General features: G+C 42.7%; 1 protein-coding gene and 1 long non-coding RNA gene across 7 annotated transcripts; one reads left to right on the forward strand and one right to left on the reverse strand.

Moving 5' to 3' along the window:
- Window positions 1–22210: 22210 nt before the first annotated feature.
- On the reverse strand, window positions 22211–51224 carry LOC146080083 (uncharacterized). 4 transcript variants are annotated; one of them, XR_014474797.1, is made up of 4 exons: window positions 51127–51224; window positions 48120–48194; window positions 38557–38741; window positions 22211–22540 (listed from the first exon to the last, which is right to left on the reverse strand). It is a non-coding gene; the product is annotated as an uncharacterized LOC146080083 (long non-coding RNA). The 4 variants fall into 4 exon arrangements; XR_014474798.1 differs by having other exon boundaries at window positions 51075–51172; XR_014474794.1 differs by lacking the exons at window positions 48120–48194; window positions 51127–51224 and adding an exon at window positions 47339–47415 and having other exon boundaries at window positions 38557–38796.
- ERCC6L2 (ERCC excision repair 6 like 2) lies at window positions 47639–198950 on the forward strand. Of its 3 annotated transcripts, none has more exons than XM_083186960.1 (20): window positions 47639–47754; window positions 48155–48215; window positions 53734–54158; window positions 56621–56743; window positions 84830–85023; window positions 85957–86118; window positions 87589–87796; window positions 100562–100702; window positions 113197–113313; window positions 116261–116380; window positions 124938–125009; window positions 126699–126844; window positions 126954–127049; window positions 129256–129355; window positions 133053–133205; window positions 136998–137078; window positions 143978–144941; window positions 146469–146623; window positions 180011–180165; window positions 197133–198950. In XM_083186960.1, the coding sequence occupies exons 2-20, from the start codon at window positions 48203–48205 to the stop codon at window positions 197986–197988; spliced, it is 4281 nt and encodes a 1426-aa protein (XP_083043086.1). In that variant the 5' UTR covers window positions 47639–47754; window positions 48155–48202; the 3' UTR covers window positions 197989–198950. The 3 variants fall into 3 exon arrangements, with proteins under 3 accessions (XP_083043086.1, XP_083043094.1, XP_083043102.1); XM_083186968.1 differs by lacking the exon at window positions 47639–47754 and adding an exon at window positions 47771–48063; XM_083186976.1 differs by lacking the exons at window positions 47639–47754; window positions 48155–48215 and adding an exon at window positions 51720–52767.
- Window positions 198951–288358: the final 89408 nt, after the last annotated feature.

Raw genomic sequence — 288358 nt, forward strand, 5'->3', positions numbered from 1 at the left:
TTCATATTAAGAATACGAATACGAAATATCGTATTCGTATTCTTAGTAAATTTCCACTATAAGGTTAACATTTAGTAGCATGCGAGTTGCAGGCTGTGCGGGATTTTGCACAAATTTGCATGTATTTTTAAAGTGGCAATCATTTACACTGCAAAACCAGGTAGACTCAAACAAAGAGCCTGTTCGCTAGTTTGAATAACAACTGCGTATTCATAGCATTCGCAACGGGCATGTGCTAGGGTGAATAGTAGCAGAAAATGAGTATGGTTTGTAAACACAATGTGACCGAACCGGACTTTGACTGAAAGGAAGCCGGCATTTAAGGATGGTAACCTGCTGTTTTGATGGGTGTTTTTGAAAAGACGCAAACATGCCTAGGCATTTTGGGGGGGGGGTCTGTAATGTCAGCGATGACCACTTCCTGCCTGTCTCATCAACAGATCAGTGAAAGCCTCAGAGTGGCAAAAACTGTTCAATGTTTCAGGAATTGCATATAAAGTTGCGACTGGATCGCAATTAGCGATCCATAGACAATTTTCTTGCAATTTTGAAAGGGGCATTTTTCTTTCTGTCTGATTGGCCCTTTCTCTAATTATTGGTCAAGTCTGAATCAGGCACAAAGTTCCTTACAGCCTGCAAATGGCATGCTAGTAAACTTCACCCAGGGTCTTGTGTGAGAATTGAGCCCATGACCCCAATAGTGTTGTCAGGAAGTAATGCTAACCACTATGCCACCATGCATATACAGTTAGATTTGTTTGGTAATGATTCTGCATCAGTAAACAAACATATTTAGAGAAAATGTACAAGACGCTCCAGAGAAAAGTGGAGACGGAACACAAAAATTTCAAAATCAATTAGGCATTGAGCAAGGATTGTGTGATTCACAGATTGGAACATTATGGCTATGTTTAGTGGAATAAAATCTATCTCAGCAAATATATCAGAGTTTAAAAATGTCTATTTGTAAGCCATTCAGAAAATAGTCAGTGGCAAAATTGTACAACTCCAGGCATTTAGATAAAAGGCAAAGCACCCATAGCAACCATGTTTATACCTATTTAAATCAGAGATGTAGGCCGCTTAATGATTAAATGTCCTGACTGCAAAATTCTGTTACCGAAATTGAATTTAAGCAACCAGTGACTCAGATGCAGAATAGGTCAAAATCAGCAGGATTTCCCAAACTCCAGGGTCTGATCTGATTTGGGAATAAAGTAAGAAAGAGCAAATAATAGTGGGCTTGGGGCCTGATTAAGAGTTGATTGCTGCTCAGCAAATTCACAGATCAAGAGATTATCGAATGACTGTGCATGTGTACGGATCATAACTCATATGCGTGAGGGTGAAAAGCGTCAAAAATTGCATATGGATCTTAAATACAATGGGGTTTATTTAGTAAGATGGGAGTTCTATTTCAGATGGGATGTTGCTATGGGTAACCAATCAGAATCTAGAAGATAATAGATATAATCTTATTGGTTGCCCATAGCAACATCACATCTGAAATAGAACTCCTATTTTAGTAAATTTCCCCAAATGAGGCCGGAGGTTAACTGACAGGAAGCCGGCGTTTAAAGTCAGTGTCCGAAAAACACAGGTGTGCAAAGACGTTCTAAGGGAGGGTCTTTGACATCAGCAATGACCTCAATCAGCCTGTCTGTGTCCCAGATGTCTGGTAGGGTCAGACTTGCGCACATTTGCACAGACTTGAAAAATGATTTAATGAAATTAATTATATTATACCACTCACCGTAATGCTGGTTACATATTACGCCCCACACCATAATGCTGATGACATATAACACCCCACACTGTAATGGTCATTACATATTACGCCCCACACTGTAATGCCCATTACATATTACACCCCACACTGTAATGCCCATTACATATTATGCTGCTCACTATAATGCCCATTACAGATTATGCCTCTCACTGTAATACCCATTACATATTATACAGCACACCGTAATGCCCATCACGTAATAAGCCACACAACGTAATGCCCATTACATATTACTTCACACACAGTAATGTCCATTGCATATTATGTCACACACCGTAACACCTATTACACATTATAACACACGTAAAGCCTTTAACATAATATTCCACACACTGTAATGCAAATTACATTTTATGCCACATAACTGCCGCTTACCTACATGCTCATTGCCAGGAGTTACATGCCTGTTGCCAGGGAAATCTTGGTCGATGCCAGGGGTTATATGCCCATTGACAGGGGGCTACATGTTGTTGCGTGGGGGTTGTGTGCTCCTTGCCAGTAGTTTAATGCTCATTGCCACAGTAAGGGGGGTTATATGCTCATTGCCATGGGGGACTTACTTTCTCGTTGCCCAGAGGGAAAACTTGCTCATGGCCCAGAGGTGCGCACTGTCAGTGTGTTACATGCTGGATGCCGGGGGACGCATACTCCACGCCAGCGCTCCAGGAATGTGCACTTCCGGGTAGGGTTGGGCGCTCTGCGCTCTCCTGTCAGATGCTAGAGGTGGCTGTTTGAGATGTGGCGGGCGGCGGGCAGCTAGCGACTCGCATCTGACAGGAGGCTTCAGTGTTCAGCAGGTAGCAGGCAGCCCTCCGCTGATTACTTAATCCGGCTAGGCTGGCATAGATCGGACCAGGTTCTCCCCTCTTCAAATGTACTGCTGGTACCCCCTTGATGGTGATCCTGGCTATAGCAACCCCCTTCTTATCCCCAAACAGCTGCAGACTGTAAATCTCTTGACATTGGCAGCCACACTATGCGTGCAAAACACGGGTGTCCAGCACATGAGCAAAGTATGGGAAAAGAGGGGATAGTTGTTACAAAAATAACGATATTCAAATATCTCAAAAATCTTTCATCACAGCCAAACATAAAAATGTACACATAAAACATTATTCTTCTTCTATTTATTTTGGATGTAAGTTACATCCAATAATTATTACAAAAATAATTGTAACAATCTGCCCCCTATAGGGGTAAGTTGTTACAGAGTTGGGGAAAGTTGTTACTGATAAAATAATACATATAAAATCTTAATATAAATAGTATTTATTAGAAAACTTTGTACGTTTTTCACAAATTTACATTTGGCATATATTTGGTATATAGATGATTATTCAGACCTGAACATACAGCTGCAAATTCGCAGTACAATCGATGAACGACTGCACATGCATACGGATTGTAGCGCACATGCCCAAGGCCATCCTGCAATAAAAACCAGTGCCGTTTAGTACCCTCACCTACTCATCTGAGGGTAAGGGCACTAACCGGGACAGTAGGTAAACTAAGCATGCCTCAATGGTGCAGATTCAATGATTGATTGTAATTTTGCAAAACAAATTGAACATCACTGTCCATGCTTCTTTTTGTGTGCAAAATGCGCATTTATTTTACAAGTGTGGAATGGCAATCAACTCAATGGTGTTTCTATACTACAGTATGTCAATTAGCGGAAAAGAATTACATGGGAATGTATACCTGACCAACATAAGAGCTTACCTGTGAATGTAGCAGCACATTTGTTAATTCCACTTTCCTGTATTTTCACCCTCCTCAGATAAACAGTAGGGTTGTGCCTTTAGAAAAGGTGCTTTTTTTTTAGGAGCATAGCAATGTAATATTGTGAAGTTAATAACAAATGACTGGATATGGAAAATGTTCCATGGTTTCTGCTTTCTGTAGATGGAGACCTGATTACCAACAAATTTAATTACTAAGAGGGGGGAAAAAATTGTCCATGCAGCTGGGAACAGTTATGCCGCAGCATTTGTGCTCAGAAATGTTTACTTAAATTAATACACAGTGCTATGTAAGCAGTTTACAAAAGAGTAATTTGCATTCTTTCGCAATGTCTTCACACCATTCTGGGTATACAATCAAACTCACTTTAACATCTTCAGTGCCAGCAGTGTTTGTGAATTCCTCAACTGAAAGATGCTTGGGAAGTCAGACACCATGAATAAATATCTGTGCAATGAGTAAACTCTAATGTCGCAACAGTTTTTCACGTATTTTTATGGATAATTTTTTAACATATATTTTAAAATGCTATTTAACCTATAGGTATTACAGAAACAAGCAAATAAACTTTCATTGACACAGCAAGCCTCTGCCCCAGATTACATGCTTGCATGCCTGAGCAGCGGCGTCCCTACCTTTATAAAGGAGCACAATAAGGGGTCTATTCTGAAAATGACAGCTTTGTGTGCTTAAAGATAACCACTATTCAACTGCGCTTATATATAATATTGTATAGTGAAATGACAGAAATGTATAGCAGCATAGCAACTTGGGACCTTTGCGTGTTTGCACAGGGGAGCGATGTTTTGCATCTGCGCATGTGCATATGCATTTCTGCGCATGTGCAGACGCTGGATATGAATGGGCATGGCGAACTGCAAGTTTACCATCCCATACACACCTACAGTAGCAGTGCATACAGGGGGCTTAGGGTTGCGGCGGATGGACGCGCCTATGGGAACACCCAGCATTTCATGGGCGTTGCCATGAAAATGCTGGGCATTCCCATGGAAAAGCTAAGGCACCTCAGAGAGTCTTAGTTTTGTGTGCACATTCCACATCATTCGATGGTTGGCGACCATCGAATGATGTGGTTCTTGCCCCTTAGGCTGCAAATGGATGTTTATGCAAAACATCCATTCACAGCTGTGCGGGCGAATTCGGTGTGCAAAGGGGGGCGGGCGACTAGACAAGCGGCAGACGGGCTTAAAATCACACGGATCGCTGCAAACTTCGCAGAGCTGCGTGTGAACCAGAATAAGGTCCTTGGTGTGATAAAAAAACATATGAATGACCATCGGTTGGGATGTTGGAGGTCAGAATACTGATGCTGGCATCCCAATGGAGGGAATCCTGACAGGTGTCCAGTAAGTTCTCCCTGCACACTTTAACCCAAACTCTCTCTCCTGCAGCCTAATGCTAATTCCCCCCCCCCCCAGCCTAAACCTACCCCCCTTACCCTACAGCTTAACCCTAACCCCCCTTTCAAGTACTTAACCCTCCCTCCCCATCCTTTTGGCTAAGATCAAGTGTAGTATCTGTTCTTATCAGTGGGTCTGGACCGGACCCTGGCAGAGAATAGAGAAATGTCGGACTAATTACCTTCCCATATGGGCTAAGGAGTCGGGAAACCTCATGCTCTGGGCAAGTGGAAAGGTCTGGCTGAGTATCTACGCCCTGCTGGGGGAGGGAATACCATTGTTTCCACTGGTAGGGAGGGGAGAAGCATTGGGCTGAGTAGTTGGGGCCCTTGTTCGGGGGTCTATAGCCTCTGAGGGAGAGTCATTCGAAAAGCCCGGTCTAGTGTACAATAACAGGAATACAGGAAAAGCTGGGACCGAGTAGATTGCTCTCTGGTTCGGGGGATACATGTCCCCCCCCCCTCCCTGGCCAGAGAGACAGCAAAAAGCCCAGCCTAGTACTCAACCCCTGGGAGAAGTGAAACGTCGGGACTGAGTAGGTGTTTTCTTCTCCTTCAGTTAGTCTGTTTGGCCTCTGCGGGGAGACTCATCAAAAAGCCCGCTGGAGTATCCATTCCCATGCCGGGGTCCGGAAAGGGCCTGCTGGTGGAGCAGAGAAACACTTGGTCAGACGCTGACTGGCTGGCTGCCTGGAGTCCGAGGCTGCACTGTGCCCCCGGGGAAACTCGGGGTGCTGAACATGCACGGGTGATTCCCAAATCACCATGCACTAGTATAGCACTAGCACTGCACACTTTCCCTCTAGGTTATGCTACACGTCCTTACCTCGTCCTTTTGGATGGGGTAAGACAATTTTTCAAACCCCCACCTCGGCCTTCTGGCTGAGGTCTCTTTATTTATTTCTTTTCCCTCTCACATTTGTCTCAGCCATAAGGCCGAAGAGGGGAAAAAAGGGGTCGCTCTGTCCTCTTCGCCGAAGCTTAGAGAGACCCACTTTCCTCAACCCCCGGAAGGGTTAAGACGGTGGGTCCTCTACACCCGAAGGTTTGTTCTTTGTTTTCTGTAGTTTGTCATGTTTTTTTTGGGTTGTGTGGTTTGACCCTTATGGGCCATCCACTCCCCAATGTACCGAAGTTCTCATCCTTTTGGGGAGAGCTTCGATCCCCTCGAGGTCTCTCCAAACCTTCGGTGTGGAGGACCCACCGTCCTAACCCTTCCAGGGGTTGAGGAAAGCGGGTCTCTCTAAGCTTCGGCGAAGAGGATCCACCGATCCCTTTTTTCCCCTCTTCGGCCTTATGGCTGAGAGGGGGTAGGAGAGTTACGGGGCCCTTCTCCTTTGGGAGAGAGTCCATTCGATCGCACGACCCCCTATGCACGATTTACATCGCGCACTGGGTGGTGGGAGCACACCTCGGGCTCCTGAGATTCCTCAAACCCTCCCCATAGCATAACCCTATCCCCGGCCTAACCCTAAATACCCAGCTAGTACCTAAACCTCCCTCCCTCCAACTCAAACACACACACGTACACATGGTCTAATGCTAACCTGCCCTGCATACATACTGTACTAACAGGATGGTGGCAGTCAGGATTCCAGTGCCGGTCTTCTCTTGCCGCAAGTAGGGATGCTGGTTTTGGTATTCTGACTGCCAGGCATCCCATCTTTCGGGATCTTAACCACATCTCAGGGTGGTGTATCAACTGGTACATCAGACACATTGATTTATTCACAATTGAATGCTATAACTGTTGTGTAAAAATGTTTATTTTTATATAATAATATTATCGATAGTCAAAGTGGGAATTTTGAGGTTTGAAGTGGATGTATGGAAAGTTCTGAAGTGGCGCTATAAAAAAAAATATATATATATATATAATGGCATTGTAAGTTATGGTATGTACCCTAAAGTACAAATGATGGCCCCCATGACTACCAATGATTGCGTGGAGGAAAATAAATGTGGGTCACGGCGACGTCAAAATTAAAAAGAAAAAAAGAGAAAAAATGGGGGTTCCCATCATATATAATGGGGGGTTGAGGGCATGCAGCAGCCAAGACAGTGGTGGGGGCAGGTAGCAGTTAGTATAGAGGGAGTTAAAGGCAAGCAGCAGTTGGTGTGGAGGGGTTTAAGGCAGGCAGTGTAAAGGGGAGATAGATGGCAGCTGGGGCAGTACTGTGGCCAAAAATGGAGTTAGGGGAAGGGAATAGCTGGGGTGGGTAGGGAATGGGGTCAAGATAGCAGCTGGGGCAGTACAGGGGTAGGAAGGGGGGACACTGGTAGACAGAAGTTGGTGCAGTGGTTACCTTCTTCCCGTCCCTCAGCAGCCATAATTAGACCATCAGCTCCTGTTCCGGTCAGTGTCTGCATCCCTGGCCTCTTGTGTGCAGAGAACTGGCTGAAGTACAAAAGATGAAACCAGAAGGCGCCTTATGTACACTAAAAAACAATTGAATCAATAAATAACACAAAACAATAATTTGCATGCATGCAATAACACAATTAATTTAAAATAACCACATCAATGCAATTGCGTATTTTGTGTAAAACGTAACCTATAGTTACCAAGTCCTGATTGGACAATTGGATTGTGCAGATTGGACAGATCTTGCCAGTCACACGATAAAGGGTAAATTTCCCAAGACTTTATGTGGGGGATGGTGAGTGATAAGTCCTCCCAAGTATAAAGAAGAGGTAAGCTGATGGATTCCTTACTCACTCATAGGTCTCAGATGTTGGATGACCAGTATTTGTAAATGGCACTTAGTGATTGCCAGGATGGTTATGAAGTAGCACCATCTCCCAGGGTCTCTTGTTAGACTGCAGCGTGTACTAGATTGGTAAGTATATGCACACTCTGCCGGCCAGTGAGCCAAGTGCAGGCTGGAGTACACTGTCTCCGGCAGGTGCAATCTCCTTGGTTTGTAGATACACGCTACTCCTTGTGGAGACAAAACTTTGAAGTAACAGTCCTCCGTTTGTGTGGCAGCTGTCGGTGAATCACTCTATGCCGTATACAGACACCAGTGCAGGAGACCAAAGTGTGGGAGGATTCAATCGAAAGGTCTGTAATGCAGATGTGCCCCTTAGGTCCTCGGTTATAGATACTAACGGAACTGGAGCCCCATTCCTAATTGACAAAGCCGCCTGAGCGCGGCGAAACGCGTCTTGTGAGGAGCCAGGAAAGTAGTGCCAGTTCACCAGAGAAAGGCAGCGGACCCTGCAATCACCAGAGGCTACTGGCATGTAGGAGACACTAGAGGGCTCAGACTCTACTGAGAATGTTTAGATCTCTGGAAAAATGAACAGTAGCTGGAGACACTTTAGTGGTGAATATTAAACAAATGTATTTATTGAGCATGTATAGGTAGATATTTAGGTGGGTGTCAGAGCAGGTGTAGGTAGATATTCAGGTGGGTGGCAAAGCAGGTATAGGAAGGTATACAGGTGGGTGCCAGTGGCAGAGCAGGTATAAATATGTATACAGGTGGCTTCCAAGGACAGAGCAGGTATAGGTAGGTATATAAGTGGGTGCCAGTGGCAGAGCAGGTATAGATATGTATACAGGTGGGTTCCAAGGGCAGTGCAGGTATAGAAAGGTATACAGGTGGGTGCCAGTGGCAGAGCAGGTAAAGGTAGGTATATAGGTGTGTGCCAGTGGCAGAGCAGGTATAGATATGTATATAGGTGGGTTCCAAGGGCAGCACAGGTATAGGAAGGTATACAGGTGGGTGCCAGTGGCAGAGCAGGTATAGATATGTATACAGGTGGGTGCCAGTGACAGAGCAGGTATAGGTAGGTATATAGGTGGGTGCCAGTGACAGAGCAGGTATGGGTAGGTATACAGGTGGGTGCCAATGGCAGAGCAGGTATGGGTAGGTATACCCCCCTTATTTACCTGGTTTGTGGACAGTGACCCACCACCCACCATACAGTATGTCAACCTATGAGTCAGTGATATAACACTTTTTCTGTCCAGGAGTGAGCATATCAATCGTTTATATAATATATATATATATATTTTTATTTTTTTCAAATCTTAATATTGTAATGTAATATTTGTGTGTGATCTATATAAATGTATTCTTTTTTTATCAACTGTGTGTTATTCATTGTAGCAAAGAAGCGCTGTTCCTTTATTCCTCATGGGTAGGTATACAGCTGGATGTCAGCGGCAGAGTAGGTATAGGTAGGTATACAGGTGGATGCCAGCGGCAGAGCAGGTATAGGTAGGTATACAGGTGGGTGCCTCCGACCCTGCAGCAAGGGGAGACCCACACTCCACTGGGGAATTCTGGCAGGGGTACAAACAATCCAGAGCAGCAGGAGACGTGACTAACCTTCCCCGACAGCTCTATCTCTGCCAGTCAGGCAGTGTTCTCCTCCGCCGAGCAGGTCTAAATCACGTCCACTATGTAATGTATTTGCTGCATATGTTTTTAGTTTTGAAGTCTGCACAAGGCTGTCTGTAGCTGTATATGCACCCTATGGGGGATCCATGTGCTTTTCCATCCACTAATTCAGCCTCGTACGTTGGTATGCAAAAGCGCAACCCGAACGATTGTCAGAGGACCATGCATACGCACGGTCCACAGTGTGAAGCACTCCATGGGATCACAGCCAGCAATTGCTAACCATCGCTGGCTGTTTGCAAGTTAAATTGTCAGCCGGGGGTACGTTTGTATTCGCAGCAATGCACAGGGGCAGGGGGACACACACACTGGTGGGGCGGCATTGACCTGATCACTGGGATGCAAAGATTCAATGCGCATTGATCAGGTCTGAATCAGACCCAGAGATCCAGCTTTGAAATGATTTACTTACCAAAGGATTAGTAAATAAAAGACTGATAATATATTGCCGCCCTTTTATAAAACTCTTTTTACAGTTGTTTTTATTGTCAGGTATATCCTCTTATTCCATTACATGTCACTATCTAATAACACCACTCTTGGGTGGACTCCAGGCCATAAACCTTGTTTGGGGTGGGGGGTGAGTGGGGAGATATAACTTATGTACAAATAACTGTATAGAGAACACTATGGGGACTACAGATAATAGTGTGTTAGAATAAATATACAATAAAAACTGACCTATTTACCCTGTTATTGGGGTTTAGACCTGATACATTAAAGTTCTTATTTTTTGAGTAAGAAATGTATTTCTGACCAGCTGTATCTCAAATCCAGGAACATGCACTTCCATAGCAGCCTGTCCCAGCAATGTAGAAACTATCTGATCACATCAGGAATCTCTGTGCTGCAGACCTACAGATGTATCCACATAGTCCCTGCATGTCAAACAGCCCTTCTAGTCAAGACTAGAATGACTTGCTATCGCCAATGTGTCTTTTCATGCAATTTTTGCCATTTGATTAGGATGTACAAGCAGCTTTTGCAGATTAAAATGATATGCAGCATAAATACAGTATATTCTGTGTGCGACCACATATGAAATACAATGTTACAGTGTGTTCCTAGAAATGGAAGGTATTGTAATGAGATTTTAGAGGGTATAGTTTCAGAATAACCCACATGGAAATGGTTGTAGGTCAAGAATTGCTGCAAGATAAGGGGGTGGGAGAACAAAGGGGAGCTGAGGAGGAACATATGGAGTGTGTGGGGAAAAGGGGACAGGGCTGGTTCCAGTGGAGGGTCCAGACCACAGCAACTATCCAGTTGGGTGCAGGAGAAAGTAGGGCCCTTTGGGCATGCAAAAAGGCTTGTAGTGAGGGGAGCGGTATTATCTCTGTCCTGTCGCAGCCTCTATTATCCTTCATTTACTTTGACTGGTGCCTAATACCCCCTGTTCTAGTACCTATGGTGGACATATAACTCTTAAGTGAGTTGTTGTAGAGTCATGAGTATTTTAAAGGAGAAGAAGAGGGAATATATGATTTTGGAAGGGGTGACTAACATTGATTTGGGCTATACAAAAATGACACCTCATACATAAAAATGCATGTGTCCATTGCACAGCATACCTGAATTCTGCTAGTGTATTGTATCAAAGTACTGTACATTGTATAATATAGTACTCTCTTTTTATAACACCATTATTACTTACTGCCAGGTGTTTTTTCTAAACATATATTGAATAGGACAATCACCTCACTATAAAAATGACAATATTTCTTTATACTCGTTTTATAAAAGGAAGCACTGAAGATATACAGATTGAATGATGAAGCTCTCTATCACCACCCTGTGGCCATAGTGGCCCTATTTACATTATTAAGGTGAATTAGATAACTCAAGGTCAGGTCCCTATTTACTATGTAGGAGTTGTGGTAAATGTAGCTAGCTTAGCAGATATTACAGTGTGGCACTGAAATATGTATATATTTAAGTGTCACACCATAATATATATACCCAAAAGTTCAAAACATTTAGAAACATGATTTCAATTCCCAAGAAGCACATTATAAAACAAATTGTGATGCTATTGGTTTAAATATACTCCAAGGGTAAATTAGATAAATTATTTATGTCTTTATTAATAGACACACAGGGGGAAATTTACTAAATAGGACGATCAGGGATGATCCGATGTAGGAACGGGATCAGCTGTGATCGGCTGTTTCTTCAGTATGAGAACTTAGTAAATTGCAGAGTTCCCAGGATTTGTATTTTCCAATGGTGAAGTCATTCTTATTTGGTTGCCGAGTTTCCCAGCAACCAAATATGGATGACCCTAAAGCATTCTGTCAGATTCGTGCAATACTTCTTTATGTAAAAAATAGAATAAATAATTATAAAAAACATTTTGTGTTCCCCCACCACACGCATAACCAATTCCGCGCTCTTTGATTCGATCCTGGTTTCAGAAATACAGGGGAGGAAGGGGGGGAATCTGGGGTCCCCCTTGATTTCAGATACAAGCACCGGGCTCTTGGACTGGTCCTGGTTACAAAAATATGGGAGGACAAAAAAAAAAAGACTAGGAGTTCCACCTTATTTTTATAACCAGCACACCACAGGGCTTCAACAGCCATAGCCGGGGGTCACATTTAATATACAATACTTCTCTCAGTATCCCTTATACCTTTCTCTGTGTTCTCCATACCTGTGTCCTATATACCAATCTCAGTGACCCATATACCTCCCTTTCTCCTGGAAGTCCCTCTACGCATGTGCAGAACCCTAGCAGCTGCAGGGCTTGCTGGGAGGTATAACTGACAGATCCCCCACACAGCAGCACTGCGGAGAGGAACCCACTGGAAGGGGCTTTAGTACATTTAAAAATGCGATAACAACTAATAAAAACTGTTTTCTTTTCCACATTTTTTCTTTAGTACATCCCATCCAGAGACTGAATGGAAAAAGGGGACTTTGAGAGAAGCTACTGCTTTCCCACAGATATGGGCCACACAGAGCATAGATAGTCTGTAGAGGGTTCCTCCAAAATCCTCTGTCAATTGCCACTGTGCATGTGTGGTCAGAGAGCGCAAGGGAAAGAAAGCTGGCGAGTGAGAGCACAGGGAAGAAGGAGATTGGGAGTGAGAGTGCAGTGGAGAGGGATATGGCAAATGAGAGCATAAGGGGATGGAGATGGCAAATGAGAGCAAAGGAGGAGGAAGATGGCAAATAAGAGAATAGGGGGAGGGAGATGGCAGTGATAACACTGGGGAGACGGAGTTGGCAGGGAGATAGCAGGAGAGAATTAAAGGGAGAAAGCACACATGGGCGAACATACAGAAGAGAGCTGGTCATTCTGAAAGATTCGTGATTTCTTTTCAGTCTCGCATGCGCATACTGATGCATGCGCAGGGTCTCTGGGCAAACGGACTCGGCAACTTGATCCGTTCACACAGGACAGTGCGGACGGGGGCGGCGGTGAGGTACACTGAGCATTCCCATGGTAATTCGGAGATGATAAAAAGGGAAAAAAAAGTAGCGCTTACAGATGAGGAATAAAGATCACAATTTATTGTACATAACCAATGTAATAAAAATGAAAAAGCATAAAATAAAATTACTTCAGCAATAAAGGAAAATGGGGGAATAGGTTTAAAAGAGATATCTCTGTCAGAGCCCTCTGGTTGCCACTGTTCTGTGTGGTTTAGGATCCGCTCCTATATGAACCGCCTGGATGATGAAACATGTATAGGAAACTTTTCTAATTGGGAAATTGAATGGTACTTTCTACTGGATTCAAACAATTCCAAGTGATTCCAAGCGGAGAGAATTTCTTCTATTTCACCACAAGGAGATTACAGCTATAGAAGCAATCCTAAATGGATACAGGACTCCATGGTGACCCGCAGTGGTAATTATATCTACCTACAATTGTTTGAATCCAGTGGAAAGTACCATTCAATTTCCCAATTAGAAAAGTTTCCTATACATGTTTCATCATCCAGGCGGTTCATATAGGAGCGGATCCTAAACCACACAGAACAGTGGCAACCAGAGGGCTCTGACAGAGATATCTCTTTTAAACCTATTCCCCCATTTTCCTTTATTGCTGAAGTAATTTTATTTTATGCTTTTTTATTTTTATTACATTGGTTATATACAATAAATTGTGATCTTTATTCCTCATCTGTAAGCGCTACTTTTTTTCCCTTTTGTTCTCTTTATTCAGGGACCTACTCAGTCCCTCAAGTAGCAGCTTTTTGGCCATACACCCATATCAGCGCCCATCTGACCACCCTAGGGTGGCCTTGTTTCTTCACCTAATTCGGAGATGATGCAGGGGCAGGCAGCTGACGTCAATGGATGTCAGTTGCCTGCCCTCTTCCATACAGGGAGCACTCAGATATAAGACACCAGAGAGTTGATGTAACATGTGTAGAGAGAGTTAGATTTGGGTGGGGTTTTTACTACAAACTGATATCTATATTGCAGTGTAAAAATAAAGAAGCCAGTATTTACCCTGCACAGAAACAATAAAACACCCAAATCTAACTCTCTATGCACATGTTATATCAGCCCCATCTGCAGTGCACATGGTTTTGTCGATTAGAGTAATTGTTCCTTTCCGAGTGAATCAGAATAACCCCCTATGTATTTCTATTTTATTTCAGGTTACTTAAGATTACTTAAGATATATGAGAATATTTTTAGCATCCGGGCAGCACAGGTCCTATGGATACTATACACTGTGACACCTGGTAATGCATGCAGAGTTATCACCACCAATATTTAAGTTTAATTGTTTAAGTAACCTTTTGTTTTCCCTTTTTTTTTAAATAAGTGAGAGCTATTGCCAGCCATACACAGTGCGTTTTGGACTGCCGATCCGCTACATAATACATAAATACCCTAATGGCAGGTCTACGTTACACACACACACAAAAAACTCCCTCTCACACATATATACCCCAGGGCTTAAAGTGGCCCTTTTGCATATAATTCAAAACACCTGCGATGGGCTAAAGCAGCATGTGTTTTGAACTAGATGTGATGCAGTCTAGTACAAAAAGTACCTGCAGCACATACTTTATGTGCTGTGCGATTATGTGCTGCAGGTACTTTTTGTACTAGGAAACAAAAAGAAACTACTCTACTAGAGAGCAGAGAGTGGGCGCCTGGTGTATGAGATGTTCTTACCAAGCAGCTGCTGGGGTACAGGGGTAGTCAGTCCCTGTTGGTCACGAAGAACAAGCAAAAAGTACAGAGAAGCAGCGCTGGAGTTACAATGAACACAAATTACGTTGAATGTAAAAATACCTTTATATATTTCTGCAAGCTAAAAATGACATTTATACACAATTACATAACATAATTACACAATGAACCATATAAATTAAAAAGGAATGTAAAATTATGGATCTCACTCTGTGGTTGGATCGGAATTCACAGGGGCCACTGCCCAATTTTTGTCAATCCAGTTGGTAAGTGCACTTAAACATTGAGTTCTCTGCCAAGTGGGGAGGGTGGGAATTGGTAGGGTACTCCCATCTCCCCTCTTGGTATCCCCCCCTGCGCTGCCACTATCTCCCCATTGCCCGTGCTCTCCCCTGCCCTCTCTCTCTATTTTGTTATCTTGCTCTACTGTATCTTGCTTTCTCTCTCTCTTTAATCCCCATCCCCTGTGCATTCTCACTGTTCTCCTTGAATTCCCCAAGGTGAGAATCAAGAATATGGACTTTGAGGGACATCCTGTACTGCACTGTGCAAAAGTTCTTCAACAAAGTCTCAACCAACTGCATGTTTTCAGCCCTGAGATTGGCCGTGAAGCTATGAACCACTGTGATAAAGCCGGTCCAAGCAGATTTCTCTTTCTGAGCAGGCATTTTTGGAAATGCCTTGCATTAAATGGACTGATCATATTGCAATATTTTCTTATATAAAAGTATCAGTGCAAAAAAATTCAAGGAACACATCAGTAATAATTCTACACATAGGAGAAAGAAATAAGTAGAGTGAGAAGTTAGATACTGCAAGGCAGCTTTGTGCAGGCACCAAGGGAGGAAATGAAAAGCAAAAAAGGAACAGAAAACCACAGATATCTCAATGTAGCAGAGGGAGCAAATAGAAGCCTTCAACCCCAGGGGTGCAAGTGTGGCGGTAGGGCGTGGTACGGCGTCCCGCTAAAACATATTGTGCCAGTACACAGTACTGCCATTACAAATCAGAGAGCTATCACTAATGTCATGATGTCCCTAATGTGTGTGCCGCGGAAGCGCTCAGTAAGTTCTTCAAAGGACATCAGCCTACGGCGGGACATGCGCAGCCTGTGCAGGTAAAAGAGTACATCAGCCAGAGGACAGACAGGAAATAGCCCCTGCTGCACACAGGTGACAGCAGAGAGAGCTCTGGGGCTGCATCCTCCTCACCTTCAGCACTCTGACGGCGGCACTGTGGGCACTGATATCAGACTGGATGGCTTCATGCCCTCCCTCCGCAGTGGGACACGCATTTGGATCTGGTCTTGTCTATCTCCTCCTCGGTGGGGGCCACGTTACTGACTGTAACGTCACTTCCGGGGAGGAGGCCTGGTCCGCATGGGCGGGCAGCAGACGCGTAGCAGCAGCATGGGGGTGGAGGGTGATGTCCCGGGGGCGTAGATACTGCCTGTCATCTACTATATTGCTGCTGCTGTCACCAGTGCAGTAATACGGGCATGATCTCACTTCATGTTGTCATTATTACTGCATGTGCTAGGCTGAGGCACCCGGTGACGAGTCTGACTGGTAAATTCAGATGGAGCTGCTCTCTTCCAGCAGGGGGTCTGGCGGTCGGATCGCCAACCACCGGCCCCCGGAAGGGGACGTGCGTGCATGAGACACATCCCCTTCCAACGGAGCTCCCTATCAGTCCCAGCCGCCGAGCGCCCCGCACAGTACCACTAAGACATTTTTTCTACTTGCATCACTGTTCAACCCTGAGAAGGACAAGGGACTCATTTAAAAGTGGAGAGCTGGGAAATGTTAGTAGTGATGCCAGGGGTCCGAAACTTTGTGGACAGGTCCAAATGAGCACCTTTCCATTCCATCTCAGTAGCGTACAATTTAGAATGAGGAAAGTTAGGGAGGAAAGTCTCAGAGATTTCCTGTTAGCAGCGATGAGACAAGTAGCAGCCAACAGAAAGCACCTAGCATGCCTGTTTTAGTGCAACAAATCCTGAATGTTAAAGAATGCTTTGAATGGTAAGATATATTAGAGTTGAGGTGGAAAGCCAGGAGTGAATGAACTTCTGACCAAAATGTCTGCCGATCAGGACAGGTCTACAAGATATGGTGGAAAGACCCGGTGGCTGAACAACCATATAAACATAGGGATGAAGAAGATGGAAAAATTGTATAATTTTCAGACGTCTTCTTTATTTGGAACACAAATAAAAACAAAAATATCGGACCTTGAAGTATTGGACCAGATATCAGACCAATTATTCCTGTCCATTGGTCCCTGCAAGTCTGCCTTCCACTTCAACTCATGAGTATATTTATGGGCAGTGTCAGAGGTCAGGATAATATTATTCTAGAATGTCGTTTGAAGGGGTAAGTGGTCTAAGAGGGTAATCTGTGGGGGTGAGAGTGATGAAAAGTCTAAGCTGCAAGTATAGGTGAAAGGCAGTGGTTGGGAGATGGAGGCACACCTGAAGCTGTTGTAAAGTAGATAATAAAATCCATTAAGAAATGTAATACATGTGTTAGACCAGGAGGAAAAGGCAGAAGGGGAGAGGCCAGGCAAAAAAAACAAAACACAATTACCACAAAGTGAAAGTAAAGGGGTGTGGTTTGGAGCGACAAAACATAGGTATGGTCTCTAATAGACAAAACCGTGTGCACTGCAGGTGGGGGTAGATGCAGAGGTGGGATTCAGCTGGTTCGCACCGGTTCTGCAAAACCGATACCTAATATACGATCGGTTCTGCAGAACCGGTGGCTAAGGAGTGCTGCGGACACTGACAAAGTACTTGAAGCAGCTGTGAAGCAGAGAGCTGCGTTCTGCCCTGCTGTAAACTGAAAACAGGTCCGCCACTATTTTGAATGCTACTGCTGGACCACCAGCCAATAGGAGCTTGCGGTCTGGCAGCCAATAAGGAGAGGCAATGGGGGCTTCTTATTGGCTGCCGGCCGTGAGCTCCTGCTGTCTCTCAGTCCAGCGTGAGAATTCAAAATAGACGCGGACTTTCTTTCAGCACGCAGCTCTCTGCCCAGCTGTCACAGCTGCTTACAGTGCCTTTCCTCTCTATTAGCTGAGCGCTCCATGCTGGCAGTCATCCCTGCAGTCTTCTCCTCCGTGCCGAGCGCTGATGTGTGGAGTGTGGACCCCGCGGATTACGGAGAACCCCTGCAGCAGCGTGGGCGCTCTCACTTCTGGAATCCCTGGCACTGGGGCAGATGCCTGTATTTACAGCTGAACAGGTACAGCCTCTCTGTGACACTCTCCAATATGCTCTCTCTCTGACACACTCTCTCTCCCTTCCTGAGGGTGGGGGGGGGGGGACTTCCAAAACTTTTTCTATGGGGCCTAACAAGTTCTAGTTATGCCCCTGGCAACCAGCATATATTCCCCCTTCGCAATGAGCATGAAGCCCCCTTGGCATCCAGCATGTAGCCCCTGGCATCCAGCATGAAGCCTCTGGCATTGAGCAACACCCACCTATCAATGAGTATGTAGGTAAGTGGCACATGTTTCAAATATGTAATGGGCATCATGGTGTGCGGCAAAATGTGTAACTGGCATCACGGCGTGTAGAACAATGTGTAATGGGCATTACCGTGTGTGGCCTTATGTGTTATTGGCATTATGTGGCTTTATGTGCAATGGGCATTAGGACATAGAACCTTTTGTTAATTTATTTAAATTCCACCACTGGGTATATGTAACATGTGCAGAGAGAGTGAGATTTGGGTGTTATTTTGTTTCTGTCAAGAGTAAATACTGTCTGCTTTATTTTTACACTGCAATATAGATGGTTTGAAATACAAACCCCACCCAAATCTAACTCTCTCTGCACGTGTTACAACTGCCCCACCTGCAGTGCACATGGTTTTGTTAATTAGAGAGAGAATTAGCTTTTGCAAGTGAACCAGATACAGGTCCGATATTTCCACCTAGAATCTGGATATCAAGGGTGAGTTCTGGAGAATACAGGAAGCTGGTTGTGCTGCGTATAAGTATTTTTGAAGTTGGGGAGACACAAAACTCAGCAGAATCTACAAGACACCAGGCCAATTCTTGGTCTTAGTAAATTTCCCCCCTGTTGTTTGTTTTCAAATATGATTTCGTAGAAAAAATTTGTATTTTCCTAGGAAAATACAAATTTTTAGGGTGTATTCGTATTTTTGGCATTTACTATGCCAAAAATACAAATATTCGTATTCATATTGATGGGACAAATACGAATGTCTACACCATCAATAGAATACAACAGGAATCACCATTCAAGAGAATGGTGGTTTCTGATTTACTAAGCAGCCGTATTGAAAATATTGAAATTAGTGTAAAACTGCCACGAATATACGGCAGGAAAATACACTTTATTTTCCTGTCGTATTTGGCAGAAGCCAGATCCGTGCAGGCTTTAGTGATTAAAAAATTGTAAAATAAATAAATAATAATAAAAAAAAATAGGTTGAAAGAGCCGGGGCCAGTAATTAAAAATCAGGGAACCCGACAAATAGGGGTTCCCCGATTTTTAACAACCAGCCCCAGGCTCCAGGTCCGGGGCTTGTTCCCAAAATACGGGGAACAAAATGAGTAGGGTTCCCCCTTATTTTAAGAACCAGCCCCAGGCCAAACCAGCCAGCAGGGTAATGCCACAGCCAGGGGGAGACTTGTGGTTCTCCAAGTCCCAGCTTGCGGGGGAGGCTTGCTGGGACTCATAATTCCAAAGTAAAACAATAGTTTTTAAATCTATTTTTTTACACTCAGCCCAGTGGCCACCGCACAGGGCCACCGGGGACAGCACCAGGCTTCAGCCTGGTCTGGTAAGTCCTGGAGGGGGGGACTCCTTTATTGGGGGGGTCCCCACTCCCCCAGGGCCCCTGGCTAGGCTGACCAGTCAGGGGGTTAATGCTTTGGCCGGGGGGACTTGTATAAAAAGTCTCCCCCCCGGCTGTGGCATTACCCTGCTGGCTGGTTTGGCGTGGGGCTGGTTCTTAAAATACGGGGGGGGGGGGGACCCCTATTCATTTTGTCCCCCGTATTTTGGGAACCAGCCCCAGACCTGGAGCCTGCGGCTGGTTGTAAAAAAAAATCAGGGAACCCCTACTTGCCGGGTTTCTTGATTTTTTATTACCGACCCGGCTCTGTCAGCCTGGTGCTGGTTACGGCTGTGGGGGGGGGCGCCCACGCAGGTTTTTTTTTTTCTTTACACCTTGCAGCCTGCACGGATCTGACTGATCCGTGCAGACTGCCTACACTAATTCGTATTAGTGTCCGTATATACGGCCAGCTAATAGGAATTAGTACGACATCGGAGGTTTACAAAGCAGTCGTATTTGACTGCTTTGTAAATTCCCCTCTGGAACACGACTTTGCATACGAGGTATGCAGTCGTATTCATTCGTAGCAAGAATACGAATACAATTTTTTGTATTCGTATTCTTAGTAAATTTCCCCCCAAGTCTCAGCAATTATTCAGTTCCATATGTAAAAAGAGATACCTTACAAGCTATTCAGGGGTAGATTTATTAAGCTCTGTGAAGTGATAAAGGGGGAAATTTACTAAAGGAAATTTGTAAAAAATAGGTGTATTTGTATCCAGAAATACACTTATTTTTGACATTTACTATCCCGAAAATACGGCAATTCGTAGTCGTATTGATGTGCTATCAATACGAATATGAATTGCCATATTTTCGGGATAGTAAATGTCAAAAATAAGTGTATTTCTGGATACAAATACACCTATTTTTTACAAATTTCCTTTAGTAAATTTCCCCTAAAGTGTCTGATTTTTATCACCGGCCAAGCAGCTCCATCCTGTCATTTTTCAAACCAAGCCTGTAACTTCACAGTTAGGAGCTGATTGGCCAGTGATAAAAACCAGACACTTTATCACTTCACCGAGCTTAATAAATCTACTCCTGTCCCTCAGTGATGTTTAGTCCAAGATGTTAAATGTTGCAATATGATGATTTTTCCAGCCTATTCTTACCTTTATAATGTTTTCTCAGATAATAAAAGAATGGTACTTATGTATTATCTGGGCTCCCATGTTAAATGCACCCCACGGTACTTATGTACTAACTGGGCTGCCGATTTTGAAATCGGGTCCATCGCATCGCATCCGACCATATCGCATGCGATGCGACGCGATGGACCCGAATTTTCCATAGGATTCAATGTTAAAATGGACTGAGTCCTTTTCATACCCCTACTATCCAAGTGGGCATGGAGTTGGATATAAACCTGTGGCGAGTGTAGCGAGCCACCGAGCCCGAAGCGTGGCGAGCGGACACAGAATACCGTCCCCTCGCGGGGCTCGCCACGCTTCGGGCTCGGTGGCTCGCTATGCTCGCCACAGGTTTATCGGCAGCCCAGATACTACATAAGTACCCACCCCACTTTTTCATACCCCTACTATCCAACAACGCATGGAGTTGATTTTATATAGTGTGGCGAGCGCATCGAGCCACGCGAGGGGACGCGAAGAATCAATTAATGCTGTAGTATGTAGTTTTATACATACTACATATATATGAGACATATCAATTTAAACTGAAAGATGATAGTGTACCATACTCACTCAGAATTACTTCACAGAAAGAGTAGTAGATAAGTGGAATAGCCTCCCATCAGAGGTGGTAGAGGCAAATACAGTAGTACAATTTAAACGCTTGGGATAGGCATATTGATATCCTTACAAAAAATAAGGATTAAATATGGTTTGAGGTAACATGTTTAAAAAAGGGGCAGCCTAGATGGGCCAAGTGGTTCTTATCTGCCGTCAAATTCTATGTTTCTGTTACTCACACTAGTGTCACAACCAGTTTAAAATTATCAAAAAAAAAGTGGGTCATGGTGCTAGGCCATCCCCTCCACCCACAGCCATGCCCAACTTTCCTGTAGCTTCACCCCCTTTTTGGGCTGCCCACCCCTCCAACGTGGTCAGTCCCTAATTTGAAAAGGAACAAAGGGCCTTATTCTAGTTCACTATTTCTGACAAAATCCTTCTTAGATTGACAAAACCATGTGCACTGCAGGTGGGGCAGATGTTACTTGTGAAGAGAGAATTAGATTTGGGTGGGGTTTTACTTCAAAGTGAGATCTATATTGCAGTGTAAAAATAAAGCAGCTAGTATTTACCCTGCACAGAAACTAAATGACTCACCCAAGTATAATTCTCTCTGCACATTTTACATCTGCCCCCCTGCAGTGCACATGGTTTTGTCCATCTAGGAAGGATTTTGTCAGAAAGAGTGAACTAGAATAAGGTCCAAAGTTGGGAGCAGGTGCAATGTTCAAATGATCCAATCTTGGATTCTGGATCTATTTGCTGTGTGGTGTTGGTAAATTAGGGTTGGGAATGCTTGATGTGATGCAGGTTAACAAGCTTTATGGCCAAATATGCAATGGCATAAGGAATGCTTTAAGTTTTAAACAAGCAAGTCATGCTTTAGGTAAATATTCAGTTACATTTTGTGAATGAGCTTTTTGAATACCACTGCAACCAATATTGGTTCAAATAATATTATATACAATTAAAAATGGTCAAAGATGTAAAACATGTTTAGGAATTAAATTTAAAAAAACCACACACTGTAAAAATACAAATACAGAAGACACTATTATGTAATACACTATTTCACTATTTAAAAGAGAATTATAGTAATAAGTTTGTATCTAAAATTGAAATAAATGTTTCACACTTTTTTTAATATGGCTGGGAGAAATGAGTAAGAATGGGGTGGAAAAAAGGTTTGCCTGTATTCATTTGATGTGCAATATTATATTTGCATGACCTCTGGAGAAGGATGAGCATAGCGTGTCTGAGGCCAGGTTCTCGTGCAAGGTATTCATTCATATGTATAGAATTCCATCCAGTTTCAACTGCTACAGTAGTCGAAGCCAAGATTGGCTGAAAGGCCTTTCATGAGGAGACAGATGAAACAGACCGTCATACTCTTTGGCTGGCAAGCTTACTTTATCTCGGCTACTCGCACAAAAGGTTTCTTTAAAGGGTCACTGTATAATGAGACACAGTTCAGTTGTAAATATGTTTACAATGTTTCCATTCCACTGCAGAACAAAGAGAAGAATCCTAATTCAGGTCAACACTGCAACATCATCATTAGATGAGAGAAATAATTTTTGTCATCAGTTGTTTCTCAACCATGTGTAATCCATGGGAAGCAGACTCTGCAATACATGCGACATGGCCAATGATGTCAAACGCCTTGTGCTTTCCACTTTAAACTTAATTATCAAAAACCAATGTTTACTTTATTTTGTCTGCAATAAGGAAAGGAATGTAGGATTTTAAGTAGATCCAAATTGGAATGAACTATGTAAGCAATAGTAATTAAAAATGAGTTCACACTTGTTATACACATCGAAAAACTAACTTTTCTAAGAGCTGCAAAGGTTCCCATTGTGAGCAAGGGTGGAAATGTAGTAGTGCTAATGCAAATACATAATGTGCAATATTCACCTGGCAAAGGATGTTAAACCTTAATAAAATTTACAAACTTTCTTAATAAATTGTTTTAGAATTTGATTACTTTAATAAATACATTATATCTTAATACTCTATGATGTCCAATTTGTAACTAATACATTACAATTAAATTATTATATTTATAATAACATTGATTACACATATATTTTAAAAGACAAAGGCAATTACTATGTTGAAATATACAGTACAATCTGATTTATAGCTCTTAACTTGTAGCGCTCAGCTCAATCGCTGCCCAAGGGTGGGTTACAGTATGGATGTGCATGATATTATAGAGGTCATGATTACCAGCCCGACCCATAAACATTACGCCTGCACGCTTACCAGTAAGGGAAGAATACAAATTCTTAGGGCGGGAAACCACACCAACACTCTCATTTCCAGCAGCCCTAAGTGAACTCATGGGACTACTCTACCCAACAAAGGTAGAGTAGTAGGTCACACCAGACATATCATGGGAAGTTGCATACCCCTCCTTTAAATTGTGCACGTGAGCATACTGGCACTGTGACCAGTCATCTAAAGGGTGTTGTGGGAGCCCACGTAGAGATTCTGGTGCATCTTAACTTGGTATATAATAAATATCCTTGTTCTATCCCTCTTTCTCCCAACATCAAACTGCATGCACACACAACTTTAGCATTAAAGCACCATATATACCATATATACTATGCCGTCCATTATATTAGGCAGCTTGTTTCACCCATCTAAATCTTGGGTATAATGGGAATACAGATATAGAGAATTTTTTTAATACCCAATCTCACAATTGAAAAAAATGAGGCAAGATTGGCTTCTCTATTTCCTGTGGATCTGTAGAAGGTGTACTCATGAATGAATACACCACAAGTTTTAAAATGTGACAGTAATGAGTACACCTGTGCAACAACTGGGTGGTCTGGAAATTATGAACTGTGCTAGATGCTGAGGACCAGTCTGGCCAGCCCTGCTCTAAAATAATTACTATAGGGACATTGTATCAAAATCTGCCTGGAAATGTTAATTGTTCATAAACTTTATAATTTTAAGAGCACTGGTTTATTAATGATAGTGGTGAAGATGGATGGTGGATCAAAATACTTCTTTGGATTTCACAGCATTATAAAGTACTGGATACTCAAAAAAAAAAAAAAAACATTTGCATTTTTGGAAAATAAAAATTAGGTTCATATGATTAAATACACAATTTTCAACAGATACAAGGGAATAGTGTCTATATTTAAGTGCACTTGAGTTGGTCCAATGTTAATCGTGAAGGAGAAAGTAAGAACAGGGGCAGTGTTAGGGTCAGTGTGCGGCCCCCTGAAAATGATAAATATGCACCATCCTATACATAAAGGGACAGGGTGCTCTGCAAAAAGGGGTTTGGTCTCACATGGAAGGGGCAAGGTTTCACAAAAGTATTTCACATTTTGCCAACAGTAGCACAATCTTATTCACATTAAATTGCACATAGTGCCCATTTTACACCACATAGTAGTGTACCTTATACACATTACAACACACAGTAGTGCCCCTTATTTGCTTTAGGTTACACACTAGTGCCCCTAAGTCACATTACACTAAACAATGGCACCTTATATATATTGCCTACAGTAGTGTCCCTTCTACACATAATGTTCACAGCAGTAGTGCCAATGACAATGACCACAGTAGTAGTGCCACACATAATGCCCACAGTAATAGTGCCCCTTACATATAACATCCACAGTAATAGTGCCACTTACATATAATGCCCTTTCTAATGCCCAAAGTATTAGTGCCACATATAATGCCAATAGTAGCAGTGCCACTTACACATAATGTCCACAGGAGACTGAAGAGCCACCACTTCAGGGTGCTGCTGTCTGTCATATAATTTGAGAGGTGCAGCAGCAAAGAGAGAGGAGGGAGTAGACACAAGAAGTCACATAGGGACTAGACACAAGAAGCTCCAATTCCTACTGCTGGTGCCGCTTCCTCTAATTACAGTTTAACAGGTGCAGCAGCAACAGTGGTGTAGAAGAGGGTTACCAGAACCCCCCTGCTTTGCATGCTCTGCTAAGCATGTTAAAACTGCCCTAAGTAAGAAAGCAAAGGGTCAAATATGTGGAGATATTATTAGAGTTCCAAATAATATAAGATGCATAAAAAAATGAATAATCAGATATACTTTAAATCCAATTATCTAAAGGGTAATTCTCACATAGGCAATGTTGAGTGAGGTTGTGTTGACATTACTGTGGGCTATACAGAGTTGGATATAAGAAAATACACCTGTCTCTCGGTATATCTATTGCACCTATTATAAAGTGCCCATAAAAAAGAAGGCTGGTAGCAAACCAAATATATGTAATAAAGCTCAGGAGCAATATACTCTACAACAGGTGTATTATCTAGTTTCTAACATTGTCTTCTGTACCCACTATCATATTTATTTTAAACCACTTGTTGAAAAAGCTCTCTTCTAACAAACTGATGCATATTATATAACATCACTGATGAAAATAATGTAAAAATAGTGGTATATTCTATAATTATTCAATGCACACCAAGTTGGCATGTACACTGCCCTGTTCTGTTTAGGTCTAGCTGATACACGTGAAAGTGTGCCTGCACTAGCACTTGTACCTTTAGCTTTTTGTCTGTATTCCTAGTGTGCTGTCTCTTTTTCTCAGTAGCAGTGGTTTTCAAACTTGGTCCTCAAGGCGCTTCAAATGTTCTGGTTTTAAGAATATCCATACTACAGCACAGGTGATTAATACTACTTTTAGACATACTACCCGGGAATTACCCAGCATTTTGACTGTTGGGTCATTTTCCCGGGTGCAGCCTGTACCCTTTCACACTTACAGCAGCAAATTACCGGGTAAAGCAGTTCTACCCAGTAATTTGCTGAAAAACCCGAGTTTTTCATATGTCTGAAAGGGTCAACCCGGGTCTTAAATCCCGGGTCCTCAACCCAGGTAAAAAGGAGGGTCGGAGATCTGGGATTTAACACACGGGTTGACCCTTTCAGACATACCAAAATCCCGGGTTGATGCGCGTTCATGTGCAAAAACCTGGGATTTTGCCGTTATGTCTGAAAGTGGTATAAATTAGTACCTAGTCAGTTTGATTTTTTGCTATGTACACAATCAGGGATATCCTTAATCCTGGACTTGCATTGAGTACAGAGTTTGGGAAACCCTGCTCTACAAGGATTCCTGATCCACATCAAAGTGCCCATTTTTACTCATAAGCTTCTGCCACTGCAAAAATATGTAAACATGACATGACCCTAAATAAGGGGCTAATAAGCATTCATTTGTACAGAAACAAACATTAACAAACAAACATGTTATGCCCCTGCTTTATTTATTTATTTTTTAATATATATTTATTGAGAATTTTAAATCATTACAAATGTATAGAAAGCATGTATGAAAAAAAAAATTGTAGAGCACCATTAAGCATTCAGGTGTATTGTGTTTTGTAAACCTTTCAGAGTAAAACTCCAGTTTGAAATACTCTTATAGCCACCATATATCAACTACATATTAGATTTAGGAATAGAGAAAACAAAAAATGATTATATATCCTGATAATCAGATCAGACCCATTAAATCTGAGATTTTTCACATGATTAATTTCCTCAATTTTTCAACGGATGGGCAATCACCACTGGCAGTCGGTGGTGGCGAATTAGGGAAATGCAGCTAGTAATGTATTAGATGCAGCCTTCCAAGTCTAGAGTAGTGGGTTGTTTTGTTACTCATGTATTATAATAACATCTGTATTCAAGTGAAAGTAAAATAGCTAATGGTGTGTACACATGGTGCAATTTAGCCTTCGATTTTGAGTACATATTCAAAATCGAATCGCAATCGCATAGACATCAAATGGAGATAGAATAGGTTTTGAAGCTTTCTACCCTGATTCAATGCAGATGCGCGCTCCCGTTCAGCTATAATGACTATATAGTGCAGATTGTATGTAAATAGCACATGAGTTAGCAAAAATTGCATAGCAATCTAATCTTAGGCGAATAGCAATGAAATCTCACTGTGTGTACACACCATAAGTCATATAAATAAAAGGTACTTGTTTCCTAGCACGGCCACACCGATCATGATCTTGGGCATCGCAGGTAAAAAAATCGCGTCGGTCGCATCGTATGCAGCCAAAAAAATCGCATGCGATGCGACCGACGCGATGCGACCGACGCGATGCCCACGATTTCCCATAGGGAACAATGTTAAATGCCTCAATTTTACCAAATCAACATAGGGAACAATGGTAAATGGGCCAGAAACCCCCCAAAACACCCCATAACAGTGAAATGGCCCCCCAAAATTAGTTAACGCCACCCCACGATCAACGTGAACCCGAAGCGTGGCGAGCGCAACGAGCCCGCGAGGGGCGGCGGTACGCGTCCTCCGACCTTTTCATACCCCTACTATCCACGTCGGCGTGGCATACGAGAATAGAATAGTGTGGCGAGCGCAGCGAGCCACCGAGCCCGAAGCGTGGCGAGCGGACGCGGATACCTGTGAAGCCCGCGAAGGGACGCGTTTACCTGGGAAGGTATCCGCGTCCGCTCGCCACGCTTCGGGCTCGGTGGCTCGCTACACTATTCTATTCTCAACTCCCAGCCGATTTGGATAGTAGTGGTATGAAAAGGTCGGAGGACGCGTACCGCCGCCCTTTGCTGCGCTCGCCACGCTTCGGGTTCACGTTGATCGTGGGGTGGCGTTAACTAATTTTGGGGGGCCATTTCACTGTTTTGGGGTGTTTTTAGGGGTTTCTGGCCCATTTACCATTGTTTCCTATGTTGATTTGGGTAAATTGAGGCATTTAACATTGTTCCCTATGGGAAATCGCGGGCATCGCGTCTGGACCATTTAAGCCTTTTTTAGCTGCCTGCGATGCGACCGACGCGATTTTGACTTTTTTCAATGGGAAATCGCGGCCATCGCGTCGGTCGCATCGCAGGCCACTAAAAATTACCCGCGATTGTGGCCGTGCTAGGAAACAAGTACCAAATAAAATATATAGAGTAAATTTACAGTTTATATAAATCACACAATATTAGCAAAGAAGAATTGCTCCAAACAAATTATGTTACTACTGATAGAGGACAACATAACAAAACTATCCTCCCTAGACCAAGAAATAACTGAGCTTGATAGAAACTTAGAACAATACAAAGAATAAACAGAGTTTATTGCACGTCGAATCTCACCACCAACCAACTACAAATGAACGAGACAAAGATCATAAACACCAAGAACAAGATTCTACGCGACAAATACAGCATAAACAAACCAACAACCACCATAAAAACAGCAACAACAAAAAAGTAGACAAGCAACTCAAAACCAACAAAAGCAAATACCAGAAAAGAACCGCAAACACAAACACTGAGTAACCACAACATCGAATACACCAAGAGGAGCCCAGTATACAAATGACTCAACCTAACATACCAGCAGTACATGTCAAGAATCCACAACAACAACCTCAAACAAAAGAAAGAACGACAACACACAACCTAAATAGAAATAGAAGAAACGTCCTTCACCAGCTCATCAACAGAGGTATCATTCTCAATACACAAAATAGACGAAGACAGCCACTACACACTACTGGTGAAAGCATCCCTAGGACTAGGATGGAACAACAGTAGCATCACAAACAATCCCGAAACCAGGAAACCCTACACAGAGACAGAAGAACAACAGACTCCAATTCTGAACACAGAAAAAAGCAGAAGCATCGCAAGCAGCATTTTAGAAACAGAAGAGCTACCTTCAATGAACTCAACACCCACATCCTCCACGACCTCCACATCAGGAACACCACCCAACCCCACAAGCCACACAACCAGGATAAAGACACCGGAAAGCACCACCCACTGCCAAAATCAAGAAGAGCAACAATCAGAACAAACCGCAATACACTGCCTTTTTTAAGGGAACATACAAAAAAAAAACCTTTCTAGTGTGCCAATGCCTACTGTACCGGATATCCGAGAGGGTTCGACTGCCATGCCCGGTGTTCGAGAGGTGTCCATTTCATCTGAGGTGGCTGTCTTATTTGAGGCTTCAGTAATGCCTCAAGTTCAAGAGACATTCGTTGTGTCTAAGGTCCCACCAGTGTTGGCTGTGATACAGAAGCCAGCTGAGGAGTCATCTGAAGCCAGTTGTTTTGATGGGAACCTTGCTCATGAACAGGCTTTTGTAGAGCACTGCTTAGATGCCATGAACTTTGATCCGTCCTCCGGGGTTAATCTGGCTAATATTGTAAAATTGATGATCCGAGGAGAAGCACTTGAATGGGACAATCCAATGATCCTCGACTGCGAGATCTGATCTCCAGGGCCGTGATCGAGAAATTTGCATTAAAGACTCCTTCATCTTCCTTGGTTGAAAGTCTGCCCATGCCTCTTCAAGACCATAGGTCATCTAGACGGCATGTTGAGAGCACTAGAGGTTCTGGAAAAAAAAATCACAAAAAGTTTGATTCAAAGAACTCAACAGTTAGGGGCATTCGTGTCGGCTCCTCAGTACTTCATGGTTTCAAAGATTCATCCTCCAAAAAGTCTTTGATTTGCACCCTGGAACAAGACTCCAACTCAGATTATGATTCTGAACACGATGCCGCTCCCTTTCTGGGTGGTCTAGTGTTGGCCAGAGCCCATTTTGAACATCCAGAAGTGTCACCAGCCTCAAAGGGATCTAAGATTCTAAGAAAAAAAAAGCGCAGCATGCGACATTGAAAATTTTATTGTGGGGTGTTCGGAGCTCACCCCTATAGGTGAGTGGGGTAATGTAACAACATTCAAGTATTTGTGTTACCTGCTTGTGAAATCATGATGGTTCTGCTCTACCTTCCTTTGCGCCATGCTGCTAACCAGTTCTGTGTTAGTGTGAACACTGCCATCTGCTTGCAGCACCTGGGTGAGACCTTGCACAGTCTCCTTGATTAGCAACCTGTGAGGTAATAGCCTAGTGTCTGACAGCTGAGCTCATTAGCCCCTTATAAAAGGCACTTACTGGCAGGTTTTTCCTGCCAGAGTATAGGTTCACACCAGCTCCAGCGTTTCCAGTGCTTTGTTTGATATCCTGTCTTCTATTATTGATCCCGGCTATTCCTTTGACCATTCTCCTGCTTGCTACCAGTGTACGGTATCCAGTGACTTCCAGTGTATGACCTCGGTTTGCCTTGTGACTATCCATTGTCTGCTCCCAGTGCACCTCATCTGTGACATCCTGTGTACGACCTCAGCTTGTTCTGTGACCATTCTCCTGCCTGCTCCCTGTGTACTGCTTCTGTGATTCCCAGTATATGACCTGGCTAGTTTGACCATGAGTATTCCAAAGCTTACCCTGCCTTGCACCCAGTGTTTACCAGCACCATGTGGGAAACCTGACCAGGGGACCACGACCGGCGTACCGTGTGCAGCGAAACCCAGATCCCGCTTGGAGGGGTCACTGGCAAAAACCACCGGCACGGTTAGACTCCGCACCCCTGAGTCAAGTCAAGCCAATTCCGGTATCTACTATCCAGAGCTGGAGACCGTGACACCACCACAACAGCGACCCCAGCTCATTATCCTTCATAGGAATTGAATATAACTTCCCTATTCTACACACAACGAATAAACACCACATAACTCAGATGGATGTATGAACGGAAAACATTAAACCCAAGAGGCCTTAACCTGGCATACTTGGGATACACATAATTATCCTCAACACCAAAGACGCATACACCTAACAAAACACCAACTAAAATAACTACACCAACAAAATGCCCCGCAACTTAACATATGTTTTTTTGTCAGTATCACCCAGTTTGTATAACCACACTATATAAATATTTATGCGTGCAAATATTTACTAAATAAGACTAAACAATAAAGCAGCACTACAAGCGTCAATATGGAAACCTGTGACTGCACCAGCAAGAACTCCCACCGCTGAGTGACAAATGACAGGCACCAATCAATGGACAGGAAACATCTCAGCAGCACCCGCCCCCAGCAAACAAAGGCTGATCCCAACACAACATCTGCAAACTCACAAAAAGGTGACCACCAGGCCGAAACGCATTGGAGCGCTTTGAACTGAACCAACACATTGCCATCAAGCACTACTAGCTGCGCAGTCCGCAGCACTGCACCTACAGTTTCACAACTCACTCGCCGTCTGACCTCTCCCTGCCGCTCAGTCATCATGCCTTGTCCTGGTCACAGCGGCGAGTTCAGCGAACAGCCTCCAGTAATTGTACAGAGCGACGGCGGTGCGGGGGTGTGTTCGGTTGGCTGCACAGTGTGACGCGCAGCGTGACCTCTGACCACATCACGCTGCGCGTCTGAGCTGCACAGCCGGCGCAGGACTCAGGAGCAGCCGGGCAGCATCTGATCAAGTGCTCAGACGCTGCCCAGCATTAAACTAATTTAATCCCGAAATCCCGGGATTGGAAGGTCCAATCCCGGGATTCAAATCCCGGCAATATTGGGGCCAAATCCCGGGATCCCGCCGATCCCGGGATTGGCCACCCTAGTCCCAGCCCATCGGCCTGCGCTGTCCGGCCACCCAGACCCGCCAACTCCACCGCCCTCTCCTACCCCATCGGCATCGACCTGCGCACCAGAGAGAAAGGATCACCGGTGCAATCTCTGACCCCAGGGACACAGACACCCCAGTGCTCCCCAGGGTACCCCCGCAACAGCGCCTCCCTTCCTCCATGCACACCACCTGCAGTGCCTCTTCTCCATCTTCTCCTCTTCCAAAACATCTCCCCACGTGCCCCTAAACATGCCGGGTGCCAGTGGCAACATCCAGGGACTAGAAGGCAATCACAGGTACAGACTAGTGGGACGCCACAGTCTAACCCACCGTTGGGCATGTCTGACTAACACTGGTCACCCACACGCACCCACAGGAGCTATGGACTTCACCGCCACCAGCCCCCATCCTCCCCCGCGATTACCACACTATGCATCCCAAGGAAGAGTTAATCCACCCCATCACCCCAATTGTTACCAGAAACAATAATTATCATCACTGTGTCACATTACAACTTGTGTGGATTGATATATATATATATTTAAATTGTAATTGTATTTATGTGCATGTCTCACTAAGTAAAAAGAATTATCACACATTAAGCAAGTCCCTACTCATCATTACTGCACACATAGAGGAGCAGAGCACAGGACTACCCATCGATACAATACAGCAAAGAAATGTCCAGAGAAAACCTTACTTTACAATAGCAGGGACCGGAACCAAGGAGTGTCCAGCTGGGCCTCCGGAAAGTCCGCAAGTAATAAACATTTCATCTATTCTACTCTCTGCTAATGAAAGGTCAACCTTGTGCCCTGAAAACTGCTGGGATACCTTAATTCTTGACATTGATTTGCAAATATGTCTCACAGAAATCTTGTAATACTTATAAGTCATTTAATACTGCTAATGCCTTTAATCTCTTCCCTACTGTGGATGCCACTAATCCATTTACCTTGTCACAGTTTAATCTTTACAACAAAAAATATTTTACTGAACCCAATAACAGCTTTAACATTGAGGTCTGTATTCTGTGACTCATCCATCTTCAATATTAATCTATTCACAAAACACCATTACAGAGAAAATGACAGCAGTAACTTTAGGAGAAAAAAATTACGGAAACAATTCCAGCTTTTTTTTATTTCATTTTGCTAAATACTTTAAACTGTTGATAGTTACACAATTGTTTTTACATTGTAAAAATTTGATTCCAATTATATGATTAGTTTACATGTTAAATGTTGATTTATTTTACATAAATGCCATAGTAACATCATCTTCATTGATTATTATTTTTATCATGACGAGTGTGATGTTAAAGGTCCATCTTCAGGGGATAAACAGGTCTATTTGGCAAGTATAACCCATATGAAATATCTAATTATTGGTTCGTTCACTCTATCAATTGTCTCTGGCTCTTTGAAGAATAGTATTTATACAGTACTTGTTGTCATGAACCTGACTTGTTTCACATTTATTTTCTGATGTTCCATGCCTGTCTGTTTCCTAGCTGCTGCTGCTGTTGCAGCTGCTCTGCATTCTCAGTGATTAAAACTCCAGTGAGGCTCCCTGAGTTCAGCACCAGTCACATGATCCAGGTAACTCAAGGTATACTTCCTGGTTCTGTCTGCTGCTGCAGACAATCAAGCAATCACCTGGAGGATTATAAGCCAGCTTCCCAGAGTCCTCCTTGCCTTGAACAAATGTTCTTTCTGCTTCCTGTGTGGTTACCCCAGAGACAGAGAATTCCAGGGCTCCTGGCTATCCAGTCTCCAGCGATACCTTCTCCTAGTGTCCTGCTGCTACTTACCTGGTTCTGTTAATCTCCAGAGACTCCTGCTAATTCCATCACTGCGGTTGAGTAAGCAAGCTATCCCCTGCAGAGGATACTGCTGGCACTGGCTAGTAAATCCCCATTAGCTCCTAGGCTAGACCCCTTGGCTCCCAGGCCAAACTACCTTCAAACCTATCAGTGACTTTTACCATCACAGTCCTGATCTGTCGACATGCACTGTCTACCTCACAGTCAACACTCAGCTTCTGCCGTCTTTCCCTGACTAACAACATCCGTGTCATCCCTGACGTCCATCAGTTGCTGCATCCAAGTGTTGTCACATTATCGTCTATTGTCGACATTGTGTCAACTGTTTTCCAAAGTGCCTCCAGAGACTCTGTGCTTCTGTCGTCTCCTGGTGACTAACAACATCTGTGTCATCTCCGACATCCACCAGTTGCCGCATTCAAGTATTGTCACACATACACCTGTTGTCGACATCCTGTGTCAACTGTTTTCCAAAGTGCCTCCAGAGACTCCGACATTCTCTCCTGGTTATCGACATCATAGACCAACGACTCCCAGGTCGTCATCTCCGGCTCCCAGGCCATCCTGCAGCTCCCAGGCTGCCAACTGTCATCACCGGCTCCCAGGCCATCCCGCAGCTCCCAGGCTGCCAACTACAACCCCGGCTCCCAGGCCGCCTCGCAGCTCCCAGGCTGCCAACTACAACCCCGGCTCCCAGGCTGCCAACTACAACCCCGGCTCCCAGACCGTCCTGCAGCTCCCAGGCTGTCTGCTATCATCCCCGACTCTTAGGCCGTCTGCAAAGACATTCTCAGCATCCCTGGTTATTCCACTCCTGCCAGAAGCTCCCACGAGTTCCATCTGCCGTGTGATCCAGTCTTCTCTGTGCAGCCCAGGTTATCTCCTCAGCGTCCGGATATCAGTGGGTTCCCGAGCCCGTCTCCTCTCGGCTCCCAGGCCGCCCCAGTGATCCCCAGTGTCGGCTTCCAGGCCGCTCCAGCGATCTACAGTGATCCTCAAGTAATCTCCAGTGATCCTCAAGTAATCCCCAGTGATCTCCAGTATCGGCTCCCTAGCCGCTCCAGCGATCCCCAGTGGTCTCCAGCGTCTTCCTGTGTTACCCTCGTGTCATCCCCGGCTTCCAGGCCGCATCTCACGGTACTCAGCTCTCCAATACTGTGTACTCCCTGCTATTCTCATTCCTCAGTGCCCTCCGTGTTGCTGTATAGCATTCAGTGCCATCGATCACCATCGATGGTTTAAGTACCCCACAGAAGACTCTTGTGTTTCAAACCCTGCCAAAGCCACAGGGGAACCTGGGCAGAGGGCCGCGACCTGGTCGGCAGTTGCACCGAAGTCCATATCCCCTTGCGGGGGTCACTGGTGAATACCACTGTCGGCTTAGACCCCGCGCCTCTGCTTTAGGTCTCAGCCAATCCTCTGTGTCCCCTGTAGGTCGTCTTCCTCCATCCTCCGTGCATGAGTTCCGACTACTTCAAACCTCCTTCGTCCTGCTACCCAGCGCCCTCCACTGGTCCACCACGGTCACAGCCGGGAACACAAGGAACCCCGGTGCTGACACTTGTTATGCAATCTGTAGATATCACAGTAGTACATTATTATCATCATCATCATCATCAATATAAGAAAAATGAAAACGGGTCCATCAAAGAAACAAAAAGTAGTGGTTGTGGAGATCGCATGAAAGGACTAAAGAGCATATTGGACAATGGGCCTGATTCTGGTTAGCTTGTTAAGCTGTGAATATCGCAGCTTACCGAGTGTCAGAAAGGCCGCCCCACCGAATACCCACCCCCAAACTGCCATTTTAACTCACAACTATGTGAGGGGATGTGTAACGGAAGCACAACCCCTCGCATGCCGCCTTTGCCAGAGAAATCATTCGCTGACCATCTTGGGTGCCAGGATGAAGACAGGGTGGGCGGCTGACATCATGTAACATCAGCCGTCCACCCCCCGGCAGGCATCGGACTGCCCACGTACTCATGGGAATGCCCAGTGTTTTTTCAATGTGGCCCATAAAGTGCTGGGCATCCCCATGGCCCATACTTAGTATCTAAGAGAAAACCAAAAACTTGAGAACATGAAAACATAATGATAAAGAGAATAGAAAAAGAAAATGAGAAAAGAGGGGTGAAGGCGGAAGACAATAGAATAAAACTAGGCTTATGGATAAATCTGTAGTAAACTTGGATAGATAAGTAGGGAAAGAAGGAGAAGGGGAAGTGGTTCCCAGCTTTAGGTGAAGGGGGTGGAATTGTCATATCATATGCTGAAACTATAGAAGTAATGGTAACATGGATGGAATTGGCAGTGGTGGTGAGGAGTTGGATCCAGAGGAACATCTCAATCAGTTATATCATACTCTATAGAAATGATCCAGTCAATTCCTCCTCATGTATAAATCAATCTTCTTGAACCACTGAGAGCTGGAAGCAGGGGAAGTGGATTTCCAGGGGATGACTACTCTGGCTGTGTTCATAAGATGTCTGATCGGTGACTTTTTAAATCTGGAGATAGATGAGCCCATAATATCTATACATTTTAATCATTGTTTTTTTTTCTAATTAGATGTAGATTATTTTCTCTCGCCAGCCCCCTGACAATGCCACTGGAAAGAGTATACCTCGCCTTGTCCCCTCCATGGTAATATTAGCCATCTGATGTTAAGATCTTGGATAATCAGTAGCAAATGCATTTTTTTTTTCAGAATTAGCGAGTTTTGCCAGCCCATGAAGGATACATAATTAACATATAACAAGTTGTAGCCTGCCCCAAACAAATGGCACTTTATGTATTACAGTTCTTCAGATATATGCAAGTCCAATGACCACAATAAGCCATGTACCAGGTTCTCTCTCTGGTGCAATGTGTCAGGTCATGGTCCTTTGTGTTCCTGGCTGTTACTCTAGTGAACCAATGGTAGAAACTTGGTGTTGAAAGCTAAGAGGCTTAAGGGTGTTCCTGCGCATGAGCAGAAGCTAGAGGACTGGCTAGAATCTAATAGTTGGTGGGAACCCAGGACAGAGGCACAAAGTCTAGCAGACTAGCTGTTTTCACCAGGTACTGCAAAAAAGTTTGGATTTAGCTGCACCTGACTTGCAGGTTGCAGCTCTCTGTCTGGGTTTCTCAGAACTGATACCAGAATATCTCATGTGACTAAGCTGGTAGGAACTAGAGTGGTACCAGATAGCAAACAGGAACCAAGTACACAGGGTCATGTACTAGAACTGGTAAAGACAGTATAAGGATGGAACCAGTTGTTACAGTATAAGGATGGAACCAGTTGTTACGAGCTGAAGGGAAGTACCTGAAGAGACACGGTGTAGCTGGCTTGAATGGCGGACGTCACGATGCAGGATTGTTCAGATGGCAAATCTTCTGGACAGCCACCCTAGTACACCTACAAGTAAGCCTATAATAGCCACTTTCCCTTAAGGCTTATTTTGCCTACCGGTACTGGGATGCCACCTGGACTTATGCCACAGATGCCAGTGTGAGCTTACTTCCAAATGGCCGGGGCAACTGTCGATAGAGGATGTAGGACAGCACAGATAGAGGATATAGGGTAGTAGGGAACTGAGGCAAAGGATTACATAGGCAGAGGTAAGGCTAGGTAAAGGTATAGTGTGGGGGTCTGAGAATAGCTGGGTAGTGGTGGGGAGAGGACTGACCTGGGTGTGTATTATCAAGAGCGCCCCAGGTTCAAGAAACTAAACACCACACAATATACACCACACAATATACACCACGAAATAGTTAGACAAAACAAGACATGAACGGACACAGAACAGGTATGCCTGTTAGTAGACAGGAGACTGAGCAACCAGACCGGTTCTCAGCAGGCACAATGGAGTGTTGCACAAGGAACTGGAAGTCCAGGAAGGAGAAACTATCACCAGCAGGGATCTGAACCCAGAAAGGGTTTTTTATTCCCAGGCTGGCCAATGGCTGCTAAGGCATGGTAATTATGGACATGACGTGCAGCTGCCCTGCTGCACGTCCCTGTCTCCCCTCCTGTCTGTTAATTATTTACCTAGCAACGGAGAACGCCATCTGAGCCTGGCGTCCCCGTTGCTAGGCACCCGGCGGCTCCCAGGCTGCCCAGCGGCTGCGTGGCCGGGAGCCGGGCCCCCTACACTCGGCAGCACTGCAGCGTCCTGGTTGCCGGGCAACAGCCGGGACGTGCGACCCCGGAGAGACACGCCGCGGCCCCTGACACCAGTGATATAGATATCAAGCTAAAACATGCAAGCTAGATTCACTTGGTGTGCTGAGCTGAACCCAGCAAGCTGGATACTCTTGTAATGCTGGCATGCTGGTCTAAACCCATCGAGCAAGATAACTGACTAAGGACAAAACTACTGAGAGCAGTAGTAACTGAAGTATGCAGCTCTATGAAGCAACATTCAATGCATCTGCATTATACCTAAGCTTGCCTTTATCACCCAGACCAGCAGTGACTGGAATACAGTGTCAGCTGACTGCTGTGCTTGCATACTTGCCGACATTCTGGCTAGCTCCTCCGAGACGGGACAGCCAGGTCTGCACAGCAGGGGGCGTGGTGTGGCATGAGGGAGTGAGGTTGGATGGCTGATGTGAAATAGGGGAGGGACGGGGCAAAACTGTATGATCACATCACCATGGCCACAATGTGATTCTGTGCAAATAACATCATCAGACTGCCCACTTTTGATGACGGCGTAAGGGGTTTACTGAAACATAAGTGGGGAATTTAAGCTTATCGTGCATAGTTGAAAGACCTGCCCACTCTTCCGGGGGACACCTCTGATTTTTCAGAGCCTGCCTACAATTCTGGGAGAATAGGCAAGTATGCGTGGAGGCTGTGTTTGGAGAATTAGAGGTTAGCTGACCGCAAGTATTATTTAATTTGTCCATTATCATTTGTTCAGTGTTGTACACTGATCAGATTAACACAGACTGTATTTATTATAGAAATGTATGCATCCCAATGTTTTGCACTATCGATCAGAATATTGGATCATTCTGTTTTGCAAACTTTCACAGCCCATAAATGATGCTCGCTATCATTGAAGTAAAGACATATTTATGTCTGGATCTAGAAATTCATCTACTGTATATACACATGCACACACATAGTACGGTGCAAAACTTTTAGATAAATTGTATGTTGGATAAATACCTGCATGCATACCATCAGGGAGATGTCTGATTGTCTCCAAAATTATTCTGCAGCTGGCCAATGACACCAAACATACAGACAATGTCATTAAGAACTATCTTCAGTATATGGAAGAACAAGGACTCCTGGAAGTAATGATATGGCCCCCTCAGAGCCCTGATCTCAACTGACATCATCGAGTCTGTCTGGGATTACATGAAGAGACAATAGGATTTGAGCAAAACTTCATCAACGGAAGATCTGTGAATTGATGAATAACAGAGAATTTATGTTTTTGCATAAAAACAACAATTAGAGAATGCTCTTTAATTATAGGCCAATAAGTTTGTTCAATACAGATTACACATTGTATGCAAAAGCTACGCCAAATAATATTTAAAAAGTAAATGAATAAGTGACCTGACATTCAGCTATGTGTAGTGCCATGAAGGAGAATATTTTTGTTCATCTGTTCTGATATTGGACCTAATGCAGACTGGACAAAACCATGTGCACTGCATGTGGAACAAATAAACTGTGTCAACACGTGGGACAAAAAATTAGAGAAACCTAAGTCGACCTTTTCAATGTCGACCTAATGCTTGTGTCAACCTTTTGACCCTGTCGACCTTAGGCATGTTATCCTTTTTTAGGCCATGTGGCCTTCAGCAGTCGACCCAATGTATATGGAACTTAATGGTGTCGCAGTAACAACCCATACCCTGCAGTTCAACATCGTTTTGCCCATTAGAGAAAAACATTTGCTTTTGCAATCTAGTCTAAATTAGGCCCATTGTTGTTAGATCCTATCAAAGATTGCAGTGGAAAATAAATGTTTTTCTTGGCTTTAGATTTTTTAAAAAGTGTTTATGATAAGTTAATGTTTAGCGTTCCTGTAATAATGTGGTTCCACTGTGAGTAAAATAATGTATAATAGGTCAGAGTATTGGCAGATGGAAAAATAAGTAAGTATACTGTATGTCCCCACAGAGGGCATGATTAAGAGCCTATTTGCAAATTTGCAACCCTGCCGATTATCGAAAGTGCGGGGTCCTCTTGCGAATGAAGCCAGCGATGGCTGTTTGGAAGCTGATTGACAGCCAGAAATTGTATGTAGGAGGCACCCCAGTGTTTTCTGGGCGTTCCACATAAAACGCAGTTGGACCCAGCCGTGGCCTCCATATCCGCACGGTGCAGAGAACTAATGGTTTTCACCCTGTGTGCATGGCTGCGAACGTATTCACAGCCATGCACAGGAGTGGGGAGGCGTTAACCTGACTGCTGGGTTCCAAAGATTCACAGCCCAATGATCAGGTCTGAATCAGGCCCAGATTGTAGAGTACATGCGGGTTAATGTTTGTCACTGACAGATTTTGGGGTTATCCAATTAGCAATCATAAAATGTGTAAAAATTAAAAAATTTTGATGACCTAACAATACTTTTTCTTTTACAGACTATTCTATTAGATTGCATGTTAAAAAAAAAAATTCCCACAAAAACACACAAGATTAGTGAAACCTTTGTTTTCAGGCCGCAGACCCAATTTCAAACTAAACCAGGTCTGCTTTCGGGGTGTTTTTGTTTTGCCTTCTTGAGGTAGGTGATACAAAATCCGTGATAAACTGTGCCTCGCGCTGGCTTATCTGGGTTTACCGGATAGCCGCCGGGGATACAATTACTTGTAGTAAATTACCTGTGCATTTGGCACCTGGATACATAGTGGCACGACAAACACATACCTCACAACTGTCCTGATTTTTGCGCCACTGTCCCATTTTTTGGGTCGGTCCTGGGTCCCGTCTGGGGCTGCCTGTGTCCTGCGGTGTGGGGGGGGCAGTTGGGAGTCCCCCCTGCTACCCACTGCCCTGCTTATGTATTAAGCCTGGTAAAGTGTAAAAGTTAAAGCGGAAGGGGGTAATGCAATATCCAATCAGCTGTGTTTGAAAAATGACAGTTTGGAGGTGATTAGCTAATGCATTATCACCTTCCACTTTATCACTTTACCAGGCTTAATACATCTGCTCCTGTATCTCTAATACCTGCTGTGTTAGACTCCATAAATAGCTATAATATGTAATTTAGTGATAACCACTGCGGTCAGATAAGTATAATAAATATGATCAACAGCTTTTGCATGACATGCAAACATTATTTATATAAGATTGTATATGTTTTATCACATGCTTTACCATATATCCCAAGCAAGAGAGCAGCTTTGGAATTCTTGTAATATATTGCCTTTTATATTGAAATATATAAATACATGTAATTTGTTAAAAACTATAACAACAATGCACATTAAAGTGAGCTCTGAATGATGTTTGGTCTTCTGTGTTGTATCCTCAGACCTACAAACTCCATTGTAATTATTAAACTCTTGGGAATGACTTTGTTGCTAAAGTTTAAGTAAAAGTTTCATGTACAGTACTGTGTTGCCATTGTAGAGGCTTTCTCCACCCAATCCCAAACACATCACATTGCTACACTTATTAAACTTGTATGTCATGTTTGGCCTTGAATTAATTAGTTTTGGCAATTGGATTTGGTGATTCATAAGAGAGTCCCTGCAGTCTCTTTACTAGCAGATGTACCGTTTCCTGTGCTAAAAGCTATTACAGCAACAATAGGACAATTTTATAGAATGCTTGGAATGTGCTACTTCTAAAGCAATTATTGTTCTACAAGAAAAGTAAAGTAAATGAAGGGCTAAATGAAACACACATCTCAAAGGAAATAACCAGTGGATTTTTTTCAATATGAGATATCCCAGAGACAGGTGTGGTATATGAAGTTATATATATTAGGTATATGAAGTTTTAATTTCTTTTTTCTCTTACGTCTGAGTTCAGTTTCGCGAATAAACAGTTATTCTAAACTGCCAAAAATCAATTATTAATTGGTTATTTTTGATGAACTGAACTCGGGAATTATCTGTGAATACTATTGATATTTTCTCTAAAGTCTGAGTTTAGTCACAATTGAATTTTGTTACCTCTGAGATCATACAACCATTCTGCTTTGCTGTGATATCCTCAATTTAGGGATTCTATTCAGGGGTGTAGTGGAGTATCCCCGCTTTTAAGGCAGGAGATTTTGCCTTTTAAATTTGTGTTTGTACGTGCTGGGTGTCTTTCAATGTATCTCATGTTCTGAAAATACTTTATCTTACAATTTGAATCTAATTAAAAGTTAAGTTTTAAACCATTAATTATCCAATGAATCTACAGTATACCTTTGACACATATGCTATTTGTTTAAAGTGTGCCCCCAAAAAAGAGACTTCTTTTTCTACATGTGTGGTATATGAAGTTGACAATGTTTAGCCCGCACCCAAAAGGTCGACACTGAAAAAAGGTTGACGTTAGCAAACCATCAACACAGCAAAGGTCCACATAAAAATATCGACATCAGTTTTTCACTTTTCTGGTAGCACCCCTAAGCACATATACCAATACTCTCACATACCAACCCTCTCACCTGATCCAGGTGCCTCGCTTCATTTCCGATGCCATCAGCACACTTAAATGTTGCCAACCAGAGTCCACTTGGATGGATTTATTAAATCTGGAAAACTAATGTTGACCTTTTCTTGTGTCTTAATACCCCACTGAAATAGTGCAGTTGCAGGCATGATGTGATTATTTAAGTCAGTTATGCTGCAGAGTGTCTATCCCGATAAATGGCTACTGAGCTGTATCAGATAACAGGTTAATTTTTCAAGGTGCCACCCTCTATAACCGTTTTCACTGCTCATTAACTTAACCATTCAATATATGCAGTCCTATACCGCTATAGCAGCCCATGAAGCGGCTATGTATAAGTGCCGCAAATACATTTCCATTATTGTTCATGTATTGAGGACTTCTAACGGCTGCTGTGCACCGCTCTGATAAATCGGCTATATCAGTGCCGCTAGTCGGGTGCTAAGATTGACGTCCGTGTATCACGGACTTCTAACGGCTACTGTGAGCCTTATGTAGTATCTGGGCGCCCGATTTTGTGATTGTATGCCTTACCTTAAGGCATACAATCAGATGCGATTCAACGCGATTTTCCATAGGATTCAATGTTAACAAGGTCCTGTTCATTTCCCCACTATCCAAGTGGGCATAGAGTTGATTTTATATAGCGTGGCGAGCGCAGCGAGCCACCGTGCCCAAAGCGTGGCGAGGGAAACATTTTAAGTCATCTGCGGCCGCTCGCCACGATTCGGGCTCGGTGGCTCGCCGACCTTTTCATTCCCCTACTATCCACGTCGGCGTGGAGTTGAGAATATATAGTGTGGCGAGCCCCGCGAGGGGACGCGTATAACTTCACAGGTATACGCGTGCGCTCGCCACACTATATATTCTCAACTCCACGCCGACGTGGATAGTAGGGGAATGAAAAGGTCGGAGGACGCGCACCGCCGCCGCTCGCCACGCTTCGGGTTGGCGTCTATCGTGGGGTGACGACGGGGCCATATATAATGTGAAATGGGTCATATTGGCCCATTTCACATTTTTTCCTATGTGAGATGGACTTAATCAAGTCCATCTCATCTTGTGCCATTATAATGGCACAAGACCGACGCGATGCACCCGATTTCAATGTTAAAAAATATTTTAACATTGAAGCCTATGGCAAAATCGGGGGCATCGCGTCGGGACCAATGTTAATGGTCCCGACTGACGCGATGCCCCCGATTTTTCCTTTGCCGGCAAAATGGACCTGATTTCAAAGGAAATCGGGTCCATCGCGGGGATCGTGTACCTTAACTTAAAGGTACACGATCCCAAAGATTGTGGCCGTGCTAGGAAACAAGTACCGATTTTAGATAGTGTGGCGAGCGCAGCAAGCCCGAAGCATGGGAGTGCAGCGAGCCCCGCGGAATACATGTAAAGTAATACGCGTCCGCTCACCACGCTTCGGTCTCGGTGGCTCTCTGCGCTCGCCACACTATATAAAATAAACTCCACGCCGACGTGGATAGTGGGGGTATGAAAAGGTCGGAGGACGCGTACCGCTGGCCCTCGCGGGCTCGCTACGCTTTGGGTTGGCGTTGATAGTGGGGGTGAATTTAACATTGTAAGCACCCATTAGGGTGAAAAGGTCGGAGGACACGTACCATCGCCCCTCGCGGGCTCACTGCGCTCGAGCCCGAAGCGTGGCGAACGCAGCGAGCCCCTCAAGGGGACGCAAATTACTTAACATGTATTCCGCATCCGCTCGCCACACTATCTAAAGTCAACTCCACAGGACAATTGCTATAATGAAAATAAATTCATTTGAGTCTAGAATTTGATGGTATTAATTAAGATTGCTCCTAATTGAAACTACTGTACCCCTTATTGTTTATATTTACTATATTCTATACATGGATTGCATCACTGCTTTCCACTTGCCATACAGTGTTTGGTCATACCCCGTTCCTGGGATTGGGACACAGAATTTGCAGTCTGAAAGCTCATGCAGATACCGGGTCATTGCCAGGTCACTGACATTAGTCAGGGGTGGGGCAGAGCAGCGACACATTGTCGGGGGAGGAGGCAGCACTTGGAGCTGATGCTGTCTCCAAGCGCTGCCTCCTCCATAGTGTGAAAAGGACCTAGGTCGCTGGACCCGGGTTACCTTTTCACACAGCACAGCTGACCAGGGTTGAAAGGCTGGGTTTCTTGACCTGGGAAACATGGCTGTGGCGCTTTCAGATCGCAGATCTGAATATCTGTGCTAATTGCTGATTTGGTGGTCTGAAAGGGGTATTACACTGTACATTTTGTATGTAAGCATAATAAAAACAAAACTAAAATAAATAATATTTAGGTCTTTGGCGAACCAAGCTGGTTTCCTAACAATGTCATAAAGATGCACAGACTTTTTTTTTTTGGTGCTCAAGGAACTGAAAACTCAGTTGACTCATTTTATTGAATTTCTGGTAGTAACAAGCAGGAAACAGTACCAAGTATTTGCATTTATGTTACCGTGCAAGAGCAGCAAACGAAAAATGTGTATTTGTTTTATATCACTAATTTAGTATATAAACCCTTTTTGTGGAGCAATGGTTACTTTCAGGCATATAGATAACATTTTTGAACATGTGTAAAATATTAACCCTTTCAGTGCCAACATTGCGATGCGCAATCCTCAAAATATCCACAAAAAATGTCAGTATCGCTCACAGCGACTGTTCTTTTAGTATAAAGAAATACAAAGACAGCTAAGTCAATTAATTGAAGTTTAGTTAAATATTGCACCCAAAAATATAACAGTTGCTGTAAGCGGCGCTTGCATTTTGTTTTAGTGGATATTTTGCGGATCTCGCACAGCAACATTGGCACTCAAATGGTTAATATCATAAATAGAGATTGGGTACCACGGACGTTGTACTGGTTAGCATTACTGCCTCACAGCACTGAGGTCATGGGTTCGATTCCCACCATGGCTCTAAAGGAGCGGAGTTTGTATAAGCTTACGTGGGCTTCGTCCGTGTACCCCGGTATCCTCCCACAATCCAAAAATATACTGGTAGGCTAATTGTCTCCTAACAAAATTAACCATACAATGTCTGTGTGTGCGTGTACATGTGGTAGGGAATATAGATTGAATGCACTCTGCACATTGTACATCTGCCCCCATGCAGTGCACATGGTTTTGTCCATCTAAGAAGGAATTTGTTAGAAAGCGTGAACCAAAATAACCCCCAATATGTATTATAGAACACTGCAGGAAAAAGATTTAGACACAGGTTTTCTTTATACAACAATTGTGTCATCTTTTTTATTCAGTTACAATCAGGGCTATTTTTCTGCAGGCTCCAGCAGGAACTGTGGCCCTTATTCTAGTTTACTCTTTCTGACAAAATATTTCTTAGATGGACAAAACCATGTGCACTGCAGGTGGGGCAGGTGAAAAGCCTCACCCAAATCTAATTATCTCTGCACAAGTAACACCTGCCTTACCTGCAGTGCACATGGTTTTGTCCATCTAAGAAATATTTTGTCAGAAAGAGTAAACTAGAATAAGGGCCACAGTTCCTGCTGGAGCCTGCAGAAAAATAGCCCTGGTTACAATACTCTTTAGTAAATAACACATTTCAGCATACTGCCTTACCCAGCATTCAAACCCATAGCCCAGCGGTTCCCAAACTGTGTGCCGTGGCTCCCAGGGGTGCCTCAGGACACATACAGGGGTGCCCTGGGTTGGTGGTCCAGGACCAACCCAAATTATTAATGGTTAGTTATTTTTGAGCAAAACCAGTGCTGGTGGCTGACTATCATAAAATGTGTACAATCAGAAGCAAATCCTGCCCTTTACCACATAACTGACACTAAGAATCGCATATAAACACAATCTAATTATAATTTTTTTGGCGTAGGGGAGCCGCGAAAAAATTCTGATGCTCTAGGGTGCCGTGATTCAAAAAAGATTGGGAACCCCTGCCATAGCCTATTGTATTTGAGTCAAACACCATGCAGTGGGACTATGTAAAAACCGGACCCGGACTAAACCCCGGACGGACGTCAAAATCTGCAGTCTGGGGCTTGTAGTGTCCGGTCCGGGTGGTGACTTGTCTGGGGGGTTCCCTGTGATAGCTATCATCAGGGACATGGGGAAGGGGAGATTGCAGCCTCCCCGTGTGGTCCGGACCATCCGGTATTTGCTACATGCTCGGACCATACAGGGAGGCTTTATTCTCCCCCTCCTCTTCTACCTGGTGACAGGTGTCACGGGCAGCCCCCCGGACAGGACGCTACAAGCTCCAGACAGCAGATTTTGGTGTCCGGTCTGGGGTTTTTGTCCTGGTCCGGTTTTAACACATACCCCCCTGCAGTGCTTACAGCCCTGATTGTATATGGAGAATGGTGCTGTGAATTGTTTAGGTTTGTTACGGTTAGGTTTAGTTCTGTGTACCTTGTATTGCTCAAATGCTGGGGTAGCTACCAACAGTTAATGTTTTCCATGTCTCCTCACAGAATTACAAGTAAAATAATTAGCTCCACCTGTGGATCTTTAAAATGTGTCAGTGAGTAACAAGTGCACTTGTGCGGCATCTAGGTTGTCTGGAAAATGTGAACTGTTCGTAGCTCTCGAGGACTGGAGTTGGCTACCCCGGCTCTAATGTGTGCTACATGCATGGCAAACAACTTGAGGCACCTTATAAAGTGTAATAAGAATGATGCTTGCAGCTATAAAACATCTGCCCCTATATTCTAAAAAGCATTGGAGAGAGATAAAGTACACTCCAGCTCCTAATTGTCATGTTTCAAACTGCCTGTAACAAAGAGCTCAATTTATCTTTTTCCAAGACTTTAGTAGCTAGACCCCTGTATATTACAGTACACACTAGTACAATCTGCATAAGATCCAGATGCGATTACAATTTAGACTATCTGCATACAATTTACACTATCTGCATTCAATTTAGACTATATAGTGCAGATCTGCACTTTATAGACAGGGCAGCCAAGACTTTCTGGCTGAGATATGGGAGCGCGCATCTTGAACGCATCTGGATCGCTTGGGATAAAAACCATACAATCTGCATGAGATCCAGATAAGATTTTGACTATATAGTCAAAATCTCATCTGGATCTTATGCAGATTGTACTAGTGTGTACACAGACTTAACAGTAACGCTGGACTTGTGGCTGTGCAAAAATATCCGCAAGGTGTGCCAAATTTGCTCCCTTCGTATGAAGGGTAAAATAACTAGATTGATCCATTTTGCTGAAACAGCACATTCTTGCTGAATTAATAATTAAATTGCCCAAAACTATTTTAAATAAGTCTATTATAAATAACCCGCTAAATACTTCTCCTCACCCACTGCAGTGCAGTGCCGTGTCTGCCACAGATTCAGCAGGCAGCAGCAGCAGAACTATGTATGTGCGGGCTCAGGGGGGCTGCGTAGCTGACAGCACAGTGACATCCACTGATTCGTCAAAAAAATGTTTTAAACTGTCGTATATATATATATATATAAAAAAAACTAAATCAGTACGTTCTCATTACCAAACAATATTATTTTGCCAGTTTGCCCCTAACAGTCCGTTTAGCATCCCCAGCGGGTTTTCAGTTATTTTTGAAAGGCCGAGGCTGAAACCGAAAGTAAAATATGTTTACCTGGCATAGCTGCAGCAAGGGATGATGGGAGCAGCAGGAGCAGGGAAAGCAGCAGCTGGTAGTTGTACATACATATGATACTACAGCTCATCATCAGCTGCAGCAGCTTGTCGCAGGTAGACCAGGACACGCCGGGTTAATGTGTGATGTCAGCATGTAAAATGGCAGTATATGGGCAGCTGTTTTATGCACACATGTAGCACAAACTGGCAGATTATGGAGGAATGGGAATGTAAAACAAGCATTTCCTTGGGTGCATACACAGTGATTGCTGCACAGCCTAAATGTAAACACTGCCATGCTACTTCCTGTGATTCATAGCTAACTTCTTATTGAAAACGTCTTATGATATACGAAATATAATTTAAGGCACATTATCAGTGCTGCAAAACAAAGTTTTGTGAATTGCAATTTGCAAGATAATGGTATGTTGCTGATGCATGTTTTTTTTTTTTTGCTTTTATTAAAAGCTTAATATTACCTTCACCTGTAACATTAGTGCTGGCTGTGTTTCAGGTATCCATGATGATGTATAATGATATTTGAAGTTTGAAACCTGTAAAAATGGATTTACAAGGCAAGTATAATAAAATTGGTCATGTTTACTACTTAAATGTGTGATTAATATGCTATCCTTCATTTACAAAAATATATTCCTAATAGGGATCCCTCCAACATGACCCATTCCATTAGGTACAAAATGCTCTGTTCCTGGACTTCCCAACAAGTGGCAGTTACAGAGGTGGGGCTCCAGCACAGTTCAATAATAAAAGAGGGGGGTCAGTGAGTCCAGGACAGTGATGTTTGGGGTGGCAGTAGCTGTGGCTCCCCTTTTTGAATATTGGACTGTGCTGCAGGCTCACATCTGTAACTGCCGCTGGCAGGGAAGTCCAGGAACAGAGCATTTTGTACCTAATGGAATGGGTCATGTTGGAGGGTATGTGGATGGCCATTATAAGGTGGATATCGAATAGTGGCAGCACTGCCTCCACTGTAATGCTTTGTACACACGGGGGAGATATATTGCTCAGCCATATATGGCTGAGCAATATATTGCTCAGTTTTTCCTTTACATCAGCGACCAGAGATGGTCGCTGATGAAAAAGAAACTGCCGGGGGGAGCCCGGCAGTGGTAATCAGCTGGTCGCAGGAGCATGTTCCTGCGACCAGCGATCACCACAGGGGCAAAAACAGGAGCGCGCACCCGGCGATATATTGCCGGTGCACACTCCCATTGCGGGCAATATGGTCGATCAGCGACCATATTTCCAGCGATTTTGCACTAAATCGCCCCCGTGTGTACGCACCTTGACATTATTTCGCTTTGGCTACCACTTATATCGCAGATGGAATCATCAGTTTTAGATAGCCATTCCTAATTTGGGATACATACGGATGACTGGTGGGTGGGGATGTCGTTGATCACAATGCCGATGCCTGCATCCAGAGTTAGGGAATCACACTATGGCCCTAACTGTGTGGCGTTTGTATATTCTCCCCGTACTTGTGTGGGTTTACTCCGGGTACTCCAGTTTCCTCCCACATTCCAAAAATATACTGGTAGGTTATTTGGCTCCTAACAAAATTATCCCTAGAATGAATAAGTGTGTGTGTACATGTGGTAGGGAATATAGATTGTAAGCTCCACTGGTGCAGGGTGAAAGAAATAGGTTGGCGCTTAGACCGCTGTGCTCAATGATGGTGTTACCCTGATCCCCTGTGACTGCAATATCTTGGGATGCTCAGTCCCAAAGAAAAAAGAAAGGTGCAAATAAATAAAGCTGCATTGAAAAACCCCATGTCGACCTAATGACCTATCAACCCTATCCCATGTTGACCTATAACCAGGGCTATTTTTCTGCAGGCTCCAGCAGGAACTGTGGCCCTTATTCTTGTTCACTCTTTCTGACAAAATATTTCTTAGATGGACAAAACCATGTGCACTGCAGGTGAGGCAGGTGTAAAACCCCACCCAAATCTAATTCTCTCTGCACATGTTATATCTGCCCCACCTGCAGTGCACATGGTTTTGTCCATCTAAGAAATATTTTGTCAGAAAGAGTGAACTAGAATAAGGGCCACAGTTCCTGCTGGAGCCTGCAGAAAAATAGCCCTGCCTATAACCTTTCAGTATGTCGACCTAGTGGTGTCGACTTAATGACCGTTGACCAACTTTTGGTCGACCATATGATCCACATCCCTGCCAGCATGTAATTGAGAAACACACAGCCTGTCTGAAAGAATATCATGTTGGCAGGAGCAAGTTGTCTAAATGATAGATTCTCCTGGCCCTGTAAAACGGTTTTCTTCTACCATCAGAATAGCCTGAAAATGGGTGAAAAAGTTAGTGACCGACTGTGTTATTCTGCCCAAAACTAAAAATTTACTTTAGCGCCTCATGCACTATGCAACTTCCCTGATGCCCCTTGAACCGACCAGTATGCGGACATTTTGCATACGATATATCGTATGAATTCCAATTCCCCGCTGCCGGGAGTCTGTCCGAGTCGGAGGTCTGACGTGTAGAACATACAATCTCCAACAGATCCGATTTGCATTGGATCGGATGTCAAACACATGGGATTTGGCAACTTTTCACCAGATTTCTCAGCCTGATCCATCAGAATCTGGTGAAAAGTGGCAAAATCGCACTAGTGTATGGCAAGCTTTAGGTTGAATTTTAATTGTTTGAATAAGAGATGAAGATTCAGATTCAACAGTCACATGTGGTCAGTAAAAGTCCCATTTTGTTACACCAGCTAATACAGGGCTCGACAAATACCGGTCGCCAGGTCGCCACGGCGACCAGATTCTGCTTCCTGGCGACCAGATTTTTAGCAGGGAGGGAGGAAGCAGAATCTGGTCGTCGGCAGCCCGACCACCCCCCTCCCCCGTCCTGTCAGGCCAGCAGCAGCGCGAGCGCGGTCCCTGATCCACACCCCCCTCCCCGTGTTCGCAGCAGCGGCAGCAGAACACAGTTTTAAAGTCCTGACTCCTGCCGCAGCCAATAGAAGTCCCCAGCGCTGCTGAGACCTCTGACCTTCCTTCCCTGTATAGTGCGTCATCCTGCGCCGGGCACCGAGTCCCCACAGAGCGCTACGCCTCCTGATTCTCCCGCTGTGTGGATCAGCGAGGGAGACCGCGCTACTACCACTAATACCCCTTTTACACCGCCGAAAAATCCGGGTCAGCGGCGGGTCAGACCCGGATCCGCGGCGGTGTAAATGGGGGGTATCCGTTTCCATTTACACGGGTCCTCTACCCAGGTCCTGACCTGGGTAGAACACGGATAGGACCCGTATAAATGTCGGTGTAAATGGTCCCGCTGCGGGTGCAGGCACCCGCAGCGGGTCCACAGCGTGCAGCGCTGGGGAAGATGTTCCCAGCTGCTGCGGGAGGAGGGGGGTCCCTGCGGCTGCTGAGGAGAGGGGGGTACCTGTCAGCCTGCTGTGCTGGGGGTACCGGGGTGCTAGGGGTGCTGGGGGTACCTGTCCTGTCTGCGGTCGGATCTCAGCGGAGAAGATGATGTGCGCCGCTGCTGTATCACCCCCCCCCCCCTTTCCAATCCGGCAGCCGGTCCCTGCGGCGTATGGAGTGTCAGTATCGGCGGTCCCTCCAGCGCATAGGAACTAGTACTAGTTCCCATGCGCCAGAGGGACCCCCGCCACTGACACTCCATACGCCGCACGCCGCAGGGACCGTCTGCCGGGGGGGGGGGGGTGGTACAGCAACGGCGCACATCATCTTCTCCGCTGAGATCCGACCGCAGACAGGACAGGTACCCCCAGCACCCCTTGCACCCCCCAGCACCCCGGTACCCCCAGGTACACCAAGCACAGCAGGCAGGACAGGTACCCTCCGGCACCCCCAGCACCTTAAAAAAAAAAAAAAAAAAAAAACACTTAACCTGGGTCAGCCCTGCTATATATATATATATATATATATATATATATATATATATATATATATATATATATATATATATTATATATTTCCATATATTATATATTTCCATATATATATATTTCTATATATATATATTTTTCTATAAATATATACATAAAATATTATTTAAGGCAGGGCTGACCCAGGTTCAGTGTAAATGGTGCAGACCCAGGTCCGACCCAGGTCAAAGTGCTGTGTAAATGGGGTATAAAGCAGGGTCAGACCCTGGATACTCCAGCATTCAAAGACCAGGGTCGGACCAGGGTTTTTGGTGTAAAAGGGGTATTAGCCAGGCAGGGGGGAGGACGCTGCCGCCGTCTGCTGCTACTGGTACCCGCCATGTGCTAGTAGCTGCTAGTGCTACTGCCGCACTGCTGTTTTGTACTGAGCGTACCTGCCGCCCTGAGATGGTGCCGACTCCCATCCCATTGCGGCTGTGCCCCCCCCCCCCCAGCCTCACTCAGTTTGCCCCCTGTAATTACCCCTTTCTGCTGTTCAAGTCGCCGATGACAGCAGTATTTTATACAAACTGCCAGTCCACCCCCTACTCGCACAGACATCAAGTGGCTGCGCTCCCTGCCAAACACCCGCCGCTTTGGCACATGAAGGCTGGCCCTCCCCAGCGGCTGTGTTCTTTGGCAACTCCCCAACCCCCCTGCTGAGGCACCCGGCGCATATCTCCCCACAAGCGCAGGCACCCAGGGGCCCCCCTGCACCCTTCTCATCAGTCAACTATATGCCAGGCATCCGACAGCTTTCTGTGTGTCATCATCTGTCCATGTGTTTTATATGTGTTAGCATCTATCTTGGTGTCTGTGTCAGCATTTGTGTCAGTGCCAAGTGTCAGCATTTGTGTGTCAGCTTCTATGTGTGTGTCAGTGGTATATGGCTATGTGCTAGCATCATGTGTGTGTGTGGGGGGGGGGGGGGCAGAAACTTTTTTGGCAAGGGTGCAATATTTTTCGTTACGCCACTGGGCCCGTCGCCGTGCACTATGACCCGCGGGATGTAGCGTCATCATCCCGCAGGTCTGCAGCAGCAGCTGCTGCTAGTATTAGCCGCGGCCCGACCACTTGTTCTGTTGTGAGCCTGAGGGAGAGACAGAGACTCTCCACGTTGTGCTGCCGCTGCATGCTCTGATGTTAGAGTGAGGACCCCTGAAAAAGCATAATCTAATATATCTGGTGAGTTGGGCAATATATTATATTTTATTACTGTATTTTTCTGCATGTGTGAGTCGTATAATGTGTAATGGCAGACACTGAGGTGGGTCGCATAATGTGTAATGGCCACTGTGTTGTGTTGCATAATGTGTAATGGTGGGCACTGAGGTCTGTTGCATAATGTGTAATGGCCACTGCGTTGTGTTGCGTAATGGGCATTGCATTGTGATGTGTAATGGCGGGCACTGAGGTGGGTCGCATAATGTGGGAGGGGGGGGGGGCCCCATTATAAATTTTGCTATGGGGCCCACAAAGTTCTAGTTACGCCTCTGGCACCACCGCTTCTTGCTGCTGGACAAGGGCATGTTTACCCCTGGGCACAAGGGCATGTTTACCCCTGGGCACAAGGGCATGTTTACCCCTGGGCACAAGGGCATGTTTACCCCTGGGCACAAGGGCATGTTTACCCCTGGGCACAAGGGCATGTTTACCCCTGGGCACAAGGGCATGTTTGCCCTGGCATCAAGCATGCAACCTGTAGCAATGAGCATGTAGGTAAGCGGCACTTATGTGACATTATATGTACTAAGCGTTACAGCGTGTGGTATTATATGTAATGGGCATGCCAGTGTTTTGTAGAATGTGTAATGGGCATGCCGGTGTTTTGTAGAATGTGTAATGGGCATTATGGCATGTGGAATAACATGTAATGGGTGTGTGACATGTGTAATAGGCATTGCATTGTAAAAAATAATATCCACGCCTTCGGCGCGCACTGCCCCTATTTTTAGTTTGTCTGGCTCCTACACTTTCATGCTGGCTCCTAGATTTTAAAAAAATTTGTCAAGCCCTGAGCTAATAACACAAGAAGATATGAAAATATTTTGTGGTGAACTGCAGAACATCCTTTGGCAGAAGATGTTCCAACCGCTCCTGTGATTTATATCAGTACTTACATTTACATATTTTGTTTTCGTGTTATTGCAGACTTATGGAACATTCAAGATAAGTGCTTAGCCCCTTACTCTGAAAAGGGTGAGCTTACAGAAGCTGTTGTGAAGTCCATTGAATACAAAGAGAAGGGTTTATCTTATGCAGTGGTTTTATTTATTGATGCAACAGAAAAGAAGGTCACACTATCACAGCTGTGTAAAGCCTCAGATTTCCGTGACTCCTGGAACAAGTCCATGTTTGATGATGAAGATTTGGAGAAACCTAATTTCCCAGACAGGAGACCCACAGCTCCTGGAGTAGATTTCCCATTATCAAATACTGGAGTTGTTGTACCTTACACTATAAATAGGTATTTGCGTGACTATCAAAGAGATGGTGTCCAGTTCTTGTATGATCACTATACTCAATCTACCGGATGTATCCTTGGTGATGACATGGGACTTGGAAAGACAATACAGGTACTTATTCACTTGGTATTTATGTGCTTTGGGTAATACATGCCTTCTATTAATTATTTTCATCTTACTATATCCTATTATTTTACATATTATATAATTGGATCCAAATAATGCCAACAATAATGGGGGATATTTAATAGGATGAGAGATTCAGAAAGTGAGAGATTTGGTGAGAAATCTCCAGTTTTTTTAAAGCTGCAATCATTTGCACTGCAACACCAGTTTGATTTTGAAGTGTAAATGATTACCGCTTTAAAAAAACTGGATATTTCTCACCAAATCTCCCACTTTCTGAATCTCTCATCCTATTCAATCTCACCCTATGTGCCAGTTGCCTTTCTTTAACTGTATTGTATGACACTTTCAGATACCAATAAGACAGCTCATCATTTGTGGGCACATTACACCACATTTAAATCACACACAGGTCATGCCCTTCCAGCAATCTATGTGGACAATTAAATTAAGCGTGATATGAATATCTCCGGGAAGGAGCTCCTGGAGCTATTCAATGGACTGTGATATTATAGTGAAGAATGCTGGTTCTCACAACTTAAGCTGGGTGTTTATTCCTGATGCATCTGCGCATGTTTAGTTGGATTTCTGCTCCCACCCCAGGAGGGCAGCTAGATGAAATGGAACTTGTGTAATATCACAGCGCCCAAGATTTTGATTGCAGGGCATCTGATCGCATCGCATGCGATGCGATGTTTAATTGTATGACATGCAATTTTTAATTGTACAAGCACCCTGATGGGTGCTTACTATGTTAAATGCACCCCCATTGTCAACGCCACCCCCACTATCAACGCCAACCCGAAACGTGGCGAGCGGCGTCGGTACGCGTCCTCTGACCTTTTCATACCCCTACTATCCACGTGGAGTTGATTTTAGATAGTATGGCGAGCCCCGCGAATTACTTGACATGTATTCCGTGTCCCCTCGCCACGCTTCAGGCTCGATGCGCTCGCCATGCTTAGGGCTCGGTGGCTCGCTACGCTCGCCACGCTATCTAAATTCAACTCCACGCCCACGTGGATAGTGGGGGTATGAAAAGGTCGGAGGATGCGTACCGCCGCCCTTCGCGGGTTCGCTGTGCTTGCCACACCGGGTTGGCGTCTATAATGGGGGTGCATTTAACATAGCAAGCACCCATCAGGGTGCTTGTACAATTAAAAATCGCATCGCATGCCATTTTGCGATATTTTAATGTACATTGAGGGTCTTTTCACCCGAATATCGCATCGCATACCACTAATTAAGGTATGCGATGTGATGGGCGCTGTGATAATACACAAGTACCGAAGAAATCCTCTGGTCGGGCAGAACAGCAAGCTGAATTGTCTAGCAGAATTGAATTGACCCCTTTGGTTGCTGCTTATCTCTGGCATTTGAGTCGCAACCTATGATAGCATGGATTTGAGGCGTGGGGTATTTCTCGGGCGCTCCTGAGGGTGCTGCTTTCAAGTGGACCTAGAAAGTCTAACCTAAAGACTTTAATGAACAATATGGGAAAAAGAAAGCTGGTACACTCGATTTGGCGCTCCCTCACGTGGACACCCAGTGAAATAAATATAAAAATACTTCCTTTTTATGATTGGTATCTGTTGTTATGGCTCCTCTGATTTTATTTATCGGATTTGCGAAGTCTCAATTCCCCGACTATATGGAAAAAAGCTAAATAATGCAACAATGGGTGTATCTACATGAAATCTTCTCAAGGGGATTAGAATACTTTGGTTTGAGGTGCGTACCTCACTTACACAGTAAAGGGTAAGGTCAAACATATAATGGTATCTTTTTAAAAGAAGTGATGTGGGTGGCGTACCCGTACTCACAATATGCTGTGCTGCTGCAATCGTATAAAGGTATCTTTTCCAGTTCAATTGTGTAAAACTTTTCCTTTAATCACACTGATACAGATAGTAATAAACCTATGATAGCATGCCTTCATACCGCCCTTTCTTGGTTGCATTTGTGCCTATTTCAGCACAGTCCAGGCTCCCTAGTCTTATGCAGTTCCAGGTCCGGCAAAGAGGAGAATTGTGAAAAGACGCACGTATGCAAGTTGTGGCTGAAAACACAACTTGTGATTAGACCTGCCTGAATAAAGACAATAGGGCCTAACATTCGTCACATTTGTGCACCAGGCCCTTGCATTTTTGAACTTGATAAAAATAACGCAAATAGTGGATTAGAAAATAGTAAATATTATGTTCTATTATTTTATTAGTATGTGTAAGTATGGGCAATTTTTAAATTAGGTTGAGTTCTTCAGTTAAATGCAGTTTACTACCTTATATAACATATCAATATTTTTTTTTTTTATTATTATTATTTCATTCCACTTTGTATTTTAGGGCTATAACTGACATCTTTTTCTGACTCCTAGTGTAAACTGCTTAGTATCGATATTGTAAAGCCAAATTGCATGGGTTGTAACGTGTGACTGCTTGCTCTAGGTCATATCGTTTCTAGCTGCAGTACTGAACAAGAAAGGTACAAAAGAGGACATTGAAAATAACATGCCTGAGTTTTTACTGAGAGCGATGCAAAAAGAGCATTGTACAGCATCTAATAAGAAGGTATGGATATTAAGCCAGGATTTGGTTAAAGCATGATTTTGTTATTTATTTGTTTATTTTTTTAGATATTGTTTTCCACTTTTCATGTTGTGACCACATTGTTTTAATTATTACAAATGATTACACTTGTTATACTGAAGAGGAAAATAAAATCAGAATAACAACAGACCGGAAGTAATTATGGTAGTGATTTCTAAATTTCCAGTACTTGAAAGTAAACAAATTGAAATCTTAAACACAGACCATTGTATTGTGATGCCTGGCATCTACATGGATATTGAAGAAAACAAAGTAATCCCCTCTAATATTTTGGACAGTTCCCCACAGTCAAGAGATTAGAACAGGAAGTTAGAAGTCAGTCAAGCTTGTTACTTTAAGTAGACATTCAGAGTGTGTGCCAAAATAGCAGGCACACGCAGAAAATGTTTGTGTTGTTTTCTGAGATTTCTATATTTACTGAAAAGACTATGTTAATATAATGCTGCTTCTTGCAGTCAGGTTCTTAAGGTAATATTGTTAAAGATTTTTTTTAGATTTCTCTTAAAGTTTAATCTGGATCTATTATTATGTTTTAGATATTTATACTTGATCCCAGCATAGTTTATTTTATACGGTAATCCATTTTTTGGTTAAATATAAAGCTATTCAGCTGCTTCTAATGGGGCCTACACAGGGGGCGAGGGCAGCAGTGTGCTGAGCGATGTAGTAAGCACAGATCGCTCAGCACACAGTGCTGCACCAGCGATGTGTGCTGAGCGATCTGTCACTGCCCATGTTCTCAGTAGAGAGAAGACAGGTGATGAATAGATTAATACTACATGCTGTATAAATCTAATCAGGCGATAATGGCGCACGGGACCGCGTATCGCCGGACACAGCAATTTGTACTTTATTTCTAATCGATCTAGTCAGAAAACAGGCAAATATCGCCCTGTGTGTATGCCCCATTAGGATCATTAAGAACATTGCTGTGGACTTGGCACAAATCTATTGACTTGGGATATCATATCAGTGACTTCAGAAAAATGTCACCTGCATAAAGCAAAGTACAATGGGGCAGATGTATTAAACCTTAACAAGAGATAAATTCAAGGGTGATAAAGAGAGATACACATCCAGCCAATCACCTCCTAACTGCCATGTTACAGGCTGTGTTTGAAAAAAGTCAGTAAGGAGCTGATTAGCTGGACGTTTATCTCTCTTTATCACCCTTGCATTTATCTCTTGTTAAGGCTTAATACATCTGCCCCAATGACCCTGGTGCTGATCTATGTCATCGGTACATGGACTGATCCAGGAGATTTTGTATATGTCCAAGACAGAGACTTCTTGTAGAAGAAGGGGAAGACTGTATACCCTCCAGGACCACAAATCCTTTTTGGGCCATAAGATCCACTCATCTCTTTATTTCAATCGATGACAGCATAGTTATGTAAACCTCAACAGTCAGCTGCAGAATTATTCTTATGAATGATGTTCGTGTTCGTTCTACCACCCTGCACCTTTAAAAACCCATGCAGTTCCTCTTTCCTACTTGGGGTGTCGGTCTCTGTTGTGGTTTCCTCATCACATTGTGACTTGTATCTCAATATAGACCAGACTGTTCAAGAAGCACCGGTACTTGTTTCCTAGCACGGCGCCCGTCGTATGCCATCGCATACCAGTACTTAAGGAATGCGATGGGATGCAATGGGACCCGATTTGAGGGTTTTAAGAGCTGACTCTACAATTTTAATATCGCGTCGCATCGCATGCCATTACAATGGCATGCGATGCGATGTGACGCGACGCGATCATACCCGATGTTTCATTGTACAGCCACCCTGATGGGTGATTACTATGTTAAATGCATCCCTATTGTTAACGCCACCACCACTATCAACGCCAACCCGAAGCATGGCGAGCGCAGCCGGTACGTGTCCTCGGACCTTTTCATACCCCCACTATCCACATCAGCGTGGAGTTGACTTGGTACTTATGTATTATCTGGGCTCCCATGTTAAATGCACCTCATTTTTTCATACCCCTACTATCCAACTACGCATGGAGTTGATTTTATATAGTGTGGTGAGCGCAGCGAGCCACCGAGCCCGAAGCGTGGCGAGCGCATGCAATACATGTGAAGTAAACCGCGTCCCCTCGCTATGCTCCCCACGCTTCGGGCTCGATGCGCTCGCCACACTATATAAAATCAACTCCATGCCGACGTGGATAGTGGGGGTATAAAAAGGTCGGAGGACGCGTACCGCCGCCCCTCGCGGGCTCGCTGCACTCGCCACGCTTCGGGTTGGCGTTGATAGTGGGGGTGGCGTTACCAATGGGGGTGCATTTAACATAGTAATCACCCATCAGGGTGGCTGTACAATGAAAAAGCGGGTCTGGGGGTGCATTTAACATAGTAATCACCCATCAGGGTGGCTGTACAATTAAAAATCGGGGAAAAGCTATCGATCTGTCAATCCTTTCCGTGCCAGGGTCGGGTGAGGTTTCCCGTGTTGAGTCAAATTAAGCCGCATGCGATGCGATCAGATAGACCCGATGGCATAAGATAAAAATCTTGGGTGCCGTGCTAGGAAACAAGTACCGAAGCACCAAAGCAGACAGCGACACCCCAGGCAGGAAAGAGGAACTGTATGGGTTTTTATAGGTGCAGGATGCCCATACACCATAAAACAATGTGTTATTTTGAATTTCACACAAATAAACACACTCATTTTATGCTGCTTTCCCACTGCAGACCCGTTTTAAGTACTGGTATTTTTAAACGGTATTTAAAACGGTATTAGCATTCCCACTGCAGCAGATTACCGTTTTAAATACCGTTTAAGTACCATTCCTATTGCAGTGAACCGTTTAAATGTAAAGAGTTTGGAGGCATCATACATTCCAGTCCAGCACCCAGAAGGACACGGACACTTGCCAGTCTTCACAACATCCAGTGTGCTGCGCTGTTCAATCCCAGTCGGTGACACTGAGACCAGCCGACTGACAGGCACCCCCTGTAACATCGGGCAACCCACAGGCTTCAGCACCGCTTGCATAGCAACCGAAGCTCCACAGCGCTGTTCGCTCCCGGTGACGTCATCACTTGGCGCCCCGGGAGTTCGTGCACGCTGTGTCTGAGCTCCGGCGCCCTGCAGCACTGCTTACAGCTGCCTGTCAGCACCCGCAGCCCGGCTGTAATGGAGCACACACCAGGCACCACCCAGTGTGCGCCAGCACCACCTACAGACCACGCCAGTATTATCGACACCGCGGACACCCTGTACCATTGAAGGAAAGCGGCGACGAGGGACCGACTGCGCAGCGTGGGACCTTTCCATTGACTGAACTTATTGTAAGTGACTTAGGAGCACTGTGCACTGCAGGAGAGTCCGGGACGCCAGCTCCCCGCACCACAGCACTCCTCATCATCCTCCCTCCTACTGAGCCCCTCAGAGACCATGAGCGCAGAGCATAATAATGAGCCGCTCATTACATATGCGCATATGTAATGAGCGGCTTATTATTATGCACGGCGCTCATGACACATGCCAAATGGGAACTACTATAGTTCTCATTAGGCACAGGGACTGCCTGGAGTTTAAATACCGTTTAAAAGGCATTCCCACTGCCTTAAAAACGGTATTTAACCGTGTAGGACTCTGCTTTTAAAACGGGTTGAAATACCGGTTATCTTTAACCGGTATTTAAACTCTGGCACTTTCCCACTGCAGCCTTAAACGATAATTTGCGCTGAAAAATCGGCAATTTACCGTTTTATACCTGCAGTGGGAAAGGGGCATGAATTAGTGATGTCTGTTATTACTCAGCGGAACTCTCTCTTTTTTTTTTTAAGGGGGTCTGTGCATGTGCGTATATGTGCTTGCGCATGCGCAGACCCCCCACCATTGGAATTAGTCAAACAAATAACATCTTGCAGATCCCAAATCCATTAACACTTAACCTACAGTAACACTTAAAGGTTACAAGTAAAGATAAGCTGCCTGTTCAATGATTACTATATAGTCGGATTTTCCTGTGAAATACATCTAGAGATGTAGATATAATTTTAGACCTGAGTAGTCTGTGTAAATTTTGTTTGTCTCCATAGTTTATAAACAGTCCTTAGAAGTATATTTGTCACCCCCCCCCCCCCCCAAAAAAAAATAATAATTATATACATATAGGACCTTATTCTGGTTTGTTGGTCCGCAAGCGTTCACACTGAGCCGATGTTTGCACTTTGGGCATGTACATTTCTGCGCATGTGTATGCGCTGGGTGCGTGCAACCCATCCTTGCAGGAGGGGGGGGGGGAGGTTGGACTGGCCCATTAGAAAGATGTGGGAGGGTCCCAGTGGCAAGCAAATGGATGTTTATGTATAACATCCATTTGCAGCCAGTGCAAACGTACGCGCCTTGCAAATGTTGGGCTGGCGTACCAACATTCGCAAGGCGGGGTCTGGTTCACTTGCAAGGATGCAAATTCGCAAAACATTGCCTCAAAAATCTTATCTCCATAGTTTATTCACAGTCTCAAGGAGTATATTTCCCCCAATAAATTCTTTACACAGACCCAACCATTACAAGTTTGGATCACCTCACCCAAACCGGGGTAATCTGTTTCACACCAAGCTGGGTGTTTCAAACCAGACCTGGGTTGCCCCAGCAATATCCCGGTCAGGGGCTTGGTGTGAAAGGTACCTGAACGACCATCTGTACTAGGCAACTTTAGACCATATCTTGCACGATAATGCCTACAGGAAGTTGGCTGAATGTCAGAGATCTGGAGCGCCTCCATTAACTGCCATTATGGGGGTTATTCTGGTTGACTCTTTCTAATGCGAATTTGCAACCAACCAAACCCCGCCTTGCGAATGGTGGACGGGCGCCACCCATTCTCAAGGTGGATTCACATGCATGGCTTGCGAACAGATGTTGCACAGTAACATCCATTCGCATCCTTGTGGTATCCGCCCCATCATTCGATGATCGGTGACCATCAAATGATGGCGAAGGCGCACACAATATTACTATATAGTGACTCTAAAGTCACTTATTATATGCATGGACGCTCGGGGGGAAATGGGCGGGCAGCTGACATCCAGTGATGTCAGCTTGCCGCCCCCCCGCACCTGAGTCATCTGCTATTAGCATGAGAACACACCATGCTAATGAGCAAGCCCCTCACCCTCCGCCCTGTCCAGCCACCACGCCGCACGCACCCAGCGCATGCATATACGCAGGAAAAAACCACTGGTACCCGTGCGAACAAGCGGCCACAGCGAACAGACCTGAATAAAGGGCCCCATACATCAGCAATTAATTGTGACAATTTTCAGATATGGAGATGATTGCCACAATTAATTTTAGATGTGTGGGCTCCCCCTTTTGGCAATCCCAATCAAAATCGCCAATCGATTGCTTAATCAGATTTTTAAACATGCTCAATAATCTGGTATTATCTGCGGATCTTTTTTATATGTGTGGGCATTCCCAATTCGTCTTCTTCATCTATTTACATTATGAACAGCTGAAATGACAATTGATTGGGCAATTTCCAGATATGAAGATGCAATCTTTAGATGGAAAAATCTGCCGATCACTGAAATAAATCTGTAATGTGTGGGCAAGTCAAATAAATTGTAAAATCCATTTATCTGGCCAAAAAATCCCTAGATCTGGAAATCCATTAATTGTGATTGCTGATGTATGGGGCCCATAAGATTCTATGTTCCCTGCCAGAAGTTGGCTGAATAACGGTTGGGGGATTTGGACAGAATGGTTCTGTTTTTCAGTCCTTTTCAGGCTGTGAGATCATTCTTCAGTACCATACACTGAATAATAATTGTACAAAACAGTAATTTACTTGGCTGGTTTGCACAGTTATTTTGTAGTGTAGGACCAGCTTAGCCTCTTGATAACTACTGATTTCATATTATATAAACATTGATGGAGGAACTATGCTTTAAAAATGTATTTCTCCATAAAAAGTTAAAGTCTAAATCATTTAACTGAATGATTAGCATATGGCATCTTATTATTTTATCTCTGCCATATTAATGATTATATTACATCTGTAGCTATAGAAAACAATTTATATTAAGTTTCTTCATTCTCCATGCAGTATTAGCTTGACCTTGGGTGACCTGTGGTGGTCTCTTTGGTGAATGAGATGTGCCCCAGAGAGGGTTGTGTGCCAGTTTCAGTGGCCTGTTTCTTCGTGTCTCTCTGTGCTCCCTCTGAAGCTTTGCCAATGTTTCTTTACAGTTCATCGCACATTGTGCCATTGTTCCAGCATTCTCTGTAGTTTACTTTGCCTACATAACTCCGATAGCATCTATCTCAGCAGCTGAGTATTCAGATGAACCTGGAACAAATAATTACCCAGCATGTACCATGTTATTATTCACAAGCATCTGCACTTGGCAGAGAACTTAGGGGTCCCTTTTTAAAGTTTTAAATCAGCTGGATATACAGTTTTTCATCTTCAGCCATGCTTGAGGCTTGCTTCCCGCTGATGCCAGGCTTATATGTGCCAGTTCATCTAGGGAAGAGTGAATAATAGAAGCATTGCCTTGATTGTTTCCAGAATAATTTGACCACATCTTAATAAAATGCAGTCCTATCTTCTGTTTTCCTTCCATTTTACTGGTAAACTAAATCATAATTTATTGCTTTTTAAAAAAAATGATACAATGATGAATAAAGTGATTGAATTTTGACCATCCTTGTGATATCTGTAGAGAAAGGTGAATTTAAAAATGAATATAAGATAGTAAATTGAATTTGTAATGTTAATAGTATGGTGATACAGTCCTAATGCAATATTTAATTACTGATACTTACACTAGTCTTGGGAGAGAAACAACAGCTAGAAAACTCTATGGCCAGTATTCAATGATTTCTTTCACGATGTGCAGCGAATCCTGTTTAGGATTCGCTGCACATTCGCAGGGTCCGGAGGGCTGGAGCATTCGTAGCCAGCCCCCCCTCTCCCCCTATTCAGGGGCTTTCTGCCCCTGACAGCGAATTTTAACCCCCCAGCGAATGCCGCAGGGAGCCTGGGGACGGCAGAAGGCAGGGAGATGGAAGCCTCCCTGCCTGCGCCGGACTGTGTGGGGGAGAAGGAGGGCTGGCGGGGACACAGACAGCAGCATCTGCCGCCCCGGGAGAGCTGGCAGGGGAGGTGGTAGAGGGAGCGCTGCACTGATCCCACTCATGCATATGTAATGAGCGGGACCAGGCGCAGTGAATATCTAATGAGTGGCTCCCCGCCCCCCTGTGAAGTCATGTGTAAAAAAATATATATATATTTATATATATATATATATATATATATATATATATATATATATGTCTGGAAGAATTGCGGCACTCAAAGGGTCTTGTAAATAAAGTTTTCTTTTGTATTTAAATCAGATTGCAGACATCATACAAGTCATATACAGTGTTTTACAAGCATAGGTGGTTGCCCCGACGTTTCAATGCCGTTATAGGCATTTTTATCAAGGGCCCATGTTGTAAAGGATAGATGCATCTATCCTTTACAACATGGGCCCTTGATAAAAATGCCTATAACGGCATTGAAACGTCGGGGCAACAAGTTATGCTTGTAAAACACTGTATATGACTTGTATGATGTCTGCAATCTGATTTAAATACAAAAGAAAACTTTATTTACAAGACCCTTTGAGTGCTGCAATTCTTCCAGACACTTGCACCTGGGCAATCTATACCACACTAAGGAGAGTGCCGGATCAACAAGAATTTTATTTTTATATATATATATATATATATATATATATATATATATATATATATATATATATATATATATATATATATATATATATATATATATATATATATATATATATATATATATATATATATATATATATATATATATATAATGCAAATAGCATGCCCCATAATAAAATTACTGATTTTTCTACACAAACCCCCCCCCCCCCCCCCCCCCCCCAAAAAAAAAACCTTTATTTTAAAAGAACACATTCCAGTTCACCTTAAAAAGATGACGAATGAAAAACGGTGAATCATGGCGAAAATGATAGTGAAAGCAGTTCTCCATCCTCGCATTGAATACACTCTCGGCGAATCCCAGGGAAAGCCCCATTGAAATACACCAGCGAATTGCAGCGAATCATGAAGCGGAGAACTGGCTGGCATTCACTGTTCACTTTCGGCGAACAGTGAACATTGAATAGGGTGAATCAGATTTTCAGTGAAAAAGATTCACCGTAGAGAGTGAAAACAGCCCGATTCCCCCCCCAAAAAAACGGTGAACCCTGAGCATTGAATACTGCCCTATATTTAGTGCTCCTTCTAGGATCAGGGCAGGGCCCTGGGGTAAGGAGGTAACATGAGGGGGACAGGCCGGGCCAACCAACTTCAATGTTGGTGGCTGGCCTGGCCCGCCAATGTCACAGGGACGGACTAGGCATCTACGGCAGCGCTGGGCTTCCCCTAAAGGTCCATACACACTGGGTCGACTTTGCCCAGCATGTATGAACAGCGATGATCGGTATCATCGCTAGGGGGAAAACCGCTCAGTGCATACACACTGAGCAACTTTCCCCTGTCCGGCCCATCAGCAGGGGGAAGGACGGCTTCCTCAAAGCTGCTCATCTGCTGGTAATATCAACAGATAAATGGCTTTTCTGGCCATGATGCGGGAGCGCGCATCACCGCTCACCGCCAGCCAATAAACACTGGGCGGCTTTGAGCTGAAAGCCACTCAAAGTTGCATACCTCCCAACAGTCCCGATTTTATCGGGACAGTCCCGATTGTCAGGGCCTGTCCCGCTGTCCCACCCGCGGGCGGCAGTGTCCCGTGGTGTGGGGGGGCTGTTGGGAGTCCCCCCTGTCAGCTGCTAAGCAGCGGGGAATAAACGCTGTGCGCATGCGCACAGTGTCTATTCCCGTAGCTGGGGGCATGGCTAGAGGCTCACAGAGCCTCTGGGTCATGCCCCCATAGCGGCAAAATGGGGGCGTGGCCTCGCGGGGGAGCTGCGAGTATAGACCACGCCCCAAATTAGGCCACGCCCCCGAAAATTTCAACGCACGCCTCCGGCGCGCAGCAGCAACTTCCCGCCTGCTGATCGGCGAAAGTTGGGAGGTATGAAGTTGCTGTTATGAGTGGCTTTCAGCCCAAAGTCGGTAAGTGTGTATGGGCCTTTAGAGCATCGGCGGCGACGGACAAGCAGGCTGTTGTAGCAGGAGGCTGCTAGAGGGGCTTGCCTATTAAAAAATTGGGCATAGTGCAGCGCCCTGCTTAAACAGCCAAGAATCAACAATGTTGACCTGCTATACCACTGTAAACGTTATTTATATTAGTTGCATACTTATGCATCTTCAGAAAAAAAATCCAGGTTTGTGATGGCTTATTTTAAAAATCAGTTTGTTCTACTTGCAACAGCAGGTGGCCAAAAATGATGTACTTAGTAAGTATTCTAAAGGTGCCCATACACGTTACAATTATTGTATACAATATTGTATACAATATCGCATCTCATCCGATCTCGGTTTTGCAATGACATCAGATGAGATGAGATCTAGTACAAAAAGTATGTGCTGCACATACTTTTTGTACTAGATCTCATCTGATGTCATCGCAAAACCAAGATCGGATGAGATGCGATATTGTATACAATATTGTATACAATAACTGTAACGTGTATGGGCACCTTTAAGCTATATAAGAGATAAATCTTACATAAAACTAGACAGATAATGTAGAGTGTTGTTCAATGAAGCATTTGTAACCACAAGTACAAAGGTAACCAATGATGACTGCACTGGTGATAATACTATCATTGGTTTGTCACTTCCATTGTTATAATGTACATCATAGCAGTGGTGGGACAAGCTGTTCTGGCACTCGTCTACAAAGTTGATTTCCCCAGTACTATAGTTACATTTATATGGTTGCATCCTTGCAGGTATGTGGTTGATAGATAGATAGATAGATAGATAGATAGACAGTCATTAAGCTGACACTAACGGTCGACATGCAGATTGTCAACATAGACATATAGGTGGAAACATGAAAAGGTCGAGATGGATTTCTTGGAACTTTTATTGTTAAAACTTGTGTTGTTTTTGTGCATGTTAACCATTTGGTGTAGATGTGTCGGCTCTATACCTAGACACTGTCAACCATTTAGACTGTAACCTGCCCACAAATACAGCATTGAACAGTGCTTTCAAGAAAATGTTTTATGCTCCTTTTAGGGGCAGATGTAGCAAGCATTGGAGAGAGATAAAGTACCACTCAATGAGCTCATAGCTGCCATGTTTAAGTCTGTAATTTTCTAGGAAAGTAGAAGCACTTTCTGTCCAGCCAAGGTTCTCCATCTTATTCTACTTTTTTTCCAGGGAAATTATACTATTTACTCTTTGACCTCTAGAAATCCCCATGGAGGGTATTCTTCATTAATATTACCCCACTCATTGTTTGGAATCTATACCATTGACTGTATGGACGGAGGATGTCTCTGTGTGTCACATGTCACAAATTGATAACCACCTATATTTATGTTATGCATTTGTGCTAATTAATTTTGATCAAAACCTTTAACCAGGTAGTTTATGTTCATACATTATTCCTTCATTTCGCCAGTCTCGGATATACCTATTTGGAATACCACCACACAGTGACTGCAGAATTAGCATTGCTTATTAATATTGCTGTGATTGTGAATTGACGCGCTTACCTATTTTAGCTTTAAATACATTAAGTTATATTTTATATTAATATTTACATTTTGTCACATTTATGTGTGTATGTTCTCTTGTAGTCATCCTCGTGACCCCCTTTTTCAGTTATAGTGCTGAACATCTTTTTGGGAGCACCACCAACCAGACATTGCCAGTAATTTAGTGGATGAAGCAGCTATGTTGGTTAATGAATCGAATCGACCTAAAAATTCTCTAAATCTGCTTGTGCCAATCCTTTCCGCTATTGTACACATGTTTTAGTCTGTGTTTGTAAAATAACCATTATGAGCTGATAGGTTGGCAGTTTATCTCTCTCCACTTTATACATCTCCAAGGCTTAGTACATCTGCCCCAAAGTGAGCACTGCGAAACCCCTTGGCTTCCCAGCACATATAAGTGGCTTAAATGTTGATGACAAAATAAGCCCTCCCTTCTCCCTATATAATGACAACTGACCATCCATGCGGTCACCATAACATACTTTGCTGGCACGTGTGACAGTTTGTTTATTTATTTACTAACAGTTTCTTATAGCGCACTCATATTCTGCAGCAGTCCCTGCCCCGGTGGAGCTTACAGTCTATATTCCCTACCACATGCACATGCATGCACACACACAGACATTCTAGGGTTAATTTTTGTTGGTAGCCAAATAACCTACCAGTATATTTTTGGATTGTGGAAGGAAACCGGAGTACCCGGAGCAAACCCGTGAAAGCACGGGGAGAATATACAAACTCTGCACAGTTAGGGCCATGGGGGGTATTGAACCCATGACCTCTGCACTGTGAGGCAGTAATGCTAACAATTACACCATCCATGATGCCTATGTGTTTCAGCTGGTTTAATCACCGCAGCCTTTGACACAAACACTGCAAGCTGTACTCTCGTATTGGTCTCTTCTGTTCATTGATATTTCAGTGCTGTCAGCACAGCCACTTCTGTTAGGAAGATTTAAAAAATAAAGAATAGGATGGTGGGCCCATGGTTCAACACTGTCCTTCAATGGCCCCCTCCTTGTTGTAGGGTTTGGTACAGCGGTGACTATGGAATACGTTGGTGGTGGTCTCACAGGCAAATGTCAGTTTATATGAATATACAATTCTAACACTGTAAATATAACTTGTATTTATTAACTGTTGTAGTATCTGCTTAATGGTAGTTGTCTGGGAGACAGGTCCACTTAAATCCTTAGAAAAATGTTTGTACGAGTATCAACTAATCATGAAACAACATCTTTACACCCTGATGTTGAAGGTTTTCTGTGTCACATTGACATACACTGTTTTCTTGCATTGTTATACTTTGCAGGCATGCAAGGAAGTGTATTACAGTAATCTTAAAATGTCAACGCATTTCATTTTACACTATACACTATTTTATACTACAACAGAAGCTGACAATGTAAATGGTAAAGATATTCCAGTGACTGTTCGGTGTGTAGATTACACAGGTGCCAGGCTTTGTCCTGTGTGATTTTCAGCCTACAAAAGTATACTTCTGAGATTACTGGCATTATTCAGTGATGGATTTAGGAGGTCAGGGACAGGATTGGATTTGCCTGCTAGAGCCTATACTTTGTTCAGAGAAATCTTAGTATAAATACATAGCTGTTATGTGCTCCTTCATTTTGTGCTTAAAGTTGTGGTAGCATATATGAGGTGCATGAAATGGAGATGAATGCCTTGCCACCCTTCTTTTCTTAATGCACGGAGGCTTAAGGGAGTTGAGTACAAGCACTTTTCTCTTGTGAGGGGCTGGGGGGCCTTGTGCCTTTGTGCTTGCTTTGTGGTGTGTGAATGAAAGATTTGTAAAATGTCATGGTTTTCCATTCTGTTTCTTTTAGAATGAGACCCAGAACACGTACTGTCCTAACCCCGGTTGATTCTTTATAAGGTTTTAGGGGTAGATTTATTAAGCTCAGTGAAGTGATAAACTGTCTGGTTTTTATCACCGGCCAATCAGCTCTTACCTGTTATTTTTCAAACCAAGCCTGTAGCTTCACAGGTAGGAGCTGAGTGGTCGGTGATAAAAACCAGACAGTTTATCACTTCACCGAGCTTAATAAATCTACCCCTTAGTGAGCTAGAAGACTTTATGCTTTGTAGATAAAAAAAAATGTTTTATTATATTTTCATTTGTTTTTGTTGCTGGTTTGCTTTCACAGTGCAACCTCTGTTCATATTGAATGTGTCACAATTCAATTTGGACAGTTCGGAGAAAGTTGTCTGTAGATGGAAGACTGGCGATTTTTGTATATGGCATAGTGATAAGTATTGTTAAGGTGCACGCACCCAGGACAGCGGGCGGGGGGCAGCCCCATTAGCCTACGGGAACTTCTATCCTTTCATGGGCACTCCTTGAGAACGCTGGGCTCTCATACTAGTAAGGCCATGATGCTAGTGCAGGGGGCTGGCGGCTGACATCACCGTAAGTCAGCTGCCCGCCATTTCCTTCCCAGCAGGCAAGCATAGGTAAATGACTTCAAAGTCACTTTTATATGCGTGCACCTTCCACATCTTTCAGTGGTCGCCGACCACTGAAGGATGTGGGAGGTTCCCCCTGCCCTGCGAATGGATGTTACTGTGTAACATCCATTTGCAAGACCCGTCGAGTGAGTCGCCCTTGCGAATGGGTGGCGCCATTCGCAAGGGCAACTCACTCGCAGGAGCTTGCAGTGGTTCTGGTCAAATAGAACCAGAATAACCTCCTAAATGTGTCAGATTGCATACATACCCCAGTGTGTTGCCAGAGTGATAGGTTGGACTGTTACTGATGGGTATAATTACTATTGTTATTACGGTACCATAGAGCTCCATATCACATGCCAGGGTGGTGGGCAAAGCAATCTGGCAGCCGTGCACATCAGCATACATTGTTTCTGCAGCCCCTTCTCAGAGTGTTAGGACTGGTGAGACTCTGCTAATGTCGGGCACTTTTTTTTTTTTTTTTGTAAATGCCTTTGTTACAATGCAACACCAACAGAGTTATACAGAACAAGCTGGCTCACTCGCACCAGACTTCTCACGCTGCCTGGCATATTGAGATGTATACGGACACTTATGTATGGACCACTTTGCATCCAAATTAAACCTATAATGTGATCCAGATATTCTTATTATCCTGTCTTCAGATTTGTCCACATCTTTACAGACCTTCTCCTCTTCTCCCTCCCTACTACTACTTGGTTTACTACTACAGGTACTCATCATTATCATCAGCACGCTTACACACCAGCTTATACTGCACATGATGACCCTTGAAACAGATGCTCGTATTAATGCTACTCTCCAACTCTGCATAGCCAGGAGTTGTGCCAACACAGCCATTCTGAACTTTGCCAGTATGAAAAGGCCCCAATACAGTCCAGTTAGACCTCCTCTATTGCAAGTGGCGATCCACTTAAAATGGGTATGATACTTCAATTCCATTCTTGCGTATACCTGGATCAATTCTGGATATGCACCCATAATCTTCTGTATGTAGGTCCAATTCTGGCCCCGGGTACCTTCCATTTTCTTTATCCTCGACCTCAATAAATGCACATTTTAAGTTCACCTTTAACCTAAATGTTGTAGTTGGTATTATGATGCTGTGCATGCTGGAACCAGTTAGTTTGCTTGTTTATTTTAAATATGTTTTCCAGGTCTAGATCCAGATCTGTTCTTTGCATAGAAACGTCTAAAATGAGAACAAAGACAGACATATCCGTTTATAGATCTAGTAACCTCATCACACTACAGAATTTGCACTTTGAAAGACCTCTTCTCTCCACAGCACATACGTAGTGGAAAAACAAACAACTTCTACTCCTGCACTGACCTGCAGATTTGGACAAACGTATAAATGATGTCTCTTAATATGAGCTTTGGATACTTCCAATGTCTACCCTTTGCATGCTTTATTGTTTCTTGGCCACAGGCAGAATCTCGAAGACCTCTGGTATTGTTGCTCACTATATAGGGAAATGAATGTGAGTGTATCCTTGATCTGACAAGGTGTTTGGATCAGTTTTATCTGATATTAGACTTTGGGACATGTTTTCAAATCATTAATAGGGGCCAATTATGAACTGGGAAATAAATACCTCTATTCCCAAATGTTTAAATAAGTTACGTTCTGGATCTATTGAACTGATTTTGGATTCTGACATGGGAGGCCATACAAATATCTGTACATGTAAATGTATGCCAAAATAAGCTAAACTTATATTTTTATTTCATTGTTCATTGTAATTGCCTATCATATATGTCTAGTTAGTGATTTTACATTTTTGAATAGCCAATGATTTCTTAGCTATCCTTTGTGCATTGTCCTGTTGATTCCTCTCATACTTGTTTCAGTTTGGAATTCTTTGATTACAACACACAAGTGTATGTCGTGATTTTGATTTGTTTTGTACACTATTCTCTGTAAACTATACAGATATTATGCAGGTAAATCCCAAGACTAACTTTTAAGTTACTCCAAGAACACTATATGGCACGGACAGCCATTACATGAACAAAGTCACTTAGATCACATTTCATTTTTGTTTGGTCTGAACAACTGAGCATCTTGACATTGTAGGCATGCTTTTATGCACTAAGGGCCTGATTCAGACTTGTTCGCTAGACTGTGTGTACTCGCAGCCTAGCGAACATGTAAACACTGCCCGGACGAACAAGGGGATGTGTACGGTAACACATCTCCTTGCATGCGTCTGCAAGGAGGAAATGTAATTGGAAGGTCACTCACCATCTAATGATTTTTCCAGAAGGATCTGAATAGTTCCCTTAGTTTTTGATGCAATAGGTTGATTAGTGAAGACATAATTAATTGCAGTAAGAACATTACGGGTGAAATTTAATAGGATGATAGAATTGGTAAGAAATCTCCAGGTTTTTTTTAAAGCGGTAATAAGTTACACTTATTTATTATTTATTTATTAACAGTTTCTTATATAGCGCACACAGATTCCGCAGCGCTTTACAAAGCATAATTAGGAGCAAAAACACATATCAAATTACAGTACAAGACAGTTTAGGACAAGTACATGGTAAAAATGGATAGTTGCATCAGGGGACAGGACACTGAAGCAATCATCAGGGTGGCAGGTCGCATACATATTCCGCAGCGCTTTACAGAGCATAGTTATAATCAAAAACACATATCAAATTACAGTACAAGACAGTTTAGGACAAGTACATGGTTAATATGGATAGTTGCATCAGGGGTGCAGGACACTGAAGCAATCATCAGGGTGGCAGAGGTTTATATATTCTAAGAAAGGCACATGAGGAGAGAGGGCCCTGCTCGTGAGAGCTTACATTCTAAAGGGGAGGGATAGACAGACAGGGGTGACACAGAAGGGGAAGAAGTGGGCATAAACAGTAGGTTAGGATAAGCGATGGTCAGGTTTTATGCAGGAGGGTGGGAAGATGACAGCTTAGTCTTTGATATTTTAAGTTTAAAAAAGCGCTGGGTCATCCAAGAGTAGACAGCAGAGAGACAGTTAGAGATATGAGTGAGGATAGAGGGAGAGAGATCAGGAGAGGAGAGGTAGATTTCACTGTTATCAGCATAGATGTGATAGTGGAAGTTGAGTGAGCACATAAGCTCACCCAGAGAGGATGTATAGAGAAAGAGGACACCTACTATCAATGGAAGAGCAGGAGAGGGGAGGTCATTAGAGGTACAGCTGGTCATTTTCCAAACAGACAGTGCAAGTACAAGCTTTAACAGTGATAGTAAAAGTTGTTTGCAAATGTAAAATGCTGATGTTATGGTTGAATTGCCAGATTAAGCAGCCAGGAGTAGTATGTTGTGTGAATGAATTTAACTCACTCAAAGCAGACTTTGGTTTTCTCCGTTGTTGTTTTGTCCTTCAGTTTCACTTAACGCTGGTATAACGCTGTAGTTATGAATCAGTTTTCCCACTTTAATAACGGCCCACTTCAATCTAGGCCCACAGATAAAATCGGCCCACAGCCTATCCGGCCACAGCCGTATGCAATGACTACTTAAGTACTCTAAAAATGCATGAGTTCCCAATTCCCAATAATTGGAATCCACTCGTTTAGTCCCCACCCCCTACAACACATAGCAATAAAAGTGGCTTAGAAAAACAAAACTAGCATTCCAGGATTCTATATATCACCTAGACTAAAATAAATTCCTCCCTACACACAGGCTAGGTACTGTTGTAAAGTACACAGAGGAGATGTTTAGTGTTTTACCTAGAAGTACAAATCAATCCCACACAATAGATGTAATGCTCTGCAGTACAGAGGAGATGTTCAGTGTGTTACCTAGAAGTACAAATCAATCCCACACAATAGATGTAATGCTCTGCAGTACAGAGGAGATGTTCAGTGTGTTCAGTGTGTTACCTAGAAGTACACTTCAAAATCTAACTGGTTTTGCAGTGTAAATGATTGCCGCTTTAAAAACACCTGGAGATTTCTTACCATATCTCTCACTTTCTGAATCTTTCATCCTATTACATTTGACCCTACATTTTTAAATTGTGATAGTCTTCTGTTCCATGTAATAACATTAAAAAACATGCACATTTAGGTTTTAATGTAATAACATGAAAAATATGTACGTTTAGTATTGGTCTTCTATGCAATAACATTAAAAACATGCACATTTACGTGTAAAAAAAAGTCCAGAGTGGGCAACTATGTGATGTGCAATATGATTACCTATACAAAACTAATTGGTAGAGCATTCATTAAGCTGGAGCTGTGAAGTGTAGGGAAACAAAGTTTGCTTAGCAGTTCCCCAGGACAGTCCAAATTGTTCTCTGCCACTAGCTTCCTAGGTGACATGTATTCACTCAATAAACAATGAACACATTTTGACTATATTCTGACCCCAAAACTCTGTGCCAGACTCTATGGGGTGAATTCAGCAGTTTCCCGCACCTGTAGCTCCCATGTAAAGCAATGGGAACTATTCCATTGTTCTTGGGTGCCTGTCATTTATTACAGTTTTCTACTCGCACCTCATGTATAAAATGGTGCTTTCTCTGACATGCAGCAGGGGCCACTGGGAATCACTTCGGGTTTTGGAGCATGGTTAGCTGGGAGCTAGGCACTACTTAGTTTTAATACAGGGGAGACTAGCTCCTCCCCTCCAAGACCCATCATCCCCCAGTGAGAAAATTGTGCCTGAGGGAGCTAGTCACAGCTCTCACTGCTCCTGCACTACTCTAATTATTTGCAGTCTTTATTCTCAAAAATCTTCATCTACACTTTGAGGATCCCTTCCCTGCTTATTCAAAAGCTAGGGTCCGGGTTTCCAGCGCCCCTGGGTTTTTCCCAGGCTGTCAGTCAGGGCCTCTTCAAAGGCACCTGCCGCGACATCTCAGCGCTCCTGCCACCCTCCATAAAGAGGATTGCCAGACGCTACTACAGACCTCAGCAGAGGGGTGAGTAAGACCCATGTCTTGTAATTTGTACACAGACGCCGCAGCGCTGATCCGGCAGACGCCGCGCTAACACTGGCGCGGCGGAAGGGGTTAATGGCGGCTGCGGCGGGGGTCTGAGCGCGCCTTTGAAAGGGCGCGCGTACTAGCCCCCACCTGTCCCTAGCCTCTACACGCGGGCAGCGCTGTCCCTGCAGGGCGCCGCCGCCATCTTGACTGGCGCGGCGGGGGTTAATGGCGGCGCAAGGGGGGATTTATAGCACGCCTAATAGACAGGCGCAGCAAGCCCTCCAGGCGCCGGGAAAAACTCTGTCCCCTTCCTAAGCAGGGCACAGGCAAGGCTGCGGTGAGGAGGGGGGGGAAGGTGCGCGCTGAGGGGGCATGGCGCGGCCCTATTAACACACACACACACGTTAATATGCTGCTCTCTCCTCCTGTCTTGCAGACTGCAGCCACAGTAACCCTTTCAGGGCACTTTCTGTCAATTTGACTTGTTTATAGGGACTTACTCCCTTCCAGGACCCGCACTCCCAGGGGGGATTTGGGTATTGCCCTAGGGTGACCCACTGTCTTGTGTGGGTGTGTGTGTGTGTGTGTGTGTGTGTGTGTGTGCCTTAGGACTCCGTGGCCCACGTGCAGACATGGCAAGCAGGTCCAAAGCTGCTCAAAAGTCTTTCACCTGCACAGTTTGTTCCAATAAGTTCTCCCAATACTCTGATGGGGGAACTTCAGTCTGTCAGACCTGTGCGGTCCCCCCGTCAGGGTCCCAAACTACCGACACGCCAGCCCCCCAGTGGGCTGCAGCCTTAGTTGGCACTATGACTAAATTATCTGCGGAGTTGGCAGTATCCCGCAGGGCAGAGCCTGCATGGGCTACGGCTTTGTCCAGGTCAGTGGACTCCTTGGCAGGGGCCCTTGCCAAGCCCCAGAGGCCGGGTCCCTTAACCCAGAAGCGCCCTTTTCAGATGATGCTTCAGGGAGAGGACACCGACGAGGAGCCTGAGGCCTTTGATGAGATGGAAGAGGGCGAGTGGGAGAAGGTACAGGACACCCCTCAGGAGGCGGAGCCAACTCCGGTTGGTATAGAAGCCCTTATTCTTGCAGTTAAGGAGGTTTTACATTTGCCTGAGGATCCTCTTCCGGCTCCCCAGGAGTTGGATTTATTTGGAAATACACAGAAAGCCTCTGTGGTGTTTCCTTGCCCTAACCAGGATCAGCTTCTAGAGGCCTGGAAGCGGCCGGACAGGCGTTTTCAGGTACCGAAGAGGTTTCCTTCGATGTACCCTTTTGAGCCAGCAGCCTTGAGCAAGTGGGAAACACCTCCTCCGGTGGACACATCCGTGTCAAGGTTATCCAAGAAGACCACCTTACCAGTCCCAGGGGCATGTTCGCTCAAGGATCCGTCAGACCGAAAGATGGAGGCCACCTTAAAAGCTATGTATACGGCGGCGGGTGCCCAGCTTCGCCCGGCCATAGTGTCGGCCTGGGTAAATAGGGCAAACGCCAGGTGGGCGGAGCTGATCACTGAGGGCCTCGACTCAGGGATGCCAGCAGAGGAGATTCGCCAACTGGCGGAACATATTAAGGAGTCGGCGGGATTCCTTGGAACGCGGCTAAGGATATTTCCCTTATTTCATCACGCATCTCTGCGAACGCCATTGCAGCGAGACGGGCCTTGTGGCTGCGGTCTTGGCAGGCCGACGCGGAATCTAAAAGAGCGGTCGAGGGTCTCCCCTTTGCGGGTGATATTCTATTTGGTCCAGAACTGGACAGATGGATTTCGCAGGCTACCGGGGGAAAATCTGCTTTTTTGCCAACAGCGGCACCTCCTCAGAGACGCCAGTATGCGGGACCCTCTTTTCAATCCTTTCGTCCACAACGTTCCTTTCGGGGCAGAGGAAGAGGCTTCCAATCCTCCAGAGGTACTAGAGCCAGATCTCGTCCACAGGCCACCCTCCGGGTCCAGGAGCCAAAACAGCCCCCAAAGCCGGCAGCATGACGGTTTGCCAGCTTCAGTGGGAGACTGGTCAGTCGGAGCACGTCTCTCCTACTTCAGAACCCAATGGTTCTCCCTAACGGAGGATCCTTGGGTTCGAAGGATTATTTCGGAGGGCTATCGTATACAGTTCGACGCTCCCCCTCCCAACAGGTTCTTCACCACTGCGCTGCCAGAATCCTCGGTCAAGAGAGAAGGGATTCTCCTGGCTATACAGATGCTGTTGGACTCTCAGGTCATCTGTCCGGTTCCGGTCTCACAGAGAAGGTTGGGGTATTACTCCAATCTCTTTGTGGTGCCGAAGCCGGATGGGTCTGTGCGACCCATACTAAACCTCAAGGCCTTGAACCTACTGGTCTCGCACCAACCATTCAAGATGGAGTCAGTCCACTCAGTAATAGCTTCCTTGGAGCCAGGGGAATATATGATCTCCCTGGACATAAAGGATGCTTATCTGCATATCCCCATCTGCAGCCATCACCAGATTTTTCTACGCTTCGCAGTGGGCAGAGACCATTTTCAATTCAGGGCTCTACCTTTCGGATTATCGTCAGCCCCCAGAGTGTTCACCAAGACTCTGTCAGTGGCGATCGCCGCTCTTCGGAGCCAGGGGGTGACGATAATCCCTTATCTGGACGACCTTCTCGTCAAGGCCCCTTTAGTTCAGATGCTCGAGGACCATACCAGGAGGACGATTTCGATGCTGACCAGCTTAGGCTGGGTAATGAATTACAAGAAGTCCTCGCTGACCCCTACTCAGAGGATTCGGTTTCTGGGCCTTTGGTTGGACACGGAGGCTCAGAGAATCTTTCTTCCGGAGGAAAAGATTTTGGCCATTCAGGAGCTAGCTCGAAGAGTGTTGCTACCTCAGAGGGTCAGTTTACACTTTTGTGTGCAGTTACTGGGGAAGATGGTGTCGGCCTTTCCAGCACTGGCCTGGGGACGCTTTCACTCCAGAACTTTTCAGATGGACCTTCTCAAGAAGGGAGCAGGTTCTCATCTATTGCTTCACAGACAGATCCGGTTATCCCCTCATGCCCGTCTGTCCTTGACTTGGTGGCTCCAGCGAGATCACTTGAGCGAGGGCCGTCGCTTCGCGATCCACGATTGGACGGTAATGACGACGGACGCCAGCCTGAGCGGTTGGGGAGCGGTCCTCCTAGACCTCAGAATGCAAGGAAGATGGACCACCCAGGAACAGACCTTACCGATCAATGTATTGGAGTTAAGGGCTATTTACAATGCGCTGGTCAGATCGGAGAATCTACTTCAGGGTCACGCAGTGAAGATCCGCTCGGACAATGCGACAGCAGTGGCCTATGTGAACAGGCAAGGGGGAACTCGCAGCAGAATGGCCATGACAGAGGTCAGAAGAATCCTTCTTTGGGCAGAACGTTGGAAGGTGGTTCTGATGGCGGTGTTCCTTCCAGGAGTGGAAAACGTAGAAGCAGATTTTCTCAGCCGAAAGAGTCTGCATCCAGGAGAATGGTCCCTACACCCAGAGGTGTTTCAAGATCTCACCAGGAAGTGGGGCACTCCCGAGGTGGACCTGATGGCCTCGCGGGAAAATCATCAGCTACCGAGGTATGTGGCTCGCACAAGAGACCCAGGAGCAATAGCAATCGACGCGCTATCAACTCCGTGGAACTACAGGTTGGTCTACCTGTTCCCTCCGCTGCCTCTCCTAGCGCCAGTCTTGAAGAAGCTCAAGAGAGAATCAGTTCAGGCGATTCTCATTGCGCCCTTTTGGCCTCGACGGTCATGGTTCTCGGACATTCAGAGGATGGCAGTGGACGAAGTCCGGCTGCCGCTACGCCAGGACCTTCTACAACAGGGCCCATTTTGGCATCAAAAGTTGACACAGCTCCATTTGACGGCGTGGCTGTTGAGACCGCGGTGTTGAGGGAGAAGGGCATACCTCGTTCGGTAATTCCCACCATGCTGAGGGCTCGTAGACCGTCGTCAGCAGCCCATTACCACCGGATTTGGCGCACATATTCGAGGTGGTGTGAGGAAAAAGGCTGGCCTTATCGAAATTTCAAGCTCTCTCGCTTATTGTTGTTCCTGCAACGAGGTCTGGATGCAGGCCTTAAGCTAGGATCGCTGAAGGTACAGATCTCAGCGTTGTCCATCCTTTTTCAAAGGAGGTTAGCACTATTGCCTGAGATCCAGACCTTTTTGCAAGGGGTCCTTAGAGTGCAACCACCGTTTGCTCCACCTGTTCCTCCATGGGACCTAGACTTGGTCCTGTCGTTCCTCCAGTCAGAGACTTTCGAACCGCTGGAAAGGGTGGAACTTAAGTTCTTGTGTTGGAAGACGGTACTTCTGCTAGCTCTGGCCTCTGCGCGCAGAGTATCAGAGCTTAGTGCTCTATCCTGCAGAGCTCCATATCTCATTTTTCATGAGGACAGGGCGGAGCTACGCACGACTTCTGCGTTCCTCCCAAAAGTAGTTTCCTCATATCATATGAACCAACCTATAGTGGTACCGGCTTTTCAAGGGGACTCTTCTCAACAAGTATCGTTGGATGTTGTGCGCGCCTTAAAGATTTATGTGTCTAGAACTAGACGTATCCGTAAGACGGATAGTTTGTTCGTGTTGTACGACGCTTTTCGCCGGGGACGTCCGGCTTCAAAACAAACATTAGCGAGATGGATTAAATTCACAATCAGAGGTGCCTACTTAAAGGCGGGGAGAGTTCCGCCTTCCTCCTTGACGGCACACTCTACCAGATCTGTAAGCACGTCTTGGGCTGCAAGACGAGGCGCTACAGTTGCACAGATTTGCAGGGCGGCCACTTGGTCGTCCGTAAATACGTTTGTGCGCTTTTACAGTTTCGACACCTTCGCTGACTCTGCCACAGCGTTCGGTCGTTTGGTCCTCCAGAATCCACAGCGCTCTCCCACCCGGGGCCTGGTCTTTGGAACCTCCCCGAAGTGATTCCCAGTGGCCCCTGCTGCATGTCAGAGAAAAGAGGATTTTGGTACTCACCGATAAATCCATTTCTCTGAGATCAGCAGGGGCCACTGGGCGCCCAACCCAGCCTGCGGATCCTGGTCGTTGTGGCTGTACGTGGGTCCAGTTTACTCGTTTGCCTGGTTGTTGTGTTATTGTTGTTTGTTATAACGTTTTTTGTTCCTATCTCCTCTAGTTACCAATTTTCTCACTGGGGGATGATGGGTCTTGGAGGGGAGGAGCTAGTCTCCCCTGTATTAAAACTAAGTAGTGCCTAGCTCCCAGCTAACCATGCTCCAAAACCCGAAGTGATTCCCAGTGGCCCCTGCTGATCTCAGAGAAATGGATTTATCGGTGAGTACCAAAATCCTCTTTTTGAGTACTTTAAATGCAGCAAGCCTGCATGGGGAGAAAAGTGTCCAGCAATGGCTTGGAGCCCAAACAAATGAACAGCTCCCACCCACTTTAGACGGAGCCACAGACGCAAGAAACAATTGAATTCATATATCTGTCTGCATGTGTCATTCCATTACAGCGCTGAGGGGTTTGCAGTTTTGTTTTCATTGTTTAAAATATAAACTTTATTTCAAAACCGCCTTGAGTTCAAGAATATCATATTCAGCATGGGTCACAATGTAATGTCAAAAGTTCATTTTGATGTAGTGTTTGGTGTTTAAACTACTACACGAATGTTGGCCTGTATTTTTATCACACTGGCCTCAAAGGAACAACCACTTGCAACACACAAGAATCAATGCAGTATGGAGCAAGATATTCATGTTTTAGGTGTATGAGTTCATGCTTTGAAAAGGAATGCTGCTGTGAATAATTAAAAACCAGTTGGGAGTAGCAGTATTTCCTACCTCCAATATGATATGTCTGGTCATGACTACCCAAATATATCCTTTTGCCATTTTGTATAGACAGATCCCAAAGCCGTAGACCACCCTGCAATGTTATAATCTGCCAGCTCACAGAGTTTACTTTTTCACTGTGTATAGAATAATAAATATGATCTACAGCCTGCAGAGTCAATACAACGCCCTACATTTCTAATGTGTCCTCGTGCGGTTTAATCTTCACAATTCAATCCTGTAAAACGTTCTCTCTATATTTACAGAGTGTATACAGAGTACCTTGTGTGGTTTAGTCTGTTACATATCAGTGTTAATCCTTTTAAACACTAAAGTTATTTTTAATCAAATACATTAAACCACTTATGTTCTTTCCAACACTTCAAATGAATTAAACATACTTTTCCATCCTGCACTAAAGATATGTATCTGACAACACATACTGTAATGGAGCTGGTACATTCCACTTTGCTGTCATATGTTCCATGAATGTCACCCCTCTTAAATATGCCATGTTTCCACTAAAATGTTTGTATACTAGAGTAATTATCGCAGTTTAACGCCAATGATATGCTAATTGTAATTAACATGGATCTACAACTACTTATTTTATTATATTAATCAGAGACCCAGTAAAAACATATGACATGTAAATATTTATCCCAAGTGAATCTTTTAAAATAAATTATAAAATTATTACACTATTTTTTAAGGCGCTTACATCTGAAACTCTCTTATTGGATCCATCAAAAAAGGCTCACATTCATGAACAGAGATGTTATAGCCACTGGAGTAAGGATTGTAGAAAGACTTTGCTCCTTGATTGGTGTGTGTGTGTGTGTGTATATATATATATATATATATATATATATATATATATATATATATATATATATATATATGACAGAGAGTCCCGCACTCACATCCAGAGGTCCTGAAAGGCTGGGGTGCACCACTAAAGAAATCCTTTGGGATAACCATGTATATATCCAGTTGCTTTAACAAGAAAGCGAGGGCACTCACCAAATGTTGCTCAAGTCAGCTTCAATTTATTGTATATCCATGTACAGTAGCAGTCGACGTTTCGACCCTCTAGGGGCCTTTGTCAAGACAATAAAGTATCATGTTCCTAGGCACAGCAAGCAGGAGGAGTGACTCCTCCTGCTTGCTGTGCCTAGGAACATGATACTTTATTGTCTTGAGACCCCCCCTACAGCAAGTGTGCACCCCAAACCCCACCACACTTATACCTACCGGTTGTTGCCAGCTCCCCCGGACCTCAGAGCACCGTCCCACCGGAAGTCACCGCTGCTCACTTCTGGTCACGGACGCGGAGGATGTTGCTAAGCAACCCTCTGTTTGCGTTCCATGCACCAGGAAGGAGTGCGGTACAACCACACAACAGCAGGAGACATGCGCAGATGACTCCTAAAGGGAGTTAGATGGCCAGATAGTACAAACTCATGTTGCCTCTGCGCTGGACTCCATGTACATACAGTATGTTAGGAGAAGTGGCTAGTCATCATGTCTGCAGGTGCTGACTTAAAACTGACAGCACCCAGGAACATGCAAAACCAACCACCTCCTCAACAACCGTTGCCATGGGTAACTTAGCGCAGAAAGCAATTGAGCGAGAAGTTACAAAACATTAAAGTACATATATAAAACAGTAAAGAATATGTCACAGAGCATACTATTATGAGACAAAGATCATACAATAATTATAAGCACAGTCCAATATAATCATAAATTACTTTATCATAGAAGATGTAAATTAAATTAGGTAAGACTTTTCCAATCTAATTTTTCATTGAGTCCTCCTGGTTGGATTGTCCCTAGTCTAAATATCCATCTAGACTCAAGGAGCAATAATAACTGCTTAGCCCTACTGCCACCAAGCATAGATTTTGCAATGTGGTCGATCATTAAGTATTTTAATGAAACTATGGGATGACCCATCATTTTAAAATGGGGCACCACCGGCTGATCTACCTCCCTGCCACAAATGGACAGGTTGATAGCCAACTGTTGTAGCCCCATTCCTTCTCTAAATGACCTAGTGGTCTGTCCAATGTAGTACACACCACATGGGCAGACTATCACATAAACTACATGAGTGGTTTTACAATTCATGACATGTCTGATGTCAAATAATTCTTCTGAATGTGGATGCTTAAAAGTGGGACATATTACCATGTGTTTACACATGGCACATGAAAAACAGCTGTAACATCCTGTAGGTTTGGAAACTGTATTTAGTGGCAGTTGGATACCCCTACCAGTAATATCTGTTTTCATAAGCCTATCCTTTAAATTATATCATATAGAAAGAGGGTTGATTAAAAGTATTAGCGACCTATGGTATCTAGAAATGGTCTGATCTAGTATATAAATCAAAAATGTGTGAAATGAGATAGGGGTGAAATTTAATAGTATGAGAGTTTCAGAAAGTGAGAGATTTGGTAAGAAATCGCCAGTTTTTTTAAAGCGGCAATCATTTACACTGCAAAACCAGTTTGATTTTGCAGTGTAAATGATTGCCGCTTTTAAAAAAAAACCTAGAGATTTCTCAATTTCTGAATCTCTCATCCTATTAAATTTCACCCATTGTTTTAAAAATGTATACTATTTATTAAAAATACATGAGTTATGTTTTAAAATTACAGAATAAATATGGATAGGTAAAAATCTAAATAAACATAGAAACTAGACAGTGAAAAATAGTCCTTATCTTTTTGATGCGATAGTCAATGTGGGAACCCTACGCGTTTTGTCTGTAAGACTTCATCAGAGTCTTTCCATGTGAATGTTGCCATTACAAATTACTCTTATTCCCAACACAGTGCTAATAGGGCCCACATGCAGTTTAAGCTGTTAAAACTATATGCAGCATGCTTATACTCTGTGCGCGACTGTGACTGTATCTGCATACAAAATGCTAAGTTAGTGTGTTTTACTGGAAACCGCTAATGTAGCATGTTGTTTGCAGATGCCGTCACACACAGAGCCGAATTTCCCATTAGGCACGTGAGGCACCGGCCTAGGGGCGGCACATGTTTGGGGGCGGCACTTGGATGCCTGTGATAGTACTGTCAGCCCAAAATGTACCAATCACTGCAAAATATCCACTGTACTGTACTATATTCCATCTTAAATAGAGTGTAAATGGATAGGACATGCAGATTCTGCCCCTATAAACTGTCCTACTTAGTAAACATTATTGTTGTGCCTAGGGGCGCCCTCCTCCCTAAATCCGCCCCTGGTCACACACAGAATTATAGGCAGTCCGTAAACATTTTGATCAGCATAAGTTGCTTGTGTGTTCTGTTTGCATTGCTTTGCGAATAAGATGCTTTTTAATGAATAAAGTCGCACAAGAAGACGCTCCATGCTACTGATTCACTTTGCGCTCACGTGTTATCTGTAAGATTTCTAGTGCTGCATAGAGTTTAGATGTATGAGGACACATCTATATATCAGTGCAGCAGGAATGAAGGTGATGGACTTTTCTGTGTGGTTGGATTTTAAGTGTTATCCACACAGATAATCCTGTGCATGTATCGCTTTATATGAAAGAGCTTTTGGGCTCAGACCTCATTAGGCATATTATCTTCTTCGTTATAAATACTTTTTAGAGTAAGAATGATTGAACTTGAATTCTAGGTGTTTTTTTTTTAATTTTCAAAATATATGTAAAGTTAGATATTTTGTACACAATTAAGGGGGAGTTCAATTAGCTGTGGTAAGTTACTGCAAGCTATTTGAAGCAGCGGGGCTATTTAGCCCCTAAGGCAGCCTGCCGCATGAACAGACTCAAAAAGAAAACCCAGATAAATAGCTTGTTTTTGGGTGCCACAGCCATGTTTATACATAGGTTCGGGAACTTACTTTATACCAGATTCTATCGGTTAATGCCGTTCACAGTTAATTTACTGGGCAAGAAAAAGGTAAAGTTATATCACAGTTTAATCAGGATTCAGTTGGTGAATAAAAATTATATTCTTGCAACATTTTGGGTTAGTCTATATTTACAACTTTTTTTATAAAAATATTCAGCATGTGGTAACTAACTTTGCTTATAATCAAATATTAATGTTTTAATGCTAATTTGTATGGTGAATAATAGATGAAATGTAATTGCAGGTTTTTCTAATTGTGTCACCATTATCAGTGCTCTATAACTGGAGAGATGAGTTAGAGACATGGGGACATTTCAAGGTAACCGTTATTCATGGAAGTAAAAAAGATTTTGAACTAACACGATTGAAACAAGGGAAATATGAAATTGGTTTGACTACGTATGAGACTCTCCGCTTGTGCTTAGATGAGTTGAACAGGTATGTGGATCGCTGCAACGTAAATTAAGATTAAGATTGAGGTGGCTGAACGTAAAGCTAATTTTGTATAATAGTATTGTGTGACATCTAGCGCAATATGCTTTTTACAGTACTTGTAATGTGTTGCACACTTAGACTTTATCGCAGTGCAATTTTGTTCTCAAAATGGGCAATTGTAACATGTGCAGAGAGATTTGATTTGGGTGGGGTGTGTAAAAACTGAAATCTAAATTGCAGTGTAAGAATAAAGCAGCCAGTATTTACTCTGCACAGAAACTACGCCAAATCTAACTCTCTTGGCACATGTTACATTGCCCCCCCCCCCTGCAGTGCACATGGGCCCTCTGATCAGATCTGAATAAGGGCCATGGTTTGCCCATTTTGAGAACAAATTTGTCCGGCGATCAGGTCTGACTTACTGTAGGCCCTTAGTTTATTTATGTACAATGCAAGTGCTATACAGTATATTTACCTCCTTCCAGACCAGTTTGGTTTCTTCCTGCAGTTTGATGGGATAAGGTAACAGAATTATGACAACCTTATCTGTAAAACTTATTTAGCTAGAACCAGTAGAAACTTCCAAGCCATTTAGAGCTTCCTACTGGGTGGCAGCTCTGCAATTACAAAGCCAATCTATCACCCCATTGCTTTAGACTACAGTATGTGCATAAGTGGTCATAATTGTGTTGCGTTGCATTCCTACAACAGAAATATGTATTAATATTCATAGAACATTTATTGTTATTTCTGATGTTATTTGCTTATATATTGGTTGTATATTTATTCTGTTCTACCTTAATATAGTGTTAATGTTTGTATAATTAAGGTTAAGATTTTTTTGCCTGATACAGTACCAGGGTGCATGCAGGGAAATTGATTTTACTTGATTTGTATGTGCATTTAAGGACATTTGTTCTTTTGTTCTGTGTTCAGTATACAGTGGTCAGCCATCTTTGTAGATGAAGCACACAGAATAAAAAACCCAAAGGCAAGTGTGACACAGGCCATGAAAGCTTTAAAATGTAAGATCCGTATTGGACTTACAGGAACTATACTACAGAATAACATGGAGGAGCTGTGGTGTGTTCTTGACTGGTAGGTGAAACATAATTGTTTTTTTACCTCATGTTTTTAATGAAAGAACTCTATTTTAGTTTAGGTATTGCCTTGCTTCCAGCATCCATCCATCCTAGTTTTTAATGAAGATTTTTTGTGTGTGTGTGTGACTTCTACAGCTTTATTTTTCACCCTGTTAACATATATTTGTATTGGCACAACCCCAGAGTGGAGTAATGTAAACTACTTTGCTCTTCTCCCTACAGCAAAGTTTTATTCAATAACTTTATCAGTTTCAAACACAAGTCAATTGACATAAATTGAAAGAGGTTACGTTTGCTTCATGTGTTGGCAAGAAAATGAGTTCTAGTATTCTCAAAGGAGAACTTTCTGTATAAAAGAAGATTGATTGACATGGATTTGTTATGATATTTTTAGCTTTTTCATGCTGCTCAGCTAAATTTTGTTACATGTATGCCACATTCATTTTAGAAATCACTTTAAAATTGAGAACTTAAAAATTGAACAACGTGATGGAGTTAAACAGGCATTTAAGTACGTTTTGAACTAAAATACAGATTATCTGACAATGAAAGACTTTGGGGGGTATTCAACCCTTGCTGAAATTTTCCCTGGGAAAATGTAATCAGTAATTTTTGCCTGTTTTTGGGGCAAATTAAATACCTCCTATAAAATTTCTCCTGGGCGAAAAATCCAGCATCAGCAAAAAACCATGGATAGGGGAATTTGCAGGAATCCATGTGCTTTTGGTGAGTTTGCGTCTGTTTTCGACCAATTTTGCATCCGTTTTTTTTTTGTCCATGCTGATTCACCTCTCCAAAAAAGTGAAACAGCATGGGTGAAAATGTACTAAAAAATAGGTAAAACGCCCATAATTGAATACTGATCAGGGAATCATTGCCATTTTTTTTAGGTCTGGCAAAAAATCCAGCACAGCTATGAAAAAAAATCTAGTGTACTTCACAGCAAAATGTGGGGGATATTTAATCCCGGGTCATAACTGTGGATCTGTCCTGACAGCCGTGACCCTGGCCCATTTTCATTTTGCTCAACAGAATATCGCCAGGTGGGATTCAATGTCCCACTTCACGATCTGCGAAAAGGAAGGAAAGTCCACGTAAACGGCCATGGATTGTCGAGATTCAGCCGTGATCGTGACAATTCATAATCCACAAAACGGGCCTGACAGCTTTCGAATTCAGGCCCGCTCTGTCGATCTGCTTCTGCAATGCTGTTGGACAAGACGGCATTGAATAGGCGCCTGACGCTATTTCCTCCCTCGGAAATAGCAACGGGGATTGAATACCCCCCTATTTACCTATTGTGAGTGCGGTTACATTTTTGGGGGGTATTTTTACAGTTCATTTTTATTTCACTTCTGGTCAATGACTTAACTATATTGATTACCACCATGAAATTAATGTTTTAGACATTTTCCTGTACTTTAATGCTGCCAATACATGACAGATGTTTATTACCTCCATTTAGGGCTGTGCCTGGATGTTTAGGAGGCAAAAATAAATTCAAGGAGGAGTTTTCAAAACCATTAGAACTAGGACAAAGACACAATGCTACCAAGCGGGAGCTGGCCACAGGAAGAAAGTCCATGCAACAACTGGCACTGAAAATGTCTTCATTATTCCTCAGACGTACCAAGTCTCTTATAAGTAACCAGTTACCAAAAAAGGAAGATCGGGTGTGTATGACATTATTTTGTGTTGTCTTTTAAGCTCTAATGATGAATTATTTTTTTTTTAAATTATTTTAATTATGAATGATGAATTAGAAAAGCAGTACAATGTTAAAATGTAACAGGCCATGCTCAGCCATCAGCCATAACATTTAAAACAGTCTTTGTTCAAGGATGTCTGAAGAGACCAAATGGTTTTTAACCCCTTCCCGACAATTGACGTACATTTACGTCATGGTCGGGAAGTACTTCCCGACACATGGCGTAAATGTACGTCATGGCTTGTAACTGTCACCGCGTCTATAGACGCGGTGACAGTTTCAACATGTCTGCTGTCCCTGACAGCAGACATGTCCGTGCATGCCCAGGGGGGGCTGCGATGCCGCCCCCCCGTCGGCGATCGCTGTGATTGGCTGTTCAGTGTGAACAGCCATTCACAGCATTTTCCTGTGTCACCGGCGAATAACGTTCGCCGGTGACACGGGATCGGAGGTGATTGGTGCTGTAAAGTACAGCACCAATCACCGCGGGGTGTAAGGGTGTTACTGGTGTCACCCCACCTCACCCCGCCCGCCCCCAAAGGCCGTGATTGGTTCGACGGACCAATCACAGCCAAGGAGGGGGATTTAAACTAACGGTGACTGCACTGCAGACGCCATTCCGGTCTGGAATTGCGTGCAGTGCGGTCACCGTGCCTAGCTGCCGCAGTATACTGACCTGAACCTTGCCAAATACTTACCTGATCCTTGCAAATACCTTGCCTGATCACTGCTTCATCACTGCTTGTAGTGTGCTGGATGCTTCCTGGATCCTGCTTGTAGTGTGCTGGATGCTTCCTGGATCCTGTTACTTGTGACTTCCTGTGTTGTGAACTTGTGCTGCTGCAGTGTAATAGCGTTAGATAGAGAGAGATAGAGAAATAGAGAGAGATAGTGTCAGAGAGTGCTATATTTTGTGCTGCTGCAGTGTGATATAGTTATAGATAGAGATATAGAGAGAGATAGAGAGAGATAGAGAGGCCTAGTGACAGAGAGTGCTATATTTTGTGCTGCTGCAGTGTGATAGTTATAGATAGAGAGATAGAGAGAGATAGAGAGAGATAGAGAGAGAGATAGAGATAGTGACAGATTGTGCTATATATTTTTTATATAACTGACTGCTGCCCCCCCTTTTGTGCTGATCAGTATAAATTAACTGATCAGCAACTTTTTGGGGGCGCAGGTTTTTTTTTATATATATATATATATACCTGTCACTGCTGCTGCTGCAGTGTGATAGATAGTGAGAGATAGAGAGAGATAGTGACAGAGAGTGATAGAGAGTGCTAAATTTTGTGTCTGCTGCCCCCGCCTTTTGTGCTGATCACTATATCTGAGGTGATCAGCAACTTTTTGGGGGTGCAGAGGTTTTTTTTTTTTATATATACCTGTCAGTTGCTGCCAGTTGCACTGTCAGTTGCACCAAAGGTTGTGCACCTGCTGCCCCTCACTGGTAATCAGTGTCGCATCACTGATCACCTTTTTTTTTTTTGTGGGTGCTGTGGGGTCTTTTTAAAAAAATTTTTTTACACACACTGTGATTTTGTGTGTGTCCTGTGGCCACTGTGCGCTGATCAGTGACGTACATCACTGATCAGCTTTTTCGGCACAGGGTTGATCTATTTTTTTTTTTTTTTTTTATCAAATTCCTGTTGCCTTTGAGCGCTGTTCAGTGACGGACGTTACTGACCAACATCTGTGCTCAATTTTTGGCGCAGGACCTTTTTTTTTTTTTTTTTTAACCCCTTCAATTTTTTTTTTTTTAACCCCTTCAATTTTTTTTTTTGTATAAAGTATTTTTTTTTTCTGCACTACATACACACTACACACTACATACCCCCCGGGTTGAAATAAAGTTTGTACCCCCCCCTACACTATACACGTGTTGAAACATTTCACTACCAGTAACACAAAAATAAAAATGGCATCCCAAATGTCATCCCAAATGTCATCCCAGTCATCCAGAAGAATGTATTCAGCGGAGGAGGCATATGCCATGCTTGCCTCTGACTCTGACACAGCCAGTGAGGCAAGCGGGGAATTTTAAGGATTCGTCTTAAGCACCTCTTCCTCCTCTGGTGATGAGGGACCCCCTCAAAGACGCCCCCGTAGAGCAGCTGAGACCCCCCCCCAATAATTGATCTCGTATGGACCCCACCACCAGACAATTTTGAGCCCCAGGTTCCTGAGTTTTTGGCCATGCCAGGAATCCAATTTGATTCCACAGGTCTCAGAGAAATTGACTTTTTCAAATTATTTTTCTCTGATGATTTTATAAATTTAATGGTGGACCAAACTAATTTATATGCCCAGCAGTTTATTGCTCAAAACCCCACGTCATCATTTGCTAGGTGGACCCCTGTAGATGCAGTAGAGATGATGACGTTTTGGGGTCTGGTGTTTCATATGGGCATAGTAAAAAAGCCAGAAATTAGGCAATATTGGAGTACAGATGTTCTGTACAGCACCCCATTTTACCGTATGGCCATGCCCCGGGCTCGATTTGAGACGATCCTTAAATTTTTGCATTACAACGATAATGCACAGTGCCCACCCAGAGATGATCCCACCTTTGACCGGCTATTCAAAGTCAGGCCGGTCATTGATCATTTCAGTGCCAAATTTGAAGACATGTACATCCCAGATAAATTCATTTGCATAGACGAGTCCCTTATACATTTTAAAGGAAGGGTTAAATTCCGCCAGTACCTTCCCAATAAGAGGGCAAGGTATGGCATAAAAATGTATAAGCTGTGCGAAAGTACCTCAGGGTACACCCACAGGTTTAGGGTATATGAAGGGAAGGACACAAGAATTGAACCGCCAGAATGCCCCCCCTCCCTCGTAGGTGTTAGTGGAAAGATTGTCTGGGATTTAGTGCACCCCTTCCTGGATAAAGGTTATCACCTCTATGTGGATAACTTTTACACTAGCATCCCCCTGTTTAAGGCCCTTGGTTCAAGAGGTACAGCAGCTTGCGGTACTGTGCGCAAGAACCAAAGAGGCCTCCCAAAAACGCACATTGCCCAAGTAATGAGAAGGGGTGAAAGCAGGGGAATATGCACCGAAAATATGTTGTTGGTCAAATATAAGGACAAGAGGGATGTCCTTATACTGACAACAATTCACGGAGACAGTACCACCTCCGTCCCTGTACGAGGTACCAGTACCCACACCTCAAAACCTAATTGTATCCTGGATTACAATAGGTACATGGGCGGAGTGGATCTTTCAGATCAGGTACTGAAGCCGTACAGTGCCCTGCGGAAAACAAAAATCTGGTACAAGAAGCTGGCCGTGTATATCATCCAGATGGCACTGTATAACGCTTACGTGCTATTCCGTTCTACCGGCCAGAGGGGGACATTTATGCACTTTCAAGAGGAAGTCATAAAGGGCCTAATATTTGGGAACCAGCAGGCAGAGGGCCCCAGTACTTCTAGTACTGGCCCCCGTATTGTACCAGGGCAGCATTTTCCTGATGAAATCCCCTCCACTGGAAAAAAGGGCAGGACACAAAAAAGGTGCAAAGTTTGCTATAAAAAGGGAATAAGAAAGCAAACTATTTTCCAGTGTGACACTTGCCCCGACAAACCCGGCCTATGTATAAAGGAGTGTTTTAAAATATACCACACATCTATGGATTATTAGGTTCATAATTTCACCGTGCTTCGGGGGTCTTGCTAATGCCACATAGCACCCACCATTCATTCCACCAGAATCTGAGCCGCAAAATCCAAAAATCACTCCTTCCCTTCTGAGTCCTGCCATGCACCCAACTGGTATTTTTTGGTCACATGTGAGGCATTGCCGTACTCGGGAGAAATTGGGGCACAGATTTTGGGGTGCTTTTTCTCCTTCATACCTTCTGAAAATGAAAAATTTTGAGCCAGAACTGCATTTTTGTGTAAAAAAATTTAATTTTTCATTTTCACTGCCCACTTGTATCAAAATTGGTGAAACCCCTGGGGGTTTGAAATGTACACTATACCCCTAGATGAATTCCCTGAGGGGTGTAGTTTGCAAAATGGGGTCACTTGTGGGGGGGTTCCACTGTATTGGTGCTTTGGGGGTCTTGCTAATGCGACATAGCACCCACCATCATTCCACCAGAATTTGTGCTGCAAAATCCAAATATCACTCCTTCCCTTCTGAGTCCTGCCACTTTTTGGTCACACATGAGGCATTGCCGTACTCGGGAGAAATTGGGGCACAGATTTTGGGGTGCTTTGTCTCCTTCATACCTTCTGAAAATGAAAAATTTTGAGCCAGAACTGCATTTTTGTGTAAAAAAATGTAATTTTTCATTTTCACTGCCCACTTGTATCAAAATTGGTGAAACCCCTGGGGGTTTGAAATGTACACTATACCCCTAGATGAATTCCCTGAGGGGTGTACTTTGCAAAATGGGGTGACTTGTGGGGGGGTTCCACTGTATTGGTGCAACATAGCACCCACCATTCATTCCACCAAAATCTGTGCTGCAAAATCCAAAAATCACTCCTTCCCTTCTGAGTCCTGCCATGCACCCAACTGGTATTTTTTGGTCACATGTGAGGCATTGCCGTACTCGGGAGAAATTGGGGCACAGATTTTGGGGTGCTTTTTCTCCTTCATACCTTCTGAAAATGAAAAATTTTGAGCCAGAACTGCATTTTTGTGTAAAAAAATGTAATTTTTCATTTTCACTGCCCACTTGTATCAAAATTGGTGAAACCCCTGGGGGTTTGAAATGTACACTATACCCCTAGATGAATTCCCTGAGGGGTGTAGTTTGCAAAATGGGGTCACTTGTGGGGGGGTTCCACTGTATTGGTGCTTGGGGGGTCTTGCTAATGCGACATAGCACCCACCAAAATTCCACCAGAATCTGAGCTGCAAAATCCAAAAATCACTCCTTCCCTTCTGAGTCCTGCCATGCACCCAACTGGTATTTTTTGGTCACATGTGAGGCATTGCCGTACTCGGGAGAAATTGGGGCACAGATTTTGGGGTGCTTTTTCTCCTTCATACCTTCTGAAAATGAAAAATTTTGAGCCAGAACTGCATTTTTGTGTAAAAAAATTTAATTTTTCATTTTCACTGCCCACTTGTATCAAAATTGGTGAAACCCCTGGGGGTTTGAAATGTACACTATACCCCTAGATGAATTCCCTGAGGGGTGTAGTTTGCAAAATGGGGTCACTTGTGGGGGGGTTCCACTGTATTGGTGCTTGGGGGGTCTTGCTAATGCGACATAGCACCCACCAAAATTCCACCAGAATCTGAGCTGCAAAATCCAAAAATCACTCCTTCCCTTCTGAGTCCTGCCATGCACCCAACTGGTATTTTTTGGTCACATGTGAGGCATTGCCGTACTCGGGAGAAATTGGGGCACAGATTTTGGGGTGCTTTTTCTCCTTCATACCTTCTGAAAATGAAAAATTTTGAGCCAGAACTGCATTTTTGTGTAAAAAAATGTAATTTTTCATTTTCACTGCCCACTTGTATCAAAATTGGTGAAACCCCTGGGGGTTTGAAATGTACACTATACCCCTAGATGAATTCCCTGAGGGGTGTAGTTTGCAAAATGGGGTCACTTGTGGGGGGGTTCCACTGTATTGGTGCTTGGGGGGTCTTGCTAATGCGACATAGCACCCACCATTCATTCCACCAGAATCTGAGCTGCAAAATCCAAAAATCACTCCTTCCCTTCTGAGTCCTGCCATGCACCCAACTGGTATTTTTTGGTCACATGTGAGGCATTGCCGTACTCGGGAGAAATTGGGGCACAGATTTTGGGGTGCTTTTTCTCCTTCTTACCTTCTGAAAATGAAAAATTTTGAGCCAGAACTGCATTTTTGTGTAAAAAAATTTAATTTTTCATTTTCACTGCCCACTTGTATCAAAATTGGTGAAACCCCTGGGGGTTTGAAATGTACACTATACCCCTAGATGAATTCCCTGAGGGGTGTAGTTTGCAAAATGGGGTCACTTGTGGGGGGGTTCCACTGTATTGGTGCTTGGGGGGTCTTGCTAATGCGACATAGCACCCACCAAAATTCCACCAGAATCTGAGCTGCAAAATCCAAAAATCACTCCTTCCCTTCTGAGTCCTGCCATGCACCCAAATGGTATTTTTTGGTCACATGTGAGGCATTGCCGTACTCGGGAGAAATTGGGGCACAGATTTTGGGGTGCTTTGTCTCCTTCATTCCTTGTGAAAATGAAAAATTTTGAGCCAGAACTGCATTTTTGTGTAAAAAAATTAAATTTTTCATTTTCACTGCCCACTTGTATCAAAATTGGTGAAACCCCTGGGGGTTTGAAATGTACACTATACCCCTAGATGAATTCACTGAGGGGTGTAGTTTGCAAAATGGGGTCACTTGTGGGGGGGTTCCTAAATTTTAGCATCTTATGGTGCCTAGAAACCTACATGGTGCCTAAAAAATAATCTCATAAAAAGGAGGCTCCAAAATCAAGTAGGTGCTCCTTCTATTATGAAGCCTGTGGTTTGGTCAACGTGCACACTAGGGCCACATATAGGATATTTATGAAAACAAAAGAATTGGGGGAATCAATTTTTAGTCACATTTCTCTAGTAAAATGTACTGTGTTCCTTAGAAAAATGTATTAAAATTGCAAATCTGCAAAAAAAATGAAATTTTGAAATTTCACCTACACTTTGTTTTAATTCCTGTGAAACACCTAAAGGGTTAACAAACTTCCAAAATGCTGTTTTGAATACTGTGAGGGGTGCAGTTTTTGAAATGGTATCATTTATGGGGGTGTCTCACATACAAGTCCCTCAAAGTCACATCAGAACTGAACTGGTCCCTAAAAAAATCAGTGTTTGAAATTTTCTTGAAAATTTGAGAATTTGCTATTCATATTGTAAGCCTCCTAGTGTCCAAAAAAATTAAAAGGAAGTTGAAATAATGATGGAAACATAAAGTAGACATATGGTCTATGTTAGTTATTAACTATTTTGAGTGGTATGATTATTTGTCTCACAAGCAGAAAATTTAACATTTTGCAAATTGCTAAATTTTCCATTTTTTTACGACATTTTGGTATTTTTCACAAAAAAACACAGACTGTATCGACCCAAATTTACCACTAATTTGAAGTACAATGTGTCACGAAAAAACAGTCTCAAAATCACTGGGATAAGTAAAAGCAAAAAAAAGTTATCCCCACTTAAGTGAGACATGTCAGATTTGAAAAAAAGGGCTCTGTCAGGAACGCAAAAACTGGCTCTGTCAGGAAGGGGTTAAAGGTAAGTATTAAAGCCATGTACACACCAGGCGATTCAGCCAGGCAATTTTGACTAGATAGACAAAATCGCCTAAAAAGTTAGCCAGAATCACCCCGTGTGTACCCCCGTGTATTAATATGACGCTATGGTAACCCCATCCATGCTTAACATATGTAGGGATGTAATAAATATTTAATCTGGTGGGGCTCCCTTAGCTTTTGGACTGAAAAAGGGAAAGAAAGAAACTCTTTTTGTCGAGGCACTTCTTATTTATCAACAAAATGAATATTAAAGCTTTTCTAATAACTTATTACAATTGACAAACACAACATTTAACACATAAAAAAAAACTCTATATACCTTTTGTATCACACTCCCACTCTGTAATAGGTACAGTAGGTAGATTTGATGTGGAATAAAGATAAAATTGGCTAATTATTCCATGACCATGCAATTGTGCGACAAATATTGATCTATGGCAGTGGTTCCCAACCTTTTTTCTCTCCCGTACCCCTTGATTAGGCTTTTCATTGATAAGTACCCCTCCACTCATTTTGAAATATGGACAGTACTTAGCGGTATGCGAATCCTTATGCATGTCCATATATTAAGGAGGAGCGGAGGAGTAGTATACAGCAAGGAATCGGGCCCTTCTGTGTCTAGACACTGGTTGTGTACTATGTCCAGGATTCCAGCTAACACCAGTAGGATTAATGCTGCTGCTTCCTCCACCTTTTTCAGTGCTGGGCAGATGAAGGCTGATGTCTGAGGGCAACACGGGAAGCTCCCAGTGGATTGCTGGTCAGGCATATGACACAACATGGTTTGTCTCCTTGGCAATGGGTCTTCTTCAGGCATCAAAAGACCTTTTCATTGTCCGCCATTACCAATATTATTTTCAAGTACCCCCAACTGGTCTGCAGAGTACCCCCAGGGGTACTAGTACCCCAGCTTGGGAACCACTGATCTATGGTATACCAGATAGTGTAATAATGTACTACATTTCTGATAATTGTTAGGTGGGTGTCCCTTTATCTGGTCTCTGGAATATTTTAGAGACTGTAATAATCTTAATTATCTGGTTATTGTTGGTTATAACGTGGTGATTGGCTGATTACAGTCAATCAGCAATTATAATTAAAACAAATATCCACCAACAATCCTTTTATAGCAAGAATAGGAATAGTAGCAAAAAATATATGATAAGGCAGAGAACAACTACTGTACAGTATCTTGCTTCAATTGCATTGGATACTGCATTACTTTATGGCACTTGCCAAATAATATATTGAGAGTAATTAAGATAGGTGCTGTGAGGAAAATACCTGTGCAGGACTAGCCACTAACATCTGCTGTTCCCCTTTATGTAAACTTACAGCGGAGGGGAATGAGAGTGTTAATAATGTGTCTCAAAATTCTGCCAGGTATAGGGCCAGATGCACTAAGCTTCAAAAGTGATAAAATGGAGAGTGATAAACAGCCAGCCAATCAGCTCCTGCCTGCCATGTCACAGACTGTGTTTGAAAAATGTCAGGCAGGAGCTGATTGGCTGGTTTATCACTCCCCATTTTATCACTTTTGAAGCTTAGTGCATCTGGCCCATAGTGAGCTACTGCTTTCGGCTGATTCGCTCTGTACCCATTACCGATGAGTGGGCTCAGAATATATAGAGAATTGTACGAAATAGGAACATTTCTTGCTGGTTAATATTCTATTCGCAACAATTATTTATTGTCAAGTACCATATTGCATCAATGTTGCTACAATGTCATTATGTTATTGTTCTACACACAGATGATTTGGCAACTAGGTATCCATTAAGAAAAAGGCAGGGTAAGGTACAATTGCAGTCTCAGGGTGTGATACAATTGCAGTTCAAGAAGAAAGCAGAGTGTGTTATGATCACAATATGGATCTCAATGCATTAAGTCCAATGTAGTAATAAATTGCTTAAAATAATTTGCTAATATATGGATGAAATTGTTAGACCCATGTATCCCATATCAGACTGGTCCGTCCGTCTACTGGTGTTATAACACTTCTGGATTATTAGTGCCTTTGTTATAGGGCACTGGTGAATATTAGGTTTGTCCATTATATGTGATCATAGCACTATTTGTTTTAATGGACATCAATTCGGTATGCAGATATCAGACTGGTCAGCCTGTCTATCTGCTGAATAGTGTCCATTAAATACGTAATAATTAGAGACAGGATTATATGCATTTGCATATTTGCATATGCATTTCCATATTTTGCCCATTCTCACTGGTTATTGCATATTTTACCTAAAATCTAGTGATGGTGCATATTTTTGGCCCTGCCCCCTTTCCACCCGTGAGTCACAGCACTACTTTGCCCTGCTGCTGCTGGCCAGGTAGTGGTAGAGTGTGCAGGCTGAGGCAATGTGTGCGGAGTGTGGGGAACCTTGGATGTACGCTATGTCTGACATTGCACTAGGCTCCCAATCCATGTTGATAAAAGTCAGTCGGGGCGGATGCCATTACAAAGCTCCTGAACCTTTGCCTGCCCCTTGCCTGGGACTTTACACCAAGAGACAGACTATTGCAGCAGAGGAGGCGGGCGGAAGGGTTGTGACATCACGCAGCGCGGAGGAAATGCCATGTCACAGGGAGTATGCGGCGCAGGGAGGAAGCCTTCCACTGCGCCGCCCTCACACGCTATGCTGACCTTTGATCCATCGGCGCTGGAGATGAGGGTCCGTGTGGTTGATGCAAGAAGAGCTTTGGACTCTGCAGTCTGCAAAAAAAATCCCGAGTACAGCCATAGACATCTGCAGATGCTGTGGGGCTATTTTTGAGGTTTATTTGCAACTACTTGTATGCTGATTTTTAAATAAATAAGTTAAAAATTACTTTTTTTATTATTTAATGTAGCATATTTTAACGCTTTTCATGCATATTTTAAGTATTTTTCATGCATATTTGCATGCATATTTTAAGCTTTTTATGTTGCATATAATCCTGTCTCTAGTAATAATTATTTGAACTATAACAAGGAAACAGAATGTATAAGAAATAAATTATGAGAACCGCAATAATTTTATCGCGTGTATTTACTTTTTATACTTTACCACCCCGTATGTAGTAATTCAGGGGACAAAGAGAGAGTCGTGTAGTCCATCATTCCCCAGCTTCCTGTGTAGTGGGCGGCTGTCAGAGAGACAGGACGGTCAGCGTGTTTCTGCACTCCTGTGTACCGGCTAGTTCAAGCAGCTGATGCTTAGGGCTTCCCCGCTTTCCTGTGCGGTGGTTGGCAGGCTCAGGGATCAGGCGGCAGATGGACTGCGTGTCGATGCTCTCCCATTCTCCTGTGTATCAATCTGTGGTCTGGGAGTCATAGGAGCAGCGGGCTGACAGGATGTCTGCTCTTCCTCTCTGAGGCACAGGAGAACGAATGTTCTCCGCGCGTCTCTGTTGCAGTGCCTGTTCTCACTGCATACTATGGGCTGTAATAGGGATTGACAGGATAATGAATGTATCCAGAAGTTACAAGGATACCTCACTGGGTTTCACTGTGCGCACAGTGGACACCCTTGCCCAACTATATCATTTCACCAATAGACTTGTACATGGACTATCTATGGAGGCTACATCTTGATTTAGACTAAGCCAAACACGCTTAGTCAAAATCTCCCAGCCTGAGCACATGTGTACACCTCTTTAGACTACATTGAAAAAACGGAGAAGGAGCTTATTGTATGACACTTCATTCCAATTAATGAGACTCGTCATACAGTCCTTGGATGGAACATTTGGTCAACGAACCTTAATAGGCCGCAAATCTGGAATTATAGTACAGCACCAGAAACACTAAATCTGATAGCAAACTATTAATATATTTAATGTATGAAATAACTAGTTACCAGCCTGTCAAAATTAATGGAACAACATAATGATTTCACCGCTGATGGCTGTTTGTGGCCGTTGGGTGCCATCTAGTGGCCGCCAGTGCTTATAACAATTGAATTCCCCCACTGAGGTGAGGAGCACCTTTACTGCACTGTTAATCTTTAAATAAAACACAATAAATGGGGAATTAATAAACTGATCTTAATAGAGTTCCAGTGACTCACCAAAGCCACTTATAAATATTGTTTTAGAAACATACTTATTACAAAACGACACCAATTTTAAGGAAGTTATTCTATAAGCACTGGGGAAGTTATCAAAGGGAGATATGTATGCCCCAGGTTCCTAGCTGCTTTTGATAGACATAAAGGTAATTTAGCTACCTTGATTGCCAGACCACCTAGAAGAGGCATATAAAAGGTGTGCCAATTTCACATGACAGATCCTCATTGCTTGGGGAGCAAGTTGAAGCCTGCAGAGAGAGAGAGAGAGAGAGCGCTAGACCATCGCTTGTGGTTTTAAGTGCTAAGCTAAATGCTATTTTGTTAGTGGGACATTGCTGGGTATATTTTTAAAAGTACATTTTTATAAGTTTTTTTTGTAATAGTTGAAAATCAAACTAAATCAACGGGAGGGTTCAAAGGTTAAATCACAGATAAACTAACAGACACTTTTTGCTATTATTTTAAAATGTTGGCAAACATTGAACCACCATTGATTTACATCCATATTAATCAATTGGCATTGTATAAACAACTATGAAAATCAACCTTGTGAGGGAATTCTATAATAGAGACAAACAGTGTAGGATTTATTTTTATGTTGTATTTTTGTGGTATAAAACAAAACAAGCTGCTGCTGCTCTCTAGTCTACTAAGGCCTACTAATTGGCAGCTGCATGTAAATTGCTTGGATACAGCACCCCTTAACCTGATCTTACAAACACGTATACAGTATATATTTAGAGAGAACGAGAGAGAAACATAAATAAAGGCCCTTGTATGTAAGATAATTAGAGGATACACAAACTAAAACCATACTTGCCTACTCTCCCAGAAGTTGCGAGAGACTGACAATTTTGGGGGGAGTCCCACCCCACATCCTAATGATGTGGGCAGGATGGAGAAGCAAACACTGGCAAGGAGTAAATGGGATACAATTATTTTGTTTGTGTTTGTCTCTCCATCCTGCCCACATCATTGGGATGCGGGAGGACTCCCTGCAAAATTGTCAGTCTCTCGCAACTTCTTGGAGAGTAGGCAAGTATGGTTTTAATTTGTGTATCCACTAATAATCTTACATTACATTACATGAGCCCTGCCCATTTCCACAGAATTACTGATCTCAGCATTTTGCAGAAATGGGGGACCCCGAAGGGTACAGCAGCGTCTCCGCTCCGGGCTTCTCCCGGAGAGGAGAAAAGAAAAGTAGGTACGTACAGTATGGTTAAAACATTGATATGAGGAGAAAGGAAATCTTTAAATGCCAGGCTAGTGCTTTGGTTGTTTTTGTCATAACTATATGATTTTTATATTTAGACTTTTAAAGACTTATAAGTTTGTCCAAAATTGTATATTGCTTCCAAGACTGTCTCATTGTGTGAATTTTATTTTGTTTGCAGATTGTGTATTGTTCTTTATCAGAATTTCAGAAGGCAGTTTACCAAACGGTGCTGGAAACTGAAGATGTCAAATTGGTTCTCCATGGAGGTGAACGGTGCAGTTGTAAAAGTGGTCGGAAAAGGAGAAATTGCTGCTACAGCGTAAGTACAGTCTCTCTGCTATTATTTTTAGCATGCTAGTATGTGTGTGTTGAATATAGCGCTAGCCCAATATTTATTATCCCCCTATTATATTGCATTTTTTTTTTTCAAACTATGCTTAAATAAAAATACTACGATGACATGCAAAAATCAGCCCGAAAAATGATCTTGTTTATTCTCAGTGATACAATTATGGAGTATGCAAGTGATTTCTGCAGATCTCAATGGTACCTCTAAAGATAGTTTGGCCAACTCTTAGCAAACTGCTCCAGCAGTCCGAGGTTTGATGGGTGCCTTCTGCAGACTGCATGTTTCCGCTGTTCAGATTAAGGTTTATAGAAGACTATTTCAGAATCGTCCAGTATTTTGTTCTTAATCAATTCTTGGGTGCTTGCGACTGAGACAGAGCTTTTTGACACTGGGCAGTATATTTTGTTTCAGAATGTATTGCACAGATTCAAAGCACCTCGCGCCAATAGCAGCAAAGAAGCCCAAAGCAGCAAATAACATGGCCAAGCCCCTTCCATATTCCACAGTAGGTATGGTGTTCTACTGTTTGAAAGCTTTGTTTTTTCAATTTACAAAATTAGAGCCAGTTACTTTCTGCTGGGAGCTAGGCACTACTAATTTGTTTAGGGAAGGCTGGCTCCTCCCCTCTAAGACCCATCAGCCCCCAGTTAGAAAATTGTGCCAAGGAAGCTGGTCACAGTTTTGCCTGATCCTGCAGGTTCCCTGGTACTTTCACTTTCTAATACAATTATAATTGCTGCTTATTTCACAAAAAGGATCCCTTCCCTACCTCGTCAAAAGTGTTGGTCCAGGTATCCTGCGCCCCTGGTTCCACCAGGTCTGTCAGTCAGAGCCTCCTGAAAGGCGCCTGCCCAGACATCTTGTGATCCTGCCGTCCCTATCACCGTGTTAGTAGCCTCCGGGGAGTAAGTACAACATCCCCTGACCTCCCTTACCCCTTCAGGTTTACTGATCCGGTCACCTTCTCTGTTACACTCCCAGCGCTGCCATCTTGTATCGTGCCTAGCATGCAGCCACACGCCCCACCACCTGTCCGGTTCCCGGGTGCTCCTCCGCATTACTGGAGAAGTGCAGGAGGAGCAGGACCACCCCCCACAGACGAGGCTGGTACCTGGGCAGCGCAGGCGGGCAGGGAGTCCCTGCAGCGGTCTGGGCAATTAGCGCCAGGGTCCCTGCAGCATATGAGAAGTCAGCGGCCGGGTCTCAGCAGCAGATGGGAACTAGTAGCGGTATTGGCTACTAGTTATCATCCACCGCAGGGACCCCGCCGCTGACTTCCCATCTGTGGCAGTGCCGGTGTCGGGGCCCCTTATGTGTGGGGTCCCCGGGGCGACCGCCCCTGTCGCCCCGTGCTTAATCCACCTCTGAGGAGGAGTACCGTAGAGACAGGGATGGGGGTGGTCGAGGAGACTGCCCATGCTGAGCGCTGTAAGAGGCCTGCTCTGGGTCAAAAAGACGCAATCGCAGTTGACACGCAGAAAGGCTGAAAGGCAAGTACCTGGGGGGAAAGGCGAGTACATATAGGCCCTAAGGCCTGAGGCAGGCATGGCATGGTCCACATTACTAGAAACTGACACACGCACATTTACCCTCTCTTAATGGTTCGCTCTTCTCCTATTTATAGGATAACTGTGGCCAGCGACTCCTGTTAACCCTTGCTGAGTGCAAGTTCAGGGGTTTAATTCAGGGGAATATTGTGGTTAAAAGAGCTTATTTCCCCTCCAGGTCCCAGAAGCCCCTGGTTTACTACCTTGTACTGTGCGCAAGTGTGTGCATAATGGAGTGTGTGAAATCTATCAGGCCAGATTTTCCTATAGCCATGATGGGCAGGTCCAACATGAAGGCCTCCCAGAAGGCATATGCTTGTACTTCTTGTAATGCAAAATTCACTCAGTACTCCGCAGATGGGAAAGCGACGGTATGTCAATCTTGCTCTGCTTCCCCACCTGCATCTCGAATAGATGATTCGTCTAATCCCCACTGGGCCTCTTTTATGGCATGTAATATGTCCAAATTATCTGCTGAATTAGCAGAATCCCGCAGGACAGAACCAGCATGGGCCGCAAACCTTGCTAGGTCTGTGGAATCTTTAGCCTGTTCCATGAACAAGGCCCAGAAATGTTCTTCTGTTAGCCAGAAGTGCCCTCTGCAGGCAATTTTACATTCTGACGATTCCGAGGATGAACCTTTTCCATTTAACTAACCAACCCCGCTCCAGCCACATAACTCCCATTCTCTACGCCCTTCACTGGCTACCTGTAAAATGGCGAATCGTTTTCAAGATTGGCTTACTCACTTTCAAGGCCCTACATGACCAGGGCCCAAGGTACCTGCAGAAGCTGCTGATCCCTTACTGTCCTACTCGATTACTACGATCCACTGAAGAAGGACTACTTACAGTACCCAGAATCTCCCTGAATTCATCTGGGGGTCGAGCTTTCAACTTTGCTGCTCCAACTCTGTGGAACTCTCTTCCTCGCACAGTGCGAGAAGCGCCCACTATAGAATCCTTTAAAAATAGACTAAAGACATACTTATTTACTCAAGCATTTCACTGACATCTACTGTTGCTTGTTTTGTATTTCGAGCTGTAAAGACAATGGTGAAGCACTTTGAGTCCTATTGGGAGAAAAGCGCTATATAAATATCATTATTATTATTATTATTATTATTAATAATGAAATGGAGGAAGGAGAGTGGGAAGAGGTTCAGGATGTCCCTCCAGAAACTGAGCCGACCCCTGTGGGCATAGATGCTCTTATTTTGGCATTAAAGCAAGTCCTCAATTTGCCTGAGGGTCCTACTCCTGAACCGCAGGAGCTTGACCTTTTTGGAAACACTAAAAAGCCTTCCATAGTCTTTCCTTGCCCAAATTAGGATCAGCTTTTAGCAGCATTGAAGCACCCAGACAAGCGTTTCCAAATTCCTAAATGCTTCCCATCAGTATACCCATTTGATCCTTCTACGTTAAGCAAGTGGGAAACCCCTCCACCGGTGGATGCATCTGTGTTCAGGTTATCAAAAAAGACTACCTTGCCGGTAAGTCATCCTCTGCAGCTGTGTTCATTTCGGGAGTCGACAATCTGGAAGCCAACTTTCTCAGTCGGGAGGATCTTCACCCGGGAGAGTGGAACCTACACCCCGAGGTGTTCCTGGAACTCACCAATCATTTGGGAACTCCCCAGGTTGATCTCATGGCCTCACAGAAAAATCATCAACTCCCAAGATACGTTGTACGGACATAGGATCCACACGCCATACCGGCGACGCCTGTCGGTCCCGTGGATGTTCCACTTCGTGTACCTGTTCCTTCCTCTTCTGGGTCAGGTCTTTAAGAAGCTGAAGAGAGAACCTGTACAGGCGATTCTCATCGTCCCTTCTGGCCTCGCAGAAGTTGGTTCTCGGACATACAACAACTTCTGGTGGACGACCCTTTCCACCTTTCTCAACGTCACAACCTCCTGCAACAAGGTCCATTCCACCATCAGAATCCAACTCATCTCCATTTGAGAGCGTGGCTGTTTAGACCGAAGTCTTACGAGCCAGAGGGATTCCACGTTCTGTTATGCCCACTATGTTAAGAGCTTGAAAGCCTTCCTCGGCAGCTCACTATCACTGCATCTGGCGTTCCTATGCAAACTGGTGTGGTCCTCAAGAATGGCTTTTTTCGTGTATTTAGACTGTCCAGACTTTTGTTGTTTCTTCAAAGGGGTCTGGACGCTGGCCTACGATTGGGGTCACTCAAGGTACAGATCTCAGCATTATCTATCCTTTTTCAAAGAAAGTTATCTCTTATTCCAGAAATTCTAACTTTCTTACAGGGAGTCCTCCGGGTTCATCCTCCCTTTATCCCACCAACACCTCCTTGGAATCTCAACTTGTTTTTTTTCCTTCCTCCAGTCTAATACGATTGAACCTCTGGTGGAGGTGGATCTAAAATTTCTGTGTTGGAAGACTGTGCTTCTCCTGGCTTTAGCATTGGCTTGTCGAGTGTCCGAACTCAGTGCATTATCTTGTAAACCTCCGTATCTTATCTTCCATGAGGACAGAGCGGAATTACGGACACATACTTCTTTGCTTCCAAAGGTGGTGTCATCTTACCATCTTAACCAACCTATTGTAGTCCCTGCTTTTCAGGGAAATTCGTAGTCTCAAGCTACGTTGGATGTAGTTCGGGCTCTCAGAGTATATGTGGCAAGGACAGTGTCCATCCGCAAATCATATTGTCTTTTTGTGTTATATGACGCATTCCGCAGAGGTTAGCCTGTGTCTAAACAGACTCTGGTCAGGTGGATACGTTTGACCATTAGACAAGCATATATTCACGCAGCAAAGACTCCTCCTACAGTGTTGACTGCTCAATCCACTAGCTCTGTGAGTGTGTTTTGGGCCACTCAAAGGGGAACTTCGGCTTCCCAGCTTTGCAGAGCAGCCACTTGGTCATCAGTGAACACATTTGTTCGCTTTTACCAATTCGACACTTTTGCATTGTCTTCAACGGTCTTCGGTCATTTGGATTTGAAGGAACCTCAGAGTGCTCCCTCCCAGGGCCTGGTCTTTGGAACCTCCCTGATGTGAACTCCAGTGTCCCCTGCTGCATGACAGAGAAAAAAGGATTTTGGTACGTACCATTAAATCCATTTTTCTGAATCAGCAGGGGACACTGGAAGCCCTCCCAGCTCGTGTATCCTGCCTGTTATGGTTGTCGTTCAAGTCTGGTTCTGTTCATGACTGTTTTGGTTGTATAGAAAAAAGAGGGGTTTTACCTGCGCACTGAATCTAATCGGTATTTTATGTATGACTAGCTGCCGTACTGGAACGGGGGACTAATTCCATTTTAGAGTTGTACAATTTACAGATGGGTTTTAGCTCTGTCACATAAATTCTACAGCTGTTTGTACATGAATAAAGAATTTTATTTTGTATACATGCAAGTGTTGTTCTACTCATTAATTGTCATGAATAAACATATTACAGTGGTATACGTGAGAAACCTTTTTAATATGCTGCACAGCCTGTTTGGCTGAATCAGTTTTTCCTTCAAGGTTGCCTCAGATTGTCTAAAATAGTGTTGATCATACAACAATCAATATGTCAAGCAATATGTATTGAAACACCAATGTTATTTGAAATATAGTGACTGACTATATTTCAAATAACATTGGTGTTTCAATACATATTGCTTGACATATTTTCTGCCATTCTCAATATCTTCCTGTGTAATATGGGATTGATTTGTCCTCTTGTGTCCAGCGGACAGTTCAGTGGACTTTAAACATCTTAACCTCTATGAGAGATGTTCGAAATATCTGCCAGAAAAGCCACCGTTGCTGACATTTGTTATATAAATTAAAATAAAACATGTTGTGTAAAAAAAGGATTATATTTCCTATCTAAGGTAAACATTACAGGTCATTATAATGATTACAAATGTTTGCTCGGCAATTTTCACACCTATTTGGACAAAATCACTTGGCACTGAAAGGGTTAATATTGCAACTGTAATCACGGGAACATCACACTGCTTGCATATAGTCTTTTATAGCTGTATTCTTTAACTGCTTGTCTGTAATTTTCTTTCTGATCTCCTTTTACAACACTGTCCTTTGTCTGGTCCATGTTCAGTGTGTGATTTGAAGAATGCAGATGTGTGATGCTAGTTCAAGAAAACAATTAGTTTAAAATATCAGTAGTGTCCATTTATGGCACTTGTGTAGTTTCACGGCGCGGGCTCGGTGGCTCGCTACACTTGCCACGCTATTTAAAATCAACTCCATGCCAACATGGATAGTGGAGGTATGAACTATCCATGTTGGCATGGAGTTAAGTTACTTTTTTTAACATAGTTTGTGGCGAGTGTAGAACCCATGCTGGCGCCGTGAAACTACACAAGTGCCCCATTTATTTATTTATTATCATTTCTAAAGGGGCACCAGCAAATCTGTCCCAGCCATTTAAGCATATCTTTGGAAAATAAGCAATAATTACTTTCACAGGTTCTTTGCTTTATCCTATGAAATATCAAAGGCATGCAGGGGTAACCTACCTTTGTGACTAGGGTTACCTGTAAATATATCTGTATATATATTTAATAAAGAAAGGTGAGAAATAATATCATACGTATAGGGGTTGACTTATTTCTATAGTGGGAGGTCTTTTGAATAGTATGACAGGCTGGGGTAGTGACAGTTATTATGGCCAGTTGGTCCAGAGAAGGACAGCAGGAGCACAGCAAGCATGGCAGAGAGATATGCCAGGATTGGTACTTGTAGTGCACCATCCTATAGCGTGGCAGACAAGACAGCTCCAAGTTTAATGGCAAGTCTTCAAGGAGCGACCCACCATGGAAAAGAGACCGAGCACCTTCCTGTATAGCAGAGGCAGAGTCACTACCTCCAGTTACGGTGAGCTGAAAGGCCGGATAGTCAGTGACAGGAGGGGGAGCATCACACCATACCACTATACTGAGAGCCAGGGCCAGCTTATAGCATTTTGATATTGTGAGTGTGATATGCACCTACCCCCTGTATTGTTGGTGCTGTGACCTGATTGTTGATATCACCCTCATAGCCACTTAAGTGTTACCTACCAGCACAATCTGCTACTACCATCTTTATTTTAAAACTGGAATTTCCTTCTCTGTAACAAATGCAGGCTCCTAGTAATTCATATAAGTAACTGTATGTGTGAATTACATAGTATTAGTTAATGCACGGAAGGCATGCATTAATCACGAAGGGCCTTATTCTAGTTCACTCTTTCTGACAAAATCCTTCTTAGATGGACAAAACCATGTGCACTGCTGGTGGGGCAGATGTTACTTGTGCAGATATAATTAGATTTGGGTGGGGTTTTACTTCAAAGTGAGATCTATACTGTAGTTTAAAAATAAAGCAGCCATTATTTTCCCTGCACAGAAACAAAATAACTCACCCAAATCTAATTATATCTGCACAATTAACATCTGCCCCCCCCCCCCCCCCTGCAGTGCACATGGTTTTGTCCATCTAAGAAGGATTTTGTCAGAAAGAGTGAACTAGAATAAGGCCCTAAGTGACAGTCAGTATTATATATCAAGATATAGGATGGGAGCAGCCCGATGAATGTCCTGTAATAGTGAATGGAAGCTGGTGATCCGTGTAGAAGAGAGACGCAGATCTAGTGTAGAGCGGAGTGGTCGAGATGGGAGATATTTTGTGATAAGTAAAGAGATATATGCTGGTGCAGTATGGAAAGAAGTTGAAACTTCATTCTCAATTTTGAGGGGATTAGTTGCATTACCTACTGATCAACAAACATTAATACAAGCCTGTCCTTTCACTCTATATTGAAGGTTAAATAATAAAATTAAATATAAATACATTTAGAAAAAAAGTCGATACATATTGGTGAGCAATGTGATGTGAATAGATGATACCTCTACTCTACCATTTTTTTCCTGGTGTCCTGTCCTTTGACACCCTATACTCTCTAAGTATATGGATTATTTCAGTTATTTTATGTTCTATAGTATGTTCAGTTGATTACAGAAAAAGCAAAAACCAAGGTTAAATATACATTCAGTGCCCTTTCTTCCCCCTAATAGCTGTAATACCTATAATAATGTAATGGTAAGCATTGGTATTTAATGGCCAATTAAATATCAGGTGAGAGGAAGGATTATGGCAACGATTTTATCGCTTTAGAAATTCATGTATTTCTCCTACAATACTGATTGTGCTTTTTTGTGCAGATATTTTGTCAGTTGCAATTTGTCCTTAACCGTTTTTAATACATGTATGTGGTTTCTCCCAAATGCTAGTTTTCTGCTTTTCTTTACCATAAAGTTATCACTTTTGTTTTTCCATCAATAGACTTTTCTACTACTTTGTAAATAATGGCTATATTGTGACACAGCTGTGACCTTACACTTTATGTGTCTGATTTCTTAAGTAGGGAGACAAATAAAGCTTACCCTCAACCCTTCTGGAAACATTATAAAGTCATGTCTTGGGAATGACTGTTAAGCGTCTGTTCCTATGATTTGTCTATTGCAGTAATGACTTTGTGATATATGAGCCCTGTTGATTTTGGCAGGTTGGAATATTACGCTTATTCAGCCTTAACTAAGGAAACATGCAATTATCTGATGTCATTATAACCATTTGAACAACTTACAAGAAATGTTGGTTAAAACACTACAGCAGTGTGTGAAATTAAAACTTAACATGTGCCACCAGATTTTAAGTAAAAGTGAACGCTTTATCTATATAATAAGTTGAAGAGTCTGTGTGCGTGTGTGTGTGTGTGTGTGCGTGTCCGTCGCATTGCGGACACACCGTGGCACTCAGAGACACCAAATTCAGCAACAAGATACCTCTGGACCTGGTGGTGTGCACCTCGAAGCCGTTTTTGGGAAATTTCACTTAGAAATTTAAAAAACACCAAGTTGTAATTTTCCTTCATTGATGTTCTGGGGAAAAGATCGATGATCTGGGAAACCATTTGCGAAGGAACAACTCCACACCTGATTTCATTGCTGTCATTGAGTATGAATGACACATTCTAACATTATGGTGAAGGCTTTAAACAATTGGGAAATAATTGAGGATATACATAGACCACACAACACACACACACACACACATACACATTGTACACACACACACACACACACAGTACACCACATAGCACACAACACACACATTTATACGTAGAGCACCTCACACACTTACACATTGGACAGATACACACACACACAACACACCACATGCAGTACAATACAAATCCATACACACTACAACACACACCCAAAAACAGTACAACAAACACACAGAACACACACACTTAAACATTGCCAGGATACGCAAAGCACAATACACACACATATACACGTAGCACACATCACAAACTTACACATTCGGCAGATACACACAACACAACACTCACAGTACAACACACACCCACATTCACTACAACACACACCCAAAAACAGTACAATACACAAAACACACACTTAAACATTGCACAGATACACACAGCACACTACACACACACACACACACAGATTTATACATAGCACACCTTACGCACTTACACATAGGGCAGATACACACAACACACACACAGAACATACCTCTAACAGCACAACACACACCCACATTCACCACACACACCCGAAAAACAGTACGACACACACAAAACACTTAAACATTGCACAGATACACAAAGACACAACACACACATACTGTATATACGTAGCACACCTCACACACTTACGCATTGGACAGATACATACAATACAACACACACAACCACATACACTACAACACACACACAAAAACAGTACAACACACACAAACGCAGAACACATAAAAAATAATTTGCCGTTTATTTAACCGTCTGTACCGGCAAATAAAAACTGTACCTAATGTACCGTTTCTACTTTGTTCCCCATATCCGTCTCTCCAGTCCTCCAGCCTGTCACTGCGCTCCCCGGCCAGTTGCACTGAGAAATCTTTGTCCTGGCCAATGCACCCATTGATCAATACAAAGTGGGTACACTGCACTCACCCTGTTAGTCAGTTGGATATCAGGCACTGCTCTGCCATAAGGGTTTCCCAGACTCTTTTGGTTCATAGATCATGTTTGGTCAATGGGCATGAGCGCTGCATGCATTTGTTTGAATGTTATGAGTTTAAGAAGTTGAAGAATAAGACTGAGATGAAGATTTGTCACGTTATAGTGTACAATTTACTCAATAAATCGTGAAAAAAATATGTGTACATAGAAGTACAGTACAATCAAGAAATGAAAGTAGGATTAAAAAATAAATTCTGATTCAAACTGATAATTGTTTGGACGGCGGTGGGTTGCGAAACAAATCTATAGGTGGAGGGGGTATGGATATTGTGGGCATAATTGGTGTTTGGTACACCTACAGGGGGTCCCCAGTTGATCAGAAATTCTCACTAGAGTGTCACCGTAGGGGAATTTCCAATTGGGGTTCAGGTGGTCTTTTAGGGACCCCTTTACAATCCCGTTGGTCTCTTCTCCTGGAGCCTACGGTCTCCCTCAGTGATTGACTATCATTAAGGGAGACTGTAAGCTCAAGGAGAAGAGACCTACAGGAATGTAAAGGGTCCCTAAAAGACCACCTGGACCCCAATTGGGAATCCTCCTATGGTGACACTGTGACCGTGACACTGTAGTGAAAATCCCATCAATTGAGGGCCCCCTGTAGGTGTAACAAACACCAATTATGCCCACAATATCCATCAGTTTGAATCAGAACTTATTTTTTAATCCTACTTTCATTTCTTGATTGTACTTCTATGTACACCTACATTTTTTTCACGATTTATTGAGTAAATTGTACACTTTGTAACATGGCAATTCTTTTTCTCAGTCTTATTCTTCAACTTCTTAAACTCCAAACCTTATCAATGCATCCATTGATGATTGTGATGGCTGGATCAGTGGATTGGCCCGGCGGGTGTAGGGAAGAATTGGCCCATTGCACCCATTCCCAGTGGTGCATTACAGTGGTGCGGATAGTGTGCATCGCGTCATGACAGCATGTGGCCAGGCCCGCGGACCTGCTCCCACACTCAGGGGCTGCCCCACTTTTTGGTAGAGATGCTCGGTGCATGTGCTTTACAGATCCCCAGACCTCAGAGACTGCTGCAGGCAGGTTCGGTGAGGGGAGTGGCAGTGGCAGGGAGCAGTGAATTTTTAATTAATTATGGCGCGGTAAGTAACGCCCACCCCGGACCCCACGCACTCAGCGCCTGTATAGAAAGTATATAGATATTGAGGTGTGGACATGTCCCTTTCTGATTTTGTACCGATTTCTGACCCTCAGATGTTGGAGGATATGTCATACAGTAGGTGCTGAATCTCAGGAGTGGATGTGGAATTCATCAACACATACAAGTTTTCAACTCAGGAGCGTTGCCATCATTGAGTATCAATGCAAACACATTCTAACATTATGGTGGAATCTATAACAAATTACAATCTTAGGTCTTTGTCACAGCATACTGTAAGATGACATTTTTCAGCAATTTTGGAAATAAAGAAACCCCAAGGTTTTCCCGGGCAACGCCGGGCGGGTCAGCTAGTATTATAATACATTTAGACCACTCGGTACAGTCTAATGCCGTATCATGAGGTTTCATGGTTTAGCAGTTTTGCAATAACATTATATTAATGTCTTCTGAAGATATGCTTCTTGCTTCAAGCAATGATATACTATTATTTCCTATTTAACAGTGGGATGCAAATAGACAACTAGTCCATTATAAATATATGAAGTCAGGTTATTAATTGTTGTTCTGTTTGGCTCGTCAAACTAGGGAATGGAAGTACCGTAGCATGGTAATGTTAACATTGTACTTACATTATAAAATATATCCTTTATTGTTTGACACAAAATTCTATACAGTTTATCTAAAAATTTTTACTGCTTGTGAGATGTACAGACCGATTTCTTACAGATCTAGGATTCGGGGACAGATTCCTGCACTATGCCCAATATAGTTATTACCAGGAAAAATGGTATATTAGTAATTATAATGTGATGTGCAGTAAAATAAATTAATTGACCATGGTTTACTGCTTCCAACACACACACACACACACACGCGCGCACCCCCAATACCAACTATCCAGTGTCTTACAATTGCAACACCTGTAGTTTGCATTAAGTACTATTATCTCAGAGTCATCCTTAATTTTGAAATAGTCAGAAGTGGGGACGCCCCCTACATTCTGGAGTTTGTAGGCAATTGCCTAATGGTAGAGTCTGCCAATTAGCCCCTGATGCAAGCACTTATAAGGGATTTTGTTTTGCTTGTCTTAAGTAGACAAAACCAAATCCCAGATCAGAAGCCCCTTTTTTCCTAACGCGGCTGTGAAAATACATGGGTCCGCACTTTTTAAAGAATTGAAGTAAACAAGCAACACAAACTTGTAGGATTATCAAGGAGATTATAATATGTCCGAGTTTTAGCCTCAGTTACTAGATCCTGTGGTGTCACATCACTGCCATCCATGCCACCCGCTTCACATCAGGCATCAGTCCAACAGGTGTCACATTAATCTCTGAGTTCCATCTAATTTATCCTGCTCTAAGCCGTGTGCAATGCACCGATATCTATTTTGTTGCAGACTGACTTCAGTACTAGAGGAACTCTGTTGCGGTCAAATCTTCTACCTATTCCTGTTTAGTGACTCTGTGTACAGTATCTATAAGAGACTATAGTAAATCTGTTCATACACAGACATGCATACATCTCTCCCTAGTATTGGTCTAAAGAGAAAGGTCTAGTTTAGGCCTTCCGACATACACAGCTAATGCCACTAAACCCTGGAGACATGGTATGTCATTATTTCTCATACCTGCTCTTTATACAGTATCTGATTTATTTCACTTAGGGCATTATGTCTTTGGGAATAATAAGATTTTGTTATTGTTATTATAGAAGAACCAATATGGAGAAAGTGTGAAGACACTTTATTTCAGTTACCTGACTATTCTTCGTAAAGTAGCAAATCACGCAGCTCTGCTACAATCAGACACCAACACCAGCAAAAAACAGGTGGGTTTTAATTATTGCAATTTCATCTTATTTTTATGCAGTTACATTTTATAAGCCGTTATAATGGTGTTTACCGTAAGACTTGTTATTTTAATTATATTTGTGACCTAGAACAAGCACTGCCTTATGTTTAGGAATAGGGCACAAGATTTCAACCTGTGAGCCTGTTGATAAATCAGGGACTTTTGTGAAAACATTTTAAATGTGAATATATTTTTCTTAATAAGACATTTGACAAATAAAATGTGTGAACGTCTCCTACTTATGATGTAATTCAATTTACATTTCTCAATTTTACATGTTAAATCAAAAAAAACAATTTTCTCAGGATATTGTTTTTCACCCATTGAATAGTGTTATGAATGTATTGCATGTTTATGACGACATATGTATCACATGGGATAGACCTCATATTCTTTAAGTAAACAATGAAAAATATATATCTATATTACATATCCAAAGAACCTATGAAAGTCTTAATAGTTATATAATTTTTCCTGAGAAAATAGTTATAGTAGGTTTTAAATTACAATTTTACATTGCAATTTTATACCATTCCAAATATAATTACTTTTATTCCCTTTATATGACCAAAACAAAGTTTAAGTAAGGAGATTCTTTGTATTAGATTCTTTGTATTAGCATGCATATATATATATATATATATATATATATATATATATATATATATATATATATATATATATATAAATCCAGCAGGGGGATGTCACTCGAATGTAATAAGAAACAACAAGAGGCAATAAGTTGGTCAACGTTTCAGGGGGCTTCCCCTTTTATCAAGACCTGAATGAAGTATGCAAAACAAACATATATATAGAGAAAGACTTACAATTATGTGCACCCGACACCTTGGCCACGCAGCCCGTCTGGGGTCCGGTGACGTCACTCATGCGCATCCGCGCTGACCGCCGGTCACCCCCGGGGGCGTGGCTACACCTCGATGCTAGATCAACTCCATGGCAACCATGTGTTGTACGTACCTCTGTAGCCGCCTACCCGCTGGAGATTGTCCATAGGGCTGTCAGTGCTTAGTGCTGGCGGCCGGACTCCGTCAGGGGACCAGGTGTACAGGGGAGCTGAAATGCATCTGTGAAATACAAAAAATCGTGATAAATATAAAAAGAACATGTAACTAATGGACACAGGCATATTCAATGTAAGCCAAATGGCATAATAGGCTGAGAGACAGACATGACATACAAACGAAATACACAAAGCTGAATCAGGGTTACACACTATGCAATGCATCGACCAACTAATTGGCAATCCGCAAGGAGGAGGGGGCGTCTGCGTGTTGCAGATACACACCATACAATCAATCCTCCAACTAATAATGACAATCCACTATGAATGCAACAACGGAACAGTAACATACAATGAATGGAAAGGGATAGAGATATAAAAAAGGTCATTATAAGAACGCAGTATATGAAAGCATCTCATTGAGTCCTTTGGGGTGCACTGTTTGTAGAGTATGAATCCACAGGGCTTCCCTCTGCAACAGAGTGCGACCTCTGTCACCCCCTCTTCTATCTGGGGGCACCCAATCGATCATTTTAAATTTGATATTGGACAGGCTATGTTGAAATTCTTTGTAGTGTCTCGCTACAGGTTGATCTGCAGCCCTGCCCTCAATGGCTGCCCGAATGTGGGACCTATGTAAAGCTATTCTTTCTTTGATCTGACGGGTGGTCTTACCAATGTACAGTAAGCCACATGTACACTTTATTTGATAGACCACAAACCGGCTGGTGCACGATAAGGGAAATCTGATTTTATACTGTTTCCCTGTGTGTGGGTGATGGAACGTATCCCCAATTTCCATGGTGCTACATGTCGTGCAACCTGTGCATCTATAATTGCCGGGTTTGCGAGTGAGGAAGTGACTGGGCCTGTTGAGTCCCATCTCAGTAACATCATTATGTACCACTACATTTTTTATATTTTTACTGCGGCGATATGATGGCAGAATTCTGGTCTCTTTAAGGGACGGCAGTAAAGGGTCCTGTGCAACAATGGGCCATATCGCTTTAGCCTTGCGCATCAGTTTGGTACTTGAGGTGGTGAACTCTTGAGTCCATACTATAGAGTCTTTAGGGCTTTCACTTGTTTTCCCAAAAGCGCTTCCTGTCTGGACATGGCTAAGGCTTTAGACTTGGCTTCCACCAGTGATTTGTGGTTGTATCCTCTTTTGAGAAATTTTAATAACATGCCCTCCATTTGTATGTCTGTGTCTTTTGGATCGCTGCAGATCCGTCTCACCCGCAGGAATTGTGAGTATGGTAAGGACTTCTTAAGAGACTCAGGTATTTCACAGATGCATTTCAGCTCCCCTGTACACCTGGTCCCCTGACGGAGTCCGGCCGCCAGCACTAAGCACTGACAGCCCTATGGACAATCTCCAGCGGGTAGGCGGCTACAGAGGTACGTACAACACATGGTTGCCATGGAGTTGATCTAGCATCGAGGTGTAGCCACGCCCCCGGGGGTGACCGGCGGTCAGCGCGGACGCGCATGAGTGACGTCACCGGACCCCAGACGGGCTGCGTGGCCAAGGTGTCGGGTGCACATAATTGTAAGTCTTTCTCTATATATATGTTTGTTTTGCATACTTCATTCAGGTCTTGATAAAAGGGGAAGAACCCTGAAACGTTGACCAACTTATTGCCTCTTGTTGTTTCTTATTACATTCGAGTGACATCCCCCTGCTGGATTTATATGTATTATTTCTTTGGATGCGCACCGAAGCAAGTTGCCTTTCATTACAGAGTGCCGGACGCTTTTGGACACATATATATATATATATATATATATATATATATATATATATATATATATATATATATATATATATATATATAAACTGTATACATGAAAGAGCCAACTTTAATATTAACCATACTTATTTTGTAATTGATTCCCACAGGAAGGTCATATTCAAAGAATCTGCAGTGAAGTGTTTTCCAAGTTTCCGGAGTTTATCCAGCAAAGTAAAGAGGCTGCATTTGAAACAATATCTGACCCAAAATATAGCGGAAAAATGAAGGTACAGTTGTATTTTTCATATTAATAGTTTGAATTCGCTTTTGTGATGTACATAATTTTGACGCTATTCTGTAGAGGATTCTTTGAAATTGCTGAGGTACATCAGATAGAATATATTTTGGTACCTACAGTACAGTATATGGGCTATGCTATCTCTATGTATATTTTGGACTTAGGATCTGGATCCTAAGTCCCCTGCTCACTTCAGTCCACTCTCTTCAATGCTGTAAACTACCCCAATGCTAAAGAGGACTGAACAGTGTAACCGCTGTGCGGAATACAGCTTTGGCAGCAGTTCTGTTGGTAGGCTTAAAAAGATATCAATTGGCACTTGGTTAAGGTGGGAGCTCTCCCACGTATGCCCAAGTTTAGAATCTACTGTAGTTTCAAAGTCCATGTACTTTGCACCTGGTTAATTCTTAAGTACAGGTTGTGTATCCCATATCCAAAATGCTCAAGCCAGAAGCGTTCTGGATAATGGATTATTCCGTATTTCGGGATATTTTTATATTTCAATTAGGTATCATGAGGACGGGACCCATATGTGAATACAAAATGTATTTATGTTGTATAAACACATCAAAGGCATGAAATACATACAAATTTATTTGTGCATGACACACGGTTTCAAAACATGAAACAAAGTTGGTGTTCTATCTCAGGCACTGAATTTAGATGCTAAGCAATCATTTTCTTGCACATATTTAGTGCCAGTTACATATCATGTCCCCAGTAGTGCCAGTTACATATCATGTCCCTAGTAGTGCCAGTTACATATCATGTCCCCAGTAGTGCCAGTTACATTTCATGTCCCCAGTAGTGCCAGTTACATTTCTTGTCCCCAGTAGTGCCAGTTACATTTCATGTCCCCAGTAGTGCCAGTTACATTCCATGTCCCCAGTAGTGTGATACATTTCATGTCCCCAGTAGTGCCAGTTACATTTCATGTCCCCAGTAGTGCCAGTTACATATCATGTCCCCAGTAGCGCCAGTTACATATCATGTCCCCAGTAGCGCCAGTTGCATATCATGTCCCCAGTAGTGCCAGTTGCATATCATGTCCCTAGTTTTGTCAGTTACATATCATGTCCCCAGGAGCGCCAGTTGCATATCATGTCCCCAGTAGCGCCAGTTGCATATCATGTCCCTAGTAGCGCCAGTTGCATATCATGTCCCCAGTAGCGCCAGTTGCATATCATGTCCCTAGTTTTGTCAGTTACATATCATGTCCCCAGTAGCGCCAGTTACATATCATGTCCCCAGTAGCGCCAGTTACACATCATGTCCCCAGTAGTGCCAGTTACATATCATGTTCCCAGTAGTGCCAGTTACATATCATGTCCCTAGTAGTGCCAGTTACATATCATGTCCCCAGTAGTGCCAGTTACATTTCTTGTCCCCAGTAGTGCCAGTTACATTTCATGTCCCCAGTAGTGCCAGTTACATTTCATGTCCCCAGTAGTGTGATACATTTCATGTCCCCAGTAGCGCCAGTTACATTTCATGTCCCCAGTAGCGCCACTTACATATCATGTCCCCAGTAGCGCCACTTACATATCATGTCCCCAGTAGCGCCAGTTACATATCATGTCCCCAGTAGCGCCAGTTGCATATCTTGTCACCAGTAGTGCCAGTTGCATATCATGTCCTCAGTAGCGCCAGTTGCATATCATGTCCCCAGTAGTGCCAGTTGCATATCATGTCCCCAGTAGCGCCAGTTGCATATCATGTCCCTAGTTTTGTCAGTTACATATCATGTCCCCAGTAGCGCCAGTTGCATATCATGTCCCCAGTAGCGCTAGTTGCATATCATGTCCCCAGTAGCGCCAGTTGCATATCATGTCCCCAGTAGCGCCAGTTGCATATCATGTCCCCAGTAGCGCCAGTTACATATCATGTCCCCAGTAGCGCCAGTTACACATCATGTCCCCAGTAGTGCCAGTTACATATCATGTTCCCAGTAGTGCCAGTTACAGATGTCCCCAGTGGTGCTTTTAGCAAAAGAAAATAAGTACATTCTGGAAACTATGGTTTTCCGAATAATTTGGATAACTGATATACATATAAGGGATTCTCAACCTGTACTACCATTTTGGTACTTGTGTATTCTGCCCATAGCTGCGCTATGCCTCCTGCCTTACACCGTCGCTTTTTTAGAATCATTATGAATGTGTGTATACATGAATCATGCTCATGATTATTTTAATTTTGTATATTATTAATAAATTGTAAAAAAGAATTGTTAAATTTTTTCCTCAAATAGCGCAGTTACAAAACCCCTTTTTTTCTTGTATATGTATCAGGGACTGACTATCCCTTATTTTAACTGCTGCTTGATTTGAAAAAGGGGCCCTGTGCAGAGCCTGTTAATTTCCCTAGCGGTATTACACAACTATTTTTTTCCTTGTATAGTCGCCCAGTTTGTATGGACCTTTACTTAAGAGACTGATTTAAAAAAAAAAGAAGTGTGTGTGTGATTGAAGGAAAGCCACGTTGCAGTCTGCATAGGTGCACTTTACCCACTTTACATTGAGAACATTTCACTGATTTTTCATTCTGCATATTGTTTATCTCTCTCTTTATTTTTTGTTAAATATAATTTGTAATTCCCACCCATTTTTTACTACTTTGGGATGGCCACAGATGTCTGCACTGACATACATTTTATTCCTAGAAGTAAGGGATTTTGCTAATCATAACTAAAGGTTATTGTTTTGTCAGTTACATATTATGTCCCCAGTAGCGCCAGTTACATATCATGTCCCCAGTAGCGCCAGTTACACATCATGTCCCCAGTAGTGCCAGTTACATATCATGTTCCCAGTAGTGCCAGTTACATATCATGTCCCTAGTAGTGCCAGTTACATATCATGTCCCCAGTAGTGCCAGTTACATTTCTTGTCCCCAGTAGTGCCAGTTACATTTCATGTCCCCAGTAGTGCCAGTTACATTTCATGTCCCCAGTAGTGTGATACATTTCATGTCCCCAGTAGCGCCAGTTACATTTCATGTCCCCAGTAGCGCCACTTACATATCATGTCCCCAGTAGCGCCACTTACATATCATGTCCCCAGTAGCGCCAGTTACACATCATGTCCCCAGCAGTGCCAGTTACATATCATGTTCCCAGTAGTGCCAGTTTCATATCATGTCCCTAGTAGTGCCAGTTACATATCATGTCCCCAGTAGTGCCAGTTACATTTCTTGTCCCCAGTAGTGCCAGTTACATTTCATGTCCCCAGTAGTGCCAGTTACATTTCATGTCCCCAGTAGTGTGATACATTTCATGTCCCCAGTAGCGCCACTTACATATCATGTCCCCAGTAGCGCCACTTACATATCATGTCCCCAGTAGCGCCAGTTACATATCATGTCCCCAGTAGCGCCAGTTGCATATCTTGTCCCCAGTAGTGCCAGTTGCATATCATGTCCCCAGTAGTGCCCGTTGCATATCATGTCCCAGTAGTGCCAGTTGCATATCATGTCCCCAGTAGTGCCAGTTGCATATCATGTCCCCAGTAGTGCCAGTTGCATATCATGTCCCCAGTGGTGCCAGTTGCATATCATGTCCCTAGTTTTGTCAGTTACATATCATGTCCCCAGTAGCGCCAGTTGCATATCATGTCCCCAGTAGCGCTAGTTGCATATCATGTCCCCAGTAGCGCCAGTTGCATATCATGTCCCCAGTAGCGCCAGTTGCATATCATGTCCCCAGTAGCGCCAGTTGCATATCATGTCCCTAGTTTTGTCAGTTACATATCATGTCCCCAGTAGCGCCAGTTACATATCATGTCCCCAGTAGCGCCAGTTACACATCATGTCCCCAGTAGTGCCAGTTACATATCATGTTCCCAGTAGTGCCAGTTACAGATGTCCCCAGTGGTGCTTTTAGCAAAAGAAAATAAGTACATTCTGGAAACTATGGTTTTCAGAATAATTTGGATAACTGATATACATATAAGGGATTCTCAACCTGTACTACCATTTTGGTACTTGTGTATTCTGCCCATAGCTGCGCTATGCCTCCTGCCTTACACCGTCGCTTTTTTAGAATCATTATGAATGTGTGTATACATGAATCATGCTCATGATTATTTTAATTTTGTATATTATTAATAAATTGTAAAAAAGAATTGTTAAATTTTTTCCTCAAATAGCGCAGTTACAAAACCCCTTTTTTTCTTGTATATGTATCAGGGACTGACTATCCCTTATTTTAACTGCTGCTTGATTTGAAAAAGGGGCCCTGTGCAGAGCCTGTTAATTTCCCTAGCGGTATTACACAACTATTTTTTTCCTTGTATAGTCGCCCAGTTTGTATGGACCTTTACTGAAGAGACTGATTTAAAAAAAAAAGAAGTGTGTGTGTGATTGAAGGAAAGCCACGTTGCAGTCTGCATAGGTGCACTTTACCCACTTTACATTGAGAACATTTCACTGATTTTTCATTCTGCATATTGTTTATCTCTCTCTTTATTTTTTGTTAAATATAATTTGTAATTCCCACCCATTTTTTACTACTTTGGGATGGCCACAGATGTCTGCACTGACATACATTTTATTCCTAGAAGTAAGGGATTTTGCTAATCATAACTAAAGGTTACAGTACTTCCTTTAGCAGGGGTGTCTAGACCGAGGAGGAGTCAGAGTATACTTTTGTTTATAAATCGTCTCGACTACCAGCCATGAAGTAATTGACACCATAATTATCAGTACTCACATTATATATCTTCAAGAAGAGGATTTCAGCATAATTAAAAACATTGGTAAACTAAATAATAAGAATGTAGCACTTTTTTGTGAAAATGCTAGTTTGACTGACTACTAAAAAATGGGATACGGTCATTAGGTCGACAAGCATTCGGTCAACATGGGTCTAGGTCTACATGGGTCTAGGTCGACACAAGCATTAGGTCGACATGGGCTAGGTCGACAGTCAAAAGGTCGACATGGGGTTTTTCACTGTGTTTTGAGCCAACATGTGCCGACAGGCAGTATTTCATGCCCTACCATCCACTAGGGCATGGTGGGAGAATGTGCCGAGCGTAGTGAGGGGATGCGGTGCACTTCAAACTATGTCCATGTCGACTGTGTCAACATTCGGGTGAAAAACTTCATGTCGACATTTTGACTGTCGACTTAATGCGTGTGTCGATCTAATGTCATGTCGACCGAATGCTTGTGTCGACCTAGACCCATGTCGACCTTGTCCCATGTCGACCTTGACCCATGTCGATCCAATGCTTGTCGACCTAGTTGTTGTAGACCAAACGATCCACACCCTAAAAAATAAGAGCATTAATGTTGGACAGCTCCCTGGAACTTCCTCATGCTACACTGTGAAACATTTTAATATAACAGACTGATAGTGTAGAACAGTGCATGCCATTTATCTTTACTTTCATCATTTAGGTTGTAGCTGAGATTTGTTTCTATGAAAGTTTCATTCTTCAGATAAATTATTTAAAAATATATGTCTAGAAAAGTAAATTAAAGTTTTGGCATTAAATAGATGAACAGATAATGTCCATGTGTTTTAACTGAATAAATCTTAGGGTTTAAATATCTATTGCCCACTGTGTCAATGTCAAGCCTAGCTGGCGCAGAAGAATCCTGTCTATTTTCCAAATGGTGCGTTGCATCAGCAAAGTCATAATGCCAGATGTGGACATGCTATTCTTAAAATTAACAGTATACACATTATGCACAAATCCTGCATTGATTACATCCCCACCAGAAGAACATCTTTTGAGTACGGCTAGTTGGCATCTCAAACAATGACAAGAGTATGAGTAGTCCGCATTTACTATAAACACCAGAAAGGAGGAAGTGTGGCGTATACATCTCACAGATTATTTTAACAAGACTTGCTCTGAGAAAGTTTTACTTTGATAACCTTGCAGCATTTAAAGTCAGCAGCCAACTAAAATGGTTATGAGCAGTTCCCTTCCATAGATTCTGCAGAAAATGGTAAGCTAGAAAGAATTACAGCCATTTATTTTTACACTTCCATGTTTATAGGAGGGTATCTCTGGCACAGAGAAGTGTAATTCATAGATCAATGTGACACTGCCGCTATGCAATACTAGTCCCTTTCTCTCCATAATTGGGAGCCAAGTAATGTAGAACTGTATACGTGATCAAACACCCTCTTAACTAAATATAAAATTTGAGCTAGCATTGGCATATAAAGGGATGACCCATCAAACATTAATAAACCATCACAATTATTTTTGTTAACTAGCTTAATTACATTATAAGACAAATAATAATTAAAAAATACACAATTTAAAAACACTATCACAAATAGAAAATCAGACATAAATAAAAGTATAAAAATAATTAAATTATCATTTAAAAAGTGTTTCCTGGCACCTGGCTGCTTCCTCAGGCAGTTATGAGCAAATGAATCATTCATTCAACACTGCCAGTTAAAATAATAATTTCATCAGTGTCCACATGTTAGAAAATCGCTATATTGTCCCTGGTGGGCCAGGCATCTACCGGGTCCTAGCAGTCATGTGAGTTCCAGCAAAGTAATCTGATAGAGCTGGGTTCCAGTGAGTATTCATGCCTTTTCCTCTTACCCCACCCCATAACCCTAACCTCCTCCTAGTGCAGACCTTAACCCTCCCATCCTGCACCCTAACCCGAATATCGACATCCTGACAATGTCTACATTTCACACCTCAACATTCTGCAAATGTGGACATGTTACTTCTCATAGCTGTCACCATTATTAATGTGGACCAAATAACTACATCCCCATATTTACATGTAGTATTACTTCAGTATCTACATTTGAGACACCTGTTATATTTAGTAATGGTCACTCAATCTCCCTACCATCAGCTTTTCTGGGTTTGGGTACAAGACTAATCTCAAATTTAGCTTGTCAACAGATTCATCCTGGACATTTTGAGCTTATAAAACACTTCTTCAAGATGAATTTGATACTTATATGGCGCCTTATGGACCTTTCCCGTTACATGATGTGATATAAGAGATTTTCAAGCCTGATTCAAAGTTGTTCACTATTGTGCGAATTTGCAATCCTATAGATTATCGAATGACTGTGCATGTATACGGAAATAACCTCAGATATAGCAAAAATATCTCATCGCAATCTTTTCGGAATTTGACAAACAGGAAGTTGACGTTTGTAGGCGGTAACCGGCTGCTTTCTAGGAGTGTCACAAAAAATACAGGCATGCCCAGGAAATTTAAGAAAGGCTGTGTGATGTCAGCTCCTGCCTCGGTCAGCCTCTCTCTGTCCTTTTAAAATATTTAAGGATTCCTTAATACTTTTTCTGCTCACTTGACTTGTAGAGAACAGGCCTTGGAAGCCAATCATTTTTCTGGTAGGCCATCCAGGAAGGAAATTACATTGAGATCTGCTGGACTCTCTTTACTGTAGGCTTGTGAGCATGGTCTTTCTACTGAAATGGAATATGCTGCACTTTATAAGAAACTTTAAATAATATTTTATAAATACCCCTGCTTAATATTTTATAAATACCCCTGCTTGCCTATGCCTTGCTTAGCTAAAGAGACAGGAAAAATACAAGGAGGCAATGGATCAGCCACACTATAGACCTTCACTGGGTGTAAACATTGTGTTGTCGCTGTTCCAAGGTTTAACCCATGCTAAGGCCTGTCGCCTTCCATGGTTTTTGACGAAGAAAATTTTGAAAATACAATGTACTGATTTGGAAAGTTGTCCTTTTTGAGGTATCAGTCTGCATTCTTTCCCAGAGATCGCTCTTATGTGCCAGGCCTTGCTGGAGGTAGTCGCTAACTACAATTAACTTTCTTTGAAGCTTTTTGTGGCAGAACACCTGTTCTCTTCTGATTTCCCAAACACATTTAGGGTCACAGCATGTCATAAGGCTAGCTGAGGACAGAATTATTGATTTACTGATCAGGGCTCATTGGTCATCATGGTTTGTAATGTGTAGGAACCACTTGCCTTTTAGATATATGTTCTAAATAAATTACACTTTAGTAAAGATAGGTATTTAATTTAAATTACCCATTCAAGCACCCTTTGAGCGCCAAGTGAATTTGTCAAAATAGATGTGAAAATTGCCAAGCGCACATTTTTATTTATTATATTGACTTGTAATGTTTTCCTTCTATAGAAAATATAATCTTTTTTTTACACAATTTTTTAAATTCGAATTTATATAACAAATGTGAGCGACGCTGGCATTTTTACCATATATTCTGCACATCTCTCACAGAGATGTTGGCACTCAAAGGGTTAATAGAGGTTTGTCAAATTGATGTATTCTCTTTCATTTATCATTTCTGAACTTAGTTATTTTTAATTAAGTTTAATTTAAAATAAATGCTTTTTTATATAGTAGAAAGGAATCCATATTAAATAACAGACCTGTTATGGAAACGGCATTTGAGGCCTAATGTTTTATTTACTGTGCCATCCGTTTGTTTTTTCTGTGTCATTAATATTTCCACCGTTTCCACGTAACATTTTCCAGTTCTCACAGCATCATTTGGATGCTTTGATTCATTGCTGTCTTGTGGTTCACTTCCAGGTCCTTCAGCAGCTCCTAAATCACTGCAGAAAAAACAAGGATAAGGTTCTTCTTTTCTCCTTCTCCACAAAGGTGAGCACCATATGATGTCTGCCATGCTTGGCTGAGCCATAACTCTTGATTGATAAAGCAAAATATTCTTCTGGTTAACAGCTGTCAGCCACATTTCCTTCCTCGCATGTGATATGTGAAGTGCCATTGAAGTGCATAATGAGCACTGTTTAAAAATCCTTGCTAATTCTTCAGACTATCTGGGAAAATAAATAATAATAATTGTATTTTACAATTCATCCTATTTTCACAGATGTGTCAGTTAATTTAGCATAAAAACCTTTTTGCCTCACTTCTCCTTAGGTGTGGGCAGCAGTTAAATTTGATAGTCCATTAGGGTGTACAGTATGTATTTATCTGAATTTCTCCTCCAACACTGGGGCTGTAGTACCCCCTTTTATTTGCATGTATCAGTGAGCTGGCTTATAAATGTTTTTCAAATAATGATCAAAGTGTATTAAAATGAGATTTATAATATGCTTTAGCTATAGTGAATTACTAGGACACTGCTTATACAAACTTTATTATATAAAATCCTTTCACATCTAATAAAGATTTATTAGTAGACCACAGGGCACATGTACTTTAGAAAATAAGATTGCACATGAGTATATTTAGTGGTGTAAGTTATGTTACTGTTTTCACCTTCAGAACCCATATTGGTTACAGCCTTTATTGCGGTATAAAGGCCAGATGCACTAAGCATTGAAAGTGATAAAATGGAGAGTGATAAACAACCAACCAATCAGCTTCTACCTGCTATGTCACAGGCTGTGTTTGAAAAATGTCAGTCAGGAGCTGATTGGTTGGTTGTTTATCACTCTCCACTTTATCACTTTTGAAGCTTAGTGCATCTGCCTCTAAGTACTAAGCACTGGAGATAGATAAAGTGAAAAGAGATAAAATACCATTGAATCAGCTTCTAACAGCCCCATGTTACAGGCTGTGTTTGAAAAATGACAGTTTGGAGCAGGATTATATTTCCATCCACCTTATGCCTGGTACACACCAGGACGACTAGGGCCCGATCCCCTCAATCTAGATCCAATTCATGTAGATTGTAGGTAGATTGGGCCCTTTTTTTCCCTGTTCTGGTCCGATCCTGATTCGATGCGTGGTCCCGATCCGATGCGCGGCCCCGTGGGTCGGTCGGTCGTTATTCAGATCCTACCTCTACTTACTGCATTGCAAAACAGTCAGACAGAGCTGCAGTGTGTGAGTGATTCCAATGTGCCCAGGGCCATAACTAGGGGTGTGCAAGCAGTGATGCTGCAGAGGGCACAAAGCCTAGTGGGTGGCACTTTTTTATGGCCTGTGTTGCTTGTAATTGGCATTCAGAATTTCTGTAACAGCACCTGCAGGCTAGAAAGCTGCAGTCCAGTTCACTTTGGAACCAGCAGCCCAGGCATGGCATTCCATGTTGGGTGTCAGGAATGGCACGGGGCATAATTTCACCCTGAATGTGCCTGACACAGATAGGATGACATTTCTACAAATAGGTCTGGGCGCATTTTGCTAAATTGTGAGTACACGTTTATATAAATGTTTTTAGAAAATAATTCTTGAATGTGGCGATACAGTACCAGAAACAATCTTGGCTACACTACAGACTTTAAACTGTATTAAATGATTATTTAGTATTCATAATGTTGCAACTGATCACTGAGCATTGTGATGGCCTAATCTACTTCCCAATGACTTCTATATTAGCTGCTTGATGTTCTGGAGAGATACTGTATGGCGTCTGGGCTGGAATATCACAGACTTGATGGAAGCACAAAGCCAGAGGACAGAATAAAAATAGTGAAGGAATTCAACAGTACACAAGATGTAAACATTTGCTTAGTTTCCACAATGTAAGTGACATCATTTTCAATAATCTATGACAACAAACGTCTTATATGGCCTGTACCGTGGTGTTTCCAGGTGTTCTTTATCATGTTTTATTCCTTTATATTATTACAGGGCTGGAGGATTAGGGCTTAATTTTGTTGGGGCAAATGTTGTGGTGGTGTTTGACCCAACTTGGAATCCAGCTAATGACCTTCAGGCTATCGACAGGTAATTTTGTAGCACTTCTATTCTGAATTTTGATGGCAGTTTTATGGACAAATGTATATTGTATCTGGAAAACATTGATAAAATATAATATAGCCACTAGCTTTCATATACTGTATATAATGAACCCCATAGTGTTGATTATCAGCATACCATTAGGTTACTAGATAAAGTACAAAGTTACTAAATCACGTGAGTTTAGTTTTCATAATGTTAAATTGATGGTTACTAAAATCTATAATTTATTATAAAAATGAAGGGAAATTACTTTAGTTTCTAGACATTTGTGCTGCTGACTTGCGCTGGTTATGGAATTTCAGCCCTAGTAACAGTAGCAGGGTTACCATGGCACATCCAAGGGTGGAGTGTCTGTAGCGGAGGGAAGAAAAGGTAGGAAATGAGATTTAATATCTAGTCAGTTATCTGAGAGTAAAAATATAATAAGAGCTGCTCTCTTTAGCGCAAGTCCATAATATAATTTACTAGTTATCTGAGAGTGCAAATACAGGTGATGGTAGTGGGTGTTGAGAATATCTGTTTGGGCGGTGACCACCGTATGATGCGGATGTTCACCCACAGGCAGACCCTGCGTGCGAACACATGCTGCGAGGGGGGCAGGGTTTGGTGGACTCGCAAATTTGCAGCCTTGCAAATCAACCAGAATAACCCCCTAAATAAGAATATATGTTGGGGTGGAGTAAGACAATTTAAAGATGGTGTTCCCAGAAAAAAAACATGTAACCTGTGACCTGGTTGCCTAGGTGAAAACCACTTCCAGTGTGTGCAAGACAGTACATAGAGCCCTATTTCCTGCAACAGTTAAAGGGCCGTATTCAATGCGGCCAACGAGGGGGTTAAATGACGAGGATCAACGGAAACAAGCGACCCTAGTCATTTAACCCCCGCGCTGGCCGCTCGCCGTATTCAACATTCCGGGGGAAACCTCGTCTGTTGTAGGACAACAAGGATTCCCCCCACTGCATTTAGCCACGAGCCTTGCTGTTTTAGCAGCCACACACACTGTTTCCACGTCACTGTAAAAACCCAGCAAGGTGGAAACGGCATATGCACGGTCAATTGAATACTGACCGTGCATGCTGTGAAAACAAGCAGTCAGCACTGCTCACTGCTGTAACAGCTCACAAAAAGCATTGAATACTGCTCAAAGTGGTCAGTGGTGGACAACTAGGGTGGCTAATCCAAAGATCGGGATTGTCAGGAACTGGATATTCTGGCCTAAAATCGCTGGGATTTCAATCCCAGGTTTGGGGAGGGGTGAGTAAAGGATATAAGAGGTTGGGGGGTTGGAGACAGAGATTAGGAAAGGACTTGTGGGGAGAGAGTTTAGGACTGGGGTCCTAGCAGAAAGAGATAAAGAGTTGGGGTATAGAGACAGATAAGTACTGAGGGATGAGAGGGGATAGCGCTAAGGACTGGAGTAGGATGGAGTACAGCCACTGAGTCCTGCTGCTGCCTGCCAATGCTTACCAAGTCAATCACAGGATCCCTGGAATCCCATGATTGGGTGTTTTTTCAATCCCAAATCTTGAGATTTCGAAAAAATGGCCCAGGATTGGCCACCCTAGGATCAACACCCAGTTTCGGTCATTTTTCAAAACCTGTGACATGGAAGTTAGGAGCCAATTGGCTGGTACTTTATCTCTGTTTACTTTATCTCACTCCAAGGCTTGGTATATAGACCAGGTGTAGCTATGATATATGTTGAGTGGTACAATTGGCTCAAATGTTTGTATTAGCAAACATGGTTGTTAGTGTCGATTATGCAGATGCATTGTAAGTATTGGTTTGTTTGTACACATTATAGACATAGGAGAAATTTACTAAGATGTGTATTCTACTTCACATGTGATGTTGCTATGGGCAACCAATCAGAATCTACTTCTCATTTATTTAGCACCCTCTAGAATATAGTAGACAGGATCTGATTGGTTACCCATAGCAACATCACATGTGAAGTAGAATACACATGTTAGTAAATTTCCCCCATAATCGTGTATTTGACACACAGTGTTGTGCAAGTATAATGAATACAATGAAAATATGTATGCTTACTATGAGACGATTTTGCCTCCATTTACAGAATGTTTTTCTGGTATCTTATTCACTACTATTTTTTTGATAATATATTAAACCATTGTAGTTTAATCAACACATTATTTAGAACCTCACTTGTTTTATTGTTTTACAGGGCCTATCGAATTGGGCAGTGCAGGGATGTGAAAGTGTTAAGGCTGATATCTTTGGGAACAGTGGAAGAAATGATATATTTAAGGCAGGTTTACAAACAGGTAAGGAGCTATCTGCTTCAAAATCATTTGTAGATAAGAACAGCAAAGGAGGTGGCCGGAGAGGTAGTTCACCCTTTCACTGGTAATAAGGTTAAGAGGGTGTTTTCTGTTGGCAGTCCCTAAAGATGGTATAGGTGGCATGTGTGTCCACTTGGTAGCTTAACCAGGTCTTATTTACCAGCCAGAACAGTATTACTGCAGCAGACACCTTTATATATTGTATCATGTCACATGGTTGACATTAACATTCGAGATGTCGGCATAGTCAAGCTGTCAACTGCAACATGTCGACATCCTCAGAATAATGATATGGTCACATAGTCAACAGTTGCCATGTGAAATGTTGACACTGAGGGTGCCACCAGTTAGTGTTACTCTTGGGTGAGGTGGTTAGGGTTGTCTCCAGTTTCTAGTGATGAAACATTTTGTTGCAGCTAAAATGTGGGGATTTTTGGTTAAGACATTTGTTTTTGCTTAACACCTAATAACAAGAAAATCAATGTCCACTATGATTTATTGATGTCTTAAAAGATAGCAAGTAATATAAACATGTGTGTAATATGTTTCTGCATGCACAAATACAACAAACAAACTCTGACTCACACTTTTACAATTTTTCAAAGTGTGTGTCAGAGAAGTCTATGCAAAGTTGCTTGGTGAAGCAGCTGGACCATTCAGAAGCAGGTATATCTTCTATGTGCTGAACGAAGGTCTCCATTGCAGCATCTGGTGACTTAAAACAACCCCACGCATGTTACACAAAGTTGCAGCAGGCCATTTCTGGACTGTATGATGGATGACCAATCTCCTGGATGCATTCATGGGCAAGAAAACCCACCACTTTCTTGGGCAGGTGCATTGTGATTGAGAAGTTCACCACGAGCACAAGTTCGTGGACAGGACCTAGAAATGGCTTCCAGCACTTGCAGCACTCTTGACCACAAAACAGCAACTGTCTGCTTGGACATTGCTCTCATGTCGGAACTTCTGTGGCACCACACCGCCAACTGAAGTCCTCTAGGCCAACAGTTGTTTGGTCTCAGGGTTGAAATTGTAGATCCAGGATTCATCGCCACTGATGATCTCCCAGACTGTTTGAGTACCTGCCATCAAATCAGGACAGTATGTTGCAGCACCTTGCTCAGGAAGAGCTTTTCATGGAGTATCAAGTGGATGGATCCAGATTAAATGCTTGGATCAGTGTTTCCCAAACTGTGATGGCTCCCAGGGGTGCTTCAGGTTGGGTTTCCAGGAGTAATTCTAATTCAAAATGGTAAGTATAATAGGCAAAACTAGTGCTTGTGGCTTACCATTATAAAATATGCGGACAAACAGAAATGTCCCTCACCACTTAGATGACTCTATGGAAGACAAATAAACACATTTTACTTAATTTCTTTTTTTTATTTTTTATTTCTCAATAAGAAACTTTTGGCCTAGGGGCACCATGAAAAAAAAAACAATTTGTTACCCTAGGGCACTGTGATTCATAAAAGTTTGAAAACCACCGGCCTATATCCTTCTCAGATTCAGACTTCACTATTGCCCTCATGGTAGTAACATTGGGCCTTATTCTGGTTCACTCTTAGAGGCAAATTCCTTCTCAAATGGACAAAACCATGTGCACTGCAGGTGGGGCAGATGTAAGTGCAGATAGAATTCGATTTGGGTGGGGTTTTTCTTCAAAGTGAGATCTATACTGCAGTGTAGAAATAAAGCAGTCAGTATTTTCCCTGCACAGAATCAAAATAACTCACCCAAATTGAATTAATTAATCCCTGCAGGGAACATGGTTTTGTCCATTTGAGAAGGAATTTGCCTCTAAGAGTGAACCAGAATAAGGCCCATCGTCCCTTGATATGGAGGACACAAAAAGGCCACATTATTCCTTGTCTTCTCGGGCTGTCTCCTGTACCAACATTTGCAAACCACTACAACACAGTGGTCTGGAACGGTGCTTCCTCTCCAAAAGCAGTTTGCAGTCGGCCATAGCGTTCCTGCTGTCGCAGACCACTCCTGTCGTAGTAGAAGCTCATGGCTCCCCAGTGGCCTCTGTTGAGTTTGTGAAACACTGCAAAAATCACTCCCTACTACTGTCCCACCCAGGGACAGTTACATATGGCATCTAGAACAGCTATCATGCTGTCAGGACTATATCACGGCAACAAGCATTGTGTCATCTCCCTGAGTAACGCCAGAGATTAGACCATGTAGAGGAGTGAAAACTGAGCGCAATGCACAAGGGGTTACTGGTGTCCACCCAAGTTTTTAAAACAGACACATATCTTGATTCCTGTTGTTGTTGTTTTTTCTTGGTACTTACTGTACAAAATCTAATGCAGCCCACACACGCACCGATTCCAGCGTGCGTTGTGGGCTTAACTAGCACACACATCATCGCATCGTATGCCTTGTGCATACGATGTGCATGCGATGCGATGCTGTGCTAGAAAAAGCTAGTACAAAAAGTATGTGCAGCACATACTTTTTGTACTGTACGATGAGGTGCCGCGGGAGCGCGCACCCCATCGTACAGCATCGCACCGCCGGCATCGGCGCGTGTGTGGGCTGCATAAGTGCCGCCTTTGTGTGTGTGTGTGTGTATATGTATATATATATATATATATATATATATATATATATATATATATTGAGAAGACAAGAGTATCTTTTACTGATCTGACAAAATATAAACTTCATTCATACACACTAAACATTATGCACCTAGTCATAAACAACATACCCAAAATTTCACTGCATGTATAGATGGCATTGGGGGTCAATAACGACCAATGGTAGTGTGCATCATTAACAATATGGTGGATACTAGAGGATATGCACATTATCGAGCGCGCCCCGTGGCACTTTTTCAGCTTTTTAAAGATAATGGTCAACTGTCATCTGCTCTCATCCCTTCCCAGGTTTTTTGTTCCAACCAGCCAGATCTGACAATAAATCTGTAGGTGTATGGCTGGCGTTAGGCTTTAAGAAACTTTGTCATGGATGGTTAGATTTAACCCGCCTCTAATGCCTCCAATCTTCCCAAGAGCTGCTGAAACTGGTGCCATTTTTTGTTGGTTCTCCCAAGTCCTTCAATTATTTGGATGGATATCAGACTATGTAATCATATGTTCTCTATGAACTGTCCTGAAAGAGCCTTAATGGAGGTATTTATTTAAGCTTGGAGAGATATACAATTGTGAAAGATAAAGTGCAATCCAATCAGCATCATTATTTGTATTATAAATTGCAATTTGTGCCACGATTGCACTAAAATAGATGCATTTACCACAGTTTTTTTCATGTTTTACTAGTGATTCTAGAAGAATACAGATTAAAGTAAATGAAAAGTACTAAAACTAGAAAGAAATGCATATGATTTCATGCAGTTGGAAATAAAGGTGACATTTCCCAATGGTTTGCTGTAAAACACTAAGCAATACTATACAGTTTGTCTTTATACAATACTATCGTATGACAGATACATGTTTGAAAGTGTTGTTTTTCATTTTGTCTTTGCAGTGATAAGTACCTGACAGATGCATGCCACTAACCTAAATGCTATAGTAATAGGATTCCTCAGCCACAAGTCATTTTATTCGTTTTTATCACTTCCTGTTATTTGCAGCTGTGCGCCTGCAACCACATAATATATGTGTTTTATTTCAACCTGTGCATATGACTTTGTGCCCTGCAGCAACTTCACTGTGTCGTAGTTGGGAGCGAGAATGCCAAACGCTATTTTAAAGCTGTACAAGGATCAAAGGAACATAAAGGCGAATTATTTGGCATCCATAACCTGTTCAAACTTAGAACTCAGGGGACCTGTTTGACCAGGGATATATTAGAAGTAAGTCATTGAGCTTGAATTTTTATGGTCATTCGTGCACTATTGCTTACAGAGTGTTTTTAACCCTTTGAGTGGCAACATCTCTGTGAGAGATGTACAAAATATCTGCTAAAAATGCCGACATCGCTAACATTTGTTAAATTCAAAATATTAAAAATGTTGTGTAAAAAAAAATGTTGTGTAAAAAAAAAAAGATTATAAGATATTTCCTATGTTAGATAAACATTACAGGACATTATGATGGATAAAAATGTTTGCTTGGCAATTTTTATACCTATTTTAGCAAATTCACTTAGCACTCAAAGGGTTAAACAATTTGATCTAATATGAAAGGTCTAAGAATTACATTGTACGACAGGTTTGGGTATTTATTTCAGTTTAGGGGCACATAGCAATTTTTTGGGTGCTGCACACATTTATACCTGTCAACAAAAAATACAGTAACAAATTTCTAAAGAATCGGTTTGTTAAACATTTTAAAGGGCAAACACATTACCAATCAATTACCAGTCGGCTACTTCCATCAGTGTAAAGTTTGTATTTTCTCCTCATGTTTGCATACATTTCCTACAGGTACTCTGCTTTCCATAGGGGATACGGTCATTAGGTCTACAACAACTAGGTCGACAAGGGTCAAGGTCGACATGACATTAAGTTGACACAAGCGTTAGGTCGACAGTCAAAAGGTCGACATGGGTTTTTTACTGTTCTTTGAGCCGACGTGTGCCGACAGGCGGTATTTCATGCCCTACCATCCACTAGGGCGGGGTGGGAGAACAATATAGTGCCCGAAGCATTGAGAGTGAAGCGAGCATTGCGAGGGTATGCGGTGCACTTGAAACTGTGTCCATGTCGACTGTGTTGACATTCGGGTAAAAAAACAGTGAAAACCCCCATGTCGACCTAGCCCATGTCGACCTAATGCTTTTGTCGACCTAGACCCATGTCGACCTAGATCCACGTCGACCCTGACCCATGTAGACCTTAACCCATGTCGACCTTGCTGCATGTCAACCTATTGGTGTCGACCCAATGCTTGTTGACCTAGTTGTTGTAGACCCAATGATCCCAACCCTTCCATAGTGTTTGTGTTAAGGAATTTAGGGCCTGATTCCGAATTGATCGTTAATGTGAGAATGTGGACCCTGAGGAGTAAGTTGCCGCCCAAGAAAGAGTGACCACCGTTTGCAAAATTGCGAGAGAATTGCGGATATATTGCTTTGGCACTCACAAATCAAATGCCATTCATGGGCCAACAAAAGGATTTTACTGTCTGAGTAATTCTAAGGCTTCCACTAATCTGCGACTGAGACTGGCTGGAAGTGGTCATTACTGACATCAAAAATATTCTTCCTTAAAAATGCCTGTGTAGGCCTGCGTTTTTTCAAATACCCCAAAAAATGGCAGGTTACCACCCCCAAAAGCTGGCTGGTTAAACTGCGAGAGGATTATGATCCATATGCATTAGCTCCATCCTCTCACTCATTCACAATTTGATTGGTACGCACGTGCAGTTCGATAATCGCTCAAGTTACGAATTCTCTAGTTAGCCATCAACTCTGAATCAGGCCCTACTTGACACATAGGTACTTATGTAGTAGCCAGGAACCCACTAAGCAAATAGCTTAGCGGGCGATTCTGTGTAAGAAAATTGCATTGCATGCCATTTTTGCATGCGATGCGATCCGATTTTCCTATGTAATTTATTCACTACTCTTTTTAATTCACTCCCCGGGCGGTGCGATCGCATCGCATGTGATAGCATTGCACCGCAAAATCGCATGCAATTGCATGCTATTTTATAGGGTGCGATGCCATTGATTTTGCTATACATTTGTATGAGATGCAATGAGATTTAGGCACCCCCCCACTATCCACGGCGGAACACGTCAGCGTGTAGTTGATTTTATATAGTGTGGCGAGCGCAGTCAGGACGGTATTGGGTAGCTTATGGAAGAAGTTCTTGCAGTGGGAGACAACACAGTAACTAGCCTGCATATACTGTAGTTTTCTTTGGACAGATTTTAAGTCTTCTTCGCAGGGTAGAACACAGTGAATGCCCCTCACTGCCACAAATGACAACCCTGCAAAACTCTCCTGACTCCCACAGAATATCATATCTGCTTTACTGTATGCGCAAGTGGTCATCTGTCCTATACAGTATATACTTCAGAATATTACTATTGATATTATAAATTATATACCATTATATGTATGGTTTCATTCAAACACATTTTGTTGGTACACAAGGCGCATTTGTGAAAATAGTTTGACCTTTAACCTAATATTTATTTTTTATAATCATGCAATTGCTTCCTCAGGTGGGATATGGTGCCTTCATGTTTAAGCTTTTTCCATACCTGTTCAATAAGATTCGGACTTATGGTGCCCACACATGGATAGATATTGGATTCATTCCGATATCTATCCAGTTTCATTTGCAACCCAGAACACCCCTGATCATGGCCTCAGACTGAATGATTGAGTAAATGATCAAAGGGTTTACTCAATCCTCCAGTGTGGCCATGATCATGCCTACTTATGGAACAATATGGCCATGATCTTGCACGTCAGTCATTCATCTTTAAGGGATCAGCAGGCTTGATGAACAACATCGCAGGCATCCACATCCGGTCGTCATTAGGCACATGATAAGATTTTAAACGATTGGTCAGAAACGGCCATATTGTTTAAAAAAATCTTACCGTGTGTGGGCATCTTAAGGGCCTAATTCAGACTTGATCGCAAAGTGGATTTTTCTCTAATGGACAAAACCATATTGCACTACAGGAGGGGCAGATGTAATATGTGCAGAGAGAGTTAGATTTGGCCAATCAGGATAGCCCTGTGGACTGAATTTTGCCAACCTCTGTTGTAGAGGTACAGGACACAAATACACGTAATAGCAAGGCAAGAAGTATAATAAAAGCAGTGATTGACACGCCTCAATTATTACTTTTGATCTTCCTTCAGTTTAATTACATTTTAATATTTTATTTATATTTGCAATATTTTGACAAAGATGCCATAAGCCATCCCCATTGAAAGCTGAGTAATTTAAATTCTTTGCAAACATATTTTAAACATCTTTGTGACAGTGGGAGGCTTTACACTGGAATTTCAGAATGTATATATTCTCTGCTTTTATTGCCTAGTTATGCAGTTAGAGAGGTTAATAAAGTTATTTCTTATTTTTTTTTGTGCAATAAAATATATTTATAGTGTACTTTCATAAATGTGAACACCCAATTATTAAAATGCTAAATGGAACACTACACATGTTTTTAAGTTTATCTAAATTTTTTATTTTTCTGTTTTTTATGCCCAGCAATTTCATCTATCTCCGATCCGTTCACTGAGCTTTATTGTCAGTAAAACAACTGTTCTGTATCGTTGCGCATTGAAAAACTGTACTAAGCCCAACTCCATATACATTTTATTGAATGTTTAGAATACAGTGCACATTAAAAAACATTTTGGAAGTGGTTTTCCAGTCTAATGGGTACACTGCGTTATTCATTAAGGAGTTCCATTCCCTGTACCTGTACCTGTAGTTTACATTCAATGGCAGTTGTTTAAAATTGTATTAAAAAATTATAAATATAAGTAGCTATATGAGGCATGTCATGGCAAAGATCGTTCCATGCATTACCATTGAAAATACTTTTACACTTATAGATTTTTTTTTGTCAGTTAGAGAAGTGTCCATGCTTTTTGTTTGGTATTGTTTAGGAAATACAGCTGTATATACATTAAATAATTATAACACTTTTCTTCCATACGCTAATTTAGCGTGAAGGTCAAGTAGAAGCTGGAGTCAAAAGCGCATCTATGTATATAAGTCAGCAATCCGTATCAAGCGACACAACCATGGTAAGTTTTCTTCTCTATCTAATATAACATATATCTGCTGTGAAGAGCAGTTGGCCACTGCTATCCCCCAGTAGGCTACAAAAGAATACACTAAAAGAGGGTACACAGGGGCAAGCGATTTTGGCTTAGTACACTAAGCGATTTTGAATATGTGTGGTTTGGCCATAAGCCAAATACAAACAGCTTAGGCAAAATTGTCTTTCTGGTCTGTACTGTCTATTTCACTTGACTATAGCGATGCCACAGGGCCGCGCATCGCTATAGTCCGAAGTGTACACACAGTTGGATTTTGGTTAACCTTCTAGGCCAGGCCTGGCCAACCTGTGGCTCTCCAAATGTTGTGAAACTACACATCCCAGCATGCTTTGCCACAGTTTTAGCATTCCATAAGAGAAAAACTGTGGCAGTGCGCGCTGGGACATGTAGTTTTACAACATCTGGAGAGCCACAGGTTGGCCAGGCCTGTTCTAGGCGATTTTGACTGTCTAGTCAAAATCACCTGGCCAAATCACACCTCGTGTACACGGCTATAGACTCCTAGTGGTTTGGCCATTGATGGCTTCTGTAGCTATTAACCATTTTCTTTTAGATTTTAATTGTAGTCTGCACATACAGTCATACTAAATTATTTGTATCCTAGCTAATTAGATGTATACTTAGATTCAGGGGCAGGCTGGGCCGGGGGGCAGGGTGCCATGTGCCCCCCAGGCCGTTCTATCAGGAGTGCTGCGGGCCGCGGCCGCCTCCTCCACACTGTCGGCGGCCATGTTCCTGTAGGCTTTGAAAACTTGGCCGCAGCTACAGGAACATGGCCGCCGGCCTCCAGTGCTACGTGGAGGAGGTCCCGGCGGCCTGTTCCCTTTGATGCGCCGTGGGTGACAGACGCTGGGTGTGGGCGCATGACGATGACGCCGCCCGCCCACCCACCCATGCGTCTGGAGCAGCAGCAGCCAGTAGGCAGGCGGAGGAGGAGTGGACGGGGAGCCGGGGACAGTGGCTGCAGGAACTTGGAAGCAGCAAACACTGTAGAGAAACTGGGAGCCGCCGCAGCAGCAGGTGAGGATTAAACTCACATATATATAAAAAAAATGCTGCTGTTTCCTAAGGTGTCCTCTTTTTAATGTGTTAAGTGGGAGCAGCCTGTTGTGTCCTCCTGGTATAATGCAGAGGGAGCAGCCTGTGGTGTCAATAATGCCATGACACCACAGGCTGCTCCCCCTGTATAATAAAAATGCCATGACACCACAGGCTGCTCCCCCTGTATAATAATAATGCCATGACACCACAGGTTGCTCCCCCTGTATAATAAATTATTATACAGGGGGAGCAGCCTGTTGTGTCATGACATTATTATTATACTGGGGGAGCAGCCTGTGGTGTCATGGCATTACTTTTATTATACAGGGAGAGCAGCCTGTGGTGTCATGTCTTTATTATTATACAGGGGGAGCAGCCTGTGATGTCATGGCAATTGGCATGATTATTATACAGGGGGGCAGACTGTGGTGTACTGTTTTTAATGCAAGTGAGCAGCCTGTGATGTCCTGTTCTTTATGCAAGAGAACAGCCTGTGGTGTCCTATTTTTTACTCAAGGGAGCAGCCTGTGGTGTCCTGGTCTTTATCTATGCAGGAGAGCAGCCTGTGGTGTCCTGTTCTTTATTTATGCAGGGGAGCAGCCTGTGGTGTTCTGTTCTTTATTTATGCAGAGGAGAAGCCTGTGGTGTTCTGTTCTTTATTTATGGAGGAGAGCAGCCTGTGGTGTCCTGTTCTTTATTTATGCAGGAGAGCAGCCTGTGGTGTCCAGTTCTTTATTTATGCAAGGGAGCAGCCCGTGCTGTCCTGTTTATTTATGCAAGGCAACAACAGCCTGTGGTGTTTGGTTCTTTATTTATGCAGGAGAGCAGCCAGCGGTGTCCTCCTCCTCTTTTTTTTTTATGCAGGTGAGCAGTCCTGTGTCAGGGGCAAATTGCGATAATTGGAAGTCAGGCAAATTTTCAGTGTGCCGTGTCCCGCACCCCTCTGAGTGGACATTCTCCTACCAAGCCAGGCTGATACATACAAAACCTCGGCTGCCACAATCGGAGCTTCTGCACTTGCGCAAAATCTCCGTTAACCTGGAAGCATCCGCAGCCAGCTGTACGCATGGCGGGGGTGGAGTGGTGTGTGCAAAAGCCCTCCGCCGGCTACTGTGAGTTTGTGTTTGCCAGTGCCTGGCTTTTCCTGATCCTTGTGCGGGTAGCAGCCTGCGGTGTCCTGATATTATACAGGGCAGCAGTCTGTGGTGTCCTGTTTTTATACAGAGGGAGAAGCCTGTGGTGTCGTTATATTTTTAACGAAAAACCTCCATTTTAATGATGCGCTGTTACTTATGGGCCAGTGCTCTGGACTTGCCCCACAGGCTAAAAGTTGCCAGCCAGCTCCTGCTTAGATTTCAGTAGCGTATATACATTTCAACTTAGAAAACTCACTTCTTTACAAATATCACCAAATCAGACATTTTTTTTACACTCTACTAGTCTGTGCATTCCAGTGCACACTCCACTTTGGAATCTCTTTGTCTCATCTCAATATAATACACACTTGGCACTTCCTGAAGTGGAAACTTATGGGGCTGGGTAGGAGCATGAGATGAGGTGGTCCTTGAATACTAGAAAACCTTTTTAAAGCCTACAGTTTTTGAGAGTGCTTATAAATTATATTGTAAATGGTATTTAGTCTCTTCCTCCATATCTATCTTATGCTGCAAAGAATGTATGCAAGTTTGCTCATATACTTAAATAACCAATAACATTCTTTAGACTGAAAAAATAATTTGGAGGCTGATGGAGACTGACAAATTACAGTAATCCATGCCAGGATAAAAAATCCAAGCAGACTTTACAAGCATAGAGAAGGGCTGTACAATTTAAATAGTATGTATTCCTAAATATGGGAAAAGTGGGAGAAATGTGAATCTGGACAGTGTACATTCTAGCACCATACATCTTTCAAAACCCATTCAGTTCCTTTTCCCGGCCTGGGGTGTCGCTTTCTGCTGTGGTGCTTCTAGTACAGATCTGGTCTGCATCTCAGTGTTGAAATACGGACCACACTGTGCTAGAAGAACCACAGCAGAGAACGACACCCAAGGCAGGGAAGAGGGCCTACACAGGTTTTGAAAGATGCATGATGCTAATAATGAGCACTGCTGGGTCTCCAACCACACTTCCTTTGCTCTTTGTGCATCTGTAGTGCAGGCTGCCATGTAAAAGGACAATGTTTTTTACTCTTTTGGGCTAATTCCTTTGCTGGGGGTTGGCATGTAAAGACCTTTCTTTAGGGTAACTATATAATCACCCACAAGTTCTTACTGTCCCTGAAAGTTTCACATGTACAGTTTTTGAAGTAGCTATGTTTAATTGGAGAGCTTGTATTATTGGTTAAGAGGTTATTTAGTATGCCATAGCAGCTCTGTCCTGTTTTACCACCCGCCGATCATTACGATGTGTCTCCACCGCACACTAAATATACATTTTTATATGGCTCACTACAAATGAAAACAGATGATAATATTGCCATTGCTGTCTACAAATTAACTTTCTGCCAGTTTTGCAGATGTGAGGATATTTGTCTAGCTTTGATATATGTACAGACAAAGTTCTATCACCTCACCCTAGTGAGTCACTTGCATAGGATAAATAGGTCACAAGCCATATTGGTCTAGATGTACCAAGGAGAAAATGACTGCCGGTAAAGTCTGTGTAAACTGCTGTAACACCCTGGTGATACCTCTGGAATATTTACAGTGACAGTCAAACAGAATTGCAACAAAGTTATTGCTAAGGAACAGCTATAAATAAACTGGTCATTTAAGAAAACCAAATTCCCATTCACAGATGAGAATTTCAGTTACATTTTGTTAACCTGGCATGTACCCGGTTTAGTGATTACATTCGCTTTGTAACTTGCAGACATTCTAGCTGCTCTAAAATCAACATGGAACTAAAGGTGGGCTAGCTGGATAAAACAGACTGTCCTATTCAATTGTTTTTGGTTGTTTTTTAGTCATGTTTCGACAATGCAGTTTCACTTTTTTTTTAAGTTGAAACTGATATCTGTGAAAGATGAGTAAAAATAGTTGAAAACAGATGCAGTTTCATCAAAAACTGGTGGATCAGCGAGCAATTTGCCAATCCATGAATAGGTCTAATGTAACTTCGACCTAAAAACATCAAGAAGTGCTTTTCGACTGTCAAAAAATCTGGCATATAATTGAATACCCTCCATAGTGAGGTGTCATCATCTCGATTCAATAATTTATTTACCATTATGATCAAGATGTGCCCTAAGAGCTCCTGCATGTAGTATGCTGCCACCCTTTTTAACTAATACCGCTTTCAGGCCGCACTCTAGACCCGGGTTATTGGTGTGTCCTTGCAGCCCCAACACAAAGGGAGGTGCAGTCGAAAAGGGCCACCTCGGTTCGAGTAACACGTGAGTTCAACCCTGGAAATGACCAGGGTTGAACCCGACTCTGATCCGTGTCAAGTGCAGTGTGAACGGGTTTCTGGGTCGAGCAACCCGGGTCCCATTCACTGTATGGAGGAGGCAGCGCTGTCAGCTCCAAGTGCTGCCTCCTCCCAAGCCCCCGGTGACGCGCCGCCGATCAGCTCCCTCCCTTGTGATGTCACCAACCCAGCAATAAGCTGGGTCGGACACAGAGCTTTCAGACCGCAAATGCCATGTCGCTCTGGAAATGGGACCCATGTCCTATTCCCGGATGCGACCCAGCATTTGCTAACTAACCTATTCCGATTTCTTCCCTGGTGCACCTCCCTGCCCTTTTTTTTTCCTTCTACCCACACCCCAGACTCCTTTCTTATCATCCTATTCCATTCGCCCATTCTGGACAATATGTTTCGATTGGCAGACATTTGATCAATTAACATCATCGCCAGAGAAAGAGAAAGGCCCTGTGATAGGATAGCCTTTGGGGATGCAGTCACAATCCTGGCGGTCGGAATCTCTGCACTTTGTCCCTCTGTGGGTGTACACGACACCCATAGAGGGAGAATAAATTACTGTGCCGAGCGTAGTGAGGCACCGGGCCCGCAAGGGGGGGGGTGATACATGTCCCCCCCCCCCTTGTCGGTAATTGGACCGCTGGGATTCCGACAGCCGGGATTACATACCAATCCCAGCCTGTGTCACTGTTCCCCCTGCTGCAGATTACACAGCTGGTCTGGGAGAGTGTACAGTGTTGTCTGATTGCTTGATTCTAAACATTTTCTCTTATGGACCATTAAATAAAAAGATACTTGGGCAGTATTTATTTATTTTCTTTAACATTGATTTGGTAGTTGTTTTAGCTCACTAGCAACCAACAGCCCCACACTCCTTTATTTATGCCAGCACTGTAATTTTAAATAATAGTGACCTATTTTTTTGCACTGTGTGAGTTTTACTTTTTAACGTTATTGCTTTCACAAGTATGTATTATTGTAATACACAAAAGATCCCCTCCAAAACACGTAAAGGTGAGAAACAAAGGATCTTTGTAACTTGCTGCTGTTCTTTGATTGTAAAGTGTAGAATGGTTTTAAGTGATGTAATTCCTCAGGAGATTACACGCTGGGCTAAGCTCACATAAAGTTTACTTTGTTGATTTGGTTTGTACATTATTCTTGGGGGAATATATTTTATTTATGTCTCTTATTCTTAAAAATAATGGCACACTGTCCAACTACTGAAGAGCTGAATGACCTGCAGCATAATGCTGCTTGTATGGTTTTAACCTTTGCTACAAGTACCTCAGTTTTATGCAGTCACCAAAGTCTTTACTTTTTAAAGCAATATAAAATGTGCCTGTTAATTACTTATCAGTGTGATGTCTGACTCTAGCTCACTGAAGCTTTGGCCCACCTCTGCTGTATGTTTTTCTAACAAATAACTTGATTATGTAGTGTTTTGGCCCTAAAAGTTGTTTAGTTTGAAAAGTCATATAACTTGGAAGAGTGCATGCAAAATGAATTATTCCATGCTATAAATCACACTACTTGCCAGGGAATATGATTGGATGAAAAGCACTTTATTCTCAGACGTGAATATTTGCATGGCTGTTTGCATACAAGACAGCGTTACTTGTAGTAAATGTGATTGAAACTAAATATATTTGATTTATTTATTCAGGTCTTTAAATATTGTACACATCTAATTTGATAAATAATGCACCATGATCCAAAATATAAATGGGACGTAGTATTCAGTGTGTGGAAAATATTTCTCGACATTATGTTCATTTTGGTGTTGACTAGTTGTCATTGAAAGTTATTTTCATGAGCGCTAAATTATGTTTGTTACTGTTAGAAGTAGAAATGTAATTTTCTTATGCCCAGCGTGTATGGACAGCTTTGACCGCTGTCATCGCTGGGGGGAATGCCGCTCAGTGCATACACACTGAGCCACTTTCCTCCTGCCCGGTCCGAGGGGGGGGGGGAACAGACGGTTTTGCAAAGTCGTCCTCAAAGCCGCTTATCTGCTGGTAATACCAGCAAATGAGCGGCTTTCCTGGCGATGATGCGGGAGCACGCATCACCACTAACCGCTGGGACCGGGCCATACACACTGGATGGCTTTGAGCTGGAAGCTGCTCAAACTTGCTGTTTTGAGCAGCTTTCAGCTTAAAGTCACCCAGTGTGTATGTATGTACAGTTGGGTAAGGGAAACCCTGGCAGCGCTGTGGCTCATCCATCCATCCATACAATTTATGGTCTGTGATAATTAATATGAAAAGAAAGATAGAAAATACATGTAATATACTTTACAGGGCATTTTATGTTTCCTTTTCAATATCAATTTGTAAAGACACTACCTGTACAGTCACGTTTCCTCTTATTTAGATACTGTTATCTTTTTGCAGGACCCAGTTATTGATGATGAGACTGTGGATTTAAAATCAGATGAGCAGTTCCAGAAGCAAGCTTTTGATTTTAGCAGTGATAGTGATAATGACATAACTGGCGGTTCAAAAAGAAAGAGTAACAAGCCATCTGCCAGTGGTGACTGTGGTAAGCAGCTCACATTACAACAGTGTGGATTTTCAAGATTGCTGGAGAGAGGAGCAAAAGACCAGGACAGCAACATTCAACATTCTTGTAGTTCCACTAAGGATTCACCTTTAAAAACAAGCAAAACATTGGCCCACCGCAACTTCAGACCAGCCGATATAATAACTGTACAAGACCATGCAAGTAATAATTGCAGCTCCAACACATCGTCTGACTCTGATGAAGGTACAACCTCAATGTCCAGAATTAAAAAACAGTTCACTAAAGAAGGCCCTGCTGACCTGGAATCTGGTAGTGACTCGGATGAAGACATAATCTTGCCCACCCAAGCCCATACAAGTAGAAGCAGAAAAGTTGCGGTGGCCAACAGATTCATTGCGGAATCTGATGAATCTGGTGGTGAGAAAAATATGCAGAAAATAAAATACTATAGTAGTGACTGCATTAGTGATGAATCTGATGATATTACAATACCAAAAAAGTCACATAAAACCAGTTTCACCAAGTTGAAAAAGGAGCATAAAAACCACCCCTACCGTGGCAAACGTGGTACAGAGAGCAATTCACAGACTATAGATGCATTCTCGTCATCTGATGATGACCGTGTTCACAACAAGAAATTGTGTTTTGAAAATAAACAACCGACAGTGAACACCTCAAAGTTAAGAAATAACATTTGTTCAAAAGTTCAGAACTCTATAAAGCGGAGTAACCCGGGTTCTATACGGAAATCTGCTAGAATGGCTGAGGATGAGCGTGTCACTGATAATATTGTCCCTCAGACACAGAATGTGGCTTCTCTTGACAGAATTTTAGGTAATTACTTTATTCTCTTGTAAGCTGCCTGTAACCTGATAACTGTATTCAATTATAATATTTTTTTGATTATTTTGTTTTTTTATATATATATATATATATATATATATATATATATATATATATATATATATATATATATATATATATGTAACTCTGTAGTTTCTCAGCCACATTTCTAAATTCTTACTTAACTTGACTTATGTTGTTTTCACTTTCTTTCCATTTTACATTCTGATGGAGGTTTATTATATTGGATTCCGTGATGTGCATGAATTTAATTTTAATGCACATTTTCGATGGTTTTCCGATCTTGCCATGCACAAAAGTCGTATTACACATGTGCGGATCTAATCGTGCGACATCACTCAGACACCGTAGCCTGAATGACAGGCTGCAGACATTTCAGGGTTGAGACGGGCTGGCACTGTTGCCCAAAACTGCAACATGTTGCCTCCGTTTCGTGGGAGTGCCAAGGCTAGTATCTGCAACTTTCACAGCTGATTTACTGCAGTGTAATTTTATAATGCTTAACACTTTCTAGGATCCTATTTTTTGATTATGTGGCCAGATACAAACAAATTTGTTTACAGTTTACATGAAGTGTTCTTTTATTATGAATATCTCTTTTTGACAATGTTTAATTCTTTATTGAATTTAGAACCCTTTAGTTATTTTACCTTTAGCTTTCTATATTAAATGGCAATTTAAAGCCCAAATTATCTTGAAGGTAAAATACATTGTTCAATATTAATCTGCTGATCTACTGCAGGTCTCTTAGAACAGGGATTCTGCAGCGATTGAGTTGCTGTGATATCACTAGATTTGGATTTGATTATAAAGGCACCCTTCCACCCAGGGCAGTTCTGCACAAGAAGTCTGCCAAGCTGTCAGTCACTGCCTACATAATTAGTTATGAGTACTTCTCTGGTTTTCTGTTTTACATATCAGAATAGTTTGGGGAAAAATATATATGGGTCAATTCTATTGTACACGAAGGGTGCGATGTGCTGTTGCTGCGGCATTTTAACAGCGGCAACAGCACCTGAATTTGAAGCCTTCGTGGGCTGAAATCAGTCTTTCTTTCCACAAGAGTGTTTGGAGCCCTATCGGGCAGCGAGCACTTTGTGCAAATCTCATGCTCCGTAAAGTTCAACCACTGCCGCAATGACTCTCACCTGCAAGTTCATTGCAAGGTATTGGATTAACCACGTAGCATGGATACTACCATCTTAGAACAATGATTATGTAAGTATTATTAAGGTGAGTGAGTCAAAATGTATAATATCGGTTAGAATATAAGTATGTTGCGTTTTGAAGAAAAAAAAAAACCCTGATGAAACAGACCGTACTTACATAATCCAATTTAGAAGCATTTGTCCAAACAATATCACTAGATTGTGAAAATGCAGAAAGTACATTAAAAAATTCCATTTTCTGCAGCCAGCTCTGTATAAGTTTTAACGGTAATTGCTTAACCTTCAGCATTACTACAAATATATCCTTTGATTGTTCTTTCAATTTTAGGTGGTGTTTCTGAAGTTGCTTATGTTCATTCAAATCAAAATGTGGTTGGATCAAGCAAAGCTGAGAATCACATGAGCCGATGGGCAGTACGAGATGTCTTTGAACTGAAGCAATTCTCCCAGCTTCCTGCAAATATAACCACCCGCAAAATTGAGGTAATGGTAGGAAAGAGCTCCAATGAATGTACTAGGGATTTTTAGTATGTTTGTGTACTCAGATTTATTTTTAAATGCCGATATAGGGGTTATTCAATTAGTTCCCTTTTTTTTTTTTTTTTTTTTTTAAATTTGAATTTATTTTCTTTTTGCAACAATAACATAAATACATATACATTTCATTGGTAAACCAATATGCTTTACCTTTACATGACATACATTACAGTTACAGTACAATACATACAGTTTGGACAAGACCCTCTTTTAGGACAACCCGGCACCTGCTGAACGATCTATACCATGTGGGTTTGGTAACGGGAAAATTGTAGGTTTACTACTTCGTTTACTAAATATCAATTCTTATAGTCTATTACTCGCTATAGTTTAATATTATAGTGCGGACTCAGCTTCCCTAGATCCTCGGACTATCTTTATTTGTAGCATGTGGTTAACATCACCATATTTTCCATCAACCTTTACGACATTATTATCCCTAAACAATATATCAATGTTTTGTGTAATTAATGTTTTTTTTTTGTTGTTTTTTTTTAATTTTATTTCAATAACCGTGTTAAAAACGTGTTTATGATTGTTTCTATTAACATCGTGCTTATTTTACGGTATTTGTGACTCTTACATCCTTTATAATTATCCTTACGTTTCTATGTTTTTATTTATTTAAAAAATATTTATTTATTTTTTTTAATCAGTGCTAACCTAAGACCGGGCTAACTACCGTATGCCCAGAACTAATCCATCTGTGCCAAATTTTTGTGTATGTGTTCGTGCTATTTCTACCTATATATACATATTTTTCTTGTCCCATTGTGAGGTTGACTAAGTTAATCCAAGCTACATGTTCTGGTCCATCTTTTGCCATCCATACTCTTGCTATGAGTAGTTTTGCCAGGGCACATAGGTTAATTATATAAGCTTTATCATATCTATTCAGATTCCCATCCATACAGATTCCAAGTATACAGCTTTTAGGCCCTAACGCTGATTCAGGTATCCCTGTGTTGTTGATTGATTTGATTACTTTAGACCAAAAAATTCTCAGAACTGGACAATCCCATAGTAAGTGCCAAAGCGTGCCTATACCATTGTTACATTTAGGACAAAGAGATGAAGTGCTGCCCTTAATCTTAGCCAATCTATTTGTAGTCAAATAGCTCCTATTTACAATATATAGTTGTACTTGCTGGATTTTTATTGAGTTAGTGGCTACTGAGACCATCTTCAGGGCCATATTCCATTCTATTTCTGTTATATTACCAACATCTTCTACCCATTTTACTCTGAGTTCCCCCATTTTATCATCATAAATGGCTTCCACTAACTGATTGTACAGCCTTGATACTACTTTCTTTTTACCCCCTACCAGTAGGGTTTTTTTTATAGGGGAAACTGAAAATATAGGTGTATCGTTCCTAAACTGGGTCTCTAATGCACTTCTTATTTGTAAAAATCTAAAAAAAAATGACCGTGGGAGTGAAAATTCCTCCGCCAGCTGTGCAAATGATTTCAGCCCCTCAGTATTAAACAATTGACTCATTGCACTAATCCCATATGTACCCCATATTGCATCAGGTCGTAGTTCGCTAAGTACTTTAAATCGTCTATAGTCTGATAGAGGATGGTCTATTTCTATATCATTGTATTTGGTTATTTTACCAACTTCACGCCAGACTTTAATCGCCTGTACTACTAATGGTGCATCAAATTTTGATACAGCCCCCTTTAGCAAAAGTTGTACTGGACTGTTGTTTCCTTTGCCTTGAGCAATCAATATTTTAACTAGGTTAGTCCCTATGTCCTCTACCACCCACTCCCGTATATGTGCCAACTGGCCAGCCAGATAATACAATCTGAAATTGGGGAGTGCTAATCCGCCTTGCCCCTTTTTCCTCATTAGGGTCTCTAGTTTAATTTTAACTCTTTTGTTATCCCATAAAAAGGATGATATTAAGCTATTCAGCCTTTTAAAGATGGCCGTTGGCAAATACACCGGAGACTGCTGCAAAATGTACAGGACTTTCGGCAAAATGATCATTTTTATTAAATTTACCCGCCCAGACATTGAGATTGGGAGCTTACTCCAAGTTTTAAACTTGCTACCCACATACTCCCACAGTGGCTGTATATTTACTTTAATGAATTCAAAAGGGTCTCTGGTGATCCATATCCCGAGGTATTTAAAGGCCTCTGTCCATTTAATTGGCAATATTCCCTGTGCCCCGATAATAGGCTGTTTTTTTATTGCCAATATACAGGATTTGTGAACATTAATTTCAAAGCCCGAGTGTCCTCCATGCGTCGTAATTAACTGAAGGACCCTAGAAGCTGCGTCCCTGTAATTCTGCAAAAATATTAATACATCATCGGCATATAAAGCCACTGTATCGGTCACCGGTCCTGCCCCAAATCCTTTTACATCAGGATGCCTTCTCATGACGCAGGCCAAAGGCTCCACCGCCAATGCGAACAGGCTCGGTGACAGTGGACATCCCTGCCTCGTCCCCCTTGAGAGGGAGAAGGCAGAAGACGTCCACCCATTCACCGACACCCTGGCCCTTGGATCAGAATAGAGAAGCTGAACCCATCTCACAAAGTTCGGCCCGAATCCAAACGCCCTCATCACCTCCCACAGGTATGGCCATTCAACTGCATCAAATGCCTTAATGGCATCTAATGACATTATTGCTGTATCCTCTTTATTATTATCAATGACTTGTAGGTGACTAAATACTTTTCTGATGTTGATGGATGTAGATTTCTCGGGCATGAAGCCGGTTTGATCCGGGTGAATAATCCTATCAATATTTCCGCCCAGCCTCCTTGCCAATAGTTTTGCCAGAATTTTAGCTTCTGAGGGCAGTAGAGAAATAGGTCTATATGCCTCTAAGTCCTCCTGATCCTTCCCCTGCTTTGGTAGTAGGATTATTCTCGCCTCCATTATTGTTTGCGGACAATCTCCTGTCTCAAAGCAAGATTTATACAGCTCGAGCAATAATGGGGCGAGAAATTCCGCATATTTTTTATATACATCCATCGGGATGCCATCCAGTCCCGGGGCTTTCCCGCTGGTAATTCTTTGATCGCCGCCATTATCTCCTCCAGTGTTATGGGGCCTTCCATGGACTGCTTTTCCCCCTCCTCAAGGGATGGTAGCCCTATATTACTAATGTACTCCCGGGTTTGGTACTGATCAAATTGCACCCTAGTCCTGTACAGCCCGCAGAAATACTCCCTAAATGCACCGCCTATTTCTGGTGTTTTAAATTGCAATGCCCCTGATAAATCCTTTATTTTATGAATCGTGTTTAATGGTTTATCTACGTTAGCAAGATAGGCTAAATATCTCCCGGCCCTGTCTGTATTATTATATAGCTTCTGTGCGTTTACTTTCATGTTTTTAACATTTGCTGTGTTTAAGTAATCCAACCACCGCTCTCTAGAGGCCTCCCACACTTTTTTCGCCTCAACTGTACCTTCTGTCAAAAATTTTGCTTCATTTATGTTACAATTTTTCTCCAATTCCATTAGTTTTTGACGGTTTGTTCTTTTCACAATACCTATTTTTTTTTTAAGTGTCCCTCTTAAAAAGGCTTTGAAAGCATCCCAAGTTATATTTTCTGTTGCGGTCCCCTTATTGATTGCCCAGAATTCACCCCATTGATCTAGCAGTCCTGTTGTCACTTCCGGATTGTTTAACCATGCGGCATCACACTTCCAAAATTGGCAACCCCTGTCAGTCAACTCTCTCAGTTCTATCACTAGTGGGGAGTGGTCGGAGATCCCCCGAGTTTTGTAACTAACTTCACTGACTGAAGGCAACAGCACCCTGGAAACAAAAACCATATCAATTCTTGAGAAGGCAGTGTGTGATGCAGAAAAACAAGAGTATTGTATTACGTTTGGGTTATTTTCTCTCCATGGGTCCACCCACCCCATATCTATCACAAAACTGCCAAAGTTCTTAGAGCTACTGTCCCTTTTGATACCCGTTGCATTTTTGTTCCATCTATCTATTTTTGCATCTAGCACGTTGTTAAAGTCGCCGAGACAAATTACTGGGACCTCTGGGGTTAATGCAACAAAATCTGCTATCTTCACCATGACATCAAAGGAAAAGGGGGGCGGGATATACACAGCGAGTAAAAGAATATGTAAGTTGTTAATCACACAATCCAAACAAATAAATCTCCCTCCAGGGTCAATTTTAACTCTTGTATATGAAAACGCAATGGACTTTCTAATAAGAATTGATATACCACGTGCTGACGATGTGAAGGGGGCATGAAAAACATGACCTACCCAAGCCTTTTTTAGGGCCATAAGTTTCCCACCTATCAAATGGGTCTCAGTTAAACAAACAATATCTACGGCGCAGCCCCTGATGTACCGCAGAACTAACGACCACTTTATCTTGTTGTTCATCCCCCTAGTATTCCATGTTAATAACCGTACCATTAGTCAGCTTTAAGATAATCCCCTTTTCTCCGTCCCCCTTCCACCGCCAGCATTTTTGCATACATTTTCTTGGTGCCTTGATGTCTTTGTCCAACATATAACACACACCCCCTTACATATACCCCCCTCCCACCACCCTGTATACCTCCCCCCCCTTGGTATACTTATCCTCTCCACCCTCCTCCCTTGCAGGTTAGGTTACCCTATCCTGCTCCCAATTTGTATGAGGCAAAAAATCCCCTGTAGCCACTTATTCCTGAGACCGTAATAGTTCCCCTCCCCTGGCTTATTTATTATTTTTACTTTTCAATAAGTATATATTTTTTATTTTTTTAGTTATTTTTTTTTATTTTTTTTTTTTTAAAGAAAAATGCATGTTCCTTATTATCTCTACAGTATTATTCATTACCCGACTATGTAAAAACATTTTTTCCGACTTTTCTACTTACAGTTATGCAAAATCCAGCACAGCCTCATTTTAGCACACCTCCCCACCCCACCCCCCAGCAACAGGCATCCCTATCCAGCTTATATTATGCTTTTACGATATTACTTAATATTTCAACTGGACTATTCAAAAACGACATATTTAGTTAATATCAACGGTTCTAACATTTAACATCGTTAGCCTCTTATACTCAAGCAACACAACCCTTTACCCCCAACAACCGGTGGGTCACAGACATCCCAACTTAAGCAGCTATTTGATGCCCAGCTGGAAATCTGCTGTCCAGCCATTCTCCAGCCTCCTTTGGTGAGTGAAAAAATTTTGTTCCATCGTCAATGATGACTCTCAATTTGGCCGGGAACTGCATGGAATATTTTATGTCCAGGGACCTTAGGCGTTTTTTAACATCAGCATATTTTGCCCTGCTCTTCTGCACCTCGATAGAAAAGTCTGGGAATACTGCCAGTTTTACACCTTTGTAGTCCATGGGACCTTTCACCTGTGAAAGGCGCAGGATTGTGTCCCGATCTTGATAATTAAGCATTTTAAATATAAGAGTACGGGGTGGAGCCCCTGGTGGCAAGGGTTTAGTTGGTACTCTGTGCGCTCTTTCGACCGCAAATTGGCCTGAGAAGGAAGAGGCATTATAATTCTCCCTCAATAATTGTTCCACAAATTTTGGCACCTCGTTGCCCTCCTCTCTTTCAGGGAGGCCCACCAACCTCACATTGTTCCGACGTAGCCTTCCTTCCACGTCGGACAATTTCAGGTTTATATCACGAATTTGCCCGGCCATTATGTCCATTGATTTTAACATTTTAGTGTTAGAGTCCTCCAGACTAGAGACACGATTTTCCGCCTCTTTAATTCTCTCTTTCACAGATTTGACGTCCTGCTTTATCTGTGCTGTATCCACCTGTACATCATTAATTTTCTCAAGCAGTCTAGTCTCACTGCTACTGATTGCATCGAGTATCTGTTGTAATGTTATATCTGAGGTAATAGCAGGGGTTATAGTGGGGTTTGATCCTTTAGCAGGGGTGGTTTGTGGAGTGGTAATGTTTGACTGTGATGAAATCCCTGCTTGGGACCTTGCATATTTTTCAAGGCGTGCTGCCGCAGCTGTGTTGCCTGTCTTCCCCATTATGCTCAGTGCTTAATACAGTCTCCCAACTTTTGTTAAAGAAAGTCAATTCCTTCCTACAAGGGAAGTATCACGTGGGCACCGGACAAACAACCCAAGTATAATGGGCCCTTGATGCGATAGAGTTCACCTGATTTATTTCTTACAGAGCTACCCAGTCCATCAACATCAGTTATTAGGCACTTTTTTATAAGCCGGACTCACTCACCCCTTTCTGCAACCGTGGATTTTCACCGTTTCACTGTGTCCAATTGCCGTCGTTACCATCCAGACGCTCACACCTTCCTGTGGCACAGCAACAGTCTTGTACGGTTTGGAAGAGAATTCTCCCCGTGGGAGCCCGAGCAGGTATTCACACTTCAGTTTCTGCTGGTTGCCGTGGGCTGTGTATACCGGCGTTCCCAGTGTCTGTGCCTTTATCCCGGCGCTTTCAGGCCATTGTTGGTGCTTCATTCAGCACTGTATGTTCAGACTGCCGATTTCTGTCTGACTTGAGCTGCCAGCACTTCTCCTCTGCACCTGCCACTCACAGGGAGAAGGCTGGGTACAAGTCAGCGTCTCTGGGTGCCCTGAGCGCCACCACACTCCCTGTCCACCTGCTGGGAGGTGTCACTGTTGCTGGGTACTGTTAATGAGCTGGGGAGACTGCTCATAAGCCAGATTCCAACTGTGCCTGCGTCTCTGTCTCACGTTTACTTTTATTGTCTTCCAGCGCAGCTTGCAGCTGTATACGCTGGATGATAAAGCGGCCGATTAGTTCTGCTGGTGAGCGAAGGGGGAGACGAGCGCGCTGTGTGCCTGCTTTCTCCTGTAGCCAGGTCTCCGTTCCAGCGCCTCCACACCGCGTCACTTCCCCACTCACTCCCGGAAGTGTGCACGGGAGAAGCGCTCCCCGCCGCGAAGCACACAGTATTCTGTTCCGGCTGCTGGGCTCCGCTTCCAGGACCAAGGCAGCTCAGTTGTATATTATGTCGGTCTCAACTGTGCCTCCGTCCAGCGTTCCCCAGCGGCATCACTCCCTCGCTCTCTGCCGGAGACATAAACGGGTAAGCAGGCTTACTCTGCACGCATTTTTCTTATGGATGTGTAGCCAGGGGAGCTGCGACCATACTCCTCACTCCTGCTCGTCCGTGGCCACGCCTCCAATTAGTTCCCATTTTTACAGATAAACGATAAAACTGAACTAATTTAATGCCTGCCTATTTAATTGCAGACTTTTTCAATGCTATTGAAGGCATTTTTCATCCATGGCTTTTCATTTGTTTTGGGTGAAAAGGCATGGGCAAAAAATGCCTTAAAAGGTTGTCAAAATGGCAGCAATTCGCCCAGAAAGTGGCTTATTTACCAATGCAGGTGTTTTTTTTGCCACTGGCAATTTTTTTTGCCACCGTAATTGAATAAGGTGAATCCCCATTCACCCTAAAATATTAAGAAAAGTGATTATTCTTTTCACCTAGGTGAAAAATCGGCTCTAATTGAATGCCCCTAATTATTCTTACCAACATTTTTATTTATTTTGTGGAAATAAAAGTACATAAAGTGTAATGATCCATAGTATTCACCGTAGAGAAAGCATAAAATCATGTTACTTTTAAGGGGGGTTTCAGTAGCCATTTCTGTTACATTCTTCTGCCCACAATTGAAGTATTTAAACATAATTTATTTCAACTGATTTTTCAAACAGTCCTTGATAGTAATGGACCTAAAAAATTATAAATGTGAACTGTTTTTGAAACCATCTATTTGAGGATTATTTTGTCATGGGTTAAAAAAGGACCTTAGGACTCAAAATTGACATGTGTGTGTAAAGTTTCTGGCTGTAGAAATAAAAGGTAAAATTAACCATGGCAAAGGTTTTTAGAATCAAGGGTTCAGTATGTTCTGTCACTTGTGCAAAAAAAGAGAAGAGCGTATGCGGAAGTGGCACTGAAGTATGCTAGAACTCCATAGCATTTTTCTGGACTGTGAAATTGAGTCTGTTCTGTTTATTTGCGTTTCCAAAGTCGAATCCTGTAAATACGGTAGAGTAGTAAATCTGCCCTATTTACAAGTTGTATTTCCCCTAAAATATGGCTGATGCCGGTCGTATGGAGTCGTGTCCTGCATTGGCCATATTCATATTTTGTGTGTGTGTGTGTGTGTGTGTGTGTGTGGAAGTGAGCAATTGGTCTTAAAGATAGAGAATAATTAAATGAGCATTTACTAACATTACTAGTAATAGATGAAGATATTAGGGTATGACAGGTCAGGTCATATTCTCTGTGTGCATGGGATATTTGAATATGTAGTTTTATTGACACAACCAGAAACAATGAAATGTTGAGTATCCACGGAACATTTTTATGAAGTACAAGCAGACTGTGACAGGGGATAGAAATGAGGGTACTTCCTCATCTTTGCGGCCACAGCTTATGCTACGGAACTTACATAACATAACCCGCACCACCCTGGGTCCACGCCATCCTCCTGTATCCACGTCACCATATTTTACCTTTATTAAAGTTGTGGCGAGCGAACCCTAATACGCAGGGCCGATTCTATTCTCAAAGCGGCTAACGTAACTTGCGTAATCTGTGGCCGCAAAGATGAGAAAGTACCGAAATGAGAGATCCTGGTAACAATAATTATTTACACAAATTTTATAAGAAATAGTAATAAAAAATATTTGTTGTTTCATAGTTTGTAATAAAGTATTGATTTTTAACATTTGAATCTGCTACTTTATAATGAAGAGTAAGAAGTTCTTCATCTGTTGTTTTATTATTATTATTATTATTATTATTATTATTATTATTATTATTATATAATTCATTCTAGCACACTGCACCTTTCAAAACCCATGCAGTTCCTCTTTCCTGCCTAGGTGGCGCTCTCTGCTCTGGTGCTTTTACCGCAGCATGGTCTGTAACTAACTGCTAAGATACAGAGTACAGTGTGTGTTAGATACATCATAACAGAGGGCCTTATTTTGGTTCATTCTTTCTGACAAAATCCTTCTTAGATGGGCAAAACCATGTGCACTGCAGGTGGGGCAGGTGTTACTTGTGCAGAGAGAATTAGATTTGGGTGGGGTTTTACTTCAAAGTGAGATCTATATTGCAGTGTAAAAATAAAGCAGTCAGTATTTTCCCTGCACAGAAACAAAATTACTCACCCAAATCTAATTCTCTCTGCACATGTTACATTTGCCCCCCCTGCAGTGCACATGGTTTTGTCCATCTAAGAAGGATTTTGTCAGAAAGAATGAACCAAAATAAGGCCCAGAGAGAGAGAGAAACATCCCAGGTGTCTAAATGTTTTTTGAAAGATAAAGGGTGCTAGAATGAACACTTATTCTTTTATATACTGTAGCATGGACAGGATGAAATTTGTGGGTTGCAGCATTGGAATACAACACAAGATTAAAATTGTAGTGTGTGTAATCGTTGTTTATTTTATCTGTTTTTAACATTTTGTTGAAGTGTCTTGGCAAGATTTGAATAGTACTGACAAATTAATAGGTTGGTGTGAATGTCCTTCACACAAAACTATTCAGGGAAATGTGTGTTTTTTCCTAAAACTGTCCAAGATTCCAGGCAATTTTTTTTATTAATATGTCAATGAGTTTTTTTTTTTTTTTAACATGCTTGTCTTGATTTTCTGTGCTCCGAAGATTTTTCTGATGCATTTTCATACATTTTTGTTGGAAGATCCAGCCACTAAATCAGTAGTTTCCAAACTGTGGGGGTTATTCTAGTTCACTCGCAAAGGCAAAAATCACTCTCTAATGGACAAAACCATGTGCACTGCAGGTGGGGCTGATGTAACATGTGCAAAGACAGTTAGATGTGGGTGTTTTATTGTTTCTGTACAGGGTAAATATTGGCTGCTTTATTTTTACACTGCAATATAGATATCAGTTTGAAGTACAAACTCCGCCCAAATCTAATTCTCTCTGCACAAGTTACATTTGCCCCACCTGCAGTGCTCATGGCTTTGTCCATTTGAAAGTGATTGTGCCTTTGCGAGTGAACCAGAATAACCCCCTGTGTGCCTAGGCAACCTGGGGTTCTGCAGGGCTCTTGCAGAGTTGCCTCAGGTTGGTGATCCAGGACAGAAACAGAACCCTGTTCACCACATAACTGAACCTAAGCACAATTTTCTTCAAACACTTTCTCAAAATTTCTTCGTAAGATATTTGGGCTAGGGGTACTGTGAAAAAAATGCTGATACTCTAGGGCGCCGGTATTCAAGAAAGTTTTTGAACCACTTTTTTAGATGAATGGGTAAACTTATTTAAGGAGTTATATAGTGTTAATTTTATATATTTAAATGTCGACAGGTATTTCAGGTAAACAGGAATGTGTAGATGTGTCCACATACATCTGTTCACTACACATAAAGCGTTGTGTAGTATCTAAGCAATATTCATTCTTGTTTAAATGTCTTATTCACAAAGCAATGTGAAAAGTACACACAAGCAACTTCTGCTGATAAAATTATATGTGATATGCCTATATTTTTGCCTATATTGTTATATCTGCATACAAAATGTTACATTACAGTTTTTTTCCATTGCTTAAGCATTTCATACGCAGATGCACTTTGCCAATAAGACATGTTTTAATGTAAATAGTCACTGAAAAGGCATTCGGCACTAACAAGACATGGTGCGGCATGGTGGGACTAGAAGGGCTGTTTAACACACAAAAAGGATAGATGTATGTCAACACATCTGTATAGTGGGAACTATACAGATGTCGGTACATAAGAAGGTCAATTTACATACAGTCATGGCCAGTCGGGTTGGCCTTGAAAAAGCTGTAGCGAAGCGCGCGCCGGCTAGCGGTGACGCTCTCTGATTCGCACATTGACTAGGATGTATTTTGATCTGTATTTCTCATTTTACAGGAGCCCCACAAATGTGTTTTAGGAGCATGATCTGACAGAGTGAGGAGATCCTCACTTGTGTGGTGGGCGCAATTGGTGATTCTCTCAAGCCACAGATTATTAACTTGCAAGGGGGGTTTGGAGTGTTTTGCTTTAACCCAGCAATACTGCTCCAATCTGGGCACTGCATATCACGCCCTCAACATCCCAGAGAGGCGTTATTAGTGCACCTGCCGCACCTAGGCATATAAAAATTATTTTGTGTGAATTACACACTAATAGTAATTTTCAGTGCTGACTAGTACACCCAGCATTAATTCCTGCCCTCCTGCATTGTCGAATGTAACATTACCGCAGTAGTCCCAACAATTATCATCCTTTTGGACACATAATTATATTTAATATGCGGATTACATACTGATATCCAGAATTACTGAGTTACTGTGAAAAACCACCATAAGGGCTACCTCATAGTTCCTGAGCCTGTACCTAGTGGTGTTGACATACTAATCGACTTGACAACCTGACTCTTGCTTAATATCAATTACAGCTATACCAGTTGACACTGAAATTGGATTCATAATTAATATCGGTTACACTGAGACTGTCTCTTGCTAGAAGCATTTCCAGCTACAGATATTAGCACATACAGACAATATTGTGTTTGACACAGCTGCATGACACTTGCATTTGCAGATATGTGTCATATTTAGAGAAGTCACGCACATTGCTATAGAGATATTTTAGCAATAGTGCGAATATGACTCCCTAAAGTTAAATCAAAGAGACAGAGTGTTTAATCTGCCCGGTGGGAATCATTATCAGTCAACCTTTATGTTGACAATCATACATATATTGTTAATCAAATCCCACACCAGTCTGTGGATTATTGGTGACCCACATATATATATTTGACTTCACCACTAGTGATAGCCACCAATAAGTTGGATCATTTCAAAGTTGCTGCCCGTCATATTGGTCGACACTAGTGTCAACTTATCCAAAAAGAGTCTTCCTTCTACCTTCCTGTGGCTTGCACCAAAATATTGTGTCAACCCTATGGATATATAACCACCACACCACTATCATTTCTATGCGCCCCCGCACAGGGGAATCTAGACAAAAAAAGACACTACGATATTAAATTTAACAATATAATACTACTAGAAGTGTCGGCTACTTATACCTGTATATAAACATATTATAACAGTCAAAACGTAGTGTGGAGTCAGTGAGCCGCCGTTTTTTAAACACATTGCGTACATGTCTTGTTTGTGTGTTTTTATATTTCGCTATCTTAAAAATTGTTAATAAAAGTTAACTTTTATTCGTGTGAGTCCCAGTAGGTGCACCACATCAGGACATACTTTTCTCTTTTTGTTATATGTGTAAATTTTGATGTCCAGAGGTAGCACACACCCCACAATACTTGTTACAGAATATATCCAATGTACTTAGCTAATTGGGGGTCCACCCATAATCCTCAAAAGTTATGAGGGTCCTGTGCGAATGGCAATCTTGTTTGTGTCTCAATTTACATACAGTAGTCGTCCGAAGTGGGGTGGTATACACTAGCTGTACATTATTGCCGCTCTTCTACACATAGCACTTTTGACAGCAGCGGGAGGACAGCAGTGGATGCTTTCCCAGCCACTGCTTGTTCCAACACAATCGGAACAAAATGCCTTCCTCCCAGCCGCCAGCCAAGTCTATATATACAGCATTGAGTGTGCACGATGCAGCAAAGGCAGGGTTGTCGAAGCTGCACTCCTTTGCCTCACTCCCTATTCGTTAGTCTATACTAATGACTTCTATGTTTTTTCACTGCTCCTGTTTGTGCTAATTCCTTCCTTCCTGTTCCCTGGCTCCCATGCTATGCTTCCTCCCCATATCAGTGCCGCCTCCTCTGCAAAAGGGTCATCTCTAAGTGAGGGCAAATTGTAAAAGAGGTTAGTAAAGAATTAGGAAAGCGGGTACAGTATGAGTGAGACCGAGAAGATATACGTGGAGGGGACATAAAGGGTGAGCACATTGAGAGGTAGTTAGGAGAGTTGGAGGAAACAGAGAGGTCATTAAGAAGGGAGGGCAGGATGGGGCAAATAGAGAGAGAAGTCACAAGGGGCTTTCAGTAGGGATAAAAAGGGTAAATGAAAAGAAAGACAGGTCAGAATAGGAGGTACAGTAGAAACCATCAGATAGACAGGGCACAATGAAGGAGAAAGTGATGTCATCGGGGCAGAATCAGAGTCAGCGTGGTGTGGAAATGGCACATAAAGACAAAAATAAGTAAGTAAAAAATAATCTAAAATTGATTTTACATATGTTATCAAAACCGCTACTGTGCGGTTCTAGATGTACCCCAGTTGATTATATTTTCCATATCCCCCACTTCATTTAAATTCACACTTTGACCACTGACAGTAGTTAGTTAAAATCATAGGCGATTTGTTAGATTAAAAGGAAGGTGATTGGGAGCTTGATCACCTTTACAGTGCATAGCTAGATCGCCATGTTTTGCCTAGCAAAAAAACTGATTAGCACAGATCGCTCCGCAGGTGCATCGTTTGTGTGGTGCGATGTGTGATGATCGATCTGTGCTTAAGCACCTCGCTCAGCATGAAGGTGGCGTTGCCATGTGTATACAGGGTTTTAGAGTAGCATTTTAAAAGTGAAACATTCTCTATACACACCTAAAAGTATAATGTTACGGGAAAACAATGCCACAGGCAATGATGTTTATTTGAATTTTTTTTTGGGGGGGGGGGATTCAGAGAAAAGATTATAATGTGTTACAGGAACATTTTCTGAAGTGTAATTACTTCCAAAGGTGAAGGTTTTTTTTCTGGCGGTGTGTGTGTGTGGGGGGGGGGGGGGGGGGGGAGGGGTGTTAGAATAAAATTTATTTTTAAATATACAAGACCTGTTGATCACAACCTCAGTACTGTACCTGCTAGTTATATTCATGTTTTTTCAATCAGTTGCATGATTTTCGTTTAGGTTTACATAAAGTTTTTTCTGAAAAGAAATGTACAAAGGCAGCCATTCAATTCAGGATTAATCACCACGGCAACTGAAATGTGGTGACTGAAAGGGGGGAAGGTTTCAGTGCTCTCCATTTCCTAGCAGCTGTCATGTACTACCTCTGCGGCAAGAGCTAAAGCCAAAATATAGATGGATATCAGCACTAAGAAACCATATCTATATTTTTTATAAATTGGTACAAGTATCACACTATAAAAGAAGAACTTAATCCCTCAGGCTGGATGACAGACACTTGGCTCTCTGTGTGGTGTTTGACAGAGGCAAAACAGGATGCTTTGTAGTAAAACCTGGATTATTAGTAAACCCCTCTTTATGTTATTGCAGTGTGGTGTAAATTAAAGCACTAAGCTCGTTGTCAGCATTATATATGGCGGACAGCACTAAGTACTGTTAATACAAAAGGTATCATATTTGTCTATAAATAACATTAAATTACATAATACTTACATTACATTACAATATACATAATTATAGTTTGTTTAAAATGTGATATGTTCACAGTATGATCGATATATCAGCACACAAAATCTTCAAGGTTATGTGAACTGTAATAAAGATTAGTAAACAAAAACTAATATCTGATTCAGCACCAACAATGACACATTAAACCTTGTCCATTAATGAGATATTATTAGTGTAGCAAATTAACTTTCACATTACAAATTCACTCCTGTGTGGGGCATGATTGAGCACTGAAGTTAATGACCACCTGAAAGGGAATCTTCGCCAAACTTGGTTTCCAAGGAGCTACACCAGTTGCTATAGGACCATAGCCACAAGTGTACCCCTCCTCTTAGGGGCATACTCTACTTTGTTAAACTCTTTGTGGGGAATTAATTTGTTAATCATGGGGTTATATTCAATTGGTGATGGATAGTACATCATTTTAGTTGGAATTAGCCACAGAAAGTGACTAAACGAATGAACTTGATGCGAAAAGTCCAGTTTGAGCTTTCAAATGAGTCATTTTTCACCTATTTCAACTGACCACCCCCAGAAAATGCAAGCAGAATTGCTGTTCACTAACTTACTTGAAGACTCTTACTAGCTTCTGATACACTTCCTCATGCTTGAGAGCTCCATTTAGCAAGAAGCCTGCGCGGCCCACCAAATTCATACGGCACCAAATAGCTTTCTGCACTTTATTAGCACTGCTCAGCCTTCATATGTAGGAATCTGGTTGACTTTAACAAATATTTTCTCCTCAATCCCAGAAAAGACAGCTACCGTAGTTTCAAGCCCCCAGAACCACATACTGTATTCATTGAACAAGGAAACCAACTCCGATAATGCGTTATGTTCTAAGGAAGATTTTTAGGAACTTAAAGCATATTCAGACTGATTTAAAAATGTCCTGGCTGATTTTATTGTGAATCCAGAGATGGAAACGGGCAATTAGTAAAATTTAGTTGGCATAATACAGATGTCGCCACGCTCATCTATCTTGTTGGCCTGCTATCCTGGCTTATTGTCGGGCCATGAGAAATGTCCTGTTATGGCGCACTAAGTTGTACTATGGCATAAGCATGAAAATGCATTTAATTGCACTGCTTTGCAGCTGGGTGGTATGGATGGATATGTGAAGTGCCCTTGCCATTTACGGTCTGCCTTTGTAGCCACTTTACCGACTGTATGTCTAGCTTACTGTAGCTCCATACGGGTGGGCTCCCTTGTGGACGATAGTATCGCCCTGCTACCGTGTTGTACAGTAATTATGCACTGTAGATGCTCATTCAGCACCAGGGACTCGGTAGGGAAATGTATGCTGAGTTTAGCTCTGCAAGAGTGTTAGTCCACTCTTACAAAACTAAACTCGGCATGCATTTCCCCACCAAGTCCCTACATACACTTTTTAAGTCAACTTCATTTGCGTACATTGTGACAAACCACAAGCGTAGCCCTAAGTGCCATAGGCATGTACCAGATGCATAATTACATAAGGCTTCTGGGTTTCTGCATCAGGTGTGAATGAGATGACAGGCTTGCGGTACAGTATCCCTAATGGCCTTACAGTTAAGCCCACAGCATGCCATGCGCAGCGCCTGGGGTACGGATTCCAGTTAGCAACACCTATTTGGTGTTGCTGGACTGGACTTTTGCAGCAGATTGACTGGACTGGACTTATGTAGAAGTATCACTGGACTTTAATGGCAGTATTACTGGACTTCTGCAGCAGTTCCAATGGACTTTAACGTCAGTGCCACTGGACTGTCATTGGATTTATACGGGTGTCGGCAGTACCACTGGACTGTCACTGGACTTATACAGCTGTCTGCTGTACCACTGGACTTAACGGCAGTACCACTGGACTTATGCGGCTCTCAGCTGTATCACTGGAATTAACGGAAGTACCACTGGACTTAACTACAGTATCACTGGACTATCACTGGAATTTTATGGCTGTCTAACTTTTTTTTTTCTTAGAGCCCTTTAGTTGTCCCCCACAGTAGTCCCATATAGCAGCCCCTATAATAGTACCCTTAGTAATGCCCCCTTAATAGTTGTACCTTCAGTAGTTCCCCCTTAGTATAGTTTCCATCACAGTAGTTCCCCCTTAGTAGTTGTACCCTGGCCGCTCAGTAGTTCCCCCTTAGTAGATAGTTTTCCCGTCAGCAGCCCCCATAAAGTTAGGCAGCCTATTAGTTCCCCTTTAGTTTGTCCCCCCCCCCCCCCCTCCTGCAGCCCCCATAGCTTTCCCCTTTGCAGTTTGTCCATCCCTCCTCTCTGCAGACAGCATGGACACATCCTTGCTGTCTGACTTTCACATGCAGAATAAAGATTGTGCCAGAAGCCGGAACTTATATAGCGTTCCGGTCTCGCGGGAATATGATGTTCGGCCTCGTTTTCGCTCTATTCATGTGGAGGAATTACATTAGACCCTCTTTCTTTCAGCACTTCACACACCAAGCTTCTCACAGCCCATACACTTGTATGGAGACAGCTAGGTATCAGAATTTGACATAGAAAATAGACTTTTGCAGATCATAGTATTATGTTCTAACTTCAGAAATCACTTGATCCCCAATCTGGATTCATTAGCCTGTACTTTATGTATAATTTGAAACAAGTTGTAGTTAATCTCCTGTAAAGACATACAAAGCAGCCTGTTCTTGCAGGATGGGAAAAATAGGGTTTATGGGAGTTCTATTACAGATGGATTGCTGCTATGGGCAGCCAATCAGAATCTATTTAGCACCTTCTAGAAGATAATAGAATCTGATTGTTTGCCCTTAACATCTTCAGTGGAACTCCCGTCTTACTAAATAAACCCCATAGTGTCTTTGATTTCTTTAAAAATGCCTGCCTACTTTACTGGGCTTCCATTTCTACATCACAAAACTGTCAGCGAACTGATTGTCAAGGAGGTGCAGAGCCAACTGAGACAGCGTGTCTCCTGTTTGTGATGCTGCACTTGTTGCCATATTGGTATTGCCCTTCTCCTTATCTCCCATGTTGCAGTGCTGATGGCGGGGCATAGAGGATAGCAGGAACCTGTCTCAGGTCAGAGTGCGTAATGTACAATGAGGCCTGTTGTGAAGGTGTCGGGATGCCTTGTAATAGTGGGGGGAATTTACTAAAGGAAATTTGTAAAAAAAAAAAGGTATATTTGTATCCAGAAATACACTTATTTTTGACATTTTCTTTCCCGAAAATATGGCAATTCGTATTCGTATTGATGTGCTATCAATACGAATACGAATTGCCATATTTTCGGGATTGTAAATGTCAAAAATAAGTGTATTTCTGGATACAAATACACCTATTTTTTACAAATTTCCTTTAGTAAATTCCCCCCAGTATATTGGCCAGGGATGCGGATTGTGACAGTGAAGCTGTGTATCGCTGCCGCTACCGGATGCCTGCCAGGATCAGAAGGCCTCAGATGCTGTTAATTAGAATGTGTGATATGGAAGGGCCTGCCTTAATGTATGCCTAATGTGTTTGTGTGTGTCCAGTTGTGCTGTGTAGTGTGTTTCCCTCTGCTTCTTTTGTTTGCAAATGTATCACAATGGGCAGTATTCAATGCTCCCGATTCACCATTTTTTTTTTTTCAGCGAATTGGGCTGTTTTCACTCCCTGCAGTGAATAATTTTCACTGAAAATCCCTCCAACGCGCCCCTGCCAGCTCTCCCACACATTCCGTCGCAGGCAGGGGGGCTTCCATCTCCCTGCCTGCCGCCATCCCTGGGTTAAAAATCGCCGTCAGGGGCACCGAGCCCCTGCAGTGTTGAATAGGGTGACGGAGGGCTGGCAGCGAATGCTCCAGCCCTCCTGAATATGGCGAATGTAACAGGATTCGCTGCACATCGCGATAATGATCATTGAATACTGCCCAATGTGTTGCAAGACATAGATATTTGATTCTATATCTTTGCACAGACTTTTAATTCCATGAGTAAAATGGGGGCTGGGGGGAGGATTGGGGAGGGTGGGGGTTGATATTATTCTCTAGACTACAGTGTAAAAGAGAATTGTGTCTGTGTGTATGATTTATTGCATTGATTCTGAGTAGACCAAGCCATAGGAAGCAAAGATTGATGTGAGCTTCTGCAGTCTCAATAAAGTGATTTTTTTTTTGTCTGAAACCAATTATAACAAAAACTAGTTCAAGTAGTGCTCTATATGAGTGCCGGACGCGTTCCCGACAGTCGGGATCCCAACAGTCATTTACCCGACGTCGGGATCCCGACTGTCAAAACGCAGACAGCCGGATGCCCAACGGCCACCCACTATTTTCCCTCGTGGGGGTCCACGACCCCCATAGAGGGAGAATAGCGAGCCACCGTGCCCGCAGCAGGGCAAGTGCAACGAGCTTTGTTGCGCTCGTCATGCTGTCTGAGTCCGGGCAGTCGGAATCCCGACATAGGGCTAATGACTGTTGGGATCCCGACTGTCGGAACCCCATACCACACCCCTCTATATAACTATAGCAAGGTGAACAAAGCAAATTTGGTTGATATGGTCAGGGTAACTAAGAAGCAAGTAAGAGGTACTGTATCTATATACAAATATTTGACTCTCCACTTCAGTGCAGATTTAACCTATCCATATGCACAGAAATTCTGGGTACCCAGTTGAAACATTTTAGACCACACTCAGCAGCAACATTTCACTGCACAGATGTGGAAGTCCCATAACAGAATGTAATGTGATCTGCCTACTGCATAAACCCACACCACCACCCTTCATCAATTTTCTCGCCACAGTAATACACCTGACTACAGACAGTGTAATGCTACAGTGTAATCATACCTCCCAACATCTTAGGTAAATAAAGTGTGCGGCAAATGCATTCGTCCATTTGTGGCTTAGCGACAAAGGGTAATGGCCTATCTTAGCGATGCTCCCGCGAGACCACACCCCCATTTTCACTGCTGTGAGGCATGGCATCTCTGCCTCTCTGTCTGCGCACATCGTCCGGGCAGGGGGGACTCCCAACTGCCCCCACCGCGGGACACTGCTGGCCTCGGGTGGGATGCGGGACCGCCCCAAATAACTTTAACAGTCCCACGAAAATCAAGCGGTATGGTGTAATGACATGTTTGACTATATAGTCAAAATCAAATAGAAAGTTCATGAGAATTGCACAGTATTAAGCCACATTATATCTAGATTCAATCCCAATGTGCGTCCAAACAGTATCGGAATCGAAAGCAGAAATAGCTTGTAGGAAAGCCTATTTCTGCTACTTCGAAAGAAGGGCCATGTTGCTCAATGCAGCATAGCCCCCTCTCCTCCCCCCCCCCCCCCCCCCCCCCTTCAGCTTCCCTCCCTGCCATCGAATTTATATCGGCGGCCATACCTCTGTGGAGCTGTCTTTATTAATTGCTGTGCAATGTTTTCTGTTTGCTATTTAGATAAAATGTATACTTCATAATGTGGATACTCTTCTATCACTCCAAAAAGTGTGCCAATGGCATTGACATCTAGAATTGATTTAATTTTTATGTTTTTGTATTTAATATGTATAGTATCTTACAAAAGCAAAGGGAAAAATAAATTGGGGAAATTAGAGCAGGTTAAAGCAAATAAAAAATGGGGGCATGCTTTGATTGTATTCCTGTTTGAATTATTTAAAATAAATGGGTACATATTGCACCATTCATTATACCCAATATAAAACAGGTTCTTGAAAATGAAGATATTAAAAACATCTCTCTTCACAGAGAACATAGACCAGACAGTTAAATGAACTCTCTTTTCAGTGTGAGTTTGTGGTAGGTCTTGTAACTGATTGGCATGGATCCCAGAATGCTGATTTAAGACAATTCAAGGATAATTCATGGTTGCCTTAGGCTTACACCAGAATTAAACCTACAATATTGTATTTACTGTAACATTTTGTACCTCCCAGGCAAAAATCCTTTGACCAGTTAAATTGAAAAGGGCAAGTTTCTTAACATGTTTTCACAAATGCAATTAAAACTTTTTCTTTGTTCCCTTCAGTTGCAAATGCCATCTGTGTTGATTTATTTACAATACATGTTTTTACAGTAATTTCAGGTTTCTTTTTTTTCTTGCAGAGACAAGTAAGTTAATGACTTTCTAAGTTTATAGGATTTGGATGTTCTCCCAATAAATGTGTTTTCATCATCTCTATTTGAACAGATGTGTAAACAAAACCATTGTTGCCTCATGTACAGTACTTTTGTGTCCTTTTTAAAAATGAATGAACATAGGAAATATTAAAGATATAAAAAATTGACAAGCCTTGACTAGTAGTCTCGCAAGCTGTTATAACACATCATTCTTTGTGATTTTTAGACAACGTTTGTATATATTCAGAGATTTGTGCTTTATGTAACTGAATTCCTATTGTTTAAATATCTCATGACCTCTCCCAGGGACCCAGTCAGAAGGGGATGGACAGGGCACGTGTCCCAAGTTAGAAGGTGCCAGCAGGGGATCCACAATCATAGATGGGTGGAAGGGTAATCCGTTACACCACTCACTCAGCTGATTTGTGTGCCCCTGACCCTCAGCCAATCAGCGGCCACCCAGTCTTTTGAATAGGATTTTTTTTTTCTGTTCTCTCGCCGCAGGGACCGGACTCTGCTCTGCGGTCCCTGCCCCGGACCCTGCTGCCACCCCGCCTGCAGCTCCCCCAGACCCTGCTCTCCTGCAGCTCCCCCGGGTTTACATATGATAAATCAATCTGATTTATCACATGTAAAAAATGGCACATCAAGTGCCAAATCTTATCAGGAGCTGCCAGGGGAGCTCAGGGGAAGTCGGGGCAGACATTAGGCCGACTTGTCCTACGGACAAGTCGGCCTAATGTATGGGGGCCTTTAGACTTTAATGTCAACATCAGGTTACCACCAACAATGAAGAGGCACCAGTGGCTTGCCATTGATGATAACTCTTTCCGTTAGCCATAGCCCATCAGTGGTAATCCCTAGTTTAGGCTCAGTGTGTGTTGACCTAGTAGTGGCCATTCACGCTGTTACCCCCACACCACACTGACCCTGGGAAAACTGAGGCGGACACATAGTATAAGGTATATGTTAAATTTGAGAAGAAGTTCCTGTTCTATGTGAAAAGTTTATGTTGGTAACATGCTCCATATTATATGGTGGTCACTGATGCTCTTTGTATTATATGAAGGGCACTGCTCTCTGTATTATTTACCCATCATTGATGTTATTTGTATTATATGGCGATGGCTGAGATGCTTTGTGGTGGATTAGTGTAGTTACAGGCAACACACTTTACACACGCTATAGCTGCATTGAGGGAAGAGGGTTTGCCAACCACTGCCTCATTCATAACTCCATTTAACAAATATATACTCACACACAAAATGTAAGCATCTAAGCATCCTTCTCCCTAAATATTTGAAAGATAGGCACCATGGAATGTGCAGGAGAGCGTATTGTTAACAATATTCAGTGTACACACTAGGCATATCTTTTACTATATTGCCTTGTGCGCATGGGGCTTAACAACCACAGTTCGGAGTTGTTGTTAAGGATTTGACAGAGGTAAACTGGAAGTACTGAGTATCGGGATTGCCACATCATGCCTTTTTTAAGCAGCTATTCTGCAAAGCTGAAACTCAATATTTGCCTGATTAGTCCATTAGCAAATACATCCTAACATTGAGGCTTTCTAGTACCATGATAGCCTGGCCCTGCCCCCGAAAGTGCCAATGCTGTAGCGTTAAGATTTTCTTCACTATAGGTCTAGGACAAACCATGAAATACAGGGTCTGTGGAACTACACCTCCAGCATGCTGTGTCACATTTCTTGTTGTTAAGGCATGCAAATATTGTGGGAGGGCATGCTGGAATGTGTAGTTCTGCAGCAACTGGAGAGCAGACTGTAGCCTACCCTTGTGTTCTATATTATAGCTTGGAGCTGTGGCTTTAAATATGTTAAGACCACATGGGACTTGGAAAATAAATGTTTAAGGTTATGCAAAAGAAAGGTTCAGTCTGAGGTATACCTATACTCCACTACCTCAATATTCCACTGGGAACTTGCTTTATTGTAAACAAATTATGGGATCCAATTACACTGGGTAATGGACTTTGTATTCACTGAGTAACCTCAGTGGTCTTTGTATTGTATGATGTATCTATTTATTGTATTGTACATTGGCCATTTGAGAATGTCTAGGAAATGGACTTTGTCATCTATGCTTAATACAATACATTGGGCGGTATTCAATGAGCCGGAATCGCCAAGTTTTATGGCGATTCCGGGGTTTTTTCGTGGCTGACGGTGATTTTTGCAGCTCCAAATGCGAATCACCGTATTCAATGAGCTAGAATCGCCGTTGACGACCGGTGAATGAAGCTGCAATCGCCAAATGTTTTCCTGTACAAATCGCCGTTTTTTGTGTATAGGATTTTTCATGGGGAATCGACGGTAGTTGAGGGGAATCGCCAAAAGTGTATTCAATGTGAAGTTGGCGATTCCTTTTTCTTCTTTCATATCGCCGTTCCTCTCCGAGTGCCCCTCGTCATCTTTTTATGGTGAACTTTTATAGGAACATGTCAAATAATTGGTTTTAAGTGCTCTATTTAACTATGCAAGTCTAATGTATTATTATTTGCTGCCCTTGTGTGATGTCATGGTCGTAGAAGTGCTATACAAATATATATTTAATTTTTTCAGGTATTTTTTTTTTCTCCCACAAAGCACTGTTCTTACCCATGGTGCACCTCACTTACCCATGATTCTCCTCCCCACCTCACTCCTTCGTTTGCCCTTTGACCAGATTTCCCAGCGTTTGCCGTCTGCTGTATGGGAAGCGTTTGTCCAGGGTAATTTGCTTGTTTCTAGCATTTATCTGCGATTTTTTAAACAACTGACTACATTAATGAGGCTGTGTAGGGAAACGCCGGTATGGCTGAGAATCGCCGTTAGGGCCGGCGATTCTCAGCCACGTTGAATAGGGTGACTTGGCGACTCCCCACGAATCCCCATGCATGGCGATTCACTGCTAAAAACCGGCGATTGGCAGGCGAATGTTAAATCTGAATCACTGTAACCAGCGATTCAGGACATTGAATACCGCCCATTGTTTTATGTTTTGTAATGTGAATAAAGACCCTGAACAGCAATAAAACAAATGAGTACATCTACAATGCTGTTTATTGGAGTACTACTAACGCCTCAAAATGAAACACATGGAAAAAAGGTGTGAGCATTGCTGTGAGTTATATATTGTACCAAATACTCATAGTAAAATATAATATCTTATTAAATAAATATATATGAAAATGTATATACAAAGAGCCAAGTGGAGCTCGATCTGCAAAATTAATAAAACTATAGATTATCATAAAAATTATAGAGTTGCTGTTTAATGGTGTGATGAAATTCACATAATATTATAATAACAATATTATTTTATACACACCAATCAATAAAAAAATTCCTCTAGTAAAAAAATACTGTAGATATTATTAGAAAAAAAAATCAGTTGATAATTAAAGATAAATATATGGTTAATGTGTGGAAGTGGCTTCTGGGAATTTTTTTATCTGACCATAATTGTCATTTTACGTAAAATAATCATTGGCATATTTAATTAACTCTGTCCCTGTTATAATATTTAAATTGTATTTTATCAATTATATTAATTATTATATAATGATGGATACATAATGCTGAGATATAATTAATATGAATCACCAAGTCTTATTATAATTCTAGAGCTCTTGTATCTAGAATAGCTTAATCGAGATTATTTCCATATGACGAAAAAACTTCTTATTTTAATAAAATTACAAACCGTACTTTTTTCCTTTCTTCTTTTTTTTTCTTTTTAATCATTCATCAAATGTTGTATTGTAATTAAAATAGTGGTTTTTTTTGCAGTTATTTTTTATTTAGATTGCTTTTCATTTATACACTTATACATTTATACACTTTGGTATTGAATTTTCAAGGCTGGATTGCCTCCATGGCTATAGATTTTTTATTTGTGAACACATTTGAACACTTTTTTTATGTACATGATAACTCAGTTTATCCTCTATGTAATTCACTATTCACTTTTCAATGTAGTCTCCATTACTTTCCACACATGCACCAATGCTTGACAAGTCGGGCAAACCCGTCGGAGAAGAAAGCTGGTGGTTGTTGTCAACACCAGGACCGATCGGCAGCTTTCACCTGGTCATCAAGTGTTAACCCTTAAAGAGCACATTAAGAGGTGAAAGTCGCTGGACACAAGGTCGGGGCTGTAAGTCAGGTGTGGCAGAACCTCCTTGAATTGCAGGCGCTGCAACCCTCTTCTCAAAGATGAAAGAGCACCTTAAGGGTCAACACGTCAACTCTGACAATGAAGTGAAAGCTACCGTTCAGTCCTGGTGTCGACAACAACCACCAGTTTTCTTCTCTGGCATGTTAGCCCGACTCGTCAAGCATTGGCGCACATGCATGGAAAGGAGGGTGTGGCTCCAACAGGTGGATTCTGACGGTCAGTATCCCAATGGCGGAATCCTGACTGCCGGTGCTCCAACAGGGGGGCCAGCGCAAAGAAGCCCCTTGCAGGCTCGCTGCAATCGCCATGCTGCGGGCTTGGTGCCTAGCTTCGCTCGCCACAGGTACTATTGTCCCTCTATGAGGGTTGTGGACCACCTCAAGGGATAATAGCCCCTGTGAGTCTGGATCCCCCCTGTCGGAGCACCGGCTGTCGGGAATCCGAAGTCAGGATAGGCAGTCATCCGGCACCCATGAAAAGGGATTGGGATTATGTTGAAAAGTGAAAGTTCATTACATAGAGGATAAAACTGAGTTATCATATACAAACAAAAAGTGTTCACACATACAAAACTTATAGTCATGGAGGCATTACTTTTCAATCCAGCCTTGTATATAGCACCAACTTTATTATACAATACTATTATTATTTATTTTAATATTATTATTGTTGTTATTATCCTTACCTACTGTTTATGCTCACTTCTTTACCTTCTGTGTCACCCCTGTCTGTCTATCCCTCCCCTTTAGAATGTAAGCTCTCACGAGCAGGGCCCTCTCTCCTCATGTGCCTTTCTTAGAATATATAAACCTCTGCCACCCTGATGATTGCTTCAGTGTCCTGTCCCCTGATGCAACTATCTATATTAACCATGTGCTTGTCCTAAACTGTCTTGTACTGTAATTTGTTATGTGTTTTTGATTATAACTATGCTTTGTAAAGCGCTGCGGAATCTGTGTGCGCTATATAAGAAACTGTTAATAAATAAATAAATAAATATTATTATAAAAAAAAAAAAAATTAACATAATTAAATTCAACATATATTATGGTCCATCTTATCAATAGCTAGCTTTTTTGGTTGGAGACTGGAGAAATCCATAAAAAGGGAACAAAAATAAACTCCATATTGATTGTGCCTTGGACAGAATCTAACCCATGTCCCCAGAATCTAACTAGTGAGACAACAAAGCTAACTCCTGTGCCACAGCTATGCCTTTATATTTTGTGCATATATATTTTCACATTTTCTATATCATACTGTATATTTCTTAATTATGTTTTGACTTAACCTCATTAAGTCATAAATAACTTTTGATTGTATCATAAAGGGACAATTCATTTGACTGATTTTCTAGATTTTTATTGAATTGTTTTAGTTTAACCTCAAATTTTTACTCTTATTTTTATAACATTTTAGTTAAATTATAAGTGGTGATATTGGGATTTGTAATATGGTTTTTGATGTCTTCTGTCCACTTTCCTCTGATTGACAGTGATTAATTACCAATGAGACTTCATTAGATTGAAACTGAATTTAAATACTCATTTGTTTACTTAACTGTTATATGAAACAATTTCTTCAGATTTTACCAGCTCTGGATAAATATTCATATTTAAAAGAAAAGCATTTCTGTGTAGTCAATTCTCTAACAATATATCTCTACACATCCAAATTTATGAATTGTATTCTCTGCAAATAGATCTTGAAAATCTTCCTGGTTCCTTACAATTGAGAAACATGGCATATTTTTTAATTATTAACTTGTTGCTTTTGACTAGCACTGCTTGCACTTGTTTCCTCATTTATATATGTATTGTATACATTTAAAGCACCTCTTTACCTGGATTCATCTATCACTGTACTTATGATAAAGGGAGATTAAACAAATTAATACTTGCATTGCTTGCACTTAAGCTGTCTTCTGTTTACATGGTGTCACCAGGGATATAAGAGCTACAGTATAAAGCTGGTTCCCTTTTGTTCCCCAATAATAAAATAGACAGACACTTACATAAATTCATAACGTATTATAGGGTTTTGATTTTTTTGGTACTTATTTAGTATCTGGGCTGCCGATTTTGAAATCATGTCCATCGCATCGCATACGACCATATTGCATGCGATGCGATGGACCCGATTTTTCCATAGGATTCAATGTTAAAATGGACTGAGTCCATTTTAACATGGAATTCAATGGGAAAAGGGGTCCTTTTCATACCCCTACTATCCAAGTGGGCATGGAGTTGGATACAAACCTGTGGCGAGCGTAGCGAGCCACCGAGCCCGAAGCGTAGCGAGCCCTGCGAGGGGACACAGAATACCGTCCCCTCGCGGGGCTCGCTTCGCTCGCCACGCTTCGCTCGCCACGCTTCGGGCTCGGTGGCTCGCTACGCTCGCCACAGGTTTATATCCAACTCCATGCCCACTTGGATAGTAGGGGTATGAAAAGGACCCCTTTTTCCCATTGAATTCCATGTTAAAATGGACTCAGTCCATTTTAACATTGATTCCCATGGAAAAATCGGGTCATCGCATGCGATATGGTCGCATGCGATGCGATGCGATATCGCATCCCACTGATTGTATGCCTTAAGTTAAGGCATACAATCAAAAAATCGGCAGCCCAGATAATACATAAGTACCATTTTTTTAAATAACAAACTAAGCATATCTTCTGAATAAATATCATTAAGTTTAATATATATCATTATATCTCATCTGTCACCTAAACTGGGGAATGCCATCTTAGGTTTAGACTGCAGCTCCCTTTTGAAATGGACATCCAGGATCAGGATAATTAATTCTAAAAAAACACAGGAAGAAAAGGGGTGCCTCATATATAGGTTTAGAACAGAAAAGGCGGCACTCATGGTTTTAACAACAAAACAAGTGTATTGGAAATACAACAAGGTGTCACATCAAATAGCCCGACGTTTCGAGGCAATGCGCCCCTTCTTCAAGGTTCACACCTTGAAGAAGGGGCACATTGCCTCGAAACGTCGGGCTATTTGATGTGAATTACTCGCCGATTCACTTGTTTTTGGCAAAATTGTGTCTGTTTTCAACACAGTTTTTTAGTTGTTTTTTTTTGCCAGTGCAGTTTTGACTTAATAAAAATAATGAGTAATAACCATCCAAAATCGAATGCAATTAAATACCCCCTTCAACTCTTATCCCTAACATTCACACAGAAATGTATACAAAAAAAAACCTAAAGGAAATTATTATATGTCACAATATTGCTGTAATGTGTTTCATGGTTCCTAGCCACTTCCTCTATCAGTAAAAAAGTGGCTGAATGTAACCTAGAATTACCTAGATTATATAGGCCAGTGATGGCTAACCTTGACACTCCAGCTGATGTTGAACTACACATCCCAGCATGCCCTGCATCAGTTTTAGCATGGCTAAATAGTAAAACTGATGCAGGGTTGTGTAGTTCAACAACAGCTGGAGTGTCAAGGTTAGCCTTCACTGATATAGGCCATTGCTAATTGGTTATTGAATGATGGTAAAATGTGCAAAGATCTAAGATAGAGAGCTGTGAAAATGAGTGCTTATGATCATGGTTACTTGTGAAGTGCCTACAAAGCAGGGAACTATGGAATCTGTCTGGTTCTGAATTGTCTACTGAGTAAACAGGCGGCTGATCTCTTACAGAGTGCAGACCATTGAGAACAGTTGTCTTAGTAACTATAATGAAGACCAATAAGAAGTTGTAGTCAATGACCATGATGACAGGTGAGGATTAGGAACGTGGTCAATGAGAATGAGGTGTAATATTAGGAAATTAGTGAAATAGTAAGGGAAGATTGATTGCATAATATGAATAAATGAACTTGCTGGCATAAATGATAGTAGAAAGAGATGTTGGCTGTGTATAAAGGGGGTCTAGCTAATAGGGCAGTGTTAGAGTAGGCAGTGTGATGTAGGTAGGGCCAATAGGCACAAGGGAGATAGCAGGTAAAATGTTAATTGATAAAAGGGATCATTAATCAGAGCTTGTGACTTTATGGTGGAAATTATGAGAGCGATGGTGATGGGTAGGAGTTATATAGGAAATATATATAATATTGCAAAAAGAAGTTGGAAAGTCCCAGATATTGAATAATTTGAATAGATTGTAAACTATTAAAAAAAACTATGCAGATATTAATGAAAGAATAATCAATTTTACCATCCGAAAACATACCTGAGTCAAGTGGAATAAAACAAACATTGATGGTTCAAATAGTATACAAGTCTCTCAGCAAGTGGTACAGAATATAAAGACCTATGACATTCCTATGATATAAACCTTAATAATAAAAAATGTGTGCAATATTACAAGAAATTTGGAAAATAAATAATCATAGTATAAAAGTGGGTACTTGTTTCCTAGCACGGCGCCCACTACGTTAATTGCGTAGAGGGCTATTCTGCGTAAACAAAATCGCATTGCATCACATGCCATTTTAGTGGCATGCGATGCGATGCAATTTTGTTTAGTTTATTTATTCACTGCTTTTATGTCCCCAGGCCCATCTCATCGCATGGCATCGCACCTCCCGCAAGGTCACATGCGATTTTCTGGGGTGCTATGCCATGACATTAGGCATACAATAATATGATTGTAAGTCCAAAAATAGGTTTAACGCACCCCACCCCACCCCCCCCCCCCACTATCCACGCCACCCCGAAGCATGGCAAGCGCAGCGGAGCGCGTCCTCCGACTTTTTGATTACCCCACTATCCACGTCGTTGTGGTGATTTTATATAGTGTGGCGAGTGCAGCGAGCTACCGAGCCCAAAGCGTGGCGAGCACACGCAGAGTACATGTAAAGTAATCCGCGTCCCCTCGCTGCGCTCGCTTCGGGCTCGGTGGATCACTGCGCTGGCCACACTATATAAAATCGACTCCACACCGACGTGGATAGTGGGGTAATGAAAAAGTCGGAGGACGCGTTCCGACGCCGCTCGCCATGCTTCGGGGTGACGTGGATAGTGGGGGGGTGTGTTAAACTTATTTTTGGGACATACAATCATATTATTGTATACGTAATGTCATGGCATCGCACACCCTATAAAATCACATGCGATTTTGCGGGACATGCGATGCCATGCAATATAGTGGGGTACAATGCCCATAGAAAAAAATTACCTAAAAAAATCGCATTGCATGCCGCTATAATGGCCCATGCTATGCGAGTTCCCTACGGTGCTGTACGTAGGAAATCTGGGCTCCGTGCTAGGAAACAAGTACCGAAAAGTGTATAGATGGAAAAAACAGTAATAAAAACTGAGAATTCAGTTAAAAGTTATAATGTTAAGTTTTCAAATGTATTGTGCATATGGCCAGTTTTTTCCACTTATTGTCTGTCATCAGGGGTGCCAACCAATTACAAAATGGGTTTTAAGTGTTTCAACCGCTTTTTGTTGCTGGTATTTCATGTGTTAAGTATAGGTGAAATAGGGATATCTGCCTGTACCCCGCAGGGGGCTTTGTTGCATTCGTCCCGCTGTCTGAGACCCGGCAGTTGGGATTCCGACATCGGACTAATGACTATTGGAATCCTGACTGTCGGCACCACCCTCTCAATGTGCACAGTCTCTTGTGGGTCTAGTGGATAGATGCTATAATTGTCTGTGTATGAATTACTGTTGTTGGATTGGTAATTAGATCTTCGCTGCCATGTGTTAGGGCTAAAGAAAGTGTAATCCTTCAATTGGACACACCTGAGCCAGAATTTGTTTAATGAGGTCTTGTGTATGAGATCGTTGTATGCCATAGAAAATGGCATAGGCAAACATCTTTACATTGCATATTTTTCCAGTCCTATAAACTTTCAGTCTTTCTTTAAAATTCTTTATATTTAGTGGGTTTCAGTTTCTTACATCCAAAAATTAATTTCCTGTCCTTGTCTACAGACTCAAGCTACATCATCAATATCAGTTCATAGGAAAATAAAATGTCAGTGTCAGGTATTAGCACACAGTAAAACTTAGCCTCAATAGTACTTGAAGAGAAATTTACATAACATACTGTATATGATGTTGATGGATGTCATCCTCCTGCCATCCTTAACTCAAAATTTGAAATACAGTTGTGTAATGTAAAATCCAAAGATACTTCTACAGAATGTTTTTTTCATTAGGATCTCCTCACTCAACCGAGCTGTCGATTTACTTTTTGTTAGGTGACACTGACTTGCTTTTAACACGGTTTAAAGGAAAAGTGAAATATTTCTTGTAATGTTTCATAGCTGGAAGGCATTTCTGTAGTGATGTCAAAAGAAGCTGGAAACAGTAATGACTTAATCACCAGTCAAGGAATGAGTAAAGCTGAATCAAATATTAATGATATTTTATTCAATCCGAGTTGACTCCTCATAGATTTTTTAATGTACACTGGAAGGAAGTTCACTTCATTTAAAATGTAATGGATTGCGAAGTATTAGAGGATTGATATACACCATAAAAAGTTGATTATTTAAATATCTATTAATCTTAAAAAAAAAAAGAGTACTGAATTTCATATCTCATTCAGGCAGTTTTTTCCCCAACTTTTGCCGAGTTAATTTTTGTTGCTGAATTTAAAATTAAATAATTTGCCTATTCTATTGTTTTGTTTGCTTCCTGTTACAGATTTAGCTTATGTAATGTTTGAAGTGTTCACATTAATCTGTCATTTTTATGTATATGTCTATTTAATTATTTTTGAAGAGCTATGTAATTTCTTTGTTAAAAATGTGTTTGATAATAATAAAAATGTATGGGTTAACACATGAATAAATGATCATAATAATTATACTGGCAGTATTTTGATAAATGTCAGATTTAATAACCATATGATAATCACATGTCTGGTAAATACCCAGGATCAGGTATGCACAAATAATTATATACTGTAGCATGAGACAGCTGTATTAGGCTGTTTTCAGATCATGATGTTATTTTGGATCACTACAATAGTAGTGATACCCCTTTCAGACAGAAAATAAAATTGCCGGGTGAAGCAGTTCCACCCGGTAATTTTGTGAATAACACGGGTCCTTTTTCTGTGTGAAAGGGCACACCCGTGTCGTAAATCCTGTGTCTCTGACCCTGGAATTGACCAAGGTCGAGGACACGGGATTTATGACCCAGGTTGACCCTTTCACACAGAAGAAATACCCATGTTATTCAGCAAATTACTGGATAGAAATTTTCAACCCGGTAATTTGTTCTTCTGAGTGAAGGGGGGTCAGGCTGCTCCCGGCAAAATGACACGGAATATGAAATGCGGTGTATTTGCCAGGATTTTCAGACTTTTCTGTCTGAAAGGGGTATAATAGACACATTTTTTCACCTGAAAAATAGTAGAGAATAATAGCTATTTACATCAGTTTTTCATTTTTTTTTTATTAGAACAATGCTTCTATATCATTTGTTAAACTGGAACGTTGCAAACTGAGGTATCCATTTGAGTGTAGTACTTTGCCATATTCTGCGTTTTATTTGATGAGATTGCGATTTCTGTTCTGGTGTTGTAAATAAAGTGTCAATATTGATCTCCTATCTGATTCTTCGGAAAATTAATTGGTTGGTTTGTGTAAGAAATGTAAAAAGAAGTTATAACTGCAGCCATAATGAACACATTTTCCTGATTTCTTCTGTACATTATTTTTATACTTGCTAGTAAGATGTAGGGGTGTATAATATCACAGTCCAACATTTCCAGGAACATTTGCAGTGCATCAGAATCTGATTAGTGGCCTACTGGTATTTAGTTAGCAAACTGCGCATTGATATATTATGCTGCTTTCCCACTGGAGACCCGTTTTAAATACTGGTATTTTTAAACGGTATTTAAAACGGTATTAGCATTCCCACTGCAGCAGATTACCATTTTAAATACCGTTTAAGTACCATTCCCATTGCAGTGAACCCAAGTGTAAAGAGTGCCTAACCCCCCCCCCCCCCCCAAGTGTAAAGAGTGCCTAACCCCCCCCCCCAAGTGTAAAGAGTGCCTAACCCCCCCAGTGTAAAGATTGCTTAACCCCCTGTGCCCCCATCTCCCCTCCCCTTGTACTTACCTGCACGGGGTTCCAGGCCGGGGATGCAGGGCAGTGGGTAGGCAGCTGGAGGCCATACGGGGTCCAGGCAGTCCCTGTGCCTGATGAGAACTAATAGTTCCCACTTTGTGCATGTGTAAGGAATGCAGAGCATAATAATGAGCCGCTCAGACATATGCGCATATGTAATGAGCAGCTTATTATGCACTGCGCTCATGACACATGCGCAAAGTGGGAACTACTAGTTCTAATCAGGCACAGGGACTGCCTGGAGTTTAAATACCGTTTAAAAGGCATTCCCACTGCCTTAAAAACGGTATTTAACCGTGTAGGACTCTGCTTTTTAAACGGGTTGAAATACCGGTTATCTTTAACCGGTATTTCAACTCTGGCGCTTTCCCACTGCAGCCTTCAACGGTAAATTGTGCTGAAAAATCTGCAATTTACCGTTTTAGACCTGCAGTGGGAAAGGGGCATTATATACTGCTTTTATGTGGCATTTTATTGTTATGGGTTGTTCTTTTTGTACGGAGATGTTAGACAAGTGGTTTACACTTAAAACATCACATTCCATTTCTTTTTGTGGATGTATATAATGTACTATATGTATTAAAGAAACAAACAAACTTCATCAGTGTAATGTTTCGTATCATAGGAATGTGATGTAATCACAGAAGAAGGATTGTCTCAGGATGATATGGTGCAAGACGGAACCCTTTTACGCCATCCTTTGTTGCACAAACAGAAAAATGTCCATCAGGTTGGAGATACAATGTTTTTGGTTGGTGAAACACCCAAAGTAATTCGAAAGTAAGTGTGATTCCAGCAATATGGGCAAGTGTAGTTTCCATTTATTATTATTGGTAAATTAAGGTAATATGCTATAAGAAATGTCAAAATATCTGAACAAACTTTCTTTATCCAATAACATACAGTATTGTGAATCATTATAAATTAGTATAATTACACATCTGAGTTCCCAAAACAAGTTGGTTCTGCTAATTTTCTGATTGTTTGCAGCACAGATGCCTCCACTGGTTGGTTTTTGCAATAAAATGGGTTTATGAATCAAGTGAGTTAGCGTATCACTTTAGGTGTGATGTTCTTTTCCTTTGAGGTATTTTTGACATAGCTTGGAGGTATGTTTTGAAACAAAATTAAATTGCTGTAGACTGAACCCTTGACCAAATAGACATAAATCAGTGTGTATTGCATGGAGCTGCAAAATGTTGCGGTAGCCCTTTTGGTCCAGAGTGCCAGTCACTCTGAGCAGTTTGCTGATTTAGGATCCAGAACAAGAGCTCCAGACTATCACGTTTCATGTTTGACAGTTGGTATTACAGGAGTTTATTTATTAAGTGGCAGCTTGTTTAAATCTGAAATTTAAAAAGTCCATGCTTAATAACAAATCACGGGGTTTCAACCTACCTAGTAATGACTGTTTCCAGCAAATGTATCTATTATATCATTTGCTATGGTGTCTGCTTTTCACATGCGCAATGGAGCCAAATAGTACATTCATGACCCCTGTTGACAGCTCCCTCCAAGCACCGGAACTTTGTGGTATTACTAAAGTGTGCACTCAGAGACCTTAAACACAAGCGTTGCAGTACGAATTGCATACACCTGCGAACATTGTCTGTTCAGTGGGAAGTTTTTGTATAACAATGGAGTGATATAGGCGGTCTGAATAAATGTAGATGCCCATCTTATTATCACTTCTATTTATCATAATATAAATTTTAGGAATCTGTACATAATGAAAGAAAAAAAATTAATAAGCATCACTTGTTAATTAGACCACTGGTTCCCAAACTTGGTCCTCAGGACCCCACAAAGTGTATGTTTTGCAGGTTTGCTCACAGAATCAGAAGTGAAATAATTAGCTCCACCTGTGGATCTTATAAAATGTGTCAATGAGTAATGCACCTGTGCACTGCCAGTAACCTGGAAAACGTGTACTGTTAACCTCAGGACCGAATTTGAGAACCTCTGAATTAGACACATGTAAATAACACTGTGGCATAGTCAGTCTGTGGTGTTAGGGATTTAAGAGTAAATTTTGATTCATTTTGTGCTCATGATCATAAATATGCCATACTTATTTTTCAATTGGCTCTAGTTTTTAAGATATGCCTATGTTTTTTATATTTATGAAAATTTAAATTGAACAATGTGAAAAATAGTTTAAAAAGATATTTTTGTTATTGTATTTAAATTTGATCTGTAACATGTTAGAAAAATTCACAGGATAATTAAGCTATGAGAACCGTTTTTTGTGGGATTTTCTTTTGTATTCTTTTTGCGAGCAGTCCCTCTGCAGACTCAAACAGTAATCAGCCATCATGGGATGATCCCACCTTCCTTGATATCTTTGTTCCATTACCTGAATATCCTGGTGGAACCGTTAACTCTGTTCTTCATTTAAATCTCCTAGATTGGATGGGAAGTGATCTAAATGGCTGTGCAAAAAAGGTGCTTTAATTCCCATGTTGGCAACTACTTTGTCAAAACATTTTAGCATGTTGTGGACTAATTCCTGATAGTTGTCTGCCTTGTAATTGCCTAAAAATATTTGAATGACAGGCACACAAGTCAGCCATGCTTCAGGTTCGGTGATGGATGTGGTAAAATTTGGATTCTTCACCAGTTTCCCTACCTGTGGACCGTCAAAAATTCCTGCCGTTAATTTTTCAACACTAACTAATGTCGCGGATGCTGAGCTTTGTTTTGTGACCTGGACTTGGGCCTTATGCATAGGCTGACTGAGGTAGCTGGAAACTGGCTTGTCTTATATACTGCTTCCTCATGTACTAAGGACTGAACAAACAGATACCCAGTAGTTGGCAAAACCCATAACGGAGGCGCGCAGTCTAAACTCGCTGGCTGACTTCACCAGAGACCCACTCAAGGAAGTTTGGACGTCGTGGCATCCGGCGAGCAGGACGTGGCCCTCTGCAGGGGTCACCGGGTACTGCGTCATTACTATGGAGTGAGCACTGGAGAATACAGGGATTGTAAGCTATTCTGTGCAGTGTCAGACTGGAAGGCAGAGTGGTAAATGAAGCCGAATTGGACGTGAGCCAGGAATTCCTTAATAAGTGAACCAGGGTATACTCTGGATGAGCCGGACCTGATACTGGCCTGAGGGGACTGGACCAGAAGATCACCAGGTGACCAAACCAGAAACTGTAGTGGAGTGATGGAACCAGAGAATTAACCAGATAACTGGACTGGAGACTGGAACCAGGAAATGCTGCAGTTAACTGGAATGGAGACTGGAGTAGAGGGACGGAACCGGAGAATTAACCAGATAACTGGACCAGAGTGTAGAGAGGAGCAATAGAACCGGGAGATACTGCAGATATCTGGACTGGAGTGGATCGATGGAACCGGAGAATTAACCAGATAACTGGACCAGAGTCTCGAGAGGAGAAATGGAACTAGAGAACAGTACTTGTGCATTATTTATTATTTATTTACAGTTTCTTATATAGCGCAGCAGATTCCGTTGCGCTTTACAATAGTAGACAGTGATAAAACAAACTGGGTAACAACAGAAAGATTTGAGGGTTAGAGGGCCCTGCTGCAAGCTTACAATCTATAGGGATATTGGAGGGAAACACAAGGACAGGCACCAGTAATAGCATAGCAGTCCCACCAAGTTACAAGTCCAGAAAGGAAGCTATATACAACATAAGTGCCTCAGAGGGTTATGCGTGTAGAACTTAAATATGATAGGCTTGCCTGAAGAGGTGAGTTTTCAGGGAACGCTTGAAAGTTTGGAGGCTAGCGGAGAGTCTTATTGTGCGTGGAAGGGCATTCCATAGGATGGGAGCAGCCCGATGAAAGTCCTGTAATAGTGAATGGGAGCTAGTGATCCGTTCAGAAGAGAGACGCAAATCTTGTGCAGAGCGGAGTGGTCGGGATGGGAGATATTTTGTGATAAGTAGAGAGATATATGCTGAATGTATTAGCATATGTACGGCACTGTAGGGAAATCGCATGCGATGCGATGCGATTTTCCTATGTAATTTTTTCACTGCTCTCTGTCCTTGTGCGGTGCGATGAGATCGCATTGGATTGCACCACACTTAAAATCGCATGCGATTTATAGGGTGCGATGCCATTTAATGTACTATCCACTTGTATGACATACAATGTGATTTAGGCACCCCCCCAATATCCACGCCACCCCGAAGCGTGGCGAGCGGCGGCGGAACGATTCCTCCAGACCTTTTGATACCCCCACTATCCACGTCGGCGTGGAGTTGATTTTATATAGTGTGGCAAGCGCAGTGAGCCACCGACTTCGAAGCATGGTGAGCGGATGCAGAATACATGTAATGTAATCCGCGTCCCCTTGCGGGGCTCGCTGCACTCGCCCCGCTTCGGGCTCGGTGGCTCGCTGTGGTCGCCACACCATTTAACATCAACTCCATGGCGACGTGGATAATGGGAGTACGAAATGGTCAGGAGAACATGTTCTGTTGCCCCTCGTGGGGCTCACTGCGCTCGTCACGCTTCGGGGTGGGGTGGATAATGGGGGGGGGGGGTGCCTAAATCCCATTGTATGTCATACAAGTGTATACTAAATGATATGGCATCGCACCCTATAAAATCGCATGCGATTGTATATGCTGTGCGATCGCATGCGATGCAATTTTCTTAGGCAGAATAGCCCACTAAGCTATTTGCTTAGTGGGCGCCCGGCAAATACATAAGTACCGAGAACTTATGGCAAACCAGGATACTGAGTGCCTGAAGATTCTGGTGAGGAGCTAGGAACTGAAGACACAGCAGGACTGCGAACAAAGTTGCATCAGCACCAGAGCCTTCTTGGATCCTTCACTAAATACCCACCCCTGCCTGTGGATTGACTAAGGCAGGGGAAAAAATAGGTTTTAATAGAAATGCCCTAATTAGCCAGAATGAGTCAAGATGGTGGTGTCCAGATGCCGGGACCAGCCGCAACACCCACCAGGAGTGGAGACCACCAGTCCAGGAGCGTCAACGAGAAAAAGCATCACCTATCCCCAGGCCGCCGGACACAAGCATCCGAAGAGGATCCAGAGTGTCCAGATGGGTAAGCCCCGGAACCTCCGCTGCACACTCTCGCGAGATCTGACAACTAAGAAATGGAAATGTATGACAAATATACGTGAAACATTCTCCTGAGTTGTCCAATGGTTTCACAGATTGTTTCATTAAACCCAGTTGGTTTAATGGCTCATGAATGATGTTGGCTTCTCCTACAGTTCTAACTTCTCTTGGAGGCAATACAATTTGCTGCCGGTGCTTTTGTTTTGCATGACTATCCCATAAGTATATGTGACAATTATACTTTGTATATCCACTTTGCTGCCCAAGAAGAAAGTTTACCATTTTTACTTCAGCAGACACTGATGCTGAGAAGAAGCTATTATTTCTAAGACCGACTGGATATTTTCATACTGTTCTTGGTTTTGTTGAGTGACCGACACACATTTATTCCTATTGTGCAGTAATATGCATTTTAAGATCCTTTTTAGAACTTTCCAAGAAGAGCCGCCAGTCTTCTGCTCGATATTCTGGTAAACCCATCATCTGGAGAAGTTCAGGAATATTGTGGTCATACACAAGATTATCTTGGCTAAAGTACAGCTGTATGACTTGTTCTCTATTTCGGTACAACGTTATAGTAACATCCGTCTCAAGATAATGCTTTTCATGAAGTCTTGATGCTAAAAGAGCAGCTCCTTTTTCTGATAAATTCAAGTCCCAAATGAAATAGTTTAATTCCTTTGTGAAAAAATAAATTTTCTTCAAACTCCCTTTCATTTGTGTTGTCACTTGCCCTGGATGAAATTAACATTTCCACATCATCACATTCAACTTCAACAAGGAACTAACTGATGGTATAGGTAAATCTTCGCTTTTTGTTCTGCAGAATTCCCATTTGTGTGTCTTAAATCAATTTATATCCCCTATACATTTACAACACAAAAATAGCAGTCATTTATGCTCAAGATCTTTTGGCTCACACCACATCATAAATATGGTGAAATGAAGCCCTTTCTGTTTTGTTCACACATTCAGTGCTAACTCCCAACAAAAAGCAAAATAGAATATTTTTCTAGAGAGCGCAAGAAACACTATGGAATTTAATCATATAAAAATATACAAATTTATTTATTCATAAAAAAATTTTTTATCATCTCATGAAACACATAATTTAAACAATGAACCTTTAAAAAGAATAATAATGATGATAATTTCCTTTAGGAAAGAACCGTGTCCTTATGCCAATAGATCTCTGAACACTGGCAATTTTGTATTCGGATGGCAATTCTGTTAATCAAGATATTTGTATCCACTTGCTTTGTTTGTAACCAACTGTAGTATGATAAACGGATGGAATATAAACAGTCCAGCGCTTGCCAATAATGTGAATATTTGTAGTTATTCCGTGGCTTGGACTTGTTTGTATAGAGAATCAGTGGTAAACATGCAAAGTTCACTTAGCCGCCCGTAAACTACTCACTCGCTCTGTTAGCATGAGGTGCACATATATTGATGTTTATACGTAGTAACAGCTGCCTTCAGGTACTAGCCGTATGAAGGATTTTCCACAACCTGACCACAGCAGCGAGACCTGCTCGCTGTGTCAGGGAGCCGACCGCCTACTGACGGACGCTGCGGGGGAACAGATGTAATCGCTGTTTGATAGCTACCTCAGCTCCCGACGGGTCCTTCAACAGCTTGCGCTGCCCTCTGTTTGCAGCGAGGGATTGTAGACCTCTATGACGCTTGGAGACGGTGCTTTCAATGAGCGCAGTGAGGTGCGGGTGGACACAGGACACGGATCAATAGACAGACATCAAAGGCATCAATGGCAGGGGGGAGTCTTGACGCGTTTCTCCGTCGTATAGACTTGACGGTTTCCTCAGAAGATACTCCCACTATTACACTGTGGTTATTTAAATGGTTATTCACCAATCAGGATAGCACATCTAAAAAAGGATCACCTGAGTTGTATTTGTAATCAGGACGGTATCAATCCAATAAAATACTATAAACACATATATATGTAGTTCAATGGCAAGTTTCTCAGTTCAAGCAAAAAGGAGAGTATATATATATATATATTAGAAAGGCAATTAATTATAACAGTAGAAATATTATTACTAGTAGTTCTAAACAGCGGCATGAAACAGGTACTTAATATATTTCAGATGAATAATAGAACCTATTTCACACTAATTAGTAACCATTATCATCATATTGAAATGTCTGTCAGTAACAACAGACATAGTGTGGCGTCTGTGGCGCCGCTAACAAGACAGAGCCGTAGGCAACCAAGAAACCAGGGTTCGAGCTCAACCAGGGACAACCAAGACCAGCCTCCCATAAATATACATAATTATAACAACAATAGCCCACATATTTTAGGTTCATTTATTTTTTATATTTTTTATTTTTTATTTTAATTATTTATGTATTTATGTGTTATATCTTCTATCAATTATTCCACTCTCTCGTCACCAAAAGGACATAATATGGGTGTATAGACATTCTCTATATATAGTTATGATTATAATTTAAGAAACTCACACCAATATAATAAAGGTGACGGTAATAATAACAATTAATTAGAGATTAAACCAATCCTGAAGGATTGTTTATGTACAAAGGGTTTAGATATATAATTATTTTTACACTTGGTTATTATCTATATAGAATTATAACCAAACGTATAACATTGCATTTTGCTAAAGATAATTCTATGTTTAAATATATATATATTTAAACATAGAATTATCTTTAGCAAAATGCAATGTTATACGTTTGGTTATAATTCTATATAGATAATAACCAAGTGTAAAAATAATTATATATCTAAACCCTTTGTACATAAACAATCCTTCAGGATTGGTTTAATCTCTAATTAATTGTTATTATTACCGTCACCTTTATTATATTGGTGTGAGTTTCTTAAATTATAATCATAACTATATATAGAGAATGTCTATACACCCATATTATGTCCTTTTGGTGACGAGAGAGTGGAATAATTGATAGAAGATATAACACATAAATACATAAATAATTAAAATAAAAAATAAAAAATATAAAAAATAAATGAACCTAAAATATGTGGGCTATTGTTGTTATAATTATGTATATTTATGGGAGGCTGGTCTTGGTTGTCCCTGGTTGAGCTCGAACCCTGGTTTCTTGGTTGCCTACGGCTCTGTCTTGTTAGCGGCGCCACAGACGCCACACTATGTCTGTTGTTACTGACAGACATTTCAATATGATGATAATGGTTACTAATTAGTGTGAAATAGGTTCTATTATTCATCTGAAATATATTAAGTACCTGTTTCATGCCGCTGTTTAGAACTACTAGTAATAATATTTCTACTGTTATAATTAATTGCCTTTCTAATATATATATATATACTCTCCTTTTTGCTTGAACTGAGAAACTTGCCATTGAACTACATATATATGTGTTTATAGTATTTTATTGGATTGATACCGTCCTGATTACAAATACAACTCAGGTGATCCTTTTTTAGATGTGCTATCCTGATTGGTGAATAACCATTTAAATAACCACAGTGTAATAGTGGGAGTATCTTCTGAGGAAACCGTCAAGTCTATACGACGGAGAAACGCGTCAAGACTCCCCCCTGCCATTGATGCCTTTGATGTCTGTCTATTGATCCGTGTCCTGTGTCCACCCGCACCTCACTGCGCTCATTGAAAGCACCGTCTCCAAGCGTCATAGAGGTCTACAATCCCTCGCTGCAAACAGAGGGCAGCGCAAGCTGTTGAAGGACCCGTCGGGAGCTGAGGTAGCTATCAAACAGCGATTACATCTGTTCCCCCGCAGCGTCCGTCAGTAGGCGGTCGGCTCCCTGACACAGCGAGCAGGTCTCGCTGCTGTGGTCAGGTTGTGGAAAATCCTTCATACGGCTAGTACCTGAAGGCAGCTGTTACTACGTATAAACATCAATATATGTGCACATCAATATATGTGCACCTCATGCTAACAGAGCGAGTGAGTAGTTTACGGGCGGCTAAGTGAACTTTGCATGTTTACCACTGATTCTCTATACAAACAAGTCCAAGCCACGGAATAACTACAAATATTCACATTATTGGCAAGCGCTGGACTGTTTATATTCCATCCGTTTATCATACTACAGTTGGTTACAAACAAAGCAAGTGGATACAAATATCTTGATTAACAGAATTGCCATCCGAATACAAAATTGCCAGTGTTCAGAGATCTATTGGCATAAGGACACGGTTCTTTCCTAAAGGAAATTATCATCATTATTATTCTTTTTAAAGGTTCATTGTTTAAATTATGTGTTTCATGAGATGATAAAATTTTTTTTTATGAATAAATAAATTTGTATATTTTTATATGATTAAATTCCATAGTGTTTCTTGCGCTCTCTAGAAAAATATTCTATTTTGCTTCTTGTATTTAACTCTATTAAGGACTGCAGAGAGCCTTAATTGAGAGCAGCAAGTCACACTCGGTTTTTATTTTAAAACATTAATCTGAGTTGGTTAATTGATATAATCAAGTGCTGTGCGCCCGATTAGGTGGTCCTTCTCACCTGCTCTGGTTGATCTACTTGGGACCGTGTGTCTAAATATATCACACGGGCCCCTTGGTTCGCCGAAGTAGGTGCTTGGAGGTATACACCTGTGTTTTCTTTGTGTGCTATAACTCCCAACAAAAGCTGAGGACATACTGAACAAAACAAGGCCAACCAGTGGGAAATTGGTTGTGGCGGGACAGAGAGAGGACCAAACAGAAGGTGTGCTAACTGCATCACTCGTCCTCTTCGTCACTTCTCTCTGTATGCTGGGAGGAGGAGTGGCTGTAGTGTGAGAATATCCCAGTTATCACAAACAAAAAAATGTGTTACTGTTGAAAGAAGGTAGTTGTTAAATGAGCAAAACTAAATCGATTCTGTTCAGTAAAGTGACCTACAGATGGAGCGCCTCTCTTCTTTGGCCGGCGATCGCCAGAATGTCTCCGCTGGTATTTGGTAGAGGTACTTTTAAGGTACTTCAAATAGAGAAAATATATTTTTTTATTAATTTGAAAACTAGAGCCATTTCAGCTATAGCGAAGATATAATAAAAAAGAAGGTAATAGTACGTGCGAGTACTCGCTAACCGATCTTAAATTCTTGGCAAGAAAATAAAAAAATATTTTTTGTTCCCAAGTTTAATATATGAAAATACTTGGCCAATGGCATTGTGTTACTAAAAGCATGAAAGTGTTCCGTTGCAGTAGTGAATATATTATTCTATGTATTGTCTGGAATGAATCAGTATTTATAAGACTATCTTGCTTGAGTAGTGTTATTACTTTTCATAAAAGTAACGGGTTGAATATTGGATTGGCCTACAGAATCACTGCTTACAATGTAAATAGACATCAAGATGAGCCAACTCTCCCACCTATGACTCTAGCCCTTTGTATGCTTGGCCTTGACATTGAAGAGAGTCATTCTCCTGTAATTTATTAATACATCCTATGTCTCACTACATTAGCCAAGGTCATTATAGCATGACATTGGCTTGCAGTGCCTGCCCCTTCCATTCACCACTGGCAATTACTAGTCAATGAAGTCTCTGGGCACGAGAGATTTATGTATCGCTGACCATATTATAGTCCTGTAATGACCACACTTGAGAGCACTTCTTTTTTATAGTATTCTTTTTATTATATACGCCTATATTACACTGCAGAGATGTTTATCATTGACTACATTATTGCTGTACTTGTTCTTTTTTTTCCTTTTTGTTTATGCTTGCAACAAAATCTTAATAAAAATTGACACAATAAATAAAAAATAGAAAACAAGATACATGATAATTATCTGCAACGCAGTTTAAAAAAGAAATAACAGAATACAAAATATAATTTTTATTATATCATACAGTATAAAGCATTGAACATGCCATACCCAGGATAATAAGGGGAAAGAGAAGAAAGCAGTTCATCATCTCTGTTAAGGTCTCACAGGTTATGGTTTAGTTTTTTTCTTGGCAAAGGAAAGGTAATGTTTTCTGGACAGCTACAAACAAAATACCAATCTGGAGTTTAGATAAACAATACTTTAGTATCCTACATTTGTAATCCTATAATCTCCAGAAAAAAACACAAATGTCTATTTTCTAATCCTCCAAAATGGATTTTGGACATAATTAATAAACAGGGTATCTTCTAACTGTGTGAAATCTGTGCAGTGGGAATGGAGTTCGGAAAACATTTACATGTGCTGAGATAGGTCATGACACCAAATTGCTGAATGACTTATCCTACTTCAAATTAAAGGAGAATTCTACTAACAAGTTATTTTACGTTAAATATTACTTTTCACTTGTATTTTGCTTTTCTGAGTAAAACAAAAATGACAAAATGCTTTTATGTAAAGATTATATCGTAGTAATCAAAGAGGTAGATGTATGAAGCAGTGATAACGTTGAAGTGAACCAGTGGATAAGTTGCCCATAACTACTCTGTATAATTTTATACTATGCACATTACAGATGTTACTTGAGTGCTTATAGGTTGCCACGGGCCACTTCTCCTCTGGCTCACTCCCCCTTCCTTATAACTGCTTCATACAGTAGGAGCAAGTTTCATCTTTGCTCCTTTGGCCATGACTAGCCATGGCTAGCCATGGCTATTTTATTGTTCTCAGCTGCAATACAATACGTATTGCAGCTGAGAACAATAGAATAGCCATGGCTAGCCATGGCCAAAGGTGCAAAGATGAAACTTGCTCCTACTGTACATCTACCCCAAAGTGCCTTAACTGTTCTGTGGCGCCTATCTATTTAGTTAACTTTGAGCACGCTGCCAATACAGTCCAGGTCCATAGGTGACTTAGTACTATATTAAAGGAAGGGAAGACAGCAAAAAGTACCTTTTGATGGGGCACTCAATATTCAGAGTAAAATATAACTTTTATTAACTACATTAAAGATGGGAAACTAGCACTACTATATTATAGTTAGCACAAGAACACAAACATGTATAACCTTTCCAAGTAAAGTTAGAATATTTAATACAAATGCAAAAATGTTCGATGTAAATGCTAAATAATTCTCAGTTAATTAACATTGTGGTTAGAATGTTTGGACATTAACAGCGATGTAGCAACCTTTTAAAATCTGGAACAAACTAGTTATTTGTTCCATGGTTGAATAATCCAGCATGAATATTAATTATAAATGCACTAAATTTAAATATCAGACTGAATATTTATATTTATTACTATTTTTTGACACCTGCAAGCTGCATCTGATATTAGTTTTTTGTTAGTTTTTACTTTTGTAATCTGTGTTATTACAGGGTTTATTGCCCCTTACGGTACACCTACTTGCTTCTTATTATATTTACTTTCCTTTTTTCCAATTAAGTTATTTTGCATTTTTTTAAACATAGTTACATTTGTACTTAACTGAAAGGTTATACACTTCTTCGCTCATGTGCTAATTATCATATGGTAGTGCGAGCTCCCCAATTTGAATTTAATAAATAAAAGTTTTATTTTGCTAATACATTTTGGAGGTGTGCCCACCAAGGAGTACTTTTTGCTATCTACCCTTACTTTTATATAATTGTATTTAACTCTAGGGAGCACCTTTAACTGACACCTTCAGTTACAGAAATAATAGGAATTATATTATGAATTAAACATAGCACACAAAAAAGAGTTCTTCTGTTGCTTCTGGTCACTTAATTAGTACCTAAGTCAATTTAGTTTAACCATCTGGAATCAAGCATGGATATCCTTAAAACCTGGATTGTAATTGTGAAGTAAGCCATAAACCATAGCAGAGAAGCATGAGTTGTTATTCCTTGTTGTGAGATTCTTAAGGTGAAGCCTGTGTGCAATTTTTTTATTTATTTTTGGAAATATTACAATCCATTTCATTTCTAGCTTTTACCTTTGCAATGAATGAAGCCAGATTATGTCCTTTTTCCACTTTTATCTTTCACCAGTCTCTTGCCTAATATTCAGGGTGTAGGAATAAAGACAATGGGTGTAATTCATGCCTAGGGATTTGCTGAGGTCATGGACCACAGAGTCTTTCACTTGTGTAACACGGTAACTCAATAATATCTTTCATGGCCATGAAAGGCCTGTAGTTGTTCTGACTTTATAAGGATGCTGCTACAACTGTCAAAAATGCAGATATTTTACTAGTTATACAGTATGTTAGATTAAAAAGTTGTAACAATGTTTTAGCCGTGGTCCGGTTCCCATAGAAGAGAACTTTAATTTAAGTTCTTTATTTATGCCTTATCCTGTTTTGTTCTGGCCTCCTACCTCCAGCCCACACAGACTTATTGTGAAGTAGAGTGGAAACTTGCTTCAGGACAAGTTGTTTTCCCTCACGTTCCAAGTGTGACCTTGATATCTGGTAGCGAGTCTATCATCAGAGCTCTCCTGCTGTATTCTCTGAAAGAAGCAGAACTGAGTGCTTGGAATGCTCACTATCAGATGAACAAGGTTTTCCTATCGCTAGCTACATACAGATGGTGCCCCTCTCATTCAGTTCCAGTGTTCGCCAGAATGTCCCCGCTAGCAAGTGCTGGCTAAGAGGGACTCCATCTGACTGGGACGGGCAAGCGTCTCACACGCACGTCTCTGCTTCAGGGAGATGGGCAGGGTTAGGGAGTGGTGCGGGGAAGTCGGCGGGGACTGACATGGAGCTCCGTCGGAATGGGGTGCGCAAGCGTATCATTTTGATCGCTAGCCCCAGCCTGAATGAGCCGGCTCCATCTGTAGTGACAGTCGCAGATGCTCTGTAGCTATTAATATGCCCCTACAACATATTTTTGTCACCTATTATCTTGATATATGTCCATTATAAGTCACTTGAGCAATAAGTAATATGACAGTACACGCAGTATAATGTAAACAATTTGTATTAAATATGCAAATTTGATACAAATAATAATTTTCATGGTTGTTTTTTACCAGAAAGAACAGATTCGCATCTTAACATATTGGTTTTAGGCTTTAAGCTCAGGTTAATTATTTGTATTACATACTTGACATGAGTGAAATGTTAATTTAGCATACTCTGACATAGTTTTGAAATGGAACCATGGACTTGGATTAATGTGGAAGGTGAATGAAAACAAAACTATATGCCCTTTCTTCAGCACTAGCTGTTCTTCTACTAAACATAATCAATCCTCTGCACATATGTGTTTAGGAAACAGTTTGTATATCCAAAGAACAAAATATGGTCTTGATTAACATTGGGAATCACAGGAGTAATTAAGACCTCCAGTGAAATAGGAGTTCCTGCAACAAAAGTTGGTAAACATATAATAGATTTGCTGCAATACACTTAATTCATAAGATCTATTTATTGATAATCATCTTGATAAAATGTTTTCACTTGTTATTGATTGATAACAAAGAACATTTATTATTATTTATTTAGATTTAGAAAAGTAAGTGCAACGTGTATAGGTGATTATTTAACCCTTTGAGTGCCGCCATCTCTGTGAGAGATGCGCAAAATATTTGCTAAAAATTTCAACTGCTCTGTGAGAGATATGCAAAATATCTGTTAAAAATACCAGCATCGCTCACATTTGTTATATAAATTCAAATAAAAAAAGATTACATTTTCTATATAAGGTAAGAATTACAGGTCATTGTGATGAATAAAAATGTTTGCTTGGCAATTTTCACACCTATTTTGACAAATTCTTTTGGCTCCAAAGGGTTATTATTATCATTCAGGTGATCAAATATAGGTTTTTGACACACATGGTTAACAAGGATTTGTATTCATTTCTCTAATGCAAAATGGTTAGTTAGGATCGAAGCATAGCAAAACTGCTAAATATGGCATACATTTATAAATCATAAAATCATATTTAAAAGTACATGACATGTATCATTGCAATTTCTATCATGTGGACAACTGTGACAAGAAAGCAAATAAGTGGGAGGATTAATTAATTAAAGTTGGAACCATACACAAAAACTAAAACACATCTACTGTATGCAAAATTACCTCATCATAAATTGTAGCAGACGATTATACATAACTGTGCCCTTACCCGCTCAAAAGACTTCACACAATTTGCAGAGCAACAGTTGCTTCTTACTGACATCTGTAATTCCAAGACTAATGAGAAGCATCTGACAATATTCTACTAGCTGCAATGCTCAATAAGATTAGAAATACAGTGAGAGAAATAATTACACATTTGTACAGGCAGAAAGCACAAAGTAACGTATATTTTGTATCTACTGTAATACCATTAACTCCTGATAAAAAATATAATGACAGTTAGGACAATACCCTATTACCAACCCAATCCTGGATAATAGTCTAGTTTAAGAATATCCTATTAGCCCCAATAAGCCGGCACAAGATGCAGCTTATCTGGGATTTGCTTTACCTACCTCCGGCAGGCAAAGTATATTCCCCAGAAGCAGCAACGGAGCTGCGCCTGTGCAAAAACACACAGGTTTCACTGATCCTGTGTGTTTTTGTTTGAAGTCAATCTTTTTATTGGGCAATCCAATAGGACAACCTGATAAAAAAAAAACAGCAAAGCATTGGTAAAAATGAAAAACGGTAGCGGGTGTAATATGATACCCCTATTATTCTTACTCCTGGGGGAGGAAAAGGTAGATCTTCGTGTCATCAGAGTTGATATTGGAGGGCAAATGACCTGATAAGCTCACCTAAAGAGGATGTGTAACCAGAGAATAGAAGAGGTCTAAGAGCAGAACCTTTGGGGCAGGGGTGGCCAACCGGTCAGAGGTAAAGAGCTGGAAAATATTGGTAGTTAAGCTAAAGAGCCGACATCATGCGCGCGCCGAAAAAAGGGGTGTAGTTTATTTTGACCCCTTGGGTGGGTGTGATACAAATATGCCTCCAATAGTGCAGTGCCATATATACATATGCCCCCAATAGTGCCAGATACACATATGCCCCCCACGGTGCCAGGTATGCACCACACGGTGCCGGGTATGCCCCCACAGTGCCACAAACTGCTATGCCCCCCACAGTGCAAATTTCCCAGCAGTAGCACTCACCGTTGTTGCTGCTGCTGCCGGGCGGGGAGAAGACAGTCTGGTGTCCCCCTGCAGTCCTCCTGTAATGTCACTGATGGGAGGAGAGCACAGCACACCGCGCGTCTCCTTCCCCCTCACTTCCCTGTGACTGGGCTGTCCACCAATCAAAGCTCGCTGGCCGGCTCCTGATTGGCTGCTGGCCCGTGAGCTCGTATTGGCGGACGGCCCAGTCACAAGGATGCACAGTAAGGGGTAGGAGAGATGCGCGATGCATGCTCTCCTCCCCTCAGAAGGAGAAGGGATTCAGGTAACCGGCAGCAGGGGGACTGGGACGGACGGTGGGCGGCGGGCAGCAGTGGGAGCAGGAGCCTCACTTTACAAGGGGGAGAGCCGCATGAGGCTCAAGAGCCACTGGTTGGCCACCACTGCTTTGGGGGGTACCTACTGTTAGTGTAAGTAGCGGGATAATTGAGTTATGAGATGAGAGAGATAAATAACAGTCAGAGAGGTAGGAGGACAACCTTGAGAGTGCTGTATCACATAGACTGCGGGAGTGAAGGATTTGCAGGAGGAGATTGTGGTTCACATTGCCAAAACAGCAGAGAAGTCAAGGCGAATGAGCAAAGAGCAGTGCCCTTGGATATACAAAAGACAGAAGAAAAAAATCCAGAAATGTCAGGCACAATTTCTACTTTCCCTATAAAGATATAACTTCTTCTACTCTTACATGTTTATCTCTATAGTTCACATTAACAACTTGTTTGTGAAAACTGAATAATAAGTTTCGGTACTTGTGTAGTTTCACGGCGCTATCATGGTGCCGTGCTACTTCCGGGTGTACGCTCGCCAGGAAATATGTCCAAAAAAGTAACTTAACTCCATGCCAACATGGATAGTTCATACCTCCACTATCCATGTTGGCATGGAGTTGATTTTAAATAGCGTGGCGAGCGCAGCGAGCCACCGAGCCCGCAGCGTGGGCGAGCGAAGCGAGCCCCGCAAGCGGACTCAGACGCACGGCACCGTGAAACTACACAAGTACCTAAGTTTCAGTTACCACTGTTGCTATTACACTATATTTATCAAAAATTGCATTATTTGCAACAAGAGTGCCTATGCAGAGTTTACAGTAAATTGGGTGTACATCGCTCAAAAGAAACATAAATGGTAAAAATGAGTGTATCGCCCATATTTAGAGCCATAAACAACTTATGATGTACCCACGTTTACATCTATGGCATATTGTGTGTGCCGGTTTACCACTAGTCTTCAGCATAAGCGTGCATGCGTCCATCTAAGAACATCTCCACACACACTCTTGGGTCTTAAGAGTACTTGATGTTCAAAAGGAATACAGTATGACTCTGCATTGCCTGTGCTTGCCAGTGAACATTTAAGCACAATACAATTTTATGCAGCAAACACTGCACACATACTGTATGTGCACGTTCAACTCTGCATCAGTCCCCACATGTCAAAATGTTACCTTTGTATGTTTTTTTGTATTATGCAGATTTAAAAAATGTCTCTTTAATTCAACTATTATATGTTTGTGGGGTTTTTTTTGTGTGTAAACCAATGGGAATCTAGGCTGTAAATGTGTCTCCTTTTTTGTCTCTGACTTTTGCCATGTATACTGTAGCATAATAAAAATAATATCTTAATGAATAATTTATTTTCTTGATTTTATAGGAGACATTTTGAGAAAATGGTGGCATATTTCAAAATGGCTTCTGCAGAACAGCTTGCTCATCATCTTGTCAACGTCAAATCTCATGCACGGCAAATAATGCTGAGAGAATTTTATACCAGTCAGCATTCTGAGGTAGAAGACCTATACCCAGTGCACGTACAGTTACCTGACAAAAAGAAGAAAGAAAATGAGGCTACAGCCAAGAACAATACACACAAAATGAAAAAAAGTAGAAAAAAAAGTGAAATGGTTTATCCAAGTCGCTTAGCTAAAGAAACTGCTTCTATGGATTCATATAGAAATTCCAGTAATAAATTTACAAAAACTTTAGAATGTAATGTTTTTGAAGATCATTGTGTTACTGACACAAGGAATAAGGAAAAGAGCAGCCATAGAAATGAAGAGGAACATCTGCCAGACTTGTATTCCAAAAAGGCAGATCCATATACGAGATTGTCGTGTGAACAAAGCAGCTATGTTACTCAGGACCAGTTACCAAAACAAGAAAGTCTCACCATGAAAAAGGAGACAAACTTGGTCACGGATTTGCTTGGAGATACGTCTATACTTGATGATCTTTTTTCTAATCGGTTGGCCCGTCCATCTGCTGCCCTGCCAATGACTTCTCAATGTCACTTGGCAACAACCAAAGCAAAACCACGTTCTAAAGACTTCTGGGATATTCTCACCGATCAAAATGATGAAAGTATCAATAGACTCACTGACTTATCTGTGATCGAAAAAGCTTGTGAGACTTCCATATTGCCTTCAGTAACTAAGGACAATAGCGATCATTCTCTTTGGGTGGAGAATGAAAACTTCTTGTGGCGGAAAAGTGAGAATACAGAAAACTGACACATAATCAATTCTACATAGACGGCTATTGTTTTGGAACTGTGATTTATATATATTTTTTTTACTACAGTATTAACCTAATTGGCCAAATGTAATCGGGTGTGAGAATCAGAAAGTGAGAGATTTTGGGAGAGTTTTCCCATTTTTTTTAAGTGGTAATCAATTACATGGCTAAATCAACCTGGTTTTTCAGTGTAAATAATTGCTGTTTAAAAAAAAATGGGGAAATTCTCCCAAAATCTCTAACTTTCTGTTTCTCACACCCTATTACATTTGGCCCAATGTGTTATTTTAGATGCAAATATTTTAATTTTTTAGTAACTTTTCAAAACTGGATAAAAAAAGATATTTCTAATGAAGTAAAATTAATGTTAGATTGTGAACTACATTTACTTGGGATCATTTTATAGACAGTCACTGTCTTGATCCCAAAATGCTGGTACCACGATAAATAAGGAGTTAACAATATACTTGGGTGTTTTATTATATTATAGCTGGCAAAGCAGCATGTTTTAATTTATGATATAGTGTATATTATGTCTGTGTAGCTTATTTTCCATCATTTACTTGGCATAAGTAACCTGAAAACACAAACGTAATAATTATTTGTAAGTTATCATCACTTTCAAATACTGTAGATATTTTGAGATTTATATAATGGTGAATATAGTATAAAGTCATATACTGTAGATCCAATAACAAACCATAAGCACGCTAGATGACATTATAAACAAATTTGCTGATAACAACCATTCGTTATGACAAATTATTGAAATTGTTCAGTGTGTACGCACTATATCAGCAATGCTCATTCCCGCAGGTCCCTAGTGATGTCCTCCGTCACCTGTACTTACAACATAATTTAAAAAATGGCGTTAATGACTAGGAGCGTATAGCGCAGTGTGTACAGTACCAACGATAAATGTATTTATGCAGAAATACAACAGTTTGGAAGTGTTAAATGACTCACGTAAATCATTTGGTTGTCACATAAATGTACTCATTGTGTATACACAATATCATGCGTGCAGGAGTTCCAGGAAGTTCAAGGGAATTCGTGAGCAACATAGTATCATTTGCATGTCATCTAGGCCCTTATTCTGGTTGGTGCGGTAATATCCGCGTGCGTTCGTGCCGCCGATGTTTTGTGTCTGCGCATGTGCAGAGGCGTCTCTGCGCCTGTGCGAGCGGGGCGTACGGCCAAATTCCGCATGAAATGTGAACACTCCAAACAGGGGGTGGTGTGGGGCGTTTCATGGGCGTTCCCATGCAAACGCTAGGCGTACGTATGGTAATGCAGTCGTGACGCACGTGTAGGGGGCGGACATATGACATTGCCGGATGTCAGCTGCCCGCCCAGATCCCTGCTTTTGTACTGAGAAATGTCCGTGTGGTCTGAGGTTGCGGGAGCTGGTGGACCACTCGGTCCTGCATTCGATGGTCTGCGACCATTGAATGATGGGGGAGGTTCCCTGAGATGGAGGAGGCGTATTTCATGAGAAATACACATGCGGTCCGTTCGGACAGCTTCTTACCGCGTACGGACGGAGTTGGCGATCCGTATGGAAGGCGGGGTTTCGGACGCACGGTCCTGGCCGCATATTCGGATCCGGCCGCACCGATCAGAATAAGGGCCCTAGTGTTTACCCTGACTTTAAGGATCAGCTAGCAGATAGAAACACCTGGGGGTGCGTCTAAGTCACAACACAATGCGAATAGAATGCATGAGGAGAATGTGATGATTAGTTATACAGGTTCCCTTATCCAAAATGCTCGGACCAGAAGAATTTTGGATAACGGATTGTTCCGTATTTCAGAATATTTTTCTATTTCAATGATGGATTTTGAGGTATCTTGCATTTATGTTGTATACAGACATCAACCACAGGAAATACACACAAATATATTTTATTTGCGCATAAAACAAGGTTTCAAAACATGAAACAAAGTTTGTGTATTATCTCAGGCACTGACTTTGAATGCCAAGCATTTTTCTTGCACATATTTTGTGCCAGTTACATATCATGTCCCCAGTAGTGCTGTTACAGATGTCCCAGTTGTACTTTTAGCCCCAAAAATATATTTTTTCACTTTCTGGAATGTATGGTTTTTAGAATAATTTGGATAACGGATATTTGTATAAGGGATACTCAACCTGTATATCACACTTTTGTATGTGTGTGCTCTGAGACTGATTGTGTACACAAAGTGCTACAATGCAGCAGCCACAACTTTTTTCAAGTTCTGCTCCATATTTAGACTCACACACAATGTACAAGTGTCATATATCAAATAATCAGTCACTGTTCCAGTTATGTTGCCACTAAGACACATTTTCAGCAAAAAAACAACAAAACACTGATGTTGTACGATACCTGGCGTCTTCCAGGCATCTTGCACTGCATGTCTTATTCAGGCTACATGTATGAGGAAACATCTGTACAGATACTGACCAGGTGCTGAGCCTGCTTCTTACTTGCACACAGATGACACAGAAGTCTTTATGCTAATGCATGGCTTATCTTGTGTACCCTGAGATGAATCTTTAGATGCACCATTGGAACTTGCATTTTTCTGTCAGTCCCTGGCCTCCTACAGATGGAGAGCCTCTGAGCCAGCTCAGGGAATTGCCAAATCCCCTGAGCTGGCACAGGGCGGCAGAGATGCGCTTCATCTGAAGGGGACGCACGAGTGTCTCACACACTCGTGCGTCCCAGTCACTCGGTGGCGGGGAACAAAATCCCTGACCGTCTTCGCTTCAGGGAGATGGGCAGGGTTGGGGGAGGAGACGGTGGACTCCAACGGAAGGGGACGTGCGGGCATCTCGTGCACCCGCCCCCTTCTGGCCACAGGAGCTGCTCCATCTGTAAGTGAGCATTGATGCATTTTTGGTAACAGCCACTTATAGCAACAACCCCGCATATGTGTCTGATTTAGTTATGCCCAGAAGCACATGCAGATGCATGCGAAGACATAAAGCATCGGCCAATGATGCGTTCCCTCAGACACAGGCCTCTTTGGTCGGCACAGCACTACAAAATGTAGAGCAGCATTATTGCCCCATGTGGAATGCTGCAAGCATCATGTGCATTTGAGAGCTTGATGGTTTGTTAGGAACATTCCACAATTTCTGTGTTTCATTTATTACATTTTTTATTATTGAGAAACCTATATTTAAATATGTTTTTTTAATGTATTTATTTTGAATGTGTGCATCCATATAAGGCCATGAATAGCTAGGGTATTCCTGAGAATATGCATTATATTATATTAATATTATATTGTATATGGAAAGCAGAAACCAGCTTGCAGAGCTTTCTTCCAATATTTGAATCCTACATACAGATATTCCATACTGTACATAATGTTTGTACAAAACTAGTTATATATTAAATTCATTGTTTTCCTATATACAGTATGTCACATACTAGCTATATTCTAGTAGAACAAAAACCCAAAGGGCCCAACACAGTCCTTTTAAATAGCAATATACAGTATCCATACATTAGTAACTATAAAATAGGATGAAAGTATTACTGATATTCTTTCAGTTTCAGTGATAGGTCGAAGCTATGTTCTAGGTCTCTTATACACAGTAATGGAAATGTTTGTCCCATCTTACAGCATGGGACAATGGAGACAGTCCCTGAGCACATGAAAACTATGGTGTGTGTGTGTATATATACATACACACACTTGTTATTGAAGTTTTGAAGTTGAGTGTCATTTGGATTATAATAAATATATGATTCATTAAAATATCAAAGTAAAGTGTTTGCATTTTCTTGTAAACGTTTTGCATTAATCATCTATATATATGTCTAGTGTCCGTTTGTCTCCGAAAAACACTGCCATCTGTTGGCAGAAAGTAAAACTAAATCTACTAGCTTTCGAAGCATTAGCTTCGAGCAGGCTTACTAGTGTGACATAAGAACACCATTCTGGATCAGTTATATTTTATACTATACAAGTTTTTCCATATTTGCTGCTTTTGTATGTCGTGTCTATTTTTACAGTATGATTTATTTAATAGCATGTCAAAATGATGGCCCTGCTTTTAGCTGAGGGTCTGCCATGCTGCGGTGTGTATGTTTGTGTGTGTGAGCCTGAACGGAGCTCCATCTGCACCATATAATGGCTGCCGGTGCACCATAGAGGTGAGGAACAGCGTTAGGCTTTCATTATAAAGGAAGTAACCCCTAATTATTGTTTAAGTTGGCTGAGTACAGGACAGACAAATGCATATTTATCTATCTCTGAGGAAACAGTTGTATAATTTGCTGCTCCATACGTGCAGCCCAATATCTCAGATACTCTGACATGTCTGAACCTGGGACAGAGGAGACCTACAGCATTTGTCTATGCTAGATTTTGTGGTTTGGACTGAAGCCCAGAATAAAATCATCTCTTATCTGCTATGTACATTTTATTTAAGGATCTAACATTTACTCTAACTTCACTTTGGCTGGAGAATTGACAGAAATATCTTGCAATGCAAGTCATCGACCTTTAAATGTTTCCATGAAAAATCATGTATCACGCTGTACCTGCTGGTAGAAATACTTATTAAGTGAAATAAACTGTGCCTCGTTTAAATTTAAGTATCAAGTATTTTGGGCCACTGAAGTCCTATCAAGACAGCTATAGTTCATAAGCTTTTAAATATACAGACATATATTCCCCATAGTGATGATCAGTGTACAGTAGAAATAAAATCTTTACTACTGTACATTAAATAGCTCTAACAACTTAAGGTGCCCATACACTGGTGCAATTTTACCTGTTTTCACCATATTCCGACTGATGGGGCTGAGAAATCAGGTGAACAGTGGTCAAATCGCATGTGTTTGACATCCGATCCGACCCGATTCATGGCCCGTGCGCATTGAATCGGTATCTGATGTGCTGCACATAAGATAAATTGGATGTGCACCCAATTTCCCTTGAACTCCCCCAGCAGCTTCCCAGGAGTCATGTAAATTCAATAAATTTCATGTAAAAATGGCACATCAAGTGCCAAGTCCGATGTAAGCACTCCCGGGGAGCTGCCAGGGAAGTTCAAGGAAAATTGGGTCCAACATGTGCCTCAGACAAGTTTGACCAGAGTATGGCCACGTTTAAGAATGGCAGAACCTCATCCATTTTATTTTCCATTTTCATTACATTGTAGGCAGTATATATTACTGTACTATCCTATCATTTCCAACTTCCAGGCAGGTAGATGGGTATATACTATATGTGCACTAGCACCATGAATTTTCACTAATCTTTTTAAACAAGTTAATTACATAGTTACATAGTAGATAAGGATGAATAAAGACTTGCGTCCATCGAGTTGAACCTAGGTTTTAATAGCTTATCCCTTGTTGTATGGTATGTTCTGAAATTTTTAAAGACAGATTATGATTCTTATTTGGTTGGTGCGGTAATATCCGCGTGCGTTCGTGCCGCCGATGTTTTGTGTCTGCGCATGTGCAGAGGCGTCTCTGCGCCTGTGCGAGCGGGGCGTACGGCCAAATTCCGCATGAAATGTGAACACTCCAAACAGGGGGTGGTGTGGGGCGTTTCATGGGCGTTCCCATGCAAACGCTAGGCGTACGTATGGTAATGCAGTCGTGACGCACGTGTAGGGGGCGGACATATGACATTGCCGGATGTCAGCTGCCCGCCCAGATCCCTGCTTTTGTACTGAGAAATGTCCGTGTGGTCTGAGGTTGCGGGAGCTGGTGGACCACTCGGTCCTGCATTCGATGGTCTGCGACCATTGAATGATGGGGGAGGTTCCCTGAGATGGAGGAGGCGTAATACATGAGAAATACACATGCGGTCCGTTCGGACAGCTTCTTACCGCGTACGGACGGAGTTGGCGATCCGTATGGAAGGCGGGGTTTCGGACGCACGGTCCTGGCCGCATATTCGGATCCGGCCGCACCGATCAGAATAAGGGCCCTAGTGTTTACCCTGACTTTAAGGATCAGCTAGCAGATAGAAACACCTGGGGGTGCGTCTAAGTCACAACACAATGCGAATAGAATGCATGAGGAGAAGACAGCTATAGTTCATAAGCTTTTAAATATACAGACATATATTCCCCATAGTGATGATCAGTGTACAGTAGAAATAAAATCTTTACTACTGTACATTAAATAGCTCTAACAACTTAAGGTGCCCATACACTGGTGCAATTTTACCTGTTTTCACCATATTCCGACTGATGGGGCTGAGAAATCAGGTGAACAGTGGTCAAATCGCATGTGTTTGACATCCGATCCGACCCGATTCATGGCCCGTGCGCATTGAATCGGTATCTGATGTGCTGCACATAAGATAAATTGGATGTGCACCCAATTTCCCTTGAACTCCCCCAGCAGCTTCCCAGGAGTCATGTAAATTCAATAAATTTCATGTAAAAATGGCACATCAAGTGCCAAGTCCGATGTAAGCACTCCCGGGGAGCTGCCAGGGAAGTTCAAGGAAAATTGGGTCCAACATGTGCCTCAGACAAGTTTGACCAGAGTATGGCCACGTTTAAGAATGGCAGAACCTCATCCATTTTATTTTCCATTTTCATTACATTGTAGGCAGTATATATTACTGTACTATCCTATCATTTCCAACTTCCAGGCAGGTAGATGGGTATATACTATATGTGCACTAGCACCATGAATTTTCACTAATCTTTTTAAACAAGTTAATTACATAGTTACATAGTAGATAAGGATGAATAAAGACCTGCGTCCATCGAGTTGAACCTAGGTTTTAATAGCTTATCCCTTGTTGTATGGTATGTTCTGAAATTTTTAAAGACAGATTATGATTCTTATTTGTACCCTTGGATGTTTTTATCCAATAAATGATTGTCCAACCTTATTTTAAATGTATTTATTGTGTCTGCCGACACCACTTCTCCAGGAAGAGAGTTCCAAAGTTTGACTGCTCTGAGCGTAAAGACATTTTTACTTCTAAGGGAACAAAATCTTCTTTCTTGTAATCAAAATTTGTGCCCTCGTGTCCTAGATTCCTTTCTTGCAGTAACAAGGGTCAAGGGTTACAGTTAATGTATAATATAAGTGTTAAGAATGTGCTGTTTTTACAAGTCAACAATCTCTTTCTAATGCAGGGTACACGCCAGAACGACAAGGGCCCAATCCCATCAATCTAGATCCAATCCCGACCGATTGGATGTAGATTGTAGGTAGATTGGGCCCTTTTTTGCCTGTTCTCATCCGATCCCGATCCGATGCGCAGCCCCCTGGGTCGGTCGTTATTCAGATCCTACGTGCAGCAGGTAGGATCTGAAAATGACCATACACCCGGGTGCGGGTCGTGATCGGATCGGAACCCGCTCACAGTGCACATCATGAGTGGGTCGCCCTGGTGTGTACCGAGCATTAGTGTAAATTGTGCATTGAACACAATAGGCATTTTCTTTATGAGTAATAGGCCTTTTGCAGAAAAGAAAACAGAACATACAAAAAGCCTTATCTGCAAATCTGCGCATGCACGCACACAAGCCTTAAACTGTGATTGCATTATTAACGCTGTCTAAGACAGGACAGGTAAGGCGATAGGGGTGGCGATGGACCATTGTGGTGGCACAAGGCGACATTACAGGGGTGCAGTGTGGACCCAGTGGATGCATGACGTCACACGCGGCCGCTGCGACACAAAAAAAAGGGCTAGCCTGCGTCTGGATTCAAAGCTAGGCTGTGCAGCAAGGGATATCTGATCAAGCACAATAGCGATGCAGGGAGGAAACATGCATGCGAGGTGGCCTCGCCCTGTGCTGGGCGTCCCTCGCAGCCTGCCATAGGGTATTGTTATTTAGCTAATTTGCTACTCATACTAAATTAGGCCCAGACTGTGATAATATGTGGACACTCACTGACCGAGCTCTGGAGCTCATAGGTGATTGGCTGAGGAGATTCCCATTGACAGAAGTCAGTGGAATCCCCGTCATTTATGCAGTAGAGCAGCATGTGTAAACACACACGCTGCTCCTCAGTCCGACTGGTGACGTAGCAGTAGGATTTATTATTATTTATTAACAGTTTCTTATATATCGCACACATATTCCACACTATTTTATGTGCAATTTTTACAGTTTTCCATTGGAAAACATCTGGATGCGATTTTTTATGTGCAATTTTGGTATGGGTAAAATCTTGGCATTTTCACAGCACCCTATTACATTTACGTTATGTTTGATTTGTGATAATCATGCGATATTTACCAAAACATTGCACATTACCAAAAATTGCACCATATTACATTTTGCCCTATGTATGCACTTGGTCTTCTAGATTACATCATAATCTGTGTGCACTTTTAAAATATATTTTGAAAACCAGTGTAATTATACATACCAACAGCCTATGAGTAAAGGTCCTGTTCTCTCTGAGTTATACCCCCTTATTACATGCAAGATATGTCTGAAAAGCTGACTTGCATTCAGTTCTGCGTCAGCCTCTTGATAGTCAGTGGATAGACAGTATGTCAACCCTTTTTCTGTGTCGACCTAGTCCTGTCGACCATTAGTGGTCATCCTAGTGAATGTCAACCCAGACATTGTCTATCATCTATTCCGTAACCCAGCCTCTTAGGGGCAGTGAAGCAGTGATAAGAGTGGAGATGGCAACCAATCAGCTGCTATGCATCATTTTGTAGAATGCGTTAAATGGTACTTTAAACCTGATTGGTTGTCATGGCACACTTCTCCACTCTAATCACTGCTTCATACATCTACCCCTTGTTTCAGTATGTAAATGTTTCTGAGGGGAGGTCCCCTTCCTATATTGCGTAAAAGATTTCATTTTTTTTGCATTGTCAAATGTGTGTCTACTCCTCACAGGAATATAGGCTCTTAAATCAGCTACCAAGGTTGGACCCAGGTTAACAGCTCGACCTGGGTTATCTGCTTAAAAGCTGATTGTCTGTGTACTGTATGTAGAGGTCCCCCTCCAGGGAGTGTCTGTGAGTTACATGCAGGTCAGACATGCGGCCGCATGTGACGTCATGCATCCACTGGGACCACACTGCACCCCTGCAATAATCCGGATGTAAACTGTAATCTGCACAGGAGATGGACAAACGGGGGTGGGCAGCTGATGTCATGTGACGTCAGCCGCCCGCCCCATGCAGGCTCTGACCTGCCTGCACTTTCATTGGTATGCCCAGTGTTTTTCTGGGCGCATCCCGCTTTTTTCTGGGCAGACCCAGAAACGATCGGTATCCCCATGCGCCAGCTCTTTATCCAACTTCTTCCCACTCGCTCTCTGTGAAGGTCGCCAAATCACCCCCTTAGTTTGCAAATGGACAAATGCTGCACTAAAGGAGGTCCAGATGTATCATGTGTAGAGAGAGAGTTAGATTTGGGTGGGGTATGTTCAAAGTTAAATCTAATTTACAGTGTAAAATTAAAGCCGCCAGTATTTACCCTGCACACAAGCAAAATAACTCACCCAAATCTAACTCTCTGCACATGTTATATATGCCCCACCTGCAGTGCACATGGTTTTGTCTATTTGCAAACAAAATGTGCTCTGCAATCAAGTCTGAATTATGCCCAGTGTCCAGAACCCTTGGGCGGAGCTTGGTTTTTGGTGGAGAAGTGGTATAAATATCATCTTCCCTTACAGTCACATAAAACTTTTTGTCAGAATTTGAAACAAGAGATATTGTTGAAATAAGTGAAATAGGTCAGTTCACTAATGGAATCTTCTGAATGCTAACAAAAACTCTATTAAATCCCAGCAGGGCAACAAGTATAAGTACGTTTGTTTCTGTCTTGAATATTCATTGACATGTGCTGTTTTATCAGTGTGTCCTGGTTTAAGGCAGAATAAATATATATTTTCCTTGGGTGACTGAAGAAATATAATTACTGTATTCATTCCCAGCCAGCAACCTTGGGAGTAAACCATACTTTACACCGCCACAAACCGATCCAAACCACAGAGAGGCAGGAATTCTGGGGGCCTTAGCCGTGAATGGGAGAATGGGTCACACTAATTGTGTCAGGAGTTATATCATGGTTACACTAGGAGCAGAGCACACAAATCACACGCATATTATCATAACAAATTAAGCTTCAGATTGAAGTTCTAATCCATGTTCATTTCTTATTCTGGATTCAACTTTCTCTTTGTTTGACAGTTTTAATCGTACAGCAGGTAAATCATTACTCATTTCTCTGCATGTTCTCCGGCACAATATATATCATCCATATTGTATTTTTTTTGTAGCATAAGTAATGATCATCAGTCTTGCGGATAAGGTAAGGAAATGACCAATTACATCTGAGTGATGGAAACATAAGGGCTGTTTCCTACCACTAAGCAAACGCCTTACTTGATATGGATAAGTGTTAGCTGTTGACTACCAATTATAATTTGTTTAGGTTCATAATTCAAAATAAGTTATGTAGTTCTTGATTGTTAAGATGGAAAAATATATTTGTATAAGGATTCTAAATGCGGAATGAAAACTATTCATTTAAGAAAAGGATGTTGCTAGCTCTTAAGATATACAAGTACCTTGGTCTAAACTGTGTTTCTGCAAGAGAGTACGGAGGTCAGCCAGGTGTCACACAAGTGAGCAAGTACTGTATTCACCAGCACAAAGAATTGTAGTTAACCTAAGCTCTGCCATACAGTACGATTCATAAAATGCGAAGATACTTAAAGTTCTTTGTTCCGGAATTCCTGCGTGGAGTAAACCATTGTGGGGGAAATTTACTAAAATGGGAATTAAACGTCACATGTGATGTTGCTATGGGCAGCCAATCAGATCCTGTCTACTATATTCTAGACTCTAGGGTGTTAAATAAATAAGAAGTAGATTCTAAGTAACTTTATGCCAAGGCAAAACCAGACATATTGGACTGCAATTGGGGCAGATTTAAAATGTGTGGAGATATTTAGAAATACAAATACAGTAACATAAGCCTCACAGCACTGAGGTCATGGGTTCGATACCCACCATGGCCCTAACTGTGCGGAGTTTGTATATTCTCGTGAGTTTCCTTTGGGTACTCCGGTTTCCTCCCTCAATCCAAAAATATACTGGTAGGTAACTTGGTGCGTGCCCAACAAAATTAACGGTACTTGTGTAGTTTCACGGCGCCGGGCTCGGTGGCTCGCTACGCTCGCCACGTTCTCTAAAATCAACTCCATGCCAACATGGATGGTGGGGCTATGAACTATCCATGTTGGCATGGAGTTAAGTTAGTTTATTTTAGATAGTTGTGGCGAGCGTAGAACCCGGAATAGCACGGCGCCATGCTGGCACCGTGAAACTACACAAGTACCAAATTAACTCTAGAATGAATTTGTGTGAGTGTACAGGTGGTAGGGAATATAGATTGTAAGCTCCACTGATTTGAATGTTCAATTATGTGTGTGCTATATAAATAACTGATAATAATAATAAGCAAGGAAAGTCAGTAAATTCTATAGTTCCCAAATGCTATCGGGATATGGTCACTAGGTCAACAAGCATTAGGTCGACACCACTAGGTCAACATGCATGAAGGTCGACGTGACTGAATGTCAACATGGGTTAGGTCGACACATGCATTAGGTCGACATGGGTAAGGTCGACAGTCAAAAGGTCAACATGGGGTTTTTCACTTTATTTTGAGCCAACATGTGTTGACAGGGGTTATTTCATGCCCTACCATCCACAAGGGTGCGGTGGGAGAATAAAATTGTGTGCCTAAGAGTAGCGAGGCACCGTGCCTGAAGCATTGCGAGCGAAGCGAGCCATGTGAGGGGACTCACTGCTATGTTTCAGTGTCCATGTCGACATTCGGGTAAAAAACCCCATGCCAACTTTTAGAAAAACCCCATGCCAACTTTTTGACTGTTGACCTAATGACCCTGTCAACCTTCCTGCATGTCGATCTAGTGGTGTCGATCTAGTTGGTATCCAATGATCCATACCCATGCCATCAAGGTCTACATCAGTTGTTCCCTCAAGATACCCTAACAGTCCAGATTTTAAGGATAACCATGTTTCGCACACCTGACTTAATTAGTACCTCAATTTTATTGATTTAACCATCTTTGATAAGCCAAGGATATCCTTAAAACCTGGATCTGCCTTGAGGACCAAGTTTGGGAACCTCTGGCAAAAATTTCATCTATATAATAAGTTGAAGAGTCTGTGTGCGTGTGTGTGTGTGTGTGTGCGTGTCCGTCGCATTGCGGACACACCGTGGCACTCAGAGACACCAAATTCAGCAACAAGATACCTCTGGACCTGGTGGTGTGCACCTCGAAGCCGTTTTTGGGAAATTTCACTTAGAAATTTAAAAAACACCAAGTTGTAATTTTCCTTCATTGATGTTCTGGGGAAAAGATCGATGATCTGGGAAACCATTTGCGAAGGAACAACTCCACACCTGATTTCATTGCTGTCATTGAGTATGAATGACACATTCTAACATTATGGTGAAGGCTTTAAACAATTGGGAAATAATTGAGGATATACATAGACCACACAACACACACACACACACACACACACACACAGTACACCACATAGCACACAACACACACATTTATACGTAGAGCACCTCACACACTTACACATTGGACAGATACACACACACACAACACACCACATGCAGTACAATACAAATCCATACACACTACAACACACACCCAAAAACAGTACAACAAACACACAGAACACACACACTTAAACATTGCCAGGATACGCAAAGCACAATACACACACATATACACGTAGCACACATCACAAACTTACACATTCGGCAGATACACACAACACAACACTCACAGTACAACACACACCCACATTCACTACAACACACACCCAAAAACAGTACAATACACAAAACACACACTTAAACATTGCACAGATACACACAGCACACTACACACACACACACACACAGATTTATACATAGCACACCTTACGCACTTACACATAGGGCAGATACACACAACACACACACAGAACATACCTCTAACAGCACAACACACACCCACATTCACCACACACACCCGAAAAACAGTACGACACACACAAAACACTTAAACATTGCACAGATACACAAAGACACAACACACACATACTGTATATACGTAGCACACCTCACACACTTACGCATTGGACAGATACATACAATACAACACACACAACCACATACACTACAACACACACACAAAAACAGTACAACACACACAAACGCAGAACACATAAAAAATAATTTGCCGTTTATTTAACCGTCTGTACCGGCAAATAAAAACTGTACCTAATGTACCGTTTCTACTTTGTTCCCCATATCCGTCTCTCCAGTCCTCCAGCCTGTCACTGCGCTCCCCGGCCAGTTGCACTGAGAAATCTTTGTCCTGGCCAATGCACCCATTGATCAATACAAAGTGGGTACACTGCACTCACCCTGTTAGTCAGTTGGATATCAGGCACTGCTCTGCCATAAGGGTTTCCCAGACTCTTTTGGTTCATAGATCATGTTTGGTCAATGGGCATGAGCGCTGCATGCATTTGTTTGAATGTTATGAGTTTAAGAAGTTGAAGAATAAGACTGAGATGAAGATTTGTCACGTTATAGTGTACAATTTACTCAATAAATCGTGAAAAAAATATGTGTACATAGAAGTACAGTACAATCAAGAAATGAAAGTAGGATTAAAAAATAAATTCTGATTCAAACTGATAATTGTTTGGACGGCGGTGGGTTGCGAAACAAATCTATAGGTGGAGGGGGTATGGATATTGTGGGCATAATTGGTGTTTGGTACACCTACAGGGGGTCCCCAGTTGATCAGAAATTCTCACTAGAGTGTCACCGTAGGGGAATTTCCAATTGGGGTTCAGGTGGTCTTTTAGGGACCCCTTTACAATCCCGTTGGTCTCTTCTCCTGGAGCCTACGGTCTCCCTCAGTGATTGACTATCATTAAGGGAGACTGTAAGCTCAAGGAGAAGAGACCTACAGGAATGTAAAGGGTCCCTAAAAGACCACCTGGACCCCAATTGGGAATCCTCCTATGGTGACACTGTGACCGTGACACTGTAGTGAAAATCCCATCAATTGAGGGCCCCCTGTAGGTGTAACAAACACCAATTATGCCCACAATATCCATCAGTTTGAATCAGAACTTATTTTTTAATCCTACTTTCATTTCTTGATTGTACTTCTATGTACACCTACATTTTTTTCACGATTTATTGAGTAAATTGTACACTTTGTAACATGGCAATTCTTTTTCTCAGTCTTATTCTTCAACTTCTTAAACTCCAAACCTTATCAATGCATCCATTGATGATTGTGATGGCTGGATCAGTGGATTGGCCCGGCGGGTGTAGGGAAGAATTGGCCCATTGCACCCATTCCCAGTGGTGCATTACAGTGGTGCGGATAGTGTGCATCGCGTCATGACAGCATGTGGCCAGGCCCGCGGACCTGCTCCCACACTCAGGGGCTGCCCCACTTTTTGGTAGAGATGCTCGGTGCATGTGCTTTACAGATCCCCAGACCTCAGAGACTGCTGCAGGCAGGTTCGGTGAGGGGAGTGGCAGTGGCAGGGAGCAGTGAATTTTTAATTAATTATGGCGCGGTAAGTAACGCCCACCCCGGACCCCACGCACTCAGCGCCTGTATAGAAAGTATATAGATATTGAGGTGTGGACATGTCCCTTTCTGATTTTGTACCGATTTCTGACCCTCAGATGTTGGAGGATATGTCATACAGTAGGTGCTGAATCTCAGGAGTGGATGTGGAATTCATCAACACATACAAGTTTTCAACTCAGGAGCGTTGCCATCATTGAGTATCAATGCAAACACATTCTAACATTATGGTGGAATCTATAACAAATTACAATCTTAGGTCTTTGTCACAGCATACTGTAAGATGACATTTTTCAGCAATTTTGGAAATAAAGAAACCCCAAGGTTTTCCCGGGCAACGCCGGGCGGGTCAGCTAGTTAAGAATATGTATTTTAATATAAGCAAAAACGTAGCAACTTCACATTAGTAAAAAAGTACATAGTCACACTCCCAGCCCCCTTCCCAAAAACACCCTTGCACTACTGCTGTAAACTGGGCATACCTCATAACATTCCTGGATGTGGATAATAAACTGCTAAATGCACCAACAATTGAACATTGTGGGGAACTCAGCACTTCTCAGTGTACTCAGTACACTTTATATTCACCATGTGCTGAACGCACCTAACTGTACCGCTGATGACCTAATGTGTACAGGCCCTGGGGCTGTTACAAAAATATCACATCGTAAATCAGTGATACAGTATGATGTGGTCCATCCAGAACCAAGCCATACACAGAGTACCTTGTCATGTCTTAGCAGCCCAGGTCAGCAGCAGGGAACATTTGCTTAGAACACACTTTATGAAATAATTCTCTGTGTAAGAACTTGAGATGACTGCACAGGAAAAAAGGAATTCTATGTACAAGGACTAGTTGCATCCAAGCCGAAGATATCACAAAACTTGCTAACTGCTATGGCATTTTAAACCCCATTGCATGTTTGGCTAGGCACATAATAACTGATGATAGCAACTTGTGGCATTTCTGCTGTTGACTTTGGACTGAGCAGCTTCTGATAAAGCATCTGAAATGTGATGTTTAATACCTTTTCTTTTGTCTGCTGTAATACACCTTTAAATGGCTTCTAGAAAGCTGTTCTCGTCTCTTCCAGGAGTTGCTAAAGACAGCTCAGAGTTTAACAATGTCTGTCATCGTGTACATTTTTGGGGAGGTGACTGTACTCTGTAAGTATGAGAAAACGGAAAGCTGCAATCTTGAAATTGCACTGTGTGTGGTCTGAGGTTACCGTCTAGAGAAGAGAAATGCATATTCCTGGCTACAACATGACTTTTTTTTATGATTGAAAGAGCTTCTTATCCACTGTCTATAGCTATGGCGTAAGAGATCCAGGTTTCTGTGGGTAGACTGCTAGTATCAGCATAAAAAAGCTTATTTAGCTAGGCAGTTTTAATAGTTAAACAAAATAATCACAGGGAAATTTTAAACAGTTGTGGCTGGCAAGGATAGAGAAATATGTAATGTTAATATCCTGTTGCTAATCTCTGAGGTAGGGTTGCAGGGTGAGTGGTCAAGTGTACACAAGGATACTAGTCAATAACATTTATTTGTAAACAGAAATGGTGCCATCTATGCATGCAATTGGCACACACTAGAAATGAGGCCAGCGGTTCATAAACTATGTGCCCACTGCCTAGGCACCCTATGGTGATGCAAGGCTCTTGCAGGGTGTCCCAGGTAGGTGGTCCAGGACAAAGTCAAATTATTTATGGTCATTTATTAAGTAATAGGCTAAACCAGTGCTAGGGGTTGCCAATCATAAAACATGTGGACAGACAGAAGCGCAACTCTATACACCACCACATAACTGACCCTAAAGGTGCTCACACACGGATAGATATCTGGTCCAATCCGATATATCTCAAATTTCCTTTGAAATCCAGAACACTCCTGATCAGCAGGTTCAATGAACGACATGCATCGGATCGTCATAAAGCCCACACACGGTAACTTTGGTCGTTGCGATCGGTCGGAAACGGCCATATCGCTTAAAAAAAATCTTACCATGTGTGGGCACCTTAAGGATGACAGGTAGGCATAACTGACTGAATTTAATATTTTCATTCCAAATTTATCATTAAAAAATATATGATGAATAAATTGCTGGTACTCTAGGGTGCCGTGATTTAAGAAAGATTGGACTGAATAGGGAAAACTCCCAGCAAAAGTTTGCCAGTGCTAGGTCCTTGCAAAGCAGATTTCATGTTATGGTTTAGCTTTGCCATTTTGGAAAATAAATTCCAATACTGCATTTGTACGTTTCACAGAATTCATAAATAAAACAAGGATTATGACAGACACTTCATTCTGTGGAAGAGGCGTAGGAAGACTGTGGGCCAAAATTCACTGGAAAAATGCATTTTCACACAAATTTTAGTCATCGCAGAGCCACATATCTGCAAAGGATTCCAAACTGGTTTGCAAAGTGATTAAAGGTCACTTAGGGGTAAAGTTACTAAGATGGGATGTTGCCCATAGCGACCAATAAGATCCTATCTATTATCTTCTAGAAGGTGCTAACTAAATAAGAAGTCAAATCTGATTGCTTGCCCATAGCAACACCCCATCTTTGATAGAACTCCCATATTTTACGTCGCTAGCCAGCACAGCTAAGTAGGTGAGTGTCATGTAGCTGTCCCGGCTAACTTATCTTAGTAAATTGCAACAATAGCTTGTTTTCTATTACAGAAAATCATAGCTATTGTTGCATACTAGTGCAAACATGAAGGGGAACCAGAATTTAAATGTTTATACAGTTTATGGCTGCTTGACACCAAACTAGTATTAAATAAATGTTTGCCTGCAAATGGGGATGTTTACTAGTGGCCAAAGAACATTACATTGGGGTGGCCAATAACCAATTCGGTATCATCAATACAGAATCAGCTTGCATAGAACAACGATATATTGATGATACTTGTAAACACAATATTTCTGGATAGCTATATATCATCTTGCACTAGAAGAGGATAGGAAAGAACAGCTGGGTGGTTGTTAAAGAGCTATGTAAAAATTATTATCAGTCCTCCCAATACTCAGTAATACTCAGTGTATATTGGGTGGAGTATCACATAGAATCATTGTACAATACAATATATCAGAAGCATTGCAAATCCGTGCCCAATGGAGGCTGTAAATAATTTGTTTGCATGATAGCACGTGTTTGCAGACAGTTGTGGTATCCTCAAGTATTTTTACAACAGTAGATACCCAGAAGCCCAGGTGGGCGATATATAGCTGCAACACGCAGAGAGAAAGGGGTGAAAACCCTGATAGAGTGAACTTCAAATGATGTGAATGTGAGTGATGGAACCAGTGGTAGGATTGTGTATGTGCACAACTGGGACAGTAATATACCTACCCCACCTCCTTTACTGTTACCAGGCCTGGAGGAGTGTGTGAAGTGCAAACCACCATGTGATAGTGCTGCAGGGGAATCTGTGTCTGATGTTCTAATGTTACATACAGTAGTTGAGCAACTATTTGCAATGGTAAATCCACACACATTTCTGGAATCGGCTACAGTATGATGCATGAGTGCACAGAGTGTATTTGGTGTGATCGGGATGGATGGTAGCAGAAATTAGATTTAAAAGTGATGGTCGTGAGTGATGATGAGTAGCAGTGGTGGCCCCAGAGGAAGGGGTTGCAGCAAAGTCCAAAATTCAAATAAGGGACCCAAAAAGTGGTCCACAAAAACAGCTTTGTAACATCAGTTGTAAACAGTTTAGCCCATATGTACCTACAGATAAAGCCCACATTTCCTATAGTCCCACTCCCCACAGACTCCCGGAAGAGGGGCTTATCATTTTTGATGAATCTGTGAGTAAAGTCATCATCACTTGATGCTGTGATTTGTGACATTGCACAGCTATTGTTTGCAAAATGAAAGATCCTACACAAGCTTGTTCCCTTCCTCTGGTCTTTGATTTAAAAATATGTAATTGGTTTGATATTATTATTATTGTTTATTTAAATGGCACCACAAGGAAAAACAAGAAAATAACGAATTACAGTACAAGTCAATTTAGGATACGTACATGGTAAATAAAGACAGTTGCGGCAGGGGATGCAATTATCAGGGTGGCAGAGATAGCACATAAGGTGAGAGGGCCCTGCACGTGATAGCTTACATTATAAAGCAGTGGTGTCAAACTTATGGCCCTCCAGCTGTTGTGGAACTACATGAAATCACCTCTATGTTGTTTTGTTAAGTGCTGTAATTAGTTTACACAAGCCAAACTTCACATTTAAAATTAAACCTTTAGTCCTTAGACCTAGTAGACTGTCAGATGCAATTTCCAAGTAACATTGTAACTAGCTTCCTTAAACAAATGCAATGATAAAGCAAATATTTGGCAATCGAGGGGAAAATGTATATTCTTTTCAACAGATACTCCTAAGTGAAGGGAGTTTATATTAATCAAATATTTTGTTAGTGTGCCTTGGGAAAAATGCAGGCGTTTACATGCTATGATACCCTATTCATCACTCAGTCAAATGACATCACCTAAATATGTTATTGCCTTTATTAGTCCTAGAAGAAAATGCAGCTTTATTGTATTTAAGTATTTTATTCCCTTGGTAATACATTTATTTGGTAGGGTTTCCCAACCCCCTCCATCCAGTTATGGCAGATGCAGGTTGAAATGTTTTATTCCGTAACTGTTTTCTTTTTTTCATGCTCTGGAACCCCTAATCCTCTTAGAAGGAAATGCAAACTTGCTGAGATATTTAGTTTAAAAGAAAATAGTACATTTCAGTCTAAGGGCTAGATTCATTAAGATGCAATATTACAAAGCTGCCAATAATCCAGCGGCTTTGGCCAATAGACTTCAAAGGCCAATAATAATTAATGCTAAATTAGGCTTGTTAAGCATCCGTTTATATTGCCCTTTGAAAAAATGCCTTTTAGTAAATTTACCCCTAAGAATGTGTTACGTACGATGTGTATAATGCAAGTCCATGTAAAATAAGATTATCTAGGTCACGTTGATGATTTTCAAAATAATAATTGCATTTCCTATTTCCCTCTTTTTTCATCTCTATTCTCTGTGCGTTTATTAACAACAATACACTATAGAAGTGCTGCCCCTTGAAAGCGCAGAAAAAGGCCACATTCTTTTTGAAATTGCATATCCTTCTTCACATATTGATGGTGTTTTGGCTCACTTAAAAATGTACATATACAATGTAAAGATCACTAAAATTATATATATTGAATCAATTATCAGTAAACAATGCTGTGAACATGGTTGGACTGGCCCATAGGGGCACAAGCGAACCCCACTGCATTGCTGTGATCAATCAGCTGTGATTGATCAGCTCAATTATCATGAATGCCCTAGTTCAGGCCTTGCCAACCTGTGGCTCTCCAGATGTTGTGAAACTACAAATCCCATCATGCCTTGCCACCGTTTTGCTATAAGGGAGTGTTTAAACTGTGGCAAGGCATGCTGAGATTTGTAGTTTCACAACATCTGGAGAGCCACAGGTTGGCCTGTCTTGCCCTAGTTGTATTTATTATATATATTTATCAAGGGGACCAGCCCATGGACTCTTTAATGATAAGGCAAACCAATGTGGTGACTGGCCACACCCCCTTTGGAGATAGGACACAACCCTAAATATGGGCCCCTCCCTTTGCATTACTTAAGTGGGCCCTTTACTGCAAACATCTTCAGTTGTTTTTTTGTTTGTGGGTCTTTCTGCCTTTAGCTTTGTCTTCAGCAATTAAAATGCATGCTTGGTCAGGTTGTGCCCAGGTGATTGACTCAGCCATAGCAGAATAATCAATGTTGTTGCCTTTAAAAACTCCTGGGTTGTTTTAGCACTATGTTTTGGGTCATTGTATATCTGTACTGGGAAGCGCCGTCCAATCAGTTTTGCAGAATTTGACTGAATTTAAGCAGACAGAATGGGTGAAACTTAATAGGATGAGAGATTCAGAAAGTAAGAAATCTCTAAGAAAATGAAACTGGTTTTGCAGTGTAAATGATTGCCGCTTTAAAAAAATGGAGATTTCTTACCAAATCTCTCACTTTCTGAATCTCTCATCCTATTAAATTTCACCCCACATCTCTATAAACTTCAGAATTAATCTGTCTTCCACACATAGGGCCTTATTCTGGTTCACTCTCAGAGGCAAATTCCTTCTCAGATGGACAAAACCATCACTATTGTCTTCTGTGGACATTGCATTGTTACATTGGATACTTGACATTAAGGGGGAAATTTACTAAAGGAAATTTGTAAAAAATAGGTGTAAAAATAGGTGTATTTGTATCCAGAAATACACTTATTTTTGACATTTACTATCCCAAAACTACGGCAATTCGTAGTCGTATTGATGTGCTATCAATACGAATACGAATTGCCGTATTTTCGGGATAGTAAATGTAAAAAATAAGTGTATTTCTGGATACAAATACACCTATTTTTACACCTATTTTTTACAAATTTCCTTTAGTAAATTTCCCCCTAAGTAACCTGAAATAGTGATACCTACAGTAGATCCCTTTGTCCCTCAGTAGTTTCTATTATACTGCCATAAATGATATATATATATATAAACACAGCGTAGAGGTGGCACTCAGATAAGTAGTATAAAGACACGGACCCCCTTGTTAGGTCAACGTTTCGAAGCCTTTAATTAGACGCTTCTTCCTCAGGACCAAAATACAAATAACCACAGTGCAAAAGAACATATATATACATACATACCAGACCGCCCACCGTCGTCCGGCGCCCGGGAAGCCCGCCATGAGGTGACGTCATCAAGACTGGACAAGTCGCATACGTCCGCGCATAGATGCGTCGTGACGTTGCCTTCCATCCGCGTCGTCAGCACACTACCTCTCGGCGCTACGGCGTCCACTGGTTACCATGACGACCGGAGCTGCGTCTGTAGGACAATAAACAAGATGCATAAAACAGTAGGAAAAACATTGTGCATAAAAATACAAGGCGTACATGTTGGCATATTATTAAAGAACGTACAAATGCACAATATTATAAATGCACTCATGAAATCACAGTCCGAGCCTGTAACCAAAAACGGCCAGGAACATCATAAACGGACATGAACCAGAAATATAGAACAATAAATAGCATAACACGGGGGACAAACAGAGCATCAAATGCAGCATCAAATGAAACAGTGTAAGCCAGCCGATTCATTGAGGCCCCTAGGCGCCAGTGTGCCCAATCTGTGGATCCACTGTGCCTCACAACGGAGGAGTCTCAATGAACGGTTGCCACCTCTAATACTAGCAGGCACATGATCGATAATAACATATCTCAGCATGGGAATAGTATGTTTGGCACCAAGAAAATGTCTGGCCACAGGCTGGTCACTGTGACCTTTGGCCAAAGCCGCCTTAATAGATGACCTATGGCCAGCCATCCTCTCCCTAAGAGTCCGCTCTGTCTTTCCGACATAGTTTAACCCGCACGGACACGTGATCATATAAACAATGAACCGTGTCGTGCAGGTCACCCTATGCCGGATGACATACCGTTTGCCACTATGAGGGTGGCAAAAGGAGTCGGTCCTCGTGAGAGAATGGCATGTGGTGCAGCCCAAGCACCGATAGCACCCTGGATGCTGCACTAAGAACTGCTCACTGCTTGAAGCTTGCAGCCGAGCAACATCAGACTTCACCACATAGTCCCTGATGTTTTTGCCCCTGGTGTAACAGGGCATTACTTGGGTACCTGTAAGATGGAGTGAATGGTCTGTTTGGATAATGGGCCAGTTGCGTTTGACAATTCTGTTAATACCAGTGCTAGCTGTGTTAAAATGATTGACCCATGGCAACCTGCTCGTTGTCGCTTTCTTAGATTTGGGTGCCAAAAGGTCAGATCTAGAGACAGCAAGAGCTTTAGCCTTAGCTGCCAATAGCAATTCTCTATCGTATCCCCTCTGTAGGAAACGCGCCAACATGAGATCAATCTGTTGCTCAGCCTCAACTCTCTCACTACAAATTCTAACAGCTCTGATAAATTGGGAGTAGGGAAGCCCAAACTTAAGGGATTTGGGATGAAAACTACTGGCATGGAGCACAGTATTCCTATCAGTATCTTTGCGGAATAAATTAGTAGTAATTCTACCCCCACACAAAGTTACCATCACATCTAGAGATGCCACAGATTGACTATTAGTTGAAAAAGTAAATTTGATACTGCTGTCGGTCGCATTGTGTTGTTCAATTACATTGCTGAACTGCTCCTCACTGCCACTCCAAATGATGAACAAGTCATCTATGTATCTGGCATAAAAAATTATCATGCCAGATACATTGGTGTCGGCATACATGCTAATGGCCGAGAAAGACATCTTTTTTGCCGACACCAATGTATCTGGCATGATCAATTTTTATGCCAGATACATAGATGACTTGTTCATCATTTGGAGTGGCAGTGAGGTGCAGTTCAGCAATGTAATTGAACAACACAATGCGACCGACAGCAGTATCAAATTTACTTTTTCAACTAATAGTCAATCTGTGGCATTTCTAGATGTGATGGTAACTTTGTGTGGGGGTAGAATTACTACTAATTTATTCTGCAAAGATACTGATAGGAATACTGTGCTCCATGCCAGTAGTTTTCATCCCAAATCCCTTAAGTTTGGGCTTCCCTACTCCCAATTTATCAGAGCTGTTAGAATTTGTAGTGAGAGAGTTGAGGCTGAGCAACAGATTGATCTCATGTTGGCGCGTTTCCTACAGAGGGGATATGATAGAGAATTGCTATTGGCAGCTAAGGCTAAAGCTCTTGCTGTCTCTAGATCTGACCTTTTGGCACCCAAATCTAAGAAAGCGACAACGAGCAGGTTGCCATGGGTCAATCATTTTAACACAGCTAGCACTGGTATTAACAGAATTGTCAAACGCAACTGGCCCATTATCCAAACAGACCATTCACTCCATCTTACAGGTACCCAAGTAATGCCCTGTTACACCAGGGGCAAAAACATCAGGGACTATGTGGTGAAGTCTGATGTTGCTCGGCTGCAAGCTTCAAGCAGTGAGCAGTTCTTAGTGCAGCATCCAGGGTGCTATCGGTGCTTGGGCTGCACCACATGCCATTCTCTCACGAGGACCGACTCCTTTTGCCACCCTCATAGTGGCAAACGGTATGTCATCCGGCATAGGGTGACCTGCACGACACGGTTCATTGTTTATATGATCACGTGTCCGTGCGGGTTAAACTATGTCGGAAAGACAGAGCGGACTCTTAGGGAGAGGATGGCTGGCCATAGGTCATCTATTAAGGCGGCTTTGGCCAAAGGTCACAGTGACCAGCCTGTGGCCAGACATTTTCTTGGTGCCAAACATACTATTCCAATGCTGAGATATGTTATTATCGATCATGTGCCTGCTAGTATTAGAGGTGGCAACCGATCATTGAGACTCCTCCGTTGTGAGGCACAGTGGATCCACAGATTGGGCACACTGGCGCCTAGGGGCCTCAATGAATCGGCTGGCTTACACTGTTTCATTTGATGCTGCATTTGATGCTCTGTTTGTCCCCCGTGTTATGCTATTTATTGTTCTATATTTCTGGTTCATGTCCGTTTATGATGTTCCTGGCCGTTTTTGGTTACAGGCTCGGACTGTGATTTCATGAGTGCATTTATAATATTGTGCATTTGTACGTTCTTTAATAATATGCCAACATGTACGCCTTGTATTTTTATGCACGATGTTTTTCCTACTGTTTTATGCATCTTGTTTATTGTCCTACAGACGCAGCTCCGGTCGTCATGGTAACCAGTGGACGCCGTAGCGCCGAGAGGTAGTGTGCTGACGACGTAGATGGAAGGCAACGTCACGACGCATCTATGCGCGGACGTATGCGACTTGTCCAGTCTTGATGACGTCACCTCATGGCGGGCTTCCCGGGCGCCGGACGACGGTGGGCGGTCTGGTATGTATGTATATATATGTTCTTTTGCACTGTGGTTATTTGTATTTTGGTCCTGAGGAAGAAGCGTCTAATTAAAGGCTTGACCTAACAAGGGGGTCCGTGTCTTTATACTACTTATCTGAGTGCCACCTCTACGCTGTGTTTATTACTACCCACCGCTGAGTGGGCTGTGGCGTGCACCAGACATTATTGCGTGGATGAGGAGTGCTTCTCCATATTGGACTTTATATATATATATATATATATATATATATATAGCCTTTGCGTTTTTGAGATCCAAGTGCATGATTCAGCATTTTTGACATTCATCTGTACAGCAGCTGCCACGTCCTTAACCATTCCTCTCGTCTATCTGGATGAACCTTTATTAATTTCCCCCTTACTGGTGTGTTATCCCTAATGCATACCTTTCAGCAGTCTACAAAAAGGCATAGTTTCACTTCAGGAATAACCAGAATCTTATTGGTTGCTATGAGCAACATCTCCACTTTTGTTAACCTGAACTTCACCTCATGGGATCAACTCCAGACCTTTGCCTGCTTAAGTAATAAAGAAATAACAAACCTCTTACTGTACCTTCAGTATTTAGGTGTCAAAATCTCCTTGACCCTCTCAGATGCAATCACGCTTAATGATCTTCCCCTTTTGGCCCAATTCTCTTCTCTTACTAAACAATGGATGACCTATAACATCACTTGGATGGGCCGTCTAGCCCCTATAAAAATGATGCTTCTCCCTAAAATCATCTATTTATTTACTCTGAGCCATCCCCTACCTAGTTCCCCTGCATGTACCCAATAAGCTCTACTCTGTTATTTCTACTTTCATTTGGAAAAATAAGAGACCATGGATAGCCACAGCTCGGCTACACCGCTCCAAATGTAATGGCAGCCTGGCTTTTTCAATTTTTGAATTAACCCCTTCTCTATTAGACCAATTAAAATATTGTTTATCATTAGATCCTGTTGACATAGGAAGTTATTTATGTAAAGGGCCCCATACACCTGCGATCACAATTAATTGCTTCTGAGATCCAGTGATTCTTTTCCCCAGCTAAATTGTTTCTTGAATCTATTTGACTTGCCCACACACTACAGATTTGTTTCAGTGATCGGCAGATTTTTTCTGTTAGAATGCTCACACATACAAAAATGAAACTCCAATAAAACCAGATTTTTAAACAGGTTTAAAAATCTGATTCAGCAATCGATTGGCGATCCCTATTAATTTTTGATTGGTATCGCCAAAAGGGGGAGCCCACACATCAAAGATTAATTGTGACAATCATCTCCAGAACGGAGGATTGTCACAATAAATTGCTGATGTATGGGGCTCATAAGGGCTTCCCTCTCCAAAACCTTATTTGGCTTAATCCCCCTAATAGACCACCCTCCGTCACATCTGCAAACCCTATCTCCCACACCCTTCGTGTATGGGAGAAACTAATTGCTGCACTGGGTGAATTCTCCCTTCCCTCCTATAGATTATCGCTTCTGGCAATCTCCAAATTAATACCTGATCTATCTATACATAATTGGATTGGGATTCTAACTATTGGTGAATTTTATGATAATTTCTTTCCACAACTCCAATCGAGAAGAGATTTCTATAAATAGTTACATATTAGGCATTGGTCCATGGCACAGACTCATGCCCCACCCCCTCCCCAAATGTATTATCTAAATTTAGGGTACTTGTGAGTTATCCGGGCTGCCGATTTTGTCCTTAAGTTTGGTTAACTTAAGGACACCCGACCGACGCGATGCCCACGATTTAGCTCCAAATCGGGGGCATCGCGTCGGTCGTGGCCGTTATAAGGGGCCGCGACGCGATGCCCCCGATTTCCCATAGACAGTAATGTTAAAAGACACGATATCGGGGGCATCGCGTCGGTCGTGGCCGTTTTAAGGGGCCGCGACGCGATGCCCACGATTTCCCATAGACAGTAATGTTAAAAGACACGATGGACCCGATTTCCCATAGACAGTAATGTTAAAAGACGCGATGGACCCGATTTCCCATAGACAGCAATGTTAAAATTAAATTACAATGTGAAATTGGGCAATATGTTTTTTAAAAAAATGTTTCATGGCCCCCCACCACCGTTAACGCCACCCCGCTATTGACGCCAACCCGAAGCGTGGCGAGCGCAGCGGTACGCGTCCTCCGACCTTTTCATGCCCTACTATCCACTAGGGCGTGGAGTGAGAATAGAATAGTGTGGCGAGCGCAGCGAGCCACCGAGCCCGAAGCGTGGCGAGCGGACGCGGACACCTGTGAAGCCCGCAAGGGCACGCGGATACCTGTGAAGGTGTCCGCGTCCCCTCGCGGGGCTCGCTGCGCTCGCCACGCTTCGGGCTCGGTGGCTCGCTGCGCTCGCCACACTATTCTATTCTCACTCCACGCCCTAGTGGATAGTAGGGCATGAAAAGGTCGGAGGACGCGTACCGCCGCCCCTCGCGGGCTCGCTGCGCTCGCCACGCTTCGGGTTGGCGTCAATAGCGGGGTGGCGTTAACGGTGGTGGGGGGCCATGAAACATTTTTTTTAAAAACATATTGGCCAATTTCACATTGTAATTTTATTTTAACATTGCTGTCTATGGGAAATCAGGTCCATCGCGTCTTTTAACATTACTGTCTATGGGAAATCGTGTCGGAAATCGGGTCCATCGTGTCTTTTAACATTACTGTCTATGGGAAATCGTGGGCATCGCGTCGCGGCTCCTTATAACGGCCACGACCGACGCGATGCCCACGATTTCGGGCGCGATGAAAAAATCGGCAGCCCGGATAACTCACAAGTACCAAATTTAGAACTCAGGGTAACCGAAATGGTATATCCTAATGGCATTCTACTCTGCTGTCCCCTCACAATGAGACAAAACTTTAAAATCAAACTAGATGGGAGTCAGATCTGGGTATCACTTTGACAGACGCTGAATGGAACACTGTCTTTCTTAATGTGTTCAAAATGTCCAGATGTATAAACCACTCTGAAATTATGTTTAAACCAACCCATAGACTTTACCACCAGAAAGACTTCACAAAATCTGTCCTGACCCCTCTAAATATTGCTAGAGACAATGTGGATATGTGGAAACACTAGTGCAGTGGTTCCCAAACTGTGTGCCGTAGCTCCCTGGGGTGCCTCGGGACACTTGCTGGGGTGCCCCAGGTTGGTGGTCCAGGACCAATTCAATTTCTTTATGGTTAATTATTTATGGGCAAAACCAGTGCTGGTGGCTGCCAATCATAAAATGTGTACAAACAGAAGCAAATCCTGCCCTTTAGATTAGATTAAACAAAAAAGGTCTCAATCCCGTTACTACCTGAAATTATTCCTGCATCGATTTCCCCTAGAGGTCCAGGAGCACAACTCGGGCAGCTATTGCTCAATATTGGAAGAGATCAGACCCTCCCCGCCTGCCAAAGATAATAGCAGCCGCGCAATGCAGCTTCAAAATGGAAACTATTGGATTTAAGTACTCCATGGCGCCAAATTCCCCTTTGACTAAATGGTTTCCCTGGTCAGACTATTATGAGCCCTAACACCACATTCATAACTCGCTTGGGATATTATAGATATCTCTGTCCCTCTTTGTTATCTATATCTGTTTCGTAAAAGGATTTATGGCATTGCCTCTGCCCTATAGATCTCTCTTTGATGTGGGAGGTTCCCACTAGCATGTGAATGGATGCATATGTAAATCAACCATTCGCATGCCATACGAACATACACGCTGTGCGAATGGGTGGGCCGGCGTACCACCATTCGCAGGGCGGGTTGGTAATAATCAGGGCAGGTTTTTGCAGATCCTTCCTGCTGCAGTCAAGATTTGAAAACAATCCCTTCAACTGGTTACAGATCCTGGTCGGATCGTGATCGGATCGTATGCAAGTGGTGAGCAGATCGTGTGCTCCAAAAGATCGTGCAACCATCGTATGATCGTCTCACGATCATGACCGTTCTGGTGTGTACCCTTCAATAGGTTGTGTAGGTAACTTTCACACTGGTTCCTCCCCCTCTGTGACTTGCCGGCTTCTTTCTGTTGCCATTTTAGTCTTGACGAGCCGCATTATATCGTTGAAGCGCTTTTCATATTGCGCGCTTTGTGCTTATGGTTGCTTACGGCATTTACAGCACCAGTAATCTCCTCCAAAATGTGCTGCTTGCACAGCATATTAGTGCATGCATTATCCTTTCAAATCATTCGACGGTTGGCGACCATATAATGATTTGGCCCCTGTAGCCAAGGCTGCGAATGGTTGTTTACGCAAAACATCCATTCGCAGCCGTGCGGGGGAAGTAGGCAAGCGGGGGAGAGCGGACAGCTGTGCAAGTGGCGAGCGGCGTTTCACCCAGACGCAACGCTGCTAATTTCGCAGCTTTGCATGTGGCCCAAAATAAGATCCTTAGACTTTTCTGCACCGACATTCAGGTTGTGGCCCTCAGCCTGGGTTTCAGCTGCCCCTAATGTTAATGCAAATATAATTTTTTTTTTCACAGTATTAACTTTTCTTATACTGAACAATAATAGAGAAATTAAGTGACTGTAAATTATACTAGTAAATAGGGAACATTCCATTTTATGCAATAATCTTTTTAAATGCTACATTCAGTTGAATTTTGAATGGTGCTTTCCAGATTTTTTTTTTATTAATTTTAAACATTATTTCTTTTTCTAAATTATTTTTTTTAGACGTAGACAGTGATATCTTTACTATGAATAACAAACAACACAGATTAACTATTCACATAAGGATCCTTAAAGTGACTAAACTGTATGTTTGTTTGGTCCTCTGCTGCCCTCTAGGGGACTTCGTGTAAAGTAGTCTTCTACCTTAAACACTAAGCAGGGGCCTATTAGGTAACATTATTTTAGTAAAATAATGTGGAAATACGGTTAAAATTATTTTAGTATTACTGGAATGTATTAAAAGGCCTTTGGATCAGTTTTCACAGCGCCATTCTTCCAACGATCTGCATTTGGGCACTAGAGTCTTAGGACCAGGTGCACTAAGCTTCAAAAGTGATAAAATGGAGAGTGATAAACAACCAACCAGTCAGCTCCTGCTTGACATTTTTCAAACACCGTCTGTGACATGGCAGGTAAGAGTTGATTGGCTGGCTGTTATTCACTCTTTATTTTATCTCTTTTGAAGCTTAATGCATGTGGCCCTTAGCCCTCTAGGGCTCAGATTCTATTGCACTGCATTGTGTTGCTGGCAAAGAGGAGAGGGATGATAGGAGGAGGCTACACATGGGTCCTTGGTGAGTGTGAATTAGTTGCTGCCTTTGTTGCGGGACTCCGGAGGGGTGAGGATTACAAATATAGATGAAGCGTGTGCAGTGTAGGCACCCCTGGATTCAGGGGCCCATGTGCACCAGACACACTGCACCCATTATATGCCACTGATACTCACCTCCACAGGGTCATGTGAACACTGCTCCAGTGAGGGCTTCCAGTCTTCGGGATTCCCTGCTGTTCTTTGACCTCCACCACAAACGGACGGATTAAAGCGGGGCAAAAGGGGTCAGTACCCCATGGCTTCCCTCTAGCTAGGGGCTCCTTGTGGTTGGCATATATATATATATATATATATATTGTTTTGCTTTTTTTTTTTTTAGCTGCTCCATCACCATATGGGAACGCCCAGCGTTCCATGGGCATTTCCATGAGAACGCTGGGTGTTCTCATGGTAATGAGGCAGTGACGCGGGTGTGTGGGCCGGGTAGCTGACATCACCGGATGTCAGCTGCCCGCCCATATCACGCCAGCGTGCACGCTAAACTAAGTAACTCAAAAGTCACTTATATAAGCGTGCACGCTAAACATCATTCGATGGTCACCGTCCATCGAATGATGTGGGCGGACACCCCAGCAAAGTGAATGGATGTTTATGCAAAACATCCATTCGCTGATGTGCGGGCGAAGCCGCACTGTGCTGGGGCGGTGGGGGGGCGTGCGTTCGCCGGGCGGGGTTTGGTGGTCTCGGCAAGGCTGCAAATTCGCAGCCTTGCAAATCAACCTGAATAACCCCCTAAGTCCCATGACACACTGCACAAGAGGGCAGAGGTTAAGAGGTTTGTGCTGAGCACTGATTGGTGGAGCTCATTACATGCTTCTCAGGCCCATGGAGGACAGCAGCAGCAGCTTAGTCATGGGAGGGTTTTTAATCAGAGGCAGCACTGGGACTGTGAGGTCTCCCACAGTCCTACAGAGTAAGGTGTAAAGGGACAAACACAGGTTTTTCATGTGGTATGTATGTATGTATGTATGTACACAGCATGGGGCTGAGTGGGATCTTGGACAGGGAAGGGGGTGCTTGTGAAGACGGTAGCAGAGATGTCAAAGGTGCAGAACATGATATATATTTTTTTTTTTTTAAATCAAATTTACCTAGAAACTGCTGTGGTGACCCATGGCCAGGAAAGAGCTTTATTGCAATCTTTGTCTTGTGATAATTGATACATCTGTGCGATATATACAATTGTCGCATTGTGAGTTGCGCCAATATCACAGCACAGCTGCATCCTCCGATGTGAATGGTGATGAATCGGACCCAAAATAATTTGTGAATAGATTTGCCTAAACAAAAACATGTCTTACACAAAGAAGCTAAGATTCACACTGAAAAGTACAAGATCCTAATTTGCGGAACTTGAGAAATGCACATTGAATATAGCATAATTACAGATTAAGCATATGCAGACCAAAGTGTCTATGGATGGAATGACTGGAGAGGAAGTCTGCTGTGTGAAATAGCTAAAAAAAGGAGGGCATTCAAAGCGTTTAAACAAGATGGGACACCCAAATAATTTGCTGCATATAAAGAATGTAATAAGAAATAAAAAATACAATCAAGATGGCTAAATTAGAGACTGAATGTAAAATAGCGGCAGATAGCAAATCTAATCCCAAAAAATTCTACAGTTATATAAATAGGAAACGGTTAAGGAGGGAAAATATTGGCCCACTAAAAGATAGGCAGGGTACCCTGGTCATAGAAGGAAAAGAGAAAGCGGAATTATTCAATGAATTTTTTTGCTTCGGTATTTACAAGGGATGAATCTTCAGAGGATCTCCCACAGATTAAATGCCCGGCTCTTGATTGCTCCCAAACTGTATGTTTGAGGGAGGAAATAGTCAAAAATAGATTACAGAACCTAAATAGTAACAAATCTCCTATCCCGGATGAAATACACGCTAGGGTACTAAAAGAATTGCGTTCTGTCATAGCACTACCATTATATCTGCTATTCGAGGAATCAATAAACTTGGGGAAGGTACCGATGGACTGGCATATAGTTAACGTAGTACCAATATGGAAGAAAGGTAGCAAAACTAACCCTGAAAATTATAGACCGGTCAGCCTTACATCCATTGTGTTAAAAATATTAGAAGGAATTATGGGCAGATGTATCATAGCGGCGCGATAAGCGCCGCTATGATACTTCCTGCTTCGCCTCAATAGCGAGGTGAAGCAGGAAGGGACATCGACAAGATGTATTAACATCTTTTCTGCCGAAGCGGGGGAGCGCTAACTCCCCCCTCCGGCGATGTCCCTTTCTGGAGATAGCGCATCAGTTAATACTGATGCGCTATCTCCTGTCCCCCGCCGGCCGCACTGGGCATGCGCGGGATCTCGCTGTTCACGCGAGATCCCCAGAGCAGCCCAGACCTAACAGCAGGGACAGCGCTGTCCCTGCTGTTTAGATAGTGCTTCGCCAGCCTGATGCTGGCGAAGCCAAAGCAGGCTTCGTGCGGAACGGTCAGCGATGCTGACCGTTCATACATTCGGCCTGCTATCATTTTGACAGCAGCGCCGATATGGACAGGGGAGCATAGCGTGCGCTGATACCCTTCTCCCCCATAATGACGGATAATACATCTGCCCCAATAAGAGATAGTATCCAAAATTTCTTAGAACAGGAAAAAGTGATAAGTAAGGCTCAGCATGGGTTCATCAAAAATAGATCATGTCAGACTAATTTACTTAGCTTCTATGAAGAAGTCAGTAGTTGAGTAAGGAAATTAACTCAGGAGAGAATGTGGAAACACTACAAAGTGACTTTAAATAAACTGGAAAGGTGGGCAGAAAGGTGGAAAATGCAGTTTAATGTTGAAAAAGGTAAAGTAATCAATTATGGGAACAAAAATGAACAAGCTACTGATAGGCTAAATGGAGTTATTATAGGGAATTCTGCTGTGGAGAAGGACTTGGGGGTCATAATAGATTTATAGAAAAATTGGGTAATAGTGCACAGTGCTCAAGTGCAGGCACAAAAGCAAACCGGACACTGGCATGCATGAAAAGGGGGTATGGATTCTGGACCTCATTGCCGTTGGGGGTGATTACAGCAACTACTGTTAATGACTTTAAATCAAAACTGGAAGCATTTTTGGCCACTAAGGGAATCCTATAGATATGACTTACTCCAGTCAGTAGTTACCAGTTAGATAGGTTGAACTCAATGGACTAACGTCTTTTTTCAGCCTTAATTACAATGTTACTATGAACAGGACAACTATAAAACTATTTCCCAACCATGATCACAAATTTATCTAATACGGTATAGTTTCAGTTTCAACTTCTGCAACTTTTACATACTGTATATCACAGGTCTTCAACCTGTGGCCCTCCAGATGTGAAACTACATGTCCCAGCATGCCCTGACAGTTTTGGCATGCTCTTATAGGAAAAAATGTGCCAATGCATGTTGGAACATGTAGTTTCACAACATCTGGAGGGCCACAGGTTGAAGACCCATGCTGTATATAATAGGGAATGTATTATACCCCTTCCACAACGCACTTTGGAGGTGGGTTTTTGCCGGGTTGGTGGCGTGTCGACTCGGGTTGAGGTGCAGTGTGAAAGAACCAAAGCTTATAATCTGGGTTATGAGAAGGGTTAAATCCTCCATCCATCCTCTGTCTAATGTGTATAACATGTGCCTGTGTTTAATGTGAAAGCGCCAGACTCGATAATGGGGCATGGTCACGGTATATTGGCACGACACACATAATGTTATGTGTGCAATATTCCCATAGAAAAACTTTTCTTGCATTATGGGGAAGTTTCAAAATGGCTATAAGGCGATTTCCACACTTCTGCGCATGTGCAGCGCCAATAGTGCGCATATGATGTGTCAAATTGTTATGCAATTACATTTTGTTGCTCAGCAGGGTATGGCGACGCAGCCACTGTGACTGCAAGCTGGAACATAGCGGAGCTGCTTCTGCCTTCGCTGCTTCTGCCATCGCTGCCTGGGTTACATCTGAACCTGAATCAGTCCTGATCTGTGAGACAAATAGTATAGCCACTCAATAACACGCCAATCTCTGGACTAATATGTTTAACTTATCAAAGTAGCCTGTTTTCTCATTCATGCACTGAACACATGGGATGAGTTCAATGCTTTGAATAAAAGAATCTGCCCTTTCTGATCGTTCCCGCTCTGTATTTGGTTTTAGCTAAATTAATTCCTCCTAATCTTTTCTCGTGGCCTCCAGAGGAATTTCCACATTAGCTGATTTATTGTCGGCACACTCTTTACTCCCCTTTAACCTCCTCCAAATTTCTTTTGATCTCCCCACAGAATAGTTATAAATACTACCAAATACAGTGCTGTTTCCAAGCACTTTTCCAGGTTCTTTGCAGCTATGTCTATAGTCCACCTACCTGGGATGGTACATTTGCGGGCCATAACTTTTTGATAATTACCCTATCAACAAACAGATATTAACAGCAATTCTAAAATGATGCTCCAATTACAGTGGAAGCTACAGATGTGTCCACATACATCTAGCCTTCTTGTGCGTTAAGCAGCCATTCTAGTCGCGCCATGGAGTGACTCCATAGAGCCGAACGTCTTTTTTCTGCAATTTTTCTGGTAAAATGCATCTTATTCACAAAGCGATGTGAATCGGATACACAAGCACCTTCTGCTGGGTAAACTGATATGCCGCATCATATGTGGAACTACCATTGGTGCAGCAGATGCATTGCACTGAGGCCCCTGAGGACTAAAGGGCCCAATTCTGTCCAGACCAACAAGGAAGTATCCCCTGGGCCCCCCGCAGACCATTTTCAGCAATGTCAGGTGAATGGCACAGTGCAGGGAGCATGGTGGACCCCACTGTCTTAGGGACCTGCCTCTTACCTTAGGGCTACAGGGCTGACCGTTTCTGTACCAGCTGATTGGAAAGTCCTGTCACTTATGGGCACTACTGATCACAGCCATATACTGCATCTAGGTAATAGACCGCTGTACATGTTTTCCCATTCATTGCTGTCTGTGAATTAGGCAGCTCACACCTGGGAAGCAGGAAGGGCAGGGGCCCCTGTACTTGGTATTCCTGCTTACACCAAGGTAAATGCAGAAAGTTCTCCGAACTATGCTAGTTCTCCGCACTATCCAGGACATTGTGCTTGTACCCCTGCCACCCACTGCCTCTCCCTGTGATTCACTGCCTTCCCCTTGTGATAGTTGAAAATTGAGTAATTGTTGAACTAAGATCTTTTTGGGCATGAGAATTCCATGTTAATTATACTGTACTTTTGGCAGTGGTATTTGTTGGAAGCTATGTCTGTCATCAAGTATAATATAGCTTTGCATTTTAAAACATCCTTATTGTTCATAAGAATTAAATCTGACATTTAGGAGGATTAATTGATCTGTATCTAAATTGAATTTACTTTAAATAGTTTTATACATATGATATATTATGTATTTAATATGAAATGCATTTGATGAAATGATTCTACAAACTGTATATATATATATATATATATATATATATATATATATATATATATGTAGAAAAAAACCAGAGAGCGCACGTATGAGCTAGTATGAAAGTAACAAGTTTACTGTAATAAAAAGCTCACATACATGAAAGTTAAGATATGCAATCATAAAAACCAGCAAGGCAGTAGTCCACGGTCAGAGACTCAGCGGCACGGCGGCCAAACTACAGCAGCTGGAAATCGGAGGATCCGGTAGACGTCACAACGTCAGAGAGTGATCAGCGTCGACCCAGGACCGCCCCAACGCGTTTCGTCAGCTTGTGACTTCGTCAGGAGGCGTGTCATGCATCTCAAATGGAGGAGCTTATATACCCAAATGGTGCATTTGGGTATATAAGCTCCTCCATTTGAGATGCATGACACGCCTCCTGACGAAGTCACAAGCTGACGAAACGCGTTGAACGGTCCTGGGTCGACGCTGATCACTCTCTGACGTTGTGACGTCTGCCGGATCCTCCGATTTCCAGCTGCTGTAGTTTGGCCGCCGTGCCGCTGAGTCTCTGACCGTGGACTACTGCCTTGCTGGTTTTTATGATTGCATGCCTGCATATCTTAACTTTCATGTATGTGAGCTTTTTATTACAGTAAACTTGTTACTTTCATACTAGCTCATACGTGCGCTCTCTGGTTTTTTTCTACATGTTTACCCCCTGTGGTGTTTTGTGAAACACCAAACGGAGTACAGCTGCACTACATGGTGATCCTGATACACGGACGGATCCTCCTTATTCCTGGACTCTTTAGCGCTTTCATGGACTCTTTGTATGTATATATATATATATATATATATATATATAGGTGGCAGGAGCAGTATGCACACTTAACTATAGTCGACTGTACCATGCTGTAGCCACATAAAATGTAAATAGGTAAAAATTAGAAGCCAGCACAGTGGATGTAAGTGTCCAAAAAACTTTTATATATCAAAGATGAATTCCATCAGAAATGGCAAGTGGACACACCAATGCAAAAAAGTTTTTACAGAGTCCAAACACATGGTAGTTACCACATCCATAAGAGAAACATGGTGGTCCACTGCAAGGGTCACTGATGCCCGACGGCCGTTTCGATGCTATATCACCGTTACCAGTGGACCATATTCACCCGCTGAGGAGAGGCGGGGATCGTGGAAATTTGCTATTAAGGAAGGAATGCTATTGGATTAATTTACTTGACTGTATGTCTCCCAGAGGACTTAATGAGGAACAGTCTCTACATTGCTTCTTATGAGATAATCATTTATATTGTTTGTTATGCCATGATTTGCTGCACAGCTTTGCTGTATGTCTCCTATACTGATATATACTTTGCATTTTTTGTTTTTCTTTTTCTTTTGTCATATCTGTTATACTTTATGACATTATACTCCTGTTTGCCCGTCTCCAGACAAACCTGACACCCCATATAGCCATTCTCCCCCCTTTTTCTCATAGTGACGGACAGAGCGCTAGCTGGATTATATATCTGGTTCCCGTTTTGATCCTACACTTGATTATACGCTTCCCTGACTCTGACCGGTGTCCTTGGCTTACAACCTATGACGCTGTCAGAGCCCGAGTGAGTAGCGTGATACCTAATCTGTTAAGAGTCGCGTTACCATGGATACAGACGCCAAGGAGGGTTTTCAGCCCACCGGGCGTGGTCTCTATGACGCGCACGTTCTCCAAACACTGTGTTCCCTTGGTGACGGCGCCGTGACTAGCTTTGGCCGGAAACGACGCCGCATCACTTCCTGGACACTCAGTTGTTTTACACACGTTGGCTATGTATGAACAGGTGTCTGTATGAGATTAGCGGCGCACAGGTGAATATGTTTATTTTATTTAATGCACTATATATATCCGGTCTTGCTGAAGGGTCACTTATGCTCCTGAGGACGGTGATATAGCATCGAAACGGCCGTCGGGCATCAGTGACCCTTGCAGTGGACCACCATGTTTCTCTTATGGATGTGGTAACTACCATGTGTTTGGACTCTGTAAAAACTTTTTTGCATTGGTGTGTCCACTTGCCATTTCTGATGGAATTCATCTTTGATATATAAAAGTTTTTTGGACACTTACATCCACTGTGCTGGCTTCTAATTTTTACCTATATATATATATATATACAGTATATGATCAGGTGACATAAGAGAATGTCAGCATTTTTGTGAGCTTTTACTGGAAATCAAATTTAAGGGGTCATTCAGGTGCACTCACTCCTGCGCTATCAAATGCTAAGTACCAATGCGCAAATGGGCCCTACAATTAGGGGGCCAATCCTGTGGCATTCTTTCAATCTCAATTGGGATCCCCCCCTGCACCTGCTGCTCTGCTTAGTAGAGCAGTGGGGAATAGATGCTGTGCTCATCTACTCACAGTGCTGGTCATGACCCCACAGCAGTGAAAATGGGGGCATGGCTTCACGGAAGTGTCGTGCATATAGGCCAATCCCTCTAACCAGGAGGAAACACCCCCTAATTTCGACACTCCTGTTCCTCCTCCGCTGCCACCAATTTTGGGAGGTATGTAAAAGCACCAAAGTGAATTACCTGCATTATAAGAAGGGTTAAACCCGGGTCATCATGTGTATAATGGGCGACCCAGGTTCAGTGTGACCCTGGTCTGACTTGGCTTCAATATCCTGGGCCCAGCCCATGTTAGCGGTAATATGGATTCTGCCATTCTCTACTAAAGATGCAATTGTTTCCACAACACTTATGAAACCTGTGTTTTTCTTAATGACTTTGTATATTAATAGATCTGGACTCAGATTACTTTTCATTTAAATGTATGTCAGTAAAAATATAAATATAAATAAATAAATACGGTTTTCGGACTATTTCATTTCTTGAAATACACGGATAAGGGAGACCCGACCTTTATTGCCACACGAGTAATCCCGCTTGAAGCTAATGCTTTGAAAGCTAGTCTGATACTTTGTGATAGCCTCTGTGTTTATGCATGTGTGTGAGAGAAAGAGATGTAGTTTCACTCGCTGCCAACAGATGGCAGTGTTTCAGAGACACACAAAGGGACACTAGACATTATATGATGTTGAAGCTTAAATAAAAGAAAACAATGTTTCAATAAAATGATTTATTATGTGATCGGGCTTGCATAGTGATTATACAGACATTAACTGCACTACTTACAGAGTTTATAGTCTGGTGGAGCTCAGTCCCAATTTATTTTCCTATAAAACTAACAAGTGTTATTAGTTGTTTAAAAAAGATACAGTATCGCTTAAAAGGGCCCTTCTGAGCTATTTCTTAAAAAAATAAATAAAAAAAGTATCATTAAATTGAGTGCACCAGCGCATTATCAACCTCCCAACGTCTGCCCATGTAGGTCAATTTTGGCTGTGTAGCCAATGACCTGCATGTACAATGGGGTACTGGTGACATCACTGAACGATATCTTTAACCGTATCATTTAGTGTGTATGCCCTAGTAGCCTGTTTCAGACGTGATAACTGATCTGCAAACTTCCAGATGACTGCAAGTAGATAGCCACCACCCAGACAGAAAGAAACCCACTCTGTGCAAAAGAATTGCTAAAATATTGCTATTTGCTCTCCACTCGCAAATCCAATGCAATTCATGAACCATTGAGAGATTTTTCCAGTGTGTGCAAATGTAATGCTGACCCTACCGGTCATCTGTGACACAAACAGGCTGCTCAAGACCGACACTGGCATCACAGACCTTCCTTTAAAGCGCCCGGGCATGCCTGCATTTTTTTTAACACTCCTAGAAAATGTCTGGTTTCCACCCCCAAGTGCCGGCTTGCTGTCAGTCAAACTGTGAGGAGATTGCGATGAGGATCCATACTCTATTTCTGTCGCTATTGTGACTTGCGCATGCGCACTACAATCTGTACACATGCGCAGTCAGTCATGAATAATTGCTCTGTCATTCACCCAGAGCACCGTTGGCAGTCCTGTATCTATGAAGAATAGCCCATAGGCTACAGAAGCTGACTCTATCTTCAGAATTGTGTATGTTAGATCTTTTATAGGCTAATATCAGACCATGTCATAATAGTGAATTAGTTATCAAAATGATTATATTCTGCAATGGGAAGTGGCAAATGGGCTTCCAGACCACCAGCAGTAATAGTTTACATACCTCCCAACATCTGTGTCTACCTATATGAGACACTCGTGTGGCATGGCAGCGCACATGCCCAAAAAGGGGATGTGGCCTATGGGAATGGGGCGTGGCCTCATGGGATGTCGTGTCCTCAGACCACACCCCCATTTTTCACCCCTATGCATCGCTGAATAGATGATGTGCGCATACGCACAGCGTCTATTCCCCTCAGGGTGGGGCGACTCCCAACTGCCCCCGGGACAATAGCAGCAGGGCCGCCGAGAGGCAGGGGGGGCGGGTACATTTTACCTGGGCCCGGGCCTACCAGGGGGGCCCGGGTCCCGACACAAAAAAAATAAAAAAAAATAAAGGGGGCGTGGCCACGGGTCCGCGATTAGGCCACGCCCCCGAATGTGCCTAAGCCCGAGGCGGGCTAGGCGGGGGGCAGGGTGCCATCTGCCCCCCAGGCCAGTATAATTTATGTGTTACAGGGCCGCCCACCTGACTACCAGAGGCAGGTACATGTCATGATGCTCCGTCCTGCCTCCTGCTGCTCCCCATGCCACGGCCGATTCTCACCTATGTAGTAGTAGCAGCACGGGGCTAACAGAAAATGGCTGCCCCCGTAGCTGGCTACAAAAAGATGGCTGCCTTTGACCAATGGAGAGCCAGGTTTCCTCTCCCAGCAATTCCAGAGGCAAAAGAGTGAAAAGGGGCGGAGCTTATCGGGGTTTGCTGCACTGCGTAGTGCTAACTGCACTTGAAAGAGGAGCAGCATTAAAAGAAACCTTATGGAGCCCCCAGAGTCCAGACTGCAGGAGAGAGAGGGCAGAGGTGAGGACAGACTACTACTCCACTCCTTTAGCAATCAATGGCAGGGGCTCGGTTTACATAATAAAGTCTATATATATATATTTTTTTTTGTGTGTGTTTGTATACAAGTTATATGTGTTGGTATCTTTGTTTTTCCCATTACATATGTTTTCCAATTAAGAAAAATTAGTTGCATGATTTTTTTTTTTTGCAGACATAGGGCCAGAAGCACTAAGCTTTCAAAGTGATAAAATAGTGCTAAACAGCCAGCCAATCAGCCCTTGTCTGCCATGTCACAGACTGTGTTGGAAAATGTCAGACGGGAGCCGAATGGTTGGTTGCTTATCACTCTCCATTTTATCACTTTTAAAGCTTAGTGCAACTCGCCCCTAAATCCTGTGGGTAAGGGATTTTTTTATTTTTTTTGTAACAGGCTATGTGTGTGTGTGTAACAGGCTGTGTGTGTGTGTAACAGGCTATGTGTGTGTGTGTGTGTGTGTGTGTGTGTGTGTAACAGGCTTTGTGTATATGTGTGTGTGTGTGTGTGTGTGTGTGTGTGTGTAACAGGGTATGTGTGTGTGTGTAACAGGCTTTGTGTGTGTGTGTGTGTGTGTGTGTGTGTGTGTGTGACAGGCTATGTATGTATGTATGTATGTATGTATGTCTATATGTGTGTGTGTGTGTAACAGGCTATGTATGTATGTCTATATGTGTGTGTGTGTGTAACAGGCTTTGTATATATATGTGTGTGTGTGTGTGTGTGTGTGTGTTACAGGCTATGTTCTGTATGTGTGAAGGAACAGGCTATGTATGTATATATACAGTATATGTGTGTGTGTGTGTGTGTAAGTAACAGGCTATATGTGTGTGTGTAACAGGCTATGTATGTATATGTGTTTGTGTAACAGGCTATGTATGTATATGTGTGTGTGTAACAGGCTTTGTATATATGTGTGTGTGTGTGTAACAGGCTTTGTATGTATATATATATATATATATATATGTGTGTGTTTGTGTAACAGGCTATGTGTGTGTGTAACAGGCTATGGCCCTCATTCAGGTTGGTTCGCCCCCCCGCACGGTCACACAGGGGAGCGATGTTGTGCATGTGCAGCCACTTTGTGTGAGCGGGCGCGGCAAACCGATTATTTGCCGCCCCGATCGCATGCAGCAGTGTGAACGGAAGCGTGGGGTGGTGGATATGGCTTGCGCCGATGGGAACTCCTATGACGTGGGTGCCGGGGGAGGGCAGCTGATGTCACCGGATGTCAGCTGCCCACCCTCTTCTGGTACAGGAGCGCCACAGATCTAAGACAGCAGAGACTGACTTAGATCTGCGAGCGCTTGAGCAATCATTTGATGGTCGGCGACCGCACTGCCCGGCGCACAAGCTGCAAATCGATGATTACTGTATGTAAAACATCCGTTCGCATGCGTGAAATCGGAGGTATTTAGATAACCCGCAAAGCTGCAAATTTTGCAGCTTTGTGGTCAATCAGAATGACCTCCAATGTGTGTGAAGGGAACAGGCTACATGGGGCCCATTTATGATGGATCATATATGGAATGCGATCTGGGTGGGACCATACTGCCCAGGATCACATGACATTAAAGAGGTTTAATGGACACAATCCCCCCTCTCCCTCCAGCCGCACATATCGCTGGCCATCACAATGCATCTGCTCTTGGCGCCGGATCTGTAGCTTTGGGGGACACAGCAGATACCGGCAGCTCAGCTCGGCGATACTGCAAGTAGTGGCATCTGCTGCTTCTTGCCAGAACTGTTGCCGCTTTCCCTGCTGCGTGTGTGAGCTTGGGAGCCTTATACTCCAGAGGCGGCGCTTCAAATGGGGATGATCGTGCCAGCCACAGATCTTGGAGAGAGGAGCCGTGGGCTGGCCACCCCTGCTGTATGGCATAGGGGTCTGGGCAGCGCAGGGGGGCAGAGGGTCCCTGTGACGGATGGGCAGACAGCAGTAAGGTCCTTGCGGAGGATGGGAGCTATTACCTAGTTCCCATCCTCCGCGGGGACCCTGCCGCTATCTGCCCATCCGTGGCCACGACCCCTTACTCCCATTGGCGCAACCCATATCCACCACCCCACGCTTCTGTCCACACTGCTGCATACGAACGGGGCGGCAAGTAATCGATTAGAATTTTGGCTCATTCTGTGTAGCATAATGTGTAAGGGGCAAGTATAAGGGGTCTACTATTGTGTTGCATAAAGGGTATATGGTGTGGTACACACCCCTATATCCTTTAATGGCCACACCTCTTTTCTGTTGCTCGCCACTCCAGGGGGGCCCCGTGACGCTGTTGTACCGGGGCCCAGGATTTCTCTTGGCAGCCCTGAATAGCAGCCCATGTGTCTATAGGGGATATGTCCCAGAGCGACTATTATTGTGAATGCCCAGGAACGAGCCTTTCTATGCTGTGCCTGACTGGTGAACAATTACTCAGAGAACAGCTGCAACATGTCCTATTTGACATTTATTACTGTGGAGTTATGTACAGCATATGCATAGTGTACCCCATGCTTTGTATTGTACTCGGATACTGTTTGATAAGTCTGGATCTGTGTTTCTACTGCAGAGAATATCATCTAACTACACAATGATCAGAGTGCAACGTGACACTATGTACCAGATGTATTCTCCATCCTTCTGAGCCACATACATTTGTTTATCTAGTGTTTGCTCAACTCATTTCAAAGGCAGTACTAAGCTAGTAAGCATGAAAATGTGTAAAATGTATACAAATGTGTAAAATGTATACAAAATAAGGCAAAAATGCTGCACGTATGGCTGTGCCCCCGAGGATTGAGGAATCCGAGGATTCCAAATTAAGAGCAATATACAGTTATGTGTTTTATTAAAATATTACAATGAGGTTTGAAAAATAAGACCGCTGTGTGTGATGTGAAATTGCCCTGCACTGGAAACAAGTTGAACGGATATGACTATTTGTACATGTGCTTCAATATGATACTGTACTTCCATATGAAGAAGCAGGAAGGGAGAGCGAGTATGTTCCTGTACAGATGCAGATCAGTATAAAATGGATTATTTGCAGGTACTTGGGAATATGAACAAATACACAAACCATAGGCGCTGAAACCGTGGGTGCTCCGGAGCCTGAGAACCCACGGAAGGTGAGGAGCACCCACGGCCCGGGCCACGGCAGCGGGGTCCCAGCAGCGGATATGCTGTCATCAGCGGGGGTCCCTGTGGCGGATCGGAACTAGTAGCGGTATTAATACCGCTGCTAGTTCCCATCTTCCGCAGGGACCCTGCTGCTGCTCCCGGACCCCAACAGCGAGCAGCGGGTGAGTCCGGGGGTGGTGGTTTTGGGGGGGTGGGGTGTTGGGAGCACCCATCGGAAAAAAAGGAAATCGGTGCTCCTGACACAAGCTAACCATTTGGGATTGGCTGAATATGTATTTTGAAAACAAGTTGAAAACATGGGTGTAAAGTCCCCATACACTAGTATGATTTGGCCGATTTTCACACATGTACCGAAAAATCTTGTGAACAGTGACAAATCATATTACATTTACTTACGATTCCAATCCGATGCACGGTTCCATAGCATCGGACCAGATCTGGAGATTACCACTGCTTCAATTAGAATACATTGTATCCCAGAGCGGTGAATGGGGTCACATACAATACATCGTATACAAAATGACGGCATTAGAGGCATTCCGGAGGGAGGGTGTTCACGGGCAGTACAGACGGTGTAATGGTTAGCATTACTGCCTCACAGCGCTATGGTCCTAACTGTGCGGAGTTTATATATTCTCCCTGTGCTAGTGTGGGTTTATTCTGGGTACTCCGGTTTCCTTCCACAATCAAAAAAATACTGGTAGGTTAATTGGCTGCCAACAAATTAACCTTAGAATGCCTGTGTGCGTGTAGATGTGGTAGGGAATATAGATTGTAAGCTCCATTGGGGCAGGGACTGATGTGAATGTGACTGATGTGAATCTGTAAAGTGCTGCAGAATATGTGTGCGCTATATAAGACACTGTTAATAAATAAATAAATTAGGACTGCCTTGGGTGAATGGCAGGACGGACTACCAGTAGGAAGTCACTGCCAATCACAATGAAGCCAGTAGAGTCTCACAAACTGCATCTGGCTTCACTTATTCAGAGCACAGTGGTGGATTTTACCAGTGATGTGCGGTGAGGTTATGGTCAGGTAAGGCAGTCACGTTTGGAGACAGTGGGGACAGTGACAGTGGGGGGATGCGGGGACAGTGACAGCAGGGCGGCGCAGGGACAGTGATAGCAGGGGGGACGTGGGGCCAGTGACAGCAGGGGGGGTGCGGGGTCAGTGACTGCAGGGGGGATGTGGGGACAGTGACAGCAGGGGGGACCCAGGGACAGTGACAGTGGGGGAACATGGGGACAATGACAGTTCATGTCTGCCATTTGGTGTAAAGTACAGCCACCCCCCCCCCCCCCCCCCCCCAGGCACTCACCTCCTGCCGCCTTTACCATTTGAAGTTTAAGACAGCTGCCAAAGTTAACATCTCTTTTTGGCTGGCCCTGGTTACTCGCAGAGATAGCAGACTGCTCCTAACTAAACTCTGCACAATCAGAGCAGATCCTACAGCCGCTGCGCATCAGAGGATCAGAGCAGCAGGGAGCGTACTTGTGATGCCTCCTGACCGCAAGAGATGTGCTAACACAGCACACAGTTGGACGCATATTAACGCCCCCCCCTAACATCCCCCCATGCCCTGCTGCACAGGACGAGTAAGAGCCAGCCAGCCTACACACTAATCCTTGGCCGCCTCCTACATGCTGCGGCGTCCCACTGCACGGTACAAGGTGAGCAAATACCCCCTGGTCTCCTCCGTGCTGCCGGACAGCATCCACACTAATCCCCACTAATCTGCTCCATGCTGCCATGTCCCAGAGCAGGGGCACTGCCGATGTGCAGCAGCGGCAGCACTGTTCTCTCTCCCCCAGCTCCTGGAGCTCACACTACATTGGACCGTCCTCCCTATGCCCCTGGTTCTATCACATCTGTCTCAGTGATGTGGTGGACTGACGTCCCTGTCACTGAGGCAGATGTGCAGGTGCCGCTTCCCCATTATATTTCAATGGGCTTTTCAGCTTCTTTTTGTGCTCGCAATCAGCCCCGCCCCCCGCTGCTGACAGTTTTCCATTGTCAGCGGGAGGCACGGCTCCCGCTGCCTCCAAACCTCCTACACAGCACCTCACCCCATAAACTGTAAAAAAAAAAAATACCAATAAGTTATTTATAACACAGTACATGTGTTATAAATATCATGTTTGTAATTTTATTTTATGAATGACATGTGAGGCACTGCCTCCCCTGACTGCACGTCCCTGGATTTTACCTAGAGGGCTGCAGTCCTGCAGCTCATAGGAATAAAAATGCCAATGCTAGTAATGACATTGGACATTAATGTAAATATTGATCTTTTTATACACTGGATAATTTATAAAACATTGAAATAATATAAATAAGTGGTCAGGAAAAGATTAAACATACCATAATAAATAAATACAAAACCATACATTAATAGAACCAGTACTGCACTTCAAATCTCACATTGTCTGTCCTCATGGTAAGACGCCCTTCTCTTCTTCCGGGTAGTTTCTCTCTGGTCCAGAGGGCTCATATACACACACACACATGGTCAAAAGGTCGATACATGAAAAGGGCGACATCCTTGACTTATTCCCATTTTTTGTGTCGCTTCGCTTGCCATGCTTCGGGCATGGTGCATCGCTTTACTCGGCACATTTTGCCATTCTCAGTTGTAGTCCATGTGGATGTTAAAGTATGAAAAGGTCCCAAAAAATAAAAAAATTGTGAAAAACTTCTATCAACCTTTTCATGCGTCATATATAGAGAGAGGTGGTGAACCAAACTTAGAGCTTACCTTGTGTGAGCATCAGAAGAATATAAGTAAAAAGTGTGGTGTTCTACTTCCTTTCGACGAGGTATGATGTTAAAATCCTTACAGTCCCAGCTGATAAATTCTCATGGGGTCAATTTTTCCAATGTATATACTGTATATGAAATATAAACAAAAAAACAGCAATGTGTATATCTGTCGATTTATCTCCTTTTCTAAAGTGTGGCACGTAGCAAATTGATGCGCACCTCATTTACACATATGAAATGCAGTCGTGCGTATAATGGTATCATCGTACTCACAATGTATTGTGATGTTCTGCTCTCATCAAAGTATCTTTACAGGTCTTCTTGTTTAAAAATCACGTTTATTGACAAAAACAGGTGTCTGGCAATCCCAAAAAATGTAGGTTTCATCCTAAAGTTGAATCAGTCAGACACTCTGCAGCTCCTACCTCTCTCTGGGGCAGATTTATTAAGCTTGGAGAAGAGATAAACTGGAGATAAAGCGGAGAAAAGGTAAAAGGAGATAAAGCACCAGCCAATCAGCTGTGTTTGAAAAAGACAGTTGGGATCTGATTGGCTGGTGCTTTATCTCCTTTTACCTTTTCTCCGCTTTATCTCCAGTTTATCTCTTCTCCAAGCTTAATAAATCTGCCCCTCTGTATATTACACTTGTTTTGTAAGTCTTAAAAGGTTAGACTTAACGGTTTACCATACAAGCAGCCTCCCTAGCAGATATACCCTACATCCCAATTAACTTTTCATGCGTCAACCTATTGAATGTCAACATTTTTAATGTCAACCTTTTGACCATGTTGACTTTTTTTATGTTGACCTTTTGACCATGTCGACCTCTTGGTGAAGACCTATTGACTGTCTATCTAGACACTGTAGATCTATCACCCGGAGTAGGGGCGAGTGGGAAAAGATGAACCAATTTTTACTTACTTATATTGTCCCCGGTGTGATCAGGTCTGAACAGAGGCGGATTTACCGCTAGGCAACAAAGACCAGGCCCGGATTGCCTAGCAGTGAGCAGTCACTTCTAGAACTGAACTAATTTAATTTCTGTAATTCCCTTACCCCGCGGAATCCCTTCCATCTTGTGGCTGTGTCTCCGCATCTCTGCCCAGTGTCTGTGCCCCCTCCACTCTATGCCGCTGCCTGGTGTGTTTGCACGCACACCCCCCCACCACCCCGCCGATGACCTTTGTCTGTGTCTCCCTAACCCCTCCACCACCCAACTCGGCGTGTGCCCACCATCAGTGTCTCCTTTCCCCTCTCCCAACTGACCCAGCATCTGTCCCTGTCCTTCACTGCCTCTGATAGAAGTGTGCCTGACATCTGTGTCTCCTTTGCCCTCCTTACCACACAACCCGGCATCTGTGATCTCCTCCCCCCCTGCACTGAACGTGGGGAGGTCCCATCCGACCCAGCATCTGTGCACCCCCCACCCCCCTGGCAGCTCCTCTGCGCTGAGAGGTATCTGTGTCTCCCCCTGGTCTTCCAGAACGGAATAAATTGAAAGTTGAAGCTGCACAAATAAAGGTGATATTGTGCCACTGTACACTGTGGGCTGGGAGTGAGGATAATGCGTTGCAGTAGTGTCCATTTCTCTATGGTTTCCCTACCAGCCTACATATTGCCCTCCCCTCCCTAATGCTTTGCATCTCACTATCCCCTCCCTACCGCCCTGCATCTCATTATCCCCTCCCTACCAACCTGCATCTCTCTATCACCTCCCTATGGCCCTGCGTCTCACTATCCCCTCCCTACTGCCCTGCGTCTCACTATACCTTCCCTACCACCCCAAAGCTCACTATCCCCTCCCTACCGCCCTGTGTCTCACTATTCCCTCCCTACCACCCTGCATCTCTATATCACCTCCCTATGGCTCTGCATCTCACTATCCCCTCCCTACCGCCCTGCGTCTCACTATCCCCTCCCTACCACCCCATATCTCACTATCCCCTCCCTACCGCCCTACTTCTCACTATCCCCTCCCTACCACCCTGCATCTCTCTATCCCCTCCCTACCGCCCTGAATACCTTCCCTACCACCCCATATCTCACTAGCCCCTCCCTACCACCCTGCGTCTCACTATCCCCTCCCTAATGCCCTGCATCTCACTATCCCTTCCCTACCACTCCACATCTCACTATCCCCTGCCTACGTCCTGCTTCTCACTATCCCCGCTCCATACCGCCCTGCATCTCACTATCCCCCCTCCCTACCGACCTGCATTTCACAATCCCCTCCCTACCACCCCATATCTCACTAGTCCCTCTCTCAGTGGCGGGCTGGGCAGGGTGCCATGTGCCCCCTGGGCCGCTATATAGATTAGTGCCGCACAGGGCCGGCCCAGCGCTGAAAGTGTTTGAGGAACACAAGCACTTGCCGCAAGCTAATTTGACCTTGCAGTTCTGCTGCCAATCAGGCAGCGGTGGTTCCTGATTAGTTGCTAGACTGTAAGCTCTGATTGGCTTGTCATCGTTCAACACTAGAATTGAAGGCGCTCCAGTCCCCCCTCATCCTTGCTGTAACCGTGGCCGCGCTTGGGGACTGATTTTCAAGAGCAGCCTTGTCTGCTGCTCCTGCTGGCAGGCCCCTGCTCCACCTCCGCAGAGACTTCATGATAGAGGTGAGGTGGGGGGAAGGTGTCGGGAGCAGGCTGGCAGTGTCCGGTCACCTGCTGAGAGATCTGTCTGGGGGGGGGGGGTGTTCAGCAGTGTGCCCCTGCTGGGCGGCCCGCCTCTCCTCGCACTGCCGTTGGATCCCCGCTGGGTTGCCTGGCTCCCCTATCTCCTCCTGCTGCCGTATGCCTGCCGGGTGGCGCAGCTCCTCTCATCCTCCTGGCGCTGCATGCCAGGCTCTCCTCTACCCCCAACCCCCGCCACAGCTTTAGCTTTTGTAGGCTTGAAAAGTAAGTAATGCTTCAGCCTACACACTGCACTCTGTCCCCACTCTCCTCCCTGCTGTCATTCACCCCCCCCCCTGCGCATCCCTGTTGTCACTCTGCCCTTGCTCTCACTCTGTCCCCGCTCTCACTCTGCCCCCGTGTCCCTGTTGTCACTCTGCCCCCCGTGTCCCTGGTCTCACTCTGCCCCTGCATCCCTGCTCTCACTCTGCCCCCGCTTCCTGGTCTCACTCTGCCCCGTGTCCTTGCTGTCATTCTGCCCCCCGTGTCCCTGCTGTCACTCTGCCCCCTGTGTTCCTGCTGTCACTCTGCCCCCTGTGTTCCTGCTGTCACTCTGCCCCCTGTGTTCCTGCTGTCACTCTGCCCCCTGTGTTCCTGCTGTCACTCTGCCCCCGTGTCCCTGCTGTCACTCTGCCCCCTGTGTCCCTGCTGTCACTCTGCCCCCTGTGTCCCTGCTGTCACTCTGCCCCCTGTGTTCCTGCTGTCACTCTGCCCCCGTGTCCCCGCTGTCACTCTGCCCCCGCGTCCCCGCTGTCACTCTGCCCCCCATGTCCCCGCTGTCACTCTGCCCCCCGCGTCCCCGCTGTCACTGTGCCCCCGCTGTCACTGTGCCCCGCCTCCCCACTGTCACTGTGCCCCCGCCTCCCCGCTGTCACTGTGCCCCGCGCCCCCATATCACTGTCCCCACCGCCACTCTTTCTGTCCCTGAAATTTGGCTCCTACTGTGTGGCATATCATGAAGTTTGGCTCATACTGTGTGGCATACCTGTAATTTGAAGTTTGGCTCATATTGCATGGCATGATGTGTATTTTGGTTAATTCCGTGTGGCACTAGTACTAGACAGTATAAGGGGGTCTACTCTTGTGTTGCATAATTTTTATAAGGGGTATATGGTGTTGTACACTACAGTTTAGGACACGCACCCTTTTGAGTGGCCACACCCCCTTTTACAGACACTACACTTTCCATAGCCCCACTTCAAAATTTCCACTTCAACCACTATATACAGTATGTGTGCATGTGTGTTGCTTTTCTGATATGTTTAGCATAGATTTATGTGAATTGACAGTAGTTTTCTTTCCTAATGTCAATTTCTGATACGGCCGTGCTCTTGCACATAGGTGGCCGTATCATAGTCAGTGAACCTTGCGTGTGCGGCTGTTGTGCTCCGCTCATCGAATGACAGCTGGGGACACACAGCATACACAACAAGCCTTACAGGGGCCATCACTGCAGCATAACTTATTAATTACACTGCCCCCCTGCTGCTATGGGCCGTTTACATAAAGAAAAATGAAAAACCTCCATTTAATGATGCGTTGTTACTTATGGGCCAGTGTTATGGACTTGCCCCCAGGCTAAAAGTTGCCAGCCAGCCCCTGCCCTCTCTACCTCCCTGTGTCTTACTATCCCCTCCTTACCACCCTGCATCTCACTATCCCCTCCCTACCGCCCTACTTCTTACTATCCCCTCCCTACCAACCTGAATCACTCTATCCCCTCCCTACCGCCCTGCATACCTTCCCTACCACCCCATATCTCACTAGCCCCTCCCTACCACCCTGCATTTCACTATCCCGTCCCTAATGCCCTGCATCTCACTATCCCTTCCCTACCACTCCACATTTCACTATCCCCTGCCTACGTCCTGCACCTCTCTATCCCCTCCCTACCGACCTGCTTCTCACTATCCCCGCTCCATACCACCCTGCATCTGACTATCCCCTCCCTACCGACCTGCTTCTCACTATCCCCCCCTCCCTACAGCCCTGCATTTCACAATCCCCTCCCTACCACCCCATATCTCACTAGTACCTCTCTACCACCCTGCGTCTCACTATCCCCCCCCTAATGCCCTGCATCTCACTATCCCTTCCCTACCACCCCACATCTCACTATCCCTTCCCTACCACCCCACATCTCACTATCCCTTCCCTACCACCCCACATCTCACTATCCCCTCTCTACCACCCTGCGGCTTACTATCCCCTCCATACCACCCTGTGTCTCACTATCCCCTCCCTACCGCCCTGCATCTTACTATACCTTCCCTACCACCCCATATCTCACTATCCCTTCCCTACCACTCCACATCTCACTACCCCCCCTACATCCTGCACCTCTCTATCCCTTCCCTACCGACCTGCTTCTCACTATCCCCTCCCTACTACACTGCAGCTCTTTATCCCCACCTACCGCACTGAGTCTCACTATTCCCTCCTTACCGCCCTGCATCTCTCGATCACTTTCCTGCCACCCTGGATCTATCTATCCCTATTGCCTCCATTCCACCTTGCATCTCTACCACCCTGCGTAACAATACCAGTACAGAGCTTAATCATGCTTGCCTATCGTAATTAATTACAGTGTAATAAAATAATAAAATCATACTTTTACATTGTCTTAAGCATCAAGTTATACTTCTACATAGAATAAAGAATCACAGTTTGCAAAATGGCCTCAATTCTCTAGTAGTTGTTCCTTTATTTGCTTCAAATACAGTAAGAAGTGTTTTATTTGGTAAAAGGGGAAAATTAATTAAACTGAGGTTACAGTGATTTGATTTGTAGAGCTAAGGACAATCAACGTCTCATTAGCTATAAAGAAGTACAAATAGGTCAAGTAGGCAGTTGAATAGTTAACAGTACTTGAGACAGAGCAACTAATGAATGTTGGACCTTTTTAAGCTTTGTACAGGTTTCAACAGCTGTGAGCCACTTATTGACATAATCGGATATGTGGGAATATCTGAAAAACAAAATGAATGCTTTGTGCAGCCAATTCATTATTTATATATTTATTTTATTTATCATCAGTTTCTTTCACAGCGCAAAAAAATTCTGTACATTTGGACGCACAAAACAAAACTAAGTAATAACGGTACTCTTTACCTAGAACGGCGCCCGCGATCAGAATCGCGGGCGTCGGGGGTAAAAAATCGCGGTCATCGCGGGCATCGCGGGTAAATCGCGGGTACATCAAAATCGTGTACCCGCGATGACCGCGATTTTCCCATAGGGAACAATGTTAAAAAGCCTAATTGACCGCGATTTTAATGTAAAATGCCTCAATGCCCGCGATTTTCTTATAGGAATCAATGTTAAATGGGCTACAGAGCCCAAATAGACCCAATTAACCCTTAAATGTCACCCCAATTTTTTTACGCCACCCCACGATCCACGCCAACCCGAAGCGTGGCGAGCGCAGCGAGCCCGCGAGGGGCGGCGGTACGCGTCCTCCGACCTTTTCATGCCCTACTATCCACGTCGGCGTGGAGTTGAGAATAGAATAGTGTGGCGAGCGCAGCGAGCCACCGAGCCCGAAGCGTGGCGAGCGCAGCGAGCCCCGCGAGGGGACGCGGATACCTTCACAGGTAAACGCGTCCCTTTGCGGGCTTCACAGGTGTCCGCGTCGCCACGGACACCTGTGAAGTCCGCGGGGGGACGCGTATAACTGTGAAGGTATCCGCGTCCCCTCGCGGGGCTCGCTGCGCTCGCCACGCTTCGGGCTCGGTGGCTCGCTGCGCTCGCCACACTATTCTATTCTCAACTCCACGCCGACGTGGATAGTAGGGCATGAAAAGGTCGGAGGACGCGTACCGCCGCCCCTCGCGGGCTCGCTGCGCTCGCCACGCTTCGGGTTGGCGTGGATCGTGGGGTGGCGTCAAAAAATTGGGGTGACATTTAAGGGTTAATTGAGCCTATTTGGGCTCTGTAGCCCATTTAACATTGATTCCTATGGTAAAATCGCGGGCATTGAGGCATTGAATGCAAAATCGCGGTCAATCTGGCTTTTTAACATTGTTCCCTATGGGAAAATCGCGGTGATCGCGGGCATCGCGTCGCGGCCGTTTATGTACTGCCCGCGATCCCGCGATCACCCCGATGGGCGCCGTTCTAGGTAAAGAGTACCGTAATAACAAACAGTAATAGAGGTAGGAAGCTACTGCTCGCAAATTAACAAGCTATAGGGAAATAGACATTATACATAAGGATCAATGCTATCTATTGCATAGTTGTCCACTGTATTGCAAGGGTTCTACAGTAGGTGTGATATCACATCACATTAATGATAAAACAGGGTCAGAAGAATGAAAAAGTGAGGAAAGAGAAGATGTGTGGAGCATATTTGTGGACTGCACAGTGGGGATATAACTGGGGAGGAAGGCTAATGCAGGTTGAGTGCACGGTTCTGGAATGTGATAAGCTTGCCTGAAGAGGTGAGTTTGCAGTGAATTCTTGAAGGTTTGGAGACCAGAAGAGAGTCTTATTGTACGTATGAGGGCATTCCGCAGAGTGGGTACAGACTAAAGAAAATCCTGTAATTGTGCATGGGAGTGAGTAATGAGTGTGGATGAAAGGTGTAGAAAGGTCAGGTTGGGAGATACATAGCTCCCAACTGTCCCGAATACTGCGGGAACGTCCAGGTTTTCTGCAGCGGGGGGCAGTTGGGAGTCCACCCTGTAAGTTGCCGACCAGCAGTAAATAGACAGCGTCTATTCCTTCAGCCAGAGGGGCTGGGAGCATGGCTAGAGGCTCACAGAGCCTCTCTGGCATGCTTCCACAGCGGCGAAATGAGGGTGTGGCCTCGCGGGGCTGCGAGATTATAGGCCATGCCCCTTTCTCTGTAAGTCACGCCCCCTAATTGTGAACCTTTGTCTCTCCTCTACAAGACCTAAAAGTTGGGAGGTATGGAGATATTTTGATATAAGTAAAGAGCTGTACATTGGTGTAGTTTGGTTGGTGACCTTATATGAGTAAAAGTATTTTATATTGAACGTGGTTGAATATTTTTCACTATTTACTATATATTAGTGGGGTGTGATCAGGGTAGGCTGCGCCTCACCTGTCATATTACAGGCACATATACCTACAAATAAATAATAAAGCCAGTTGGAATCCCCAGTGTTGGGATAGGAAAAAAAAAGACTGACATTTTGATCCCATACAGATCCAGATTTTTACCAGACAGATTGGACAATAAGGGGTACATTTACTACGGCATGGAGGGAGAATATAATAGTGTGCCCGAAGCGTAGCGAGCCATGCGAGGGGATGCGGTACACACGGTGTCCATAACAACCTATGTTGAAATAGAGACCAATAACAACATGAAAAATCCATGTCAACCTTTTGAATGTCGACCGTTTTAATGTCAACTTTTTGAAGCTGTCGACCTTTACTATCCAAGTGGGCATAGAGTGAGAATATAATAGTGTCCCGAGTGCAGGGAGGCACCGTGGCCGAAGCATGGTGAGCGCAGTGGTACACTTATACAGGAAAAGGTCAACATGAGTTCTTCATGAGTTTTTCATGGTTTTTGGTGTCTATGTTGACATAAACCCTGTGTGCTCGCCATGCTTTGGGCACATTACTATCCAAGTGGGCTTAGAGTGAGAATATAATAAAGTATGAAAAACCACCTTCTTTAACAAAATATGAAAATTAATGTCAATATTTTTCTTGTTGACCTAATGCTTTTGTCAACCTAATGACCATGTCGACTCGATGCATGTTCACCTATCTCACATGTTGATCTAGTGACTGTCGACCTAAGTTCTGTTGCCCCTATGACCCATACCCATTTGTGAAAGCTAACCTCTTGTATTTGATACTTCTTTGTAGCTTTATAGAGTGTGATCAGGGCCCATTACTCTTCGTTTGTTAATTAAAGTGTTTGTTCTAAAATATTAATACCCCTTTCACATCGCACCTAATTACCTGGTTCATGCTGGTTTTGTGCCGGTTCAGCCCGGTTATTGGTGCGATGTGAGAGGGGCTACCGGTTCCTGCAAACCGGTAGCAACGTGGCAATATGAACCTGTAAAAAAGAAGGGTTCTTACCGGTTTGTTGCTGTGTTGCTTTGCAGTGTGAATGGTTTAATCGGGTCGAGCGACCCATTTCCCTTTCATACCAATGGAGGAGGCAGTGCTTGGAGCAGCGCCAGCTCTAAGCGCTGCCTCCTCCTCCGTCCCCGATGAAGCTCTGCCACTCTGCCACGCCACCCGCATGATGTCAGCGAATCAGCAAAATTGCCGGTTCGCTGAGGAGGTCTGAACAGACCAAAGTGCAGGGTCACACCGGGACTGAACTGTTTCAAAGTCCCGGTGTGACCCTACATTTGCAGTGTGAAAGCGTTATAAGTGTTGCAGAGTATGATGGTGCTGAATATCTAAAAGTATTAGGGGCAGATTTATTAAGCTTGGAGAAGAGATAAACTGGAGATAAAGCGGAGAAAAGGTAAAAGGAGATAAAGCACCAGCCAATCAGCTGTGTTTGAAAAAGACAGTTGGGAGTTGATTGGCTGGTGCATTATCTCCTTTTACCTTTTCTCCGCTTTATCTCCAGTTTATCTCTTCTCCAAGCTTAATAAATCTGCCCCTTAATCTCATTTCAGAAAGTTGAACTGTCATTGTTCTTGTGCCCAAGCGCCTGAACAGCCAACGCTGACAGCAGCAGCTTCAGAGGAGCAGAGGCAGCCACAGATGAGCAGTGGCTGCCCCTTCAGTGGTGAGTATTTCTGGGGCAGAACAAACCTTTTCGCCAAGGTGGGGGCATGTCCAGCAGCTCTTAGAGCCACTAGCCGTGCCTCCAGCCCCTCTGTCTCCGGGAATAGATGTGCCGGGCAGGGGGGACTCCTACACCCCACCAAGGGATACCTCCTGCCCCCGGGACGGTCATAAGAAAATCAGAACAGTTGGGAGGTATGATTACAGAGAGATCGTGCTGTCTACAAATTAAACTTCAGGCAATAACTCCCCACTTTTGGCTTGGTAGAACAGACAAAGCATATAGCTTAGCTACTCACATTTCTTGTTTTTTTGAATTATGTTCATCTTTCCAGGAATGTATATTTTAGCTGTTTCTGCTCATGATGTAGGCATATGTTCTACAGGAAGTCAGTATGTAAACAAGGAAGGAGGGAAAATGACATATGCACTGAGAGTTGTATCAACTGAATCAAACTCTATTTATTGTTTTAACTTCAGACTTTAGGTCTTTCGGAAAATGTAATCAATGATTCATTGATCTCTGGGCGTTTGTTAAACACGTTTAAATAAAAAAAAGATGTGAGCTCTGATTAAATTCCATAAGAGTATGATTAAGAACACTGCTAGTCCCTAAAACAAAAAGAAATATAATTATTCATCACAGTGTAGCAAATGTAATTTCCATGTCATGTGTATTAAACAGAATTTTCAAGTACATACGACAGAGTGTTTTAATTTAAATGTATGGCAAATATTGACCAGATCTGTCTCCTTTACCTGGATCGTACAGTGTGAAGAAATGGAAAGACTGACAGAATCTGGTACACTTGAATTTAATTAGACATAGCAGGAAGGCATATCAATGTAATGGGCTTCAATTAGCCCTTTCCGCTTAAAGGAAACACCACACAGTAATGCTTATCACATGTGATTAAGCATTTCTGCTTCAGATTTAGGTTTGGTTCAGTGATGACATCTCGGGGATAATTTGCACTCATCACAAAAGCACATCAGTGCCATGCCTAACCAGTTACAGACTAGATTTGCTTGGTAGTCCACTGGGTCCTGATCTACTATTATTTAGTAGAAAAGACTGAAACCATGGATGTATTAATAGTGTTATATCATATGCAGGCTATAAGTAAATAAATGGTACTTGTGAGTTATCCAGGCTGCCGATTTTTTCATCGCGCCCGAAATCGGGGGCATCGCATCGGTCGTGGCCGTTATAAGGGGCCGCGACGCGATGCCCACGATTTCCCATAGACAGTAATGTTAAAAGACGCGATGGACCCGATTTCCCATAGACAGCAATGTTAAAATAAAATGACAATGTGAAATTGGCCAATATGGCCATTTCACATTGGATATGTTTTAAAAAAAAAATGTTTCATGGCCCCCCACCACCGTTAATGCCACCCCGCTATTGACGCCAACCCGATGCGTGGCGAGCGCAGCGAGGCCGCGAGGGGCGGCAGTACGCGTCCTCCGACCTTTTCATACCCCTACTATCCACGTTGGCGTGGAGTTGAGAATAGAATAGTGTGGCGAGCGCAGAGAGCCACCGAGCCCGAAGCGTGGCGAGGGGACGCGGACACCTGTGATGCCCGCAAGGGGACGCGGATACCTTTGAAGGTATCCGCGTCCCCTCGCGGGGCTCGCTGCGCTCGCCACGCTTCGGGCTCGCCACACTATTCTATTCTCAACCGACGTGGATAGTAGGGGTATGAAAAGGTCGGAGGACGCGTACCGCCGCCCCTCGCGGGCTTGCTGCGCTCGCCACGCTTCGGGTTGGCGTCAATAGCAGGGTGGCGTTAACGGTGGTGGGGGGCCATGAAGCATTTTTTTTTAAAACATATCCAATGTGAAATGGCCAAATTGGCCAATTTCACATTGTCATTTTATTTTAACATTGCTGTCTATGGGAAATCGGGTCCATCGCGTCTTTTAACATTACTGTCTATGGGAAATCGGGTCCATCGTGTCTTTTATCATTACTGTCTATGGGAAATTGCGGGCATCGCGTTGCGGCCCCTTATAACGGCCACGACCGACGCGATGCCCCCAGATTTTGGGCTAAATCGCGGGCATCGCGTCGGTCGGGTGTCCTTAAGTTAACTAAACTTAAGGACAAAATCGGCAGCCCGGATAATTCACAAGTACCAAATAAATTCATGATATATCAGCATATTGCTGTATACTGTACCTACAGCTTCTGGTACCTAGTGACTCTGTTATGGATTCATATATCAGTGTATCAGACATCACAGACATGTAATGGTATTATTTAATAAACCAGATTCCATATTTAACAAGTGTAAAATATTATCTGCCTTTTATGTATAACTGGGCCTTGCTGCAATCCCACATCCCACATCCTATACTTAGGAGCTACATGCTTCTATTACAATTGCATAGTAATAATACTTGCCTATCTTCTTAGGCATGGCCGTGAGGCTCCTGAAAATCGGGTCTGTCCCCCGGAAAAGTAGACAAGTCCCCTAGAATGGTGGAAGCTTCCCGCAGGCCCCCCCCCTCCTTGGCGGGGTGTCCGTGGAGAACAGATGACGCAAATTGCGTCACTTAGAAAATAAGCACTGATCACTATGGCCCTTATTCAGATCTGATCGCAGTACAAAATGTTGTCAAAATGGGCAAAACCATGTGAACTGCAGGTGGGGCAGATGTAACATGTATAGAGAAAGTTAGATTTGGGTGAGTTATTTTGGTTCTGTGCAGGGTAAATATTGGCTGCATTATTTTTACACAATTTAGAATTCAGTTTCAACACACCTTACCCATATTTAACTCTCCCTGCACATGTTACATCTGCCCCACCTGCAGTGCACATGGTTTTGCCCATTTTGAGAACAAATTTATAATGCAATCAGGCAGTGGTATAACTAGAAATGTTGCTCCCCCCAGCCCATTACCATTTTTGGTAAAACAAGCAGGACTGTTTCTTGGCGATTCGACTCCCAGTGCGAACAGTAAAAATATCCCCCTCATAACTTGAAAAAATAAGAATTTATGAAGAACATATAAAACCTATAGCGTTCCCATTCCAAAAAGGGTGCGTGGAAATGCTTAGTAGAAAATATGCCACACACTGTAATGCACATTACAGAATATTCCACATTCCGTAATGACTCTTACACATTACAGTATGCCCAATACCATAATGCCCATTACACATTATGCCACATACATGCAGAATGCTCAGCGAAGCATTCTTCAGCTTAGCTGAAGCCCATAGTACGCTAATTGATGCTTTTATTTTTTTTACATTGAGGAATTTGAATGACATGCGAGGACAATGGGTACATCAGGACCAGACCATTAGGTTCAGAGAGGCTTGGAGGGTCAGGAGCTTCCAAATTAGGTTCAAGAAAATTTGCATGCTGCTCCTACATCCCCATTACCCCATCAATCAAAAAAGCATGCAGAGAAAAAAAATTTATAAATAATACTATAAATGCAAATAATGATCTACAGTAGATAATATACACGCAAAAGTTTAACAGCCTGAACAGCAGAACATGGAGAGTGGTGGGCACTGAGGTGATAAGTTTTTCAATATACTACAAACTTACCCGGTGTATGTAGTAAGTCAGGTAGGAGGCATGAGAGGAGCGTGGGACACAGAGGGGAGGAGGATAAGAGAATGGAGAAGAGGGACCAGAATGGAAAGGACCTTAACTCATTGATGGCTTGTCCCAGGGGCCGGGGCCAACCACTGTATAGGCTAAGCAAGGCTGTCAATAATAATTTTTCAGGACAGCACTTTCAGTTTTGGGTAAGGGGCTTGATGTGACCTGGATAGCTCCACCTCCGAAACTCTGACCCCTGAGGCCGCATAAGTGTGGGACTCATGCATTAATACATTGCACCCTGTACCCTCTGTCCAAAAACAGCAATATTGTACTTGTGTGGGGTTTGAGGCAGCTGGGTGTGGGCGTTCTACAGCGCATTGCCGGCGGAGGGGGTGCAGACGCACGTTGGAGTATGACACCCTACTGAACGGTGACACCTGGGTGCAGGTTGCCACCCCTCTAGTGATGCTGCTGGGTTTTACTGCAGCACAGAGCTAGTCACCTGACTTCATGGGGGCCCAAGGAATACGGGAGCTTTGCACAACTTCCCGCAGCACGATTGCAGACTACTCTCCTGTCCTCTCCTCCTCTCGTTACCCCCCGCGGACTGCACCTGTTGGTAGTGGCTTCACCACCCGCTAGTGACACCACTGAATCACAGCAAGCGTCCAGTCTCCTCGTAGGTGTCAGCTTGACTGGCTGCACTGCACAGCCACACAGCAGCACCTGCAGCACAGGCGACAGCCAGCTTGTGAACTGACCTCCGGCGGCTATGAAACAGCAGGACGAGCCGTGCGGCACCCAGTGCAGCTGCATGGCTTGTCCCCCTGTAAAAACGCAGGAATCTTGCCTCCAGCGTCGTTAGAGTGCCGTGACCCTGCGCCCCGTGGCGCCTGCTCCCCCCTTGCCACCACTGGGACTGCGGAGCGATAGTTACGCCACGGATCAGGTCTGAATAAGGGCCTATGTGTGCAGGGCCAATAGCAATAGCGATGCGTGGCCCCGCATGCTGCTATCGTCGGGCTAGTTATTTCAAGCATGCTTGAAATATCTGGTCATTGCCCTTGTCCTCTCTATTGAGAACACGGGCAGTGACAGATTGCTCAGCACACATCGCTGGTGCAGCTCTGTGTGCTGAGCGATTTAGTGTCGATCAGCACAAAGCTCCGATCGCTACATATGTAGGGGGCTTTACCTTTTGAGTACCAACGACGTTGTGAGAGATCCTCAAATTATCCTCTAAAAATACCAGAGCCACTCACAGCGACTGTTCTTTTTTTGGGGTGCAATATTTAACTAAACTTCAATTAATTGACTTAGCTGTATTTGTATTTATTTATGCTGGCATTTTTTGCAGATCTTTTGAGGATCTCTCATAGCAATGATGGCACTTAAAGGGTCCTTAATAAGCCACAGAAACTCTGCAATCCATGAGTATCCCAGTTTAAAGGGACAGCAGGGTAAGCCTACGGATTCGGTATGAAATCAAAATGGTGAAAATCCCGACAGGGTCGAAATCCCGAATGGGTCATAATACCGACAAGGACAAAATCCCGACAAGGACAAAATCCCGACAAGGACAAAATCCCGACATTTAAAATCCCGACAGGGTCAAAATACCGACATATAGAATGTACAGATGAAACAGTCAACATGACTTTCTGTCGACAGGTTGCTAGGTCGACATGGGGTTTTTCAGTTTTTTGACCCGAATGTGGACACAGTCGACATGGACATAGTTGGCAGTGAACCGCAGCCCCTCGTATAGGGGTAATCTATAGGGGTAATCTACAGACCACCAGGTCAGGAAGAGGAACTAGACAAGAGCCTATTGCAGGACATCAATAAAATGGCATTAAAAGGAGAGGTGATAATCATGGGAGACTTTAATCTACCTGATGTAAACTGGGAGCTGCCTGTTGCAAGTTCCACCAGAAGTAGGGACATGCTGAATTCCTTGCAAGGAGCATCCCTCCAGCAATTGGTGAGGGAGCCCACTCGTAAGGACGCAATATTAGACTTAATACTTACAAATTGTGACAGAATATCTGACATAAATGTGGGTGAAAACCTGGGATCCAGTGACCATCAAGCAGTATGGTTCAAAATAAAGACAGAGACTGACTCATCGCACACAAAAACAAAGATGTTAGATTTTAGGAAGGCTGATTTTGTAGAGATGGGAAACTCTGTAAGGGATTCTTTGGCAGAGTGGAAGAACTTGGAAGGAGTGCAGGATAAGTGGGAAAAATTAAAAAGTGCAATTCTAAAAGCAACAAAACTGTTTTTCCTAACAAAAGAGTTAGGAAAAACACAAGAAAAAGAAAGCCATTGTGGTTTGCAAAAGAAGTAGCAAGTATTGTGAAAGCAAAAAAGTTGGCCTTTAAGAAATGTAAGCAGACGCAGAAGAAAGAGGACAAAGAGGTGTATCTTGTTAGGCAGAAGGAGGCTAAGAAGGTTATCAGATGTGCAAAAGCACAGGCTGAAGAGAAAATGGCCCAATCAGTGGGTAAAGGGGGGAAAACTTTTTTTTGTAGGTATATAAGTGAAAGGAGAAAAACAAAAAGTGGAATAATAAGACTAAAGACAGAGAGTGGAAGTTTTCTTGAGGGGGACAATGTAATAGCAGATCATATTAATAATTATTTCTGCTCAGTATTCACTGCTGAAAGAGAGGGGAAGGGGCCACAGTTAAGTTGCAAGTATAGTCAAAAAACTGAGGGAGAAACAAGTCCATTTGCAGAAGAGAAAGTCCTCACAGAACTCTCAAAACTGAAAGTGGATAATTCAATGGGGCCAGATGGGATACATCCAAGGATACTAAAAGAGCTTAAAGGGGAGCTGGTAAAACCAATAACAGAATTATTCAACCAGTCACTAGCTACTGGAGTAATCCCAGAGGACTGGAAAACAGCGAATGTAGTCCCACTGCACAAAAGTGGAAGCAAGGAAGAGGTAAGCAACTATCGACCAGTGAGCCTTACATCAGTAGTAGGGAAATTGATGGAAACACTCTTTTAAAGAAAGAGTTGTAGAATATCTCAAAACCAGCAATTTACAGGATCCAAAACAGCATGGGTTTACTGGGGGAAGATCATGTCAAACTAATCTTATTTACTTTTATGACTGGGTGACTAAAGTAATAGATCATGGTGGGGCTGTAGATGTAGCTTATCTAGACTTTAGTAAGGCTTTTGACACTGTCCCACATCGCAGACTGTTAAATAAACTTGAAAACTTGGGATTGGATTCTAAGATAGTTGAATGGATAAGAGCATGGTTGCAGGACAGAAAACAGAGAGTTGTAGTAAACGGAGTACAGTCAAATGAGGGAAAGGTTACAAGTGGAGTACCCCTGGGATCTGTACTTGGACCAGTGCTTTTTAATATCTTTATTGGTGATATTGCAAATGGAATTGAGGGTAAAATGTGCCTTTTTGCAGATGACACAAAGGTATGCTACAGGGTAGACACACCAGGAGGGGTAAAACAAATGATTGAGGATCTAGGTAGATTAGAGAAATGGTCAAGAGCATGGCAACTACAGTTTAATGCCAAAAAATTCAAAATCATGCACTTGGGTTGCAAAAATCCAAAGACTAAATATAGTATAAATGGCACTATAATGGAAACTACTGAGGAAGAGAGGGATCTAGGTGTCACTATTTCAGGGGACTTAAAGGCAGGTAGGCAATGTAACAAAGCAATGAAGAAGGCGAGTCAGATGCTTGGTTGCATAGGGAGAGGTATCAGCAGTAGAAAGAAAGAAGTAATAATGCCACTGTATAGGTCATTGGTGCGACCTCACCTAGAGTATTGTGTTCAGTTCTGGAGGCCATATCTCAAGAAGGATATAAATACACTAGAGACTGTACAAAGAAGGGCAACTAAAATGGTGCATGGCCTACATCACAAAACGTACCAGGAAAGACTAAAAGATCTTAATATGTATACTTTAGAGCAGAGAAGGGAAAGGGGGGACATGATAGAAACTTTCAAATATATCAAGGGTTTTAACAAGGTACAGGTGGGAGACATTCTTCACAGGAAGAGGAGCAGCAGAACACGAGGACATGCACTGAAACTAGAGGGAGGAAGATTCAGGGGAAATTTGAGGAAGAATTACTTCACAGAAAGAGTAGTAGATAAGTGGAATAGCCTCCCATCAGAGGTGGTAGAGACAAATCCAGTAGTACAATTTAAACATGCTTGGAATAGGCATATTGGTAGCCTTACAAAAAAATATGGTTTGAGGTAACATGTTTAAAAAAGGGGCAAAAGTGGTTCTTATCTGTCGTCAAATTCTATGTTTCTATAGCTCGCTTCGCTTGCAATGCTTCGGGCACACTATTTTATTCTCCCACCACACCCTAGTGGATGGTAGGGCATGAAATACCGCCTGTCGGCACATGTCGGCTCAAAAAACAGTGAAAAAACCCATGTCGACCTTGTGATCTGTCGACGGAAAGTCATGTTGACTGTTTCACCTGTACATTCTATATGTCGGTATTTTGACCCTGTCGGGATTTTAAATGTCGGGATTTTGTCCTTGTCGGGATTTTAAATGTCGGGATTTTGTCCATGTCGGTATTTTGTCCTTGTCGGTATTATGACCCATTCGGGATTTCGACCCTGTCGGGATATTGACCATCGGGATTTTGACTGCATCCCAAGCCTACTTATACTAGTATAAGAGTGTGAAATATCGCTCTTTATATGGCAAGAGAAAATCTACCTTTGTATAAAATGTATCTTCTGTAAAACTTACATACAAAAAATCTGTCACTGAGACAAGTTTGCATCGTCAAAATCAGCTAAGGGTTGTACTGTATGTCTAGTAGTATCATGCTTTATGTCACTGTTATGTATAGAGCCTTAAGTAAACTAAACTTTCGACTTCAATTGTGAAATGCATCATCTGCCTTAAATGGCTTTTCTATGTTTAAAAGGACTGGAATGAATATTTCTGGCAGGTTAACAAAAAAATCTAAATAAAATAAGTCTTTTCCTCCATCTGTATCATGTGTTATTTTATAAACTCGTAAAATGTGTTGCTGTAGCCTTCTATAGTAATACCAGATATGGCTATATGCTACATTCTTTGTGTTTTTCGGATGTTCATCTGCCTACCTTTCTGGGCCGCTCCCTGCCTGAAGAGTGAGCGGCTGACAACAGCGGGTGGCCTTTGTACCCATCTGAACCTGGGGGCTTGAAGTTCATTACCCCAGGATCAGATGGGCACACACAAAAAAATTAGCTGCAGCATCTAACTATTATACTTGCCTGCACAAGAAATCAAGAAAACATAATCAAACTGCCAGGACGCCCAATTGCAGATTGCCCAAATCCCATCCCTGCTGCCAGCTCTTCATTGCACCCTCCTGGGGTAACCAGATGTAGTCGGTAGCTAAGTGAGGTAAGTGTACATGGAATCGGGACATCTGTCAGAATGAACTTAGGTCTACAGTCATTAGGTCGACCCCACTAGGTCGACTGGCAGGAAGGTCGACCTGACTTAAGGTCGACATGGGCCAAGGTCGACATGACTTAAGGTCGAATTTGCAAAAAGGTCGACATGAGGAAGGTCGACTGGTCATAAGGTCGACATGGGGTTTTCACTGTTTTTTGATCCGAATGTCGACACAGTCGACATGGACACAGTTGGCAATGAGAATCGGACCCTCGCATCGCTCGCTTCGCTCGCAATGCTTCGGGCACGGTGCCTCGCTGCGCTCGGCACACTATTTTATTCTCCCACCACGCCCTAGTGGATGGTAGGGCATGAAATACCGCCTGTCGGCACATGTCGGCTCAAAAAACAGTGAAAAACCCATGTCGACCTTATGACCAGTCGACCTTCCTCATGTCGACCTTTATGCAAATTCGACCTTAAGTCATGTCGACCTTGGCCCATGTCGACCTTAAGTCAGGTCGACCTTCCTGCCAGTCGACCTAGTGGGGTCGACCTAATGACTGTAGACCTAAGTTCATTCTAATAGATGACCGCTTCCCGTGTAAGGGTATGTAAGTAGGGTATGCATCTGTGTGTCAACATCTGTCTTTGTGTTCGTGTCTGTGTCCTACTGTAGGAGCCAGTGTTTCAATGACTGCGTATCAGCATCCTTGTGTACATGTCTGCTAGTGTGTCAGTGTCAGTGTGTCAACCTCTGTCTGTGTATCAGCATCCATGTGTCCATTGTCAGCGTTGCCTCTCAGTCTGCCTTGCCACCTCTGTCATCTTAAGGACATGCTCCTTTGCCGGTGATATAGTTTTTCCTATAACTCCAGTCCATACCCCCACTCCAAATTTCTCACTAAAATTTGTAGGAATCATAGAAGTGGAAAAGTGGCTCCAGAATGTGAGAGACACTTGATGCAGTTTTTTGTGTGTGTGTGTGTGGGGGGGGGGGGGTTTAAGCAAAACTGCAACTGATACTGAAAAAGGCACAATATACATGAATTAATGTAAAAGCCCCCATACATTATTCTCCCATCGGAGAAGTTGCAGCCAACCCCCTTGAACCGCCCGGCAGTTTCCTGGGTGCAGCACTGGCGATCTAGGGGCTCCGATCTTATACGCACCGGGTCGCAGATCGGATCAGAGCTTAAACATAACTGATTTGCCAGTTTTCATCTGTCCCGGCATTAGACTGTGCAGGCGCTGCCCGGCATTAGACTGTGCAGACGCTGCCCGGCATTAGACTGTGCAGACGCTGCCCGGCATTAGACTGTGCAGACGCTGCCCGGCATTAGACTGCGCATGCGTAGTCGAATCCCAAAACTCCAATCCCTGCAATTTTGGGGCCAAATCCTGGGATCCCGCCGATCCCGGGATTGGCCACCCTACTGTAGATCACATAAATTTCCACCATACACAATTAATAACCCTGCTTTATATAAAGGGTTAAGGAGGATATTGGTAAGTTATAATTATTAATTATATTTGATCTAGATATATAATTTATCCATTACCTATTATATTTTATTTTACTACAACATTCTACTTCGGATGTTATTTTAATAAATACAATTAAAAGGTATGATTTAACAAATATTTTGGGTAGGATGAGTGCCACAGAAAAAGACAGTGCTTTTCTTTCCTTTTGCAATCTTTGGAATATGTTAGGCACAGGCAGAAGTGAACAGCAAGTTCTAGAAGTTGATGAGTTGTAGCAGAAAAACTCACAGGGATCTGAGTGACGTTGACAAGGGCCTAACTGTAATGGGTCAGAGTCCAAAATGGTAGATCTTGTGGGATGTTTCTGGTATGTAGTCATTAGAATTTACCAAAAGTGGTCTAAGGTATGACAGCTGGTGAACCATTGCAATGTCATGGGTGCTCAAGGTTCATTGGGGCAGTACGGATGGTGTAATGGTTAGCATTACTGCCTCACAGCACTGAGGTCATGGGTTCGCTTCCCACCATGGCTCTAACTGTGCGGAGTTTGTATATTCTCCCCGTGCTTGCGTGGGTTTCCTCCGGGTACTCCGGTTTCCTCCCACAATCCAAAAATATACTGGTAGTCTAATTGGCTCCCAACAAATTAACCCTAGAATGCCTGTGTGTGCGTGTACATGTGGTAGGGAGCATAGATTGTAAGCTCCACTGGGGCAGGAACTGATGTGAATGTTCAAATATTCTCTGTAAAGCGCTTCGGAATATGTATGCACTATATAAGAAACTGTTAATAAATAACTGTTAATAATGGGGAGCCAAACCTATCTGATCACGGCACACAGACAGTGATCAGATAGGCTTAGTCATGTACCACTGCATTTCTCTTACAAAGTGACAAGATGGCGCAGCGTATTCACAGTACTAGGTTCGGCAGCCATCTTGGTTAGGGAATGCAGTTTCTCCAACATGAAGTCTATGCTGGAGCTACTCCACTTTCAACATTGAACAGTATTAATGTTGAAAAAAATGCCCCCGTTTTTTTTTTTTTTACTGCATTTTCATAGGCAGCAAAGCCCCACCGCTGGGGCTGTGCCGTGGGGGTTACCACAGTTCTAGATGGCGTAACCCCATAGAAGCCTAAGGGCTTCCCTTCACGTCCCCCACTACCCCCCCCCCCCCCTCACTTCTGCCTGGGCAGCCTCCTGCTGTGCTGCCCGGACCAGTGCCCTCCTCCTCCATGCACCTCTTCTGGGTGCAGGGAAGAGGTAGCGGATCCCTGGCCAAGCAGCAGCAGCCGGGTAAGGGTTCAGGGAGGGAGGGGGGACCCGCTGCACATTGCCGGTGTCCACAACGCAAAGGACAGCTCTTAATGCAAGAGCTGTCCTTTGCATTAATAATCGCATAAGTTAGTGCATATGTGATTATTAACAATGCAAATGCCGGCAATGTGGAGGATGTTAGTGCATCCCGCCCTGAATGCGACCGGTCCATGGGTCAAGGGTTAAAAAGGAATGAGCAATTCAATTAGCTCTTGATTTAAAAACATATTAGTGTGAAATGCATTTTGGGAAATCTCATTGTATAGAGTTAGTACCACTCTTAGTAAAAGCGCTGTGAAGTATTTGCAATTATGTGTAACTAAGAAATTTGCATTGGACAATTAGAAAGCTGGCTTTTTTACTGGTTTACAGCAGTTTGTGAGAGTCTCTTCTCTTCTTCCCAAGCACCTGCTTCAGTCTATACTGTACATTGATTTCAGCAACTTCTTTTTTGCCAAACATGTTAGTAATTAAAGAGGGTGACACTATGCTCTGACAGCAACATGACCACACAAGCTGCACAGTTTCTCTGCAGAGAGTTTTTACACTAAGAGTGACAAGGTCTATTTATGTACAAGTGTAATCCCCAGGAGCAATACTGTAAATAGCCCACACATGTTGAACTGGCATTCTGCAGTGGGTAATTATTGTGTATTATCAATATGCTATAACTCTCCCCTAAAGCTGCAAGAAAGAAAGACAGTGAAGTATTCAAGCTTACTGTCAAATAATAAGCAGTTTCTTTAAGCTGATATTCAATTTTTTCTTCTTCATTTTTAAGGTTATTAACTCCTTGAGTGGTGGGTTTTCCTGGGGCAGGACAAACCTACAAGGGCAGGTTTGTCCTGCCTCAGAAATACTCACCACAGAAGGGGAAGCTGCTGGCTTCTGCAGCAGGTCCTGCTCCCCTGGGGCTGCTACAGAAGGCTCTGACCGTTTGCAGCCACCGAATGAAGTTCAAGGCCACTCGGGGGGTGGCTCTGGAGTGCTCAGGTGTTCCTGCGTTCTGGCACTCATATTTTCGGGAGCCCGAACACCTGAGCACTCCCGAGCTTCTCCGAGCACTGGGGGGAGGATTGGCGGTGGGTGAGTATCTGAGCACTGGGTGGGGGTAGGACCGTCGAGGGGGGGGGGGGGGGGGCGCTGGAGCTGCCGAATGGGGTGAGCCAGTGGTGCACCGCTAGAGACACCACTGGCACACACCTGCCCATCAGTGGCATGCCCAGCAATTTTCCAGGAGAGCCCGCTAATCAGCCTAGAAGGTTTCCCGGTATACCACCAATGAAGTTACATGACATATAAACATGATTTCTGAATACTTTTGAAAGGTCTTTAATTTCCTTTCTTTTTCCACTTAAAGGTGTGTAAACATGCTTCAATTTGCTTTAGATTTGATGTCCGATTTTATTTTTCATTAGATTTGGCATTAGATCTTTGCATTCAATTTGGCATTAGATCTGTACTTTTGCATTCAATATCGAATTTTATTTACATTCAAGGTACAGTGTACACATTGGATTTACTGGATCGAATTCGCTATTACCTTGCCTGCACAGTCTATTTTTCTTTTCCATATAGAGAAAACGGGAGAGCGCATTGAATCGAATGCAGATCGAAAGCATCTTAAAAACCATTAGATTCGATTTGATTTGCTTCTATAGGCAAAATTGAATCAAAAACCTGTGAAAATCGAAGCGTATGTACACCCCTTTACAGAAGTTAGTGATTTCCAGTGGTTTAGCTGACTGGATGATGTGAGGAGAATGGGCAATCTGTAGCTGTAGCTACATATAACTCCCATGCTCACAATCCAAATAGGTAAATAAACAGATATATTTAATTAACTGTGCAATTTGGTGCACAACTGCAAAATTATACAACATGCCCACTCACTTCCACACCACAGTCACATACACAGTGAGCTAATGCAGCACAGCACAGAGAAGGACAATTTCATGTGTAATGTCATACAAATAAACGTGTAGGTTTTTTAAAGCCCATATAGTTTTAGGGATGGGAAACAGTACAAATACCTGAGAAGATATGGAAACATCATTACTGTTTATTTGTGGCATATTGGATGTAGTAGGGCTCTGTCCTTAATCAAATGCACTAAAGAGGTGAAATACTGTAAGGGCTGTTTCACACGCTCCAGCTGACACCAGCCCGGCAGCCGTTCTTTCCAGTGGTGACTTCCGGCTGTAACCGGGCTGCCAGGCCGTGACCCTCCCATGTGAATGGACATGCTCCTGTCCATTATTAACTACTGTATTACAGCACGGCTTTTGTCCATGCGGTGTTTCGACCCCCGGCGTTAGCCGGAGCGTGTGAAACCACCCTGTCATTCCCAAAATATTATATATTATTTAGCTTCCTTGTCTTATTAATTAAAAAGCAAATAAATAATTACTTATGTATAAAGGCCCTCATACATTAGGACAATTTCTCCCCTGGGAGAAATCATCCAAAATCCAACTTGAGCCACCAGGGAAGGTCCCGGGAAGCAGGATCGCATGCAATCCAAGCCAAGCTGCCCGGCTCAGAAGCCATCTGAGAAATTTCTTATGCTGTGGGTGCGACTCGCAGGCTCCGGTGCGATGCGTTGTACCTGCTGTCATTCACATGCAAATTGAATGTGAATTACATAGTGTATGGGGGCCTGAAGTTAGGTCCAATCTATTTCTTTGTAATATGTTTTGAAAAAAGTTTGTTTAACTAGTAATATAATTACATTCTTAGAGGAATACAGAAAAATGTGTTTACTCAACAAGGGTTTAGAATGATACATGTCACTGGAACTGTACATTTAATGTATCCCCTCACATGCAACCTAAAATTTTTAAACATAAAATTACTATATAATAACCCTTCCTCAAGTTTTACCCATTTTTCCTGTCAAACTAATAGTATGACAAGACCACATCCATGCAAGTGATGCACAGTAGGAACACAAACAAGGCTTTTACGAGCCACTACACTGTCTGCCAACCACACAACTGATGGTGCTCATTCACGGTGTGTTTTGGGGTTCCAATGCGATCCTTAAAGTATGTGCTTCAGGTACATAACGGGTAAAAAACATTTGACCCCTTTTCACCCCCTAATGGATGTAGGGGGTGACAGGAATAGTTAATATTTCTAGGGGTTTGGCCTGGGAGTTGTTGAGTCAGTCAGGACACGTGTTTATACAGGTAAGTATACTGTATATATATATGAGTTAATTATGAGTTCCTTTTATTGTAATTGCAAATGTCATGTTACAAGAAACATTGGAGGTCATTTTGATTGACCCGCAAAGCTGCGAAATTCACAGCTTTGCAGTCATCTAAACGCCGCCCGCATGATGGTACACCCACCGCAGGCACCGCTCATCTCCCCGTACGCATACGAGTGGATGTTTTGCATAAATATGCATCCGTAGATTGCATGTAGGGCAGAAATTGTTTGATGGTTGCCGATCGTTAAATGATTTCTCTAGCGCTCGCAGATCAGCACTGATCTATGTGAACAGACTTACGCATAATCAATTTGCAGCGTCCACTCGCACCTAACTGTGTATGCGCATGCATCGCTTCCCTGTGAGAACGGATCAGAGGAACAGATGTATTAAGCTTGGAGAAGAGACAAACTGGAGATAAAGGTGCCCATACACAGTACGATTATCGCACCTGTTATGGGCTGGATCGCATCGCATGCGTTTTGCGTGCGATGCGATCAGACGGCAGTACAAAAAGTATGTGCAGCACATACTTTTTGCACTGTGCGATGCGATGCCCGCGGGAGCCCGAATCGCATCGCACGGTGAAAACGAACCATGTATGGGCACCTTAAGGAGATAACGCACCAAAAAATCAGCTGTGTTTGAAATATGACAGTTGGGGGTTGATTGGCGGGTGCGTTATCTCCTTACACTTTATCTCCAGTTTATCTCTTCTCCAAGCTAAATACATCTGCCCCAGAATGAGGGCCATTGTCTCCTGTAGCTGTCATTTACCTCAAGCTCTAAGTCAAACACACACATACATCTATACACACACACACACACACCTTACACTTACACCAGACACAGTTAAATCCCAGCAGCTCGCTCTTTCCTTTTGTGACAAAACTTAATAAAAGACCAATCTGATTCTTCCAATTTACATACAATTCTGAATTTACTGCTATTAAAATGTGTAGCGCCCTGACCACTCATTGCCTCTTCAAAGGGTTCAGGACTCCTTCTGCCTCCACTTGAGCTGATTTTTCTCCCAGTTTCCCACAATCCACTGTTCATCCTCTCAGCCTACGAGTGTCATTCAGACAGATTTCTGTGTTCTTCACCTTGAATGGTTGGCCACCCATGCAGCTCTTCAGTTCTTCTTTATTAACATACAACTAACAAGATACAGAGAAAATAAATATACCACCCACTGTGTATAGCACATAAACATTGTACTTGTCACTTTTTATTTATTCTGTCCAAAAATTAATAAAAGGGTTTAGGACCATAATTGTTATTTTAAACTCATTGTTACACTTCCATGTAATAATGCAAAAAGCTGCTTGATCTTTAAATGGAACCTCTTCAAATGTGATGTGAGACTTTTTCAAACTTGTAATGCCGTCCACCCTGGCCGGCCCGGCGATTATGCGGGGGCGCGCATCAGCTCTCACCTCTCATCGCTGCCCTGTACAGACTGGGCGGCTTTTGAGCTGAAAGCAGCTAAAATTACTGAGCCAATTTCAGCTCAAAATCGCCCAGTGAGTATGGGTCTTAAGTTATACAAGGCTTCAAATAGAGGTGGATGTACAAAAAAATATGTTTGCACACTTGTGCATTCACATCCATTGTTTGAATAGTTTATAAAGTGCCTGATTTAAGTTGAGTTGTAGTTTGTGATTGCTCGCAAAACTACAACTTCTTGTGGTATCATGTGGGGGGGGGGGGGGGGGGGGCAAACATTGCAATCACACTGCTATTGTGCAGGGACTTCTCTATACAGTCTACATTGCACATTAAGGGCTAGATTCTCTAAACTTCAAAAGTGATAAGATGAAGAGTGATAAACAGCCAGCAAATCAGCTATGGGGAACACGTTCCAGGTGTGCCCGGCGGTATCTTCGGTTCCCGTGGGGCTAGCAATGCAGGGCAGGGCTCGTTGGAAATGATGCAAAAAAAACACTAAACTGAACTAAAAAGTAAATTAACAGATATAGAGTGAGTGGGGAGAGACAGAGGGGAGAGTGGGGGGTGGGGGTGACTAGTGTTGTGTGAGTGTGGCTAAGGGTACATGGGCATGTACGCCCCTACACAATATAATCTGCAATGTCATTAAATATGCAAATGTATAAAAATGGGTAACATTTTTTTGAGGAAAATAAATACAATGTTAATAGTTATAATTTATGGCCAACCGTGTGGCCATAGTGATGAGTCCATTTCCCCCATTTTTAACTGGCCCTGTGTGAACTTAAGGTTTGGGCCCTGAGGCATGTAGGGACGCTGCTGACTGAAGGCTCAGATTTGAGCTTTGAATCTTTACTACAGTATACTATATTAAAAAAAGCAGCCATGGTATATAGATTATGCACAGGATAGTGCACACTCTGAAAAAGATTGAGCAGTGCTCAGAATACAGCCGGGCAGCTCGCCACTCTCTGCCCAATTGTCAATACTTTTTTCCCGGCGGTAGATCAATGAGGGGCAAGTGCAGTGCTCTGAATACAGCCGGGCAGCTCGCTGCTCTCTACCGGCTGTCAATGCTTTCTTCCCGGCAGCGGCTGGCAATGCGCATGGAACCCCTGGCAATGCGCATGTAACCCCACATGGCAACGCTCATGGAACCCCACATGGCAATGCGCATGGAACCCCTGGCAACGAACATGTAATGCCACATGACAACGAGCATGGAACCCCTGGCAACGAGCATGTAATCCCACATGGCAACGAGCATGTAGGTAAACAGCACTTATGTAGCATAATTTGTAATAGCCATTACGGTGTTTGGCATAATACCTAATGGACATTATGGTGTGGCTTAACATGTAATGGGCATTACAGTGAAATTGTTCACATGTCCCTGTTTATGGAGCATATTGTGAATTTTGGCTTAATACGTGTAGCATTATGTGAATTTTGGCTCAATCCATGTGGCATTATGTTCATTTTGGCTCAATCCGTGTGGCATTATGTGTATTTTGGCTCAATCCGTGTGGCATTATGTGTATTTTGGCTCAATCTGTGTGGCATTACGTTAATTTTGGCTCAATCTGTATGGCATTACGTTAATTTTGGCTCAATCCGTGTAGCATTATCTTTATTTTGGCTCAATCCGTGTGGCATTATGTGAATTTTGGCTCGATCAGTGTAGCATTATGTGAATTTTGGCTCATTCAGTTTGGCATCAAGTATCATTTATTGTGTTTTTATTGTGTATTGTGGATTCATGTCATTATGTTATATTCCCATTATGTATTAAAAGGGAACATTTTTTTGGAACGTACTTAACCATTGTATTTCCACTTCATTTTTCTCTTGCATGTTATCCACCATGTTATCCACGGGAGAAATTCCTGTGTTATCCGGAAGTTGAGCGCCTGATAGGTTGTGTTTCAATTTTTGTTGTTCAAGTACAGTATAATGGGGTCTACTATTTTATTGCATCTTGTGTATACGTGGTATATGGTGTGGTACACTACACTCAAGGACACGCATCCTTTTCCAGAGATACATCCTTCACTTTTGATGCCAATGTGGGCCTGTGTACTTTAAATGCCAGGGCCTATTTTTAATACTATTCCCTCCCTCTCTCTTCTCTCCTCCTCTCTCTCTATCTCTCTCTCTGCTCTCTGAGCGTGCACACTGGCACCACTAACACCCCACTCTCATCCCCTTTCCTATAATAATGCCCCCCCCTGTCATTTTCTCCTGGATCCGCCCCTGCCATTGTCTGTACATATGCTAACTGTCCAGGTTAAAGTAAATTGGCATTATAGAAGACAATGATGATTGCTGAATGGGTTAATACAGTATAAATAATTTCCAGAATTTTCATTATCCATAATTACATATATTAACATTTTTATCAATTTGCGTTGTCTTCTCTGATTACTGATCAAAAGATGATTAAACCACTTGCCTGGCATGGTCGCATCAGATGTGCACTATGGGGCCAATTTAGGATCGCTCATAGTAATCCGAATTTGGCCCCATCCCCGAATTCTGCCCATTTCTGCGCATGTGCAAACCCTGACAGCGAACGGCTCTGTGGGGAGGGAGGGGTGGGGGCAAAAATGGGGCTCGCCCATGGGAATGTCCAGCATTTTATTGGCGTCCCCATAAAAACAGTGGGCATTCCCATAGGCATGTGGGCGGGCTGATGTCTGCCCGGGGCAGGCGACTGACGCCACGAGACATCAGTTGAGACTGACTTCTATTTGCGAAGGCAGGACAAATCAATGATCTCTCCTACTAGCGGCTGCATGCGAGGGGATGTGTTCTCGTACACATCCCCTTGCATGTTACCGAGGGGATTCGGCAGGGAGGGTTTTCGGGTTGGGCAGCGAGTGGCAATAAGCCGCTCACTAAGCAGCAAAGGACCGCTGCCTAGGGAGCAGTAATGAATTTCCCCCTATGTTAGGGCTGCAGGAAAATAATATCCAGTTCCTCTGCTTCCTGGTTCCCTTCCCCCCTTTCCTACATGCCTGTTGTGTTGCAGATCACTGTTGATTGGTCAGTTCCTTGTAAATGTGCAGTTGTAGAAGCCTACTTACCACAGGCACAGGGTTGACTACCCTCCTGGAAATCGGGTCTGCCTCCTGCCCCAACCCCCCCCCCCCCCCATGTTTTTTTTTACAAATTAAATTTTGTGTTTTTAAGGTGTTCTGGACCTAATTTGTTCATTAATAAAATACAATTTCTTCGAGTTTTTGGTAAAATATTAGCCAGTTAAGTAGTTCAAGTGCAAGGATGGGGAATGTGAAGGGAAGAGCATACAAGGGAGGGAAGGGAAGACATGTTTTGGTTGCAAGTGAGATAAATAAAACTCATGATCCCGCCCAGCGATTAATATCCAGCATGCTGGATATTGATCTCTTAATCGCCAGGCAGGGCCAGTGTTCTCACCGGAGAACACTGGCCCTGACAGATCATTGCTGTGTGCTGAGTGATCTTGCTGAGCGTTCTGAGCAATCTAGCTACGTGTGTAGGCCCCATTATTCTTTCTGCACATGTTACATCTGCCCTACCTGAAGTGCAGCATGGTTTTGTCCATTTGAGAAAAAAGGTGCTTTGTGATCAGATCTGATTTAAGCCCTATTGGTTGCCCATGCACGGTGCAATAATTGCATGCGTTTTGGTCTCATAGGCGTGCGCACATTGAGTGTTAGGGGTGCACAGGCACCCCCTAATGCTGTGCCCACCCAACCTTATGAACACCTCCCTGCCGCTAGCAATACCTTTTACAAAAGACTTTTGCTTTTTAGAACTGTATCCCATTAAAAGAAGCGCCCATCAATCAATTATGTGTGTTTTGCATTGTTAATTGTAATAGACCAGGGGTAGGGAACCTTTTTTGTGCCAAGGGCCGTTTGTATGGTGGAAAAATCCTTTGAGGGTCATATGTAAAAATTTCTCTTACAAATTGTCCTGCTGCAGCCGTCCCACACTCCGGCGGCTGCCGCTGAATAGGACTGACAGTCTCCGGCTGCTGTTGATTAAAAGTAATCTCACGAGAACTACCGACCTCTCGCGAGAATTCCCCTGTACTTGACTACCAGTAAAACCGTCAGGCGGGTGGGAGGGCAATTCAGACAGGCTACAGGGGCCGCATACGGCCCCCGGGCCTGAGGTTCTCCACCCCTGTACTAGACCATTGTCATATCACTACATTCCTGCATCATCCATATATGTTTTTGAGTCTTTTTGCATCTACTGTTACACAGCGTAATTAGAAGATTAAAACTGAAATAGGCAGGAGATTATGGTGTGGCTGAGAGACGTTTTTTATTGTAGAGCATACCAACAGATGATGGTACACATGCTTGATTGGCGCTGTTAGACACACCTAATGGGCCCAATAGGTTATACTACACACACCCCTTTGATGGTGCACCCCCTAATAAAATGTGCTGCGCACGCCTATGTGATGCAATAGGGACCTAGTTGAAAAAGTATGTGCAGCACACACTTTTTGATCTGTGCGATAGGATGTGCACGGGAGCGTGCATCGCACCGCACCCACAAATCGCACCGTGTATGGGAACCTTTAGTTCCATAACCCCCAAATAATGCAAAAGCAATACAAACAACTTTAAACTAGCAGAGGCGTCTCTCCTGACATAAAACCGTGTTTCCTACAGCTAGAGGACAATGTTGTCTTTTAGGGAGTGTCTTTATTTCTGGATTAATGGGCTTTGGTGGAATTTTCCACATGCTACATTTACACAGGCTGCCAAATGCAATGAGAATCTTACTGACATAAACATTACTGATGTCTATAAAAACTGGATTATCTGGTGCAAACTCATCATTAAAACTGGATCATCTATTATAGACTCATCATTAAAAGTGCAAGTACCAGTGATAACTCCGTGCTTTAAAAGTAAAAGGTGTTCAAAATGAGCGATGACGCATCGCATATGGATTTTAAGGAAAATGTGTATGTTTTGTAATTTTTGAAGGAACTTGCACTATTAGAATTACTGTATGTATATAATAGCACCAGTAGACATACAAATTCCAATTAGGAAACAAAACTTAAAATGAACACAATTAAAAGTTGTATTATCTCTATTTGTACATGTCATGATTCCATTTTAAATTAAAATTACTAACGCTGGCCATACACATTTTGAATTAAAATTACTAACGCTGGCCATACACATTTTGAATTAAATTTACTAATGCTGGCCATACGCTGTCAGATCAGACTCCCCATCATACAGACAGACCACTTATCAGACGCTGACATACACTGCCAGATAATTGGTCTGTCTGTCTCATGATGAGTATGTGTTGGAAATATTTAATATGCCCAAAAGAGCACTAGCTGGCTGATAATTACAGTATATGGCCCACTTAGGATTCATAACATGTTACACAATACTGTACATTTATTTATCATTTAATTATTACCTGTTATTTATGTACATGATTTAAATATATAAAATGAATATTATTATTCTTATTATTAATAATACAATTACTACTAATTATATAGCACATTGCTTAGTAAGATTAATAGAATAGTTCTGCTTGATTTGTGTAAATTGATTAAATGCTTTTTTTCTCCAATCGAAAGAACATTCTGCAAAACAGCTTGTAGTGTTCTGTGTATCTAGCTTATATTACTGACTGTTGCAGTTTGTATGTACAGTATATACTATAGAGTGCACCAAGCAGTGGTGTAAGTTAATCCCAGCTGCCCGGAGGCAAGATGTGTATTGCGTCCCCCCCCCACACACAAGACCTTATATAAAATATAAACTGTATATATATATATGTCTGCTATGAAATATAACATACTGTATATACAGTATGTATACAGTAAATATATATATATATAGAGAGAGAGAGAGAGAAAATATTTGAAACTCAGAAGTGATATCAATGGCTTTCAATTAATGGATTTAAAATTGCAGGGGAGGAGAGGTCCCCCCTTAGGAGCAGGAGCCCATCGGCAGATGACTCCATTACCTCCCAGAGTTATGCCTCTGGTACCAAGGATTTAACACTGCCCATTGTCTGCTAACCCTGATGAGCTAAGAATGTATAAATGTGTGTATAGTTACTGTCTGGCTTCCACTATAGTTCTCACATACTTCCTATATACCAGCTGAAGTCATAGGATACGACAGGCTATAAGAACTCATTTTCTAATGAACCTAGCACAGATCAAAGTCATTTTTATAGGGTTGTAAATAACTCGTTAATTTTGCTTTCTTGTTGCTTAGAATCTTTTTCTTTTTGCATTCAATGACATTTTCTCTTTACTCTAATCTTTACTTATTGAATAATGTCCCATGGAGAGCATAAAAGAAACTAAAACAATAATGTAAAAGGAAATAAAAGTGAATGCTGATTTCTAAATAGTCATAAAAAGAATGGCAAACATGGCGATTAGGAAGCATGAAGTAGGATGTTATGAAAGAAAAGAAAATGCCCCCCAACAGAACATGGTTAGCAGCTGCTAAGCCCACACAATTTGTGCAGGTCTTAAACGTCTGCAGAGTACGTCTTATTTAAGGCCCTTGTCTCATCTGCCCAAGCCTGGAGAAGAGCTGCAGACTGAAGTGGTCTTTTATGAACAATCTATTGTTTGATAAACACTTTAAACCTTCACAGTTTTCTAACAAGAGGAATTTTAACAAGGGTCTCTTCTCTTTAAAACTGGGTAATCCTCCTTGTAGAACAGACATATTTTTGTTTCAGATAAAGTGTAAAAAAATATTTTTTTTTACCTCTGCAATATTAATGGGTTTCCTTAATTAGCTTAACATGTGCCCTCCCCCCCCCCCCATCTACCAGAACTAAATGTAAAATTGTTGAAAACTAAACTCACATAGAGTCACTTTAAATTCTTAATTTAAGCAAGTTAGTCCATCATGGTGTTGCAATATGGTTCTGGGTGATAGTTCTACAGTGGCTAGATAGACAGTCAATAGGTCTACACCAGTGGTTCCCAACCTTTTTTCTCTCCCGTACCCCTTGATTAGGCTTTTCATTGATAAGTACCCCCTCCTCTCATTTTGAAATATGGACAGTACTTAGCGGTATGTGGATCCTTATGCATGTCCTTATATTAAGGAGAAGCAGAGGAGTAGTATACAGCAAGGAATCATGCCCTTCTGTGTCTAGACACTGGTTGTGTATTAACTACAGAATTCCCGCTAACACCGGTAGGATTAATGCCGCTGCTTCCTCCACCTTTGAAGGCTGATGTCTGAGGGCAGCATCGGAAGCTCCCAGTGGATTGCTGGTCAGGCATATGACACAACATGGTTTGTCTCCATAGCAATGGGCCTTCTTCAGTCATCAAAAGACCTTTTCATTGTCCGCCATTACCAATATTATTTTCAAGTACCCCCAACTGGTCTGCAGAGTACCCCCAGGGGTACTAGTACCCCAGGTTGGGAACCGCTGGTCTACACCATAAGGTCGACATGTAATAGGTTGACAGAGGCAAAAGGTCAATGACATGAAAAAGTCAACATGGTCAGAAGGTCAACATGGTCAAAAGAAAGTCACGTGAAAATGTCGACATTAGTCCCCCCCCTTTTTTTGGGGGGGGGGGATTATTTATATTTTATATTTATACTTTACAATCCACAAGGATTACAACTGAAGAATGTAATGGGAGGTGCGCTACTATCAGGCAGCTGGTACAGGAGTTGTCAGCCCCAAAATAGATATAGCAACAACAAAGGGTGTGTGTACCAGCGCTGTACAATAATAAATCGAACGTTTTTTTTCTTAATATATAAATGTATTATTTATAAAAAAGAGTATTTGTGTACATGAAAATAATAATAAAAATTCATAATTTTAAAAAGACATGGAATTTCATGTGTATATTTCAAAATCAATTAGAGCATATTACCACTGAGTACCCAATATAGTTGGTTTTGGATAGAGTGTCCAGTCCTAATTATAGCGACAGGTGATTGACCAGGTGGCCGACAGTACAAATGCAGTTGGTGGATGTGAGGGATGGTACAGTGATCCACAGTCCCAGATGGTAAGATGAAGGTGTACCTGGATAAACAAGCCGTTTTGTGTGATCGCCTCGGATATTCTCTGGATAAGGATGGATAGTTGGTAAAGGCAGTCCAATATAGTGTCCTGAATGGATCCAATATTAGTGTGGAGTGGTAATTGCTCTAAATAGTTTCCCTGAAGCAGTGCCTCCAGCTACCTCACCCAGCCTCCTGATGTGCTGGTTCTCGTGACAGTGGCTCCTGTATGATCAATTATACCATTAAGAGAGCGGTATATAAACCCCTCTGCTGCACTCATTATTCACTTGCTCCTGAGGAAGCTGGAAGCACTGCTCCAGGGAAACGCGTTGAGCCTATTTACACCCTTCTTTGTTAGGATTACAATTGAAAATGGTAAAGTGTGCTAAGCAAAACAAGACACCAGGCCTGAAGCATGGCGAGCAAAGCGAGCCATGCGAGGATACGCATTCCAATAATTGTTAATGTTACGTCATGACAGAGATGTGATACACTTATGTCACCACTTCCACAGTGGGCACATTGTCCCAGCTTGCAGGCACTACAGAAATACACACAAATAGACAGCGCAGATTGGACACTCAATAACCCAGAAATTTAAAATTTTAAATGTGTTTATTTTACACAAATCTCTTAGAAATGTAGACAATTTGTTAAAAAGAGGTCACCGGCCGGTGGGGTTTATACAATACATAATATTACACATAAATAACAAAAATATATAATGGTAAAAGAAAATAAACTTTGGAGCAGCTTTCAGTAATGCATAGTTCCAGCTTGGTTAAGCATATATAGGGTTAATTGCTTTTTCTAGCAGGGTTAGATAGAAATCAAGCTTTTTGCCAGAAGGCTGTTAATTGACAAATTATGCTGTGCTACCTGCACAGAACAGAACTTGCTTTCAGCAACTTTGTTAGAAGGTTAGTTAGTCAGCCATACTATTCAAAGTTAGTGACAATTTGGCACATATAAGCAGAAGGAAAGCAAATAGGTATACTTATACTCTGCGGCTTGTGTGATGCTGTAAATTTATAATCCACTTTGGGGAGTGTTTGCTGGCTCCGCCTTGAGTGTGTTCCCAGCTGATTTGGTGGAATTCTCTTCAGCTTTATCCAGAACTCTCCGGCTTCCAGATCCCCCACAGCAGTGCCTTTCGTGCCTCTCGTGTGAATAAACTGGGGCTGATTACGCGTTTCCCCGCCTCTCCTCTAGTCAGCGGCTTTCTGAGGAAGCCGCTGACTAGAGGAGAGGCGGGGAAACGCGTAATCAGCCCTAGTTTATTCACACGAGAGGCACGAAAGGCACTGCTGTGGGGGATCTGGAAGCCGGAGAGTTCTGGATAAAGCTGAAGAGAATTCCACCAAATCAGCTGGGAACACACTCAAGGCGGAGCCAGCAAACACTCCCCAAAGTGGATTATAAATTTACAGCATCACACAAGCCGCAGAGTATAAGTATACCTATTTGCTTTCCTTCTGCTTATATGTGCCAAATTGTCACTAACTTTGAATAGTATGGCTGACTAACTAACCTTCTAACAAAGTTGCTGAAAGCAAGTTCTGTTCTGTGCAGGTAGCACAGCATAATTTGTCAATTAACAGCCTTCTGGCAAAAAGCTTGATTTCTATCTAACCCTGCTAGAAAAAGCAATTAACCCTATATATGCTTAACCAAGCTGGAACTATGCATTACTGAAAGCTGCTCCAAAGTTTATTTTCTTTTACCATTATATATTTTTGTTATTTATGTGTAATATTATGTATTGTATAAACCCCACCGGCCGGTGACCTCTTTTTAACAAATTGTCTACATTTCTAAGAGATTTGTGTAAAATAAACACATTTAAAATTTTAAATTTCTGGGTTATTGAGTGTCCAATCTGCGCTGTCTATTTGTGTGTATTTTTGCTTTTTTGAGTTTAAGAAGGGCCGAGTATCCCTTCCAGGACAGCAGCAAGGACAATCACTAGCCCTATTGGTTTTTTTGCGCTTGGTTTATAGCTTTTTCTTGTAGGCACTACAGAAGACTGCATTTATCTATACCCACACCATGATTCCATATACAGGAATCTCTCCCTCTCCATGCTCTCTTTAGCTGGGCTAGCTCTGATGCCACCTCGGATGCGGCGTCTCCCCATTTGTCCGGTGCGTCCGCCGCCGGCTCTGGGTATGGACACCACCATCTTGCCTGAGCCTGTGCTGGTAGCTCTAATCCCTGCTCTCTTATGACCTCTGGTGGTTGATGGAGCCCTGCAGAAGGTATAAAACTACTAGACCAGGAGTTTTCCATCGATGGAACACCTTCCTAGAATCATTTGTGTGTTCTCACAGCAGGTTTCTGCCCCTGTCCAGCAACTGGTTCTGATACTCAGATTATGCTACGTATGCCACCTTCAGTTTTGCCGAGAAGTGCTACATTATTGTTTCCGTTAGTACTCCAAGTGGGCCTTTTCAGTTTTGCCAAGAAGTGCTACCTTTTGTTTCCATTATTACACCACGTGGGCCTTTTTCAGTTTTGCTGAGAAGTGCTACCTTTGATTCCGTTATTTCACCCAGTGGGTGATCTTCAGTTTATAACACCACGTCGACTGCACTACTTACCAGCTGGGCCACTACAGTCTCTCATTATACGACAAGGGCGCTGTTCCAGTTACTTCAAGTGTGCTGTACAGCCAAAGCCACAGCAGTTTCTGTCGCCCAGAATCCCTAAGGTACTTCCGTCGGAGGGCCGTGACCTGCTGGGCAGATGTCCAAATCCCCTTGCGGATGTCCCTGGCGAAAACCGCTGCTCGGTTAGACTCCGCGCCTCCGATTGGAAGTTGAGCCAACACTTTTAGGGTTCCATCTATGAGTAGGCAATACATTCGCCCTGCTACATTTACACCAGTCAACCCACCAGTACCTGATCAGTCACCCAGAGCGGATCCACAAGATCAGTCAGTGACATCTTCATTATTTTTATTATGCTTACTTTCCAGGGTTAATTTACTATCAATTGTCATCTTCACCAGATATCTGAGAATATGTTGCAAACTTTAGAGAGTATAACTGAAAGACTTCTTCGTCTTTTTTTAGCAATCAATCGCTAATGTTGACAATTTCTTAATATTAAAAGTTTTAGATTAAATAAAGCCCCCACAAAGAGATTTTACATTTTGGGTTTTTTTTTTGCCTTTTGAACCTTTTCTTTAAAAGACACCCACTAATCACTATTAGAACTGGGAGCACCACCAACTGCAAGAATTACATCACTTATTACATTGACCCCAAAATGCCATTGTCTGTTTTCTAACATTTACCTTACCCACTAGTGCATGCTCAATCCCTCCTTCTTCTGTACTACCCATAGCCAGCAATATTATACAGCTCCAAGCTGGTCAACTAGTCCCTGATGTGCCAGCCCTGTTTGCTTATAATACTGATCCAGTTATAGGCTCACTAGTAGATGGAAAAATGTGACATGGTATCACAAACTTATTCTGAGAAAGGAGTAATATTAAATTGCCGATGTGGCTTGGCCATTATAATTTTTATTAGATGAGGCAATGGGTGAAGGAAAGTTTGTTCACAGTAGTTTTTGGCTTCAAAATGTGCTATCCTAAAAGCCATAAGTAGGGATAGTCCCATTCAATTATATTACAAATACCCAATGCTCAAGCTGGTTATCTAGAACTGGTTCAGCGGACCTACTTTCTTGGTTTCCCACATTTATGGACTGCTGGCCTATTTAGGCAACCATTTTTTTGACCAAGGCAAAGGTAGGAATGTAATGAGGTGCAAGTCCAGCGTATGTGCAGGATACCAGCTGAACTTAGGTCTTTTATAAAGTGCCAATCATTTACAAGGCATGGATTTGCCTTGTAAATAATTGCCCCTTTAAAAACCTCAATGCACCTCATTAAATCCGGCCCATAGCCTGCAAAACTTTTGATGATTTAAAAAGGCCCAAGTGGCCTTTCCAAATTGCCCAGAATTACTTTGGCTCCACATGTCTAAGTGCAGAAGTCTTATTTGCCTGGACTTTAAAACATATTGGCAATATCTAACACTCCCTTCTTTAACTCATTTCACATTAAAAGATTCCCTACATGCCTGTAAGCAGATTATTACAGACAATAAGTAGCTCAGGTTGAGTCATTGATTGTATGTTAAACCTTCCTGTAAAAATTCCCTAGAGGAAAGGGAAGCAGCCCTGGAATGCCCCTGTAGAGGCCCCCATACACTACTGTGATTTGGGACAATTTCACCCTTTTCCGATGGTCCCCTCTGGTCCAATGCACGGTCCTGTGCACATCTGGCCTGAGTCGGAGGTGGGACTGGCATGCAGGTCCGACCTCTGACCCTCCTACCAGTGGCGGGGAACAGGGGTTGCACAAATTCCATCACATGTGAAAAGTCCACATGTGACTACGGGGTATTGGCTGGCCATACACTGCTATGAGAGATCGCAGTAGTGTATGGCCAGTTTAAGAATACCATGTCTATCAGATTTCAACAGATCCAGCTATTTCTTCTACACAGAACGTATTTGACTCCCGTTTGTCTGGTGTGCTTTGGAGGTCGGCTTTTCAATCATCATCCCAAGTGTGGAAATATGTTAGGGACCTTCTGGCATCTGCTTTGGGAGTGTTATGTGGTCAAGTTATTCTGGTCTCACGTGAAATCAGCTATGTCTAATACTGGTGTTCCCATCCAAAATGTTGTACTATGGGGTAAGGGCTGATGAATTTGGTTTATTATAGTATTCAATATACTGTTTATTTATGTACATTGCAACTAATCAATGCTCCCGATGCACCATTTATTTCAGTGAATCGGGCTGTTTTCACTATCTACGGTGAATATTTTTCACTGAACATGTGATTCACCCTATTCAATGTTCACTGTTTGCCGAAAGCGAACGGTGAATGCCGGCCAGTTCTCCGCTTCATGCTCGCTGCAATTCGCTGGTGTATTTCAATGGGGTTTTCACTGTGATTCGCCGAGAGTGTATTCAATGCTAGGATGGAGACCTGCTTTCAGCATGATTTTTGCCATGATTCACCGTTTTGCATTCAACATCTTTTTAAGGTGGACTGGAAAGTGTTCTTTTAAAATAAAGTATAAATACATTTTTTTGGGGGTGTCAAAAAAATCAGTCATTTTATTATGTGAAGGGGCATGCTATTTGCATTCATGTGCTTGCATATTTAAGTTTTTATTTTTTTTACACATAACGCCAGCAGGGGGCGGGGAGTCGCTCATTAGATATTCACTGCACACTGGTCCCGCTCATTACATATGCACGAGCGTGACCAGCGCAGCGGCTCCCTCCACTGCGTTTCCCCTGCCAGCACTCCAGGGGGCAGCTTCTGCTGCCTGTGTACCCGGGAGCCCTCCTTCTCCCCTGCACATTCCTGCGCAGGCAGGGAGGCTTCCATCTTTCTGCCGCTGTCCCCCGGCTCCCTGCGGTGTTTGCCGCAGGGGTTAAAAATCGCCGTCAGGGGCAGCGAGCCCCTGAGGCGTTGAATGGTATTAGAGGGAGGGCCAGCAGCGAATGCTCCAGCCCTCCGGAACCCGGCGTCTGTGCAGCTAATCCGAAACAGGGGGGGAAGCCCAAAAGGGCTATATAGAAGCGCTGGTTTTTATGTACCTGAAAGATCACACCAATGCACACCGTTGCTGCTCCCTGTCAGAGTTTGTGTAAATCAAGCAGAACAAAGGAAGGACAAGAACATGCAGTTTGCACTGTCATGTACTACCAGGTAGCGCTATGGTGTGCAGCACAATAATTACCACTATTTCTTATAGCAATGTAAAAAATGTATTAAAAATAAATAAAAAATCAACAATAACAATACATATATGTGCACTTCATAAATCTTTCATTTTGCAATTGCAAGACAAAAACGGACAAGACTCACAACATTTAACATAGAGAGGCTTTTATAGAGCTTAAATCTGCTGATATGAGGCTGGATTGGAAAGTCATTCAATGCAACAGTTACTTTGTTTAAGCAAGGCTTTTTATAGTTGCCAGTCCCGCATAGTTGGAAGAGACAAGTCTCAAGGTGGTGCCTAATTAGTGTCCATGCTCTTAGGTACACAGTTTACCTCTGTAGATTGAGAGGAGCTCTCCTATTTTGTATGGAGAGAAGGTGAAAAGCTCTGTAGCACCAATAAGTCCAACAGCTGCTCTTGTCAGTAATGGCAGCGATATTCTGCTGTGATTAAATCTGGCAATTAGTGGTCAGCAACAAAACGCGTTTCTCCGCCTTAAGGTCAGCGGCTTCCTCAGTTGTGCCTGAGGAAGCCGCTGACCTTAAGGCGGAGAAACGCGTTTTGTTCCTGACCACTGATTGCCAGATTTAATCACCGCAGAATATCGCTGCCATTACTGACAAGAGCAGCTGTTGGACTTATTGGTGCTACAGAGCTTTTCACCTTCTCTCCATACAAAATAGGAGAGCTCCTCTCAATCTACAGAGGTAAACTGTGTACCTAAGAGCATGGACACTAATTAAGCGGGACACACCACCTTGAGACTTGTCTCTTCCAACTATGCGGGACTGGTAACTATAAAAAGCCTTGCTTAAACAAAGTAACTGTTGCTTTGAATGACTTTCCAATCCAGCCTCATTTCAGCAGATTTAAGCTCTATAAAAGCCTCTCTATGTTAAATGTTGTGAGTCTTGTCCGTTTTTGTCTTGCAATTGCAAAATGAAAGATGTATGAAGTGCACATATATGTATTGTTATTGTTGATTTTTTATTTATTTTTAATAAAAATTTTTACATTGCTATAAGAAATAGTGGTAATTATTGTGCTGCACACCATAGCGCTCCCTGGTAGTACATGACAGTGCAAACTGCATGTTCTTGCCCTTCCTTTAATCCGAAACAGGATTCGCTGCACAGGGAGAAAAAACGCATTGAATACCTGCCATAGTATGGGTATGAAAGAAAGTCAAAGAACACGTCTCTTTTATTATACTGTATCCTAATGCTTTTAGATAAAAACTGCTTATTCTCCAATTCCAAAGATCAGTATCAGTGCATGAGTAGACAAAATGGCTCTAGTAGAGCATCATAACATACATTTCATTTTTATATCTGAAATTCCCTGTGGGATCAGGTTCCACTCTAGCTCTCACACATATGATGAGATCAGAAGCATGACCAACAGGAGGGTTGGGTTATACACACACTGCCCGGAATACAATTTTCCATGGCAACTAGAGGGAGCAATCAAATAACCACATCAATGTAATACCTTAAATAAACATGTAACACAGTAGGAATAATTATAATTAATAGCAGGCAGTAGTTATTCCTGTATAAACAAAATCAGGATTTCTCTGTAATACTCTATTAGAGGAATGTCCAGAGTAGACATTTCATTTTACATTTGTATAAATAATTTGTTCCAACCTGTTCTTTTCCTGGTGTGACTCTCATCTGAGTTCCAGCACAGATGAAGAGTGAAAAGACACACACAACAATGGAAATAATAAAATTGGGGAAGTCGCTGCCAGTTTTGTAACTGAAAACTATACTAACAACAGCACAATATCTAGGACATTAGTCTTAACTTTTTCCATCGGCTCTCTAAGTAGCAACTGGAATGGGGCCATATACATGCAAGTACATTGGATATTTAGACAACTGAGCACTGGCCCATATGCAGTAGCCTTGATAAGAAGCAAAACAATTCAAAATGTTAATCCAGGTATTAAATTCATTGCCTGTTCTTTGATGCCCATTTCTATTAATCTGGAAGCTTATATATTTTTATCTTGATCAATGCAGGAAACATTCCAACATAAATATAGTGCCGCGATGTTGGATACACCTCGTCTTGGGTGTTCCATTAATTCTACTTGGCTCTGGAACATTTAATGACACCGATACTACACTATGAATGTGTAGCTATTAAACGTAAAATGAATTGAGCCCATCTGAAGCTTAACTCTCCGTATTACATTTCTCATTCAGGATAAAGACTTACACAACTGAAGTAAATTAGATATGGTGAAATACGTTTATTTATGTGAGTATATGAACAGTACTGTCTCGTTCATAAATATCTAATATCACTAAAATGAGAAACTAATTTATATTAGAAACTAGGGTACTTGTTTCCTAGCAGGGCGCCCAGTACGCATTTAGCGTACTGGGCTATTCACTGTCTGTAGTGAAATCGCATCGCATGCTGCGTTATAGTAGCATGCGATGCGATGTCCATAAAAAGTGCACAGGAGTGCTTATACAATGAATTATCGAATGCGATCTCAGTGCACCAAATGCAATGCAATGCGATATTTCATTGTACAAGCACCCATACCACGATATGTGATGGGTGCTTACAATGAGATGTGATGGTATGAGATGTGATGTGTGCATAGTATGAGATGTGATGGGTGCTTACAATTGTCCTTCGACCTTTTCATACCCCCATTATCCACGTCGGCGTGGAGCTGACTTTATATAGTGTGGCGAGCGCAGCGAGCCACCGAACCCGAAGCGTGGCGAGCGGACGCGGAATACATGTAAAGTAATCCGCATCTGCTCACCACGCTTCGGGCTATTTAAATCAACTACGCGCCGACGTGGATAGTGGGGGTATGAAAAGGTCGGAGGACGCGTTCTGCCGCCCCTCGCCACGCTTTGTGGTGGTGTGGATAGTGCTGGTGTTTTAGGAACACATTCACACCTGCACATTCATACAACAAATTTACTTAAATAGGAGCGGGAATGGGAAAATCGCATCGCATTGCATGCTACAACTATACGTGATGCGATGCGATTTCAATACGTTTGCGTACGTAATAAATCTGGGCGCCCTGCTAGGAAACAAGTACCGAAACTAGGCAGCGGAGATATAAAATAATATTTTCAAAGTGTTTTGTCATTTCAAATTTGTTTCAGGAAGTAAGATACTATATAACAGTCCTAACTCTTATCTAAATCCAAGTAATCCTTCTTTGTCCTTTAATGTGTCCTATCGTATTTTGCAATGACTTCATTTCCAGCCAACCCTATTTTTCAAAGAAAATTTGAATATTGTACAATAGTTGTTCTTGCCAATATCTGCAACTTTGCTTACTTTCAGCAGCACAGCGTCACCACACTATCGGCCTAATTCAGCATAGATTGCTAATTAGAGAAAAAGACAAAAAGTTGCCGCCCAGAAATAAATAATAAATGCCTCTTGCAATTCTGCAATGCATCGCAAATAGCGATGCATTCACAGACCCATTTGCAAAAAAACGAAATACTGGATATTTTTTTTCCATCTACGGCAGTCTAAGGCTTCCACTAATCTGCTAAAGAATCAGGCTGGAAGTGCTGGAAGTGTTCATCGCTGATGTCAGAGACCCACCAAAAAATGCCTGGCCGTGCCAGTGTTTTCACAAACACATTCAGAAAACCCTTGTTGTCAACCAAACTGTTACTGCAATGTGTAATGGATATGTATTCACAACATGTGCGTGCGCAATGCAAAAATGTCACACAAGTGAATTTGTCAAAATAGGTGAGAAAAGTGCCAAGCAAACATGTTTATTCATCATAATGACCTGTAATGTTTACCTTATATAGGAAATATAATGTTTTTAACACAACATTATTTATTTTAATTTATATAACAAATGTGAGTGATGTCATCTATAGTGGATTATTTGCACATCTCTCACCGATGTTGGCACTCAAATGGTTCTTCTCTCCACGTGCAACAGCTGAAATAACTATATTGCACAATCTTACATCAGCTCCTGATCATCTCACTTCTTGTGAGACTGAAAACTGGTACATACCCTACAGCAGTGATTCCCAAACTGGGTGCCTCAAGGCATTTGCTGGGGCACCCCGGGCTGGTGAACCAGGACCATACACATGAATTAGGGTCAATGTATTCGGCAAACCAGTACTTGTGGCTTCCCATCATAAATACATCATAAAGACAGAAGCGAACCAAGGCGGTTATTCAGATTTGATCGCTGCTCTGCTATATTGCAGAGCCCTGCGATCAGCTATACGCCTCCCAGCAAGATTGAATTCCTCCCCCTTGCAAGCCTGCAAATTGCTTAGCATGGCTTGAGAAAATTAGCTGGATCGGCAAATAGCTGCATTCACAAGCAGTGTGTTTATTGCCCAGAAATTACTCAGCAGCTGCGATAGAAGCAGTCGGATCTGGGCCATAGCTGATGTCGCACGCTTTCACCTTAAACGCCCGGGCACGCCTGCGTTTTCCCTGACACTCAAAGAAAACAGATGAGTACCACCCCCAAATGCCAGCTTTC

Source organism: Crinia signifera, chromosome 1, assembly GCF_055691185.1.
Source record: "Crinia signifera chromosome 1, ASM5569118v1, whole genome shotgun sequence".
NCBI classification, from domain to species: domain Eukaryota; kingdom Metazoa; phylum Chordata; class Amphibia; order Anura; family Myobatrachidae; genus Crinia; species Crinia signifera.

Excerpts from the sequence above, each read along its gene's own strand:
- ERCC6L2 (XM_083186960.1), top strand. Across the intron at positions 126,845-126,953 it reads ATTTGCTTAGTTTCCACAAT|GGCTGGAGGATTAGGGCTTA; the intron begins GTAAGTGACATC and ends ATATTATTACAG. Across the intron at positions 137,079-143,977 it reads TATCAAGCGACACAACCATG|GACCCAGTTATTGATGATGA; the intron begins GTAAGTTTTCTT and ends ATCTTTTTGCAG.